We start from the raw sequence: 276,448 nt of genomic DNA, 5'->3' as shown, positions 1-276,448 counted from the left end.
CCTACTAGGGGTGAGGAGAGAGCTAGGCACCCTTTTCCTCTCTTCCTCCTCTTCCTTCTGGGGATGGGGCATGGTGAGAATAACAGCTCTCAACAGCTTCCTCCATAAAGCTTCACCAAGTCTCTCCTACCTGTGGTCTTCTGCTCTGGAACTCTCTCACAGGCTTTTCACTCCTTCCCTTAATGGTTACTTGGTTTGGAACCGGCTTTTGCATCTGAGTGCTCTTCTGAACTCTGACAGAAAGCTCTTGCACATGTAAGGGACTTGGAGGCAACACCAGGAGTTTCCTAACACATGGTATCTGAGGGAAAAATAAGTCCTACATCTACTAAATGAGAGTCATTGCCAGAGGCAAAGGAGGCCCTTAGGAGAGAGGCTTCTGTGGGAAGCATGCTTAGCCGGTCATGCTTTAGCTGGTGAACACGGAGCTGCTATGAGAAAACACCACAGGACAATGAACTGGACGCCTCTTGTACCACCCCCTGTTTGGCCAAGTTCTAGACCCTACTTCTGAGTTGCAATAGTGGAAAGAAACCATTTTATAAAAAGACCCAAATCCCACCTGTCTATGCCTCACCCCATAGCACAGAGCCCACATCCCAGGCCACAGTAGCTAGATGGGAAAGGCCACTTCTCAGAACTGCCTTTGATAGGGTCACAGCTACACGCTCTTCCGCTCTTCCGAGGGGTTTGGATTCTGATGCTAAAATATCAGGATTGGAATCCCAACTTTAACTCTTGCAAGGTGTACGAGCCTGGGGAAATTCTCACTTGTGAAACTGAGATAACAGAGCTGCGGCTCAGCTCTGATCAGTGAGTAGTCAGCAGAACAGCGTGGCGTGCAGCAAGCACAGTGTGCGTCGGTTAAATGGAGCTTTCTCTTAATCGGAAATCATCAGAAATCTCGAGCCAGCACTGTTCTCCTTTTGTAACTCCTGTGCTTCTTGTTTGAATATGAAAGAGAACCAAGGCCAGTTTAGGAGGCAAAGGCGATTGCTGTGCAAGCCTGGTGGCGAACTTCCATCCCCGGAACCTGTGTAAAGGTGCAAGGAGAAAACCAGTCCAAAGTTGTCCTTTGGCTTCCAAATGCACACCCTGGCTGGTGTGCCCCCCACACTAACCATGAGTTCTCACAACACGACAGTAATAAATAATAATGAAAGAAACCCACGGGAAACCAATGCTGTTACAAAATCAATGTGTCATCTCTTTGTGGCTACTACATTAGACTCCCCAAGGGCAGAGGCTCTATTCCTCAGTGCCTACTCTAGTCCCTGAATATTTACTGAAAGAACGTTGAATCCACAAGTGTTTAAGGGAGGCACTACTTCACAGTTTATAGTTTAGGGTGGAGGCAAGAACTCTAAGACCTGGAACTCCTTGGAACTCACAGGATGTTCCTTCCACTTTACAAGCATTGACACCTGCCAGATGAACGTAGGTGGCTGCATGTTTACAAACCAGGAAGATAAAAGGAAAGAACTGGGGGTCAAGAGTTTAGCCCGGTGGTTTAGATTCTTCTTCTAGCTGGGTCCCTGCAATTGTTCTATGAGACAGCAGATTAGTTTGTAGGACTGTTGAAACAAAATACCACGGACGGCCTGTCTGAGACAACAGAACTTTATTGTCTCATAATTCTGGAGCTAAAATTTTGGGATTGAGCTGCTTCTAGGCTGGTTTCCACTGAGGCATCCCTCCTGGACTTGCCGAGGGCCATTTGCTTGCTACTGGGAGGACATATATCCCTGAGATGCGGGCTTCAGTCACGTCCCTAGCCCTCCTTCAGGCACCAATGCCAGCATGTGGGCACCTGCAGGGGCTAGCTCTCTCCAGAGGTAGCTGATGGGAGAGCACAGGGGGTTTGGATCTAGACAACGCCAGAGACTCAGTGCTGCCCCTGTACAGGCCCCTGGGGAGGGCTCTTGACTTCCAAGCATTCTCTTTTATTTGTCATACTTAAAGTATGAAATTACTTACATTCATCTGGTGCCAATGCTTATGAAGTGGAAAGTCCTCAAGAGCCAAGGAACTCCTGGAGTCTTTCCCCCATCTCACAGTGACAGCTGCCATAGCGGATCAGAGATGTGTCCTTGTCCCATCACTTTAATGTCCTCACCTCTTTAAAGTCCTGTCTCCAAATTCTGAGGTCCTAGGGGTTAAGCGTCACCATTGTAAATTTAGGAGAAATCAATTCAGGCCACTATCAGGTAGCTGCTGTTGTCAGCCCTGAGAACGAAAGGGAACACAGAAGCACAGACAGGTTATTATAGGATATCCCCAAGATCACACAGGGCAGATTTGGCAGAAGTGGGCTTTAGCATTCTGGCAGTCTAAATCCAGAGTCAACATCCCAGTGAGAACAGGAGGTTCCTCAGGGGGTGCGGTGGGTCGAGCTGGTGCAAGTGCAGCAGAGGTCCTGTGGGGAGCCTGGGGTGAGCTAAGCTGCTGGCGGGAGGGGACAGATAAGTCTACACCAGTGTGCACTGACTTCTCTGTCTTTTGGTCTCCTGGTGGGAAACAACCATGGTCAAAAGACCTGTTGCAAAGCCTGCCTGCAGGAGGATTGGCCAATTATGTGCCAGGCTGTTCTCTGGCAACGAGGGCAGATGCAGTCATTGAGTTAGATTTGTGCCCGCCCTGCCCTTTGTACTGTCTCCATGAGTCCACCAGTCTGTCTCCCAGGGCACATCAAGGGCACAACATTCTTTTTAGGGAGGCTGAGTCACAGCCCTGTCCACAACCTGAGGACATGTGGCTCATCTCGCTCATCCGCTGTGGAAAGGCATGTTCCCGGTGTGCAAACTAAAACACGATCTCCATCTCTCAGGTGTTAATATTAGCCTTGTGGGCACACATGGGGGCTGGCTCTCCCCAGAGGCAGCTGGTGGGAAAGTGCAGAGGGTTCTGATCCAGAGAGGCAGGAGACCGAATACTGATACTGTCTAGGACCCTGGGGAAGGTACTTAGCCTCTCCTGGCCTTGCTTTTCTTATTAGCAAAAGGGGGCCCTATACATTTCCTGGCAGGGTAGCCACAAGAATCATGGGTAATTTCTTGAAGCCACCTGGAGCAAGACCAGGTATTGGGGAAGTGCTTAAAGAATTGTACCTCTGAGTATTGGAGTTCCTGGTCCTGGTGTGCAGGCATAGTAAGACTGGGTCCCTTACCCTTCCCTGGGATCAGAACCTGTCCTGAGGCAGCTGGCAGTTGGGCAGCTGAGGTAGGTGATGGAACTGTGCGTGCAGAAAAACCCAGGACCTCTGCCAAGGCCTCTTCATTTAAGAGGGTGCCGTGTTCTGCAAGTAAGATACGCCGGACTGGACACTTGTCATCTAGCTCTTCAACCCACCACCCCAAACGCAAACAGATTAACTGGATGTTTGAGTTGGCAGAGCTAAAGAAAACAGCCTCCTTGCATCAGATCTACTGATCAGGCATGGACAGCATGTTCTTACCTAATGTATCCCAGCAGTAATCCAGCTATACCTTTGACTTGTAGCCTCTGTCTGGAGAAGCACAGCCCACAGTGTAAACTGCTCTGGGATGAATGGGAATGGAGCCCCTTCCGACTTACACTCGCTGGGATGTGAAAGGAAGTGATTTCAGTGACATGTTTTAAAAATGAACATGTCCGGGGTTTTCCAGTAAGGGTATTGTTAGGCCGTTCGTAACCAGTGAGCAAGGATCATTAAAACCTGGCAACTCCTCAAGGAGTGATTGGTAGCATCTCCCAGGAGATGACAAGGAAGTGGGGTGAGGGGCTAGGATGTGGGATCTCCAGCTAGGCTTCTGGGAGCTTGTGTATCATGAGCATGCTCACATCCCAGTATATATGGATAACGGAAAACTGCGAAGTCGGGGAGTGGCCCCTAGGGAGGTGACTAAGGGCAAGACTCAGAAGTCAACTTGCTCTCTCTGCAGCCTTGGCCTTCGAGAAAGAGCAAGGGGACAGACTCAGGGAGGATCCGATCCTAAAGCAGTCAAGGGTAAATAGCCTTGCATACTCCCCTCAGGGGCTGCCACGTCTGAGATAAAGCAACCTGAAGGAATAGGGACTGAGCGCGTGGGTATAGCAGAGCTGGGGAACCCTGTTCCTCTCACTGCTAAGTGGCCTTTTGCAGGCAGCTCTGTCGAGGGACTTGTCTCAGGCTGCAGGAAGCATTCTCACACAGAGGGCTTGCAGCCACTGAGACAAGCTTGCTTTGTTGAGGGAGCAGCTGTTGGCCACTTGCGCACTGGCCTGGGCTAATCCCTCTTTTGAGTAGGAGCTGGAAGCCTGGATTCTAACATAAAGGAGATGGGAGAGGCACCATGCCATGCTCAGTGCCTCCTGTCTGGATCAGTAACTTCTTGAGGCGAGCCCAGCGTGTCGTTTGTGGTATGCTATCTCTCCGCTTCACCTAAAATCCTACGACAGCCACACACACCACACATGCTACACACGCCACCCCCCAACCACACATACCCGCCCTCCCCCCCACACCCGCTTAGCATTATGACAGCCATCCATCCTTGAGGGCCTTTTTGTCTCGCTGGCACCTGCCCCTGTTCTCTGCAGTGTTTAGGGACAGAAGGGAGCATTTCCAGGCTGGACAGAGGCCAGGGAAGGCATCTCAGACCATTAGATTGCCATCCCCGCCCATTTATAGGACTACAGCCTGTACTTAGTGGCAGCTGGGCAAAGCCACCCCTGGGTGCCTGCTTGTGCGCACAGGTTGGGTGTGGTTGGAAGAGTCAGGAGATGTCCTCTGAAGCTGTAGAATTGCCTACACATCTGCCACCCATCCACAGAGGAGAGAAACAGGTCAGGGGCACAGAAGTAACACTTCCTATAATCCCGTAGAGAAGCCATTGGGGAGGGGGAGGGGCACGATTCCATTCCTGGTGTAGGGACACTGGGGACAGACAACATCTCATTTAAGTTTTGCTGCTACAGGTGTGAATCTTCCGGGGCTCAGAAGGGTTAACCAAGTTCCCTAGTGAGTGGCAGCTGGGATGGCAGACTCTGCCTCCCCATCGGTACCCTGGCTCCCAACATAGGCAGAGCCTTCCTGAAGAAAAGGTCCAGGCCTCTCTAGAACAGCATTTTCTCTGTAAGAGGGCTGAGCGTGTGCTAGAACTTTCAGCCGTTGTCATTCTCTCTACCTGGAGTCTGAAGTCTCTCAGGACCCGAGTCAAGGCTGATATGATGGAGGTGGGTCTTGTATCTATCTGTTGCTTTCATTGGTTAACTAATAAAAAAACTGCTTGGCCTTTGATAGAACAGAAAATTAGGTAGGAAAAAAAAAAAAACAGATCAAAATGCTGGGAGAAAGAAGCCGAGTCAGTCAGTCGCCATGCACTCCAGACAGACGCAGGTTAAGATCCTCCCTGGTAAACCACCAGCTCGTGGAGCTACACAGAATATTAAAAATGGGTTAGATCAATATGTAAGAGCTAGCCAATAAGAGGCTAGAGCTAATGGGCCAAGCAGTGTTTAAAAGAATACAGTTTCCGTGTAATTATTTTGGGTGTAAAGCTAGCCAGGCGGCTGGGAGCCAGGTGGGACACAGCCCGCTGCTCCAACTACACTGATACATACTCCTTGGTTGGCAGACCTGTTGCCCAGGACCTTGGCAGGTCACATGATTCCTGTCTTCTTCGTTCTCCTGAAGATGAGCGGTAACCCTGGACAACCCTTCCGGCGCAAAGATGAGATCCCTCACTCTCCACCCGTGGGACTTAGACACTAGATGGGTTTCCAAGCTGACCCTGCACTCTCCCCTCTAATCTTACTTCAAAACACCGAACACAGTCATTCTCAACCTGTGGGTCACGACCTCAGAGCGCGCGCGGGGGGGGGGGGGGGGGGGGGTGGGGGGGGGGGTGGGGTGGGGGGGGGCGACAATAGTTGCATCCTGATTCATAACAACAGCAAAATTACAGTTAGGAAGCAGCAACGAAATACTTTTGTGGTTGGGGGTCACCACATTGAGGAACTGCTTTAAAGGGTTGCAGCATTAGGAAGGCTGGGAACCTCTGCTGCCGCAAATTCCACTGCGATCCAGCCTGTGAGCACTGATCCGCCCTCTTGGGAAAAAGTGAGGCTCCTGCCTGAGCCTCGGGCCTGTCTTGGGAGGGACTGCATAGACTCTGCAGAGACAATATGCGGATCCAGGAAGCCTGCCAGCCACAGAGCAGCAACAGCTGGCCTGCCTAGGGCATATTTGCCTGGTAATTCTAATTTTTATTTGAATGCCCATCTGCCCCAGCCCTGACATCACAGGGCAGCTGTGGTCTTGTTTTCCCTTCCTGTTGCATGCGCCCAGGGCATGGTCTTGCACTCACTTATGGGCAGTTAAATGGCTCTGTGGGTGGCCTCACCCTGGGTAGCCTGTGTATGGGGTAGATGTGGGTATAATGGGCAAAGCAGGAGCAACCAGGAAGGCTAAGGCTCTGACTCTGGGTCAACGTACTCTGGGGGAGAGGCACCTGCCAGGGAAGTGTGGGAGCTTCTCATCTGATCTGAGGGAGGAGACAATACCCTGGGAGCAGACTGCTCCCCAATCCCAATAGGGGTTGTTTGGTAGGGAAGGGCTCAGCTCTGCAGATTAAAGGGCCACGGGATTTTTCATCAAGACCAAAGCAGGGTCTCCAGGCCCTGTAGAGATCAAGGCACAGTAAGCAGGCATACTAAGTGCTCAGCATTGCCAGCAAAAATGAGTTCTTATTTCAGAATAAGACTAGAGTCTTATTAGCCATGATAAGCTAAGTACGGATAGGTCACCCAAAGGAAGTTCTTCATTTCCAACCGTTATCACCTGCCAGAATAGAACCCAGCCCTCGATAAATTTAATAAGAGGCCTGAGTCTCAGTAGTTTACCCTGAGGCAATACCTGGTTGCAGGACCCGACCACCGACCACTGACCACCGACCACTAACCACCGCCCAGGAGCAGACCATTCAGGAGCAGACCATTCAAAGGAAAAGCCTAACATTCCAACCGCTGTAGATAGGATCACCCGCCAATGCACATTCACTAAGACATCCCTAGACAAATGTCAGCCAATCAGGGATCCTGAACCTCAGAAACCCCTCACCCCCACTTTTACTACTATAAAAACCCAATTCTAATCAAACTCAGGGCTCTCCGGTTATTCCAATACGCTGGACATGCGGAGAGACCAAGTTTGCAAACTTGATTAAAATAAAGGCTCTTTGCTTTTACATACGGGACTCGGTCTCATTGTTGGCTTTTGTGGGGACTTCGCGGATTTGGGCATAACAACTTGGAGGTATGAAGGTCTCCTCGTGATTCTGGGGGGGGGGGTGAAATCCCACTCTGTTTTTCCTCTGCTCTCCCTAGAGCAGTCTTGAGTGGAAATCTTGATTCTGGCTGTTTGCTTGCTGTGTGTTATTGAAAACTTCCAGGAATCTTTCTGAGACTCCATTTCATTTGTTAAGTGGACTTAGTAACCTCAGAGGTGTTCTTGTTTATGCTTGCCACCAAATGTCAGCGGCACGGCTGCGAGTAACAAAAGACTGGACATTTTACACCACGGAGCCCTCACAAGAACAATGAAAACCTTTACAGGAATATCATGCCGCTGTAAAAATGGAGGCCAGCAACACTCTATGCCCCTCTAGATGAACATTAGAAAGACAATGTATGAAAAAGAAAGAAATTTTCTTAACATTTAAAGACAGTGAGACTGTACATACATACATACATACATACTTGGTTTGTTTGCTTTGAGACAAGGTTCGGCGATGTAGCCTGGAACTCAGTACGTAGACCACACTGACTTCAGATTCACAGAGATCCACATGCCTCTGCCCTAGACTATCATGCTGGCAACAATATAGTTTAAGGACTTGATCTATGTGCAACAGTCCTAAAGAGGACAAGAGAATGGCTGGGGCTGGGTGGTGGGAGGCAGGGGAGAGCAGGCCAGGAGACCAGGAGCTTCTCTCTAATTCCCCTCCACTTTCTAATGCTTGGGCAGAGGTTCAAGCCTCTATCACATTGTTAAAACCAGTGGCTGAGAGAGAGAAGGAACAGTGAAGACTCAAGCATGATTGTACAGACAGTATTAAATAAAGTTATGAAGATTCACTCAGTTTTGTGCACTGTGGTAGTGACTGCAGGATTGCATCCCACAGAAAATGCCTCCCATCCTCCTGGGGTCCCGAAGCTGGACAACCAGGAGTTCAAGAAATAACCCGCCGGAAGTAGTGACTTTATCTTGGTCCCCACCAAGGAGAGAAGGGTAGAAAGTGAAGTCCAGATGGCCTTGCACTAAGCCTTACAAATTAGCACTGCACAAAACAAGAAACTAGGTGGCCAAGAGGAAGCCTAGAAATCCCAAAAGCCACCAGCACGGGAGTGGTGGCACACTAGAGTGTCTCTCCAAGGTGACTCAGCTCATTGTAATATTAAAATGCACGCCCCTGGGTGGAGATTTAGGATGTTAATGAGCTGTGTGAGGCAGGAAGCCGTACCTAGAACTGCACATCAGAGGGCACACACACAAGAAAGTCCTGTGCAGTTAAAGTGACTCAGCCATGTGATGTAAATCCTACCCATGTGTGGCAGGGGCTGTCTGAACCACTAACTTTTTGTCTCTACTTTGGCTCGCTTCCCTTCTTAGAAATGTATGCTGTTCTAACAAACTGTCCCTGCTGCTTTCCACCCTACTCTGCTCAATTTGTCACTCCTGTACCCAAGAACCTAGAGCCCCTCAGAGGTGCCCCTGGGACCCCATTACTGATCAATATCATTATGCAACTGATTCTTCAGGGCAGACTCCCAAGACACTCGTGCACATCCATTTCCTTCCTCTCTTGTTCTACTTCTGCCTCCCGAGACCACAGTTTCCTTTCCCACATCACAGAGTTCCATAGAGTGCAGCTGCAGTATTCAGAAGCCTTCGGACATTAGGTGTCCCCTTAACTCATTTTCTGTTTGCCCTGCGCTCAGCCAGGAGATAGAAAGAAAACACGGCTCTTGAGTCTGGAGATCCTTGAGTCCGTTTGGAGGCCCCTCAGAGGGTGCTGTACTGTCCGCCCCTGTGCAGTAGGAAGAACAGCATGGGGATGTCCAGGAGGTGGACAAAGGAGGTGATCTGAGGTTGCATCTGTGATCTAATGGATCTAAAGGATGAAGGGTGAGGTTCTGCCCTAGGTGGCAGAGGAAGCTCCTTAGCTGCACACAGTTCAGACATGACCAGGCATGCTGGCTGTGCCACCCCCTCCCACCTGTGTGTCAGATCAAAGAGGAAGAGACACCAGAACAGGCCTGGAAGGGAGAAGGAGTCATTGGAAAACAGCCGTGGGAACTCAAGGGATGGGAGGCAGAGGGAGGGGCTTCTAAACTTGTTACGTGTCAATCTAGGCACTGTGGTTTATACCCATAGCCCTAGGACTTGGGAGGCAGGAGAAAGGGTTTTGAATTCAAGGACAGTCTCTGCTACCCCACAGTTCCAGGCCATCCTGACTAGTACAGCGACACCCTGCCTCAAATACTAGAAACAAACAACAATTTGTGCTTGGTTTTAGAAAAGCACCCCCTTTTCCTAAGGAATGACTCTGTCTGACCCAGAAACAAGATTCCGGTTAGGCCTGTGAGACAGACAGGAAGCCCGAGTGAACACTGCTAGTTTTTTTTCAAAATAGAGATAACCCCGAACACACACAACGTGCTGGGTATGGCGCTAAATTTCTGTATACCCAAGGAAAACTTAATATTCAGACACTGACTAATACTCGTTTTCCAGACAAGAAACAGAACTGTGACAGCTTCTTAGGTCAGGTGCAGTTGGAGAGAGATAAACAGTGAAAATGTGAATGAAGAATCTGGGGAGTGGGGCAGAGGTAACAGATGGAGGTGGGAGTTGCCGACTGCCACAGACAGGAAGTGCCACATCCTGTCTGGGGTCACACTGGCCTGTCTCTCTCGGAGGTGGGGGTGGTGTCTGTGGATTTTGACCCTGAGACGTATGTGTGCTAACCTTGTCATCACTGAACCGTCACTCTGCTGTCCCAGGGGCAGAGGGACACTGTCTGTCTCACTGGTGTTTGACTGAGATAAAATCTCACCCTGAAGAGATGAATTTCTGTGATCTTTCATATCCCGGTTGGGATTTGGCTAAAGGTAGACTTTCGGGCCTCATTCGTCATCACTTGAGGGGGCAAAATTCTGTTCTAGTTGGAACTGGTACCTGTCACCTCCCCTTTCCCTATTGCTCTATATATTTGAAATTCTTGGAGGTATTTTTGCTTGTCAGTGAGTAGAGAAAGGCCTTTTACCTGTAGAAGTTCTTTTTTTTTCTTTTTTTTAAAAAGATGAGATGTATGAAAGTGGATTATAAATAGGAAAGGTTACATAAGTATAAGCGATCTTTTCTTCCTGCTGCCCATGAAGTGGCTGTAGGTGACGGTCTCTGATCTCATCTCCCTGGGAGCCCGTCTCCCTTCATGGGGCCTGACCCAGATCGGATGCTCAGAATGGCATCTTATATAACACTCAGATAACTTGAATATCGCTCCCCTGCTCGGTCCGTGTTTGGTTGGGTTTTCCAATGAATTCTTTTCTTTGAGTGTTTACCCTGTGCGTAGCCAATGATGTGAAGAACAACACAACCCATGCCAGGTTTCTGTCTTCAATGGCTGGGCAGTTCAGTGGAGTAGTCAAGAGGGCAGTGGACGTCTTCCCGTGGAGTGAAACTTTAGCTGCATCCTCAATGCATAAAATGCAGAAGGCAGGGTCAGCTGAGGCACACAGGTAGAAGAAGAGAGAGGAGGTGGGGAGAAAAATGAAGTCAAGGGTCCTGTTTGGCAGACCTCATCTTTTCTTCCCTCAGCCCTTCTAGGATTCAAAGAGCCCAGTTTATAAAGGAATAGTTTACAGAAGGATGCAAGAGAATACTTCCAAAGTATTCTTGGGGATAGACAAAGAGTCTTAGGACATAAAAACACAAGGCAGGAGGAAAGAGTCAATGTTAGACTATACCAAACTTTGAAACTCCTGTCCACTTAGTGATAGCATTGAAATAGATAGAAAACCAGGTCAGGAAGTGATTTTTGCTGCACACACATCTGGCAACACACTTCCATCTAGAACTCTTACAGCGCACCAGAAAAACAGACAAAAAGCAGCTTGCAACCTTGATCAGACGATCTGAGCAGATGCTTCATAAAAGCATGTATCTAAGCGGCCAACGCGCCATATTTAAAAGTTGGTCCATAATAACAGAGAGATGCAGATCAGAGAGTTTGCCAACCGTTTGTTTTGGTAAGCTGTGATGGCAGAATTTGAAACAGTCTGTGTCCTTGCCAGTTCCAAGGGTCCCTGTATTAGTCAGCTTTTGCTACTTTAATAAAATACTTAAAGCAACTAATATATGAAAAGAAGAGGCTTTTTTTTATGACCCTAAATGGTCCAGTTCAAGACTATGTGATCCCCTTCTTTGAATCTTGGTTGAGGGCAGCTCATCATGGGAGTAGTGTAGGGGGAAAGTCTACTTGCATCACAAGCCAGAAAATGAAGAATAGAGACTGAGAGGCCAGGGTCCATTCAGGACACATTTATTAATAAAGGACCACACAGGCATCAAGCCTTTGACACAATACCCTTCTGAGGATATTGATTCAAAAAGAGCAAGCCCCGAGTACATTTTCCTTTTTTGGTTACTCCCTGCTACCTTTTTTTCATATCCCCTTTCTTCCTCCAAATTATTTTTATCTATTGCACTAAAGTCACAGGGATGCAGCCGGATTTCCACAGATGTCAATGGTTATGTAATTTTTTAAGGATAGCTTTACAGACTCTTTTCTTAGTTTTCAAATGATGGTTAGTGTTTCTCTTCGCCAGGAAGCGCTCTCCCAGTGGGCTGCAGTTAGTACTCCCAGCAAGCCAGCAAACCCTCATTACTACCAGCCTGGCCATGGTGATTCTCTCCTACCACATTTGTGAAGGACGAATGACAACATGAAGAGGAGCCAACCGAGAAGCTCTCCCAGGGACTAGGGATATTTGGAAAAATCATCCAAGTCGCTCGGGGAGATGGCTCTGTAAGTTCACTAGATCACACAGAGGGCTGGCAAGAGTGTGGACGGCCTCAAATTAGAGACAGAGAGGGTAGGAGTGCAAAATGGGTCAAAGTGCTTCAGAAAGAGGTGTGGACATTTCCCTTAAAGCTAAATGTACCCTTACACTGTGGCCCAGCTACCCTGGCAATGCTTGGCTGCCAAAAGTCATGTACGCAAGGTTTGCTGCTGCATGCTTCATAGCAGCCAAGATATAAGACAAGCCTGGATGCACATCAACAGAGGAGATGGGGAGATAAAGTGGTGTGTGGACACAGTAGAGTCAGAGCTAGCTGCATCACAAAGGGTGGGTAGAGACAGTGTGGTGTGGACACAGTGGAGTTGGAGTTAGCCACAAAAGAGCAAAATCATGCCATTTTCAGGAAAGTCGATGAAACCGGAGAGATCCTCATGTCAAGGGAAACAAGCCAGATTCAAAAAGATGGAGATGAACACCCCTCTTTCTCTCATATTCAGGACCTAGAATCAAATACTCACATAACATAAACTGCAGGGAGTTACAAAAGGAGAAATGTCAGAGAGTGAGGGACAGTAGGGGCAAGTGGGAGATGGCGTAAGATACCGCATATCTTCTCCCACATGGAGAATGTAAGTAGATATAAATATAAACATACACATGTGACATGAAAACCCAAGGGGACTGAGCTTTGTGGGAAGGAAGCAAGGTCTGGGGGGAGAGGCAAATGTGAACAAGGGGGAACATGTAGGCAATGTCATAATGAAACCTGTTGTTTTACCAGCTAACTAAAAGTTAATGTCAAAAAGGCACACATGCAAATACTTATAACGGCTTTGTTCACAACTGTTGAAACTGGAAGCAGTGCAGTGGGCAGGATCACACAATAAGCAGGACAGCGATAAGCAGCATATAGGATGTGATAAGCAGCATATAGGATGCGATAAGCAGCATATAGGATGTGTTGCTGACAGATGCTCGACATGGATGAGTGCACGAAGCACTCAGAGGGAAAGAGGGTGCGGCCCGAAAGATCACCTTCTGTGTGACTCTGCTGAGTGAGGTTCTAGGTCGGGGACACTACTCCATGTTTAGTTATAATCAGAAAAGTAGGTGTCTGACTCAGGGTGGAGGGCGTTGGCTGCAGGAAACTAAGAAGGGATACAAGGACCCAGCCAGCTAGAGGACAGGAGTTCTCCATATGTTATTAGTGTCACATGACATGGGTGAATGCATTTGTCAGAATGCCTTGAACTAAACCTTTACAAATGATTATTTGTGTTTATGTGTGTACGTGTGTATATATGTATACATACATACATACATATATCTGCCAATGTATTTTGATTTCCATCATCCATCTCCCAACTTCCCTCCCTTGTGGACCCTCCCACCTCCAGTTCCGTGTCTTCTCCCTCCCTACTTAGTTCCCTTCTGCCTTCCCACCACATATATTCTATTACTCTCTCTACTTCCCACTTCCCTTATGAGTTTTTCCTTCCTTCTTAAGATCTCTCACATACTTAAACATATGCATACATGTATACATACATGCATATGTAATTTTCTCTCAGAGAAAGCAGGAAACATTTGTCTTTCTCAGTATATCTTTTTTTTTTTTTTTTTTTGGTTTTTCGAGACAGGGTTTCTCTGTGGTTTTGGACTCAGTATATCTTATTTCACTTAATAAAATGATTTTTTGTTTGCACTGTGTTCCTGCAAACGTCATGACTTGATTTTTCTTTATGGCTGCATAAAATTCCACCTCATTTTCTGTTGCTGGGGATCTAGGCTGGTTCCACTTCCTGGCTATTGGGAAGAGAGCAGCCAGAACCACGAAGGTACAAGGAAGGATGTGAGCATTTGCTCATGTAAGTTTATAATCACAATATAAAAATATTAGATAGTCATTTTCTGGAATGGCAAAACATGAAAATGGTTAAAGAAAGTAACAAGAAAGGGAAAACGGGGGTTGTATTCTCCACAGGTTGCAGAGGTTGCAGAGGTTACGAGGATGGATAGGACGAAACTGTGAAACTATCCACGGTGCTGCTTTGGTGGCTGCACATTCTTACAAATGCTCGAAACACACAGAACGTTCACCATCAAGAGTGAGCAGATGTAAAACTGCATGCCATGGATGAGGATGCTGGGTCAGTGCAGGCTCATCAGATGAAACAGGTGCACCACTCTGCAGGGGTCTGCTGTGCACAGAGGGTATGCACCAGTGTGGTCAGAGGACACATCCGAAGTCTCTAGTCTTTCTGCCCAACTTTACTGTGAATCTAAAACTTCTCCAAACAAAATAAAACCAACTGAAAGAGTTGCTAGGCAAAGAATTAACTAGATCCCATTAATAAAAAAACTTACTGCATTTATTTTGTGTTAATTTGTGTGTGCGCACATGTGTACGTGTGTGGGTGTTCACGTGCCAATGTGTATGTGTGGAAGTCAGGATAACCTGTGGGAGTGGATTCTTTTTTTTAGCTTGTAGGTCTCGGGGATCAAACTCAGGTCATCAGGCATGGTGGTAAACACCTTTACCCACTGAACTCTTTGCCAGTGCATTGTTTTCCATTTTGAGGAAAGCAGAGCTGAAATCTTTCTTGCTCCTTTTTCTGTTAAACTACAGCTAACAAATAAAATAAGAAATGTCAGAATAAATGTCTCAATGTGCTGGCTAGTTTTATGTCAACTTGACCCAAGTTATAGGCACTTCAGAGGAAGAAGCCTCAATTGAGAAAAATGCCACCTCAAGATCAGGCTGTGGGCAAGCCTTTAAGGGCATTTTCTTAATCAGTGACTGATGGAGGAGGGCCCAGTCCATTGTGGGTGGTGCCAAACCTGGCTTGGTGGCCTGGGTCCTTTAAGAAAGCAGGTTGAGCAAGCCATATGAACAAGCCAGTGAGCAGCACTCCTCCATGGCCTCTGCATCAGCTCCTGCCTCCAGGATCCTGCCCTGCGTGAGTTCCTGTCCTGACTTCCTTCAGTGATGAAAGCAATGTGGACATGTGGACATGAAAGCAGGAAGCCGAATAAACCCTCTCCTCCCCAGATGCTTTAATTGCGGTGTTTCATCATAGCGGTAGTAACCCTTGCTGAGATGCTCAATGAACCTAGATAACATCTGTAACCACAACATTACAGGGAGACAGACAGCTGATGAGGGAAATACCAAATGACTCACCAGAAAGAACACAAGCCAACCCTGGGCCCGAAGTTGAGGTGGACAGGAAAGGGGCTAGCTCACTGACGAAAGAAGTTCAGCCACCTGGAGAATCCCCCAAAGGCTCAGGTCCCAGAGGAGTGAGCAGGAGGGTGGAGGGGGTGAAGACTGTCAACACAGGACTGTTAGAGGGTCTGCTTGGAAGGGCTCGCTTCACCTTTACCCCCAGGCACATCCTCAGTTTGCCATTCTGAAAAATGGGACCTTTTGAAGTCATAGAGTCTGGGAAGTCCAAAACCAGGAAGTTCTGCTTGATGATTCTGTTTTCTCATTCTGTATAGTACTTTCTTGACCATGTAAGGCACAAGCTCAGCTCTTTGCTCAGATGGAAGAAGAGAGAGATGAAATGTTAAATGGGGAGAAGACAGGCTAGTATTGCTAAACACCACTTGGCCACTTCCACATCGACGTGCGTTACAGCACTGTGTCCTTTGAAGCTTCTCACTGTAAATGAGTGTGTGAGGTGCTGTAGATCCTATTAGAAGGAAAATTGAACCACAGAAAGGTCACAAGGCCTGTCCAAGGCCACATGATATTATCTAACCAGAACAATGGCCCCCACCCTTCTAGTCTAAAATTTTTTTCCCTCTTCGGTGATAATGGTACCATTCCTCAAAAACTTACGTGGGAAGGCAGGGATAGGGGTGGGAGAGGGGAAGAGAGAGAATATCTTTGGGATACGGTATGTATTCACTGCTTTGAATATCCTGATTTCACTAATGTTTACTTAGGTCAGAATTTATCAAATATCTAATACCCATGTACAATTTATTGCATTTTTCTGTAAAAATATTATAGACATAAACGAGTTGCTGGGAGTTGCTATGATTATCACGTCCACATTTTTAGCCTTTATGGAACGCCCGTGCTGGACACAGAACGGCATCTGTTCCTGCAGATGTTCTTCAGGAAGTGAATGTCAGAGGAGGTCAAGGGGACCTGTGTAAGGTGGGACTCTAGGACATTATCTTTTGTGGCCTATGTGACAGATACTGTTATCATATCCATTTCACTGCTAAAAAAGTTTCAGGACAATAATAGCTGGTGTTTGAGGAAGCCGATAACTAACACCCCCACTGCTTGGCCTCTAAACCTTCGGCACGGGAATCAGACAGATAGCGATGAGAATGCCAGCTGATTACTCATAAAAGCTGTTTTGGAAGGCTTGGCTGAGAGTTAAATAATAATGTCAAATGGATCTGCTAATTCTCCTGAATTGAACTTGATGCTCAAATTGCAGGTTTCCCTCGAAGTTCCACTAAACTTAGAGGACAATGGGGATGGTGGGTTCATGAGTGTGGATAGGACATGGCTAAACCAGGGGAGAGAGCTGGGGAGAAGCGCTGTTGGTAGAACTTTAGGGCAGCTCTTTAAGGTGAAAACGAAGAACCAGAAAGAAGTGTTCTCCTTAACCACCGTGCTACGGTCAGAGCTGGAGTCACCAGCAAAGTATTCAGTGTATCAGTGGGCGTCTATGCTGCTTAACATGGTCAACTTGGCAAGACCGAGCATCACCAAGAGGCAAGCTTCCATGAACACCTGTAAGGGATTAATTACCCTCTGGCCAAGTCCATGAAGGATTATTGTTTTTAGGCTAATTGAGGTCGGATGTGTCACCCTAAAGGGGTGGCACCATTCCCTAGGCTCTGAACTCCATAAAATGAAGGACCTACCCGAGCATAAGCATTCATTGCTCCCCACTTCATGCAGTGTGGCCAGCCATCGCAAACTCTTGCCATTCCGAGTTCCCCACCATGATGGACCATGAGACAAAATATTCTCAGCCTCCCTTAAGTCAATTTTGTCAGGGTATCAGATCACAGCAATAGGAAAAGTACCAGAGACAACTTCATTTTCAAAGTTTTTTGTAGACTGTAACTTCTACGCACTGAATCCTAAATGAATGGATTAAGGAATGTTTGATTTCAAGGACCTCGGTGGTGAACTCTTTGTTAATAAGATGGTTTTCCACAGAGAAACCCTGTCTCGAAAAACCAAAAAAAAAAAAAAAAAAAAAAAAAAAAAATAAGATGGTTTTCTTCCTTCATGGACATACACTCCTACTCATCCTCAGGCCCTGAGCCTGTCACCAGGAGGGAGAAGATGAAATCACGGCACCGTCTACGGCTCTGTCTTCGAGGAATTCAACACTCAGGAGCTACGAGTTAAAGCCCTGGCTATGATTTCTTCCTCGGCATGTAGTTCATGATATCTTCTGAACATTTTAAAGGTTTATTTCTGTGTGTGTGTGTGTGTGTGTGCGCACGTGTGTCTGTGTGTATACACTATACGTGTGCAGGTGCCCTTAGAGACTGGAAGAAGGCTCTGGATTCTTACTGGCAATTGTGAGCCACTTAATGAGGGTGCTGGGAACAGAATTCTGGCCCTTTAGAAGAGCAGTTGACTCTTTTAGCTGCTGCACCAGCTCTCCAGGCCCCTACTGCACTTTTTATTCCCCCCAAACAGCTTGACCATCTGTGGCCCCTGTCCACACACCTCAACCCTTTCTCATCCCTTGCCTTTATTTATTCCAGATGCCTGGACTCTAATTCAATGAAGCAACAGTTCACGTGTACCTGTTGCCGTAGGATCAAGAAGTAGGACTGCAGTGAAAAGTAGTACTAGATACTAAGCATTGCAAACCCTGCATTTGTTCTATTTAAATTTATTTTTGAGACGAGGTCTCTTTACATAAGCCAGGCTGGCCTGGAACTCATTTTAGCCTGGAATACACTATCCTCTTGCTTTAACCTCTCAAGTGTTTGGAAGGCAGACATGCCATCATGCCCAGCTGAGGTTGGTACCCATATATCTAAACGCTGCCTATCCTTCAACATCCCCTTCCATGGTGACACTTTCTCAAATTTCCATCCAGCTGTGCACTTCAGTGCTCAACAGCTGGGGAGCTGGGGCTGTAGTTGCGGGGTCTTCAACTTCTCCTTTTAAGGTTATCTTCCTTTGCAGAATCTTCTCAAGTTTCCAGTCCGGCTATGACTTCTGCTACTTGCCTGCTGGGGAACAAGAATTGTAATTTTGAAAGAGGGAGATCGGAGGCTCTGGAGCCTACAGGAGCAGTGAAGGCAGATGCCATAATCCTGTGACTCACCTCCACGGCTGAATCCCTGACAAACAAACCTTTCATCCCCTCACTTAAGATGTCGCTGCCTAATATAAAATAAGCAGAAAATGACAAAAATCAGTGGGCAGCAAAGGCCACCACTTGCTTGGTTGTCCTTGTACCTTGCCCAGTTTCCTTCATGTCTAATCCCCTTGGCCTCAGAGGCAAAGAAGGACCTACCTTTTGCCATGATGACAGGTTCTCCCAAGCCTCTCATTCCGCCTTCTTGCTGCAGGTTCTGCACTCCAAGTTTCAATGAACTCCAGCTACGGCTGCCTTCCTCAGCAGGCAAGAAACCTAGGTCCTCAGCCGTTCCTGTCATTCCCTCATCTTCTCCCACAGTCCCCACTCTCAGCGGGGTGACACTGTTCTGCCCCTGGGTGTAGAGCCAGATTACATTTTGAGACAACTCTGGGGACTCCTTTGGGTTTTTCCAGGCTCAGGCTTGCCAAATGTCTCAGCAGACCAGGGAACATGGACAGACACTTTTTTTCCTCCTGCTGCTGTAATGGGGGCGGGAAGTGTGCGTGTGGCCTTTGTATTATTAGGGAAATTTTGATTTGGACATAAATCCAACTCAAATTAGCATTAACAGAGGGGATTTTGGGCAGAATACTGGAGTATCCATACTGGATGGGTTTGCAGCCCAATGGGGGTTAAAAACTGAGGAGAGTCCTAGTGTGCCCAGAGCCCTGCTTCTTCTCACCAGGGTTCTCTTTGCACACCATTCACGTGACCTCCTTCTATTCTCATTCATATGATGAAAATTAGCCAGGAGCATCCTTTTTGCAGATCAGTCTTAACACAAAGAAATTGAGAGGCAACCATTCTCTCTGTCTCAGGTGACTGAGACTCCTCAGCGGATTGGCGCAGCTTCATTTGGATGTGCTCACTCAGTCAAGGAGATGGGGACACACCGTCAGAGATATCCCCTTCTGCTGCATCCATGTGGGTGCTGGAGGGGAATAGAAACATTTTTAGAGACACAATCCAAACTGGCCTGGAACTTACCGTGGCTGGAAACGCATGAACTTCTAGCCTTAGCCTTTCCAGTGTGTGTGTGCCACTATGGCAAAACAAGCTGGGCCTTCACATGTTCCCAAGTTCCCAGACCTTCTCAGGTTGTACAGATCCACAGGTACCTCTTCTAAGAAATGGCCCCTCTCAGTGGGTGGCTTTAATCCTAGCACTCAGGAGGTAGAGGCAGGTGGAACTCTGTGAGTTCGAGGCCAGTCAGGGCTACATGGATAATCTCTTTCTCAAACGCCAGTCCCTGAAGAAAAGAAAAGAAAGAAATGGGCCCTCCCTCTTTGCATCTATCCATCTGTACATCACTGCTGGTACAGTACAGTAAATCTAATAAACATATGCTTATTAATGGGTGCATCTTCTATTTCTTTCTCTAGACCCTTAAGCACCAGAAGGGCAGGCAGGACCTGCTTAGACATTTTTAACCCCAGTGCTTAGCCAGTGCTTGGGGTCAATGGATCACTCAGTGTCTGGTGAGAGAAAACAACACCCATGCCAGGGATATATTCTAGTTGGTTCTAGTTGACTCTGGCTTGCTTAGTGGCAAACCCCCTTCCTCCTGCCTTGGGTCGTGGGAATCTTCTTGTTTTGTTGCTGTTCAAACACACTTCAGTCCTCAAGTAACTAATAAATTGCACTTAATATAACACCATCCTGGACTTGCCTCTGTCTGATGTCCTGATGCCTCCTGCCTTTGGTGGCCTGTTATCTTATCCTGTGTTTTTCTGAAATAAGTTGCATAAATATTGTTTACTATGAAGCCAAGTGATTCATTCTAATCATACATTAATTCTAACACTTAATAAATTTTTTTCTGGAGCCAACGATTGTCTCTTTTTTTGTGCATTTGTTTGTCTATAACACCTAAGCTCTCTCCCATGTCCCAAGAATCTCAGAGCTTTTGCCCCACCTCCCCCCTGCCCCCCACCCCTGCTCCCATAGCTGACAGCCCATCTGGTGTGTATTTTCTGTATCAGACATCCATCTTAGTCCCTCTGACCCCATATTTGGAAATGGTTGATTTCGTCGTCAGCTGTCTAGTTTTCTGCTCTTTCCTTTGCTGAGTTTCTGAGAATTCTTACCTCTCTCATCTCCGATTCCATCTCCCCCTCTTTCTTGGCTCATTGCCTTATTTCAACAGACCATGATTTCCAGTGTAGTTTCTGAGAAGGAATGCACGAGAGATAATTGCTTTTGAGATTCATTTATTGATTTATTTATTTTTATTTTTAAGAAGCAGGGCTGAGTTCCAACTCACTGAGTAGCCAAGGCTGACCTTGAGTTTCTGGTCCTTTTGCCACCACCTCTCCAAGTTCAGAGAGACATCACCGTTACTCCAGGGTTATATGGAATGGGTGATCTAACCCAGAAATTTGTGCATGCTAGGTAAGCCCTGTCAGTGGAGCTACAACCTCAGCTCTTTAAGATTTTTCTAAGAGTAACAACAAACAAACAAACAAACAAACCCACTTCATCCTTTGCTTTACTTGACTAGGTTGGCTTAGGATCCTCCCCGAAGTCTGGCTGTTACTCTGCCTTGTCTTCCTGTGTCATCGTTCTTGATCATTCTTGATGTCATGCTGACTCCCACCCTTGTCTGTCTCCCCCTCCTTCCGCTTTGCTACTGGCTTCCAGATCTTCAGGGTCTCCTCTGTATTTCAGGCTTCTAAAAGTGCAATGATACAGTAAGTGCAGGACGTCTACATTCAGTAAGCGCACCTGATAGGCCTTGTCAGTCTGGCGTTTGACATTTCGGGGTTGTACATTTTGCTTTAATTCTTTGTTACTGTCCTCTGCTCTGATTTCCTTCACTCCACCTTCAGAATTCCTATTAGAAAGGAGACTTCTTCTTTAAAAAAATGTTCATTTATCAGCATTATTGTGTGTGCGCATGCATTTGTGAGTGTGGGCATGTGCCATGGCCTGTGCGCGTGGGGTAACACAACACTTTTGGGGAGTTGATGCTCTCATTTCACATTGGGTTTTGTCTTAGTTAGGGCTTATTATTGCTGTGAAGAGACACCATGACCATGGCAACTCTTATAAAGAAAACATTTCATTGAGGGTGGCTTGCTGATAGTTTCAGAGTTTCAGTCCGTTATGATCGTGAAGGGGAGCGTGGCAGTGTGCAGACAGACTTGGTGCCGGAGCTGAGAGTGCTACATCGTGCAGGCATCAGGTAGCTGACTGGATGTCACACTGAGGGAAACTTGAGAAAAAAGAGACCTCAAAGCCCGCCCCCACAGTGACACACTTCCTCTAACAAGTCCACACCTCCTAACAGTGCCACTCCCTTTGGGGGACCATTTCATCTTAGTAGAGTTCAGTTTATCAATAAAATATAGTCATCTTAAGATGCATTTTATAAAGAGTAAATTGCCTACGGATATTTAGTGAATAAGACATTGAGGGATATATACAAACAGAGTGGTACCATCTGCAGGAAAGGGTTTTCACTGATGCAGAGGGCAAGGCCTCCTGTCGGTTCTGAGTCACAGTGCATGATCCTTTGCTAATGTTGACTTGTTATTGATAACTACTTCATTCACTAAAATCATTGCTTGGATATGTTCTTTACTTGTGGAAGAACCATGTTTTATATTCTGTTTCAGTTATGATGTTATGCCCAAATCCGCAAAGTCCCCCAAAAGCCAACAAGGAGACCAAGTCCTGTATGTAAAAGCAAAAAACTTCATTTTATGCAAGTTTGCAAACTCGGTCTCTCTGCATGTCCAACGTATTGGAATAAATGGAGAGCCCCGAGCTCAGTTAGGGTTGGGTTTTTATAGTAGTAAAGGTTGGGATGAGGGTTTTCTAAGGTTCAGGACTCCTGATTGGCTGACATTTGTCTAGGGGTGTCCTGGTGAATGTGTGCTGGCAGGTGGTCCTATCTACAATGATTGGAATGTTAGGCATTTCCTTTGGATGGTCTGTTCTTGGGTGGTGCTCACGTTATCTCAGTTTGTGGTTCTTCCTACAACCAGGTATTGCTTCAGGGTAAACTACTGAGACTCAGGCCTCTATTAAACTTATGGATGGCTGAGTTCAACTCTGGCAGGTGATAATGGTTAGAAGTAAAGAACTTCCTTTGGGTGATCTATTCATATTTAGCTTATCATGGCTGGCTCCTACAATGGTAGCTCATCTTGGGCTTTTTCAAATATGAAGTCTATTTTTCCATCATCGTTTAGCTCCATACAGAAAGTCCTTGTACCACTATTTTTGTTTCTTCTATCTTTTGGAGAAGTTTATAAATATAACATTCTTCAAAATTAAATTTATTAAAAAACGTATTATGAACTACTTCAATTGTAAAATAAAATGGAATCCAATTGTAGTCTATGAAGTCTGTAGTCATCAAACAGAATATATCATTACACTATTTCTAGGCTAGAGCAGCCCCAAGTCATATTCACCTCAGAGTGGGTCTTACCAAGGTCCTATATAGCCCTGGCTGACCTGTGTAGCCCTGGCTGACCTGGAACTTGATATCACAGACCAGGCTGGTCTCAAACTCACAGAGGTCTGCCTGCCTCTGCCTCCTGAGAAAGAAATTTTGAGAGCCGGTGAGAACAAGGTTTACTTCCGGTCTGCCTGGAGGTCTCTTGGCCGAGTCTCAGCATTTCTGGAGATTTAGTCAGGGTCTTAGCTAAGTGTCTGAGTGTAAAAGAGATAGAGTGGGTGCAAGTAGGCACACGGGAGGATGCTGACAGGACTGGACACTTTGCTGGGAAGCGGCCTACACTCCCCTCCTCCACTGCCCTCAGAGCCTCCGTGCTGAGGCAATGTGTCACCGTATTTTCAGCAACTCTGCTAAATTGTGTCACATTGAAGCAAAAGACAAATCTCCAGAGGTTTCCACGTTTGATTCACACCTACCACGGCAGCTGTCTGCTGCCAGGGGAAACACTGCTGTGTTGACTTGCAGCAGCAGCCGGGGACAGCACAGCCAGCCTTGTAGCCATCTGCTTGCTGTCTTGCTCTGGCCTTAGACAAAGCGTGAAGGATGTTGCGCCAGCCTTCCTTGCTAGGAGCAGCTCAGCCTGGGCACTGCTGGGAAGAACGAAACCCAGCCCCAGGGAGGGCACTTGGCCAGTGATGATGGCCAGCCTCGGAATAATACCCCAGGGAGAGTCAGCTCTCTTCACAGGTGCCTGCAGGTTGCATTCTAATAAGACCTTCTGCTGATCCCACAGGGCCTTCAACAGACAGCTTAATTTAAATCTCACCACCGCCTCATGAAGTATGCAAATGACCCTATGCTATATTGCAAAGAGAGAAACTGAGTCCTAAGAGGTAGTCTTGTTAGCCCATGATTAGCCAGTCATGGAAATATCCAGAAATCAGTATTCATTCTCTTCTCCCCATTGTCTCTGACCAAATTATTCATTTTAAAGTACTGATTACTACTAGGTGGCTGACTCTGCATGCAACATTGTTAATAAAAATCAAAAAGAAAAGATCCAATCCGTGATGGAAATGTTTTAGAGAATAATTTTTCGTTTCAAACAGCATTTTTCCCCACTTTATAAAATGATTTCCCCTAAGAATCCATTAATATTCTACTTCCATGGTCCACTTAACTGTTGGCTTCCATCTTGCTGGATGGAAGAAGGGAAGGAATGGCAAAGGAGGCGTCAAGCTGGGGGGCCCAGGGTCGGTGACAGCTGGAGATCAACAATGGTGGGTAAAACTGGAGAATGTGGAACATTCAGTCATGGACTCGAGTAGCTGGGAGTCACATTCTCTCTGGGTGTACCCCAGAGGGCCTTTAGGGAGGTTTTCAAGTGTGCAGTCTCAGCAGGTGGAGGTGGCTGCTGGACCCTTGGAGTGCAGCTGTCTGGGAGGCTGGACCACTGTAGTAGTAGATGTCAGTTGACTGGCTGGAAGACTATAGAGTCTGTGGTCATAAATCCAGAGGAGCAGACTGTTGTTCCCGCTTCCTGTGTGCCAGCTTGGCCTTCTTTTCCTGTCAGCCCCTCGGGAGGGAGCCTATGCTGAGAGCATTAGAAACTGGGGTTAGTGTCCTAATTAGGGTGTCTATCGCTGCGATGAAACACCACGGCCAAAGGCAAATTGAGGGGGGGTGTTTGGCTCACACTCCCACAACACTGTTCATCATCGAAAGAAGTCAGGACAGGAGCTCAAGCAGGGCAGGATCCTGGAGGCCGGAGCTGATGCAGAGGCCATGGAGGGCTGCTGCTCACTGGCTTGCTCATCATGACTTGCTCAGTCCGCTTTCTTATAGAACCCCAGACCATCGGCCCTGGGGTGGCACCACCACAATACACTGGGCCCTCCCCGTCAATCACTAATGAAGAAAATGCTCTCCAGGCTTGCCTACAGCCCCGCTTATGAAGGCATTTTCTTAGCTGCGGTTCCCTCTTCTCAGATGACTTTAGCTTGTGTAAGGTGACAGAAAATGATCCAGCACAGTTGGTATTTCAGCTCTGCCTGTTAGTTCAGAGAGCCTGGGCCACTTCCTTTGTCTTCCAAAGCCCTAGAAAGTGGAGAGCGTGGAGGCAGTGTGGTGTCTTGAAGGATTTGCATCTAATAAGTGCTCAAAATCAGTAGCTACTATTTTTATTGGATGAGAAGCTGCAATTAAACCTGGAGAAGGGAAAGGACTGCATTAGACAAAATAGGTTGGGTCTGTACATATGCTGAGGATGGGTATAGTCTAGTACAAAGTGAACGAGGGCGTGTGGTGGCTCACGGTCATATTTGGAAGGCTGAAGGTGACGGACGGGATCAGGAGTTTGAGTTCAGTCTGAAACTATAGGAAGACTCCACCTCAGAAAACAAGCAGGGCCGGGAGCTGGCTCAGTGGGTAAAGTGCTTGCTGTGAGGATGAGGGCCTGAGTTTGAATTCCAGAACCCGCCCAAAGCAATATCGCTCCTGTCTATTGCTGTTGTCTGTGCTTTAGCAAATGGAGAGGCAGAGGCAGGAGACTGTCTGGAAGCACATAGGCCAGCTGGCCTGGTATATGCAGTGACGAAAAAAAGGGACCCTGACTTCAAATAAGGTAGATAGTAAGGTCTAACATCCAAGATTGTCCTCTGACTTCCACAAGCACACCCAAACACAGACAGGCAGACACACACACTCACACACACACATACATACTCCATGCACACACTGAATGAATGAATGAATGAATGAATGAACGAATGAATGTAGAGTGCATGGTTTTCAGTATCATCTGTCCCCTGGCCCTGGCCTGCATACTCAGTTAACTGGGAATTCCTGCTGCTGTGTCTGACCTGGAACTGTGTCTGCCCAGCACAGATTCTCAGCTTTGCCTCAGCAGCATGGACTGCAATGAGACACACCTCTCTGGGCCTTTGAATCAGGAGGTGGTAGCTCAAAGAGGAGGGCTGGTGGAGGATCCAGTTTGTGGACCGTGGTGGCTACCGCATCCGGTTTCTAGGGGCGGCAGAGTCTGTGGGCCGCCCGGGGAGTTCTGTGTGGCTGTGGAGGAGGCTTAAGTGTCTAGCCCAAAGCCGCACCTGCTGGGTCTTATCAAAGTGATTTTTTTTTAGGGGTTTTCAACTGCCTCTCTTTGTTCTTGTCAGTTTCCGGGAACGCCCTGAAAATCTTGTGGGGTACCCAAAACTAGTATATATTTCTCTTTGAGTTCGAGAAAGGCCTTTCTCCCTTTACCATAGAAAGTCCGTCCGTGTGCTCCTCAGAGCAGATCCTTCGGCGGTTCTCCAACTCTACCTCCTTTATGGCATCCATCACTACATCCGTCATATCATGATATTTGAGATTGCCCCAGTCTTCTTCGGCCCCAACTTCACTGTGAGAATGTGTGTCAGTGTGGGGGGGCGGCTATATTCTGGCAGGGCCTGCCGGCTGCTTGGCAGAGCTGTGTGCGAGGCCTACGGGAGCTGTAGCTAGTGGCCTCCGCTTCGGATCCTGGCTCGGTCACGGGGAGATGGTGGGGCTGCGTGAATCTCAGCTCCCGTTAGTAAAGCGGGGTAAGAGTATTTCCTATGCACTGTAGTTTATGAGAATCAAAGGCACCCCGTACCCAAGGAGTCTCGGCACCGTACTCATGCCTGGTTGGATTAGTTGGCAGTCAGGTGAGGGAACGATTTTCTGTTCTCTCTGCGGCCTAACTCGCCGAAACACACATTTAAGTAGTGATCTTTCCCCTAGGAGTCAGGTTGAAAGTTTGTCCGTCAGGGAATTTAGGATCCGTTGGGTCCGCTCCTCAAGGCCGTTCTCCATCTTTCCACAGTGTATTCGTCTGTTTTTATTTACATAAGTAGTTCATATCTGAACCTCAACCTAAAGCCAAATACCTTCTAAAGAACTGAGTTTGGAACCCCTCACCTCTACCCTGTCCTGGGGCCTCTTGTATCCTCATTCTTCCAGCAGGGCTGCTACTGCTTCCCGGAAGAGCTGGTCCTTCCGAGAGCTGGGTCCCCCGAGGCACAAGACTATCAGGGGGGAGCATCTCAGTCAACAGGGCCTCTGACTGGCAGCCAAGTCAAACAGGCATCCTGGATGATGATGGCCCTTTTCTGGAAGGAATGTGGATAGTTTTTCCATGGCCTGGCTCTTCCGGAGCACAGGGCCATGTGAGCCAACTGCCGAGTCCTGCTTAAAGTCCACAGGGCCACCGCGCGCTAGGCTGGGAGCTGAGGATGTCTGCTGCTCTATTTTAAGATCCCCAGTTGTGTTTCCCAGCAGTTGTCTCTTGGTTAGAGAAAAGGAAAGGCGGTGAAGGCAAGGGTTGACAGACAATGAGGTCCAAGCTGCCGGAGTGAACTACTGAGTGGAAATTCCCATCCTTCACGGAAGAAAGTAGCGCCCTCCCCCCCAACACCTCGACACACTCACACTGACTCAGAATTTTTTATTGGTCAGGACAAAGTCTTTCTCATTTTAATAACAAAAATAAAGTTGACACATAGGTTTATTTCTCAGAGTACTTTCAACCATTCTCCCCCCCCCCCCCCATTCTTTGGCGGAAACAGCTACTATTAGCTCCCGTTTAATAATGAAAAAAAAAAGAGGCACAGAAAGCTTAGTGATTGCTCCTGGTCACACAGCCAGTTAATCACGGAGCCATCACAGAGTGTAGATTTCCCGTGTTTTATAGTGTGTTACTTCATTCACAACTTATTCAGTGAAGAGCCGTTTATCCTGCGCATGAACGAAGCAAGGGAAAGCTGGTGTATGGTAACCCTGACGGAGTCACGGTCCTCTGGCTTGTTTCTCAGTCTCATGGGAGGAAATGACCTGGGGATGGTTTCTAAGCCCATAATTACTGTTAAGGAATGGGAGACAGGTGAATTGCATTGCCTGGGGGCAATAAAGAAGTCTTCCACCAGCTATTTATTTATTTATTTATTTTTGGTTTTTCGAGACAGGGTTTCTCTGTGGTTTTGGAGCCTGTCCTGGAACAAGCTCTTGTAGACCAGGCTGGTCTAGAACTCACAGAGATCCGCCTGCCTCTGCCTCCCGAGTGCTGGGATTAAAGGCGTGCGCCACCACCGCCCGGCCCTCCACCAGCTTTTTATTAGAGAGAATCTCAAGCATACAGAAAAGTTGAAGATAGACGGCTGTGATGTATATCACTCAGACTCCACAACGCCCCTCTCCCACCATTTCCGTATTGGTCTTTTATTTTTTTTCTCAAAAGTAGGAAAGCAGGTATAGACTTACAATAATGTAGACCTGGAGCTGAAGTATTTGAAATGAAGTAGAGAAAGCACTGATTGTACAAGCTGAAGACCTGAGTTTGAATCCTCACGTCAAAAAGCCAGGCGCAGTAGTGGTACATATCTGTAATCCCATGGTTCCCACAGAGAGATTGCAGGCTGAGACGGGAGAACCCCTGCAAGCTCCTAGGGGTAGCTAACCTGGTGGACACAATGACAAAGGGCAAAGACACACTGCCTCAAACAAGGTGGGAACTGAGAAGCAACATGAGAGGTCGTTTCCACACATGCACCACAACAAGCACACACCTGTACACACCTGTGCGCATGTGCGAGCACGCACGCGCGCGCGCGCGCGCACACACACACACACACACACCAAACAGAATTCACTCTTAAACATTTCATACATCTAAGAATGAGAACAACAGAAGTGGTGAATTTGGAGTTAGGATCTGGTCGGATGGATAGGAGTTTAGTGGGAAGAAGAGGAGGGTGACTCCAGGGAGTGGCAGGGCTCTGTGCAAATGCAAACAGGTGAATGACCTCACGGGACCTGGGGTATGAAGGCAGCTGGAAAAAGAAGTAAGAATGACTGATGGACTAGTTGTGAAGGAATTGTTTGTTCTGACAATGGAGTTTCCGTGTGGCTCTGGGGAGGTGGAAAAGACTGGAGACCTTGAAAAGAGAGGGCAACATGTTGGTGACAGAGTGGGCTGGATGGGAAAGATGGAGAAGGAGGGGATTAAAGGGGTTGGGGACAGTGGCAGCTCAGGTAAAGGGGAAGAGTCCAGAGGCCAGGGGAGAGCTGGTAGATCCTGGAGATTGGTAGTAAGTGGTGGTAGTGGGGGGGATGTAAATACCTCATTCACTCCTGTTTCCTGTTCTCCTCCTTTCCTCCCTCCCTCCTTCTCTCCCTCATTCTTTCTCACCCCCCTTCTCCTTTCTTTTGTTATTTTGAAATAAGGTCTCATATAGCCCAGTATGTCCCTGAACTCACTCTATAGCCAAGGACGGCCTTAAACTTCCCTTGTCTCCACCTTCAGAACATGGGGCTTACAAGCACGGGCCACCACAGCCAAAGACGGCTTTCAGAAGCTGCCCAGCAGAGGCACTAATGTCAGGAATTAACGCCACTGATCCAGTGACGTGGGATGTGGGATGCGGGGTCAAAGACACTGACTTGGCTTCAGCTAGGTTAAGTGTGAAGAATTCAAATTTTCAGGTGGGAACACAGGCTCTGAACTCTGGTAGAGGCCAACATAGCTGCGGGGCTCACCGGCACGTGAGCTTTCTGTGCTGGAAACAACGGCAGTTGACTCTGGTGGAGGCCGGAGTAGGAGGGAAGATGAGGGTCCAGCTCACAGTCCTGGGCTGTGTCCATCCAGAGGGCACAGATGGGGAGATGATAGCAGAGCAGACCTAACGCTCAGGCCATAATGAGCACTTAGATGAGCCCTTGCCTGTGAGATTCCAGACTCTTGGCGAGGGTTTCAGAGGGACGTGACATGTTTAGAGGGATGGATGTTTTAGAATGATGACCAGGGTTGCCCCAGGGCTAAAAGCTCCTGGGAGGAACAGGGTTGCCCTTCTATATACCGCACTTAGGAAGTTGAAAGCCTCTTTCTTCAGCTCCCACCGGCCCTTCTGAGAAGTGAAGACTAGTTGGAACTATATGTAAAAGGAAACATTTATTGCAAGAGTCTTTCTGGAACTCAGGGCAAGAAAGAACTTTCTAAAACAATAAGAGAAGGGGGTTGGGCAGTCTTCAGTGTGAATAGCTGACCAAAATGACAGTGGAATCATATGGTCTGGGATCATAGCTTGGTCCTTCTGTTTGTCCCCCAATTAACCCCTCTGTGCCTCAGTTTCCCCTCCTGTCAACCATGCTCACTGTACCTTCTTCGGAGGTTGGGGCAGGATTTTGTGGAACTATGAGAAGCAGGCATGAAGAACTCAGACACAGCGCTCACCATTGTTCTGCCTGTAGCCAGGCAGTTTGAGAAGACCGGGGATTCTGGATCCAGAAGGTTCCCTGGTGGCCTGGGAGCAGCTGAGCCAGCTGCTTGCTGGTGGGTGGGTGGGTGGGGAAGAGAGGCTCAGTCACACAGCTCCCCGCGTGTTGCCCCTGCTCAGATGTGTGGGGCCCATTATGGAAAGCTCATTTCTTTCTCTGCAGAACATCATGGGCCCCCTGCCGTGCTCCTCCCTCTGTCCACCTGGGCCTGTTTCTGGGACAGCTGCTGTGTCAGGGGCGGAGGGCCTGGGCTCTTGCTCGTGAAAGGACCACCTGTTCCTGTTGCTCACTCCCGCCCTTCCCCTCCCCAGCTACCAGACCCAGCCTCCCAGCTGCTCACACATCAATCCACGTTTTCTCTCCCTCTGCTCAGGTGCCGTGGGCGCATCGAGAGAGGCACGTTTGCTTACAGCTTGTCTCCGCATCATGACTAGTGCAGGGGCTGTGTGGAGCCTCTGTACCAGCCCTTCTCATGCCCACATCCCACTGGCCCTGTCACCAAGGGCGCTCACGGAGGGTGGCTCGAAAATGGGGGGATGTGGCACAAAAGGTCCCCAACTCCTAGGACACGGCAAAGTCCTCCAGTGTCTCTGGCATTATGTCAGAAAATGCCATTCATGTTCACGTGCTGGGCCTTGCTGTTCGTGGGGTCCTCAGGCCCCAGCTGAGGTCTAGGAGTGTTTTAGGATAATGTGGGGGCACTCAGATCAACATTGAATAGTTTTGGGTTTGGACGTTTGGACACATTTGGGGTCCAGTCTTGGCTGAGTCTGGAGTACCAATGTGTGATAGCCCAGTAGTGCTACTGAAATCCTACTAAACACAGAGCTGCCTGGGACCCTCATGCAGGCATCTCGGGAATGCCTGACGCCCCACTCCCACCGCCCCAGACCTGAAAGAAGCAAGATGTGCAGTGAGTTTTGTACTAGGGGCATCGAGGGAGAAGAAGAGCCCATGCAGGTTCCTGAAAGAAGCTGGATGTGCTGTGAGTTTTGTACTAGGGGCATTGAGGGAGAAGGAGAGCCCGTGCAGGTCACAGGTGTTCTTGATGTCCTGTTTTCAATCTCAGCTCTGCTGTCTGCTCCTCCTCCAGGCTTGGCTCTGTGTGCTGGGCTCCAGGAGACTCCAAAAACTACAGTGGCGGTTCATGTTAGGGGCAGGCAGAGCATTGAATTTCACTGCATAATCTAGTCCTTCTGGGACCTGTTTCCAGAAAATTGCCTGGCGTGAGTTCAGCAGAGAATGCTTGCAACTCAAAGCCCCAGGGGAGGCAGGGTTGAGAGCGATTCTCTAAGGGTATTCCATTCTCTGCGCCTGTGGGATTTGTTCCTTTGTTTATTCATAGACTTGGTATTTACTGAGCATATATTGTGTTGGATATCATACAGGGCATCAAGATTCAGGGTTCGAAGCCTCTCTGTGATCATCTTAGGCTAAGAAAGCACCTAGTCTAATTTGCGGAGTTTCTGGGCTGGGCCATAAGCAGTGAATCATGGGAAATTCCTCCGTAAGTCCTGCTACCCAGGAATTTGAGAGCTGAACAGTGTTCCCTTCTCACCCCCTCTGGATCTCTGTGGTGCTGTTGGCACAGCCATGGACGGTTGGCCATTTTCTCGGGGAGCACTGCACCCCACTTGGAGTTCCTGTTGGTGGAGGGTGAAGGGGCGATGTTGGCAATCTTCCTCTACTCCAGCCTCAGGGAGACAGGCATTAGGCTCCTTCAAGCCTTGGCTCCTGCACGACACAAAACATGGCCTCACCCAGAATCTGAAGGCCTCAGCCGTTCTAAGATGAAATCCAGCTCTGCTCCCCGTCTTAGAACCAGCGATCTTGTCCCTGCTTCTTGGTCACTAGCAAATACCAGGTCTCAGATTTTCCCTTTTTTAGAATCCTTTCATTCTGAATGACTTCTCAGGGTCTTGGAAAATGCCTACCCGAGGAAAATGTAGATTTTTCTAAAGTTCATCTCTGAGTCTTGGTGAAGGGAAGAGGGACATTTGTGACAGAGAAGAGGAAAGGGGTGGGGAGCCACAATGACGAAGAGGAAGGTGTTTGGAAACTCTTAGGTAAGTCTCCCAGTTTGGAAATAAAGATATTAGGATTAAGTGGGGTTGTGGATGCCACCGACTGACTCGGTCTCCCAGGGAATGCATCACTTCAACTGCAGGGTGGTGGTCAGGTATGTTTGCGTAGGGAAGAGAGGTCAGGAAACCTGGTCCCTGCAGTCAATGGGAATTCAGGAAGCTGAAGGCAGGTGGATGGTCTACCTTGGTGTTAGGAAGACAGCATAGATTGGCAGACAAACTCAAATGTGCTCAACCATAAAAACTATGCTTGGTAGTTATGAGGACTCATACCTACATGCCAGAACCCAGGAAGCATAACCACAGAGAGACAGGCTCCATCTAGCAGTGGCCAGGGTCCTGGAGGGCAGGGAGGACTCAATGTATCCCTGTCCTGAGGACTTTGGAAGCTAAAGGTCTGACTACGGGACACTAATCCTGGACACCCTCCCAAGTGGGAGCCAGATCTTCTAGGAGCAAATAGGGGGATGGGGAAGTGTGGGCTGGGAAAGATTGCCAGGGACTTCAGAGTTCAGAGATTAATTGGGGGACCAAGGATTAAGCAGGGAATGGGGCTTTCCACAGCCACACTCGGGAATTGTTGACACAAGGGACCAGGAAGAAAGGAAGCAGAAAAAGCCAGAGTCAGCGATGACACTGCAGCTAAGGGCAAGGGCCAAAAAGCGGAAAATGTGAGCGGTGAGAAAGGAATGGACCAAGCAAATAAGCGGGGTGGGCGGGGAGAGGATACAGGAGACAGAATCACGGGACAGAAGGATGAGTCCAGCATCCTAATTCCTCCAGGGGTGGACTTTTGTTTTCTAATGCAAACCTGGGTTTTAGCTAGACCGGCTGGCCAACACGCCCCAGGGACCCATCTGTCTCTGTCAGTACATCCTTGCACCCCTTTCTTGCCAGCCCTGGGATTACAGACATGTGGCCAGCACCTGGCTTTTTAGGTAGGTGTTAGGGACCCAAACTCAGGTCTTCATGTTTGTGAAGCAGGCACTTTACCCACCAACCCATTTTCCTAGCTCCTAAATTATAAAACCCTGATGGTAAGGGAAGAGCCTAGCAAGTTGTTGTTCCCCCACTGACTTGAGAATACAGTAAATTCTAAATAAACTTTTATGGGGAGACTGATTTTTCAATTTAGAGGATCCAGGGCACTGTGGGGATCTCGTGTGTGTGTGTGTGTGTGTGTGGGGGGGTTATGTGTGTGTGTGTCTGTCAGGAGATTACAGTCATTCACCACCACACCATTTACAATAGAAAAAACTCCTCTCTGGACTTCTGGTACCACAGACAGGGTAGTTTTGGGTACCACAGGGGCTGATGGAAATAAAAGAGGGCAGAGCTGCACTGTGGGATATTTAATCTTGACCTCAGCTTTGCCCAGATTGCTGATCCCAGCTGACCCAGGCCACAAAACTGTTGTCTTCACGCCCTCCATTAAAGGGATGGCAGCTGTGCTAGACATGCTGGGCAAAAAATGAGGTCAGGTTTTGTCAAAGCCAGTGCAATTCACAAGCGAATTCAACCAGCTAGATTCACAGCAACCGTGGAGTCAGCCGCATTTCTGAAATCACAGATAGGAACTGACCTGCTGGGAAGAGAATTTGGGATACATTGTGAACTTCAAAAAGTTTCTGCCTGGAAACTGGAGAGGTAACCATGGCAACTGGGAGGCAGGTTGAACTCTGAGGAGGGCTCTCCATCTTCAGCAGGGAGCTGCGCGCTCTCAGATCTGCCTTTCTCAGCGTTGCGCATGCGCATCACTCCCTTTGTCTGGGCTTGCTTTGTCAAATAGAACATGCTAGCTCAGGAGTCTGGAGACAGCCCTGGCTTCAGCTCTTTCCAGTCTGGATCATTTAATGAAGGGCACCTCGGGCACTGCTGTTTTGTTGCCTGCAAAATGGAAATTAAAAGCCTCCTGTGGCCTATTCACAGGAAATGCAGAAGGGGCAAGGGAGTATGGGAGGAGTCTGCAGAAATCGGTATTATTGTCACGTGGCTCTGTCTGGGCTGATTCAAATCCGGGCAAGAGTGCAGGTGAGACTAGGGTTTGATTCATCCGTAACCTTTTTCTCTCCCTTTGTCACACGGAGCATGGCTGTGCTGTGGCTAACACATCTAGGCCTGGCAGCTCTGTGATAAAAGTCTGTCTGAGGAGCACGAGGAACACCTAGCAAAACAAGACCCTGAACCTCGGAAGTAGGAGGTGCTCCTGGCAGGCTGGATGGTGGACCACACCATGTGGACTGAAGGCCTGAGACGCCCATCCGCTCTACAAGGCACACTGTCTCCTCCCACACTGCCTGCGTGCTACCCTGGCGGCCCAGCACTGGTCTAGCCCTGGGGCTGTGAGGTAGGAAGTCCCCAAGAGCTGAGGCTGAGGAGATGAGCCTGTGGATGTGGTGTGGACTACACCTGACTAGAAGTGTGACGGGAGGGACTGCCAGGTCCTATCTGTCTTGGTTCCCCATTGAGTAAGTGGGAGCTTGGGAAAGGCTTCAAACAGCCCAGAGTACACCATATTGACTAACTAGGTCACCTCTTAAGGATGGAGTCTTTTCGACCAATTGTCCCACATTGTGTCTAACTTTGGACTCTATGGTCTTAACCTCCTCAACAACTGCTAGCTCATAGACCTCCCCTCCCGCCTTCCCTCTGCTTCCCCCTTTCACTTTTTTTAGCCTTCTAGTGGAACTCTCTCAAGTCAGAACGTCTCCTTTGTCTCTTTCTTCTCTATTTTTTCCCCTTATCCTTCTGCTGGGGACCAAATCCAAGGTCTTGTGCATGCTAGACAATGCTCCATCCCTGAGCTGCTTCTCCAGGCCACTCCCCCCACTCCTCCCTTAGTCTTTTACATCACGGAGCACAGAGCAGGTCTTGCTGAAGACTGTAACTCTGGAGATGACCCCTATGAGATGGAAATCTGTATTATTTTTTTTCTCTTTGGTTATGGGACTTTTATTTTCATTTAAGCTTATAAAAATGTAGCTAGAAATATACTTCTGAATTTTAAAGCTTTTTAAAAATTTTATTTAAACTTTTTTTCCAAATTCCTACTCTCTTCCCTCCTCCCACTCCCCTCCGTCTCCCTCCACAAGCCCTCCCACCCCACCCCCTCCAATCCTAAGAGAGGGCAGTGCACCCCACCTTGTGGAAAGTCCAAGGCCCTCCCTATTACATCTAGGTTAAGCAAGGTTTACGTCCATAGGGAATAGGATCCCAAGGAGCCGGTACATGCAGTAGAGACGAATCCCAGTGTCACTATCACTGGCCCCTCAGTCTGGAAATCTGTATTCTAAAACATCATTTTCCTGACTGTCTAGAATTCCGGCCTATAGACAGCTGATCACATGCTAAGTCTTGCTCCAACCACCTTACATGTTGATGTGAGAACTTTGGCATGGCACCCAGGTCTCCTTCTCCGGGCTGTGGCCACCATCTGTGGCATGCTCTTTGTTGTTGCTCTTGACAGAGGAGTCACCTGGCGCCAGGTCAGGCCATCTCAGCCCAGCAGTATCCAAGAAATGGTTAAGGTTAGGACCTGTTATTTGGCTTCAGAAGTAGACATCTGTAAAGGTCCAACACAACTCCAGAGCACCCTTGAAGACCCTCTGGGGGTCTCTCTGAAATGGCATGACATCACTCTCATTGTTTGGTCTACTGCCTGTCTTCCCTCCCAGTTCCGTTCTCCCCCCACAATACGTGCTATTGCTGAAGAATGGTTCCTGGGGAAGTCCAGGCAGCAGAAACCTTCCTGAGTCCCCACACCACCTCATGAAATAAGTGTAGAGCTGTCTAAACCCTAGACACAAAGAAAGGGAAACATTAGGAAAGATGAAGCTTGCCTAAGGTCTCTCATCAGGATATGGGAGAAGCAGGATCTGAAACCCCACAAATATCTACCCTTAACCTCAGCTGCTGTCTCTTAGATGTGACCTCAGAGGGAACCGAGGGACAATAGGGAAGACCAGCGCCTTTATGGGAGGGTGAGGAGCAGCTCATATTTATTAGCATTAGCTCAGAGATGGGGGCACTGAACTCGAAGCTGCTTAGCCTCAGGATCACTCACCAGTTACAGAGCTGTTTCTGCTTGCTTTTTGCTTTCAAATATAAATCCAGGCACTAATATTTACCCTATAACTATAGAACTCAGAGCAATTAAACCTTTTTAGCATAGTTGCAAAGGTTTCTGTTATAATTGTGTTAAATAAATGTTTTCCTTTATGCCTGCTGTTTCCAACTCTGATCTTTGCCAAGTCTCTCGTTTTCTGATTCTCTGATCTTTCATCTGCTAAATGGAGGTGATGGCGGTAGGCTGAATAGCTCACTTAGCTCCCGTCAACTTCGGAACACATGGAATGGTGCCTTTTCGGACCTGAGAGAGTTCAGTATAACGGTGATGTACTTTTTCTTGTGATGCACCCTGTGCTCCTGTCCCCTGTGACCCTAGAAACTCAGTCTCTCCTGTGATCTCTTAAAGTGCCACCGGGACCCGCCACCCCCACAAAACCTCTCTGACACTTCTGAATCGTTTTTTCCTGTTTTTACTAGAGGTCGGCGGCTTTTTTCTGCCCTGGCAATCTGTGGGTGTGCGTCTCGTCTTCAAGCCTTCCTCCTCTCCTGGCACCCTAAGTCTCAGACCTCCGGGGTGGGGACAGCCCCGTGCGCTGGGAAGGAGGTCCTGGGGGCTGCCAGTCGCGCCCCGCCCTGTCAGGCTCCCCGCCCCGCCTCCTCCCTCGCAAGACTCGGCCCCAGTTTCTTATTGGCCAGTAACTCCCGGCCCCGCCCCGCCCCTCGGGGATAAAAATTCTTGGCAGTCGTGGTCCCGGCGCGTGCTTTTCTACGGACCGCATCTACACAGTCCGGTACTTGCAACAGCCTCGCTTTTCCCTCTTCGCCCTCCGGTGGCCTAAGGACTTGCTGTCCTGCGCCCGCAACCATGTGCCGCACCCTGGCTACCTTCCCCAACTCCTGCCTGGAGAGGTAAGAGGAGTGAGTTTTTTTAGCTGTCCCGACGACAAAGTCCTGAATCTACCGACAGGCAGGCTTGGAAAGTTGGGTAGAGGGGACAGCGGGAAGCGACTGCAGTGCCTTAAAGCCTCCACCAAGTGTTAAGACCTATCAGGGCACAACTCGAGGGCTGCTGTTGTAGCCTAGACTTTGAAGACGCTAGTGAGAAAAGCTTCTAGGGCGGTGGGGGGAATGGTCGGGTATTCTCAAGCTTCTGAGACTGAACTACGGGTGGTGGAGTTAGTTCTTGTGGGACTCCTCCGCTGTCCCCGCCACAAACTTCTCTGTGCTGGCAGAGCAAACAGAATCCTTACGTGTTCATGGTTTGTCTTTCAGAGCCAAAGAGTTCAAGACGCGTCTGGGGATCTTTCTCCATAAATCGGAGGTGAGCTCCGATACTGGTGGTGTTAACAAGTTCGAGTGGGCCAGTAAACACAGCAAAGAGAGGTAAGTCCTGTTTTTGCCAGCCCTGGGGTTCCAGATGGGAGGAAACCTGAGAGGGAAAATGAGGAGACAGGCTAGCGTCCCTAACCACCCTCCCTGGAAATTTTAGTGAGACTGTTTTTGCTGTGCTGTGGCTTCTCAGCTCCATGGAGCAGTTGGCAGAGGCCGGGTTTTGCCGACCCCAGCGGATGCCCGAGAGCCCCCCACCCCCCTTTTAACTGAACACCAGCGGTACAGGTGGTGTGCTAGGCTCTGGGGTTGTAAGTAGAATTTCTGCGAAGCACCAGCTTCGTTGGAGAGGTGTGCAAATCAAAGCCAAGGATCTGGGGAATAGAATCATTTTTGGCTACAGAAGAGGGAGACTTAGGGATACTGGCTGAGGACTATAGGGCCCCTGGCATCAACCGCTGGATGCCCAGTTGCCTATTACATAACATTGCTACTCTGTGTATGAATTTGAGGGGCTGGTTCTGATAGTCATCAGCTTCTGCCTAGGATGCCTTTTTTGACTTAAAAAATTAATTTAAAAATCTCTGCTCTTTCCCCTTCTCTTGGCAGAATCTTCTCGGAAGATGTTGTGGGATGGAGAGAGTCCTTTGATCTGTTGCTGAGCAGCAAGAGTAAGTAGGACCCTGTTGTCTGCCTGTGGAAGGCACGTGTGTGCTCACGTGCTTGGAGCTTGTTCCAGGGATGCTGAAAACCATGGGCAAAATAATAGTAGTAGTAATAATAATCCCAGTCCCCCAGTGTGTCAGCCTCCATTCAGAACACAAAGCAGAGCCTTGTTCAGGAAAATTACTTTCTAAAAATAGAGCCATTAGCGGCAGTTGCTGTCTTTCCTTCCTTTATTCCCAGCTGCCCCCTAGTCTGACCTGTCTCCTCTCTCCCCCTCACCACCAGATGGAGTGGCTGCCTTCCATGCTTTCCTAAAGACAGAGTTCAGCGAGGAGAATCTGGAGTTCTGGCTGGCCTGCGAGGAGTTCAAGAAGATCCGATCAGCCACCAAACTGGCCACCAGGGCTCACCGCATCTTTGACGAGTACATTTGCAGCGAAGCCCCTAAAGAGGTCAGTGTCCTGGCACTGGCCTTGACTCCCCCAGACCTGCCTCTTCCCAACAGAGATCAGGGCCAATGGGGGCCACTGAGGGGGAAGAAGTAGGTTTTGCAGTACATCAGTCTTGTTTGCAGAGGGGTAGGGTAGGACCTCAGTGACCAGACACTAGCTTTGTGACTCATGGTGGCACAGGACAAGACAGCAAGTCTATATACCTATATTTGTAAATTAGTTATTTTTGGGAACCTCAGCACATCAATTGGAGGAACAAGAACTTTGGGTAACCTGGCTTACCTGCCTCCCCACTTTGGGGACAGTTTTGTTTTGTTTTTTTTTTTTTTTGATTCAGCTTTCCCTCCTGGAGGTATCGGCACAGTAGCAGTGGCGCCACCTGGTGGGCATACCTGAGCAATGCCAAGTTTTTGTATCTTGTTTTCTGGCTGCTTCTATATTTCCCATCAATCATCTATAGAGAGTTCTTAAGTATCACTTACATACAAGGCTCTTCTATGATCTCAGAGGATATAGCAATGAACAAAACAAATTTCTAATGGAATTATATTCTAATGGGAGAAGGTCTCAGTTAACCAATTCAATATAAGCCGGGTGGGGTATGGACAGTGCACACAATGGGAGTTAGGAAGTGGGTGAAACAGCACACAAAGCAGGGGGTGGGGTGTAAGGATCAAGAGAGGGAAGGACATCCTGCCACAGGGCACAGCAGGGAGACAGTAGGACATGAGGTCATGCGTGTGGCTGTTGGCCAGATGTGCTCATCCTAGCTTTTTTTTTTTGAATGACATGGGGAGGAAGCTGAGGTGTTCCATGAATGAGTGGGCTCAGTATAGCAGCTGCGAGGTTAGCAGACTGGGAGCGAGGGGAGGAAAAAGCAGGTAGGAATTACTGCATAGGTCAGCACGGAAGTGGTGGCTTGGAGCAGGGCTCTGGCAGGACAGAACACAGCTTCTGACTTTGCATGACGCAACCTCATGCTAATCCTGAGAGCTCAGAGGACCAACCCCTCGGTCTTATGTGAACTGTCCCGGAACTGGTGGGGTTAGAGAGATGGCTCCGTGGTTAAGAGCCCTTGCTGCTCTCACAGAGGACATAGGCCACCCCACACTAGACCTCCAGAACTCCTATATCCCATCACGAGCATGGCAGCTCACAACCTCCTTTAACTCCAGTCCTGGGGATCCAATCCTCTCTTCAGGTCTCCAGAGGCTTCTGCACATGTGTGGCATACACACTTACGCAGATACAAATACATAAAAGTAAATAAATTTTTAAAAAGATTTAAGAAGGGAGACTCTGTCTTTATTTAGTGTCTGGTATTCTTTCCACGACCTCACTTGCCCCTCGGCTTCTCGGCCCCGCCCCTCCGTACCGCTCGCTCCCTCACCGTTGCACCTGCCTTGCTTCCCACAGGTGAACATAGACCATGAGACCCGCGAGCTGACAAGGATAAATCTTCAGGCCCCCACTGCCAGTTGCTTCGACGTGGCTCAGGGGAAGACTCGCACCCTGATGGAGAAGGACTCCTATCCGCGCTTCCTCAAGTCACCTGCTTACCGGGACCTGGCTGTCCAAACCTCAGCCGCCTCCTCCACCTCTACATCCAGCAGCAGCCCAGCTGAGCCTTCACACACTTGAGCCTCCACAGCAGCAAAGAAACCAGCAGGAAGAGAGGTGGAGTCAGCGGTCCCTGAAGCAGCTGCCCTGTGTGGGAGGCTGGTTCTGCCCGACAAGTGCCAGAGGACAGTGAAGGGATGCGTTCCTGCGTCCTGGGCGTGAAGCACTCCCTCTTCCCAGATACTGCGGTGGGCTCAGTGTGGGAGAAGCTCCTCACTTCCAGGACCTGTGGCTGAGGGCTGACAAGCGGGCTGTGTGGGGCGCTCTGGGGAAGGTGGCACAGCAGTTCCGTTCTTCCCACCAGGGCCCAGAGGCATGCTGGGGCGGTTGGAAACCTTTAGAGCAGGAGCTGGAGAGAACCGTTTGTCCGCAAGACAGTTGGCTTTGGTCACTCACATCTTGATGTCCTCGTTCCTGGACTGGGCCTAGAAAAAGCTATGAAAGGGGAACCTCCCTCTTATGTGCTTGCCTTCCCAGAGATACCCAGGGTCCCCTAGCTTAGGCTTCTTAACATTCCTGTGTTCATTCTTGTAGTCTCATGGGGATTTCAATGAGTCAGGATGATTCTTGCCCCAAATGAGATTTTTATACCTCAAAAAAACTGGCCTGTGAGTCCCTTTCCAGGTCAGTAACGAGCCCTGGAAAAGAAGCCACTTTGCTTGTGTGACCCTAGACTGGGTGCTCTCTGTGGCCTATCGGTGGCAGCAGGGTCCACCTGTGAACAGGGCTGACTAAAAGGCCTTACTGAGCCCTGCATGGCCTTGGGAGATGAGGTCAAAGAGGAGGGAGGTGGGTGGAAGAGTCTTCAGACACCGGGGATAGCACCTAGGTCCAGCAACTGAGTGAGGGAGAAAGGGCCATAGAAAATTCATCCGTGGGAGGAGCCTAAAAGTCTCACTGAAATCAAATCAATTCTCTTTGTGGCTATGAGCCTGGGAACAAGAGATGCCCCCTGGTGGAAGGGGAGCCTGTGTTTCTTTCCTGTAGACAGGAGATGCCCACTGTAGTTAGGGGAGAGGTAGGCCAAGGACCAAGATAGCTCTGGGAGGGAAGCCAGGGAGTATTGGGGGGCTGCTTGGAAGGGTGGGGGCTGGGGAAAATCAACCTGACTAACCACCTCTGGGTCTTACGGAACAAACAATCTAAGTTGGGACTTCCCGCACCAGAGACCAAACTGGCAGTGGAGACCCAGATTGCCAGCATTGTTCTCTCTGCACTTGAAACTTCTCCAGAAGAACAGTATTTAAGTATAATATATTGTTACATTGTGTCGTGCTGATTGTCAGCTAATATTGTCACTGTTGTTATTTATTGTGGCTTGTTGGCCTCCACTGGAGAAACTCAGCTGGAGCTCTGGCCTGGCTGTGCCTCCTCCCCACCTGACTCTACCTCTGCAAGCCTTGGGGAACCACTGAGGGCTGTGGGGGAGGGGGACACCCCACTGTTTTAATATTTATTTATTGTTAACCAAGGGAGCTGGGTTCCTTTATCGGCGGTGTATACAATCCCTGTTTTTCTGTTTGAGCGTGTCATGTTCTTGTAAGAAATGAAAATAAAACACAAGAATACCATCCCGTTTCCAAGAACCGTGTGGTTGAGAAGGTGGTCCAGGGAAGTAGGGAGGGCCTGTGACGTCAGAGGCCTCTGGGGATTCTGTAGGTTGGGGGTACAACAGGATGGGACAGCTGGCTGAAGGCATGCAAGGGTTGAGCTTTGGGGGGGCAGTCTACAAGGACCAGCCAGACTCTGCCTCTTCTGCCCATTGCCGTCTGGGTCACCTCATCCCTGAAACCCTGCTCTCGGTTTCCTGTTTGTCACTAACGAAAAGATGATCTTGCCAGGCACACAGCAGTGAATGCCTGTATGCCAGCTCTGAGGAGAACGAGGCAAGAGGATTGTGTTTGAGAATAACCTAAATTACATAGTGAGATCCGGTCGGAGAGCTGGCCGAGAGGATGGGAGGGCCGCCCGCGGAGCCAGAGGTCGCCAGTTCGAGTCCCGGCTGTGTGTGCGTGTGTGTGTGTGTATGTGCTTGTGATGTGCGCATGCGTAATTAATCGGAAAAAAAAAGTTTAGGGCTGGAGAGATGGCCCAGTGGTTAAGAGCATTGCTTGCTCTTCCAAAGGTCCTGAGTTCAATTCCCAGCAACCACATGGTGACTCAAAACACACACATACACACATAATGAGATCCCAATTCGAAAGGAGACACATGTATTTTTATGAGGCGTTATAGTTAACGGTTTATACACAGATCCCGATAAACTGTTGACTTTCATTCCTCCCTTAAGTCCTCAGGGTGATCAGAGCTTCAAATACTTGGGGACAGAGACTTCTTAGAATTATACCCTACACCTAGATCCAGGGTGCTTGGGTGATGGCAGGAGGGTTTCTGACATTGAGGGCCTAGGCAAGGATACGGGAACAGCCGGGCAGTGGTGGTGCACGCCTTTAATACCAGCGCTCGGGAGGCAGAGGCAGGCAAATCTCTGTGGGTTTGAGGACAGCCTGGTCTACAAATCAAGTTCCAGGACCACCAGGGCTACACAGAGAAACCCTGTCTCAGAAAACAAACAAACGAACGACAAAAAAATAGCTAAAAAATGGGCACAAACACTCAGGCAGGCCTTGACCTCATGTGGTCCAGTCAATAACTCTACAAGTTCCCGGACGGAGGAGCGTGTGTGTGGTGCAGGTGGTGAGCTCTTTCTTACACTGTGGGGGCATCTCTCTGTGTGAGATGGGGCAGAACAACCATGACCAAGGATGGAACAAGACAGAAGTCCTCAAAACTGTGGAGCGTGGTGTGTGTGTGTGTGTGTGTGGTGTTCGCTCTGCACACGTGCATGCCACCAACACACGTGTGGAGGTCAGAGGACAATTTACATGAGTTCTCTCTTGGCTTCTACCATTTGGGTTCAGGGGGTTGAACTCAGCTTTGGCAGCACGCACCTTTACCTGCTGGGCCATCTTGCTAGTCACGAGGCCCGGTGTCTCCGTTTCATACCGCTGTAGATGTTTGCCCAAATAAAAACGTGGAGATCCCTTAACGTTGCTAAGGGTCTTCACCTCCCTTTGCCAGACTACAGACTCCTGACTTACGCATGCCTTTGTCCCCAGTTTTCTATATATCTTGTCTGCTGCTCGGAGCATTCCAAGATCTCAGATGAGGAAATGGACAGTGGTAGGCACTAATTAGGCCGGCATGTCACAGAGAACACGACGTCCCCTCTAAACCCAGGCCAGAACAGAATGGTGCTGCCATGGCTGAGGGAGAGCAGCTCGTAGTTTACACTCTGCTGCCCCCCTGTGGCCATGACGAGGCTTTTTTCTTAGGCTCGTCTGACTTCTATAGTTAATACATATTTAATTATGTGTTCATGTGTGTGGTTATGTACCCATGAATGCAGGCGCCTGAAGAGGCCAGAGGAGTATGATCCCTGGAGCTGTGATTTCAGGGGGCTGTGAGCCACCCAGTGTGGGTGCTGAGAACCGGACTTGGGTCCTCTGGAAGAGCAGATGTACTTTTAACTGCTGAGCTACATCTCCGGCCCGAACTTCCACTGTTTTTATAAAGTTTTGCTTTTTCCTGTGGAATTCTATATAATAGCTAGAATTTGTTTGATCTATTGATTCATTTTGGCAAACACATGGCATTTTGATGAAATTAGAATTATTAACGCAGTGTGTGTAGGAGTTAAGCCAAGATTTTCTCAGTTCTTTCAGGGCTGCGAATTAACTTCTCAGTCTGGAAGAGACCGTTCAGGTGTCCAGGGACTACGAAGTGCCGACTCAAGGTAGTTTGATGTGAGTGGGGTGCTCGCAATTGGTCCAGGGATCCAAACTGCTTTGAAGAAGAAAGGAAAACCCGATGTTAAACATCTGGGGTGCAGTCCTAAGGGTGAGAAGTGCAAAGGGTTGGGGGGCTATGTCACAGGGTAGCTGCACTCACCTGCCGGGAGCCTCCTCCCAAGTCTGAACTCTCCAGTTGTGGCAGCAGCTAGGAGGTGCTGCCCACTCCAGGGGAGGGGCTTCACCCACCAGTTAGACCTTCTAGGAAAGGCTCTCACAGACCCGCCCAGAGGCTTGTTTCTTTGCTAATACCAGATCCAATCAAGGTGATCCCTGAGACTAATGTCACAAGCTCTGGTGCTGACTTCGACTTCAAGCAAAGCAAGGATATGTGGATTAATTTTTTATTTTTTTTACAACCAGTTCTCATTTAAGGGAGAGTTCTCCCTTTCTGTTAATCCCCTGTGCCATCCTCAGGACGGCCTCACTGAAACCGTGATGCCATGCTCAGAGCTGTACGGCTGACTTTAATCTCATGCCTGCAGCTCACTAACCAGTGAGTTACTCAGTTTCTTAGACTCTCACTTGGTATTATAAAATGTGACTACAGACAGTATTGGCTTCAAAGAGCTTTTGGGATAACAGAAAATGTATGAAAAGTGTGTATCAGATGGCAATCTCTTCTGTCCCAACACTTAGCCATCCCCAAGTGGGGCAGCTGGTGCCAAGGGCCTCTCAGGCTCATGCGATGTGGCAGCTGATAAATTATTGTGTTTTCCCTACAAGGGTCTCTTTAACTCTCTGCCCTGGTCTTGATCCAGGGTTGAGTTTTCTATTGGAATCCAATGGTCGTTTTCCTCTGTTATTCACAGAATCTCTTATTTATGTATTAACCATTCAGAGTTTTATTCTATGTACGCTTTCTATTATAAGTGGCCTCAAATAATTTTAGAATTAGGGTTTGGAAATCATAAATAATAAAAAAAATGTAACAAACCAGTGTGCCAGACTCACCTCTTACAAACCAGTTAGACCTGCAAGTGCTCTGGGATTTTAAAACTCTTCTCTGTCTTGAAAAAACAAAACAAAACAAACAAACAAACAAACAAACCCAACCAAACAAAACCCACAAACAAACAAAACACAAAACAAAACAAAGTGAAAACCTCTTCTCTGGAAGGAAGATGATACTTAGCTTTCCAAAGTGACCTGTTCAGACTGGCTGGCTTCTTTTGCAAATGGAACTTACTCTCCAGCGTATCAATCGTGCCTCAATTATAAATGAGAGAAAACGCAGACCGGAGCAAAACAGTCCTGGCAGCCCTCTGCGCAGTGGCAGTATACAGTGCTTTCTCAGAAGGTCAGCAGTAATTGGAGAAGTCATCCCGTGACCGTGGGGAGACAAGGCAAAAACAAGGAAACTGGTAATGTGGACCAAACACCAGACAGGCAAGATACTCGGCACCACAAAAGTAGCTGACGTCGCCCTCTGCTGACTGACCTGAGTGACTGCTGTTAGTCTAGCTCCTCTTTGTTCTGTATAGTTCCTAGAAAACAATGCTGAAGGCAGCCATGATGAAATTTCTCCCGCTTCCCAAGAGCATCCAGTTGCTCATGGATCTTTATTTCCTTGTACCCCAGATCACCCGACACAACCCAAACCTGTCAGGATCATGTAATCATGCCAACAGGTGTCTTTAGCAATTAGTCAGAAAAGGGACTGCTAGTAATACCAGAGGTTGATAAATTAGAATTAATTGATTCTTAGACTGGGAACTGAGAAGATATCAGAAAGCTTTTCACACTGTCTCAAGGTAAAACTCAGATACAGACTGCATACTTTACAACCTCCACTGTCAGAGCTCATTAGACAGTGTTTGCACTGTCCACTGTCTGTCCGGTACCTCCAAGCAGTGTATACTGGAGCCCCATGCCTCTTCTTAATAGTGCTGAAAGACCCTACAGACCCCCTCCTCAGAACCCGCAGCTAGCAGGCTCCCCGGGAGAACGTCCTGTTTGCTTGAAAGATTCTCAGGATCAGCAGCTAGCCTGCTCTCGTGAGAGGAAAACAGGATATCTATAAGATAGGACATCTACAAAGCAGGATGACTTCAAAGTAGGATACCTATAAGATAAGAGCAGGATGTCTGCTGCCAGACATCCATGCTGGGAGAGGAAAACCATTCATGCCACACCCCCCCCCGCCTCATTCTGATAACCACGCTTCTGCTTCTGTAAATTGCTTTTTGCTGCCCTCTTTCCTATAAAAAGTCCTCCTCCCAGTCTACAGGCGCGCAAGTCCTCCGAAAGACTTTGCCGCCCGCAGGTACCTGTGTCTACCTAATAAACCTCTTGCAGTTTGCATCCGACTCGTGGTCTCGGCCTGGTCTGTGGGTCCGGGGTCTCCACCTGAGGGAAGGTCCCTACCGGGGGTCTTTCATTTGGTGCGTTGGCCGGGAATTGAAGGCCCCCACCCAGGGACCACCGACCCACCATCGGGAGGTAAGCTGGCCAGCACCGATTTGTTAGTCTGTGTCTGCGTCGTTTCTGTGCTTTGTTAACTCTGTACACTCAGATCTGGGTGCTCTGTATCTGGCGGGCCCAGGAAGGAGCTGACGAGCTCGGACTTCCACCCCGCAGCCCTGGAAGACGTTCCAAGGGTGTCTGGAGCCCTGAATTAGGTGGCAGCTTTTTCCGGAGCTCAATCTGTATCCCAAAGTCTTGCTTTGCTGACTTGGGTCTGAATCTGGAGCCTTTTCGGTGCTCATCTGACGGGCCACATTCCAAAGGTGGCCGGAGCCTGATTTTTCACAGTCTCCGTCTGAAGTTTTGCTTTCGGTTTTGCGCCAAAGCCGTGCTGAGCGTCCATATTGTTTGTGTCTGATTGTTGGATTTTTGTGTTTAAATATGTTCTTTGTTTTTGTATATCTGTTTGTGCTCGAGTCTAAATCTGGTACCATGGGACAATCGTTAACAACCCCTCTTCACTTAAGAAGGGGGGAAAATTGGGGTTTTAACTGTTTCTCAGAGACTGGAACTGATGGTATTTAGTAACAACAATGTCTGTCATTGTACTCTTACTGGAATTGACCTGATGATATTTGTAACTGCTTATAGAAGTTGGAAAAGTTTGACACACCCTGTAAAATGTTGAGCCTCCTCCATATGCAGGATCAGATAGCCCAGAGGGACCTGAAGCGGCGATGGCCGAGGGGCCCCCACAAGAATCCCCGGCCCTCTCACCTATGGCTGGCCAACAGAGGGACAGACGCGAGCCGCCGCCTGATTCCACCTCCCACGCCCTTCCCCTCTGAGAGGGTCCGAATGGGCAGCAACAGTACTGGCCATTCTCAGCTTCTGATCTCTATAACTGGAAACAGCATAACCCTTCCTTTTCCAAAAACCCAGTGGCGCTGACTAATCTAATCGAGTCTATTTTAGTCACCCACCAGCCCACCTGGGATGATTGCCAGCAACTCTTGCAAGCCCTGCTGACCTCAGAGGAAGAGCAAAGAGTCTTTTTGGAGGCTCGGAGAAACGTTCCAGGCGACAACGGTCACCCAACCCTTTTGCCTAACGAAATTGACGAGGCCTTCCCTCTGACGCGACCTGATTGGGACTTCACCACAGCTGCAGGTAAGGGACACCTACGCCTCTATCGCCAGCTGCTTATAGCGGGTCTCCGAGGGGCAGCATGCCGCCCCACTAATGTGGCTCAGGTAAAGCAAGTGATACAAGGGAATGAGAAAACTCCCTCTGCCTTTTTAGAGAGGTTTAAGGAAGCATACAGAATGTATACTCCCTATGACCCGGGGAACCGGGGCAGGCCATTAGTGTTTCAATATCCTTTATTTGGCAGTCCAGTCCGGATATCAGAAGTAAATTACAGAGGCTGGAAGGTCTGCAGGGGTATACAATACAGGATCTGCTGAAGAGGCAAAGAAAGAGAGAAGGAAAGGAGAATTTACAAGTATATTCAGAGGAGCAACCAATAAATGAGGAAAGAGACATGAAACAGAATAAAGAATTAAGCAGGCTGCTGGCCACTGTAGTTCAAGGACAAGAAAGAGAGGGAGGTAGGCTGGGAGAAAGGAAGGGGGCCAAAATGGACAGGGACCAATGTGCTTATTGCAAAAAAAGAGGCTCTTGGACCAGGGCATTCTCATCCCCTGCCGGTCACCATGGAATACCCCCCTTTTACCAGTAAAGAAACCAGGGACTGGGGACTACCGGCCAGGGCAGGATTTGAGGGAGGTCAACAAAAGGGTGAAGGACATGCACCCCATGGTCCCCAACCCCTATAACTTATTGAGCACTCTGCCACCATCCCACGTTTGGTATACCATATTAGACTTAAAGGATGCCTTCTTCTGCTTGCGGCTGCATCCGGAGAGCCAGCCCCTTTTTGCCTTTGAATGGAAGGACCCAGATCTTGGTCTTTCGGGTCAATTGACCTGGACTAGGCTCCCCCAGGGATTCAAGAACAGCCCGACCCTCTTTGATGAGGCTCTGCACCGGGACCTGGCGACTTTCGGGTCCAGTACCCCACCCTGACATTGCTCCAATACGTTGATGACCTCCTTCTGGCGCCGCTTCAGAGAAAGAATGTCAGGAGGGCACAAAGTCCCTCCTACAGACATTGGGACAATTAGGATATCGGGTATCAGCCAGGAAGGCTCAGATGTGCCAGAAGCAAGTCATTTACCTAGGTTATCAATTAAAAGATGGACAGAGATGGCTGACCGAGGTGAGCAAACAGACTATCACTAACATCCCTGCCCCCCGGAACCCCCGCCAGCTGCGAGAGTTTCTGGGAACAGCGGGATTCTGCCGCCTCTGGATCCCAGGGTTTGCCGAGATGGCTGCACCCTTGTATCCTCTAACTAAACAAGGGACAATGTTTGATTGGGGAGAGGAACAGCAGAGGGCTTTCAAAAACATTAAGAAAGCCTTACCAGCCTCCCCTGCTTTAGGCCTCCCTGACATCACCAAACCCTTTGACTTGTTCGTGGATGAGAGACAGGGTTACGTCAAAGGGGTCCTAACTCAAAAACTGGGCCCTTGGAGGCGTCCTGTAGCTTATCTCTCAAAGAAACTCAACCCAGTTTCTTCAGGGTGGCCGCCCTGTCTGCGAATGGTAGCAGCAATCGCAGTCCTCACTAAAGACGCGGGTAAACTAACCCTGGGCCAGCCACTGACTATCCTGGCACCCCATGCGGTGGAAGCCTTGGTCAAGCAGCCTCCAGACCGCTGGCTCTCCAATGCCAGCATGACTTACTACCAAGCCCTGCTCCTGAATGCGGACCGGGTGCAATTCGGACCTGTGGTCGCTCTTAATCCCGCGACCTTGCTCCCCCTGCCTGAGGACCCGGAACACCACGACTGCCTCCAGATCCTCGCAGAAACACACGGGACCAGACCGGACCTGACAAATCAACCCCTCCGAGATGCTGACTATACTTGGTATACGGATGGCAGCAGTTTCCTGGCAAATGGGAAACGAAAGGCGGGGGCAGCAATGACAACAGAGACTGAGGTAGTTTGGGCAGAAGCCTTACCAGCAGGCACCTCCGCCCAGAGGGCTGAACTCATCGCTCTGACCTAGGCACTCCAGATGGCAGAAGGTAAGAGACTGAATGTTTATACGGATAGCCGATATGCATTCGCCACGGCTCACATACATGGGGAAATTTATTGAAGACGAGGGCTGCTGACCTCAGAAGGAAAGGAAATTAAAAACAAACTTGAGATACTGGCACTCCTGAAAGCCTTATTTTTGCCCCCAAAATTAAGTATTATGCACTGCCCTGGGCATCAAAAAGGCCATAGCCCTGAGGAAAAGGGAAATAGGCTGGCAGATAACGCTGCTTGAGAGATTGCTATAAAATCAACCAAGACCTCCCAAGCTCTCCCCTTGACGAACCCGGAAGAGGCCCAAGCCTCCAGTTCGCTACCCTATAGTAAAGAGGACATTGATCTCCTAAAGAAAATGGGGGCCACATATGACCCCGAAAAGCAACATTGGGTTTTCAAGGAAAAGATTGGTATGCCAACAAAACATACTTATAAAATAATAGACTACTTGCATAAATTGACTCATTTGGGGCCAAAGAAGATGAAAACCTTGTTGGACAGACAGGAGTCAGGCCAATACCTCCTGAACAGGGACGGAGCCCTGCAAAAAGTGACTGATGAATGCCAAGCCTGCGCTCAGGTAAATGCAGGCAGAATCAAGCTTGGTCCAGGAGTTCGGGCACGGAGACATTGTCCCGGAGTACATTGGGAGATCGACTTTACAGAGGTTAAGCCAGGTCTCTAGGGGTACAGATACCTCCTGGTGTTCATAGACACTTTTTCAGGATGGGTAGAAGCCTTTCCCACCAAAAACGAAACCTCAAAGGTGGTGACCAAAAAGCTCTTGGAAGAAATATTTCCCAGGTACGGAATGCCTCAAGTCTTGGCACCGATAATGGGCCCGCCTTCGTCTCCCAGGTAAGTCAGTAGGTGGCCAAACTCCTAGGGGTCGAATGGAAATTACATTGTGCGTATAGACCCCAAAGTTCAGGACAGGTAGAATGCATGAATAGAACAATTAAGGAGACCTTATCCAAATTAACGCTTGCAACTGGCACTAGAGACTGGGTGCTCCTCTTACCACTGGCCCTGTACAGGGCCCACAACACCCTGGGGCCTCATGGACTGACTCCTTTTGAAATCCTATATGGGGCTCCTCCCCATTTATAAATTTCTTTAATTCAAACATTGCCGATTTTGCTAACAGTCCTTCTCTGGAGGCTCATTTACAGGTGTCTACAGATTGTGCAGAGAGAGGTTTGGAGGCCACTCGCCGCTGCTTACCAAGACCAACTGAACCAGCCGGTGGAACCGCATCCCTTCCAGATAGGAGATACTGTTTGTGTCCGCAGACACCAGACCTAAAACTTGGAACCTCGGTGGAAAGGCCCTTACACTGTCCTTCTGACCCCCAATGGCACTAAAGGTTGACGGCATCACAGCCTGGATCCACGCCTCACACGTTAAGGCCGCCCATACAGCTGACAAAATGGAGCCCGCCGCAACCCCAGCATGGAGAGCCCAACGCACTCAAAACCCCTTAAAGATAAGGCTTACCCGTGGGGCCCTTGGATCATTATATGGGCCCTACTAAGACTGGGGATGGCGACATTCCCGGGATATGACTGCCATCACCCGGGGGGTGGAGGGGGACGACATGGGACCAGGAACAAAGACTTCTATGTTTGTCCAGGACAAAACACACAAAAGGGACATGGAGGGCCGGGGGACGGTTACTGTGCCCAATGGGGTTGTGAAACGACGGGGGAGGCTTACTGGAAACCCTCCTCCATCTGGGATCTAATCACGCTCAGACGAGGAACCACGCCTGGGTACTCGGGAAGGGGACCCTGGACTTGCGGGGGAAAAGCTTGTGGCCCTTGCTATGATATCGCTACCGCTACCAATGTCCAGGACGCCACCCCAGGAGGTAGATTATGGAGACCAGCCAATTTAGACAACTTCAGGCAGCCATGCATACTGATATCAAGGCACTGGAAGAATCGGTTAGCGCACTTGAAGAGTCATTAACCCCCCCTCTCAGAGGTAGCCCTACAAAACAGGAGGGGGCTAGACATGTTGTTTTTACAAGAGGGAGGGTTATGCTCAGCACTCAAAGAGGAATGTTGTTTCTATGCGAACCACACTATGACAAAGCTTAGAGAGAGGTAAAGACAGACACAAAAGCTGCTCGAATCACAACAGGGATGGTTCGAAGGGTGGTTTAATAAGTCTCCCTGGTTTACGACTCTATTGTCTCCTCTGATGGGTCCCTTGATTGATTGTCCTCCTTCTGATACTCCTGTTTGGGCCCTGCATCTTAAACCGCTTGGTCCAGTTTATGAAAGACAGGCTGTCAGTTATTCAGGCCCTAGTGCTGACCCATCAGTATCATATGGTACAACAACAAGAAACCGAGGTTCCCTAACTGCTTAGAGTAAAAGATTTAACTCTGTGATAAAAGAAAAGGGGGGAATGAAAGACCCTACAGACCCCCTCCTCAGAACCCGCAGCTAGCAGGCTCCCCGGGAGAACGTCCTGTTTGCTTGAAAGATTCTCAGGATCAGCAGCTAGCCTGCTCTCGTGAGAGGAAAACAGGATATCTATAAGATAGGACATCTACAAAGCAGGATGACTTCAAAGTAGGATACCTATAAGATAAGAGCAGGATGTCTGCTGCCAGACATCCATGCTGGGAGAGGAAAACCATTCATGCCACCCCCCCCCCGCCTCATTCTGATAACCACGCTTCTGCTTCTGTAAATTGCTTTTTGCTGCCCTCTTTCCTATAAAAAGTCCTCCTCCCAGTCTACAGGCGCGCAAGTCCTCCGAAAGACTTTGCCGCCCGCAGGTACCTGTGTCTACCTAATAAACCTCTTGCAGTTTGCATCCGACTCGTGGTCTCGGCCTGGTCTGTGGGTCCGGGGTCTCCACCTGAGGGAAGGTCCCTACCGGGGGTCTTTCAGTGCCAGTTTCCCATAATGGAGACAGTGCCTAACCCAGAGGTCAGTATCTCTGTCTCCTAAAGGTTAACTCAGTTCATATCTGTCGTTCATCAAGGATGGCCAGGACACTACTTTCAGTTTACAGGGAGAAGCTCCGGCCTTGTAAGTAGAACAGCCAGCTGTAAAATGGAAGGACCTAAGCTAATGGAGGCTTTGTCAGCATCTGAGAAAACAGTTCCCTGTGAATGACTGATCCTTGATCTGCTGAGAAAGCTGCTCTCATTCTCCTAGACTTATAACTTTATATTTCTTTATTTCTAAATTTTTTTTTTTTGATTTTTCGAGACAGGGTTTCTCCGTAGCTTTTGGTTCCTGTCCTGGAACTAGCTCTTGTAGACCAGGCTGGCCTCGAACTCACAGAGATCCGCCTGCCTCTGCCTCCCGAGTGCTGGGATTAAAGGCATGCGCCACCACCGCCCGGCTATTTCTACATTTTTATTTCTGGAATCTACATTTTTATTTTCTTATTCTTGGACTCTTCATAAAGTACCCAATGTGCTGCATTTTTTTTTATCCTTTCGACCCATAAGGCAAATAAACCATTTCTCCCAAGCTGATTTGAATCAGTGTCTTCCCACAGCAACAGAGGAAGCCAGAATTGTCACCCATGCACGGAAATGGAAGCGAGGCATACTGACAGCATGCTTCTTTATGGCTACGTCTGCCAGACAGCCACCTGAAACTGAAGCCTGGCTGCACGCATTGCCTGAGGCCCAGCTAGCGGTTCCAGAAGTCCAGGCATAAGCTTTCTGTAGCTATGAATTAAGTTTGGTTGTGGTTTATTACTCAAGGACAGAGACACCCAAAGTCCAAACAGAGTTTAACATCTCCAGCTCGCCAATTTTGGTGGCCATCTTTCTCTGGATGGAATTCAAAGTCCTTACAAGGGTCTCCCAGGCCTGACATGACGTGAAACTCCACGTCCCTTGTCCTCCTACTCCTGCTGCACTGGCCTCTAAGCTGTTTCGTGATTATACCAGAAATTGTTCCTGCCTCAGGGCCTTCGTACCTACCTACAGTTCCTTCTGAGGCGTTTGTGTAATGTGTTCTTCTGTCTCTTCCTCAAGTCTTTGCTCAAATGTCACCTTCTGAACAAAGGTCCAATCTTCTCCAACCGCTCTGTGGAGATCCCCAGCCTGGCATTGTGTGTGTGTGTGGGGGGGGCAGTAGATAACCTCAGGTGTCATTCTTTAGGCACCATAAACCTCCTATTGGCCTAGAATGCAGCAAGTGGACCATGTTGGTTGGTCCAAGCCCTGAGAACCTGCCTGTCTGTGCCTCCCCAGCAGTGGGGTTGTAACTGGGCCACCCTGACCCATTCTTTATCAACCAGGATCTGGGGATTGCACCCCTTCATCTCCTTTCTTTTCAGTGTGAGTTCTGGGCATTGAGTTCAGGTCTTGTGCTTGCAAGGCAAACACTCTGCTGACTGCCCTGGGTCTCCAGGACTCGCGTTCCGGTACTCTGAAACCTCCCACGTCTGCCTTAGTTTTCCCTGTGGGTTTTTCCACCATGAGATATAATACACGATTGAACTGATTTTGTTCCCTGTCTGACTTCAACGAGAATGAAGTTGTGTCCTCTATGATGTAGTCCAGTCTCCAGAACACATCAAGTTACATTTTCCTTATCTGTAAAATGGGGTGAAGACCAGTAGCTATCGCAATATTTACTTCTCTGAGTTAGTATCTGTGAAGTGCTCAGAACAGTTCCTGAAGTACACTCAAGTAATTAGCATAACTACTACCACCACCACCAACAACAACAAAATCAGCTTAGGTATTTCGTTTTATACAAGCCTCTCCTCCTACACAAATAATTCCAACCAGACCAAATTAAACCAAATTAAAAGACGTCCATGTTTAATGCAATGCTCCTGGGTGACCCCAGGAAGCACGGAGAGGAAAAGAGAGGAAAGGGGAGACCATGTGAAACCTGGAGACCACATATTCATTCTCTGGAGGGGGCTGTGTGCAGTTTAAATAGCCTGTGGGAGTAGTCTTGACCTTCCCTGGGGAAGGGTTACTGGTTGGCAGGCTTTCTTGATCCTCCCTGGGGAGGGGTTTTATGGTAGGAGCTGTGATGAAGCCCCCAGGCAAACATCAACCACCACCACCATGACCACAGCAACAACAACACCTCAACTCTCAACCATCATTACCACCATTTTAACCACCACCACCGCCGCCATCCTTGTTACTATTTATTATCTGTGCAGTTAGTAAAACAGCACACACAAAGAGAGATTGGAAACAGCAGGATGTATTGAGGCTCTAGGAGACAGCAGCTGCAAAGCCAATAGAAAAAAGGGACTGCCTGGAACACCATCATACCTGGACATTGTATTCTATGCTATTCAAAAACCAAGTTATTTACGGGGCTAGATAAAGGGCTCACCAGGTAAAGGTGCTTGCCAGACAAGACTTGTAACCTGACTTAGAGCTCTGGAACCCACGTGCATGTGGAAGCAGAGAACCCAGATCACACAGTTGTCTCCTGACCTCCCCCAGCCTGCCCAAACACACACATCCTGTCCATACACACAGTATTTGTCCTCTACTACCAGTAAGATTGCTTATGGTTTCTCTGTTCCCATTAAGGGACACGCTCCGTCCACGCGGAGCTTCAGGTTTGTGGATAAGCCGCTGCATCTCAAGTGCTTCCAGTCGTCACTGGCAACAGATGCTCTTTCTGCCCTGCTCCTGCTGGCTGCATAGTGGGTTATGTCTTTATTTCCTTGTTTCCCTCCAAGAACACAGGATTTGTGGTAACAGGGAAGATACAAGAGTGATGGGTGAAGTGGGTTTCTATGATCTCAAAGCCGAGCGCCCTGATGCCTATCAAGTCTGTCCTGCTTGCTCAAGGTAGAGTCTTTGTTTTCTTTTATGGGTGAGAAAGATTTCTGGGGCTGTGTCTGGGCTGACCCTGTGTGTACAACTTCTGTTCTTCCGTTTTCTCACTCCTCTCTTGGCTCCGCCCTGCTGACTCAGTGACATGCTACAAGGAAATGTTCATCTAGGGGACGGTCTTAAAGGATCCCTGCTGCTGCTGCTGCTGCTGCCGCCAAAAGAAAGGATCTCTGGGGAGTCTGACTTTGGAAGGTAAGGTGGGCTGGAGGAGAGCCCGCAGGGCCTGAGGAATCCCCTGGCTTGCCTATTCTCTCAGGGTCTGTTGGGGGTGGGGATGGAAAGCCTGGACTGTTTGGGCAGCAGCCCTGTGATCCTGAGCCCTCCCTCCTGAGGCTGTCACTGTCCACACGCTGTTTATTTATGGTCCCTGCTTCTGGGGCAGCTCTGGAAGGACGGGGGAGAAAATGAAAGTGAAAGCAGGCTTTGTGTGCTGCAGGCTCCATGCCAGGCTGGCTTTCCTCCTCTGTTCCTTACTTCGCACCAGCCCACCTCACAGCCAGTTTAGTCAGGACTGGGGGCATAAGAGCTTTGGTCAGTGACTTCGGGAATTGGTAGTCAGAGTACAAGGCAAGTGTAGATCTCAGAGAGGGAGGCATTGTGTGGTTTGTACCAGACACAGCTGTTTAGATGTTCATGTTAAGAAGGGCTGACTGAGGACTTGAACTGGATTAGTGAACTGGATCCAACACTAGAACCTAATAAAGCCACTGGCCTAAATGATGCTGGTCAGGAGAGAGGGTTACACACACACACACACACACACACACACACACACGCAAATGCACAAAGAGGCATAATATATACTGTCTCATTCATTCAGTGCCCAGTACCTACTACACTCCCTAACTCACTGTCTCCTATATCCCTGTTTATTGTTGTCTGCTTTTGAGGAAACAATATTGCAAGTCAGCGTTTTAGGAGTGTGCAATCGGAAGTGAAAGTCAAAAGTTGCACACCCGGAAACCCGTGATTCACTTTTTCCCATTACTAACTCAATAAAACCGCACAGGGTTGTGAAGAGGACTGGCGTGGAGAACACAGTAGCGCATGTAAGGTGACCAGCCTCACCTGGGAGGAAGAAATTCAGATGGACAGAGACAAAGAAATACACTTTTCTTCTTAAGGGAGCTTGCTCGCACTCCCCCAGCCCCAGGAACCGCCAATTGCTAGGTAAGAACGTTTATAGAATACTGAAGAAAGCAGGCAGTTTTCAGAGGAGTCATGAGGCTTTAGGGCGTCTATCATAAGAAATCTGTGTGAGGAAAACAAGATGAAATGAGCTAAATTTTCCACCATTTCATTCAGAATTGTATTAAACTGTTTAATTTTCAAAATGTCATTTTAAATATTAAGATATTCAAGATTAGAAAATGAAAATAAGCATGTAAGTTCTGAGTCACTTAGCATAGCCTTACCCTAGCCTGAAAATTAATCTGTATGCATGAAAAAAAGAAATAATAAGTAAAGAAAAGGTCATGACTGCTCCTAGGATTGGTGGAGGAGAAAATTTATCGTAGATAATGGGAGCGTGTAGGTAAAAGCAGGGACATCTGGGAGGGTCCAGAGTGGGCATGACCAGGCTGAGCTGGATCATGTGGGAAGAGGTAGAGGGGAAGGAAGAGAGGAGAGAGGGGGAGCAGGGCACCAGACAGGAGGCTTAAGGTACAAAATGAGCCTGTAAACAAAGTGTCTGGCTCATGTAAGAAAGAGCCCCTGCGGGAAGGACAGCCCAGTCAGTCCACGGGCTAGAGTTCAAAGAAGAGAGCAGGGTCTGCCAGCCACATCCTGGAACAGGTAGTGACTGAGTGATGCTGGAGAACCTGGCTGCTAGGGCCTCTTTGATAAGTTAAGTAGGCACCTCAGCTATTTGTCCCAGGTTTGGAACTTAACACTATACACATATGATAAATATTGGTAGCAGTTGCTTTGGGGGCCGGGGACTATGGAGTAATAATTTCCTCATCTTAAATTTATATAAATTCACAATAGTCTACAACTTAGAAATTTCTAATTAAGCAAGTAAATGTGTTTAGTAAAGGCTCCTTATGAGTATAGCTGAGTTCTGAGTCAAAGTCACCTCTTCTCTTGTCTACAGAGGAGACCTCAGAAGATGGAACAATAAGCCCAATTCCTACCCCAAAACTCTCATAGCATCCCAAAGATACAAGTGTTCATATTTCAAGGAAAAGGCTGAAAACTCTAGGCATTAGAATTGACTACCATGGAGACCGCAGATCACGACACTCCCCGGGATGGAGCCACATCCTCAAGCAGTCAGAGGACCACTGATGAGGACAGTCTTTTGCTGATTAAGGCTGCTAAAGAGGGAAATGTTGACAGAATCCAGCGATTGCTGGACAGAGGGGCTGATGTCAATGTCTGTGAAGACATTGGGGGCTGGACACCTTTGCACAATGCAGCGCAGCTTGGCAGGGTAGACATTGTAGATGTCCTGCTTCGTCATGGTGCTGACCCTCATAGGAAGAAGAAGAATGGGGCCACTCCCTTCATCATCGCTGGGATCCATGGAGACGTGACACTGCTCCAGAGATTCCTCTCTGAAGGAGCAAATGTCAATGAGTGTGACTTCAATGGCTTCACAGCTTTCATGGAAGCTGCCGAGTATGGTAAAGTAGAAGCCTTAAGATTCCTTTTTGATAGGGGAGCCAATGTGAATTTGAGACGGGAGACAACAGAGGACAAAAGGCGACTGAAGAAAGGAGGGGCCACAGCTCTCATGAGTGCTGCTGAAAATGGCCGCACAGAAGCCTTGAGTGTTCTCCTCAATGACATGGGGGCAGAGGTCGATGCCCGGGACAACATGGGCAGAAATGCCTTGATCCGTACTCTGCAGGAAGAGGACTGGGAAAACGTGGAGGAGATTACTCGCCTTCTGCTCGACCATGGGGCTGATGCCAATGTGAGAGGAGAAGGGGGAAAGACACCCCTGATGGCGGCAGTGGAAAGGAAACACAAAGGCTTGGTGGAGATGCTCTTGGGTCAGGAGGGCATAAACATTGACGACAGAGATAATGAGGGCAAGACGGCCCTGCAATTTGCTGTTGAACTCAAACAGAAGAGAATCGTCCAGTTGCTATGTGCTAAGGGAGCTAGTACCAGGTGTGGGGATCTTGTTGGGATAGCCAGGCGGAATTATGACACTTCCATTATGCAGATTCTTCTCCTTTATGAAGCTAATGATCAAAGTGTCCCTCCTGCTGGTGACTGGTTGCCTCACAGTTCACGCTGGGGAGAAGTCTTGAAAAGACTTCACAGAGTGCATCGACCCATGATTGGTAAACTCAAGATCTTTCTAGATAACGAATTTAAAATTGCTAGCACTTCTGAAGGGGGCATCTACCTGGGGTTCTATGACAATCGAGAGGCGGCTGTGAAGGTCTTTCGTGAGGACAGCGCACGTGCACGCAATGAAATCTCCTGTCTGCAGGGCTGCCGTGGCCACAGTAACTTTGTGACTTTCTATGGAAGGGAGATCAGTAAGGCCTGTTTATATGTGTGTCTGTCCCTGTGTGAGTGGACATTGGAAGAGTTCCTGGGTCGACAGAAAGTGGAACCCATGGAGAACGGAGAAGATGAGTTTTCCCGCAATGTCCTAAAGTCTATTTTTGTGGCTGTCCAAAGACTACACTTGCAAGGATTCGCTCATCAGGATCTGCAGCCCCCAAACATCTTAATAGGTGAGGCCTTGTGTGGTCTTTCATGTGTGGCTGCAACAGAACATGGCAGACTAAGAGATTGGTAAAGAATGGAGATTTATTTCTGATCGTCATGGAGATAGCATGACTCACCTCTTGAGGGCTAACTCCCTGACTTACTCACCTTTAGATCTCATTCCCACCTTCTATCATTCTTTCATTCCTCTTTCTGGGGACTCATTGGAGTCTTCTAAAAGGAAGAAGAACCCCAAGAGGAACCATCTCATTTCTGACCTCTGAGGGTGGTCTAAAGACCAGAGCAGTTTGCGGCTGAATTCATTTACTGAATGAAAAGTGATGCCAAGACATTCCTAGACTCAGAACCTTCATTGTTAGCTGTTGGTTAGCTGTTAGTTCCCCATAGACCGTATCCTTAACTATGGCCAGCAGTCCCATGGACTGTGTCCCAGGAGCTGTGAACGTGGACAGCTGGTTAACTTCACCCTCATCTTTCCCTTCTGTCTGTCCTGTAAAAAATAAAAATGTGTGTCCTTCTCTTGACAGATAACTAATAGAACAAATGAGGCTGGACATGAGTAAATAGTATTATTATTGATCTTCAGAGATGACAGACTGAATATCATGTTACATATTTATTTGAATGATTTATCATACCACAGAGAATATTTTTTTTTATTCACCTCTGAAACTGTCCCTTAGATGACAGGAAAGCTATTCGCCTGGCAGATTTTGATAAGAGCGTCCAGTGCATGGGAGATCCACTGGCAGTCAAGAGAGACTTGGAGGTAATTTCTGTGGCCTGGTTAACTTTTTCTTTTCTCTGCTTCCTTATTTATTCATCACCCCACTTCCTAGAGCCAGGTAAGGAACTTCCTATTTTAACCCAGAAGGACAGATTTCCCATGGCTTCCCTCCATGGTGTCCACTGTCCTCACTCCCTTGCCCACAGCGGCATTTCTGTGTCTTTCCTCAGGAGAACTTTCACCAGGCTGAGGAGAAGGTGAAATAGCTTAGTTGGCACTGAGCTGCCTCTCACTGTGGTCCCTTTCTTTATCTGTGTTTCCTTCTTCCTCACCAGCTGAGTAAGTAACTAACTCGAGGGTGCCTCTTCTTCAGAGACTTCATGGAGACATTTCTGAATACCTCACAGGTTCCTTCTGGAAATATTTTTCTGCCTAAGAGTAAAGCAAATGAAATTTCCTCTCAACTCTATTCAAACTTACCTGCTGAGAACCAATGAAGTAGATATGGAGGTTCCAGACATTTCTCGAGTGTTGGAGTCAGCCTTCAGCTCCAAAGAGACAGAGCTCAGCAGAAGCTTTAAGACTAAACAGGTCCATCATAGGAAATATGTTCCAGAAAAGCAAGCTCATGTACCAGGGTAGATCCTGATCCCACTGCTAGGGGCCCCACAAACAGAAGAAGCTACACAACTGTCACACACATATGCAGAGGGTCAAGGTCAGTCCCATGTAGGCTCTTTAGCTATCATTTTAAGGACCATGAACTCCCCATGATGATCCTGACCTCCCCAAATGATCCTGACCCCCAGCTTACATAATGCCCTCTCCCTCTCTTCTACTGGACTCCTAGAGCTCAGCCCCTTCCTTGCCTGACTATAGACATATGCATCTGATTCATCAGTCATTAGAAAAAGGTTTTATGATGGCAGGGTAGTCATCAATCTGACCAGGGGAAGGCCAGTTCAGGCACCCTCTCCACCACTGCCAGGAACTCTAGCTGGGGTCATCTCCGTGGACCCTGGGAGCCTTTCCTGCACCAGGCCTCTCTCAATGCCAATCTCACCCCCTCTATGAAGGTACCTCCCTCGTGTCTTTTCTCTCCATCCCTTCCCCAATTTGACCATCACAATCTCTCATGTTCCCATCCTCTTCACTATACCCCCCCCCATCCCAGGAGATCTCAACTATTTCCCCTTCCCAGGGGATCCTTGCATCCCTCGTAGTGTCCTCCTTGTTCCCTAGTTTCTCTAGGACTGTGGATGGTAGCCGGGGTATCTTTTGTTCCCTAGTTTCTCTAGGTTTGTGGATGGTAGCCGGGGTATCTTTTGCTTCACATCTACTGTCCACTTAAGAGCGCGTGCACACTGTGTTTGTCGTTGGGTCTGGGTTGCCTCACTCACGATGATTTTTTCTTCTAGTTTCATCCATTTGCCCACAAATTTCATGATATCATTGTTTTTTCACCTCTGAGTAATATTCCATTGTGTAAATGTACCACATTTTCTTCATTCATTCTTTGGTTGAGGGGCGTCTGGGTTGTCTCCAGGTTCTGGCTATTATGAATAATGCTCTTATGAACATAGCTGAGCAAGTGTCCTTATGCATCCTCCCTTGACTTATCCACATTCTGTCAGAACATCTGAGACCTAGGTAGAATCCTGCGCCAACAAGTCTATCACATCGGCTCTGAACCAGGATAGTCTTTCAGGAATCTAAACTGTAGGCCATGTGTGGCCTTGAGAGCTCTTTGTGCACAGGGCTTTGCCTTTCTCACCTAGAACCCTACAGATTCGGAGTCTCATTGCTAACATGACATCACGGACCACAGAGGTTCCTTAAAATTCCTCCCATCCTCCATTTCCACAATGTCTGGACTAACTACTTATGCGTCACTGTGAGATCCTGAAGGAAGAAGGGTTTACTTGAGTTCAGTCTCAGAGGTTTCAGCTTAGGCTGCATGTGAGGAATTGATAGACCAGCTCATCCTGGACAGGAAGCAAAGCTCAACCACAACTGGAAGGGACCGGGTCAAGGTATAGACACCAGGACAATCCCCCACTGCACCACTTCTTCCAAATAGGTCCCTCCTTCCAATGCCCCACTACTTACATATAAGTCTACTGGCAGTGTGAATCCATCATGGATCATTAGGCCAGAGCCCTCATGATCGTAATCTCTGTGAATGCCATCTCAGACACACCTAGAGATTCCTCTTACTAATCTTCTAGGCAGATCTCTCACCAATGAAACTGACAATAAGATACTAACTGCCAAATCTTCCAAGGTTACCCAAATAGGATACCACATTGCAATTTTGGCTTGATTTATGGCTTCCGTGCAGGCCCTAGGACGGCTGGTCCTCTATGTGGTAATGAAAGGTGAGATCCCCTTTGAGACACTGACGGCTGAAAACAATATAGAGGTGGCAGAAAAGTCTCCAGACGAGGAGACTAAGGACTTCATTTGTTGCCTGTTTTCCCCTGGAGAAAATGTAATGAACTGTCTGAAGGATCTGCTTGGCCATCCTTTCTTTTGGACCTGGGAGAGGTAAGTAGACCTCGGGTATGAGTGACAGTAGTGGTTCTCAAGGTTCCTAACGCTGCGACCCTTTAATACAGTTCCTCATGGTGCACTGTGAAGGCGGATGATTCGCTCCCGTCTGCCAGTTCTCAAATAACCACCCTGAAGCTTATATTACTTCTAAATGCTTAGTTTTCAAATCTGGCTTGTTACTAGCTAACTCTTACACTTAAATTAACTCTAATTCTTAACTATCTTTAGCCACGTGGCTTGGTATCTTTCTCAGCACGATATTCTCATCTTGCTTCTCTTTGTTTGCCAACCACTCTCTGACTCCACCATTCCTCTTCCCAGAATTCTTCATGTCAGGCTGCCTTCCCAATCTCTTTCTGCACAGCTGTCGACCAATCAGCTTTATTATTAACAATGAACATAGTTCACAGCAGTGGTGACCCCCAACCACACAGTTATTTTTGTTACTACTTCATAACTGTAATTTTGCTACTGTTCTGATTGTAATGTAAATATCTGCTATGCATGATGTCTGATATGTGGCTCCTGTGACAGCGTCATTTGACCATAAATGGATTGTGTAACACAGGTTGAGAACTATTGTGGTATGAGCAGCTCAGGGCTGGGCATCAGCAGGCCCAGGCTTTCCTCTCACCTGGGCATTGTAGGCAGTGTGTCCTTGAAGGGGCAACAACTTACTGGATTCTGGTTGTAACTACTGAAAAATGGGTGTGAATCAATGGGGTGGCCTCTCCTATCATAGAAATTCAATTAAAAATCAAAGCCAAGCCGGGCGATGGTGGCGCACGCCTTTAATCCCAGCACTCGGGAGGCAGAGGCAGGCGGATCTCTGTGAGTTTGAGACCAGCCTGGTCTACAGAGCTAGTTCCAGGACAGGCTCCAAAGCCACAGAGAAACCCTGTCTCGAAAAACCAAAAAAAAAAAAAAAAAAAAAAAAAAAAAAAAAAAAATCAAAGCCAATCAATTTCCCTTTTTGGGAATTGAGATGACCATGCTGTTTCTATCACTCTCAGCCGCTACAGAGCACTTCGGGATGTGGGGAATGAATCTGACATCAAAACACGAAATAATGAAAGTAAGATTCTCAAAAGACTGAACTCCAGAACACCTGAGCCTTCCAGAAGTTTCTATCAGTGGACATCTAAGGTATGAACACTTTCTGTGGTCTAGGAATGAGGGTATGCCTAACAGTTTCGGCTGCCTTTTCTAAGTTATTTTCTACACCAATGTGTTGTTACCAGGAAGTGAGTGGGATCATTTTCTTCTTTCCAAATGAGCCCTCTTGAGTCTTTTGAATCTCTTCTCCTTCCTTCAGAGTCAGGAGCCCTAAGACACTGTCATTAAGTTCTGCCTTAGGATGGCCTTAATCCAGTCCATTCGCTCCCCTCAGGTCTAGCCACAAGTTTTATTATGATAAGAATGATTGACTAAACAGAGGCTAAGCCAAGGCAGTTCTCCACCATGAAGCCATAGTGTAGACACACTGGACACCTCTGCTGCCTGTGAGCAGTCCCTGTTCTAAGGACCCACATTGTGTTGAGAAGACGCATTATGAAAAAAGATAACCTTTCAAATCCTTCCTCTTCAAGACAAATTCTGCTAAAATTGAATTTAGGGAATGCTATAAAATTAATCAGCATCTCAATCTGTATCACAAACTCTCATTATTGTAAATTTACAAACATTTCTCAAATCCAACTATGTTTTAGGCCAACATCACAGTCTGGACACCATAAAGCAGAATAGAGCATGTTCCCGTGAGGTGCACGTATCTGCAGAGATGACGCTGTGTGCTGCAGCTCATGTACAATGCACCCTGGGAGAATCCATGATCTTCAGGTCTTTGAGACCAGTAGCTTTTCTATGTCAGGCCTCTGCTCTTCTCTCTGTCTTTGTTTCTGGTTCTCATTTTGTTTTCTTTCCTTCCCTTGTCTCCACTCATAATTGCTAATTTAATATAAATTTTCCTTGCCAGTCTGCAAGTCCCATGGGGTAGAGAGAGCCACTGTGTGCTGGTTCTTAGTATGGAGTGTGTGTGCAATGACTCTTTGCTCAGTGCATGCATATGAGACTTCAGCTCAAACTTTAAATTTTTAGAAATGGACAAACATAAAAGTAGAGACATTTTTATATAAGTATATGATATACCTTGAGCATATCCCCCTCATACCCTTCTACCCTGGTCATCACTCTCCCAATCCTTAGTCCCTGATGCTTTACAGTTTTGTTTCTATTTTCCTGTCAAATTTACATACATGGATTTATGTATCTAAGCACAATCCTATTTTATTTATCTGAGAGTGACTTAATTTGCCTACTTGGACATTTTTATTTCCACCAGCTTTCATGCAAATGACAGAACTTTTTTCTTTTTATGGTTGAAAAAATTCCATTGTGTACATAAGCCACATTTTCTGTAAGATTCTGCGATTGAGGGACCCCTAAGTTGACTTCACATCTTGGTTACTGTGAGCAGTTCTGTGATATCTCTGTGATGTGTTGACTGAGAGTCCTTTGGATGAATCCCCAGCAGGGTTGTAGCTGCTCTTTTGGTAGAATGTAGTTTTAGTTTGTGAGGACCCTCAGTACTGACTTCCACAGTGGCTAGACTAGTCAATACTTCCACACACAGTTTTAATAGGCATAATTTGTTGGGAACTAGCCTGTACAGACAAAAATGAAATCAGTCACTTATAGTGCCTCATTCAAACACGACATAACTGCCCCGCATGGCACAGTGGGTGGTGGGTGCCATGTACTTTCATTTGTTTCTATTTGCTTCATTCATTGGTATAGGGCATTTATTCAAATTTGTATTTGGCCTTCTGATATTAACACATCATAAGGATTTGTTTTATCTTGTCATCATATCTTGGGTGTAATGTTTTTTTTTTTAGATCGACAAATATGTTATGAAAAAAATGAATGATTTCTATAAAGCTATGAGAAATCCTTATCAGAATACTGTAGGCGATCTACTGAAGTTCATTCGGAATATGGGAGAGCACATCAATGAGAACAAAAACAAGGAGTAAGTGCTTCCTTTATTCTTTATTCTTGTGTGTCATCCATGCAGGAGAACAATTAGGAAACACAGGTTTTTGTTTGTTTGTTTTTTGTTTTTTTTTTTGTTTGTTTTTTTGATTTTCGAGACAGGGTTTCTCTGTAGCTTTTGGCTCCTGTCCTGGAACTAGCTCTTGTAGACCAGGCTGGCCTCGAACTCACAGAGATCCGCCTGCCTCTGCCTCCCAAGTGCTGGGATTAAAGGCGTGTGCCACCACCGCCGGGCTAGAAAACACAGTTGTAAGTCTGTCCCTGTGGAAAGAAGAACTCTTACTTTGATAAAGAAAAGCAAGTGGAGGGTGGGCCTGTGGCACATCTTTAATAGCACAACTCAGGAGGCAGAGGTAGATGGATCTCCACAAGGTCAGCCAGGCCTACACAGCAAGTTCCAGGCCAGCCAGAAATGCATAGTAAGACCTTGACAGAGAAGAAGTTGGATAAAAAGAATGAGGAGAAGGAGAAAAAGCAAAAGCAATTATTTTCTGTTTTAAAAAAGAATCTCTCTGAGTCCCTGGGGCTTTACAATCAGTTACAGACATGCCCAGCAGGGTCTCATCCTCCTTTTTAGCTTTGTTGAGTTCTACTGAACAGAAGTATCTTTCTGGGTGACTAGAACAGAAGACAGGGCCACCGTATAAAGCAACTGTAGAGTCCAAACCTTGAGCACATCTCCACATTAGTTATCAGAAGTGTCAGCTGCACACACATACACACACAGTACAGTTCAGAATGTTTTCTTTTTTATAATCAGAGGTTGTATATAAAGAATTGTGGAGTTGTATTACCATTTTGTTTAATTATTACTGTTTTTTGAATTTCATACATAAGTACTGTATTGACATTGTTTTCACCCTTCCCTCCTCTTCCAACTCTTCCTGTGCCCCCTCAATGCCGTCTCAAATTCATGACCTCATCTCTAATTGCTGCTGCACACATACATATGTGTAGATAAACACAACCTTCTGAGTCCACGTAGTGTTGCTCATTTGTGTCTTTGTTTAGTGCTTCTTACGTGGGTTGGAACCCCTCAGAGGGGTCTTGCTCCTGGAGAAGGCTGATGCTCGCTCTCTCACAACCATTAACTTTCTGTAATAGCTATTTATCTAGTTACAGGGCAGGGTCTTGTGACATCTGCCTCCCCTTTACATTTTTGTATGGTTTTTGGTTTTTCTGTGTAACAGCCCTGACTGTCCTAGAAGTAGCTCTTGTAGACCAGGATGCCCACAAAGCTCACAGAGGCCCACCTGCCTCTGCATCCTGATTGTTGGGGTTAAACAGGTGTGCCACCATCACCTGACTAATGCTACCATTTTTATGAATGAACAAACAAATTCCTAAAACTTAAATTGCATAGTTATTAAAGAGTCAGGAAGCATCTTAATTCCCAGATTACAAAGTTTTTATTGTTCCCTTCATAGAAACAAGCACAGCGGTCAGGGCATACTCTAAGAAGGAGAAAGAGCTTAGGGCCAGTTGGCTAACTATTTGTGTTTTATTTCAGTATGAAGGAAAGAATCGGAGACCCTTCTCGTTATTTTCAGGAGACATTTCCAGATCTTGCCATTTATGTCTACAACAAACTAAAGGACACAGAATACAGAAAACATTTTCCTCAGACTCAATCAAGCCTCAGTGTGCCCGAGGCAGCAGGACCAGTGGACCTATGGAGCTGAGTCTTACAACATCAATTAAATGATTTTTAATGTGCATAGTTCCTGGGAAGCTGAATGTCTCTGATCTGTTAAGCAATCTGGTGCATGTCAGGCCTGAGTTAGGGAGCCAGTGTGTCCGTTTCTGATACAGTAAGTTCCACGCAATCACAAAAGCTATGTGTCACAAAACTACCCCACTCCGTTCTGGTGGACAGACTTGGGAGAGACTTCTGTTAAGATTTCATTTTTAAAAAAGTGTGTGTATGTGTTTGTGTATGTGTATGTGTGTGTGTGTGTGTGTGTGTGTGTATGAGAGAGAGATAGAGAGAGAGAAAGAGAAAGAGAGGTGGGCACACGTGTCACAGGTAAAAGGTCTGAGTACAGCTTCGTGAAGTTGGTCCTCTCCTTCTACCATTAATTGCGTTTTGGGCATTAAATTGACATTGTGAGGCTTTTGTGGTAAGCACTGCTATCCACTTGAGTCATGTGACCAGTATGAATCCTAGTATATTAATTGCACCAAAGGAATGAGTGTCAAGACCCCTGTGGCTGTATGTTTTATATTTATCTCATTTAATTCTTCCAATGATCTTGCAAAACAGAATTTATCATCTCCATTTAAGAACTGAGGATCGGAGCATCATAAACCTGTCAGATAAACAAAGACATACGAACTGTCATACAACAGTGTTCAAAAAGATGTGATGTTATTGTCACATCACACATGGGGGCGTTAGAAACAATCAACGTCTCTTCTGGGTGAAACTCTGAAGGAATATGCCAGCAACATGCAAGGGCTCCAGGAGGCTTGGTTAGTCATTCAGAGTTTGGTACCTAGCTAAAAGAATCCCATTCTTTCTGGAAGCACCTGTGTGGGTTTCTCATGATCTCAAGGTCATAGTTCTCACTTGGAGTCTTTTGTTAGTGTCATAGCTGGGGGCATTGGCACTGCTGGCATTGAGTAAGGATGAACCAGGGATGCCCTCCAGCATTCTGTGATGCATGAAGTAGCTCCCCCTCACAATACCACACTGTGCAGACTAAATATCAGTGGTGCTGAGGTTGAGAGAGACCATCAGAAGGGACTGGGGCATGTTTGAGCTGGCCCTGGGTCTAGGGCTGTGAAGAACATGCACCTCCCAGAAGAATGACTTGGGTGTGTTTTCTAGATGCTGGATCTGAAATGGAGCGGCTCCTTCTGGTGTCCCCTCCCTCCCTTCCCTGCTCCATGGTGCAATGCTCTATTTATGGTGCTGTCCCCAGCTCCCTGACACATTGTCACCTCAGTGTATGCTTAGTAAAAAATGTTTACTCTATTATGTAATATTTGACGGATCTTCACTGAGTAATCACTGAACCATTCTTGTACATGAATGATGAGGATAAATTGCATGGATTGTAGTATTTATACTCTACATCTACATAGTTTTAAATCTAATTTTGTTTTGAAAAAGTACTGTAAAGTAAGCACTGTGATCTCTGTTTTGATAATGAGGAAACTAAGGTTAGAAATATTTTTCTGTACTCTGGGCATGTAGCATGAGATGTCACTGCCTTGATTTGGACAGATTTTCCGCTGTGACATCTAGTGTTCTTAAGATGAAGCTTTAGAATGGGAATTAAATGGTACCTTAAATTTTTTCCAAAAAGAAGGTCTCTGGAAATGACAAGATGGTTGTCATTGCCAAGAGTTATGGTCCTCTGGAAGAGACAAACTATCGGCTTAAAAGGTTTTTGAGCAGATTGATCTCTTTAAGTTTTAAAATTGAGCTTTGTTATCTGACTTGGATATGCCAATCAAAATGTCCATGTGTGAAGCATACCCAATTAAAAAATTGAATCGTTTAATTAAGTTCAACTTTCTGTGAGTGACTTGTGGTGTCCACAATAAAACAGATGAATCAAGCAATCCTTGGGCATTTTAAAAAACAATATAGATGATAGATAGATAGATAGATAGATAGATAGATAGATAGATAGATAGAGGGATGATAGATAGATAGATAGATAGATAGATAGATAGATAGATAGATAGACAGACACACCGACTTTGAGAGGATTAGTCATAGAAAGAAAGGAGAAGCACTACCTATGAGTAAATAAGCAAAGAAGCAGTGAACACTCCTCGTCCAGCCCAGCTATCAGCTGTCACTCTGCTATTAATTTTGTTATGTACATCCATTTACTTACAAGTTTTCAGTTGTCAGCTTTCAAGAACGTGAGTGGGTAAAATTTCTGAGCCTCACCTCTTGAGTATGTGAGGAAACAACACCTTTTCTATCTTGTGTATATAAATGAAGAGACTAAAATGACCACACACAAAAACTATACATGGAGGGCCAGGTGGTGGTGGCGCACGCCTTTAATCCCAGCACTCGAGAGGCAGAGAGGCAGGCAGATCTCTGTGAGTTTGAGGCCAGCCTGTTCTACAAGAGCTAGTTCCAGGACAGGCTTCAAAGCTACAGAGAAACCCTGCCTTCAAAAAACAAAACAAAAACAAAACAAAACAAACAAAACTATACATAGAGAGATGAAAGGAGAAACATGTGTGAAGTGTGGGTGTAATACATAAATTCTCAAGTCCACACATGCCCTGGCTCTAAGGAAAATGGTATGGACTTCATTTTTATAAGAGAAATATTATCCTTTTAGCAATCATTTTTTTATGCTTAAGGAAAGAAAAAAATACTCATGGAACAATAGAATTTTAAATATTCTTTCTATAAAACTGGGCTGTTTTGTGTTGGTGAAACATCCTTGTTATGCGCAGTCCCTGTACAGGTAAGAGAGACGACCTTGTAAGAACAGCCCTTGTACAGGTAAGGGAGATGTCCTGCTAAGAGCAGGCCCTGTACAGGTAAGAGAGACGTCCTGCTAAGAGCAGGCCCTATACAGGTAAGAGCGACCTCACTGCAGGAACCTGAAGCTCTGCTGAGGTCACACAGCTCTTACAGAACTTCTCACATTGTTAGCAGCAAAGTAAAAAATCTTTTGAAATGGTCAATGTTGTTGATTCAAAATTTTTTTTGAGATTATAACTACATCATCTCTCTCTTCCCTCTTCTCCCTTCAAACGTTTCCACCCACCCCTTCTTTCTCTCAAATTTGTGACCCCCTTTTCTTATTTTCATACACACATACATACATACATACACACACACACACACAAATATTTCCTAAATACATAAACACACCCTGCTCAGTTTGTAGGATGTAGTTTTATGTATGTGTTTTCAGGACTGACCGTTTGATATTGGACTCAACTGTGTGCTTCTCCCTGGGGAAGACCATGTCTCCTGCTCTCTGCATTGCTTTGCTGCTTGTAGATGTAGATCTCTTTGTACGGTTGAGACCTCATGAACTTTCCCTCCTAACTCAGCATGTCCCCTGCCGTCATTCTTGTTCAGCTCATGATTGGGCAGTCATGTTGGTGACAGAAGCAGTACTCTGAAAATCATTCCATTATCACTCTAATACCAAAACCAGGAAAAGAAACAACAGGAGGAAAAGATCCCCGATGAATGCAAACTCCAAACTACTAGGTAAAATGTCTGCAAACAGAGTACTGACACATCCAAAGATTATCACCTTCACCAAGATGGACTAATCCTTGAAATGCAGAGATGGTTCAACATATGCAATAAACCACATAAACATATGTAATAAATCACATAAATCAACTTACTTAAAGACAAAAATCTCAATAAACACAGAAAAGGTCTTTGACAAAATCCAACATGCCTGCATGATAGACTACATGTAGGGACTACAGGAGACATATCTCAGTATAATAAGAGCTATATGTGAGAAAACCATAACCAACATCATCCTAAATGGAGAAAAGCTGGAAGCCATCCCAATGAAGTCAGGAATGAGACAGGGCTGTTCCCTATCCCCACACCTCTTCCATACTGTGCTCAAAGCACTAGACAGACCAGTAAGTGAAGTGATGGAAATCAAGGGGATACAGATAGGAAAAGGAGTTAAACTATCCTTGTTTACAGCTGACATAATATACATGAGTCTACCAGAAACCACCTAGAAACAATAAACAAAACCAGAGTATATTTAAGGAAGGGCACCTTGTCCTTTACAAATGTGGAAAGGACAAGTTGGGGAGATGGCTCAGTGGGTCAGAGTGATTGGTGTGCAGGCATGGGGATTTGAGTTGAATTCCCAGAGTTCATGTGTGAGGCAGATATGTAGGGCACATGTCTGTAATGCCAACACTCCTACCAAGAAATGGGAGGAAGAGACAGGAGAATCACCAGCGGCTTTTGAGATAGCTGATCTTGTATTCAAAGCTAAAATAAAACAAAGGCCTTGTCTGAAATGAGGTGGACTCTCTCTCTCTCACACTTCATTCTTTATTTCCATTCTCTGGGAAATTTGGATAGATATTGAGAAAAACATTTTAATTCAGTTGTCACCATCACAGACATTTCACTGGGCATGTAGCTCACATTCGTGAATGTGTTAAGCAGGTGTGATTGGCCTTGCCATACAGAGGTCCCAGTACATGTTAAGAACACACTGGAGAAACAACATAGATGAGCGGGCAAAAGTAATAAAGCCACCACCTTCCAATGTGTGTTTTCTAGTGCCCAGAGCCTTTGTATGTGATATCCAGAGATGTCCACGACGATACCAGAAGATGTTGTCGTTCCCATTATGTAGAAGAGGCAGCTGATGCTCAGAAAGCGTTGCTAGGATGCCACCATTTGCAGATGTAGCCAACAGAAATGTCAGGATGGGCATCCGAGTTGAAAAGGTCTTATATGGTAGTGGTCTTCTGGAATAGCAATTGTGGCAGGTGGGACTGGTCACGGTCACTCTTTAGATATGTGAGGATTTTCTCAGGCCTTCTCCTCAGCAGCTCTTAGGTGACTTTTCCTGGGGAAACAGGAACAAACGCCTATCCACCCCAGAAAGGGCGTGGTTTAAAAAAGGACAGGTTTAAAAAATAATCCCACCCAAGTCTAGCCCCATGAATTAATGAGTTTATTGGGATAAATACCAGAACATGGGTGAGGGGCTACTTACAGGATTATGGGTGTCTCAAAAACATCTGTATAACCAAAAAAAAAAAAAAAATTAGTCCCACCCAGCATCGGTAATGGCTCCCGAAGGCTGGCAGTTCCAGAGAAGGGTCTCCGGCTCTCAGTAAACGTCTATTGTTTATATGGCCACAGGAGAAGGCTCCTAAATTTCATAACTTTCTGAATCTTTCAAGTCTTCCTTTTTCTTTCAATCCAGAGGAAAGAGCTGGACATCAGCAGCCTGGGGGTCAAGGTCACCACTGCCTTTCTTAGCATGTGTAAGTGTGCACATTTACGTGTGTGTGCCTGTGCATCCTGGTAAGTGTGTGCAGGTCAGAGAGCAGTCTAGGATGTTGGTCTTTACCATCTACGTTGTTTGATAGAGTTTTCTGTTCATGTCTGTGTACTCCAGGCTAGCTGGTCTCCAAGCCTGTAGAAATTCTCCTGTCTCTGCTACCATCCTGACTTAGAAGTGCTGGGTGTACAGACACGGACTGAATGATACTGAACTCAAGAATCTGAACTCAGGTCCTCACACTTATGTAGAGCACCAAGGACTCTCCATATTGAACCATCTCTCCAGCCTAGTTGTTGCTATTCCAAATAGCTGTTATGGGCTTAGTATGAAGCCTTCAAAGCTCCAGAGGCTGTTTGGAGATGAAGTAGGTTTAGAAGAAGTCTTAGGGTGGGAATCTCCTCATGAGTTCTGTGACCTAACTCGTACAAAGGAAGAGAGAACTGCCTTTCCCCTCTCCTTGCCAGAAGGGCCCAGAGAACAAAGACAATCACCATACAGCACAAGGAGACTGTAACGGCCAACAAGTTCAACTTGGACTTTCCACCTCTAAAACTGAAAGGAACGTAGTCTGTTTCAGCCACCCAGTTAAGGTGTTCTTCTGACAGCCACTTAAACTTAATGAAATATGTGCTCTGGTTTCTCCTCAGGTTGTATGTTTACTAAACTGACAAAATCAACCACTTGGCACACAGCAGACCAGCCCCTCATGTTAATAAACTTCCTGTTTTCGGTCACAGGAAACAAATATTACAGGAAAGAAAAAAAATGATGCAACCTCTCATCTCTGCAAACTGTGTTTGTAATTTCAGGTCACTTACGGTTTATACGCTCAGATTACGGACATGAGAGGCTCTGACAAGCGGGCAGAACTGGGTGGGAAGAAAAAGGTGATTGGGCTGTCTGAGACTCTAGAAAATCACGAGCAGATCGGATGTAAACAATCTTTATTTTTATTCTCAGGGCAACCAAAACTAACCCCACCCCTATGCTAGTCATCATATTGGCTTTTCACACTGAACCCATGAGTCCCAAGGGGCTTTAAAATTTACAGTGTGCGAGTACCCACCTACAAGAAATATGGAGTTTTTCCCCCCTTTTCATTTCCTCCAAAGTCTCTCTTGTCTTTGAGTATCAAGAATGTGCCCTTTTATCCCTTGTGCATGTTTTATGGCACTGAGGTAATCACTGATTTGCTTACCTTTGCAACAGAGACCCAGTGATAATGACTCACACGGGTTTGCTTCTGATACGTGGGGGCCTCAGTGGTGGGGCAGTCCAGGAAGGAGAGACTATGTCATGAGTCATCTACAGAACAGGGCTACCCTGCCCTCGGTGTTCAAATACTAGATATATCACAGGGCAGAAATCAGGTCCTGATCCCTGACCTCACACAACCTGGCTAGGCATGGGGCTGGGATGGAGGGGCTAGTAAAGGCACAGCTGAGAGACATGCTGGTAAAGATATGGTTTGCTAGGTGGGACTAGTGTGCAGGAAGAAAATATAACCAGGGTGGAGAGGGGTTGGGTTGTCAGGGAAGGTGAAGGTTAATATGAGCTGAGCAGAGGGAGCTAATTAGTGAAAACCTAAAGGAAGCAAAAAAATAAGATGCAGAGACATTAAGATCAAGGAGCAGAAATAAAGTTCAGAGTTCACAGGTCCTGGGCCACGCTCACACCTGATCTGCTCGTGGAATATAAAAGTGTGGTTATCACACACAAAGGCCGTTTGAGAGAGGCCCACAGCAGCGAGGAAGGGAAACCAGTGAGCTTCCAAGATAAGAAGCCCTTGGCGGACTGTGGGCAAGAGAGCATCTAATAAAAAGATGGATGCATTTGAATTTCAAGAGAATCACTCAGGCTTCACTGACTGCAGTGGACAGATGTGAAAACAGAAAGGTCCCTTAGAGCCACTAGATGGCTTACACAGAGAGTTTGTTAATGTTGCCGGACATGGTTTCAAGCAGTCAGACTATTGATATGTTTGGAAGGACGTGTCCGTAGGACTTCCCTTCATCGGGAAGGAAGGCTGCAGGAGAAATGGGGAGTGTGGGTCAGCTGCGGGCATGCTGGCCTCAGGGATGGGAGGAAGAGGACTGAGGCAAAACTTTATGGAAGGAGTTTGGAGGAGTATGTCCCGAGGAAAGACCAGGACACCCATTTGGGATGCGCTCAGTGTGATCTTCTTAGCAGACGATGAAGGGCGAAGGCCATTGGGACGTATCAAGAGTTTGGAGACAGGCTGGCTGGGGATGCAAGTCAGCTAATGAGTAAAAGCCTGTGCCATTGAGAGAATGAACATAGGTAGGACCAAAACGAAGAAGGCAGCAAGGCATTTTGTCCCTTCTGCTGGCATCCCTATGGCCTCCCTATCTGGCTGCAGAGGAGGTTGAGATGAGTTTCTAGTGGCTGACTGACCAGGGACCCAGTTCAAACGTGGCAGTTCTACTACTTAGAGAAGAGAGAGCTGGGTGGTGGTGGCACACACCTTTAATCCCAACACTCGGGAAGCAGGTGGATCTCTGTGAGTTCGAGGCCAGCCTGGTGTACAGAGTGAGTTCCAGGACAACCAGGGCTGTATGTGTTTGGGGGGGGGTTGGGGAAGACTGAGGGACAATGAGCAACGGCTTCCAGCCCAGAGTTCTACTGTGCATCTAATGAAAAGGAGCAGGAGGCCAAGAGGGAGTGGCAAGGAACAGAAGAACAGGAGAAAGATGCTGATGACTGAGCTCTGGCACCAGAGATGGAGGGTCTGAAGGCAACAGAAAATTAAACAAGATGTGATGAGCTGCAGGCAGGTGTGATATATTTTATTCTCTCTAGACAAAGGCACATGACCTTGGTCCCAAGGACATTTCTACAGAGTCACACAAAAGTGGCATCTTGCCACAACTGATTACATAATGAGTTACCTAACAGTCACATTTTTTGCAATACTCATGACTTCCCAGATATCGTTAGCTGCCACCTTAACTGAATCGTTCCGGATTATCTAGACTGGTCGCGTGTTGTCTAAACCTGTATGTGGCCCTTAAAGCCGTTATTCCTTTCAGGTGCTTTGTGGGTGCACGGAAATGGCCCTTAGAAGGTTCACCATCAGATCAGGGAGGTGGTCTCTGAATCAGAACAGCCATTTGGTGTGGTCCTAAGAGTGCAGAAACAAGCTAGGGGCTCCATTTTCTGGAGTTCGAACACTAGGAAGCCTCTGAAAAGAAAGCAAGTCCAAGGAGGAATAAAGTCACTGGTGCAGATTTTGGTGTCTTCGAGGCAAAGGATTTATGGTGTAAAAACACAGTAAGGGCTGACTGGAGACTAGTACAGTGGACGGGGGAAGAAGGAACCAGGTCCTTTGTGGTCTTAGATAATGTAATGTTGAGTTGGAAGTGTCACCCCAGCCTGCCAAGTGCTTGGACTCCAACTCCCAGTCTGCCAAGCGCTGACCCCTCCCAGGGGAAGGTCAGGACCACTACCACAGGGTCTTAGGGTCCCACTGGAATAAGGAATATGTGGTTTAGGGACTCGCTGTCTTCCCCCTGCTATGCTCCTGGCTACCTGGGACCGCCACCTATTAAACACAGGCATTTGATTTGGCTTAATCTGGTTTTAATTGGAATTCTTTGCACCAGTAAAGAGGCTTTTCTTAACAGATACTGTGCAAAAAACTTTGGGTTTCATCTGAGAGCTACAGGGGAAGTTCTGGAAGGATCTTCAGCATGGAAGTGATACACTCAACATTCGCTTTTAGGCAAAGATCACAGGGAGGAGATGGGAGGAGGTCACCGTGCCTCAGGTGGCTTCCCTTGAGTTCACAGAGTAGGAAGGATTCCACTCCTAAGAGGATCACACATCTGGATTTAGCTGAAAAATCAGTTCTCTTCACTCCTTCTGTAACAGCCCCATAAGCAACCACCTCTTGGGCACCACTTCTGTGCCAGATCTGAAAGGCCGTGCTTCATAAAGAGGAGAACCTCAGAGCCCAGCACCACAGACTTGAAGACTAAGGAAAGCAGCAGAAGCCTACAGCTGAAGCCAGAGAAGACGCGCTTATCAGGGAGCCGTAAGGAACAACTGAACCATCCAATATGACAAGCTTGGTGGCATCATCTCTAGACAATGTGGTGATGGCAGCTGGGCTCTGTTATTAGGAAATTCATCACATGCCGACCAACAGGGCGAGTGATAGAGTGAGTCTTAACAAATATGGAGAGCCTACTAATAACCCCGGAGTCCCCCAGACTTCTAGCCATCCTTTACCGCTGGGTGGATGGGAAGGACTGCATTTTATCTTGTACCATGCCTTGATCAACTGATTCTTATCCAACCAGATCAGGCCTAGGAATTTCCTGTTGGTCCGAGTTCTGAGTTCCAGAGCTTGACTGGCGTTGTCAGCTCGCCTTCTCACGCAGCGGTGAGTGCAGTCTCCCGGGAGTCCTCTCGACAGCTAACATGACATCACTGATATCATGGAAGCGGATAATGCCAGGAGGGAATGAAGGAGGGTGAGGTCTGCTTCCAGTCATCACGCTGTAATAGTGATAGGACTGTAGGCATACCTAGGTGTGTCTGGAGTGCCCACTGCCTTCACTCCTAGCTAAACACAAGCTAGTTTTCCAGGTCTGTAATATTCTCCAAGTTCTAGCTGGATTTTAAAATTGTTATATAAGCCATATAGAGCTTTTGAAGATACTGAACATGCCATAAAATCTCAAACTCCTTTTTAAGGTCTCTCCAATCTCCACCCGCCTGCCTGACAGCTTGCCACACCTGCTAAACGCTACTGCTCTGGAAGCTGTAAAACTACTATTTCTCCATCAATATTGCCTTTACTACCCAGACTTTGAGTCTAACCCCACCCCTCCCAACTCCCCAATCCCAGAGTTCTGCACCATCTTTCTCAAGAGAAAAAAACCACTGCCGGAGAGTTTTCCAGGACAGGACATTAGTACCAAATATGGCTTAGTGATTCTCTGAGGTGCAACAATGTCTGTTTTATTCTGATAGCCTTCCCTTGCTTTTGAGGAGCCAGTAAACAGAGAGATACTGGCCTCTGGACAACCCTACAGCCCTTATTTTGGGATGTCTCCTGTCCCCACAAAGGGGATGAGGAGATTTATCCTCATAGCCAGCAGTGAGTGCCAGTGGGAAGATAATTTGTTCAGATTTAAATTTCGTCCATGAATCTACCAAGATCTTATTAACTTTCCTTGTCTTTTCTTGGGTGGTGCTGGCAAGAACCAAATAATAGATCTTCCGCTTTCTTGAAATCCTAATATGCTCATTTCTTTTCTTTCTCATTTTTATTTGCCTTTTTTTTTTTTTAACAGACTTTGATAATAATATGCCCTCTGTCCTGAGCACATCCCCTCTCTCAGGACAGTAAATGGTCTTGCACACATCTCAAAGTCTTATTCAACAACTGGGCCAACAAAACAGAGAGAAGGGAATACTGTTCTTTGGAAAAATAATTTCTAATTCATTCTTTGACAGTTTCATACATGCCGATAATACATTTGATCACATTCGTCTCCCACTCTCCCCTCTTATTTCCCCCTCACTCCCTTCTGGGATCTTTTTTCTTCCCAATACACCTCCTTCCAACTACTATGTATATATTTTTAATAACCCAATGGATTTAGATAGGGCTGCTTGCATTGTATGGGTGTGAGATTATTTACTAGCTCACGGGCAAGTTAACAGTGACTACACCTCTGGAGAGGACATGCCATTCATGAGGGAGTGTCATCTTTTTATTTTTTTATAATTCTAGTGTAAAAGTGAGTTATGCTGGGTCCTTGAAACTCCTGACCATGAATGGCTCACTGCCTGTCTAGTTCCAGGGAATGCTGTGGGCTTCCTCACTGCTACTCTGTCAGGTCTGGTAGGGATGTGTAGGTGTTTTCTAAGGCCCTAGTACAGTTTCTCACCCTTCCTAATGCTGTGACCCTTTAATACAGTTCCTCATGTGGTGGTGACCACCAACCACACAGTTCTTCCGTTGCTACTTCATAACTGCAATTTTGCTACTGTTATGAGTTGTAATGTAAGTCTCTGCTATGCAGGATATCTGATATGTGACCCCTGTGGGAGGGTCATTCAACCCCAAAAGGGGTCATGACCCACAGGTTGAGGACCACTGCCCCAGTAACTGTAATATTAATAATTCTCTCAGATTCACTTTATACCTCAAGCTCACATCAGAGAGTCAGGCAATGTGTTGGCACCAAGGGCTGGTTGCAAAGCCCCATCCACACACCAATCTGATGGTTTTGTATATTTTAAAACACTGAGAAACTAACTATTCAGGGAACTGACTGGAGTTACTAAGGAGCAGCCCTGATGTTCCAGAACAGATGCAGCCATATGCCCAAAGTCCATTTCTTTTTTTTTTGTTTTTTGGTTTTTCGAGACAGGGTTTCTCTGTGGTTTTGGAGCCTGTCCTGGAACTAGCTCTTGTAGACCAGGCTGGTCTCGAACTCACAGAGATCCGCCTGCCTCTGCCTCCCAAGTGCTGGGATTAAAGGCGTGCGCCACCACCGCCCAGCAGAACCAAAGTCCATTTCTTACACACCAGCAATGAGCAAGCAGAGTGGGAAATCTAAAACCTGGCTCCATGAGTGCCAACATCTCCCCAGATGAACTGCTTAGTTACAAATATTAAAGTGCATAAGTATGAAGCATATGGGGGAGACTCTGAAACCAAAAAAAAGCAAATTATCCCACGTTCACGGACAGATTCAACATGGTGAAATGTTAAGGTTTTGATCCAGTACAAATCCTGTCAGGACACCAGTGCTTTCTTCGGCCTTTGCAGACGGTCCTTTTACCCACGAGGCCCGGGGTCATCCTAAACTGAGAACCCCATGTCTCTCCGTCCCATGGTTCCTTGTGGCCTCTGGGCTTTCCCACATCCACTGGCCCCGTGCAGGTTTCTAGTCCTCAGCATACGAGTGAGTTTCTAAATATTTGGACAGATGGAAGCTTAAATGAAATCACAATGGACCTGGAATTGTCGCATGAGGTCACCAAATGCCTCTTTAGACCAACACCGAACACAGCAACCCCGTTTTATACAAACCACTCCTCTCCCTTCCTTCAGATGCGATTCCTCCTCTTTCCTCTTGGTCTCACTTTACCTGCAGGCTTTCAAACTTATAGCGCTCCATCGTCTTTAGACAATCCAGAACAGGGCCTCAGGACGGCCCGCCCCCAGGGCACGCCCTTCCTTGCTGAGCACCCGGCCCCAGCTGCAGCTCTAGAGTTAGGGGTTCAAGCTCTCAGGTCCATGCAATCATAGGTTAATTATAGAGGTCAATTATAGGTCACTAATTAAACTTAAATATCAAACAAAAACCAAGTAATTCTTTTAATATAGCTTTTTAAATATACATTTGGACACGCTTGTGATAAAAATTATTCATTGCTCATCTTAAATTCATATTTATCTAGGTTTCTGTGTTTTTTCATAGTTGTAAAAAATACCTGAGAACAATTTAAAGGGGTATTATTTATCCCGGCTTACAATTTTGCTTTGTGTTTCATTTCATACTCATTTAATCTTTTTTTTTAATTTAAAATTTTTCTTTTTATTTATTCCTTGTGTCTTTCACATCATGCATCTCAATTCCATTCATCTCCCCCATCCCTTCGTATCTGTCCTCTGCCCTTGCAATCTCCCCCCCCCCCCAATAAAATAAAATAAAATTTAAGAGAAAAGAAGAAACTAAAGATCTCAACATGGAAGCTGCAGTGTGACACAGTGAGTCATGCAGTAAATCCTTTTATCCATACATCTTTACTTGTGAGTGTTCACTGCAGAGAAGCATTGGTCTGGTTCAAGGCCTCTGGTTTCTGCTACATGATCAATGCTGGGCCCTCACTGGGACTCCTCTTTGGTATCCTGTTGTTACCCTGTGTCATGGAGATCCTACAGCTTTGGGTCTGCAGGACTGGCCCCTTCATGTGCTGCAGCAGCTCATAGATGGGGAGGATGTTGGGGTGGGCCAACTCATAACCCTGGTTCTAGGCTGAGTAGTTGCAGGGTTGATCAGACCCTTCCCCACCCCTCCTCAGCACTAGGGTGAGCTCTCCAGCATTGCCCTGGCAACCGCTCACCCACCCTACACCATCAGGAGAGGTTTAGAGGCCACTCTCCCAAGTGCTGCAGCTGGTGAGGACGACATCTCCCCTGCTCTTATGACCTCAGGGCCAGCTCTCCCACTCACCACAGGTGGCAAGGGGGCATCTCTCCCCCACCTATGCCACCATATGGCAGATGGGGGTGGCACCAGATCTTCTGTTCATGGCTCACCCATGCTCTTGTCAACAGGATCCGCTCCACTTGCTGCCCGGACAAAGGGCAGGGCCCACTTCCCTGAGTGCTGCAGCTGGCAAAGGGGAGGGTCAGCTCCCTCACCAGCTGCAGGTGATAGGAGCAAGGAGGGAGGATCTCTTCCCCTTGCCCTCACCACCCACCACAGGCAAAGGTGGCAGTACCATTTAAACCACTCTCATGCCCTCAGGGCTCACCCACAGCCCTGTCTACAGGGTCAACTCTACTGTGCTGCCCAGGCAAAGTGTAGGACCTGCTCTCCTAAGTGCATCACCTCGTGAAGACAAGTTCTCCCTAGTGTTACAGCCAGTGAGGAGTGGAACCAACTCTGTATAGCTTTATCTTCTTGGCCTTTGGTGGTATCAGGAGCCAAGGACACTAACATAGACCATGGCTACCACAGGGCCATGAACCCAAACATAACCCTGGATGGCCATGGAGTCATCCACGTCAACCTGCTGCTCACCGCTTTCACCCCTTCAGATCTGCCTCTGCCCACAGGACACGAGCCATTCTGTCTCTCTCCCCCACACCAGACCATACATATGCTCACCATACAGTGCCCCACTGCCCCGTGCCTTGCAGTGTTTTCTCCTCAGAGTCCAGGGCGGACTGCCCCAGGCATGCTTGTGGGTGTCTTTGTCCTGCTCACTGGCTCACAGTTTTAAAGAGTTCAGTTCACAGATGCTTGGCCCAGCTTGGGCCAGACTTAATGGTGGTGGGTAAGCTCTCTCAACTCACATCAGAGGGAAGCAGAGAGAGTGAGTACAGGAAGAGGCCAGAGAAAGCTGGATCTCCAAATGACTTCCTTCCGCTGTCTAGGTCCACCTTCTACCCTTCATCACTTCCCAATAACAGCACCAAGTAATGGATTCACTGGTGGATTGACCCTTGGTTAGGTCAGAGCCCTCAGGAGCTAATAGTGGCTGGGTAAGCCCATCACACCAATACAGAATTAGATGCCTTACTATCTCTAAGGTTGCTCTCAACCCAATCAAGTAAAGATTAACCACTACACCAGGTGTCTTGCATTTAAGAAAAAAATGAGAAGATACTAGGGAATTAAATAATACAGGGCCTGTATGTACTAAGCAAGTGCTCTACCACTGAACTACATACTCAGCCCACTTGTTTTACAAATGACTTGTAATGGTATGTGTTTGCGGGACACAGTGTGAAATTTCAACTTGTGTATATAATATGCATTGTCTGTATCAGGCCCTTGTCATGTCTATGATCTCATTTTATTATTTCTTTGTTGGGAGCATTCAAAATCTTTTCTCCTATTTAGAGGTATATTGTTATCAGCCACAGTCACCATGCCACATTATAAAATTTTAAACTTTTTTCTTTCTATTCAACTGTACCTTCTGCTAACCACCTCGAGTCACCCTGATTTCCCAGCTTCTGGTTACCGATACCTTATCCTTTATTTCTGTGGGCTCAGCTCCCTTAGCTTCAATATATGAGCTAGAATGTAAGAACGTAAGTAGGGCATATCTTTTATTCTGGCTAATGACCTACAGCCCTGGTTACTGTGTAGTGTGAGGCTGGTACCCCAGGGTGCTGTGCACCCAAGCCACTCCCTCTTCTTGAGGAAACATCTAGATCCAATGGCAGTGGAAATGAGGGAGAGATGTCATCACACCCGTCACGTCGCTCTGTGATGTGTGCACAGGCTTCTCTGAAGGCGGAGGCTTATTCTTCAGTCTCTCTTGCCTTTCTTCTTTCTGTCTCTTTCGGCCACTCCTTAATCTGAACAGCTGTATGAACTTCCTAAAGAAAGAAAAATCAAAGGGCTTGAATTTTGAGCACCAAGAATCATTGGACTAGAAAGATATCCACAGAGGAAACAGTTCTTGTTTCCTCTTTGCTGCGGTTGTCATGAGTGTAATTGATCGTTGATTGATTTTCTGGTAATAGGTCAGGAAACTCTATGGTCAGGAAAAGGGGCAGCATGACTTCGTGGTTTGTTTTCTCTACTACTTTCCCAGCAGCAATCCCAGTTCATTTACTTGTGCATTTGGTACCCATCGATGGGGAAACTATTAATGTGTCATTGTGTCATGTACTGGAGGTACAAAGAAAAATAGGACATGGCCTTTACCTGCAAATTATACAGCCCATGCCTATAGGCTAAGCTATATGAGTGTATCCCTCTATTATGATCGAGAAAACAACACAAAGAGCTCTCAGATGAATGAAGCCTGTCTTTCCTTTCCTTACGTGAGACTCATCTACTGCCAACATGTAGGAGTTCAGTCATGTCTTAATCTACCTGGAGGGCATTTATCATGTGACAACCCCCCAAGTCAGCATTTTACTTGATCCCCATCAGTCTCCTTGTGGGTATCCCTACATCCTCTTCAGGCCTCTTGTTCTTTTTTGATTAAGGTATTTCCAGGGACCTCAATTCTAGTAACTAGACTCTCCACTCCTTCCCTGGCATCTTAATTTTAACCTGACATTTCACAATTAGAATTCTGTTTCATTATCACTATTCTTGTTAGGAAGTCTTATTCTTAAGTTTCAGCTCTGTGAAGCAAGGGAAGCTTCATTTTTTTCTTCTGAGTCTTTCTTGTGCTGAGTACTTGCCTTGGATGGGTTGTCTTGGGGGCTTTGAGTTACTCTACTTGAGCCTTGCCTACCTCTGACCTCCTCTGTAGCCAAGTAAGGCCTTTCCCTACCTACTTCAACCCCAGTCTCATCAGATGGCTTCAGTCCCAGGGGCTATAAACCCTGTTGAAACATCATAACGTGTTTCATCCTTTGGGAAAGGCTGTCAGTTCAGGACACATTTGTGGGCATTTGAAAGGATTCTCTAGTAAACTTTGTAATTCTGTTTTCCATAGAATCATTAAGCTAGTTGTTCAGTTCCTTCCAGTTGAGGGACTGTTCATAAATTCCTATCATTTTACTCCTGACTTTTTTTCAACAGGCATTTTAAAATAAGTCTAGTTACTCTAAAATGAAGGCCATTGCTTAGGTGCTTTGGTTAAAAAACATTATGAAAAATCCATGAGCTGTCAAGGGAACAGAGCTCAGGGAAGAACAACTGTTTCCATGCATGGGAAGCTGCAGGGATGTGCACCACAGGATGGGAACACAACAAAGAATGGGACGTGGCATGTTCAGAAAGTCACTTTCCTGCTCAGCACCCCAGCTTCTTCACCTGTCTAGAAGCCAAGATTTACCGAGACAATGGATGGGAGTCATTGTGCAAATGGAGCTGAGAGTAATCACACATCACTTGGTGTGGTACGCAGTGATATCATGCATCCATCCATCCGTCCGTCCATCCATCCATCCATCCATCCATCCATCCATCCATCCATCCATCATGAGATTTCTCAGCAACCCAGAGCCAGAATTTGTATAAGGCTATGGAACTCTAGATTAATGTCTTAAGCCCAGGTCAGGTGTCTTAACCCACCAACTCACAAGCCCCCCAGCATCAGGGAGGGCACAGGGCACTCTCATACTTTTTGCCCACACCTTACCCATTGCAGTCTGGTCTTGCTGTGTTTGGGCTGCCCCATTCATTCTCCTACTTGATCTTTGCAGATGGTGCCAGGACATTTCATTTCTGACCCAAAAGGGTTCTGTCCGTGTGAAAAGGCTGCTAAGGAATGAGTCGCCTCTGTTCTGGGCCTGACTTGATTACTTTTTCTCCTTTTTGATGAAGGACAGTTTTGGTCTAAAAGAAGAGATAAAGGGGGAGCAGGTGAGGCTGATGGTTCAATTGACAAAGTGCTTGCTGCCCGAGCATGGGGACCTGCATGGGGATTCTGAGCATCCATATCAAAAGCCAGGAGTGACAGCGTGTGCCTGAAATCCCAGTGCTGGGGAGGCAGAAGCAGAATGATCCTTAGGACTCACTCGCCAGCTAGTTTAGCTGAATGGGTGAACACGAAGTCCAGCGAGAGATGCTGCTGCAAAAAAATAGGGTGGAAAGTGACTGTGGAAGATACCTAGTGTTGACCTTTGGCCTCTGCATGCTCAACCACAAATGTGCATGTGCACCTGTACACATGTACATATAGACATGAAAGTGTACACATATATCAGAGGGGGAATGGGGGAGGGGGAAAGAAAGAGAGAGAGGGAGAGAGAAGCCAGCCAATAAAATAAAATAACAGGAATTACACAAATGCTGGTGTGTAGCAATTTCCTTTAGAAATGGCAATCCCCACAATATGACGAAATGCCTAACAGGAGGTGGGCAAAGACCCACACAAGAGATCACCCTCCCCGACTGCTGGGACCTCAGCTACTCTGAACTCCACCTGGTTCTCCATGCAGGGCAGTGTCAGAACGTGGAACTGCACTCTGGGAGTTGATCCTGTCATCCATTGTGCATGTAGACATAACATCTCTGGCCAAGGATGTCTAGCCCACACCTACCTCAGGGCAGAAGGACCCAACTGCAAGGAAGACATGGCAGGTCGGCCTGGCTGGGTGAGGATGCTAGAGGAAGCTTAAAAGAGATACAAAGGAGAAAGTCAGAATGCATGGCTCATGCTACATTCCACCAAGAGAAAGACCCCCTCCCCATCTGTTGTTCCTCCTGTACTCTTATGGGGATCAACTGCTGTGAATAGGTCAGATACAATATTGGCTTCTTATTCATGCTTATTTCTAGAGTAGATTTTTTGTCATTTTAGAAAAGATTTTTATTTAACAGATTATGTACTAAAGGTGTGTCATATGAAAAAACTAAAAGCATGGACTAATACGATTAATTTTTTTTTTTTTTTTTTTTTGGTTTTTCGAGACAGGGTTTCTCTGTGGTTTTGGAGCCTGTCCTGGTACTAGCTCTTGCAGACCAGGCTGGTCTCGAACTCACAGAGATCCGCCTGCCTCTGCCTCCCGAGTGCTGGGATTAAAGGCGTGCGCCACCACCGCCCGGCTACGATTAATTATTTTTATAAACATTATTTAACTATTTTGTGTCTTAGTTGCTGTTTTATTGTTCTGAGGAGAAACCATGCATGAGGCAGCTTATCTAAGACAGCATTTAATTGGGGCTTTATTCACAGTTTTAGAGTCAGCCCATGATCATCATGGTGGAAAACAGACAGGCATGGAGTTGGAGCAGTAGCTGATGTGGGATTCCCCTCTGTATGCTGTGAATATGTTTTATTACCATTGGTTAATAAAGAAGCTGCTTTGGCCTGTGGTAGGACAGAATATAGGTAGGTGGAGAAACTAAACTGAATGCAGGGAGAAAGAAGGTGGAGTCAGACAGACACCATGTAACCGCCAAAGGAGTAACATGCCGGCCCTGGTAAGCCACAGCCTAGTGGCAATACACAAATTAATGGAAATGGGTTAATTTAAAATATAAGAGCTAGTTAGGAATATACCCAAGTCATTGGTTAAGCAGTGTTGTAATTAATGTAGTTTCTGTGTGATTATTTGGGTCTGGGTGGCTGGCAACAAAAGAGCAGTCTTTGTTTACAAGTAGTTGAGAGCATTACATCCTGATCCACAGGTGGCAAAAAGAAAACCATTAGTCCCGACATGAGCTTTTGAAACCTCAAATCCCACCGCTTGTGACATACTTCCTCCAACAAGGATACACTCCCAATCCTTCTCAAACCCTTCCACTCTCTGGTGACTAAGGATGCAATTATATGAGACTATGGGGGTTTGGAAATGCTTTGCTTTCCTGAATACCAAGTGGCACCTTGTTGTAATAGCATTGCAACATGAATATAGGCCCTGACATTCTTACTTTTTGGTTACTCAAAAAATATACTGGTATTCTTGGAAGTTAAAAAAATGAATGTTTGCCGGGCAATGGTGGCGCACACCTTTAATTCCAGCACTCGGGAGGCAGAGGCAGGCGGATCTCTGTGAGTTCGAGACCAGCCTGGTCTACAGAGCTAGTTCCAGGACAGGCTCCAAAGCCACAGAGAAACCCTGTCTCGAAAAACCAAAAAAAATAAAATAAAAAATAAAAAAATGAATAAAAAATGAATGTTTATGAATGAGTGTAATTAGGAATATATTTTATCTAAAGTTTTAAGAATTCTTCTCTTTCTCCTCCTTCTCATTCTTCCTCTTTTCCTTTTTGAGACAGTGTCCCTCTATGTAGCACTGGATGGCCTAAAACTCACTATATAGACCAGGTTGGCCCCAAACTCAAGAATTCTGGGATTATATAAATGCACTACCGTGCCTGGCCCTATTTTATTATTCCTAATTAGGTGTGACTTGGTGTGTGTGTGCCATGTGAGAGCAGGTGCCTTCAGAGAGAGAGGTGTCAGATCCTCTGCAGCTAGGGTTACAGCAATTGTGGCTGCTGGGAGGTGAACTCAGGTCCTCTGCAGGAGCAGTACACATTCTTAATCACTGAGCTACCTCTTTAGCTCAGTAATAGTTCTTATTTGATGGCTATCAGGATCTAAATTTAGAGGTATCTTCATTCTATATAAATACATATTTTCATAAAATAGCTATGATCACAGTTTTATGTCTTTTAGGTTTTGAATTATAATGGCCACATACATGGATTAAGTCAGTAAATTGTTATTGGGTTTGAAATTTATTAGTAATATCCAGAGGGTGCATTCTACTTTTGTTGTAAGACACGTTTTGATGCAAAGTTATCTGCTTTCCCCTTCCAGAGAAGGGACTGGACAAGGGAAGGTGATATCAAATGCTGTAGGGGTGTCCTGAAGACCTGGTTTGTGGGAGTCTTATTTTCTTGTCTTAAAAGATTTTTCATCTGGATCTAATGTCAGCTATATAGACCCATGGAAGTAAAAACAGATTGAAAATGAACACTAGAATTACATTTGTACTGACATTTCCCACCTTAGAGAAGCAGAAAAGGGGCAACCCAACTTCCTCCCCCAAGCAAAAGTTAACAACTGGGAAAGAATGGAAGGCCTTCTGGGAGAGGCTGTGTGGAAACAGGCTTGGCAGTGAAGTCGACTCCTAGGGGCTGAAGATAGGAAAGAGAAAGCATACACTGTGCTCCCGACAAGGGAGGCAAGGGCCAGGGGATTTGCTACGGTCATGAGGAGCTCATAGTGGGAGCCTCCAAGGAGCAAAAGGTATAGGATGGAGACGCTGTCCAGCAGGTAGACCACGTGTAAGGAGAAAGCAGGTGGTGGCCTCTTAGCAGAGATGGCGTGTGATGCCTGACATGGGCACAGAGAGGCTTATGCACCTTCCTCAAGGGGCTGCAAATGAACCAAGGAGGAGGTAAGGTTATCCAGGTGAGAGCTGTGCACAGAGCCTGGGGTGGGGGCCGGAGAAGTCCTCCTCACCCATCTCTACTGCTCCCAAGCTGTACAGCCTTGAGCAATTCATCTCCATTGGAGGGCCTTAGGCTCTTTACAGTTACTAAGAGAATGGGCTAATATGAACTCTGGACCGCTCTCCAGTCAGCCAGGGAACTTTCGCAATCAGTAAAGCTCCAACTCACAGTTTTGGATTGAATTTGCCACGGCCTCCCGGGTCTGCTGAGGTCGAAACCATTCAACACCTCTGAGCAAGGTGAACCTTAAGACAGCGTGGTCACCTGGGAAGAAAAAAGGAAACACATTCAAACTCTAGAACATCATCCAAAAAACAAAGCAACCAATCTTACGGAAGAAAGCTCTCGGTTAACGCTCACAGGTCATAATGCTAAGGACGGAGCATTACTGATAGGCAAGCCTTTGTGTCTGTGACCTGGGGTCTGGGCTGAGAACCGGAAGCAGAACTCCGGACTCCTCAGCTCATGTGACTCATTTTATCTGATGATGTCTAATGAACTGGCCCTTCACTCTCTGCTGCCCCCCTTGAATCCCAGCAGAAGCTTCCTCTTGTCAGGGCATTTTAGAGGCAGAAGGTTCCTTAGGCCTTTTCCTTTTGTGAGTTGCCAGTTTAGCTGGGCAGGTTCTTGCCATGAGAGACTCCCCTCTTAACCTTGGTACTGACCAGGCCTCCCCTAGGTTTCCTTTTCTCCTTTTACACGAGACTTAGCTCCAACACTAAATTTCTGAGGACCAAAATTTCCATGACCAAAAGCGACTTGGGGAGAAAAGAGTCTATTTCATCTTAGAGCTTACAGTCCTTCGTGAGAGGGAATCAGGGCAGGAACTCAACAGGACTCTGGAGGCCAACACTGAAGCAGAGGCCACAGAGCTCAGCCTGCTTTCTTATACACCCTGGGACCACCTGCCCAGGGATGGCACTGCCCCTGGTGTAGTGGGCCTTTCAGAATCAATCACCAGTGGAGAAGACTCCCTGCAGATATGCCTACAGGCGGTCCAATAGCATTTTCTCAGTTGAGGTTTTATTTTCCCTGATCACTCTGGCTTGTGACAAGTGGAAAAGAACAGTGTAACTAGCACAAGGAGCAAGAAAACACTGAGGGTGAGAGGGCTAATGGGGTAGAATGGTGTGTGTGCGTGTGCATGTGTGTGCATGCACTTGTGTGTGCGTTATTTTTATATTGCTGTGATAAATATAAAAGTGTTTAATTGGGCTTATGATGTCAGAGGGTTGGAGGCTATGACAGGGCGAGAGCTCCCATCTTGATCCACTGCCATGAGGCAGAGGCACACTGGGAAGGGTAAGTGACACACCTCCTCCAACAAGGCCACACCTCCTAGTCCTTCCCACACAAACAATTTCACCAAATGGGGACTAATACTCAAAAATATGAGCTTATAGGGGCCAGTCTCATTCAAACTACCATATATATGCAGTATATACACATATACATGCACACACATATACACACACGCCTATACACACATATATGTTATATAAATATATATTAATAATAAATATATCCCATTAGTCGTCATAGCACCCAGAGACAATCCTACCAATACTTTTATGTTAATTTCTAGTTTTCCCTACCTTTTCATAAAACTATATGTCTATGTGTGTATCTGCGTATGCATAAAAACATGGACATTTATGACCACGTATCTAGTTTTCACACTTAACTCTATAAAATAGATACTTCTTGAATAGTAAGGTTTCTATGGCGACAGTTGGAAGGAGCCTCTCAAAGAGAGCCGAAGAGGTCACCATTGCCAGGTGCTCAGCAGCTGAGCATCCTGGGAGCCCCTCATCACTGATATGACACACGATAGTTCCCAGAGGGCCAAGTTAAAGTGCTGGACACTGCACTAGTCACCGCCTTTGTGTCCTGTCAGACACGTGTTCCCTCCTCACATGTCTCTGACTGGAGAAATAGGGCTATAGGTCTGAGGTGAACTTACCTCCACTCCATGGTGGGTACCTGTATGTAGACTTGGGAGGGGATCTTCCATCCTTAAACTTTTTCCCCATGTACTCTTCATAAGAGCGTGCTGCCTTCCAGTTGCAAAACCTGTGGGAAGAATGACTTCAGGTCACACAGAATGACTGGAACAAATAAGGGCAGCTTGAGTGAAACCAGTCCTTCCAAACTGTGGGGGGCAGAGAGAGACAGAGAGAGAGACAGAGAGAGACAGAGAGAGAGAGAGAGAGAACGCTGCATTGGGATTGCTGCCTACCAAGGGCATTCTTTGTCCAGGGCTCACTCCAGTGAAGGACTGACCTGCACACTGTGTGGGTGACTTCCTTTTGGAACCATAGTGGATGCAGTCTGTGGAGGGGCCACAATGCCCAGCCCAGGTTGCAGTCAGCTGTGCTCACCTGAGTGTCAGGCTACACAGCCTCTGTCTGATCCCTTACTAAATCATCCGGGGACCCAGTGGGGTCTCCACACGTCCTTTCCTGGAGAGCCTCATTCCTTCCCTGATTCCTGCAGGCCTTTCCCTGGAAGATAACTGGCTCCTCAGAATTCTGCACTCACCATTGCTTCCCTGATGCTTTGGCCCCTTCCTCCCAGGACCCATCAGTTGCTGAAACTAGGTTTAATGGTCTGCATTTGCACTTCCTTTGCTTGAGTGGGCAGGGGTGTGGGTCTTGCCGGCTCCCATCTCCCTGCTCCCCAAGGGTCCCAACATGTTATCACGGCTGCTTTGCTCTAACATGCAAAGATGCATTGTTTATGGAAGGAAGGGGACGGAGACTCTCATCCTGCTTTAAGCACTTCCTAGGTGATTCTCAGCTAGTCCCTTAGCAACTTTGAACCTATTTCCTCATGTGTGAAACACAGACCTCAGTGCTTCATCCCCACTGTCTTCTTGTGACACGGAGTGTTCATCTGTGGTGAACACATCATCACAGTTCGCCCAGTGCAAATATCAGTAAGTTTAAGAGCAGGTGAAGAGTCGGCTTCAGAAACGCCACAAAGTAAATCTAAACTTCCTAAGGACATAGTGGGGACAGGGAAGCTAAGCACTAAGTTAAATAAGGAGGCACACATAGTTTCTAGAAGTTTCTGACCCTTCAAGAAACCTCAAGATAAATTTCTACAAAACCCTGGATAGGAAAAGTAGAAATAAGTTTGGAATAACAAGTGGTATTTAAAAGGATTCATTGCTCATCTTAAACCAAGATTTTATGCTGCTTTAATTTTTTTTCTTTTCTTTTTTTTTTTTTTGATTTTCGAGACAGGGTTTCTTCGTAGCTTTTGGTTCCTGTCCTGGAACTAGCTCTTGTAGACCAGGCTGGCCTCGAACTCACAGAGATCCGCCTGATGTGCATGCAGTACCCATGAAGGCCAGTAGAAGGCAGCAAATCCTCTGGAACTGGAGCTACAAACAGTTGTAAACTGCCATGTGGGTGCTGGGAACTGAACCCAGGTCCTCTGGAGGAGAAGCCGGTGCTCTTAACCACTCATCAATCTCTCCGGTCCCTATTTGCTTTTAATATTTATTTTGTGAGATAATACAAGTACATCATTTCCCCCTGCCATTTCTTCCCTCCAAAGCCTCCCCTGTGTCCCTCTTTGCTCTCTTCTAAATTCACAGCCTCTTTTTTCACTAATTGTGACTACACGCATATATGTACATGCACATATGTTGTTAACTATAACCTGTCCATCCCGTGTAATATTACTTGTGTGTATATTTTCAGGGCTGACCATTTGGTGTTCTCTTCCCTGGGGAATATGTTTTCTTCCACTTTCAGTATTTCTTAGTTGCCTGTGGTTCTCCGTGGAGGACTGAGGCCGTAGGGACTCTCCCCTGGCCACGTTAGCATGTGTGTCTGTATCGTCCTTGTTCAGCTCATGTCTGAGCAGTCATGTTGGTTCCTCTTTATGGGTATAGCTTCTGATGTTGCTAGGAGACACAATCCCACAAAAACTATACCTTTATTTTAATGAAGGGCACATTTTAAAAATGTACTTTTATTTGTGTGTTGTGTGTGTGTGTGTGCCTATTTGCCTGCATGTACACCATGTGCATACAATGCTCCCAGAGGGGACAGTAAAGGGAGCCATATCCCCTATAACTAGAGTTATATAGGTGGTAGGTGGTTGTAAGCTGCCTGATGTGAAATTGATTTCAGGTCTTCTACAAGAGCTCGTAACTGCAGATCTATCTCTCCAGCCCAACCCCCCCTCCTTTTAAGGAAACCCTATTATTCAGGGTCACAATATGATATAAGTACTCCCATTAGGCTTCTGTGATGTTCTGAATGAAAATGGCCCCCATAAACTCATAAGGAGTGGCATTATTGGAGGTGTGGCCTTTTTGGAGTAGGTGTGGCCTTTTAAGAGGAAGTGTGTCACAGGGGTAGGTTTTAAGCTCAAGCCAGGCAGTGTCACCCTCTCTTCCTGTGGCCTGTCAATCTGGATGTAGAATTCTCAGCTACCTCTTCCATACCACGTCTGCCTGCATGCTGTCATACTTCCTATTACGATGATTATGGACTAGACCTCTGAACTGTAAGCAAGTCCCAGTTAAATGTTTTCCTTTATAAAAGTTTCCAATGTCATGGGTTCTCTCCACTGCAATAGAAACCCTAACTAAGACAGCTTCCTTAGGGAAAATTTTGGCCAGCTATGGTATCATTGGGGTTGCACACCACTTGGGAACCAGGAGAAGGCTCTGATGGGAGCCAGAGCTGGCAGTCAGCTGAGACATCTCAGATCAGATTTTGAGCACAGTTCTGGGCAGGACAGGTTATGAACCAGGGGCACAGGTTGTGTTTGGTCTGTAGGTATTTTTGTCCATTTAAGTTTTGAATTTTGACCCTCGTAGTCTCCTTGTCAGGTTTTCATTCCGAGTTACTTGGTAGATTTGCTTGAATTCTGGGAGAGCGGCAATAGAAAACTGACTTTTCTCCCAGGAACTGTGCCTCTGGGGTGATCATGAGAATTGGACAGAATGCTAAACTGCTCTGGCCTGCTTCCTCCATGAGGTTCTTTATTATAAACAGTTCCTGCCTTGACAGACTTTATCCCTTAGGAGCTGTGGTCTACCTCATGCTTAGTGGGAAAGTCTGGGCATATCACATGCCCCTGATCCAAAAATGCACAAGAAAAAGAGAGGCGTGGGGTCTGGCATTGATCTCTTCTGTCTGTCCCTTAGCTCAGTGCAGGATGGAGTGTAGAGGGTAGGGTGAGAGCAACCATCTTAGCTCTTCATAGAACTGGAAATTGTGGGACACAGGAAGACAGAAAACCCACCAGCTAAGAGAACTTAAGTACCTTTTCCAGAAGTACATGATGACAGGGAAGACAGACATGATAGCCCCATGGAAGATGGTCCGATCTAGGTGGCCTTCTGTAATGGCAGCCAAGATGACATCTTTCTGAGACTCAGAGATGTTGACCTACCCATAGGATGGGAACATGTCATCATTAGGGGTTCTAGGAAAGGAAAAAAACTTCTCTTGACCCCTAACGTCCCTTAAAACACCGCCTCTCCAGAAGGCAGAGTGTCCTGTGGATTTGTTAGGTGGGCATCTTGTTGACCCAGGACTTATGAGGCACCCACCAATTCAGTCTTAGGGTTTTTATGGGGGAAAGGGTCACAGTGGAGCTGGAGACCCCTTACCCTCAGCTTTGGAGGGACATCAGAAATCAGGAAAAGCTTTAGAATAATGTTAAGTTTGGACCGCATCAGGATGATGTCATTCTCATTGTATGCTCTATTGATCTGCAGCACGTGAGCTGAACTCACCAGGTCATTAAATCTACAAGAGAGGCATATGGAAGAAATCAACAAGAGGCGATAAAAGCAGGTGCTGGGTAGGGTGCCTGGCTCAGATCTATTTCTGGCAAGAAAAGGGCAAGACTATTTCTGAGCCAGATTGGGGTGTCATTCACTCAATCTCAATACTTCCTTTAGCAAAACCTGAGCACAAGGCCATGTGTCGGGTCATGGACCAGTACTTTGTATGGTACATTTCTTTACCACAATCCCCATTCCCATCCCTTCTTCATTTCATGGTCTCCTAGTCTGGAAGAATGTCTCACCTATGACTAATTCAAGAACTTCAGGGCTCTCCTGCTGTTTGCCCACCTGGACTGGATGGAAGCCAACCCTGAGCTGCAGGTGGATTCTCCTCATGTGGGGCGCCTTAGGGAATGGCTTAGACTGCACCTCAGTGGTGATGGGGTGGGCACCAAAGCCTTCCCAGAAGAAGAGTAACAGTTGGTTTCAGGCTTTTTGTAGTTATCTCTGGTTGTGCTACACCAGACGTTCCCAACCTTTCTATTACTCTGACCCTTTAATTCAGTTCCTCATGTTGTGGTGATCCCAGCCATAAAACTGCTTTTGTTGTTACTTCATAACTGTAATTTCGTTACCTTTATGAATCACAATGTAAATATCTGATAGGCAACCCCTGTGGGGTCATGACCCACAGGGTGAGAACCACTGCTTTACAAAGATGAGAAGCAGAGAGGACAGGGGAGACAGCAGGAGCAGCTGCAGAAGTGGCTGTGTACTGGCTGCTCTCGCCTCAGTTCCCATGGCTTCCCTTAACAACCTTGCTAGCTCATTCACCCCCACTCATCCTTCAAAGTTCAGCCTGTCTCTTGGCTCCATGTTGGGGGCCAGCTTGGGCTGGAGACAGCCAGGAGACCCTAATGACGAGAGTGAACATTTTGTTCCTCACTTAGCCAGAGTCCTGAGAGACAATGCCAGCTGTGGACTGGGGCCAGGGCCTCTGTCGTGGGAGGTCATAGTCCAGGAACTGCTTAACATATCCCTTGTATGTATGTAGTCAAACGTTCCAGACACTGAGATGGGAAATATTTTGTTTGCTACCTCAGAATGCAGCTTACTAAAGGGGAATTCTAGATATTCTGAGCTCCCTGAAATTCTGCTGTCTAAGGAATGATCTTTACCAACTAGATTTTTGCTTTCCTATTTGGGGCGTATAAAGAAGAGCTGTGCCATCAACACACTTGCTGGCTTGGGTCAGCCTTTGCAGTCTGCCTGAGCCTAGCTCCTCTCACTATCCCTTTATTTCTCTTTCCTCCCTGGTCCTCTCCCTGGGGACCCTGTTTGGAACCCTGATAAGGCTGGTCTAGGTCAGCTCCAGGACCGAGACACTATGCCTGAGGACTCACCTTCATTTAGCTATGCTCCCTGTGCCCAAGTCTACTGAGCATCTGTCATCATGGGAGACTTCCCCACCTTTTATGTGCATGCTGCATGCGTCCTGAATCTGTGGGCTGATTGATACACATGTCTGTGATCACAGAGCCTGGGCTCAATAAGAAAGAGACAGTCAGTGAATGTATTTAGAGTTGAACCAAGTCCCTCCGTGGAGTGCAAGGGGTCGAACTCCCCTGGCGTGTGTATCCTGGGCACTCTGCGCTTCTGCACTACCTGGCAGCCCTGGCATGGCGAGCATAGACCGAGGTGCTGTCCTTAGTTCGCTCTTACACTTCCCCGGTGGAGATGTTTTCCACAAGTTACTAATTTTCTTTCCAAATATTTTTTCTCGGGTGTCCTTTTTACTCTAAGTTTTAACTCGTTCATATGTCAGAGCAGAATCTATAAAGAAAAATGTTTATTGTTTCTGTGAAAATAAGCCAGAGCAGGGCATGCTAGTGTACACCTGTCATTGCGACCTCGGGAAACAGGAGAGTTTTGTGTTCAGGTCAGCCTGGGCTACCAAGTCAGACCAGTCAGAGAGAGGGAGAGGCGGGGAGAGAGAGAAGGACAGGGTGGAGAATCTCTGAAGTGTTGAAACAAAGGCAAGTATTATAATTATATAAATTTTAAAAAATGCTCAGTTACAGCAAAGGGAATTTAAATCACTGAGAAAGTTAATTTGAAACGTGGAAGGATTTGTTGAGGGACATAACCCAGTTCTTCAGCTCTCGCCTTGTGTGGATGTGAACTGGGTAAGATCCTGCCCTACAAAATACAGACATGAACAAGCACACAAACAAAATCCAGAAATACTGGGGTGTTTTGGAGTGATCATTACATTTTGGTTCCACTGTTATATTTTTGGCTTTAAGTCTGGCCTTTAAAACATGAGCCGTCTGTCCAGTCCGCGTTCCACTTTTTAAAAACTGAAATGAGGGTTGGTTGACAGTCTTTGGGGCATAATCTAGAGTTATACAAGGAAAATATATGGACTGCCTATTAGCAAGTAAGTGAGTATGTATTAGCACATCTGACTTAAAGATAGCTCCTTAATGGTGCATGCACACACGCACGCATGTGCACACAAACACACACATGACAGTCTCTGGTTTTAAGTGAAGAACTCTTGGTCCGTGGGGTGTTACATGATCCATGATATAATTTCTTTAATATTTATAAATTATAGGAAAAAAATCCATTTACTGTCAATAAGTAAGTGCATTAAAACTTTGGGATCTCCAGGACATTGAAGAGAGAGATCTTTAGGACCTAAAGTAGGGTAGAAACTGATAGAGACAGATGCCCCAGAGATTTTCAGGACCATCTTCTCTGGCAGAACTAAATCTCTGTGCTTCTCACATGTCAATCACTGTGGCTCTGATATGGCAAGCCAACTTTTGCTGGGAGGGGTGTGTGTGTGTGTGTGTGTGTGTGTAAGAGAGAGAGAGAGAGAGAGAGAGAGAGAGAGAGAGAGAGCGCACGGGAAAGAGCGGGGGTGGAGAGAGTGTATGTGTGAAAGAGAGATCAATGTCTCATGACTTCCTCTATTACTCGGCCTTAGTTTTTGATGTAGTCTCTCACTGAATCCGGAGCACTCCTCGGGCTAGACTACTCATAGGCTACTTAACCAGCAAGCCCCATGGAACCTCTGGCCTCTGTTTTCTCAGTACTAGAATTACAGATGTGCCCTGCTGTGCCTAGCTTCCCCTTACCCCAGCCCACTGGTCCTCATGCTTGGAGGCATCTCCCCAGCACCTGTTGGGAAGTTTTAAATGTCAAAGCCTTGAGAAGAAAGATGGGAACTTACTTCTCCATTTCAGAAAAGAAATATAGATCATTAACAGCAAAGTTGATAGTGATAATTCTGTGGCCTAATATCCGACGTTTGACAAGAACGGATTCTCCATTCTCTTCTGTGTTCCGGGAACCAGGGGATATTGGGGTGTGACGTACTGATGCAGTTGTGGGTGATGTAGAGAAATCTAGCAGAGAAACAACAAGGAATTAGAATCTGGTTTGATCACATGCTCTCAGGTCTGAAGCCTTCACTCTGGGTGTGACCTCTGCACACTCCTGTTTTGTAGCTGTTGTTAGTGTCATGCCCTACTCCTGGGTGCAGCCACTTATACTTGAATGACTACTGAAGAAATCACCTGTTCGGGTGTTTGACAACACTTATATAAAAAGATGATTAATAAAGTAATTAATTGCAAGAGTGATCGAGTGTTGAAGGTTGTTTTCATGGCACTTGCCCAACAGAAACAATCATGACTGTGACCATGCTAATTCACAAGACTTTCTGCAGAGACAGTAATAATTGTGCATGCAGACTCAATTTTTTAAATGGGAGTGTAGTTCTTGTTTGCTCGAAAATGAGACTCTAGCCCTCTAACACCCCTATATCTAAAGAGTCTGGAATGTAATATTGAATTGGACTCCAATTCCCAGCCTTCCGGACTCTAACTCCTATCCTGCCAAGCACTGATCCCTCCCATAGAGTATTTAGGCTCACGCCGGAAAAAAAGAATGCACGTGGTTTTGGGTTTGCATGGGCTCCTCTCCCTGCCATGCTGCCTTGGTTCACCCTAGAGAGCTGAATTTATTAAACATGGGCATTTTAATTCAGTCTAATCTGGTTTTATTGGAGTTCTTTGCGTTGGTGGAGCAGCTTTTCTTAAGATTAAACCAAACAGTTCTGATCAATAGCTACTCAGGGTTTATCAGGGAAGAATCAAGGTTTGTCATCTAGGAGGGAATTTGAAAAATAAGAAACATTATAACTAAAGAAAAGTTTGTTAAAGGAAAAGAAAATAGACCGCTAAAGCAGAGAAAGAAAGATCTTAAATGCAGGGTTTCTGGGGTCAACAAGATAGACTTTTGGGGTCTAGACATGTATTAGGAGATACCCAACTTGAGTGGGTAGAGAGACAGACAACAGCATGGCAGGGACTCTAAGCAACTCAGGCCATGGTGCCAAAGGCAGATAGCACTGAGGTGAGTGCTCTAAGGAGAGTTAGGGTTCAAGTTTTAAAAATACACCATAATCTATGCTGGTGAGAATATGAAGACTCAAACTCAGATTTCTAATCTTAGCAGGAGCATACCTTGGTGCAGAGAATTGTCTGTATTCTGTCAATCATGTTTTAAATAAATGCTGATTGGCCAGGCAGGAACTATAGGCGGATCAACCAGACAGGAAGTAGAGGTGGGGCAATGAGAACAAGAGAATTCTGGGAAGAAGGAAGCCCATTCCTCCCAGTCCAGTCTAGACCACCAAGAAGCAGGATGTAATCTGCCCCTCTAAAAAAGGTACTGAGCCACATGGCTAACATAGATAAGAATAATGGATTAATATAAGCTACAAGAGCTAATAAGCAGCCTGAGCTAATGGACCAATCAGTTTATAATCTTAAGGAGTCCTCTGTGTGATTTTCTTTGGGGCTTGCCGGCTGTGGGGTACCGGGCAGGACAGAAACCCCAACAAGCCGGCCCTCATGTTACAGAGGGTCATCTATCTATTGTGTTACTTTCATTGGTTAATAAAGAAACTGCCTTGGCCTTTTGATAGGCCAGCCCTTAGGTGGGTGGAGTAAACAGAACAGAATTCTGGGAGGAAGAAAGCAGAGTTAGGCAGATGCTATGCTTCTCCTATCCAAGACGGAGAGTGGTTAGACTCATGCTGGTAAGCCACAGTCAAGTGGCAATACACATTAATAGAAATGAGTTAATCAAGATGTGAGAGTTAGCCAGTAAGAGTCTAGAGCTAATGGGCCAGGCAGTGTTTAAATGAATACAATTTGTGTGTTGTTATTTCGGGTGTAAAGTTAGCCCTGCGGGAGCTGGGCAGGATAAAAAGCAAGCCTGTTCGCTTCATCACTATAGTACCTTAGTGCAATGGTTCTCTAAGGTGTTTCCATAGAAACACTGTGCATTAGAGCAAGTGTGAGACTAGCTCAGAAATCCAGAGACATGATCTGTCACTGCCAGTTTCTTCCATGTCATCTCAGGTTCTCTCCCCCATCTCATCTCTAGTCCAAGCAGCATGACTGAAGTCTCTAGGTTGCACTGCCCTCTTTCTTGTTTTAGAGTTCTGCACATACTCCTCCACACACAGCTCTGCCACACTGCACCTGCCTAATTTGTTCATTCCTGAAAACGCAACACAACGTCATTGCCAGTACTAGCTAGGGTCCATCTTCAACCATTATTGCTGTCACTTATTGATGGAGGAAGGTCATTGGTTAATAAAGAAACTGCTTGGCCTGATAGGTTAGAACATAGGTGGGTGGAGTAAACAAAACAGAATGTTGGGAGGAAGAGGAAGTGAGGCAGATGCCATGCCTCTCCTCTCCAGGGCAGATGCAATGAAGGTCTGACCCAAGATGGACGTAGGCTAGAATCTTCCTGGTAAGCTACTGCCTCGTGGTGCTACACAGATTATTAGAAATGGGTTAGTCGAGATGTGAGAGTTAGCCAAGAAGAGGCTAGATATAATGGGCCAGGCAGTGTTTAAATGAATACAGTTTGTGTGTTGTTATTTCGAGGCATAAGCTAGCCAGGCGGCCAGGAGCTGGGCGGCAGAATGCAGTCCACAGCTCCCACTACAGAATGGCGCCCAGATGTGAATAACTTAATCCACAGAAAGTCTGAGAAAGTTTGGGAAAGAGTAAAGCATGTTTTCTTGGTAGCAGCAATTTCTCGGGTCTGCTCTGCTTGCTAGAGGCAAACAAGTACTCTCATCTAAGAGAGGCTTCCTGACTCAGCTTTAGCTGCAAAACCTTGTAGCTCTTTTAAGAGGTCCTGCCACGAAACACTTAAACGGTGTTGATGAAAAGCTGAATGCATGCTTTTCGGTTTTCAGCCGTAGCAGGAAACAAGTTGCACTGTTGTAAAATGCCAGCTTTCTTGGCCATCCTGCCAGGGCAAACTCTGACTCTTTCAAGCAGGTGGTCCTGACTACAGAGCTTTTGAGTGTTAAACAACACTCAACTTGTTTGCTGGCAAGGACCTTGAAATGCCATAGAGTTGCGGCAATAAAAATGGCTACAGCCATTACGTCCGCCATGAGGCTGGAAAGCTAAGGAATGGGCTGGTTCTAGCTGGCAAAGCCACGGCTTTAATCCTACCCATATTTGCTCAGTAATTTAAAGGCTCATATGGTCAGAAAAAGAGAGAGAGATACAGTAAAGGGAGATTCAAAAGCAAAGAAAACCTCTAAATGATTTACAGTGTGTTAAAAATATATGCAGGCTAAAAGTTAAAGTTCTTAAAGTAAAAAAAGAAAACAAAAAAAAAAAAGAAAGAGAGTAGTTGGGTGTGGTGGTACACACCTTTAATCCCAACACTTGGGAGGCAGAGGTAGATTGACCTCTGTGACTTTAAGGTGTGGCAGGACACACCTTTAATCCCACTGCCTGGGAGGCAGAGATGGACAGATCTCTGAGAGTTCAAGGACAGCCTGGTCTACAAAGTTATTCCAGGACAAAGACATACAGAGAACCTGTCTCAAAAAATAAAAGTAAAAATAAATGAAATAGAGTTAAAATAAAGCCGCACAAAGAGGGAAAATACACAGAGAATCTTGATACTGTATGCTATTATGTTCTCTTTGAATTGTTTGAATGCTGAGGAAGGAGGAACAGATGCTAAAAGATATTTGTTTATAAATGCTGCTGAACTAATCCAACATAGATATTTTGAAAATACCTTGACTTTAAAATTTGGATCTAAGGACATGATGCTTTGGAAAGGAGTTTCTTCTTTTGTTTTCACAGAGAATGAGACCCTGTGGATTTCTTCTATCCCAATATGGTATGATGGACCACGCCCTCCTGAAGGGTTGCTATGAACACCTTCAAAAAAATTACTTCACTCAACTGCTGACTGAGATGAATCTAGCACACAGGTTATACCATGAAAGACCTGAATAACAGTGGCCCCATACAGCAGGAAGCAGTTTGGAGAGAAATAACTGTGCCCATATTCCCAAATATTGTTTATAAATGTTCTTTTACATTTAAAGGGGGATATGATAGAGATGTGAATAATTTGCATTCATATGGATTTGACTTTATTGATATAAATTTAAGGTCAATTTTGTTATATGTATATGTATTTCTGATATTGATAAGGTATTGTGATTGTGTAGTTCATGTAAAAATGTAATGTATATAGGTTGTTAATGGATAATCATTAATAATAATCAAGCTTGTAGTCATGTTAGTTAGATTTTCTAGATGTGAATAGATATATCTTAGATAGACATTCTTCATATCTTTCAAAGACTACAGAATATGATATTTAATGTTTTAATAACTTAGGGCTTTTCATGACAATGAGATACATCTGCTCCTGGCAGCACCAATTTACTTCAAGAAGAAGATGGGCATCGAAGAGGCTCCTTATGGAGTTTGATAGCATTTGGGCAAGAAACTGCTCTTGCCTGGACTGTTGCATAAACACAGAGAACCCTCAGAGAGAGAACTGCTAAACTTGCCTAAAGGTGAGATGATCTGTCAGGGTTCCGGACTCATGAAAGAGTCTGAGACATTCTGCAGGACACAGCAGATAGTAACTGAACTGCCTTCAGAATTTCCTGCTTCATGGAAATGTCTCTGGATACTATGGGCCTGTCAGCTGAAGATGGATGCCCCAACGGTACAGAGGAACTTTGGGTGACTGTCCAGGCAGCAAGATGTCTCTGTGATTTCTAGAGTTTTGTAAGTTGCTTACTTCTCATTTACTTAGGTAATATTATATCCTTCTGGAGTCTTTGATGGAGTTGAAGAATAGATAGATAGTTTTAGTTGTTTTCCTTTGTTATGGTAAAAGATAAAATAGATATAAATATTGTAACTGTAATTCTTACTTGATAACTGTTTTTTTATATGTAATTTTGCTTTGTTAAAGTTAAAGCCTTCCTTTTTTTTTTGTTTAAACAGAAAAAGGGGAAATGATGGAGGAAGGTCATTGATTAATAAAGAAACTGCTTGGCCTGATAGGTTAGAACATAGGTGGGTGGAGTAAACAAAACAGAATGTTGGGAGGAAGAGGAAGTGAGACAGATGCCATGCCTCTCCTCTCCAGGGCAGATGCAATGAAGCTCTGACCCAAGATGGACGTAGGCTAGAATCTTCCTGGTAAGCTACTGCCTCATGGCACTACACAGATTATTAGAAATGGGTTAGTTGAGGTGTGAGAGTTAGCCAAGAAGAGGCTAGATAGTGTTTAAATTAATACGGTTTGTGTGTTGTTATTTCAGGTATAAAGCTAACCAGTGGCCAGGAGCTGGGAGGTGGGAAGCGGTCCGTAGCTCCTTCTACAACTTATCATACTTACGCAGTAGTGACAGCAGACTGGCTAACTCTTCTGTTGCTAAGTACTGCTAAGCCTACTGTGGGCCCATATTTTGGTTTGGCACAGTAGCCATTAGCCTGGTCTGAGCTAGGCACATAGCTCTGCAGACAAGCTGTCGCCTCCTTAACAAAAGTCAGGATGTGCTGCTCCTAGTTTCTTTTGTTAGAATGTGGATTACCTGAGGAGAGATGTTGGCTAAAGCTGATGATTCAAGAGTTTCAGAGGTTCGGTGCTTCCTTCCTTTTGTAACTAAGAGGATGTCTTATAAAGAGATGCTAATTCATGGCCTACCGGACTGCTAGATGCAGACGTGACCTAAGCCCAGGCACCTGGTTGCCTTGGAGACAGCCTAAGGTGTTTTCCCCCACTGAATGTAGATATAAGATGTTCCGAGAATAAAGAGTGATTCTGGCCTTTTCCAAGATGACCTTGTAAGCTGTGTCAGTTTTATTCCTCGCGACTCTGTTTCAGCTGGGTTAGGGAATCTATGTTGGACCCACATGGACTCCGACATAATGGCGCCGTAACATGGGGCTCATGACTGAACCCCAAGAAAAAGACAACATGGTGCTGTCTACTGAACCCTGAGACGAACCCCGGAGCAAGAAGTACGAAAAGGAACGTGGTGCTGACCGCCGAACTCCATGACCCTGGAGAAGGACAACACAAGAAAGACGGTGAATGCTGATCACTGGATCCCAGAGGAAAACAAGACAAAGGATGGAGGAGAACTGCGAGGCTGATCAGCGATCCCCAAAAAGCAAGGAAGAGGTGACCAGACGTGAGGAACCCGCGAGAAAAAAATCAGTAGATGCGTGAGTAGTGAGCGCTCAGAAACAGAGATGTAGAGTAGAGAAAGAAATGTAGGAAAAAGGGGGCAAATTTTAAATTGGTAGTAAAAATTTGTAAATAAGTTAGATATGGAATAAGGTGTATTTTACCTACAAGGCTGACTCCTACAGCAGCCTTATGGCAGAACGGACCACTTTTATGGGTGCATCTGCCTGTATCACCAGCAAAAGTATTAAATCCTTATTTTGAAGCAGTAGCATGCTTAGCTCAGAAGAGCAGAACGGAATCTAGAAAATATTTTGGCAAAGAACCAGCTATAATCAATGTGCCTTACACTAAGCAGCAAATTGAATGGTTATTTCAAAATAGTGACTCATGGGCAATTGCGTTTGCTCAGTTTCAAGGTCAGATTAATAATCTTTTCCCAGCTGACCAGTTACTGCAGTTTACACAACAGCATTCATTCATTTTTCCTAAAATAGTAGCAAAGAATCCCTTAAAGGATGCTTTGTTGATTTTCACTGATGGCTCATCTAATGGAAAAGCTGCTTATGTTGTCAATGGCAAAGGACACGTGGTACAGACAGAACCAGCTTCAGCTCAAATAGTTGAACTGCGGGCTGTAGCTCTGGTATTTAAGAATTTTGATGATAAGGCTTTTAATTTATATACTGATAGCCGGTATATTTATGAAGCATTAAGGATCCTGGAAACAGTGTCATATATAGCAACTAGCAATGAACAAGTTAAAATATTGTTTCAGCAGATTCAGAAAGCCATACAATGTAGAAAGTTACCATGTTTTGTGGGACATATCAGAGCGCATTCAAGTCTTCCTTGTCAGGAGTCGTGTCCCCCCCAAATTATTATAGGAAGCACCGCCGTGAGGAGTTTTGCAGAGGGCTTCACTTCCCAATTGTACTGAGAATAGTCTTATTGACAAAGCCTATCTCACACCCAAATTAACTGTTAATAGAGAGCTATCTGTTAGCGGAACCTGCCTCACATTCCAAACTATCTAGACAACTAGGTGTGTCACCTTGTGACTTCCTGACCAAGGAATCGTGACCTGACCGATCGTATCCTCTTGGACTACCTGACGGGTGTGGACCACGTGGCAAGACCCCGTGCCCCAGCCCCCCAAGCTCCTCATCCAGGGGCTATATAAGCTGTAACCATGACTCTAATAAACGGAGGCTTTGACAAATATGCTTAGCCTTCTTCCTCTTATCAGCCTATGTCTTTTAGGTGGTGCCTCTCCGTGACCCTGGAATAACTGACCAGCCAGGCGGGTTACAAACCCTAGACAGAGTAACCCGTCGAGGCGGCGACACTTCCTGGTCCGTTAGCTGAAGGTAATGCTCTAGCTGACGAACTTACAAAAATAATTGCCATATCTCAGGTTGAACTTGCACAGCAATCACATGCTTTGCATCATCAAAACAGCTCAAGTTTAAGAAAACAATTTAAGCTGACCAGAGAAGCTGCTTGGCAAATTGTTAAACAGTGTGAAAGATGCCCACAATATCTACCTGTGCCTCATTTGGGGGTTAATCCCCGAAGGCTTCTTCCCAATCATATATGGCAAATGGATGTAACTCACATTACTGAGTTTGGAAAATTGAGATATGTGCATGTGACAATTGATACTTACTCAGGATTTATAATGGCCACAGCACAAACTGGGGAAGCTGCCAAGCATGTAATAACTCATTGCTTAAAATGCTTTTCATGCATGGGAACCCCAAAGGTAATAAAGGCGGACAATGGATCTGGATATGTTAACAAAGCTTTTCAAAGATTTTGTGCTCAATGGAATATCGTTCATAAGACTGGTATTCCATATAATCCTCAAGGACAAGGAATTGTGGAGCGTGCACATGGCTCCTTGAAAACACAACTCCAAAAAATAAAGACAGGGGAGTTGTATCCTCAGACGCCACACAATGCCTTAAATCATGCATTGTTTACTCTAAACTTTCTAAATACAGATGTCCATGAGCAATCAGCCGCGGACAGATTGTGGCATAGTGGTACAAAATCCACATTTGCTAAAGCCAAATGGAAAGATCCATGCACTGGGATTTGGAAAGGACCCGAACCCATCCTAATATGGGGTCGAGGGCATGTCTGTGTTTTCTCACAGGACGAAAACCAAGCAAGATGGCTTCCAGAGCGGCTAATTCGATGCACTCAGCAGAAGGACTGCGAAACTGAGGACAACGTGGCTGACAACCGCGCAGCAGAAGGAACAGAAAGAAAACGGCTCCAGGAGGAATCCAGTAACCCAGCCCACAGAGAGGAGCCTGATCCGAACCCGCAACTTGCAGGGCTGCAAAGAGACTTCGGACAAAGAGATCCTGCTGAGAGGAGCTGACTGCGGCGTCTGCTGCTGGCTGTGGTGTGAAACCTGTTGCTTCAGAACTATAAGATACAAACTGAACATTTGAGTGTTCTTGGTTTATGGGACAGAACTCATTTTGAATAAAGTATTAAACCTAAGAACTAAGACCTAAGCTTTCCCCTCAGGGAAAGAAAGATGCAAAATAAAGCATGACTAAAATCCCTCTTCATTTAACAAGGTGGCAGACTAAGGGTTTAACAGCTACACAGAGACTGAAAATGAGATTTAATAACAACAAATGGTATTATACTCTTAACGGTAATGACCTGATATTTACAGCTGCATATAAGGTGATGGGAAAAATCTGGTAATGACCAATGGTGTTAAATATATCGGTAATGACCGAGAAGAATATAAATTTACGGTAAAGAAAATTATGAAATTATAAATAATTGGAGAGCTGGTACTGACCGGCTAAAGGTGAAATTATGAATAATTGGAGAGCTGGTACTGACCGGCTAAAGGTGAAATTCTGAAGAATCAGAGAGCTGGTACTGACCGGCTAAAAATAAAATTATGAAGAATTGGAGGGCTGGTATTGACCGGTTAAATATGGAATTATGAATAATTTGGAGAGCTGGTATTGACCGGCTAAATATGAAATTATGAAAATTGGGAGAGCTGGTTTTGACTGGCTAAATATGAAATTACGGTATTAGAAATTTGAAGATCGGTATTGACCGATGATGTGGAAAGATCATGATTGTGAATTGCTGCGATTGACAGTTGGCTGAAAGAGAGGTTGTGACGATGAATGTTAAGAGTTGATACGTATGCTGAGAAAGTAAACTCTGAATGATGTTCTGTACCAGCGGAAGAAACATCTTCAACTCAGGTGATTCTACTCTCTTTTAAGATAGGAGAATACAGTCTTTGGGAGCATAATTATTCATAAAGCATTATGATACATTCTGACAAGAGATATGGCTGATATACAGGGCCTGAAAAGTATATTTCTCTCCACTAATCTCTTCTTTTTACAGAGGTCGGCAGTCAATGACGGGTTTGAAGCTTCTTCTCCCCAGATGCCTAAGACAGGAGCTTGCATAATTGATGCCTGTTCCAATGACGGGAAAATTTGGGTAATTGAAGAGGACTTTGCCCAAACCAGGCGCAGCGTGTCTGTCCTGTTGCAGACACACAGGAGTTATTAAAATTAATAAGAGAGAGTGGATTGTGGGCCCATATTTCGGTTTGGCACAGTAGCCATTAGCCTGGTCTGAGCTAGGTACATAGCTCTGCAGACAAGCTGTCGCCTCCTTAACAAAAGTCAGGATGTGCTGCTCCTAGTTTCTTTTGTTAGAATGTGGATTACCTGAGGAGAGATGTTGGCTAAAGCTGATGACTCAAGAGTTTCAGAGGTTCGGTGCTTCCTTCCTTTTGTAACTAAGAGGATGTCTTATAAAGAGATGCTAATTCATGGCCTACCGGACTGCTAGATGCAGACGTGACCTAAGCCCAGGCACCTGGTTGCCTTGGAGACAGCCTAAGGTGTTTTCCCCCACTGAATGTAGATATAAGATGTTCCGAGAATAAAGAGTGATTCTGGCCCTTTTCAAGATGACCTTGTAAGCTGTGTCAGTTTTATTCCTCGCGACTCCGTTTCAGCTGGGTTAGGGAATCTATGTTGGACCCACATGGACTCCGACAGCCTACTTCAAGGATGCCTAAGTTATCATCTCACCTGAGCTTCACAAGAGCTCTGTCAGGTCAGGACAGTTATTCCCATTCCACAGAGGAGGAAACTGAGGCACATGGCCACCTCTTTAACTCCCTCAAGTAAAAGTGGTAGATGCAGTATTTACCACTGACATCTCAGCACCTGCTGGAGGACGTACCCTAAAGCATTCTTAGCAATGGTCATGAATGAGGAGATTAATGAATGAAGCATTTGAATAGATCTATACAATGGACACTTTATGGCAGTCAAAAACTGGGCAGATAGAGGTGTACTGACAGAAAGTGATGTTCAATATAAAATACCAAAGAAAAGGGTATGTTATAAATGGAAAGTTTGGATGTGTGTGTGTGTGTGTGTGTAATCAGAATGTAGGCTTCAAAGCATTGGCAATGTTATCTCTAAAGATTTTCCTTTGTGTCCTACATGTCCTTGTAATTTTTTGCCTCTTTATTAATAGCATGCATTAATTATACAGGCAGGAAAACTTAAAAGATGTTTTAAAAGGCCACATAAAACAGCATAAGGAACTCATCTTACAAAAGGTGAGTCCTCTCTGGTAAGAATGGCCATGCTACAGTGGAGGGCAGCACAAAAATATGAGCAGACAAATTGGACTCAGTGGATTGTAAGTTGCGTGGGGAGGAGGGGAATGAATCTGAGAGGCATTAGCAAGAGGTTAATGCTCAAAATATATTATACACATGTGTAAAATTCCCAGAGAATTAGTAAAAATATTATATATTTAAAATGTGAGCTTTCTAAACACCTTCGTTATTTCCCACACTTGTTGGCTCTTTGAGAAGCACCATTGTCCAGGCAGGCCTGGGCAGGGCTGGCCACTCAGGTTCTGGAGTTCTTGTTCACTGCAGCTTATGCAGGCCTGACATAGAGCTTGAATTCTCATATGGGCTGACCTTGATGGCAGGGGTGACCATGAGGACAGGGGGTGACCTTGATGGTGGGGGGTGACCATGAGGACAGGGGATGACCTTGATGGTTGGGGGTGACCATGAGGATAGGGGTGACCATGATGGCAGGGGGTGACCATGAGGACAGGGGGTGACCATGAGGACAGGGGGTGACCATGATGACAGGGAGTGACCATGATGGGAGGGGTGACCATGAGGACAGGGGGTGACCATGATGGCAGAGGGTGACCATGAGAACAGAGGTGACCATGATGGCAGGGGGTGATCATGAGGACAGGGGGTGACCATGAGGACAGGGGATGACCTTGATGGTTGGGGGTGACCATGAGGATAGGGGGTGACCATGATGGCAGGGGGTGACCATGAGGACAGGGGGTGACCATGATAGCAGGGGGTGACCATGATGACACGGAATGACCATGAAGGACAGAGGTGACCATGAGGACAGGGGGTGAGCATGAGAACAGAGGTGACCATGACGGCAGAGGGTGACCATGAGGACAGAGGTGACCATGAGGACAGGGGATGACCATGAAGACAGGGGTGACCATGAGGGCAGGGGGTGACTACTCACTCTCCTTGGTGTTGAACATTTCCAGGTGGATGAAATCTATAAATTGTTGGCATTTCTTGGGATTTTTCATGACTCTGCGGTAATTGCAAAAACTCTTGATGAAGCCGATCATTTTCCACCATCCTTTCCTCTGGGGAAGAGAAGGGGTGTCCATTAGTGTGGCTAATTGGCCAAAAACCTACTGTGTGCCACAAACCTGCTATCAACTACACTCAGAATCCTTCCTTCCAGAAAGGAATATTTTGTGGATTCCCACTTCAAGGATGAGGAAACACAGGTCAGCCTGCCTCTGACCCCATAGCTGGCGAGTTGAAGAGCTTAGCCCCAGTCAGTCATCATAATGCCTTGGCTCAAACGCCCTCCACCACAGCAGCGAGGGCCAGCACTCAAAATGGGAAGGAACAGAGGACCGAAGCCAGTTTCTGCTCACAGGAGGAAATGACAGCCCAGGAGATCTTAAAGTGTTAAAGAAATAGAGAGATAAACGGACCAATTTCTAACTCTTAAGAAAAGTTTACACATGCTCACTTCCCCACTCCTGTCCCCTCCCCCACACAAGCAAATGTATTCTGCTTCTGCAAGCCTTTAATAAATACAGGGAGACTGTTGTCCAGTTCATTTGCCTCTAGAAAATGTGAGACATCGATTATTTGTTCTTTTAATGACCAATTTCTTCAATTCTTTGTATATTTTGGAGATCAGCCCTGTCCGATGTGGGGTTAGTGAAGACATTTTCCCATTCTGTAGGCTGCCGTTTTGTCTTGTTGACCGTGTCCTTTGCTTTACAGAAGCTTTTCAGTTTCCGGAAAACTTATTAATTGTTTTTCTCAGTGGCTGTGCTACTGGGGTTCTATTTAGGAAGTGGTTTCCTGTGCCAATGCGTTCAAGCGTACTTCCCACTAAAAGCATCTTATTGATGAGAGTACTCACTCCTATACCCCAGTTCTTAGAGAGAGAAGAGCAAGGCCAATGTGGGCCAATGTAGCTTTAGGGAACTGATAGGGAAGTATTAAATCTGCACTGGGTTTGGTGGGCTAGAAACTTTTAGAGAAGAGTCTAGCTTCTCTGTAATTGTGTGATTTGGGTCAGTTTACTTGATCTGAGTCTTTGTGTAAGACAAAACCCACAGCCTTCTGGTGTGTGTGTGTGTGTGTGTGTGTGTGTGTGTGTGTAGCATAGTGTGTGGCCCACAGCAGGCAGTAAGAACATTTGGTTTCTTTCTATCTGACAGGAAAAACTGAAATTCAAACAAAGCTCTCTGGTTCTGCATATAATTTTCAAGCATCCACTCACTTGTGGTGCCCTGGAGATTCGGCTCGTGACCAGAGGGAGTGGAGAAGGGAAGAGTGGCAGGTTTTCATGCCTACAGTATTGGGGGTAAATCTAATTTTCAGCTATGTCTTGATTTCACCTTTGGAGTCTGACAGAATTGGGGTCAATTTTTCTGTCCAAGCTGAAAGGAGCATGTGTGCTTTTCCAGACCGCATAAGACTTCCCCGAGTACCGTCCCCATCTCTTCCCCCTTCCTCTTTTCCCATGAGACAAAGGGTAAGAGGGGTAATCATGTATAGGAGAAGGACATGGTGTTCTCAGTGCCAATCACTGACATTGTCTTTCTGGGGTTTGCCGGTCTGAGGGACACTTGTTCCAGGCCTATGCAAGGGGAGGCTTACGTTGCCAGTGTCTGAATGTAGAAATCAAACTAATCCTTATGCAGAAAGATTAGAAAAACATTTGGCCTGATGGCCAGTCCACAATCTCCAAATAAACATGGGCAGAAAAAAAAAAAAAAAAACAAAAAACTCTGACAGTTTCATTTCCGTGTATCTAACCCTCGTACCCGTCACTGAGTTGGTGACAGAGGCAGACCAGAAAGAGATTTCCCAGTATATTTTTTTCTGAGCCTCAGATTATCCTTTTGTAAAACAGGGCTTACGACATGACCCCCAACCCCAAGAGTAATTCTTCCAGTGGTGTTTCAAATGTCAGTAGGGACAATGGCTTTCCTGTCTGTCCCGCCCTTTTCTCTTCGTCCTCACTGACCTGGGATTCCTGTAGGTGCATTGCTGCCTTTGAGGGCTTCCTTTGAGAGACAGGCTGTACTTCAATTTCCACCTCCAAAGGGCGTGGTGGGAACATGTCTTGGTACTCTTTAAACCTACCAGAAAGGAGACCGAGAAGATCAAAGAAGACAAAGCCATGCTCTTGAAACACAGCAAGACAGCCTTGTTTCAAGTCAGTTTCTGTGCTCCTCTTATTGTCTCAATTCTTATACAGTGTAAGTCAGTCTTCTCAACACTGCATTCTTCCTCATCGTGTGTGTGTGTTTGTGTGTCTATGTGTATACGTTTGTGTGTGTGTGCATGCCTGTGTGTGTATATATGTGTATGTCTTTGTATGTGCATATGTACATGTGTCTGTATGTGTATATTTGCATGTATATATGTATGTGTTTTGTGTTTGTTTGTGTATGTATGTGTGTGCATGTGTGTATGTATGCGTGTATATGTGTGTTTGTGTATGTGTGCGTGTGCATGTGCATGTGTGTGGATATGTGTGTGTGTTTGTGTATGTGTGTGCCTGTGTGTGTATGTGAGTTTGTGTGTATAAATATATGTGTGTCTGTGTTTTTATGTGTATGTTTGTGTGTGTGTGCATGTGTGTATGTATGTGTGTGCTTGTATATATGTGTGTTTGTATATGTGTATCTGTGTCTGTGTGTATGTGTATATATGTGTATGTATGTGTGTCAGTGTGTTTATATGTGTAGTTCATGTGTGTGTATATGTGTTTGTATATGCATGTATCTGTGTATATGTGTGTATGTGTGTTTGTGACTGTGTGTCTGTGTGTATATATGTGTGTTTGTGTGGATATGTGTGTGTTTGTGTGGGTATATGTGTTTTTGTGTATGCATGTCTGTGTGTATATGTATGTTTTTGTGTATATATGTGTGTATGTATATATGGCTTGTATGTGTATATGCATGTGCTTATATATGTGTATTTGTGTGTATATGGGTATGTGTATGTGGGTATATATGTGTGTGCACGTATGTGGTGTTTGTGTGTGTATATGTGTGTATGTATATTTGTGTATGCGTGTGTGTGTTGCACTGGTGCTGGCAGGCAGGAGATTTGAAAGCAAGTTTTGTGTTTCTCTTGGAGGAGGGCTCTGGCGGTATGCTATGAAGACTAGAAGAATTTGGCTTAATGTGGCTTTTCAAAGACAGGAAGCAACTCCAGAAGGAGCCCGCCTTCTCTGGGCATGCTCACCACTTTTCTTCCAGAGATTTCATTACGTAGCCCTGGAGCAGCAGCAGAGTGGTGGTGGTGATGTAGCGCATGTGGATGGTTTCTTTGATATAAGGAGCATCACATTGCAGCATCTCTTCTAAATGATGAGAGAGGGAGGGAAGGAGAGAGGAAGAACATCATTTCTGTCTGCTGCTTGGTGGGTCACGTGCAAGTCTCAGGACCCTCTGTTCTCACTCTGGCCTCACTCTGAGCCTTCTACAATTTGACGATTTCTAAAGAATATTTTAAATGTTATGGGAAATTGTTTTGTCGGCAAAATACTATCTTTCTTAGTTCTATTTCAAAAATGAAAGCTTAAAGGGAAATGAAATCTTAAAATTTAAGCTCATTTCTGTAGCCCGGGATGAAGTTTTCCAGTTTAGGGGTGGCTTAGGAGGAAAGGAGTAAAACACAGTCTTTGGGTGCAGAAGGAGAGCTCAAGACACAAATATCAACTCAGGGACAGATTCACAAGACTGCATCCTGGCAACATGGTGCAGCATGGTGTTCCTTGTTTTCAGAGGTAGGAAGGTTTGTTAATGAGACCTGAAAATGCAACCAAGGAAAATCTGGGCACTCCTTTCTCTTTGAGATCCCCTTCCCCAATAACTGCATATAGAACTCACACTGAAAATCAGCACATAAATATTTCTTATATGTGGCAATGCATTATGACAACAATATCTCTTCCATTCTACAAGACAGGACCTTTCGCTGGACCACACAGTCAGAATTAACAATGCACCTTGAAGACACTTAAGGCTTCAGACAACTAGTGCTGTGTATTCAGGCCGTGAACCCGCCCTTAAGAGAACAATGTAACAACTAACCATCCTTGCCTTAGATTTCTCATGCAATTAATTTTAACAAGGGAAGCTAATACATAGGTGCAATTGTAAAAACCCGAAAGATCCTGTACTATATAGTACTACGCCTATAGTGCCCCATGCCACTACAGGTCAATATGCTTTCGTGAGCAGGGAACTAAGCTTGGAGACTTAAAGACACAGAGACAGGCACACACACACACACACACAGAGAGAGAGAGAGAGAGAGAGAGAGAGAGAGAGAGAGAGAGAGAGAGAGAGAGAGAGAGGTCACTCTTGATACAAGAGTGCCAATGCCCAGTTTATTGTGCTCAGGGGAAGCTTATATAAGGATCCTGAGCCATGCATGCCCAGCTCTCGGGATATTTCAGCTGCAGGCCCATCAGCCTACCATCAGGGTCTCGTGCCCAGAGCAGCTGCAGGCACAGGTGTTTTGCTCAGTTCACTCCAGCAGGCAAAGTCAAGGAGAAAGTCAAGGGGCCAGGGATCTGCAGCTCCCAACATGCAGTCTTAAATGTGTACTCTTCCATGTCCCTGTCCCAAGACTAATGCACACATGTATGTATGATATGATAATCATTGGCTGAGGATAGAAAAACAAGACCAAACAAGCTTATAAAATGAATTCCCAGAGCCCAGGTAGTTTGGATGCTCACCTTAATAGACCTGGATGGAGGTGGGTGGTCCTTGGACCTCCCACAGGGCAGAGAAACCTGCTTGCTCTTTGGGCTGAGGAGGCAGGAAGACTTGATTGGGGGAGGGGGAGGGAATGGGAGGTGGTGGCGGGGAAGAGGCAGAAATCTTTAATAATTAAATTAATTAATTAATAAAAAAATCAGCAAGAAAAAAAAACAAAATATAAAAAACAATGTAAAAAAAAATGAATTCCCAGCATAAATGCTGGAGCAATATATGGATATTTCTTGACAGCATTGGATTGTTTGTTATCTGGATCAGTTGGGCTCAGTTAGAATCAGTGACTCCGTCCCTTGGGTTAAACATTTCTAGACAGGCAGTGGTGGTGCACGCCTTTAATCCCAGCACTTGGGAGGCAGAGGCAGGAGGATCTTTATAAGTTTGAGGCCAGCCTGGTCTACAAGAGCTAGTTCCAGGGCAGGCACCAAAGCTACAGAGAAACCCTATCTTGAAAAATAAAATTCTGTAATGTTTCGCCTCCTTCCCCCACATGGTGTCTTCTGTGCTGTCCAATAAGAAAGAACAAAGCCCCTTGCTAGGGACACACACAGGAACACACAGAGACACAGGGGCAGATTCACAAGAAGCACGTAGGTGGGCATGGATTCAGACTCATATGGACAGAGAGAGGACAATGGGAGGCACAGGGAAAAAATTAAAGAATTCAAATCTGGGCTCCCTCTTGTTTAAGTGACACCCAGGGTTAGTGCTTTATAACTTCTTCTAATTCCTCAGTGTGACACCAGCGCAGTATCGGTGATTCTGAGTTCATTGTTACAACGTTCGAATTGCACCTACAAACTGTGACACACTGGGCTGGGGCATGTCTGTAAATCCTAGCACATGACAGGCACAAGTAGGAGGTGTCAGCATTTTAGGCCAGTCTGGGCTGCATAGATGTAGGGATAAGTTCCGCCCCTTAGGGGGCGTGTTCGCCTCGGGCTAATAGCTATAAATCTGGCAATCGTGCTCACAGTACTTGCTTCTGCTTTCCTGGTCTCCGCGGGAACGGTGGTTCTGTAAGTCTATTTCCCCATTAAAGCTGTATATATTTTTACAATCTGTCTGCATTCGTTTACGCCGTTACATTTTGGCACCAACGTGGGGCTCGAACCCACGACCCTGAGATTAAGAGTCTCATGCTCTACCGACTGAGCTAGCCGGGCTACGCGCTTGAGTCGGGGGCAAAATAGCCCATGAGTTTCAGGCCAATCTGGAATATGTGACAATTCCCTGTTTCAAAACAAATGAACTAGAGAGATTTGTTAACTTTGAACTTTTTCTACTTTTGTACTTATACCCTTGTCTTAGATAACTATAAACAAAACCAAAGCAAGCAAACAAACAAAAACCAGAAAACAAACAAGCCCCCTCCCCATCCACACAAGCTTCACCTGCTCCTCTGAGACAGGCAGAAAGCTCTGCTCTGTGGCCTTGCTGCAGCTTGTCTGCCTCCAGGGGGGCACTTGTGCACCCTCTTTTGCTAGGGCTGTAAACTAATACTTTATTTGTTGCCACTAGTTAAGAGGAATTTCCACGGGTCAAGTTTAACACCACATCGGACAGGAAAACAAGATGGTTCATGAACGATTTCCAGACAGACCATTCTCTACCCTGGCTCAACTTTTCACATCTGGGCATGGAGGAAAACGCCCGTTTGCTTAGATTTAGCCCCATGCTAGCTGATTTCACGATCAAGTAATTTGAATTTGTGTTACAGTTCCACAAATCAGATAAGCTAGTTAACTTCAAAGTATTTTTTGTCCCTACCTTACAGGGATTAAGGTTCGATTTTCAACATGAAGTGAAATGAACATGTATATGAATGCATCTTACACGTGGCTCCTTTTACCGATATTATGGCTTTGGGCTTAATATTGTTCTCCGCATTAATTCTCACAGTCTTAATATTGCTCCCGTGGAGTATTACAGAGACTCCCCTGCTCTGCTCTCTTGGGGTTTTCATGGAGCCAGGCTATTTCCCAGACTTTTCCTCCCAAGAAACTGAAGCGGGAATCCGGAGGAAAAGGCGTACCGGGAGGGACCTTGCCGTGGAAGTAAGTCTTGGTTATATTCTCCAAAGCAGCCTTGTAAGTCTTTTCATTGGTCTCCATCATGATCTTCTGCACGGCTATCAGGAACAGCAGCGGGTTTTCAGCCTTCCGGTCTCTGAGAAATTCCCGGAAGCACTCCAGGTGTTGAGAATTTAGGAGGATTTCTGTCAAGTTCCTGGAAAACAGAGCATCGTTGGTAGAGGGGAAGGATAATGATCATGGCGGCTGTTCCGAGTAGGGAAAGGAGCCGGGCACGGGTCACAGCTTCTCCTCTAGGCCTGTGAGATCCGCCTGCCTCTGCCTCCCGGTGCTGGGATTAAAGACGTGTGCCATCACAGCTGGCAAACCACTACTTTTTGATGCTGCTTGAAGGAGATCCAGTTTTTAATCACTACTTTTTGGGGGGAGATTTTTAAAATCTTGTTGTTGTTTCTGTAGATTTACCAACACTTTCAACTTGTCTTTGAGTCTGCTTTTAGAAATTTGGGCATTTCTATAGGTATAGGACATTAAGTTGTTGAATCTGATCCTTCATTTTTTAACAATCTCAATTTCTGTACAGTCCTCATCATTTTTAAACAAAATTTTTAAACAAAATTTAAGTTATATTTCTTTTGTGTGTTTGTGTCTGTCTTTCTGCCTATGTGGTGTGTTTCGTGGTACACATGGAGGGTTTGGATCCTTCTACGGTGTGGGTCCTGCTGCTCTAGACAGATAATGTCTATTGAACCATCTTCCAGTTCCCTGGCTCCTCCACATTAGATCTGCTAATTCCGCCTAGCAAGCTTTTCATGCAGTTGTTACGTTCTTTCTACCGCGGATCTGAATTTAGTTGTTTTATAATTGGTCTCATTATTGGTTTTCTCTAGTTGATTAATGATTGTTATCATACATTCCTCTAGTTCTTTAAACATAATTTCCTTTAGTTTGTTGAATAGTTTCTTAGCTGTTTCGGCCAAGTTCATGGGAACCAGTTCCTATGTGCTGCCTGCCCCACATACCACATACATTCTGTGCGTCCCTGGCTGTTTTGTACGACCGTTGTAGCTACGGTGGAGGTGGGGCCCATTCCCTCTCGTGCTTCATTTCACTCAAGTTGTTGCTGTTGATGGTTTGATTTGCTTTTCTCTAGTTTATTTTTCTCTAACTGACTCACAGGATTGAATTCTAGAGAGCATTGCTCCCCACAGTGTGTTTTCATAAGGTGCCTGCTCTGCTTTTTCTTAAAGTTTTTTCATTCTTTTTATTTTATTTTATAATGTTATAATAAAAATGATGCAAATAAAAAAATCACACACTGAAATTCACCAGACCCTTTGAAGACTGTATATCACAGTTCAAATAATAATTCAAACTGGAAGCTGTGGAGTGTCACACTCCTTTTTATGCTTTTGCTACTGAATATATTTTTGTACACTTATCCATCACAGAAATATTTTAAAGGATATATTCATTGTTGCTTTATATGTATGAGTGTTTTGCCTTCTTGTCTGTGTAACACCTGTATGTCTTGTACCAGCAAAGACCAGAACAAGGTGATGGAGCCCTCAAACTAGTGACTGCTAGCATCACACAGGTGTTAGGTATTGAACGTGCATCATCTGCAAAAGCAACAAATTCTTTTAACCACTGAGCCGTCTCTGTAGGCACCGTTCTTTTTTTGTTTTTAATTATAATTTTAAGGCCTTATGGAAAGCCAAGAAAAGTAGTTAACTCGGCCCATCTTTGTTCTGTCTGGGACTGCAAACCTATTCATGACATCATTTCTGTGCAGTTGAAATTTTACATGCAGCTTAGGAATTCTTCTTACAGCCTAACTTTTTAAAATCTGTACTCAAAATATTTCTTTCTCTTTCTGATGTACCCCCATGGGAATCACACAAAACTTGATCACAACACTTCAAAGTCATCTTGAGTTCTTTTGTCTTAGATTAAGAGCAAGAACTATTGGGTATTATGGCAAAAGCTTTTAATCCCAGCACTGGGGAGGCAGAGGCAGGTGGGTCTCTGAGTTCAAGGCCAGCCTTGTCTGCATAATGAGTTCCAGAAGAGTCAGAGCTACATAAGACCCTGTCTTGAGAAACCAAAAAGCAAACAAACAACAAGTAGAAAGTGACAAGAATTGTCTTATTAGTATGAGAAGTATTATATAGATAGCATTATCATCTATATCATTAGAATGGCTGAGACTAGCGTAGGATCAATAATAACTCACACTGAATGGGGGGTAGAGACAAGCTTAGAAGACCTGCAACTGTAGTGTCTCTGACCCTGGCTATGATCTTAAGTCATGCTGTATGACTTATACGATTTAGAAAGGACTTGTATTATCCATGGCCAATGAAGTTGGAACTGTTTCTGTGGCCTGAGTAGAGAACAGCGATGAGCACAGACTAGAGCAGCAAGAGGAACAGTGATTGCCTTCCGGGAACCAGTTTCCATTATCCAAGGGCGGGGGGGATTTATTCTGAGTGTGGAACAGACAGGAGGTGCTACAGTAACAGAAGAATTCTTGTGGGCATTTTTTTTCTATACAAAATATTTCCCCAGAGATTTGATTGTCTCTTTGTATACTACTATATTTTCATAATCTACAGATGAACTCTTCTTGTAGCTAGCAATTAGAAAAAATGGAATAAAATGAACAAATTGGCCTCAGAGAAAATTAGTCAAGAAAGAAGGAATCATGCCAAAAGTACAAAGCACTAAAAGATAGCATGCAGAATTAGTGGCGGCCTCTGGGGATGCAGGCTCAGAGCAGGGAATTATAGCAGATGTAACACTTGGGAAACTTTTCATGTCTAAGTGACATTTGTGATAAGGGTGCTGTGGGATAATGCTCTTGTACCCTGTAAAGATTTATCACTTGTATTGGTTTAATAAAACACTAATTGACCAGTAGCCAGGCAGGAAGTATAGTTGGGGCAACCAGACTAGGAGAATTCTAGGAAAAGGAAAGGCTCAGTCTGCAGTCATCAGCCAGACACAGAGGAAACAAGACGAAAATATTGCACTGAGAAAAGGTACCAAGCCACCTGGCTAAACATAGATAAGAATAATGGGCTAATTTAAGTTTCAAGAACAAGTTAATAATAAGCCTGAGCTAATAGGCCAACCAGTTTATAATTACTATAAGCCTCTCTGTGTTTTGTTGGGACTGAACAGCTGCGGGACCAGACAGAAGAGAAACTTACATTTACAAAGGAAATTGGAAAGAAAGACAATTATTGCCTCCGCAGGAAATGTCATAGACTCTTCTCCCAGTGGAGACAGATTAGAAAGTGGAGCCACAGGAAGGAAAACACCAGTCATGAGGCCACCTTAGTAGTGTGGAACCTAAAGTTCCTAAATGAATTAACCTACATGTGCTGTTGACAGCAGTGAAAGATAAAAGGCAGTGTGAATGCCTAGAGGAAGGATAGGACTGAACAAAACATGCTTCATCCACAGCGTGGAAGTCAGTAGCTCTATGCAGGCTAATGTAGAAGGGTGTCCATGACAGTGCTAGTTAATGTGGAGAGTCACAATTGGTCAAAATATTCAGAACAAGTCACTGGTGAGTGCTTAGCCTGAAATGGGCCATCTACATCAATCCTCTCCAAGGCTCAGGGAACATCTTGGAAGAGAAGACAGAAAGAATTGTGGGAGGTATAGGATGAGGAGCACTGTGAAGTGCTGGGATTTGAACATGACATGGCTGTTGCGCCTGTGAACTCACAGATCAATCAGACCCTCACAAGACCTCTAAGAGACCCAGCCTTTCAACGTGCCATCACGGATGGGGGAGGGGCTAGTAAGGCTCCACCCCTCCCTGGGGAGCTGCAGCCAGTTAACAGTTGTTGAGGGAAGAGGAGTCATATAGTCCCCAGTGGTCTAGCCATGGGTACTTTGCCCTTGCACAGGTAAATGACTCTTAACTGTTCTCATGCAAGTAAACCTAATTAAGTGTATTCGATTACACACACACACACACACACACACAAAGGTAAAAAAATGAAAGTAGAGAAGACTAAGTTAAGCAGAACAATTTTGATGAGAAGGGAATAATCTATATTATGTATATTATATATAGCATATATATTTGGTATAATTCTATATACAAATAAAATTTTTAAAAAGTTTTCTGTAATAATTTAAGTTTTAAAAAGTTATTTGGTAATACATAAATAAGCAACATAACATGCAGAGCGTCTTGTCCATATGCATAAGAGCTACAGAAAAAGGTCTGGGGACCTCCACACAGAAAAGAGTCTGTGCCTAAAGATGTTGCTATAGCTGGATCCCCCATCTTACCTTGGTCTCATGGAAGGCTTCCTTGTGACAGATTTTTTAACAAAGGATGTTTTCCTTTGTGAGCCCATGTGTCTTGGCTGCTTAACAATTTCTACTGTATAGCCTGAAAAAGACCACAAAGTTAGGTAACAATATTTTATAAAGAGAGAGTAAGAAGGGATGTTTATCAGGCATTGACTACAAGTATTGTGTCCAGTCATTGAACACCTGGACACTGTCATCAGGTCAAGGTGTGTTACTCATGAATGTTGGCCATCAGGGATAGAGCCTACCTTCCTTAGAGACATTGGCCATCAGGCCTTCAGGCCACCTTCCTTAGAGACATGGACCATCATGCCTAGAGCCTACCTTCTTTAGAGACTGCTGAGACCAAGTCCACTATTCTTCTAGGTACGTTACTGAAGATGAGAGCCACCTGCCTTCTAATCTGATTCTTTCATTCAGCCACAATGCATGTGCTCCATCTTTGTTGACACCTTGGCTGTCCTCTCAGAAACACTCCATGGGTCATTTGAAAGTTTTACTTTGTAATCATTGAACTTACTGACTGTTAACCTCAACTGTAAGAGGCTCCACTCAACCTCTGGCTTTAACTAAAACCATTTTCTTTCCAAGGATACGGCATTGCGATGGTATTCTGGCAACCCCCACACAATTCAGAACAGGTGTCTTGCTCTGTGGTGCACTTTAGAACTTTATTCTGAGAAATGCATTTAATGTTTTTGAAAAATAATAGATTCCACGGATTTCACCATCATCAAAACCCTTTGGGGGTTTGGGATGTCATTTAGCTGACAGAATGCTTGCCTAGTCTTCATGAAGACCTGGGCTCAAACCCTAGCACATGTGATTGTTGTAATAAGAGTGGCGGGGCTGCGTCCCCGGCACCCAGCCGCCCGCATGGCTACCTTATGCCCCGAAATAATTACACGGAAACTGTATTCTTTTAATCACTGCCTGGCCCATTAGTTCCAACCTCTTATTGGCTAGCTCTTACATATTGATCTAACCCATTTCTAATATTCTGTGTAGCCCATGAGCTGGCTTACCAGGGAAGATCTTAACCTGCGTCTGTCTGGAGTGGGAGAATCATGGCGACTCCCTACTCGGCTTCTTTCTCCCAGCATCCTGTCTGTTTACTCCACCCACCTAAGGGCTGGCCTATAAATGGGCCTAGGCAGTTTCTTTATTATTTAACCAATGACCTTCCTCCATCATGTGATGTTCTTGCCCATAATTCTAGTATTTGAAAAGTAGAGCAGGAGCTCGGAAATTCAAGGGCATTGATGATTATAAATTCAGTCTGCGGATAACCTTGACTACCTAAAACCCTTTAATTTTATAGAAGAAAAACACTGACTATAAAATCATCAAAGGTAGGAAGAGAGTCATTTCATTGCTCAAGATCAGAATATGACCCGGTTATACAGTCACTGACTTAAGATGCATATTAAATAGAATGTGCACTTGCAGGGTATTTTGTGTGATTTAATAGTATGTCTGATTGGCAGCATACAACAATGATTGAAAGCCATATATATATATATATATATATATATATTCTAAATAAATGCAACTGGGTTGATTTAAAAAATGAAATCCAGATTGTAGAAGTCTTGATATAAAAGAAAAAGAAAATCCATCAAGTTCCAAAAGCAAAATCCTTCCTAGGACCAAACACTTAAAAAGTTGGGTTCAAAAAAAAAAACAACATCTCAAAATCATAAATAAGCCAATAAGAAATTTGGTTAAAATATGAAGATTAGAGAAAAGATGGTGAATATAGGAAGATTATGTTAAAAGTAATAATTTTCAATGTTTAAGCCACATTGAACATAAACAAAAGCTCGGGACCTGAAAAATTAGAAAGACTTCCCACCTTATATTTTTCTTAAGATAGCTGGCAATTTTGTGAATGCCAGAAACTTCAGAAACTGACAGACTCTTCCCTGTAGGCGTGACTCGTTCCTCGAGTTCCTGCTTTGGTTCTACCTGGATTGAAAGTCCAAGAACCCTTTTCTCCTTTAGAGCTGTTCTGTCAAGCATTTAATCATGACGGCTGGAAAGGAAACAGAACCATCTCTAGAAAGGTGATATCCAGTCAGTGCCGTGGCCTGGATATCCAGAATGTCTTCACGGACTTGTCATGGAATATTGTTTTAAGATGTGTTACATTTGTTTATGCTGTGGAATATTTCTTTAATGATGCAAAGATGTGTTGCATTCTTTTATTCTGCATTTGTTTATCTCTGTGGTGCTGGGTTACTTTGCCTGTCTAAAACACCTGATTGGTCTAATAAAGAGCTGATTGGCCAATAGCTGGGCAGGAGAAAGAATAAGGGGCGTGTGGGTAGAAAGAATAAGAGGAGAAATCTGGGAAGAGAGGATTGGCGATCAAGGGGTAAGAAAAGGAGGAAGACATCAGGGACCAACCGCCCAGCTACACAGCAAGTCACAGAGTAAGAAGTAAGAAAAGTCCATAGGCAAAAGATAGATGGGATAATTTAAGAAAGGCTGGCTAGGAACTTGAAAACAACCTAGATGCCCTTCAGCCAAAGAATGGATAAAGAAAATGTGATACATTTACATAATGGAGTATTACTCAGTGGTTAAAAAAAAAAACTATGACATCTTTAAATTTGCAGGCAAATGGACAGATCTAGAAAAACACATCTTGAATAAGGTAACCCAGACACAGAAAGACAAATATCATATGTAGTCACTCATAAGAGGCTACAAATATAATATTTACTCACTTATAAGTGGATACCAGACATAAAGCAAAGGATAACCCAGCCCACAGTCCACAACCCAAGAGAAGCTAGAACCCTCTTCCAGAAACAGATGGAAGCAGATGCAAAGATCCACAACTAACCACTGGGCTGAACTCCTGGAGTACAAAAGAAAGTGAGGAAGGAACAATAATATAAGCAAAAGGGTAAAGACCATGATGGGGAAACCCACAAGATCAGCTGACCTGAACTAGTAGGAGATTCCAGACTAACAACTGGGGAACCTGCATAGGACCGAACTAGGCCCCCTGAATATAGGTGACAATGGTGTAGCCTGGGCAGTGTATGCAGTCACTGGCAGTGGGACCAGGATTTAACTCTAACATATGAACTCACTTTGCGGAGCCCATTCTCTATGGAGAGATACCTTGCTCAGCTTAGGCACAAGGTGGGCGGGGGAGAGACTTGGGTCCCCTTCAATGAGGTGATGGGGCAAACTTAATTGACTTCCCAGGGGAGGCCTTACCCTCACTGAGGAGTGGATGGGGGGCAGGGTGAGGGAAAGGTGGAGGGGAGCAGGAGGAGAGGAGGAAGGGGGAACTGGAATTGGTATGTAAAAAATAAACTAATTAATTAATTAATTAAAAAAAGAAAAGCTGGCTGGAAATAAGCCACACTAGGGATAGGCCCTTATATGTAAGAATAAGCCTCCATGTGGGATTTGTTTGGGACCTGGGTAGCAGGACCCCAAGGAATGAAGAGCCAGAAAGCCAAAGAGTAAAGAGTAAAAACAACGAACCCCTCAGACTCTCACTAGGGAAGATGCTCATTAGAATTAGTGTTTAGATAGAGTCTTGGACCAGGTCCAGGTCACACTGGGTCTACTGGGCCCACAGTCCTATATAAAAGTCATTTCTCCAGTTCCTAAAGCGTTTACTTGGAATGGGGTTATTTGGCAATCAGCAGGTTAGCCATATCACTTCTCTGGTCTGAGGAAAGCTGTGAGAGCAAAAACGACCAATCAAAATTACCTGGAGCATATTCTCCCCGTCAGGATGATAATATCAGAACAAATACTGTATCCTAAAATATTGACAGATACCAGGAAATGCTTCAAGAAACTTTTAAAACTTAAGTTATGAAGCTGGGCGGTGGTGGCGCACACCTTTAATCCCAGCACTTGGGAGGCAGAGGCAGGCGGATCTCTGTGAGTTCAAGGCCAGCCTGGTCTACAAAGGGAGTTCTAGCACAGGCTCCAAAGCTACAGAGTTCCCCAGCCATCTCTCCAGCCCGTGCTTCATATTCCTAACAATTAAATTATGTGATAATTAGGAGTAAAATCAAGAACAAGGCAGATAAAAAGCTAGCATCGAAAGAAGAAATGAGCCACAATGATTCAGTGGGATACCAGGACCCGGCAGAGTAAGAGGAACTTCCCTAATGGTGAGCAGAGTTCGGAACAGAAGCAGAAACTGGAGGATGTACCAAAACACTGACACAGTGTGAGTTCATGTGGGCTGAGAAAGAATGTTCATACTAAAGGAAAGAAAGCAAGCCAACATGGACCAACACTCTGCCTAAGGAAAATGACAATCCCTTAGGCGTGGGCCTGCATAGAACATCAGAGGTGAGCAAACTGAGGATATCCGTGGTAAGGGATCATCATATGTGGGCTAAGAAAGTCCAGGCAAGATGAGCAGAGAGCCCACCCAGGGGATAACAAGGCACCTAACAAAGATGAGGAATACATCCATCCACATGAAGGGAGAGCTGGGTTGAAGGCCAGAGCCTGAGTGACAGGAAGAGTGACCACATGTGGTGATGGCCCAACACAGATTGTTAGATATGGGGAGCCAGAGTGGCCCGAGAGGCCTCAGAGGCCCTCATGAAAGGACAAAGGCCGGGGCTGGGCTGGAGCCAGTGCCTTGTGGGACTCAAGGTTGTGCTTTCTGGAGACCCAATTCTTCCTCCTGGGCTATGGTTATCAGCCCTTCGACAGCTGTGTCTGAGGTATCCCATATTCTCTTTGCTAACATTGTCTGACCTAGCTCCCTGCTGACCTTGGTCATTTCACCCCTTGCAAATAATATGTACAATACTCTACTTCCCAGTAAAGTTGCTTGGCATGAGTCACCATGATGTGGGATTCCCCTCTGTATGCTGTGAATATGTTTTATTACCATTGGTTAATAAAGAAGCTGCTTTGGCCAAAGGCTTAGCAGAATAAAATCAGATGGAAAATCAGTACAGAGATAGAGAGAGAGAGAGAGAGAGAGAGAGAGAGAGAGAGAGAGAGAGAGAGAAGGTGAAGTCAAAAAGATGCTGTGAAGCTGCCATGTTGGAAACTTGCCAGTGTGCCACAGCCCCGTGGAGATACACAGACTAATAGAAATGGGTTAATTCAAGATGCAAGAGCTAGCTGAATCATCGGCAGAACAGCATTGTAATTAATATAGTTTCTGTGTGATTATTTGGGTCAGGGTGGCTGGGAAACAAAAGAGCAGCCTCCACCTACATCATCAGCTTACGCAAGGCATCCTGGACCCTGCTGTTGCCTTTATCTTTATTTCTCATCCTTGGTGCTTCCCCTTGACACCTCACCTTTTGTTTGGGACCCTTATTCCTGCCAGTTTAGGTCAATAAGAGAGAGCAGGATGACCCTGAGACAGCTGTGGAGTTCTAGCAAAGTAAGGAGTTGCTCAGGCATGGAGGTGCCGGGGCAAAGCTCCGAAGACCAGAAGCGGTGAGATGGGCATTTGTGAGAACAAAGGGGTGGTGGTGAAGACCGACTACTCGCATGACAGGGCTATAAAAAATATGAGTGAATTTAAGACAATGGGAATCAGGCTTCTCATGATCAGAGAGGGTAAGCATAAACATGGAAAAGGAGAAAAATAGAATGAGCCCAGCATTTGGGGACAGTAAGGGAAAGGGACAATTTTCGTGTTGCTCTTTGCTCAGCTCAGCAATGATATGTCATCAAATGAAGCAGCATCAGCCTGGGAACTCATGATGAAGTGGATCTCAGATACATCAGGGATGATGGTCTAGGGTGTTCAGCCCTGCCTGGCAGGTTCTCCAAGTCCAGCAGAGGTACCAGCTAAAAGGGATGAGAGCCCAGCACAGGGAGCAGAGAAGGTGGCAGGGGGGGTGGGGGGGAACCTTCCTCTCCATACATGTCACAGAGGTGTGATTGTCCTTCCAGAATACAGTCTCCAAGATACCAAGCTGATCTCTGGAGAAGCTGCTTCAAGACACAATGGAATTTCTATGTGAAGCAAGTGGGCGCAGTGGAAGCTGCCTGAATCTTCCCTTTGGGAGCAAAGCACTCATTCTCCCAGCAGTGCTGGCTACGGATAGCTCACTGTTCCCTCTGTTTCCTGAACCAAAGGAAACTGAATGAACCACTGTTGTATTCTATCCACCCTCCTCCCTCTGCCCCAGGTAAACACATTCCATCGCCGTCAAGGCGGCAGTACAGAAGCCTAGGTACTTTCCTTCAGTGAGGGACAACTCTAAAGGGCCATTCTAACTCCTGAGCTTCCCGCCGTATCTGGAGAGTTCCTCTGCCAAAGCCTCAAAGCTATTGGCCAAACAGTATTACAATTAATGCAGATTTCTGTGTGATTATTTCTGTTTTGGGAATGAACAAGCAGCCTCTGACAACATAATATCTCCTTGCAAACAAGGTCTGGTTCCTCTTTTGGCTTAGGCCTCTAGAGTATGGGAATTCTTAGATTTGAAAACAACAACCACAAACCCTGCCTTACACCTAACCTTGAACACTTGCCTTTTGCAGGTGCCTTTTCACAGTATATTTTGTAGTCTTCACTGATCTTTTCTATGGCCAACTTTGGGTACTTGTAGGAGAGCTCCTCAAAGGTCATTTTGTTTACATCTGTGAAGGAAAAATAAAGGCAGAGCTTAGCTGTCCATTTTAGGGTCAAATATCCATGTACGTTTCTTGGAGACATTGCCTTTAAAATGTTATTTGAATCAGACAATGGTGTTTAAATAGCCGACTTGCATAAAGAATGAAAATCTTGTAAGCTAAATTAGAATCAAAGAAGCATAGACTCCCCTCCATTCTAGAATGAGAGGTCCGCCTTCTCTGCTAGTACAGGGATGCGACACTGAATCAACTATTGACAATTCAATGTGAGTAGTAACTCATTCATCTAGATGATTCTTGATCCCTTGAAACCACCTTTCAGGAGGTGATGCAAATGAATTTCAAATGTCCTCCTATTGCATTAACTTTTTTTACATGCATGTCCAAGAATTTGTTAGGGTTTTTCTTGGTTTGGCTTTGACTTTTGGTGAATTAGTCTCAGAACTAACAGCTCAGAGGCCAGGATCATGGATCATGTAGGTTTTTTCTTGATTTGATATATAGAAAGATTATCTGCAGAATATGGCATTTTAAATGTTTTAATAACTTAGGGCTTTTCATGACAATGAGACATGTCTGTTCCTGGCAGCACCTGTTACTTCAAGAGGACGATGGGCATCGAAGAGGCTACTTATGGAGTTTGATAGCCATTTGGGCAAGAAACTGCTCTTGCCTGGACTGTTGCATAAACTGGACACAAGGAACCCGCAGAGAGAGGACTGCTAAACTTGCCTAAAGGTGAGATGGTCTTTCGGGGTTCCTGACTCATGAAAGAGTCTGTGAGACATTCTGCAGGACACAGCAGATAGTGACTGAACTGTCTTTGAATTTTCCTGCTTCATGGAAATGTCTGCTGGATACTATGGGCCTGTAGGCTGAAGATGGATGCCCCAACGGTACAGAGGAACTTTGAGTGACTGTCCAGGCAGCAAGATGTCTCTGTCATTTCTAGAGTTTGAAGTTTCTTAGTTCTTGTTTACTTAGGTAATATTATATCCTTCTGGAGTCTTTGATGGAATTGAAGAATGGATAGATAGTTATAGTTTTCCTTAGTTATGATAAGAGATAAAATAGATATAAATATTGTAACTGTAATTCTTGCTTGATAACCGTTTTGTTATATGTAATTTTACTATGTTAAAGTTAATGCCTTTCTTTTTTGTTTAAACAAAAATAGGGGAAATGATGGAGGAGTTACTTTCATTTAATAAAGAAACTGCCTTGGCCCATTTATAGGCCAGCCCTTAGGTGGGTGGAGTAAACAGACAGAATGCTGGGAGAAAGAAGCTGAGTCAGGGCAGTCGCCATGATTCTCTCACTCCAGACAGACACAGGTTAAGATCTTTCCTGGTAAGCCAGCTCATGGTGCTATACAAAATATTAAAAATGGGTTAGATAAAAATGTAAGAGCTAGCCAATAAGAGGCTGGAACTAATGGGCTAGACAGTGTTTAAAAGAATACAATTTCCGTGTAATTATTTTGGATAAAGCTAGCCGCGTGCGGGCGGCCAGGTGCCAGAACTTAGCCCACTGCTCTTATTACTACACTTCTTAAAGCCTGGCCACCTCTGACCAGGTCCATCTTATATTCAACTGGGGAAGCATCTCTGTCTCTCATCCTTAGTGCTATGGCATCACTGTCTTAAGCCTCATATTCCCTCCTTTGCCACAGAATCCATCCCTACTGTAGAGTATGTGCAAAACTTGTATTTTTTGACAGGAGTGCCTCTCCCTTACTGTGAAATAGCTCTTGTCTCAGAACTACCACCAATAAATGCAAATCCTTGTTCTTTGGAAGCAGGAAGTGGAACATCAGATGGGTGTCACATGATGTGAAAGGTCTGGACTTTCCCCATTTTTACAGCTGGACCTGAGTTTCAGTTTCCTAAAAGGACAATGAGAGAGATGGCATGTACCAGGCCTAAGCCAGCCCTCACAACATCACAACCCTCACAAAAAACGACAGAGCCTGGGACTTGTCCAAACTTGCCCCCAAATGGAAAAGCTGGAGCTTTTACCAGTTCCTGCTAGCCCTAGCCAATTAGAACATACTAATATGATTGCCACTCATGTAAGCCAATCATAAACAGGATGACCTAACTGCTTCTAGAATTCCTTTAGCTGTGTAGAAAAGGAGCCTGTGAGCTTCTCTCCAGGCTGCCATTTTTCCTGTGTGTCGGATGTGTGGTTCCAGCATGCCTGCACTCACACTCTCGCGGTAATAAATGCTCTTGCTGATTGCATACATGGGTGGTGGTCTTTTGTGGGGCTTCTCCATCATGGAGTGTTCAGCGCTAACCATGGCAATGCTTCGGTGGGCATGGGTTTTCCAACTCCAGTGCCATGGCTTCCAGGGCCAGTAGAGAACACAGTAAGTTTGCCTGGGTTCAGATCATGACAGTCATTTTCAGTGTAGCCTTGAAGGGTGGCATTGTCTGGGCCTTGGTTGTTAGTTATTTGGAGTTTATTTGATGTGTAACTTTGAAGATTAAGTGAAGCAATCTTTGTAGTGCACAGTGCTGACTCATAATAAATGATCACTGAGAAAGTAAGTTTTATATTTTCAAGTTCTCTAAATGTAAAGATTTAAAAAAAAAGAAAAGAAAAATGTGATTGCCCTTACTCTTTTTTTTTTTTTTTTTTTTTTTTGATTTGGAGACATGATTTCTCTCCATAGCTTTGGAGTCTGTCCTGGTACTTGCTCTGTAGACCAGGCTGGCCTCGAACTCACAGAGATCTGCCTGCCTCTGCCTCCCAAGTGCTGGGATTAATGGCGTGTGCCACCACCGCCCGGCTGCCCTTACCTTCTAAGAACACTGGAGATGTCGTCATTTCTACCCGGAGAGAGCCGCCCTGCCTCAGGTTCTCAGTAGCCACTTTTTGCCACTGCATAGAATCCATTTTCTGTAAGTTAGCCAAACCCTGGCCTAATACCAGTGATTCCTGAATCCTTTTATAAAGATGAATGTTCTCTTCTTTGCTTGTGGCTTCTCTTTTATGCCACCGGGCTTTGATGAAGCGTGTTTGAGTCTGAGAGGAGTTGGGGGAGAAGAGGTGAGAGTCAATGGTTGTGGGAGTCAGCCAGAAGCAAGAGATTTGTGACAACTCAGTCCTCCATGTCCATGCCTCCTGGTCACATAGTCTTTGCCTTGTGGCCTTTAGAGCTATATACTATGCCCCCCTCACTCCATAATCCAACTCATTTTTTTCTAAGACAGAATATTTGAGTATAAATTCCTTAGAGTTAGCTATGTAGTAAGTATTTTTCCTTGAGAGTTTTATGTTCTTTTTTTAAAAAAAATATATTTCTCTCTCTCTCTCTCTCTCTCTCTCTCTCTGTGTGTGTGTGTGTGTGTTTGTGTGTGCGTGTGTGTGCAGTGCATGTATGTATGTGTTCAAAGGGCAGAAGAAGGCATCAGAAACTTTGGAGCTGGAGTTATACACAGTTATGGGCTATCCAATGTAGGTCTTGGCAGCGTGCGTCCTCAGGAAGAACAGCAAGTGCTCTAAACCTCCGAGCCCTCTCTCCAGCCCCTTAGGTCTATATTCTTTAGAATATCAGGGATCGTATCTCCCTCCAGCTGCCTCCAGGAAAAAGTCCTAATTTTATTTACTTTAAGTCTCTAAAACATAAGGACTTCCCCTTCAGTCCCAAACCCTCCACAACCCAAAGTCGCTCCTACTGTGAAAACGAGAAACCAGTAGTCCTCTTCGCTCAGGAATTCATCATACCAGGGACTGAGTACCTGAAATCCAAGCACAGTGTGAACATTATGAGATGGGCCCTCAGCTGGCTACAGCTTGCCAGCTTGTGGCCACCTGACACAGTAGACTGCAGGGTCTGGCGCTCACTGGAAGATCCAGGGAGGTGGCCAACATCAGCTACAGCATCCAGTGGACATTTCCATAGCAGCTCTCATGGCCTCTCTGTAAGTGTCAGAGAATAGCAACACGTTTGTACTGAAAGGGCAAAGGAGATTGGGTCAGAGCACTTAAATCAGCAAGCATCCTGCATGCTGCCCAGTGCCTTCCCAAAGCTCTGCCTCTGATTCTCAAAATGGCTTTGAAAACCAAGTGAGTCTGCTCTCACACCCCCAACTTGGAGACCTCTCATGACTGAAAGTGCTGTTTCAGACATCAGGGCAAACGAAACCTATGAATTGGTGCTGGGCTGAATTTACCCACATTCTTCTTTACTTGGCAAATATTTTCCAAGTGCCTCCCATGTGCAAATGGCTGGCCCGAGACTTGTTCCAAGGAGCCCACCTCCCAGCAGGGTGAGCAGCACTGAGGTCCTTGTGGTTTGTGTGTGACAGACGTGTAGACAGAGTTCTCTGGGAAGAGAGAAAGGCCAAGAATTTTATCTGATCGAGTCAGGAAAACCCAAGAGAAGTTTATAAAGGCAAGCAAAGGTAAACTCATCTGCCCCTTTCAGGATAAGCAGGAATTTACCACAGGGAAGCCAAGGAGAGGGCACTCCAAGCAGTAGGAGATACTTGGGCAAAGCCACAGAGTGGAGAGAGCGTGTGTTGGAAGACAATGGGCACTCCCTGAAATACTTCTCTTCTGAAGAAGAGCCTTGGAGATGGAGGCTTGGCAAGAGATGGGGCAGAGAAAATGGGCTAGCGCTCTCTATGAGGGGTCCAACGACTGGGTCAGCAATGTGAGCATTATTTTGCAAACAGTGAGGTGCCTAATGAACTCTGTAGAGCCGGGTGGGAAATGGCCCAGTGGTTAAAACGCTTGCCACTGCTATCAAGGGGACCAGGACCAGAGTCTGGATCTCTGGCACCCACACAAATGCCAGAAAGGTGTGACGGATGACCTGTAATTCCAGCCTTAGACGATGGAGACTAGAGACACCCTGAAGCAGCTGGCTATCAGGAATAGCTCTATCAGCGAAGAGTAACTCAGTCTGTGAACTCTGGGTCCAGTTGAAAGTCCTGGCCTCAAAGAACAAGTTTCAGGAATGGGGTCTGCTGGGACTGAGTGTGTAAGTGAAGGAAGCTCCCGAAAGCAAGCAGGCAGCATGGGTACATTTGTTCTCTCTGCTCTCGAATGTGGATGTGAGGCTTTAAGGCTTTGTCTTGACTTTCCTGAAGTAATGAACTACAATCTAAAACTCTAAGCCAAATAAATAGTTTCCTCCTGTGTTGCCTACTGGCAGGGTATTTTATAACAGCAACAAAAATGAAATTAGAATAAGGAGACTCTACTTCCCAGTGCCTGAGAGTTCTTAAAACTTCCTTCAGCACAATCCTCTGAATTTCACGGTTTGGGGAGGCTGTACTTGAGGTAGGAGTGAAAAGCCACGGGAGATGGATATCAACCACACACTCAGCCATTCAACTTTGGAGTTTTTGATTGTTTCAGGGAGTCACAAAATTTCTACCTTAAAAAATTAACCAGATCCCCAGTGTTTTAAGGTTTGTGTGGATAATTATACCTTTAACAAAGTGAGTATAGCCGGGCGGTGGTGGCGCACGCCTTTAATCCCAGCACTCGGGAGGCAGAGGCAGGCGGATCTCTGTGAGTTCGAGACCAGCCTGGTCTACAAGAGCTAGTTCCAGGACAGGCTCCAAAACCACAGAGAAACCCTGTCTCGAAAAACCAAAAAAAAAAAAAAACAAAGTGAGTATAAACGATCAGACAGCATTATTTCCAGGCCTTGACCTAATCTGCCAGATGCTAACTTATTGCTTTGAAACACGGCCTACCTTACAGATCTCCTTCTGGGCTTTGGGGATCCAGGGATTCACATCCCCAGAAGGCAGGAGCTTCTTCAGGCCCTGAATGGTCTGAGGTTTGAGTGGTAAGGGTGGCCCGATCTGCTCATTCAGGTAGAGCTCACAGATTCTGTTGCCAAGCATGTGACGTAAGATCGCGTTCCCACTCCTCCTGTTGCTTATCAGAACGCTGAGGAAATGCTGCAGGTCCTGCCAAAGGTCCAGGAGTTTTACTTCCACCTTCATGTTCATCTTCTTCAGGTGATACCGGAAGGGCCCCCCTGCACAGGCATCGGCACACAGGGCCCAGTGAGTGTAGCCAAAGGAGATGCCTTGCTTAAGGGACTTCTTGACCACCAGTGAGGCAGTGTGGTTGATGATGGGAGTGGAAGTTCTCAGGTGGTTAGAGTACGTTGTCTCAAAGAGGCCCTCCATGTGGAGTTGGCTCTTGGATTTTTTCTTCATAGTGGGTTTCTTGGCGTGATGAGTATCCTTGTTCAGGAAATGGATTATTGCCTCCTGTGAAGAATCTACTCCCAGAAAAGGCTTTTGTAAAACTACCTTTTCTAGAAGACTAGTCCCTCGGGGATCAATGATGACTTCCGGCTTGGGGTCTGTTTCCAGAGACCATAAGATAGGATCGACCAGCTGCCACAACTTCTTCTTGGCCTTCCTGCTTGAGTACTTCTTTTGGGAACGGTGGGATTTTTTGATGCTCATATTTAGAGGGAGCCCTCCTGCATGCGTGCAGCAGACACTGCACAGGCGAGTCTCATATTCCTGCATCAAGCCATGACATGCTTCCTCGTTGGCCATTGTCATCTTGGCATGGGTGTAAAAGTTGGGGAGCCAGTAGCTCTGGATTTTAAAGAGAGCCACTTTCTGCATGTGGCTTAGGATCTCCCTTCTGGTGGTGGACTGGTTGGGATGCCAGATGGAGAGGTTCAGGAGGGACTCTGAAAGGAGAGAGAGAAAGGATGAGACGAGGTGGTGACAGCCAGCATGGTGAAAATGTCTTTGTGTCTAGTATGTTGCTAGTCCTGTGTGAAACCCTGGGAACAGAAGCATACAGAACACAGTGGCATGCTTTTGATGTCTTCTTAGCACACAGTAATGGCTTTTCTCTCATGACTTTCTTCTTTCCCATGGAAGCAACCCAGTTTTTTTTTTTTTTGTGGGATTTCTTGAGCCTGTTTTAGATTGTATTGTAAACAAAGGCAAAGGATACAAGAAAACATGATAAAAATGAGATTATGCACACATGAATGAGACTCATGGTTCTAAACAATGACCACAGAATTTGGGCTGGATAATCCCAAAGAGTAAAGCCTTTGAATAATATCCAGCCATTGCTAGTTCTGGAGTCAATGTTATCAATTTTTTTGGTTGTGAGCCTAGCCTTTAACGGTTGAACCATCCCTCCAGGCCTGTTATCAATTTTTTAAAAAGTTTCATATAGCCCAGGTTGCCCTCACTATGTAGTCAAGATGGCCTTAAATTCCTGATCGTCTTGTCTCCACTCCCCAAGTACTGAGATTATGGACACATGCACCCATGCACAGATAATGTCATCAAATTTTAATTATTGCTAGGAATGAGAAGACTGATCTTAAACAGCATATATTATGGAACACAGAGATACTGTGTTCAAAATGTCGCTTCATTTCCCATCCAGACTAATAGAGATAAACCCGAGAGTCAAGAGAAAGAGTTTAGATAATGCCTCAGATTGCAGGCCAGACAGTAAGTATTTTAAGCTTTGTAAACCACAATTAATTTCTGTTGAACTCTAAAACTCCAAAACAGTCTGCTTGCAAAGGTCACGGATACTACCTTGTGTCCACAGGCTGTTGTTTGTTCTAGAGATTCTCATTAACACAAAAATATAACAGAGCCATGCAGATACAGTAATTTCCAAACTATCCTGTCCCAATTCTTGTTCTCTTCTTCCCATCAACCTGCACCGGCCGACTGATCTCAGGAAGGCCTGGACACCACCCTGGGCATAGCTGCTGTCTTTCAGCTCTTTCTCTGTTACAGTTTGTGAGTTCCGCTTGCACCCCTGGCACCAAGCAGACGGAGAAGATAACAGTGTGGAAAGCAGAAGATGTGGGATAGCAGATACCAGACTGAGCTGCTGGCTACATCCCACCACAACTCCATTTTGCACATGCTCTGTAACTCTTACTGATGTTCATGTTGCAGAGAGTCACCACTCGGGAGCCTTCCTGCAGGTGAGTGGCCTTGAGCATCAGCAGCAGGGACAGGTAGTAGTCTCTCACGTACTCATCTGTCTCGTCTATGCTCAGGATCTTCTCAGCAAGGATCCAGAAATCCAGCAACTCTTCACCTACAGGTCAGACAGGAGAGACTCAGGGTTGCACTCGAATCCCGCCCCTTTGGTGAATGTATCTTGGTGCTGCTGCTCAGGCCCTCCCAAGGCCTGTTCTGCTGCACCAAACACCATCATTAGCCAACTTCCAGTTAAGTTGGTGTCTCCAGAAAGTCTCCTGTGTGTGAGGATGGGAAGCAGGGGAAAAACGGACTTAATGGAAAAGGCTCCTTTGTGTCTTTCTTTGGTTATGCTTTTAAAAACAAAGTCACTTTAGGAGAAACTGTGATATTACAAATCACGGAATATTGTGTGTTGTCAGAAAAAGAAGGAAAAACAAAAGGCCTCAGGGGAAAAGGGTATTCCCTAGATCATGGACCCTGAGCAGCCTATAGATGGGCTACAGTCCAGAGGTGCCAAAGACCACATTCCCCATTTTATAACTTTGCCAACCCCAAATAGTAAACTGAAAGATGCAGCTTGCCTAATTCTTATTGCTGCCCAGAGACTGGGGTTTCATCCTTAAAACTAGGGCACGGAATGAAACTCTGTGTGCTAGGCTGGAGTGTCATCCTGAGCCAGCCAGTAGCCTCCCAGCACCCTGTCACTACTAGACCCAGTGGAACAGAGAGTAGTGTTTCCCACTCTCAAAACAGGTTACAGGCCTGTTTCTTACCATAGTGGAAGATTTAGGAAACAGGAACTTATGGGGTGAGGGGGAGAAGTGTCTTTTAGTCCCAGCACTTGGGAAGTAGAAGCAGGTGGATGTGAGTTTGAGGCTAGCCTGTTCTACAGAGTGAGTTCCAGGACAGATATGCAGATAAACCCTGTTTCAAAAACCCAGAAAGGAGGAGAAGGAACATACGACCCCTGTGCGTCGCTGTACTCCATCCTACTAGCGTAGTGGCTACCACACAGACATGCTTGGCAAATACTGCTATATGGATGAATGAAAGGGATTTGGATTGCGTTTACTGTAACTTAGCGATCCTTCACCCAAACTGCACTGTTAAATATATCTAGATTTCCCACTGACGCATGTCACTGCCTTCTGAGGTTTGGACACCCTGGAAACTGCTAAGGGCTTCTTCAGAAACCCACCTGCACTGCCCATGAGGTAGGAGCAGAAACGCCATATTCCTCTGACCCCAGCGATGCATTTTTCCAAGAGCCATTGGTCTGCCATTTTCCATCTCATCATCTTGGCTGCCAGGAAAGACAATGAGAAAGGGAACGTGAACTCTTCCCCTCACCCTTCTTTCAGCCCTGCACACGACCAAGCCCCGCTCATCCAGTGTGAGTCGGTTAGATGAACTGGGTCCTTTCTGTGGTGCCTTTGAAACTAGGCCCTGGGCCATCTGGTAACATGTGTCAGGGGCACATGCAGGGTCTTCATGTGTGCATATAATCCACACCTCAAAAATACCCTCTCCCCCATCCCCCGCTATGGTCCCTACCTGACAATGATATTGTCCTTAAAAGCGGTTTGACTCTCTTCTCTCTCCTTCTGTCTCCCCTCCTGTGTGTGTGTGTGTAAAATGTAATCAAAGTGGTAGTTGAGTATAGCAGGGGCTTGGTATGATTTTTTTTTTTTTTGGTTTTTCAAGGCAGGGTTTCTCTATAGCTTTGGTGCCTGTCCCGGAACTAGCTCTTGTAGACCAGGCTGGCCTCGAACTCACAGAGAGCCGCCTGCCTCTGCCTCCCGAGTGCTGGGTTTAAAGGCGTGCGCCACCACCGCCCAGCGCTTGGTATGATATTTGGCTCCACAGATGCCCCTGATTGTATCTTCCTTTGGGTAGTGTGTCAAAAGTTACCAATTCAACTCTACACGGAAATTTTGTCCAGTCATTCAATAAATACTGATTACATAGCTACTAGATGCCACGCCTTGTTTCATGCCTTGGATGTCAAACAAAACTTCCTGCCCCTGAGGGGTTTATATTCAATTCCTGTGAAAGGGATGTACCAAAAATATGTATAATAAAGAGTACATTATTCAATAAGACTGAAAGTGGTAAGAACTGCAAAATGCGGTAGAGCAAAGTAAAGCATGCTGGGAGTTCTGGGTGAGCGGATGGACAGGATTCCATGGGATCATTAGAACAGGTTTCACTGTAGGTGGGGTTTGCGTGAGTGTTTGAGGTGACAGGGAGAGCCCTGTGGATGTCTGGGGAGAGCATTCCAGGCTGAGGAACAGCTAGTGAAGAACAGAGCGGTGGGAAGGTATCCAGCATGCTTGATGAACTGGGAACCAGTGAGGCTGGTCTGGAGTGACTGGGGGCAGGGAGAAGTGATGGGACCTAAAAGGAAAGGGAGACTGGTCTGTAGGGCCCCTCGGGGTGCGGGGGTGCTGGATTTGCACAGAGACAAGAACCATTGGTGAGTGCGGGTAGATGCTGGGGGGGGGGGGCAAAGGCATTGAGCAGATGTATGTCTGACCTGAATTACATTGCCCTGTTTTTATTGTGTTAAAATACACTTTAGAAATTACTATTTTAACTATTTTTAGTGTACAATTCAGTCCCGTTAGATACATTTGTAATGTGCAACTAAAATGACCATGCGTCTCCAAAATGCTTTCTTTTTCAGGTTAAACCGAAATCATAATCATTACATAATAACCTTTATTTCTCAGTCCCTCCAGCTCTTGGCAGTTACCAACACACTTCTCTTTCTGTGATTTTTGACTCTAAACACTTCATACAAATGGAACACACAGTATTTTCCCCTTTCTAATTGCTCATTTCACATAGTACAGTCTCTTCGAACTTGTCCCATGTGGTAGCGAATGCCAGCATTTCCTTTTCACGGCAGCATAGCAATCCATTGAATGTATGGGTGATGTTTTGCTTAGCTACTGATTTGTTGATGGACGTGGGTTGCTTCTTCACCTTAGCTGTGTGAATAATGCCACTGGGAACATGGGTGCCCAAAGAACTCTTTGGGACTCTGTATTCAACTTCTTTTAATATACACCTCGAAGTAAAACTACCAGACAGTGTGGTAACTCTACGTTTGCTTGTTTGTTTTTCAGGAATTGCTGTACTGCTTTCTGCGGTGACTCTGTCATTTAACATTGCTACCAACCACGTGTAAGAGTTCCAAGTTTCTCAGATCCTCCCCAATGGTTATCATCGTGCAGTAGACATGGCAATGGATGTGAGGTTGTATCTTAGTTCAGTTTTGGCTTCTATTTCCCTTACAACTAGTGAACCAGGCATCTTTCTATGTGCTTATTAGCTATCTGTTTGTCTTCTGTGGAGGAAATGGCTTTGCTTTTTTTTTTTTTTGCTTATTTTCATTTAATATTTTTTGTTATTGTTGAGTTTTAAGAGTTATTTATATATTATGGATCTCCTCTTTCAAATAATACACCTTTCAAATATTTTCTTCCATTCTGTGCTGTTCCTTTTTTTCTTTTGGTAGTTTCCTCTGAGATCTAAATTCTAAGGTTAACTGCACTGATGCCACAATTAAGAAATTACTGCCAAATCCAATGATGTGAAACCCTGGGCCTGGACTTTCTATTGGTTTTGTACTTTTAGATCTAATAATTAGGTCTTTGATTTATGTTCATTATTATCTACCATGTGTTATAGAGGTAAACTGCTTTCTCTTATATCTAGACTTTGATTTGTTCCAGCATCTTGTTTTCTTTTGTTCTGTCTCTCTTTCTCTGTCTGTCTGTCTGTCTGTCTGTCTGTCTGTCTCTCTCTCTCTCTCTCTGTCTCTCTCTGTCTCTCTCTCTGTCTCTCTCTCTCTGTCTCTCTCTCTCTCTCTGTCTCTCTGGATTCATGCATATACATGTGTTTGTGGAAACCAGAGGACAACCTCTGGTGCCATAGGGACTACCATCAGGGGCTGCCATCAGGGCTGCCATCAGGGGCTGCCATCAGGGACTACCATCAGGGACTGCCATCAGGGACTGCCATCAGGGACTGCCATCAGGGACTGCCATCAGGGACTGCCATCAGGGCTGCCATCAGGACTGCCATCAGGGGCCATCCACCTTTCACTCTTGAGTCAGGACCTTTCACTGAACTGGAACTTGCCTAATGGGACAGGCTGACTGAGTGGAGTGTTCCCCAGAGATCCACTGGTCTCCAGCCCCCTAATGCTAGGATTTTAAGTGTGTGGCACTAAGCCAGCTCTCTCTGTGATTAAACTTGGGTCCTCCCCCTTGTAAGGCAAGCATCTTACTGACTAAGCCATTTCCCCAGCACTCAGCATCGCCTGTTGGAGACTATTCTTCCGTAGAATAATTTTGGCACTCTTCTCAAAAGTCATTTCATTGTATGCTTGGTGTTTATTTCTGGGCTTTATATTGTTTTTCAATGGTCTTAAGATTTGTCATTATGCCAGTACTAAACTGTTTTGATTATTATAGTCTTGTACTAAGTTTTAAAATTAGGATGTATGAGACCCCCATTTTTCTCTCCAATTTCAAAATTGTTATAGCTACTCAGGATCCATTGAGTTGCTATATGAATTTTAGGAGTGACTTTCTTATTTTTGTAAAAGAAGCTATTGGGATTTCAGGAATCTGTGTTTTAAGGAGTACTAATGTCTTAGCAATATTTGTTTTCCAAACTATGAACATAGGAGGTATTTCTATTAATTTATTTTTTAGTTTGTTTCTGCAATGTTTTGTAATTTTCATTGTGCAAATATTTCACCTGTTTGGTTGAGTTAATTCCTAAATATTTACTCTTTTATTAATTTTAATATTCTTATAAATTGGATTGTTTTGTGATTTCTCGTTCAATCATTTATGGAGAATATATATGTGAATATATATGTATATATATGTGTGTGTGTGACTATTTATGTGACTTTATATCTCCCTACAGGATTCATTTATCAGTTCTAACAGAAAATTTTGTGTAAACATTAGGGTTTTTGTTTTACATAAAATATCGTATCCTGTGAACAATGATAATTCTAGTTTTGTTTTCTATTATCTTCTATTTTTCCAAAAATTAAATCTTTTTTCTTTCTTTCTTTTCTTATTGCTCTGGTAAAGGCTTCCACTGCTATGCTAAGTAGGAATGCTGGAAGTGGGAATCTTACTCCTTCTGTTATTGCGGTATGCTGAAGTGATTAATTTTTCCATGTTGAACCATCTTTGCCCTCTGTGAATGAGTCTGTTTGCTCGGGACTTATAACCTTACTACACTTCAGAGTTCAGGTGCCTAACATTTTATTGTGGATTTTATATCAATATTGATAAAGGTCATTGAGCTGGTTTTTATTACAGCTTCTTTGTCTGGCTTTGGTATAATGATCTCTTCATAGAATGAATTTTGAAGTTACCCTGTTGTTAGATATTTGGAATCATTTAGAAAGGACTGAGACTCGTCTCTTGCATGTTTCATAGCCTCTGAGAGCATATAAGATTGGGTGCATTCAAGGGGTTATGGTCATAGAGGAGTTGTCCATTTATGAATTTAGTTCTGTAAAGTTTTGTTTCATATGTTTGGATAGTCTCCAAGAGAAAAGTAAAAGTTTGCAGTTATATCTTCTTGATAATTTGAACTTTGCAGGCAAATATTGTTGTCTTTTTGTTGTTGTTGTTGTTGTTTTGTTTTTGTTTGTTTGTTTGTTTTTTCGAGACAGGGTTTCTCTGTAGCTTTAGAGCCTGTCCTGGAACTAACTTTTGTAGACCAGGATGATCTTGAACTCACAGAGATCCGCCTGCCTCTGCCTCCCGAGTGCTGGGATTAAAGGCATGCGCCACCACTGTCCAGCCTGCATATAACGTCTTTATGTGTCTCTTCTGATTTAAAGTCTGTTATGTCTGATTTTACTATGGCCACTCCAGTTACTTTTAGTTACTATTGGTATGTAATATTTTCCATTCATTTACCTTTCTTTCTCTAAAAACCTTGTGAAGTTGATGCAATTCATGAATGTATACTAATTCATGCAGTATATGAAACACTTAAACTCTTAAAAATATATGCATATATATTTACAAAGAAATTATAATCCAATAGTAGGAAATACTAAAGCTAACGAAAATATCATTTGATCTGAAGAGACAAAGTATATGTATAAAAGATAAATGCCTATTGCGTGAGCCCAATCAAATACCCTTTAATCAATTGCTTAAAAGCTACATAAAAATAAAGTCTCTCAGTATGGTACATATTTCAATATGCTTATAGAACTGTTTTACTTCAACATTTATTTTCGGGAATGAAACTAGACTGCATAGTCTACCTTAAGAATGAATGAATGACAGACATATTTAAAGTTTTCATAAAACTTATGAAAGTTAGATAATTTCTAGAGCATTCTAAACAAATTATTTTGAATAAGGTTTTTTGTATTACTTATATTGATACTATTCCACTACAGAAGGTTTTTCTTCAAATCTATGAAACTGTTTGATATAATAGACATATTTTTTTTCACCTTTACAAAGTCCTGACTTAGTGTGTATCTCATATATGGGCAAACTAAAGAGCCCAGAGTCTGCGCTTTCATATTTGCATTTAAACTGAGTTCATAGAGATCCTCCTAAACGTTTTATGTTGATATGAGTTTTCTTCATCATGCATAGTCATGCTTGCCATAAATATGTTGTGGCAATGGCACCTACCTACATAGTATATTTAGAGAGTTTCGCGGTTGTGAGTTTTTACATGTTTTCAAAGGGAAGCAGAACAAGAGAAGGCCTTCCCACATTTCTGACATCCATATTGTTTATCTGCAGCATACTTATATTCATGTGCTCACAATTTACTCCAAGGATATAAGACTTTCACACATAGCTTATACCCTAAGGATTTTCTCCACTCTGAAACCCTTCCTGGAACCAAAGGGAACTGGGATGAGTGAAGGCTTCCCCACATGACATAACACTGTTTCCTACATGGAATCATTCTATGACATTGAAGAAAATAGGAAAAGATGAGTGTTTTCCTACATTTACATACAGGGCTTCTCGCCTTTGCAAATCTTTTTGTGGCATCTAAGGCAAGTGTGCTAAGTGAGACTTCCCCACATTGGTTAGATACATAACATTTCTCTCCTGTGAATCTTTTCATGGTATCAGGAAGAACTGCAATTTGTAAAAGGCTTTACCACAATGCTTACACACATGGGGTGTTTGGGTCCACTGTGAATCCTGTGGTATTGTCTTAGTCACTGTTCTATTGCTGTGAAGAGACAGATGACCAAGACAACTCTGATAAAAGAAAGCAGTTAACTGGGGGCTGGCTTACAGTTTCAGAGGCTTCGTCCATTGTCATCACAGAGGGGAGCATTGGTGGCACCCACGCAGGCACAGGAGCAATAGCTAAGAGCTTTATATCTTGATCCACAGGTAAAGAAAAAGACAGCAGTGCTGGTGTGGGCTTTTGAAACCTCAAGGCCTACTCCCAGTGGCACACCTCCTTCAACAAGGCCACACCCACTCCACACCTTCTAATCTGGTCAAACAGTTCAGTTGGTGACTAAGCATGCAAATATATGAGTTTATGGAGGCCAATCGCATAGAAGCCACCACAGGTGTGGAAGGTTAAGTGTGGCCACCAAAGGCTTTCCCACATTCGTGACATATATAGGGGTGACAAATAATCTCTCTGTTGTGGATTCCTTGATAGCAATGAAGTAAACTGAAATAAAGGAAGGCTTTACCACATTGCTTGCATTCATAAGTTTTCTCTTCACTGTGACTTTTTCTTTTGGCATCAGAAGGAAATGGAGCAAGTGAATGCTTCCCCCACACTGCGCATATTCATGGGGCTTCTCTTCAGTGATTCCTTTCAAAGCCCTAAAGTGAGAAAGGATACCCGAAGGCTTTCTCGTGTTTCTTACATATGAAGTTCTTTTTCGCTGCGCCTTCTTTCCTGAATGAAAGCAAAACTGGTTGCACACAGGTATTTGTGTGATCCAACTCTGTTGTGTGTTACATGGCTCTTGCCATAAGATTTCTCTCCAGCAGGATTTCTTCGAACACAGCTATGCATACTGAAGGGTTTTCTACATTGTTTGCATCTGTGGTTTTCTCCAGTGTGAGTCTTCACATGATTCTTAAATCATTGGGGAGAACTGAGGAAGTCTCCTCATTCCGTACATTTATAGCACCTCCTCTTATCCCTGATACTCATCTCGTTTGCATCCACCCTCAAATGTGATGTGAGCACCAGGAACAAGTGAACACTGAGGACATCTCCACGCACCTCCGTTCTACATGGTTCTACTTCACAAGGGTTAATTTTGTTCATGAGAGGATCTAGAACGCAGCTGAATTCTCTCCCATTGACTATCTCCATTATGTTCACATAATCTCTCTACAATTTGATGTCTTGATTTCCCTTGAATTGTTGCCATTGTCTTCAGCATTCTGGTCTTCCTGTATTTTTTCCAATAACATCTAGGATCCCAAAGGCTTCCTGTATCACATTTCAGTGGGGCTCCTTTAGAATGATCCTGGAAAGTCCATTCCTCCAGGGTAGTGTTCATAATCACACTTCAAAGGTCACGGACTCCATTTCTGTTTTCAGGTCTGGTGCTAACTGATCCTGAGATCAGTATCCAAAAACAAACAAACAAACAAAACAAAAACAAAAAACACCCAAGGCCTGTCTTAACATCCAGGATTGTCAGGATTGTGTCATAACTAGGGCGGCACTAGAAAGTCTCCATCCAGTCACTTTCAATCATGTGTATCCGAAAGGATTATCATTATCAGTTAAACTCGCTTTTGGACAATTTCATGCATGTGTATTCTACATAGTGATTACTCTCACCCCCTCCATTCTCTTTTATTTTCTTCTCACCCTTCCCCCACCCTTCCCTACAGATCTTTCTCACATTTCCATCTATTTATTTTGTTTTGTGACCCCACCCCAAAGTGTAACCAGGCACATCTCTGGTGTGTTCACACAGTTTTGGACTGACCTACTGGAGAGAGCCTGGTGGGGTCAGAAGTGAGTACCCAACTGAAAACAATTTCCCCCTTTCCCGTAATTTTTCAATATTCAATAGTTTAGGGGTAAGGCCTCATGAGCCCTTCTTCCATCCATGATTGATTGTCGACAGGATCTGCGCACATCTGGAGCAGGTAGCTGAGGCTGCTGAGTCCATAATGGTAACAGTTGTGCTACACTTAAAGGTGGCATATTTCACGGCCTGTCTCCCTATGCTCCCGTTCATACTGTCTTCCCTAAAAGAATTAAAATTTCAAAAGATTTATTATTATGATTTTTGCTTGTGTATATGCATGTATCTATGTGTGGGTATATGCACGTGAAGGCAGATGTCCCTGGATGCCAGGAGTGTCACCTTTTGATGCAACAGGTGTTAGACTTCTTCCATGGCTACAAATGCAGGCAGGATTTGGATCATACCATAGAATTGATATGCATAGCATCATTATGCAATCTAGCTTCCCATATTTCTCCACACGCTCTCACGCCTATGCTTACCTCCTTCTGGGGATTTGATAAAGCTGATGAGCTCCTGACAGAGAATGTAGTGGAAACACAAGTCTGTTTTGCAGAAGAAAGGTAACCGGTATTTTTCCAACCAGGTCAATAATCCTTTGTACTTGGCAACCTAGAGTCCAAACAAAATAACAGAAAGATAAGTGGAACTGAACCCTGCAGAAATCCAGCACAGAAAGGGGCATCAAGTTGAGCAGTGGTGGTGCACAGCTTTAATCCCAGCACTCAGAAGGCAGAGGCAGAGGCAGGTGGATCTCTGTGAATTCAAGTTCAATCTGGTTGACAGAGTAAGTTCCAAAATCCAGAACTGTTTCACAGAGAAACCCTGTCTCAAAAAAGCAAACAAAAAAAGAAAGAAAGAAAGAAAGAAAGAAAGAAAGAAAGAAAGAAAGAAAGAAAGAAAAGAAAGGAAGGGAGGAAGGAAAGAAGGAAGAAAGGGAGAAAGGAAGAAAGGAAAAAAAAAAGAAAGGAAAAGAAAGGGACATCAAGTCACGTTGCATTTGCATCATCTGGCTCGAAGTGCTAGTTAAAAGTTGTGCCTAAGGGGAGTGGAGACTTGAACTGAAGTTCCCAAAGATGAAAGTTGTTAATTTGAAAATAAAAAATTAAAACACATACCCATACAAAACAAAATCCCAACATGACAAATCTTCAGAAAGTTTTCCTTATTCCCAAGTTTGTTTAAGGAAAACAGATAAATTTTTGTTTGACCAAAATAATAATAAAAGAAAAAGAGTAGCAAAAATCTTGTTCTGTAATGCAAATCAAAACAACTTTGAGATTCCATCTTACATCTGTGAGAATGGCTAAGATCAAAAACACCGATGACAACTTATGCTGGAGAGGATGTGGGGTAAAGGGAACACCCCTGCAGTGCTAGTGGGAGTGCAAGCTGGTCCAGCCCCTTTGGATGTCAGTGTGGTGATTTCTCAGAAAATTGGGAAACAACCTTCCTCAAGACCCAGTAATACCACTTTTGGGTATATATATCAAACGATGCTCAACCGTACCACAAGGACATGTGCTCAACCGTGTTCATAGCAGCATTGTTTGTCATAGCCAGAACCTGGAAACAACCTAAATGCCCCTCAACCGAAGAAAGGATAAGGAAAATATGGTACATTTACACAATGGAGTACTACACAGCAGAAAAAATAACGACAGCTTGCATTTTGCCGGCAAATGGATGGAGCTAGAAAACATCAGTTTGAGTGAGGTAACCCAGACCCAGAAAGGCAAATATTGTATGTACTCACTTATAAATGGTTTTTAAACATAAAACAAAGAAAACAAGCCTGCAAATCACAATCCCAGAGAACCTAGACAACAATGAAAACTCTAAGTGAGACATACATGAATCTAATCTACAAGATCTCCTGAGAAAATTGGGAGTGTGGGGATCTTGGGAGAGGGTAGAAGGGGACGGAAGAAGCAGGGAGGGGAGCAGAGAAAAATGTAGAGCTCAATAAAAATCAATTTTAAAAAGCATGAAAATAGCACTGCAATGAACATTAAAAAAAATCTTGGTGGCTGGAGAGATGGCTCAGAGGAATAGAGCACTGGCTGCTCTTCCAGAGGTCCTGAGTTCAATTCCCAGCAACCACATGGTGGCTCACAAACTATCTGTAATAAGATCTGGTGTCCTCTTCTGTACTGCAGGATACATGAAGGAAGAAACCTATATACATAATAAATAAAAATCTTTAAAAAAAATCTTGTTCTGAGATTCAGGTACAACTCGACTATCTTGCTTCTCTTTTTCAACTTCTACCTGCATCAACTGCACAAAGAAGCTGAATGCGAAGGTATATACCTTTTACCAGCTCCTAGCAGGAGAATCATGAGTTCTAGCCTAGCCTGAGCTATGTAGCAAGTTCCTCTTCCAATAACTACACAAATACATAGAAAAAAACACACACCATCATTTAGAGAAGAGGGAGGATCCTAAGAGACAGGGGGAAGCAAAGTTTCAAGTAATAGTGGAGAAACCAAATGCAACAGCTGAAGCAGGATGGTCCTCTTAGATCTCTGGAGCTCAGAGGAAACACTCCTTCCTGAGGGAGGCTCAGTGTGATCTGTGCAGTAGCACAAACCACTAGCATAGCACAGAAAGTCACTGGCAGGTCGAAAGTCCACATAATGGAAAAGGAGAAGAACAACTTATAAGGAAAAGAAATAAGGTAGAGAAAGTAAGAGAAAGGCGTGCTTTCAGAAGAGAGCAGTGCACAGCTGATCATATCTATGGCCCAAGTTTCCCACTTCCCATTCTGTCGGCTAAGTCTTAGGTTCTTTCTTGCTTAGGTGCGTGCCCTTAGGCTTCTTCTCAGCATAGTGTCCAAGCATCTCCTGCCCAACCATACAACAGAGATTTCCTAACTGTCGACAAGAATAGAAAGAGAGAATTGAGCAGCAATTGCTTGTCCCGCGGTGGGTAACCTGCCAACTATCTCCCTGACTTAATGCTACTTTTCCCCTCAGCTGCTTCACACTTTCCTCCACAGCCACCCCTAGGTGCCTTCTTCCTCCCCATCTCCAAATTCTTCAAATACACCCCCCTCCCTCTTCCCTGAACCTTTTGCCATTCAAGAATCTTACCAAGTCATAAGGTATTTCTGGCCACAAGCTCCACTGTGCATTCTCAACATTATAAAATGGTGTCTGGCCAAAGACCTGCAAAAGAAAACGTGATGATTGGCATAAGAATATTCTCCATAAGTGCGGTCCCAGTGGATACATCTACAAAGCACTCCCACACATAAGGCTCAGGAGACATTGCCTAAGAAGGGGCAAGAAGATTGTAAGAGCCAGAGGAGGAGGGATTTTGCTGTGAGACTGTGTCTGACCGTCACATCAGAAGTTAGACTTGTAAAGTCTCTCCAACATGACTGCTCATATGTGCGCTGAATGAGGAGAACAGCAATAGACATGCCAAAGAAGGATGGGGGCAAACCAAGGCGCAAGGCTTCAACCCACACAAAGAGCTAGAGGCATACTGGTAACACTGGTAGCAAGAGAAGTAGCCAGCTCGGGGAAGAGCTGGTTGTCCAGTGCCAAATGGTCGGCCCTGAAAATATACATCCAAGGAACATTATACGGATCGAACAGGCTATATTTAGGAATATGAGTATATACAAACACACATATGTATGCAATAACAATTAGTTTTTTTAAAAAAAAGAGGCCATGAATTTGAAGGAGGGTAGGCAGGGGTTTATGGAAGAGTTTGGAGGGAGGAAAGGGAAGGGAGAAATACTGTAATTGAAACACAATCTCAACAAGAACAGCAAAAGCATTTCCTCCAGAGGCTCAGATATTTGAATATTTGGTCTCTGGCAAATATTCAAATATCTGAGCCTATGGAGGATATCTTTTTGGCACTGTTTGGGGGTGGCCCTATTTGGGTAGGTTTAGAGGGTTTGGCCTTGTTAAAGGAAGTATGTCACTGAATGTGGGCTTTGAGGTTTCAAAGCCATGCATAACTCCCAGCGCTCTCTCTCTCTCTCTCTCTCTCTCTCTCTCTCTCTCTCCTCTCTCCTCTCTCCTCTCTCCTCTCTCCTCTCTCCTCTCTCCTCTCTCTCTCTCTCTCTCTCTCTCTCTCTCTCTCTCTCTCTCTCTCTTTTCACTTTAACAGCCTTCTTTACACAAGAACATTAAGATGACTTAATTCTGAGGCTCACTTTTTATTTGGATATACCCCATGTAGACCTTGGAACTACCTTGCTTGTATGTAAAAACCAAGACTCTTAATAGTTGAACTATTTACCGATGCATTGCAATATTTACCTTCTTGTCAACTTAAGAGAGAGAAAACAAAGGTCTGAACCTTTTTCTAATTAGAAATAGCTTTTATATCTACGTATACCCCTGACTAGAATGCCACCTTCCCATATCACTGCTTCTAGAGCATCACTGTGAAGTGCGTATATTAGTGAATTGGATGACTAACATCTTAAAATAGCTCCTGAGACCCGAGACAGTGTCACAAACACGGAACAATTCTGAACAGGAGAGGCAGGCTTCGGAGTTGTGATTTGATTGGGAAGTTCCTGGAGATGTGACAGCTGGTTCTGGTTCCTGTTTATTTGCTGAGATTAAACTGAGGGCCGTGAAGGTGGCTCAGTAGGTAACACTGCTATCCGCCTCATGACTGTCATCCAAAGCCGCATGACCTGAATCTGACATAGTGGGGGGGACAGCACTGACTCTCACAAGTTTTTTCATCTCCACACATGTACCATGGTGCTTACATTTCACACACACACACACACACACACACACACACACACACACAGACACACACACACACAAATAAATATAATAAATTCAAAAGCAGAAAAAAATTCTCAATTTGAAAAAAAAATTAATACAAAAAAACAACAGACACTTAGATATATCGATGGAATGTTTGGATTCAGAGCTGAGAATGCTTACCGGAAGAGAAAGAAATGTGTTGAAAAAATCAGCAAAGATTTCATCCTCCAAAAGAATAATGAGATTTGTAGAACTGATGATCTCTGCATGTGGAGAAAACAAAACAGTCATGATGGAGTTATGTCTGATGGAGGAAACAAGCTGCTGGGCAGAAAATTGACATGCCAGGCCTCAGTGCAGTGGCCTTAGACCTGACCCTGTGTCCCTCCTCCAGGGCCTTTTTTTCATCGTTGCTCTCTTACATACTCCTAGCCATGGGGAACTTACTGCCTCACACAGCCTATTCCGCTTATGAAGAGATGAAAACCAAGAGTTTCTGTCTTCCTGTGCTCTGCCTTTGCCTTCTGCTTGGGCGCATCCTGCCCTCTGCAGTGTAACAGGATTCAATTGACTTGCAATTGTGAATCATATGTTCCTTGGTGTAGGTATGATAATTGTCTTGTTCAAATGAATCAGAAGATACAGGTGCTAAATGCGATAGCCTCTGGCATTTTCTCTCAAGATTGAAACCAGGAAATGTTTGCCTTTGGTTAATAGAATTAGAAACCCATCAAGCATGGCCGTGTGCAGCAGAGCCATCACCGACCCTTGTCTTCTATCCCAGACACGTCTTTTCCTGAGCAGTGGACTCTTCCCCAGTGTTTGCCTGCATCACCCATGAGGTCCTCTTTGCTTTTCCTGAGAACTCCTGACTTGTTAAATAAATGACACACAGGTCATCACAAGATCTGTTTTCAGACCAGGCATCTCCCTTTTCTTTTTTTCTTTTTTTTTCTTGCATTTTTTCCTTCTCTCTTTCTTTATCTTGTCTTATTTTACTTATTTTTATTTCTACCTCCTCCTCTTCCTCCTCCTCTTCCTCCTCCTCCTCCTTTCCTGCAGAATCCCATGTAGCCCATCATGGTTTAAAGTTTTCACTGTCGCCTGAGGATAACCTTGAAGTTCTGGTTCTCCTGCCTCCACCTCCCTAGTGCTGGGATTATAGGCATGGATGCCTGCTTCATTGCTTAAATTAATTAATTTTTGAAATAATACTTTTTATGTTTTGGAGATGTCATATATTTATATATTGTATTTTGATTGTTTCTATCTACTACGACCTCCCTCCAGATCCCCTAGTACCCCCCTCCCAACTTCATGTTTCCCTTTTTGCTGTTATTAAGAACTCCCAGGTCTAATCAGTGCTTTCCCTACATGTATGAGTGTGGGGTATATGTGCCCTCTATATGCTGTTGAGACTTGAACTCAGGGCTTCGTGTGTGCTCTACCAATAGAACTATAATCCCAGCCCTAAAATCTAGTTATCTAGTTCAAATAATCCAATGAACATTAATCTTCTAATCCAGAAAACCTTCTCTTTCCCCCTCTTCCCACTGTTCCCGTGTGTCTCCCTCTACTGTGCCTCTCATAGGCATTAGCCGTCTATGCTACATGGCTTCTCCCCTTTTTCTTATTTCTGCCATCGTCCTCCTCTTCTCCATCCACACAGAGTCCGTCTCTCATTTCAGGTCCCACCATCTATCTTCTAGGCCATAACATTGGTTCATTAAATGGTCTCTCCTGTTCCAGGGTCTTCCCTGCAAGTGCCCTCACATGGTCACCAGAGTGTGTTAGCGTTGTTGTTGGTTAGAGCCCTTCACAGATGCTCAGTGTCCCATGGTCTCACAGGCTGAGTTTTGCCTGCTGTTTGCCTCCCACCACTTTCCGGCATTGCCCACCCCTTTTATTAGTCCAAAGCAAGTCACTGTTGCTTCCCAAGCATGCTGTAGACTTCGCTTAAACACCCTGACTGTGCTACAGAGTCTCATTGCCCAAAATAGCCTCTCAATGCACAGGGCATCACAAATCACTAGCTAGCGTCAAGGACTGGCTCATCTTCCCACAGAACCTACCACAGTGGTACAGGGGCTCACTCCTCCTCTGCACTAGCAGATATGCTTTCCATTATTACAGGGAACAGGTCCTATTTTCCTCCATTGATGTTTACAGTTTCTTCACCGGGTTGAGTGAAGGGGACCCATTTCATTCTCTGCCCCTAGGCATGAACAGGACTTGTTTATATAAGATCTGTCACAGATATATGATTTTAAAAAAATATTTGTGTGTGTGCACACAGGCACACACATGTTGTGATATGTACTTGTCCATGGAGACTATACAAGGGAGTCATATCCCCTGACACTAGGGGTACAGACAGCTGCGAGCTACCTGATATGGACGCTGTGAACTTAATTCAGATCCTCTGGAAGATCATGATATGTTCTTAACTTCAGAGACATCTCTCCCGTCCCATAAATGATTTTTGTTTTTGTTTTTCACCAAAGATGGTCCTTAATTTTCTGCTTTGGACTAAGAAAATGCCTCCTCTGGTAAAAGTGCTTCTTCACAAGCCTGAAAACCCAAGCTCAATCCCCAGAACCCACATAAAAACTAAATAAGGAAACATCTATCTAGGGTCCCAGAGCATCTAGGGAGAAATGAAAGCTAGAGACAAGAACATCTGCCCAGAGACCCTAAAATTCACAGAAAGAAGAGATGCTGCCCCAAGATAAAGGCTAACGCAGGCTCCCAAAAGTTGTCCCTTGACTCGCACACATGTGCCCTGGCACGAATGCTCATGTGCGTGCGCACACACAGTAATACAGTTTTTGGTTTGTCTGTTTGTCAATTGTTTATACTAATCATTTCTTACTAATTAAGCAGCTGTTTATTGGATGAGAATGTCATGGAAACCGACTGAGTGCAGGAAAGTGAGGCTCAGCAAAGTTCCCCATTCTCTGCCAGGCAAGACAGCCCCTTCTTAGAGCTAACATTTCCACATTCCTGTTTTCTCACACCCCTACCCCGGGTCTGCCTCCAACTGTGCTCATCCCACACCTCAGCAAGATAAAATCGACAACAAAAGAAATCCCTGGATAACCCTGAACCCAGAGGGCCTTCTTCCTCGAGGAGGTAATACATGTGGTGACTGGACCTACATTTGACCTCTGTCCCTCTGGCTTTGTCTTATGATCAAAGCCTTCCTGTCCCATCCTTAAAGGTGTGATGGCAGGAGTGGGGAAGGGAAGACAAATGGAAAACAAAGCCCAAGGATGGCATCACAGTCACACAAGGTGCCCCTGATGACTCACTGATGTTTAGACGGAGGGCGAGCTGTCTGCCCTAGAGGAGGGAGGGCAAGCTGTCTGCCCTAGAGGAAAGAGGGTGAGCGGTCTGCCCTAGAGGAAAGAGGGCAAGCTGTCTGCCCTAGAGGAAAGAGGGTGAGCTGTCTGCCCTAGAGGAAAGAGGGTGAGCGGTCTGCCCTAGAGGAAAGAGGGTGAGCTGTCTGCCCTAGAGGAGGGCTCAGGCCTTGGGTTCATCCACCCACCGCTATCTCCCAGAGACTCACCAGCGTTGCTCATGTTGCCATGCCCTCCCTGCCACGGATTGGCCAGGAACAGAACGTGAGCACACAGTGAGCCCTCCGCAGTGTTCCATCTCAATTCCATTCTATTCCTCTCCTCTCTGCCGCAGCCCTCAGTGTAAAGTAAATCTACCTTATTCCATCGCCTTGAACAAACCAGACCCATCCTATACTTAGCCACTCTCTGTGTGTTGAAAGCGTCTTCCAGGTCTGTCTAGGGTCCCCTATGGCTAGCTGAGCTGTCACATTGCTGAACATAGCTGCACCCTTCATTCAGCTTTTGGTCCACTTAGAGTAGTGGTTCTGGTGCTGCAAGTCTGTATGGTGTAGTGTCCTTATGTTGTGGTGACCAACAAGCATACGTTATTTTCATACTTCATAACTCTAATTTTGCTACTGTTGTGAATCGTCGTGTCAATATCTGATATTCAGGATATCTGATATGAGACCCCTGTGAAGGGGTTGCGACCTGGAGGCTGAGAAATGCTGACTTAAAGCATCAAGCGTCTGATGTCTTGAATTCCCATCTCTAAAAGTACTTAGTTCTTATTGTCAATTGCTTGTTTCTCTGTCCTTTTAAGTTATTTTTCTCTCTTTTTCTGATAGAAATGGGACATTAACATGAAAGACCCTCAGGCCTATATATATATCAACGACTTAGCCAAGAATGTCTTCTGAAATCCTAAGGACAGCATTGTTCAGTATCACACCTAAGAGAAATTTCAGGAAGAAAAAGATTTGGCGCTGTTGGGAGTTCGAGGCCAGCCTGGCCTACAGTTACAGGTCAGGTGAGGCTACGCAGTGAGACCCCCTTTAAACAGAAGTAGTAAACTCCAGGGGAAGGCCACCGAAGAATGACTTCTGGCTCCCACATCCTGGAGACACAGGAAGACATATACATATTTTTAAATTGAAAACATAAATTACTATTGGTAAAAAACTTATGGAGCCCACTGGGATACCACATGTTTCCAGGGAAATTGGGATCCCTCTCAAGATGCTTAGTTTCATCAATTAAGGAATTTAAGAACAGACAGAGAAGGAAGCCCAGGGACAATGATTTTCATGTTTAAAAGAAAAAGCACAGTTCAGACAAGCTAGAAATCTCAGCATTTTCCTGAAGGAGGGAGATGGGGAAGAGGAGAGAAAGCCACACCTTTTTGAGTTAAGCATGGAATTTTGGCACACAGCAAATGGGAGGGAGCTCCAGAGAGAGAATGAGAAAGACCAAGGGACCAAAGAACACATTCTGGGTCTTTGGCTAGAGTCTAAAGCAAAGTGACAGAGGAGGAGGAGGAGGAGGAGGAGGAGGAGGAGGAGGAGGAGGAGGAGGAGGAGAAGAAGAAGAAGAAGAAGAAGAAGAAGAAGAAGAAGAAGAAGAAGAAGAAGAAGAAGAAGAAGAAGAAGAAGAAGAAGAAGAAGAAGAAGAAGAAGAGGAGGAGGAGGAGAAGGCTGGGTTTGGGGGAGGAAAGACTATCATCTCACTGAAGGGATAGTTATTCCTCCCATCACTTCAGTGGGGCTTCAGGAGCATTGGCCTTCCTGAGGGGTGGTCTCTGCTGGGTGATTGACAAATGCAGCTTTATCAACTCTTGTGTTAGGACTCTATCCAGGGCCAAAGATAAAACTTGGGTTCCTTTGGACCCTGGCTTTAGTGGCTTACATGGCTTTAATGGCCTCAACAAAGGCCTAGATCAAGGCTACGGTAATGTTGCCCCTTCTGAAGAGATAACCCTGCCGTCACTTATAAAAAGGGTTGATATTAGGGAATGGATATAATCCACTTTCTCCATGGAGACACAATTCTAAAGCTGTTCACCAGAGCCCCCACAGTTAGCCTCTAGGCAGGAAATGCTTACTCCCTGAAAGAGATCTAAAGGACTGTGGAAGCTGGGCGGTGGTGGCACACGCCTTTAATCCCAGCCCTCGGGAGGCAGAGGCAGGCGGATCTCTGTGAGTTCGAGACCAGCCTGGTCTACAGAGCTAGTTCCAGGACAGGCTCCAAAGCCACAGAGAAACCCTGTCTCGAAAAAAAATAAAAATAAAAAAATAAAAAATAAAGGACTGTGGAACCAGAGCCCTCTTCCAGCAATCCTGACCTCCAAGCAAGGACTTTCCTAGAGTTATTGCTCCAGGGTCCCTGCCCTACCTGTGCGGTTTCTCCTGCCTGTTCTCACCCATCAGCACCAGGACTTTACCCTGGTAATTTTGATGATAATGGTTGGGATGAGACCCAGGGGTCTATATTATTCACAAATCCCTGGGTAATTACTGCCGTCCGGCAAATATGGGAAACACTGGTGAATAAATTAAAAAGCTGAGGTCACAGCTCTGCTGCTTGCTGGGTGTGCTTTGTACCAGGTCCTACACACAATGCTTCTCTGCAGTCTGGGTGTCATCTTCACCCAGCGCACACTGACCCTGGAGATGACAGTAGGGTGTCACCAAATATTAAGAAGAAAATTCGTAACAGATGCTTGACAAAATACCGCAAGCCTTTGGCAAAAGGGAATAATATCTTTATCTAAAATCTGAGTCAAGGCTGCAAACTGGATGAGGGCCTTCACTCTGGCCCTCTTCTGGGGCGGCTCCTGTTAGCTTTCGGCCTGTCAGTTCACTCGTTCAGCGTGTATCTATTGAGCACTCCATCTGACAGAAGCTTCCCCACAGGTTTGGATGCACCAATGAAAAAAGAAGAGTCAAGAGTTCTCCCATCGCAGTGCTATATAATCTATAATGACTTTATTGGACCAATCATGCCATTTCCGCCCCAAGGAAACTCCATGAGCAGCGCATCACAAAAATACTACTTGGCTGGATCGTTCTCATGCCTACAGTGCTTAGCTGCTTCTTCCTATAATCACACGCTTTTGTTTTGGGTCGTTTGCCCCACCTTTCCATAAACACCAAAGCCAGTTTTCAATTACCGCATATTCCCCCAGTCCGTCCCTGACTCCTCCTGCTGCGAGCTCAGTGCCAATGAGTGTTCATTGCTAACGGCACCAACCACACGGTCTCCACTGTGACAATGGTTTCTGGGTCTAGAATAGATGTCCTTGTCCAAACCCTCACTGCTTGGGCATTGAGAGGAAATGACTGACCCCCCTCCCCACACACACACAGCATGAAACAATTCCTTAAAGCTCATCCAACGACTTTTCACATGAATTAGAAGGGACCTTCAGAGACTAAATGACCAAGAGGTTTCTGAGTCACACACACACCTTATCTGTTGAATTCACACACACACACACACACACACACACACACACAACCCATCTGTTGAATTCTGGGTTTATTTGTGTCCACACATCTATCAGGAAACAGATCGACACCAGGTTTCTGCATTTGTTCACATTTGATGGTGTGTCTTTCCTGGTGTCTTCCTGTCCATCCGTCCATCCGTCCTCCCTCCATCCCTCCCTCCCTCTCTCCCTCGCTTCCTTCCTTCCTTCCTTCCTTCCTTCCTTCCTTCCTTCCTTCCTTCCTCCCTCCCTCCCTCTGTTCCTCTTCCCTTCCCTCCCCTCTCTCATTTGTTCTTCTCTCATATATTTTACCCAGACAGCAGTTTCCCCTGCCTCTTCCTCTCCCCTCTCCCTCAGATCCACTCCTCTTCTTTTCCCTTCAGAAAAGGCCAGGCCTCCCTGAGATATCAACTAAACTTGGCATGTCAAGTTATAATAAAACTAGGCACATACCCTCATATTAAGCCTGGACCACACAACCCAGAAGGAGGAAAAGGGTTCCAAAAGTAGGCAAAAGAGTCAGAGACCCCTTCCCCATCACTGTTAGGTGGTTCAATACCAATTGGAGAGCAAGTGCCTTTCCGGCTCACGTGAAGATGGTGCCCTCTGGTGGAAAGTGAGGAACATTACACTGTTATCTTGGAACCTGTAATTTAGAGTTTTGCTTTCAGCATTGATTAGGATTCATCAGTGTTCTTAGTGACCATGACAAGGGGAGTACAAGAAGATCCTTGTCAGGAACGGGAAAATGGCTCGATGGTTAGGGGCACTTAGTATTCTTCTAAAGGACCGAAATTCAGTACCCAGCACCTACATCAGGTGGCTCCCAACTACAGGTCTGAGTCTAGCACCTTAACCTCAAGACACCAGAGGAGGCTCAAATCCTGAGACAAAGCTTGGAAAGACATCCATGGTGTGGAGGAGCAACAAGGGTCTTGGACTTGGCTGTGGCAGGCAGGAAGATGCAGAACCTTCTAAGGACCCTGTAACATCCCAATGGTCCCAGGGTTAGGTAGAAGCTAGAAAACTGAGTTTCCTAAGGCGTACCTTACGTTCTCACCAGGGAGAGGAACATTCGGCCTAATGGTTCTACTGAGGCAGAAAAAGCCACTGTGGGTTGCTGTCCATGTGTGAGAAGTCTATGTGGTTCTGGTTCTGGAAATCACCTCCCCTCTTGGCAATGGTTCAGACTTCTCACACATTCCCAAACAGGAGGAGGGGGTTCCTGACCATCTGGTAACAGTCACACTTTGACTTCCAAACAGGAAAATTAACAAGAAAGGATGGGTCAGAAACAGAGGACACATCTAGTTCTCCTAGAAACTAGACTAATACAAATAACTAATTGGGAGAAAGACTTGAATGCCTTGCTCCAAGCCCGCTTTGTCCTGACTAGACGTTCTCTCCATCTGGACTGGGGGACATTCTTCACCTCATAGGCTCCTATTGCCTTAGCTAAGCTCAGCTCTCACCCCCTTGGCACCCAGCTGCAGCATTATGGAATGCAGCACGTAGCTGCCTTAGCCCTCTAAATAACATTCTCCAGCAGGACTGCTGTGAGGCTGAACAAGCCATTAGACTTTATTATCCATGGGAACCAGAGAGGGCTAGGGTTGGGCAAGTCGGCTATTTAGAAACTGATGGAGATGAATCCAAGGCAATGGGAGAAGATGCTGAGGAGGAGAACCTGACCATGCTTGGGGACTCCCCTATGGCTGTTGGGGGTCACTGCATTCTACCAGACCCTGCAGAGGAAGGCGCTGTTCACCAGGGTCTGACTTCCAGTCAGACAAATCACAAAGCGGTCAGAGAAAAGAACCAGGACCAGTTCTGAGCTTCACACTGCCAAAATGACAGCCTGGATCTGAAATGAGCCTCACAGAAGTCCAGGACAAGAAACGACAAGGAGATGGTTATTATGATGGCTGAGCAAGGAGGTGCTAAGTGTGACTTCTGATTAATGTTCTTCTATGTGATGAAGTAAAAGATATTTACTAAAGGTTCCAAAGGCAGGATATCATACATTTGTTATGTTCTCATGGGTGGGGAGTGAGGGTGGAAGAGGGGGTGCAAAGAGGTGCAGGACAGGCAGGTGCTGTGGTTGGAGTGGGAACAGGAGAGGGATGCGGGAACTAAGAGTGAAGGTCATAGAGGGCCTTTCTTGCTTTATTTCTCTTCTTCGCACCCTCAGCAAATTAGATGAAGAGAAGCCAGAGGTATACCCATCCCACCAGTCTGCTGTCTCAAAGTGGGTCACCTCTGAAGGGTGCCTGAGCCTCCTTTCTGGTACCTTCCTCTCACCACTTGTCATTCAGATGTCTTGGGAGCATGCAGGGATATCAAAGCACGTGGGCGCGTCCAGGTTCAGGCATCAGTGATGAGGTAACAATGCCACACAATGGAGCAGCCGTAGATGCAGATCATCAAGAAGGCACCGAAGGCCACATGCCAGCAGAAGAAAGTGGTGGCAAATGCTATGTCATGTTTGTCATCGTCCATCCACTTATAGCCAGAGACTGGTCTGTACAGCATGAAGCCTATCTGCATCAGCCAGGAGCCCGTGACGAGGTACAGAAAGGCCTTCAGCATCCAGATTAGCAGCATGTTGGGAGCCCACAGCTCAACCGTCAGCACCAGGGTCAGCAGAAACAGGGCCTGGATGAGCAGCATGTGCGTGAGAAGCTCCACTCCTTCTGTGTCCTGCATATGAGACACCATCAGGGGCAGAAGGAGACACATGCTCAACGCCTGGGCACCTTGCTCCAGAACTATGCACCTCTTGGGCAGCAGGTTCTGGCTGACCACGTCCACACACCCACTCAGAAAGAAGGCCGCGTAGAGCGTGAGATGCTGCCACTGTTTGCGGTACATGAAGGTTCTCTGGTGATACATCTTGCTGATGAGCAACAACTGCCAATGAATGCTATGCAACTCTTGCACTACTAAAATGCAGGAACTCAGTATCTTCAGAAAGCCAACATAATACATTTGCCGGAACCTTGCCCATCTTCCTTTGCTCCAAGGAGGGCGTGGTGGATATTGGACAGGGGAGTTGCATATCACAGCCCTGGAGAGAAGTCCTGCGTGATAAAGTCCATAGAGGAATAAGGACAGGCCGGGGTACAGATGCCCCTCAAACCCTCCCATGGGTTCCAAAGCAGGTGTGATCAAAGGCAGAAGCAAAAGCAAATGGTCATTCGTTCAGGTGTCTGGGACACAGAGGGAGCCCGCTGAAGATCACTTATAACCTCGACCCATCCCACTGCATCCACTTGAAGGAGGGAAACGGTTTTGGAGGAAACCCAAACCTAGGTTGGGGTGGGTGTCATGGTTTCCGTTACAGTCTTCTGCTCTGGTTCACTAATAACCAGCTAACCACTGGCGAACAATGAAATCAACATGTCTCCAGCACAACACTTGGGTATCAGCTGTCCGCACATCCTATGACCTGGGCCTCCTGTCCCTCTGCCCACCTGTTCCTCGGTCCCTTTGCTACCTTCCTCACTTTCTTCCTGTCTCTGTCCATTCAGGATGCCAAATACTGTGACTAACACCACTCATTGACCATGTGGCTTATAAACAGCAGAAAGCATCTGATTTCTGAAGGCTGGATGCTCGGAATGAAGACGCTAGAAGATTCGTTCTCTGGTGAGGCACGCTTTCCCACAGACAGTACTTTCTCACTGTGTTCTCTCATTTCCCAAGCATCAAGCCTGCTCTCCGGGGTCTCTTTAATTGGGGTGCCTATACCATTTATAAAGGTTTTGCCCTCAAGACCTAATTACCTCCACAGAGGCCTCACTTCCCGATACCATCATATTATATTAACACAAGAATTTAAAAAAAATGTTTTATTAGCACAAAATAATTGTACATAGTAATGTGTTTCATTACAACATCTTCGTACATGCACATAACATTTCAATCATGTTAACCCCATAGTTCTCTTCTGGCTTCCCCTCACTTGAGCCAGTCTTCTTTTTTCCCAGCTAGCCTCGTTTCTCATCTATTTGTGTGTGCAATCCAGTGAGTTCCATTAAGATTGTTTATAGGCACATGGGGATTCTCCACAGGAGAATGGGCACTTGTCAGTAGCTATAACACTAAAGAAAAGGTCTCTTTCTCCACCATTAACCTATAGCCCACGTGAGTCCTCCCTCCTCTGAGACAGGTTGTTGACAGGCTCACTCTTGCGACACATGAATTTTAAGGGGCACAAACTTCTGCCCATGACATCTCTAAACTCACAGACTATAAGGAACTCAGAGAAAGCATACAATATGGTATATGTTCCTTGAGATTCCTGATGAAGGGCTGGGGTTGTCGCTCAGAGGACACAGTGCTTGCTTAGTAGGCACGAAATCCTTCAAGCTAATAACTTAGTACGAATTTAACGTGCAATGTTTTCATAAAGTTAACATTCATTTAGAATTTGGTGGTCATTTGACCCTTCATGACAGAAAACTAAATACTGGGTGTGTCTCAAGTTTTGTTTCACGAGGATCCCATAGATTCCCTTTTGACTTATCTGTTGATAGACTGTATTTTGCTGCTATTAAGAATGTTCCATTTTAGCCAGGCAGTGGTGGCGCACACCTTTAATCCCAGCACTCAGGAGGCAGAAACAGGTGCCAGGACAGCCAGGGCTACACAGAGAAACTCTGTCAGATAAGTAGACAGACAGACAGACAGACAGATATGATATGATAGACAGACAGACATAGAACATTCTGTCTGGTAATTATTACTGATATGAAAACTATAATTTTGTATTGATCCTCATCTTACGTCTCTTGTTGAATTGCCACTGTTCTAATTTTCAATGATTTAGTATAATCATATCATCTTCAAAGAATAAAATGCATCTCATTTTAGAGGTATTTTTGTCTTTCCTTTGTACCTTGTGCGATTCCATAGGTAACATTCAAAAACTGCATAAAGATAAGTAACATGAAAAACATTCGCAATCAAAACTCAAGGACATGGTTGCCTCTGAAAGGTAAAAAATGAGAGATTTGAGAGGGACACAACAGCCACTGAAAATGACAATATCTTCCTGTTCTTAGACTAGTGGGGAAAGTGAGTGTCTGGATCAGGTAACAACTGGATAGTTTATATACATTCTAAAAGTGTTATTTTATATCTACTCAATATTTTTTTAAAAAATTAGAAAGAAAACGAAGTAGTATTATATGTGTAAGCAATAGTTAATATCTAATCAATCTACTTGAGAGCAACTGAGAGAGAGAAGTCTTCTCCCTCCAAATATCAAAATGAGTTTTGTTCTAGGGCACCAGCTCTTTCTGTGTCATTGGCGGTAGGCTTCCTCTCTCTCTTTCTTCCTAGTATTCATCCATATACTGTGTTGGTAAAAGAACCGTGATAAATAGAATTTCCTCCTACCCACCCCTCATCCCACAAGCTAAGCGAATGCTCTCCCACTGAGCTACACGCCCAGCCCAAGAATTCAATGCCTTCTGCTGCTTGAATAGGATCGCTTTAGCCACTATTGATTTGAGGACAGTGCTGGCAGCTTGCTAGTCACTCTTTTGTCAATGTTTCTTTTTCCACTTCAGTCTTGATGCTCAGCCCAGATTGGCCTTGAACCCTTTCTTGGTAGATCTGTTTCGATACCCACATGCTGGATTTACTGGCAGGCGCCATCTTGCCCAGCCCCTCACAGCTTATTAATCAACAAATAACTTTCTAGTCACTTTCTTCTGCTTCATCCTCATGTACTTCCCTTGTTTCAGCGTCAACAATACTGTATTGTTAAAATGTCTCTCAGTCAGATTCAAAGCCTCCTTTATTCTCACCTCTACTGCCACCAGGTGATCTTGGAGGGAAGAAAGCCTCTCATGCCAGCAGCTGGTTTGGATTCTCCAGTGGCATCCTATTGATGGAGGAAGGTCATTGGCTAGTAAAGAAACTGCCTTGGCCCATTTGATTGGCCAGCCTTTAGGTGGGTTGAGTAAACAGAACAGAATGCTGGGAAGAAGGGAAGTGAGCTGAGATGCCAGGCCACTGCTCTCCAGGGCAGATGCGATAAAGCAAGCTGCCAGGTCAGACATGCTGAATCTTTCCTGGTAAGACTGGTGCTACACAGATTATTAAAGATGGGTTGATCGGGATATGAGAATTAGCCAGTAAGGGCTAGAGCTAATGGGCCAAGCAGTGTTTAAAAGAATATAGTTAGTGTGTCGTTAGTTTGGGGCATAAGCTAGCCAGACAGCCGGGAGCTGGGTGGCAGGAAGCAGCCCGCAGATCCCACAACATCCTATGACTTCACAGGTAAGATCCACTCTTGAATAAGCTTCAAGGCACCTGGGGCTTCGGCTGGTCTCGTTTCCAGTCCCTTTTCATGGTCTCTAAAGTTCTAGGTTGGCTTGTTTATTTCTGTACCCAATTCATTCTGCATCTGTGAAGTTCCTCTTTCTCATTTGTCTCTCAAGGCTCAACTTAAGCTCCACCTCCTCCCAGATGGACAGCATACATCTCTGTGCAAATTATAGATGTCTATATCATGACCTTGGTCTCACCATTTCATACCTGTTTATTTACTGCGAAATCTTTTGAGACTGTGTGTGTTTATCCTCTTGGGCTTTTTAGAATCCAACGTAAGTGTGGAGGTGCTCATGACTGATGTAAGTTCATCAGGTGTGAACACATGATCTCTACCACAAAATACCTCCTAAGACAAAAAAGATACAGGCACACAGCCATGGCAGTGGTGAGGTTGGCTAACAGCAGTCCAGAAACACTGATACCTAAAAAGCAAGAACTTAGTGCTGCCTAAGCAGAAATAAATGCTTTATTCAGGAGGAAGTAAATTCTGTACCACAGAAGTGAGCTCTTTTCACAAAAGAGACAAATTATCAAGCTGTTCCTTCATCTCCTGTAGCCTTTCCACGGGATCATCCACTTATGTTCCAAGGCAATGTTGGTGGATGGGACTATTTAAATTATTTCTACAGTCAAAAGGACCAAGTCAAAATGAATTCAACAACAACAAAAAAATGAATTTAACTATCTCATTCAGCTTTTGTGAGTCTAGAATCAGGGAACATCCCGTTCTATATTGTCAAATGAGTATACCCGTGAATGGAGCAGATGACAGGGCTGGAGACAGCAGAGACAGAATAAAAATGGGATCGGTCACTGCATAGCTTACTTCTTTGTCATCTTCAGAGAGAAAAACATTCATCATGATGTTGGCTTAAGTTGGCAACACTTGGCAACTATCTCTCTAGATCTCTTGGCATATCAGACTTGATGGCATGGGACTTCAGTATGAGTTGATTCCATTTTGGTCAGGTCTGTTGGACCTTTCATACTAGGTCAGTCCAAACCAGTGGCCTCCTATACATTATACTTAACAGTAGTAGCCTTGACCCAGGGTTTGAGGAGCCCGAAAGTGTATGGGTACAAAAGACAGGAATTCTCCTAAGCACGAGTATTCAGCCTCTGGAAAAGCATTCTTAAATGTTGACTAATAAGCTGGCCTTGTGGCTTACAGTCGAATATCACCCAGTCTCTTTGGAACATAAATAGAGCAATGGGGTAGGGTTTCCAGATCTGTTAAGCAACTGTGCTGATTTTGCTTAAAATTTATCCTTGCTCTTGTAAACCCTATCTAGCTCTCGGTCTGTTTTTCTGCCACCTCAGCTGTAAGAACACTCTGATACTGTCCAAATAATATTCTTTTCTTTAAAAGATGTGGGGAAGCCAGGCGGTGGTGGTGCACGCCTTTAATCCCAGCACTTGGGAGGTAGAGGCAGGCAGATCTCTGTGAGTTCGAGACCAGCCTGGTCTACAAGAGCTAGCCCCAGGACAGCCTCCAAAACCACAGAGAAACCCTGTCTCAAAAATAAAAAAAAAGAAAAAAGAAAAGAAAAAAGATGTGGGGATGACTTCCATTGCAACTCCGCAAAGGTGTGTGAGTCACCTGTCATAAGCCATCACTGTGACGGCAGGTGGTGGTCGATACAGATGATGTTCCACTTGCCCGTAACGAAACTCAAAAGCTGTGACCTCACCACGCAAAGTGGTCCACAGGCCCCCAGAATCAGTTTCACCTAGGATGTACGGCATATGCAGAATCACAGACGACTGAATCAAAACCCACATTTGACCAAGCTTTCCAATCGATTCAGGTGTGTAATAAATTTGAAAAGCAGTGGTTTATGTTTAACTAAATTAGTCTAGATTTAGATTTTCTGCTGCTGGTATAGTCAGAACATAGAACTGTGATTAATTCTGATGGGCAGACTCAAGACAATCTTTACAAAGCATTTGACATTTGTTTTGAAGTTGGAGTTGAATAGATGGGTATCTGTTAAGTGGAAAGCAGTTAGGGTGGGGGGTTCTGGTTGCAAGAGTTGTTGGGGGTGGTGCAGGGGCAACAGGTCACATTGGCAGAATAGGACAAATGTCTTTCAAGAGCTCCCAAATCACTCTCTGGCATAGATAGCCTTGCCCAGCCTGCCCATATATCATGGGCACTCACCTATGTGATAAGTCACTCCAGACCCTTGTCACCTGACTTCTTCTCTTGTTGCCCACTAGTGTGTGGACAAGGAGAAAACTCCCAGCTCCTCACCTTCGGTGACCCCTTGAGGATAAGGGGCTAATGTTTACCATCAGTTAAGGGTACCAAGTCTCAGATCTCATGCCAAGCTATCTGGTCTCTGGCAGCAACTCTAAAGATGTGGTAAGATGTAGGTGCAGGGCAAATGGATGGAGCTAAAAAACACCATATTGAGTGAGATGACCCAGACCCAGAAAGACAATTATCATATGTACTCACTCATAAGTGGTTTTTAAACATAAAGCAAAGAAAACCAGTCCACAAATCACAATCCCAGAGAACCTAGACAACAATGAGGACACTAAGAGAGACATACATGGATCTAATCTACATAGGAAGTAGAAAAAGACAAGATCTCCTGAGTAAATTGGGAGCATGGGGACCATGGGAGAGGGTTGAAGGGGAGGGGAGAGGCAGGGAGGGGAGCAGAGAAAAATGTATAGCTCGATAAAATCAATTTTTAAAAAGTTTAAAAGAAAAAAGATGTGGGTGCAGGATCAACGTGCATTCCAGGCAATCCAAACAGCTATGGGGAGAAGATCAGAAGGGAAGCTGGCTCCAGAGAAAGTGGAAAAGTATTGAGAAACTATGGGAAAGGAACGCTTGCCTGGGCCTTTGTGTCCCTTCCAGGCCTGAGAGCCTAGAATTTCGGTATCTAAACAATTTTGGAACAGTCTCTTTTTCAAAGTACTTTTATTTCCTTTGATTTCATTTACCAGTATCAGAATCAAAACATTTTTCTTGGGAACACAATCTCCATCCACATCACAAGGGCAGTGTTTGCACTGGGTGTCCATCATGGTTGCCTCTGGGGGGAAGTCTATTGGCTAATGATATGTTTGGTATTAACTATCTTGTGAGCAAATCCATCACTTTTCTTCATAAAATTAGAAAAAAAAACCTACCATCTTGTTTGGAAAGTGTGTTCTGGCCAAATGTCCCGATGCATGTTTTTTGGAGAGTCTGATACTTATTAGTAAAGAAGCAATGAAAAGTTCCACAATAAAGTGTTTTATTAATAATTTTAACATTTTGCAAAGCTAAACACTTTATAGGAAATACTTTATTTGTTCCACACAAATCTATAAGATAACTCATTTTGGATGATTTGGGCTATAAATAATAGGAAACTCTGATTTCACTGGCTGGAAGATTTTTTTAAAACGGTCCCTCTATATCCTGGAACTCGCTCTGATTGGCCTCAAACTCAGAGATTCACCTGGCTTTGCCTCTTGTGGGATTAAAAGTATATGCCACACAGCCCTGTGAGAATTTTTTTTAAAAAACAAAACATTTACTTTAATCTAACAAGAATTCTAGCGGGAACATACCTCTTGAGCTGGTTAATCAGGTGGAAGAAGTGACTAGGATCCAAGGTATTTCTAGTTTTTCTCTCAGTCATTCCTACTGGCCTTGGTCCTCAGGTCAGCAGGCATCAGAGTTTCAAGATGGCCACCACACTTTTAGATATCACCACCTCATAGCTTTATTTCAGGTATGTTAAGCTGTCTTTATATAGACACACTTTTCTTCATGTTCCTCATATACGACAGGGAAGACCTCACCCGGAGGTTCTTTAGCAAACTACCTTTTATCTGACAGCATCTCCATTTTACTCCTGTCCCTGAATTCATCACCAGCAAGGGAAATCGCACAGCTGACCAGGTGAGACCCCCTCCTTACCATGATATGTAGGGTCATCACAGTGCTAAATAATGGAAATTATTTTGAATGAACTAAAATTAAAATTAAAAACTAAAATTAAGATCTTACACAGAATAACACAGTTTTCTTTTCTTTTTTTTTTTTTTTTTTTGAATAACACAGTTTTCAAGGTGCTGGCATGGATCTTGTCAAGTCTGATCTTTGTCACCACTCCATTGAGTGAAGGATGCTCCCTCTCTGTAACAGCTGAGGAAACTGAGTCTGAGCCTGAGTGTCAGAGGCTTTCCCTGTCCACACTGCTGCCTTTCTTGACTGGAGAGTTTCTTTTCCATCGTGAGCGTATGCCAGCTGACCCTCCTTGTGGGTGGGTTCTGTTGTGGCATGAACTGTATATTCATATACTGAAGTCTCCAACACTGCAGAAGATAATCTTATTTGAAAAAAAAAAAAAGACCATTGCAGATGGGATTGTCTAAGTTGAGGTCCTATGGGAGAGGGTGGGCCCCAATCCAATATAACAGGTATCCTTATTAAAAGAGAAGATTTGGACACACATCTAGGACATATGGACCAGCACACAAACAATCCGGGTAACTTTCTGTAACCCTCAGGAATGGGTGTGCTGATGTCTTGCTCTCTTAGTCTTTGCCTCTAGAACTAACGGTCACTTCCTGCTGTTAGGTCATTCTGTCTTTCGTACTTTCTGACTGCAGCCCTAGCAGACTCAGAGGTCAGAGTTATGTCGTTCATCAGGAATCCACAGCAGCTGAGGATGTTTTGTTTGGGAGCCTCCTCTGCTTCTGCAAGGCACCCCAAAATCTTACTGATTAGATTTTTATAGTGTCAGATTTTACATCAATATCTTGGTTGAGATTTTTGCACTGCCTAAACTGGAATAGCATGAATTTGGAGAAGTTCCAGATTCTCACAGAAGCTTGCTTTGTTTGTTTCTTGTTTCCCCCTCTTTGATCTTGCTGTGTTTCCATGGATGACTTTGAACTCCTGTCCTCGTCTCTCCACCTCCACAGTACTGGAATTATAGGTGTGTGTCACTGTGCCAGATTGTCTGTGGTGCTGGGGATGGAACCCAGGGCTTCATGCATACTGAGTAAGCAAACTACCAACTAAGCCACATACCCAGTTCCTTGTTTTATTTTTTATCTTGAACTAGCAGAGAGCAGCTTCCTTGTCTTTTGTGAGTACGTGGGTTTATTTTGTCTGCCTCATGCTGATCAGCCCATACTTCTAAGCTTCCAAATCCAGCCTTTGTGTTCCCATTCACTGAGACTCTACCTCCTACCCACCAGCATTAAATTCCCATATGTGGGTCCATTCCCACCTGCTTTTCCTCAGAATCAACCCATGAGATTGACATCTAATTATTAGTAGTATTTAATATTTTATCACCTGAGGATTGGGGTTTTCTTTTGATTTTTGAATAAAACCTAATTTTCCTACTCTTTCTTATATTTTTTTCAATCTACCATGTCTTTTCCTGAAGGAGTGAGCGGTGGCAGGTTAGATCAGACAGCATAGGTCCTTGGAATGGGACTTAAAGAGGGTCTTGTTTCCTAGGGAGAATGGAGGTGTAGGGTTGGGCGGGCTTCACATTTATATGGGTCTCTTCTTCCTTCTCAGGGCAAAGCCTGTTGGTACTTCACAGTCTGGAAGGAGCTGCTTTGAGGTCAGAAGTCCCTCCCGCACTTCCATCACAGGCCTTTAGTACTCAGGGATTCAGGGAACATTGATGCCAGCGACTGAGTTTCAGGTCACCTATTGTCGAAGGAGCTGCAGGCTGCATTCCTGTCTGACTCCCGGGAGCCTGGCTAGCTTATGCCCCAAAATAACAACACACAAATTGTATTCATATAAACACTGCTTGGCCCATTATATCTAGCCTCTTCTTGGCTAACTCTCACACCTCGACTAACCCATTTCTAATAATCTGTGTAGCGCCATGAGGCAGTAGCTTACCAGGAAGATTCTAGCCTACATCCATCTTGGGTCGGAGCTTCATCACGTCTGCCCTGAAGAGGAGAGGCATGGCGTCTGTCTAACTTCCCTTCTTCCCAGCATTCTGTTCTGTTTACTCCACCCACCTATGTTCTAACCTATCAGGCCAAGCAGTTTCTTTATTAATTAACCAATGAAGTCAACAGATTGATATACGACACTCCTACATCAATCTATAGAGGATTTCTGTACCACCTCCCTTGGGAGGAATGCCTAAGGAACCAAGATCAGAATGTCCAAGCTGCTAACGAAGTCAGTATTAGAGCCAGCTTGATTGTGTCGGATGAACCCTGTAAACTGCTAATGATCATGGTTAAGAGGCCCGTCTCATTTGTGAGCACCACTCCGACCTCAGCTAATTCTCCATGCGCTTTCTCCTGCAAGGGAAGGGTAAGTGTGTGCTCGCTCCTGTTCCTTAAAAAGTCCCCAAGAACCTGAATTCCCCTTGAAAGGTTTGGAGCATCCTCCACTTGCATCAACACAGAAAATGCTGACTTTGAGACGTGACCTTTCTGCAGTCCTCTGAGAATAAAAATGTTCAGCATAAGCTTCTCGGCGATCAAAAAACCAACTTAACTGCCACCTAATTGCTCAGAAAACTAGAATGGGATAGCATAACAGATAAAGGATTTCTCTTTTCTTTTTCTTTCATTTTAATCCAGTTTCAAGGTGAACTTGAATGCATTTGGACATCTCCGCCACCATTTTTAAAAAGATTTATTTTATTTTATACACATGTGTCTAATGTATGTATGTGCTCCGTGTCCATGCAGGTAGGTGCCCATGGAGGACAGAAGCGGGCACCAGATTCCCTGGAACTGGAATTACAGGCAACTGTGAATCACCTGATGTGGGTGCTGGGACCCAAAGCGGGGTCCTCTCAAAGAGCATAAAAGTGCTCTTATTGCTAAGCCATTTCTCCAGCCTGTATTTTTTTCTTTGACAATATGGGGACTTTTTTTTTTCATTCCTGATTTATTTCTCCCCCAAGTCTCCTATTTCTTTTTTTAATTAATTAATTTATTTCTTTATTAAAGATTTCTGCCTCCTCCCCACCACCACCTCCCATTTCCCTCCCCCTCCAATATGGGGACTTTTGTAATGCCAGCCAAATGCTGTACCCCTTCTCTGCCATCTTTGATAAAGTATGTTGATTCTAGTTTAATTTCTCTTTCTTCTGGATCACTTGCTTGTCCTGCTCCATTCTATGGAATGGACTGTGGGAACAGCAGTAAGGGGAATGGGATAGGGATGTTTTGTGATTATCTACACAAAATCCCAGACTTTCAGTAATGCTAGGTTTTGTTCTGTTCTCCGTTTATTCTTTGATCAGTATATTATCTAGGTCTTCCTGCTGTCAATTTTGATTTTATTCTTCAATTAATATGCATCTTGCACCCCCTCCCATCTGGGAAAGGAATTAGTTGACTAACTGGTTAACACTGTCTAAAGGGAGTCTGGACTGACTGTAAGTTATGTGGTTATCTTTGTGAGTTTCATACTTATAGCTTAAGAACAATGACATTTGTAAGGGTGACCTTCTGCCCTTTATGAACATCTTCAATATTCTAGTTTCCTATAAGTGACCTATCAGCTCACAGTAGCAGACAACAGCACTTTTCCTCACATGTCCTACTATTTAACATCTAATTCTAAGTGTACAAGTGCACATTTGGGGCACCTTTTCATTTCCCCTTTGTGTGTACCCCATCTTCCACCTAACACTGCCCCATGCCTTCTCTATCACGTTGACATCATAAGATTGGCTTTCAAATGTAATTCCTAATCTTTTTTCACTACATCCTCGGAAAGCAACATAGCTGATCTGAATGTCACTAGGGCTTAGTCACTAGGGCGTTGTGAAAACTTACAAAAGCATGGTAAAGAAGCCGTGCTCACCTCTTGGCACCTCTGTGAGCTGTGCGCTTACAGAAAGAAACACTGCAGCTACACTGCTCCCGGTTTGTACTGTGGATGGGACATGGCATCTAAAATTAAAAGGGCTAAGCAGGGTGGGTGTAGAGAAGACTCAGCGGTTGAGAATGCTTGCTGCTCTTGCAGAGGACCGGAGCTTGAGTCCCAGCCCCCATGATGGGCAGTTCACAACTACTCCGTTATATTTTGCGCATGTGCATTAGTACATTAGTGATGACGACAATGTCTGAGTCAGACAACTGCTATTGTTGTATAGCTGTTGTCTATATAGCTGTACGACAATGTGAGCCCTGCCTCTGCTTTTCATTTAAACAAATGCCCGACAGAACACTCAAACCTTGTGGACTGTCTCATATATTACGGAATGTTCAAGATCTCTAGCCTTGGACCATGTAACAGCGATAACATTTCCTATCATTATGAAACTGAAAATGCCCCTTAAAGCTTTCAAAGGGTTCTCAAGGATAATGCTACCATCAAAATGTTCGGAGACAATTCCCCATGGAGCCTTTATTTCTTTTTTAAACACACACACAGACACTGTATAACAAAATGATATATGTATATATATAAATGTTTATATATAAGTGTTTATACACACATATATATATGCAAATATAGGTTCCATCTATCAAAGACTGTCACCCTGTGTCTGACTTATTTTACTTAATATAATCATTTCCAGTTATGTCTACTTTCCTATAATTATCATGATTTCATTTTTCTTTTAAAAATGTTTGTCATCACATTTATTTGTTTTGTGGGGTGTTGTGTGCGTGTGGGGGTCAAAGGACAACTGGAGGGAGTTGGTTCTCTCCTTTTACCCTCTGGCTGTGACCTTTTCATGAGGTGATTCTCCCCTTTCCTGTACGGAAGCTTTTTACTGTCATTCTGTTCATTTGTTTATTTACTTTCAAGACAGGGTTTCTCTGTGTAGTCCTGGCTGTCCTGGAACTTTGTCTGTAGAACAGGCTGACCTCGAAGAGACCTCTGACCTCGAGATCTGCCTGTCTCCACTTCCTGAGTGCTGGGATTAAAGGTGTGCACCACTACACTCAGTTAAAACTTTTTATTTTTTGAGACAAGATCTCACTATGTAGCCCTTGCTGGCTTAGAAGTCATATGTAGACCAGGCTGGCCTTGAACTCATAAAGATCTGCCTGCCTCTGTTGCCCAAGTGCTGTGTTCAAATGTAGAAGGAGGCCCCTTGTTTATTTCCTGGCTGCCCAGAAACCAAAATAATCACACAGAATCCATATTATTTAAATCACTGCTTGGCCCATTAGCTCTAGCTTCTTATTGACTAATTACTACATATTAATTTAACCCATTTCTATTAATCTGTGTATCGCCACGTGGCAGTGGCTTACCGAAGAAAATTCTGGCATCTGTCTCCAGCAGGGCTACATGGCTTCTCTCTGACTCTGCCTCCTTTCTCCCAGCATTCAGTTCAGTTTTCCCAACCTACCTAAGTTCTGCCCTATCAATAGGTCAAGGCAATTTCTGTATTCATAGCATACAAAGGGAAATCCCACATCAAGGCATGTATCACCATGCTTCTCTGAAAACACTTTTTGAATTATTCTAATCCATACTGATTGGCTTCAGCTTGGACTTTTTTCAAGGACATTTGAAAGGCAAACAGCTTTGGGTTTGGAGATAGTGACCTCAGAGCCAAAGGAAGTATGCTGCTTGCTCTTGCAAAGCCTCCAGTCTTGCTAAGCTTGGAGTTCCTTCCTCTGTGCAGCCTCTTGTGTAGCTGAGTGTCTTCTGATGTGCTTCTCACTTCCCCTGAGAACTGAGGCTGGGAAGGGGGGCCAGCAAGCATGGGTGCTCTTGTTTCTGCTATTGACATAAAGTAAGCTCGTAGTTTGTAAACCAGGAGTCTCTTGCTGCCTACAACCACACCCAAGACCGCAGGGCTAATTTTCAGTTTACAGACAGTTGCCTTATTCTTTTACAGTTCATGACAACTGCCCCCTTGAACATCTGCAGAGCCAGCTGTGGTGGCTCACACCTCCAAACCCAGTACCCAGGAGGCACAAACTGGCAGATCAATGAGAGGTGGAGGCCAGCGTGGCCTATATGTCAAGAACTTGCTCAAAAAGTCAAAACCCAATAAACAAACAAACGAACAAAAAGGACTCATCAGAAGTAGAGTTAACTCCCCGAAGTCTAGCTTAGTATATCTGTTCCCACATCCCAGGGATTAATAGCAGATTGCCATCAAAACCTAAATGTCAGTCTTATCTCAGGTGAACTGGTCCATTTGATAACCCCCCAAATCTTATCATTCTATCTTTGTCCATTTCAACCAAATGCAGGTTCACCTTTGCCAATTTCCCTTATGTGCTCTGTCTCCCATAGCAAACACCCAATTTGTCTTCATGTCCTCTGGACACTGCCCTCAAAACTACACAGGATTTGAGCACTTCTTTTCCTCATTTTCCTCATCTTGATTCTTGCCACCCCCAGTCCGCTTCTAGATAATTGCCAACTATCTCTAACTGGTTTCCCTCTTTCCTCCCTGACTCACTTTAAAAAGACAAAATATAATTTTTTAGATGTAATTATTTTTTATCTTGTGTGTATGAGTGCTCTGTCTGTATGTGCACACCTGTATGCCTGGCGCCTGCAGAGGCCAAAAGAGGGCCTCTGGTTGCTTACATTTTGTTATCAACACCTTCCCACCTTGCCTATCACACTATAGATCATTTGATCTTTACAGTAAAGACTGGACTGGCCCCACCTTACTTATGAGGAAACCAAAGATAAGCATGCCTGAGCAAATTTTCCTATAAAAACATCAGTCTGGGGAAAATGCACGGTACATAAGAGCACTTGCTGTCTGAGTGAGTGAAGCTGAGTTCAAACCCCCGACCCCATTAAAAAACTCAGCATGGCTGCCCAAGTGCCTGCAACCCCAAGGCTATAGCGGTGGTGGCAGAAGAGACAGAAGGATTTGGGGCCTTGCTTGCTGTCACCCAACTTGAGAATCACTGAGAGACCCTCGAGGGTCTCTGGAGGTTCAGTGAGAGACCCCATCTCAAAAGAATTAAAGAGAATGGTGGGTTAGGAGAGAGAATATCCTTCTCTGACCTCTGTACATGCAAACATATGCACACATATCACACATACATATACCATACATATTCATATCTACACCAAAAGTATTTTAAAGCCACACATAAATCAAGGTGTGGTGGTGCACACTTATAATCTCAGCATTTGAAAGTAGGAAAAATGGTGAGGTTGTAGCCAACCTGATCCAAGGAGCAAGACCCTGACTCCAAACCACACACACACACACACCCAACACCAAGAAGCAAAGCTAAGAGAGTCAGGGATGGTTCCACTCCTCATGCACAGAGCATCCTCTGGACTCCTGAGGCAGTGCTCATATCATGTACTTTGCCTGGTACACTGGCTCAGATTCTGCATTCTTAAGAAGTAGTTCCCATCTGACTTCCTGCATAGAACTTCCCTAGTCCCCCTAAGGGGGTGCAACCATGCATTCCTCTACCAGATGGAAGCTCAAATCTTATTTAAAGCACACCACAGCCCCCTCTTTGGGGGGAACTATGTGCTATTTGTGCACACCCTACTGTCTTTCCTGAGCATGGGATTCTTGAGAACTGAGACAGTGTCTTCTTCATCAGGCACTGTCTGCATCATGTGGTCTGGCCATTAGCTGAAGTTTCTTGCTTGAAGCAGATGTCTGGCTCTTGTTTGTTGAATGTGGCACGGAGAGGCATTGCAAAAGGTGGAATCCAGTATTCTAGTACTACAGCCCCTGTTTTCAGCTTAGATGGACGAGATCTGAGGGTTTGCTGTCATCAAAAGCAAACGCTGGTCAGTTGCCAGAGGGCATCTACCCCATCCTGGCTTCTGCTTCAAAGGTCCCCCAAGTCCCAGCCGCGGTCCTCTTGATCTTTCTTTGTTTGCTCATTAAAGTTAATTTGGGACATGAAAAGACCCAGGGCTGAATATTTCATTAAGGCTAGGTCTTCCTAACTCAGCAACAGCAGACAAAACAGGTAAAAATGGGGCAAAAGCTGCGAGCAGAAGGCTAGTCACAGTAGCAGGCACCTGGCTAAGCCCAGGCCTCTGTTCAAAGACTGCATCTTCGGGGATGCTGAGGACACTAAGGGACATACTTGTGTCTTCACAGAGATACTATTGGTTTTCAAGGAGCCCCACAGCTGTCCTTCTCGGGGAACTTCTGTGAAAACGGTCGTGCCCAGCATCCTGGGCTTGGGCTAATATGTTTTAGTGGTAATATCAGCCGCCGTTTCCAGAGTTCTTGCTATGTGCCAAGGGTTTTGATGAGTGGTTTTTGTCTTGTTTTGTTTTAACAGGGTTTCCATGATAGGAGTGGGATTCCAGCATCTGAGCAGACTCTCAGAGTGTACATAACTCACTACCTCATTCCACTGCTTCTTAGGGTGTCTAAAAGCATTTCAGTCTTTCTTAGTGACAGGAAAGACACTAACTAGTCATGGCTGTATTTGTGCCGTTGTTCAGAGGTGACATAAACTTTTATTTAATTTCACTATTTAAAAATCTTTTAAATATTGTTAGGTGTGTGAAAGCATGTCTAATGTCCTGCTCTCTCACTCGCCAGCTTATTTCCTGGAGGCAGGGTCTGAATCTGGAGGTAGGCTGGTATCTAGCAAGCAGAGATCTTGTCTCCCTTCCCCTGACTCCAAAGTGTCCTGGCTTTTTCACAGGGATGCTGGGATTTGAACTCACATTTACATATCAACTCTTATGATTGCCGAACCTTTTCTCAAGTCTCTAAAACTGCATTTATTTGAGGAGCAAAATAACACTGACTGTCACACAAATTATTGGTGTTCTGAGAAGCAAAGGCTAGCTCTGCCTATGTGACTCTTCATATAATCTCGAATGACATAGTTTTATACAGATGAGAGGTGAGGAACATAAAAATGCAATACATGTAACTAGTCTAAACTTACTGTGTGTGTGTGGTGTGTGTGTGTGTGTGTGTGTGTGTGTGTAACTCTAGCTGTCCTGGAACTGCTATGTAGATTAGATCAGACTGGCCTTAAAAACTCATAGAGGTCAGCCTGTCCCTACCTCCCATTGCTGGGATTAAAGGCATGAACTACCATGCACTATCTGGTTTCCAACCAGTTTTAAAAGGAAAATTAGGGCTTAAAATTCAGCAGTAAATCCAAATGCATCAATAAGCATAATAAATTTAAGTACCTTAAATTTTGCCAAAGGAACACAATTGTTTAGAACAAGGTAAAATTCTAAGTCAAACTACATGTGAGGCACATGCTTAAAACAAAGGAACACATACAAAAAAGGAGAAATGTAGGCCTTAATGAAAAATAAAGACGTTGCTGTAATAGTACTATTAAGACCAAAGAAAATGCAAGGTCAGGACATTAACAACAAAGAGGGACAAAGACATTGTCTTTTTCTATTACGTTCACTCACCAAGAAAGTATAACAATTATTAACCTTAATAAATTGACAATGTGATGTGATATTTAAGTACAAATGCATATATATGCAGAAAATAAAAATGGTAAAAATAGAAAGAGAAGGGAAAAACCCAGAGCCATAGTCAAAGAGCAGAATGTACCTACCTCGACTTAAATATATCAGGTTAAAATCAGTATGAATATAGATGATTTGAATATTACTCAAGGAACAGATATAATGAAAAGCAATATGTATATTTCAAAAAAAATGAAGCAATGGCATCAATATAAAAACAACCGCAATTTATTTTGAAATTAAAAGATATCTTTCTAGGAGCAGTGAGATGCCTCAGTGGGTAAAGGTACTTGCTATCAAGTCTGACCATCTAAGTTTGATCTCTGAGCCCCCTCATGGTTAAAGAAGAACCAAGTCTCTCAAGATGTCCTTTGACCTCCACATATGATCTGTAGAATATGCATGCATGTGCACACGCCGTACACACACATACACACAAACACACACACACACACTAAAGAACTGTAATTTAAGAAAAGATGTTCTTCTAGATAGTTTTGGGGTTAATGAGAAAATACAAACAGAAATGGAAAAACTATACCTCCCAAAAGAAGGATAATAACTCCATATATCAAAACCTCCATGCCCACAAAATGGCTATTCTGACTGTATAGTAGTTCATTGAGATGCACATATCAAGGATCTGATTAATTTTGCTGTGTAATTTTTTTTTGTTCACAGGCTCTTTATAAGAAATTAAAACAAAAATAACAAAAATCAACCTGGTAGAGAGGGGTCAGAGGAAAAAGTACTACAAGTCCCTGTGATTAGGATGAGGGATGGCTAGGCAGTTTATTTCATATGGATAGGTCCATTCTCCTGGACCTTCCCAGTCCTTAAACCAGAGTGTCTCTCTCCAGCAGAATTGTTCTAGACATAGGTGTTAAGTAAATTTATTAAGATGAAATAAAATGTAAAACTCTATCCCTTAGTTGTGATGACTGCTTTTTACTTGTTCAATGCTCACGATAGCTACAAAATTTGGAACAGTATAAATACTAGAAAAATTTCCATCTCTGCAGAAAATTTAATCTGACAAGGGTGGCCAAGGCAGTTCTGACATGCCAGTGTCACTAAACGTAGATAGTGAGTTGTTCTTCTTCTTCCTCCTCCTCCTCTTGTTTATTTTCTGAGACAGAATTTCTCTTTGTAACAGCCCTGGTTGTCCTGGAACTCGATTTGTAGACCAGGCTGGCCTTGAACTCACTTCCGAGTGCTGGGATTAGAAGTGCGCACCACCACCGACCAGCGATACCTAGTTTTTAACTGGTCCACTCCACAGATGACTTACATCACTCTTAGATGTCTAAACATATGAAATCCAGAGTGTCAGGAAAATAACCTCATGTTGATAACTATGGTCCCGCCAACTCCTCAGTTTCACTGTACTTGGTCAAACATTGTAGAAGTTATTTGCATCCATGCTGTCCACAATGGCCAACACTGACCAAGAAAGTCTAATTACTTTGGTGTATTGATTTCCTATCCTACTGCAGACCAGGCCTTGTACATCGTCTCCTGGGCCTTGCTAGAACCTATTGCTATAGACCTGGAGGTCATCAGAGGCTCCTGCCTCTGGTTTACATCCTCTGGATGTCACTCTCCCATCTACAGTTACTGAGAGGGGTTTAACTGGAGGAAGGTTTTCTTTCTCTGATGGGAGAGTGTTCTCAAATAGAAAGAGAGGACATGGAGGAATAGGGGAAGTCAAAGTCCTAACCTCAGCTGGGTGGTGGTGGTGCACACCTTTAATCACAGCACTCGGGATTAAAGTGCTAGAGCAAGGAGACAAGGTGCTAGAGGCAGGAGGATCTCTGTGAGTTCGAGGCCAGCCTGGTCTACATGAGCTAATTCCAGGCAGGCTTCAAAGCTACAGAGAAATCCTCTCTCTCTCTCTAAAAAAAAAAAAAACTAAACCAAAGTTCTAACCTCATTTGTTCTCCCCTTTCATGTATTTTAGGATTTCTTTCCTCTTCCACCAGACCAGCACCCTTAACATTAGAGCGGCAGAGCCAAGCACTAATGGAATCCCCTGCATAGATCCCATAAAGCATGACACCATATTTTACCATATCTGCCCTCTAACTCCAGGAAGTGAGCAATTCCTTTGAGAGAGGCAAACATTCATTTTGATCCTGTGCTTATCTTCTGAGTTGTGTGTTTGAGGCTCTCACCTTGTCTCCTTGCTCTAGGCACTGTCTTGGGTTGTCTTTTCCAGCGTGAGTCTTTGCAATAAAAGATGCTCACTTGAACATCCGTCACTAAAGTAACTGAATTGTGTCTTTACTTCACATTTAAGTTAATTTAGAATTTTGTATTTACTTGTGTATGGAAGCTAGAGGACAACTTCCAAGAGCTACTTCTTGCCTTTCTCTGAGGTTTTTGTGGACGGAACTCCGGTCACTGAGTTGGCATAGCAAGTGCATCCACCAGCTGAGTCATCTCACCAGCTCCAGATAAATATTTGAGGTTAACACACAAAGTAATGGATTTCATTATGATATTTTTATACATCAGCATCATTACACTTTGTTCTAATTCATCCTCCTTCCTCATACATTTTTTACTTTAATTAACTTTAATGTAAATAGTCACAGTCAGTGTCTACTGGACAGCACACCTGCTGAGCACCAGCAGCTGGCCCCAGATGGTTACAATCCCTATTGCTAATGCAGCATCAGATTGCTGGAGCCATTTCCTCTCAACCCTCAGTTCTCCCATTTGCAATTCAAGCAATGCATCTAGGGGAAGCTGCGATGTCACTATGTGCTAAAACTGAAATGTCTCGTTTCTCTCTGCGAAGACTGATTACATGTGTGTTTCTCAAATACACGAGGGACTGTAGTGGCTAGTTTTATGTCAACTTGACACAAGCTAGAGTCATCAGAGATGAGGGATCCTCAACTTAGAAAATGCCTCCATAAGATTGGCTGTAGGCAAGTAAGTAGTATATTTTCTTGGTTAGTGATTGATGTGGGGAGGGCCCAGCCTATTGCAGGTGGGGTCATTCTTGGGTTCTTTAAGAAAGCAGACTGGAGAAGCCATGAGGCGAAAGGCAGTAAGCAATATTTCTCCAGGGCCTCTGCATCAGCTCCTGCCTCCAGATCTCTTCCCTGTTTGAGCTCCTGACCCCCTTCAATGATGAACTATGATGTGGAGTGCAAACCACTAATCCCTCTCCTCTCCAAATTGCCTGGTCACAGTGTTTCATCACAACAACCATAACCCTAAGACAAGGATCTTGTCCAGAATTCCATCCTGAGGGTCACTCCTGAAGCCATTCTTGATATCTACTACTGTATCATCCACTGATCCAGAACCCCATGCTCCAGTGGGGTAAAAGTATTAAATACATAACTAAAGAACCATTTAAGGCATGCTGGCCTGGATGCTAAAAGCACTCAAGAGTTAACAATGGGGCCGGGCGGTGGTGGCGCACGCCTTTAATCCCAGCACTCGGGAGGCAGAGGCAGGCGGATCTCTGTGAGTTCGAGACCAGCCTGGTCTACAGAACTAGTTCCAGGACAGGCTCCAAAAAACCACAGAGAAACCCTGTCTCGAAAAACCAAAAAAAAAAAAAAAAGAGTTAACAATGGTAAAGAGCTATTAACTACATCTACCTGATGTCCAGGGAAATGGGCAGCTTGAGCTATGGGAGTTAGCCCCGCTGTTGGAGCTATCTATGGCCCTTCTGTAATGATACAACCAACCATGAGGGGCTCCAGGGAAAGACTGCTCACCAGAGTTCTGCTGTTCCCCTCATTAGCAAACCCAAGCAGAAGCAGAGTGAAGGTCTCCACTACTGCCCATAAGCCCTGACTCTTGAGGTACAGAAGCAGACAGATAGGGTGGAGAGGGTTCTAGAAAACAAGACAGCCCTCGTGCTTTTGTGTAAGAAAAATCTAGACTTAGAATCCTCACCCAAATGCCTCCTGTGGGTCCCTAACTAAGCCTTGGCCGCACAACCTGTCTTCTTCCCATTGGAAGAAGAAACAAAATGGCTTACAAACACTGATGGAGATGATAATGGTGGCAACCCAAGTCGCCAAAGACAGACTAAAAGCCGATTCGGAAACTTCCTTCCACTTCAGCACCCCTGTATGCACCACTTTCATGCGCACGCCGGGCAGCTAGTCTACCCCGTGTCTCTCCCCTGATAACTCTGGCCAGTGACATCTCTTCAAATACATTCTAGACAGCACTCAGGACATTTTCTGATTCCCCTCCTTTCCCTGTCTGTTTTGTTTTTGCTTCCCCCCACTCCTCTCCCCGCTCAGTGTTAGCCTAGACCTCATTACAGAGCTCAACTTGTCTTCAGACTTAGGATATTCTTGCTGCCTCAGCTCTCAAGGGCTGGGATGGGATAAACACACACGTCCCCACACCAGGCTCTCTATTCTCTAATTCTAAAGATTCATTGTTAAAGGACATTTGTGAAGTGTGTGTGTGTGTGTGTGTGTGTGTGTGCGTATGTGTGTGTGTGCGTGTATACACTATATTTTTAAGCTCTGTGAGGAGTGTTTCACTGCAGTTAACAAACTCATTTGAAATGAATTCTGTGGAACTTTCCCCTATTTTTATCACCTAATGGAGTCAGACAAATGCTGTTGGCTATGCCTGGGGTACTCAGAAATACAGGGGATCCCCAGATGAGCAAGGCAGGCCTGAGAGGAGTGAAGGACTTCCATGGGTTTCTGTGGTCAGGTTATTTTCCCTCTTAAGATAACCTTCCATGTACTCTACATCCCCAGATTTTGGAGCTGTCTGGCCGTTTTGCTAATCATTCACCATGTTTGGCTTCCTCCTCAGCTTCTGTGGGTAGTGTCTGGTTTGGGATGAGTGATTCCTATCTTCAAAGTCCTAAGATCAGAATGCTCATGTTTTAATGAACAGCACCCAGCCTTGATGTTAAGCCAGTATGCAGGCTAAATTTCACAAACGGAACATTATGTGGGCTCACTTGCTCTACCTCCGCGGTGCTGTCAACCTTGAACTTCAGGTGTCCTGGCGAATGTTCTGTTCTCCTCCGTTGACTGCTGACACCCCCGTCTCCATTTCCAGGAAGTTAAGAGATAAAAGTGGTGGTCAAGAGATGGATGACATTTGCTTGTGCCCCCACATTCATTCTGTCCCTAGACCCTACAGCCCCAAGGCCATTGCTAATGGAAAACACTGCCATTCCTCAGGTTACAACCTGTTCCAGGTAGAGGCGAGATACACTGAAGCATGTCCGTTCATGGAAAAGACTCAATGGAATGGCAGACTTGGCGACAAAGGACCAAGTTTACCCAGAGTAGTTCAGGATTTCCCAGAACAAAGGTGACTGCCAGGGAACGTTCATCTCTGGTCCCCTCTGTCATCATCTTCACAGTTTTCCTTTGTACCTCTTCTGTCTTGGCACATCCTTTGGGGCTTTTCGGCTATTATGATCATAAGGTTTTCCTAATATCTTTTTTATTGGCTAAGAAAAGAAAACTTGTTGGGGTGGTAAACAATCCATTTTACTCTCTCTCCATATATATATATATATATATATATATATATATATACACACACACACACACACACACACACATACATATAAGGACACTTAAGAATACTTACTTATATAGCTGGGCATGGTGGTGTACACTTTAATTCTGGCACTCAGAGGGCAAAGGCAGGCAGATCTCTGTGAGCAGGAATGTGGCCAGAAGTTTGTCTACCCAGTGAATTCTAGGCTATAGGCTATCCAGGACAGTTAGATCCTGCAAAACTCTTAACTGTCTATGGTAAAGAAGCAGAATCTTGAAGAAGAAGAAGAAGAAGAAGAAGAAGAAGAAGAAGAAGAAGAAGAAGAAGAAGAGGAGGAGGAGGAGGAGGAGGAGGAGGAGGAGGAGGAGGAGGAGGAGGAGGAGGAGGAGGAGGAGGAGGAGAAGAAGAAGAAGAAGAAGAAGAAGAAGAAGAAGAAGAAGAAGAAGAAGAAGAAGAAGAAGAAGAAGAAGAAGAAGAAGAAGAAGAAGAAGAAGCAATCTAGGAGAAATTGGGATTGAAATCTTAATCTTAATTTCCAGTCATTTCTTTTATTTTTTTCATTCCATGGCCCTGCTACCCTAAAATTAGATTCCTACAACAAAAGACTAACACTGGTTATCATCAGCAATAATATTACAGATGCTTACTTTTAATCCCATTTTGCTTGTGCACCTGTTCAGATTTTTCTAGAAGACTGTCAGTTTTACACTAGTTTCGGGCTCTAACAAAGGGGTAATTTTCTTATCAATCCCAACAAAAATTCTCATTCACATGCGCTCATAAGACTCCCTATTGTTATGGGAAGCACCCGAGATAAACAATTTAAAGGAGAAAACATTTTATTTTATTTTATTGTAGATCATGTTTTCAGAGGTTTCTGCCTAAGTTTGACTTGACAGAGGTGAGGCAGAGTATGTGTCAATGGGAATGGATGGTAGGAAAAGTTGTTCACCTCATACCTCAGGAAGAAAAGAGAATAAAAGAAAGGGACTAGAGACAAGAGAGCCACCCAAAGATCAGCCCCAGGGACCCACTTTCTTCAGTGTGGTCCCATCCTGCCCAACAATTCTATCCATATTTTAAAATCTAGCAGTGAACTAAATCATTGACTAGGTCAGAGTTCTCCTGGTCTAATTGTTATCGGAAATGTCACCACAGGGACAGTGAGATGGCTCAGCAGGTAAAGGCCATGGCGCCTAAGACAAATACCTGAGTTTAATCCCCAGGACCCACAGGATAAAAAGAGGGAACTGACTCCTTCAAGCTGTCCTGTGACCTCTACACACATGCCATGACACTCACGTGTCCGCACACAGACACACATGCACGCACTCGCTAAGTGCTAAATATTAGAAATGTTACCGCAAACAAACTACAGAAACACTTCACTGATCTCCTAAGCATCTCTCAGATCAATGTAGTTGACAATCAAGATTAACCATCACATCATATATAACCCCAAATATGAGTGCTTCTGTTCCCATTCTCAAAAACACAGAACTCACTATATTATTGTTATTAATTTGAGGCAGGGTCTCACTATGTACTTCTGGTTTGGCTTGAACTTACTATGTCGACCAGACTGGCCTTGAATCCACTGCTTCTGCCTCCCAAATGCTGGGAATAAACGTGTGCACCACCATGCTGAGCTCAACATTTAACTCTTAAGTAAGAGGAGGCACTTGATCTAAAGATAAAAGAAAGTGCCACGGGCTGTGAGGGAGGATTACATGGTGACAACAAACAGTGATACGCATCATTCGCTCACATTGACATTCTGTTGGCAGGGACTCATTGCAAAGGGGAGGGGATATGGTCAATATACAAAGGGAGAAAAGAAATCCTGGGGTCTCCAGATGGCCCACTAGATAAAGACGGTTGCTGCCACCTCTGAGTTCAGTCCCTGGAACTGATGCAGTGGGAGGAGACTGTAAGTTACCCTCCAAGTCCCCACGTACATCACAGTGTGTCTGAACTGCCCCCAACACGCTTTTTAAGTACGGGGTTAGAGAGGTGGCTCAGTGATTAAACGCACTTGTAGATTTTCTAGAGGACCCAAGTGTGGTTCCCAGTCGAGGATCTATGTCAGACTGCTCACAACCATCTGTAACTCCAGCCCAGGGGACCCAATGCCTCTGGGTTCTATGGGCACATACACTCTGTATGCACTCACAACACAGATGAACACAGAACGCCCTAGGTTAAATCAAATAGTTAAGACAAAGGTAAATGCTTCATTATCTCATTATATGTGGAATCTTTAAAAAGTTGAATTTGTAGGAGCAGAGAAAAAAATGACAGTTCCCAGGGACAGTGGGGAGGGTTCAGAAACAGGGAGATATTGGTCAAGCTGTAAACTTCAGTATTGTGGGCTGGGTAAGTTCTAGAGTTCTAATATACAGCATACGGATTCTAGCCCCTAACATTATAGCATGCATTTGAAACGGGCTGAGTGTAACTTGTGGTCTGGCCACAAACAAATGTCACTTTCTGAGATGATGGACAGGTTAATTATTTTGATGATAGTAAACATGCCATAAGGTCTCTGTACATCAAATCAATAGATTACATGCCTTAATCTATACAAACACACATCTGTGCATGCATGGTGGTGTGTGCCTGTCACCCCAGCACTTAGGAGGGGAGGCAGTGAGTGGTATCAGTAATCTGAGGCCAGCCTGGGGCTATCTCAAGAACAAAATAAAACAAAAAGTATGAGGACTCTCAGCTTGGTTGAAATCCCATGCATGCAGCTAGCGGACATCTAGTGCACAGTGCTCTTTCTGCCATTATGTTATCAGACACATAACAATTATAGTTAAAGAGAGAATGAAGTTGCGGTGATAACTCTCATCAAAATATAAACAGCTGATCAAAGTTATATGTCTCAAGACAATGATATCTGATTTTACTAAAATATTCGCCATAGTGTTCCAAAACTGATCTCAGAGGCTGGCTTTGTGAGTTCATCTGTTATCCAACTAAGAACCGCTGAAGGGCAGGTGAGAGGCTTTCCTGGTGGCCCTTAAGCTTCCTGTTGCAAAAGAGCAACAAAGCCAAGTAGGAGCTCAGTAAGAGTTTTACACGTGTGAGTACAAACCCAGATATCTCTGGGCTGTGGTAGTGCACACCTACAATCCCAGTATTGGAGAGACTAAAGCAGGAAATTCATGCATTAGGGGCTAGTCTGGGTACATAGCAAGCCCTACACCAATCAACAAACCCACAAATATTTGCCCTTAGTATATATGAGCTGATAAGTGAGCAGGAGTGTTTAGGGATGCACACAGAGTTATGAGTTAGCCAGTTCTTTCCTAGATATTCCATATGTTCAGGCACTGCCTCGCTCCAGGAACTCGACAGGCTCAGGAGAAATCAAGCCACAAGAGAGGGGATGGGGTTGAGCAGAGGCTCCAGCAGGGCCCCAAAGCAGAGCTGGTGAGAGTACACAATCCTGCAGGTGCACTTTTGGAAACATTCACGCCCCCTCCTTTGGCAGCAGTCAGTCAATTTGCTTTGCACTAGGAGGGAATGAGACAATGAGGTGCCCCTCACCCAAGGTGTAGGGCTCCTGTCCAGAATTTTCCATTCTGTGGGAGAGAGAAGTGGGCTGAAGGAGATAATAAAAATAGGTAGACCTTATCTCATGCATACAACCAAAACTCGATGGGCCCGCGAGGAAGAAGGCCGAGAAGTCTGCAGTTCTGTCCTTTACTTTTTATACAAATAGATCTGTCATTTCATGGGGAATGGAAAGTTTGGCGGCCATTTCTACCCAGGGTTATACATTTTCTTGTATGGACTGTATCAGGCAACAGTTGTCTTCAAGGCCATGGTGGCTAATGACTCTCCCGTGCATCTTTCATCCCTTCCCAAGAATCAAAAGAGCACTTCCAAGGTGTGGAAAATAGCCTTTGGGGGCTGGCTGAAGATAGTGACCGGCTCCCTCTTAACATTTTATGTGCTCTTCTGTCTTGATGATGGGATGGAGCTGATCAACACAGAGACGCCTCCAAGGTTTATGTACCCTCAAGAGTGGCAGCACCTCACCATGTTCATCCTCCTCACCCTTGACGGTTGTGTAGACGTCATGAGCAAGAACGTGCTGCGGCAGAGGTGTGTGGCCTTAGAAAGAGGTTCCATGGCCCTGGGTATCTACGTGCTGCTGCTGCTGCTGGTGTCACATGTTCAGGTCTCATCCAGGGTGGAGCTGTATGTCCACTCTCTCCTCATCCTGGTGGTCTTCCTGCTGATGCTGGTGTTGACGGCAGAGCTGTGGGCTGCTGGGTCCTTTCGCCTTCAGCTGATCAAGAATTTTCTCTTCCTGATGATGGGCTCGTGGCTGATGAACACAGCCTTCATTCTGTTTAGACCGGTCTCTGGCTACCCGTGGAAGGATGAAGACATCATGTTTGCCACCACCTTCTTCTGCTGGCATGTAATAATCAATGCCTTATGCCTGTTGGGAGTCTACGGCTTATCTTCATCTTGGTACCATTGTTACAGCCCCAGCTTGAGGCTGATGGGGTCCAAGGAAGCACTGTATCACGACTGTTCTTCAGGAACTTTCTACAGGCTGCTACAGGATGCAGAGCAGCAGGACAAGAATGACCAAGCTCTTCTCCCTTCAAAGAGCTCTCCCATTGACAGGGCCTAGAATATACACACCACCCCATCTTTCTCCTGTGGGCTCTCGGGTACTTGTAATGCATCCTTAGCTTAGATTATGCTGGTCAGGAGAAGTGGGAAGACAAAGCGGACTAAGAGAACTGAGAAGAGTGGGCCACAAGAACTACCCACAGCGGGAAGGCAATGGGCAGGGAACCTCTGAAAGGAGGGGCAGAGTTCAGTAAGGATGCTACCATGAAAACGCTTCTCTAAGTGTTAGCCAAGAAATAAAGATTTCCCACAAATGGAAAAGGCAGTGTGGGTGCCCCTGCTGACAACTAAAGTGATACTGTGTGGAAACTGTATAACATATATAGTAAATTCACTACTCCATTTGGATGGAATTATAAGAATCCCATGTATGTGTGATTTAATGTGTGCATTGTTTCAAATACAAATAAAGTGAGAATTAATACTTTCATATTTCATTTTTTTAAAGTTTACATGAACCAAATTTTCATGAACCCCTACCATAGTTCTTTACCCCCTACTCCAGGCAAACATACTGAATGTATTGAAAAGGGTCCAAAAGGCAGTTGGAGGGGCATAAAAGAAGGCAATCAGGATGTATAACGATGATCAAAACACATTACATACATGTATATAACAGCCAAAGAATAAATATATATTAAAGATAAATTGTATGAGTTTGGTAAATATATGTAATTGTACAATATATATAATAATCACAAAAATGATTTTAAAAACTTTATTTAAACCTCCTGCGGTCAGAGCTGGGTGTGGTAGCACATGTTTGCAATTATAATACTTGGGACACAGAGCAGAAAGCTTGCAAGTGAGGACAGCCTGGATTACATGGGAAGTGGGACACCTATGCTATATAATGTGATCCTGTCTCGCAGTGAAAAGATAAGAGGGGCACTGTGAAGAAATGTTTTCACCACACACAGCAGGCAAAACAAGATTTTCAGAATATGTGTGTGTGTGTGTATATGTGTGTGGTATACGTGTTCAAATATTAACAATAAGAAAGGCAATCTAAGAAAGAAGAGGATGTAAGTGGATGTGTTACAGGAACAATGACCTTCAATGCTCCTTCTGTTATGGGGATGGGGAAAATCAACCCAGGACTCTGTGCAGGTTAGGTTCGTGTTGGGACCGTTTGGAGTCCTGGACTCCAGCTGCTCTTCCCTGCTAGAGATCTTTACTTTCCTTCTGATTTGAGTTACCAAAAGCTGTGTCAAAGTTGTTTACCAGCTCTGCTTCACGAGCACGAGCATGTGTTACCTTGGCCTTGAGGATCCGAGGATAAGGTTTTCACCTGTTGGCCCACTTGACTGTTGTGTATATAAGCCTCCATGGTGCTATTAGATAAAGTGCTTCTTACCAGTGACTAGAGGTCCACTTCTCTGTCTCTCTGTCTGTGTGTCTTTGTTTCAACCTCCAGCCCCTTGCCCGAAGCTCACGAACTGTATAGTAGCACATAGAGCGCAGACGTGCGTGGGGCGCTGCAGGTTCGCAAGCACTCCACCATGGAGGTACACACCCAGCTCTTCCCATTACTTTTCTGAAGTTTTATTTATTTTAAGAATATGGATGTGTATATATCTGTATGGGGTTATGTACACAATTTCAGAAGCCCGTGGCTGACATGGATGCTGAAAGACAAACCTGGATCTTCTGTAAGATCAGAACAAGGCATTAGCCACTAAGTCATCTCTCCTAGCTACCCTCATCCCCATTACTTTTAATCTTGTTGTTGCTGTTGTTAGGGTCTCACTAAGTTGCCTAGACTGGTCTTGCCCTTACCCTACAGGGCTTGTCTTGTGATTTTCCTGCCTCAGTCTCTGGAGCAACTGATAACACAGGCCTGGCTAAAAATAATAATTTTAACTTAATTCATTTGGGGAAAAAAACAGATTCTAATAAACTGTGATCTCTTTTTCCCTATCACATTGTCAAAATACCAGAGAAAATGTATTTATCATGGGAGAAGTTGTAGGGGGAGGGACTCATACAGTGTAGGTAGCAATGGAAAGTGGTCCACGTTTTGTGAAGTCGGCGTGACAGCAGGTCAAAATGTTAGGCACAAATATCTTTTGAGCAAACAATTTCATTTCCTTATCAGTTCCACACTGTCAGGTCCCCTTTTCCAGTGCTATGGTTTGGCTATGATCTATCTGCCAAGGATCATGTATTTAAGTGACTATTTTGGGAGTTGGGAAATTTTTAAGGCAGTGGAGCCTCAGTGCAGAAAGTAGAAAAGTGTGGCGTGCTTCTGAAGGTTATATCCAACCTTTGGCTCCTGTCTGACTGTCTGCTTTCTGGCCATCATGATGTGAATAGCCTTCTTTGACTGTGTGTTCCCACCACCACAATGTTCTGTCCAAGTGCATGAGGGCCAAGCAACCATGGACCGAAACCTCTAATACCAAAATAAAAGTTATCCTCCTTCAAGCTGTTCTGTCAGGTATTTGGACAGAGAAACGAAAAGGAATGCGTTGACAGAATTTTATTTTTAATAAAATAAAATTATTTTTAGCTAGAGTAGAGACATATGAGCAATCCACTCATATAATCTCCTGAAGACTTCAGATGAGGAAACCGAATCGGCATGGAATTTCCATTCTGCCACACATGAAGCAGCAAAGATGGCAGCCTTCAGAGGTTCTCTTTCGTCAAGCTGGCTTGTCCATTGTGCATATCGGCCCATGGGGCCGGCAGAGGAGTCATCTTAAGTGCATTCAATAGTGAGGTGCTAGACATGGGTCTTTCGAACTTAACCTGGAACCCTTATCAACCTTCACAATGATGCTGTTAACCTGTTTAATAAACTCTTTTTCTCCTACCGTAGCCAGGATAGATTCTTGTTGTCTGTAGCTGATAACCTTAACATACCTACTCCAGAAATACACGAACACACCAAGGCATGCAACAGAATGGTCACTAAAACAGTTTCCTTAGGAAAGTTTATTTTTTTTATTTTATTTATTTATTTTTTGTTTGTTTGTTTTGTTTTTTGAGACAGGGTTTCTCTGTAGCTTTTATGCCTGTCCCGGAACTAGCTCTTATAGACCAGCTGGCCTCGAACTCCCAGAGATCCGCCTGCCTCTGCCTCCCGCTTGCTGGGATTAAAGGCGTGCGCCACCACCGCCCGGCTCCTTAGGAAAGTTTAAATGATATCTGTCCACCAGCTTTCTCTTAAAAGAAGAGAATCCAGGTATGATGGCACACACTTTTAATCCTAGCCTTGACTACATTGTGAGGGAAAGGGCAGCCTAGGTTAGATGAGAGCCATCTCAAAAGGCAAATAAATGACATACAAAAAATATCCAGGTTTCTTGCCATGGAGTAGCATGAATGGCCTCTAGTCCAGTCTACAGTAGAGTCCTCAGCCCGTATGTAATCCATGAGTGCTTCATATTGCTATCTGTATTCTTGGCTTCTCAGCTCCCACTAGAATTACCCATTAAGTTGAGCTAAATGTGTTCTGAGATTATCTAGCCTTTATCTTTAAATTTTTTCCAAATCCTTTTTAAAAAACAACTCCAAAGCTTCATTCCACATGGTAAGGCAGTCACAGAAAAGCCCCCACTTCATCCCCATGGCCTGGAGCATCACTCCTGTAAGTGGTCAAAAGACTCTGGATTAGTGAGAGATTCCTGGGTGGCTCAAATTTTGCCACTGGGAATTTGGGAGACACAATCCCTGTTTATGTCCCTGCTTCCTAACAAATAATAGCACCTTGTGGGAGGACTGAGAATCTTTGGTGGGCAGAGGAATATATAGTTCCATCATGAAGTTTAAAGTTTAGGGTTCCCAAGTTGAAGAATTAAGACTCCTATAAAGGTCCATGGCCTCTGAATTGGTGCTGGGGCAGGCAGTCATGGATCAGGACTGGTAGCATAAATCAGTAACAAATCTATGCTGGCAGTTTAGGGGACTAGATCTGGCTGGTTCAAAAGACATGCCAAACCCGATAGAAAAGAATGCTGCACTGTTGCCATGGTAACAGGAGTAGGCTTTGCTATGTTGGAATTGTGCTGTTGATCCATATTCCTGTTACTAACACCATTTTGAGTGATTGACTACTTTTTAGAATACCATGTTTCAGCTTGGGGATTGAAAAACTTATAAGAGGTGGCTGGACCAGCACCAGCCTCACTATGTCTGCCATTTTCAATTTTCAGAGTCTGTTGACTGTAATCTTGCTGCTTATATGTACGTGTGCTTATATCCGATCCTTGGCACCCAGCCTCCTGGACAGAAATAAAACTGGACTATTGGGAATATTTTGGAAGTCTGCCCAAATTGGTGAACGCAAGAGTCCTTACGTTGCTCTATGCTGTATAGTGATGGCCTTCAGCATCCTCTTCATACAATAGCTTCAAAAACTACCATCAGACTCTAAACAAAGACTTGCCTCCAGAAAATAATGGGAAGAATAGTTAACCCTTTTATCTCTGAACATGAAATGAGATAAATTTCAAAAAAAAAAAGAAAAGAAAAAAAAAGAAAAACTGATAAGATATGGAATACATGTTTACTATTTATTTTGTGATTTAAAACTATTTTTCTGCAGGGCGGTGGTGGTGCACGCCTTTAATCCCAGCACTTGGGAGGCAGAGGCAGGCGGATCTCTGTGAGTTCGAGACCAGCCTGGTCTATAAGAGCTAGTTCCAGGACAGGCTCCAAAACCACAGAGAAACCCTGTCTCGAAAAACCAAATAAATAAATAAATAAAAAATAAAACTACTTTTCTTCCAATTTTTTTGTTGCTTTTTTAATAATTTAAAAATTGAATAGAAAAAGAAAGTCAGGCTGGAGAGATGGCTCGGAGGTTAAGAAGACTGGTTGTTCTTCCAGAGGTCCTGAGTTCAATTCCCAGTAACCACATGATGGCTCACAACCATCCACAGTGAGATCTGGAGCCCTCTTCTGTCACACAGGCAGAACATTGTATACATAATAAATAAGAAAAAGAAAAGAAAGTCAGGCATGGTGGCACATGCCTGTAACTCCAATGCTGGGCAGAAGATAAGTTTGAGGCTAGCTGGGTATGGTGACACATGCCTTTAATCCCAGCACTTGGGAAGTGGAAACCTGTGAATTTCTGTGAGTTTGGGGCCAGTCTGGTTTACATAATGGGTTCCAGGGCAGCCAGCGATACTTAATAGAGACCCTGTCTCAAGGGAGAAAAAAAGAGAGGCTAGCCTACATCAAACTCTTTCTTAAGAACCTAAATATGACAAACCCAAAAGGAATTCTAAACTAAAGGAATAAAGGTTAACTTCTAACACAGGGGTGCACATCCTGCTATATCCTGGTTAACTCCTACCATAGGGGTACACATCCTGCGATATCCTGGTTAACTCCTAACATAGGGTGTATACCCTGCTATATCCTGGTTAACTCCTAACATGGGGTGCATACTCTGCGATATCCTGGTTAACTCCTAACATAGGGGTGTATACCCTACTATATCCTGGTTAACTCCTAATGCAAGGGTGCATACCCTGCTATATCCTGGTTAACTCCTAACATAGGGGTACATACCCTGCTGTATCCTGGTATGCGTGGGAATGATGCAGGATCGGGAAAAGCAAGCATACGGGGGAGGCACGGGGGAGTATGAGCTCCTAATTTCCAGAAGAAGAAAGTTGCAGCTGTTGAAATAGTTGGGCGGTATCTGAGATCAATGGCAGGTGGGCAAACAGCCTAAGTCACGGTTATGCAAGGCCTCACAGGCTCGCACAGAAAATAGAGTTTTGAGGTGGTGTGTTGTGAGGAACCAAAGCTGTAGGTCCTGTGGAACTGGGAAGTTAGAATGTTTCCCACCTCTGTGAGCCTTGGTCTGCTAGGCCAGCAATGAACCTCATAGCCCAGTAACCTTTACTTGAAATAACAGTTTATCAGACCATGTGCTGATTTCTATAGACTCTACCTTTCTATGACCCTCTCAAGCGTGCATCTTTTGCTTTTTTTTTCCCCAGGAATGTATTTCTGCCTTGTAGCATGCTGGATTGCAATCATTTTTTTTTTAAATAAAGATGTGCCTCCTAACCAGAAAGGGGTTAAATTAAAATTTATTTTAGGGAACATACTAGAACCCTACATTTATTAAGCTTATGTTCCATTTCTCAAGGCGCCATTTCTGATCACACTTCTACCTTTCCAATGAACTGGTCCTTTTACTAAAATCTTGGCTGTTGTTTTTTTGTCATTGCTGTTTTGTGAGGCATGGTCTTATGCAGCGCTTCCTGGTCTAGACCTCTCTGTGTAGTAGATGATGACCTTACACTTGGGATCCTCTTGCTTCTGCTTCTCCCGTGCTAGGGTTACAGGCATGCACTACAAATGCCCAGTTTATGAGATGCTAGGAACAGAACTCAGGCCTTCATGGTAGACAAACGCTCTGCCAATTGTGCTATACGCCCAGCCCTACTAACTAAAAAGTTTTGGGGTTTGTTTCTTATTTTTGTTGTTGTTTTGTGTGGCTTTGTTTATTGAGACAGGGTCCCTCTATATAGCTCTGGTGTCCTGGAACTCATAGTGTAGACCAGGGTGGCCTTGAACTCAGAGAACTGCCTGCCTCTGCCTCCTTAGTGCTGAGTTTAAAGGCATGCACTTCCATACCCTGCCTCATTAACTAAAAATTTAAAACACACATTTCATATAACATGTTATTCTGTCTAATGTGCACAGCCCATTATAGCAACCACTCTTAATACTGCTTCTAGTCTTCCAGGCCATGGTTCACATGAAATGGTGGTAACAGAGCTTATTCCTGTCCTGCTCTCCTTTCCCTGAGCTCGGCCTGGCATCTGCGAGCATCAAGGGCCAGCAGGGGAAGAACAACCCTGACGTCACATCAGTGAGAGGCTGGAACTGGCATGTGTGCAGGGCGCGTCGCTCTCTGGGTCTGCTGTCTGGAGAGATCAGATCCCCACTTTGGCCAGACATCAAAGGATACGTATTGGTCACTGGCACGTGAGCATAGTCACATAGACACATGAGACTGGAATATTATGACATCACCTGTCTAGAGACATGTGAGGAGAAGAAAATGGAAGTTCTGGAGCTCAGAAGCTTGGCATTAACCAGTTCTTAATTTATATAGAAAAATTACTTGTTGAAATGATGTTTTGTAATGAAATACATCCCATGGCATAGTGCGAAACCCACAGTTCCGTGCGTGGACCCATTCTCATCACAGAAGATGGGAATTAACACAGAGACCCCCAACGGGACAAGGAACAGAGACACTTCGGATGTCCTTATCATTCCCACATTCCGAGGCTCAGGGATCTGTGCAGAAGAGGAGACTAGGAGGTTAGAAGCAAGAGGCGATGGATAATTTCAGGGAAACAAAGTCTTCCAGACACCACAGGATTGATATACATACGAACTCACAGAGACTGAGGCAGCACACACAGGACCTCCACAGGTTTATGCCAGATGGGGTCCCTGAACCGAGAAGGGGAAGTAGATATGGAGGTCCCACCCCTAACCAAGAATCTATTTGCAATTGATAGTTGCTGATAAAGGAATAGTCAGTTTTCCCCAATGGTGTGTCACTGGGTATGTCAACAACACTGCAGAGCAGGCTCCATACCTAGGAACCACAAACACAATTCCATGCGTTTTATAAGGGTTTTTTTTTGTATGTGTATGTATGTGTGTGTGTGTGTGTGTGTGTGTGTACTTTTGCTTTGTGTTGGCAATTTCTGTCTTTTGGTCAATTTTCATTTTTTGTTTGTTTTTAGGGAAAGAGAGAGAGAAGTTGGGTGGACAGGGAGGTGGAAAGGATCAGATCTGGGAGGAATTAGGGGATGGGGAAAACATGATCAAAATACATAATTTTTTAAAAAATATTTAAATAAAGTAAAACGATTACAATATCCCACTGCTCTTATATTTATCTAATATGGTAGTGAGAAAGTTAATTTTAAGTCTACGGTGTAGAGGTGGTTTAGACGGTGTTAGGGTACACACAGGTGTATAAATGCATGTGTTTTCAGGTGAACTGTAAGCTTGCTGGGGTAAGAACTATATCGCCCAGTTCTTGACATGCCCTCACGTACACAGCAGGATTCCAGCGGTGAGCAATTCCTGAGTGCCGTCTTGCTCACTCTGGAATCTCATGATGTAGTTAGTACAAACGGCACCAGGCTCTTGAGGGACTCTCAGAAGTGGAGACAGGCTGGTAGAAAAGTTGGGTCTGGGGTGAGCCTGAGCGTGGAGCAGCCAGGCCATGACAGACCTTCACGGGTTTCCGTGGTTAAGCCAAGTTTCCCCCAGCTGAACAACTTCTCAGTTACTCTGTGTTCCCAGACTGCGGAGCTGTCTGGAAGTTCTGCTAATCATTCACCATGTTTGGCTTCCTTCGGCACGACCGTGGGCAGGTCTGGTTTCCGATGGACAAGTCCTCTCTTTGAAGCCCTTAGATCAGGACGCTCATGTGTGTATCCTCCGATGTTGGGCCAGGGTGGGGATCTGATCACCCCAGATGGGAGCCTCAGAGAGCGACGTGCCCTGCACACATGTCAGCTTGAGCCTCTCATTGCTGCAAGGCCAGGGCTGCTCTTCGTCCTCTCTGACCACTGATGCTCAGCTCACAGCTGCCAGGCATAGTCGGACAAATGAGGGCAGGAAGAGGCCAGCTCTGACACTCCCACCTTGCCACAACCCTAGCGGATGAGAAGCAACATTCAGGGCTGGGTATATCGCTCAGTTAGGAAAACGCTTCCCTGACATTCATGAAGCCCAGGGTTTGCTTTCTACATAAACCTGGCATGGCCGGCATGCCTGCAATCCCAATATACAGGAGGGAGGCAGAGGGGTCAGAAGTCCGAGGCCATTCTTCATCATGTTTGGAGTTTGAGGCAAGCCTGGGCTACATGGGACTCTACCCCCACGGGCCCATGACATGGAGACCAATGAGTCCTATATCTCGTCCAGGGTGAATCCAAGAGCTGAAGAGAGCCCCAGAGTCACCCCACCCCGCCCCTGTTAATGTCACTAAAGATTCTCCCGTTTGAATAGCCTCCTGCGGAGCATTCAGCTCTACCAGGCTTGATATTTTACTAATTCACCAAAAGGGAGAAATCAGGGCTCACCTCTACACAGCAGCACCCATACCTTCTTACTTCCGCTTTACAGGAAATTAAGTCCCATCCACCTCCTCTTCCATCTCAGCCCTTGGAAGGCAGAGATGGACAGATCTCTATGAGTTCAAGGCTACCCTGATCTACATATTGAGTTCCAGGCTAGCCAGAGCTACACAGTAGGACCCTGTCAGACATGAGCTAGTGGTAGAATCCAAATTCCAACTTCAGACAAATACATAAATGTATTTTTCCCTTGCTTGTGCTTTTAAGTCCGAATCACCACCTCATTGGTGACAATGGTCACAACTAGGTTGTAAAATTGCTGGTGATCTTTATTTTTTTAAAAGAAAGCAAGAAAAGTGTTTTGAGAATAAACAATTCCCTATAACCAGGAGGGGGGACTGACGAAAAAAAAGGTTGCCTATGGGCGATTCGCAATGTTTTTTTTGCTTATACAGTTTCCCCGATTTCCCTACAGCGATTGCACACTACACAATTTTAAATTCAAATAAGCAAGAGAGGTTCATTTAGAAGGCAGAACGAAGCTTTATTTTCCCAGTTTGTCTTCACACTCATTCCCCAGCCTATCAAATTTCTCAGCAGCCAGGAGCAATCTGAATTACTGCCATTTAAGGGCAGAGGGAAATGGTTCAGTTTTCTGGTGTTAAGCCACCCTGAGAGAGAACAGATTACAGAGGTCCTGTCCTAGAATGGCTTGTTTTAGGATTTTTGCCAGCACTGGGAAGACCCCCGGCTCTAGTCAGCTTGAGATCACAAGGCCAAACAATGGTACCTACAGGGCACTTTGTTGCTCCGATGTTCTGTGGGGCGTGTGTGTGTGTGTGTGTGTGTGTGTGTGGTGTTCATGTGGATGTGCATGTGGCGGCCATATTGGGTGTTGCTCCTCAGTCACCATCCATCCATTTGTTGAGGCAGGCTCTCTTATTGACCTGAAGTTCACTGAGCAGGATAGGCTGGCTGGCCAGTGAGCCCCAGGGATCTGCCTGCTTCAGCTTCCACAGTATCGGGGTTGCATGCCAGTGCCACCATAACTGGACTTTTCATGGGTTCTGGCGACAGCAATAAATCCAGAACCATTCGTGCGCTGCGCACATACATTCTGCTTCCTGTACCTTGCTCGCCATGATCCCCTCTGCGCATGCTCACTGGCTGCTAACCAGCATGGGAGAGAAATGGAGCCGGTGAACTACTTCCTGATACACTATAAATGACTCTTGTGAACTTTCCCTGTCCACGACCTTTGCTTGGAGCATGTGGAGAAAGGAATTCTGAGAAACATCATTCAAACTTAGTTTTGCTGGCACAGGTACGCCACCATTGTCCCTTTTTAAAAAAAAAAAAAATCTCAAAATGCATCTTCTACAGGTTTGTCTACAGCCCACAAAGATGGTGATAGGTTGGTGGAAGTCAGGGAAAGGTGGAGGAGGATGGAAGGAGGGAAGGAGTAGAAGCTTCTCTGTGGTCTTTAAGATACATTTCCTACAGAAGACTAGAAAAAGTCAGGTGGATGCTATTAGATGGTCTCCCACCTAAATGTTAAAACGTCTGTGCCCAGAACGAAGGCTTTGTAAACAGACTGACGTCACATCTGAGAATTACTCCAAAGATGATTGGGAGCACAGGCTTTCGCTGAACACCACTGCAATCCACCCCACCATCTCCCTCCCCGCCTTTCCACTTGAGTACCAGGCTGGATGAGAGGAAGGGAACTGGAGCCAGGGCAGAGTACGAGCCAAAGCCCCTCGGAAGCTATGGCGAAGAACCCCTGAAAGCCCACTCCGTCCCCGGTGCGCCAGAGTGGAACGGCCTAATGAGACCGTTTTCCCACCAAATGTGTAGGCTTGTCTCAAGAAATGTTTCCTCTCTGTGGGGAGCAGTGGGTGACGTGAGATGATAAAACGAACTGAGACACAGTTCTTCCCCAAGCCTAGACCCTGAAGGGCCTCCACCTGAGTTTTGCATTTTGTTAGATTAGAATCTCAATGGGAGACTTTATCGGTCATGTATGTCCGGGCTTGTTCCTGGTCTTATATGGACTGTATCAAGCAATAGTCGTCTCCAGGGCTGTGATATTCAATGACTCTCTTCTGCATCCTTCCCACAACCCTACGAATAAGGGAAGATGGGCCAGGCTGTGGCAACTAGCTCATACAGGCTGGTTGAAGACAGTGACTGGCGCCCTCTTGATAGTTTATGAGGTCAACTGTATTGAAGGAGGACTGAAATTTATGAGCAAAGGGATGCCACCAAGGTTTATGTACCCCAAAGAGTGGCAGCACCTCACCATGTTCACCCTCCTCACCCTTGACGGTTGTATAGAAACTGTGAGCAAGAGCGTGCTGCGGCAGAGGTGGGTGACCCTAGAAAGAGGTTCCACTGTCCTGGGCGTCTACGTGCTGCTGTTGCTGCTGGTCTCCCACGTTAAGGATTCGTCCGGGGTGGAGCTACAGGTTCACTCTCTCCTCATCTTGGTGGTGTTCCTGCTGATGCTGGTGTTGACGGCAGAGCTGTGGGCTCCTGAGATGTTTCACCTCTGGATGATAGAGACCTTCCTGTTCCTGGTGATGGGCTCATGGCTAATTCAGGCAGGTTTCATTCTGTTTAGACCAGTCTCTGGCTTCCCATGGGAAGATGATGACATCAGTGACATCATGTTCGTCACCACCTTCTTCTGTTGGCATGTGATGATCAATGCCCTATGCCTGTTGGGAATCTATGGCATCTCTTCCTTTTGGCATCATTGTTACAACCCCAGCTTGAGGCTGATGGGGTCCAAGGAAGCACTTTATCACGAGAGTTCTTCGGGAACATTTTACAGGCTGCTGCAGGATGCAGAGCAGCAGGACAACGATGACCAAACTCTTGTCCCTTCAAAGAGCTCTCCCACTGACAGGGCCTAGAATATCTGAGCATACAGGTCACTCCATCTTCCATCTTTGGGCTCTCTTGGGTACTATTTCCCTTGGAGAAGGTAATGACCCTATGGCACAGCAGAGATGCTGATGGGATTTGTAGAGAGGGAGGGAGGAAGCCAAGCCAGGGGGAAGAGAATGCAACAGAATGGCTTAAAGGAGAGGAGTCTCCACCACAGCCCAGAATTCTATGGTCAGAGCTGTTTCTCTGGGTACCACTGATTGCCTTCACCCGAGGGAATAAAGATTCCTCACAGCTCAAAACTGTAATCAGTTGTCTCATTCTGTAAAGGAGATTGACTCTTCTGATTATTTTATTTTTCAGACAGGATCTCACGCCATTGCCCTGACTGGCCTGGAACTCAATATATATGTAGACCAGGCTGGCCTCAAACTCAGAGGTCTGTCTGCCTCTGCTTCCCAAGTACTGGGATTAAAGGTGGGAAAGACGCAGGTTGAGATCATATTCTTTTGGGCTGGTATTGGAGCTCTGTTGACAGAACGCTTGCCTAGCATGCCCATAGCCCTAGGTTCAAACCCCAGGACCACAAAAACCAGGCATGGTGGGGGGCATACTTGCAATCCTAGTCCTTTAGGTAGAGGAAGGAGGATCAAGAGTTCCAGATCATACTTGGTTACATATTGAATTTTAGACCAGCTGGAGTAATTCCTATTTCAGAGATAATTTAATAAATCTCATAAATCTCACCTTAAAAAAATCCTTGATCTTTAATGATTGGCTTCATTTTAGATGGTTTTTGTTGTTGTTGGTTTTTTGTTTGTTTGTTTTGTTTTTCAAGACAGGGTTTCTCTGTAGCTTTAGTGTCTGTCCTGGAACTAGCTCTTGTAGACCAGTCTGGCCTCGAACTCACAGAGATCTGCCTGCCTCTGCCTCCCAAGTGCTTGGATTAAAGGCGTGCCTGACTGATTGCCTTCATTTTAAATTTTACAGTCATTTTTAAAAAGAAATTTAATAATAGCATAAATTTGCATAATCTGAGTTTTATGGAGTGCCCATGCTTGGTACTTTCCCAACTCCGTGTTTTAGCGTGCCTACTTTTCCAAAACTTGCTTTACCCCCTTACATGTGGAACTTATTACACATAATCCTTGGGTTTTGCAACTTTTCCCCCTTGCAGCTCACATTCCACAGCCACAATTTTGCCTCTTACTAGATACACAGACTGTAAACCCTTCCACCGCCGAGGCCGTGAGCACCCACAAGGCGCTTTTTCCTGAGAGCTCAGATAGACTTCTTTGTTACAGAAAATCTGCCTTAATTTTCCAAAAACAGCTGGCACATCTGGCTTTGTCCTGGTTTTGAAATCATTTCCCTTGGGCAGTTTTTCCTCACCAGCTAATATGTAGGTTTCGGAAGAATAAGGACTTTGTGGTATCCAAGTTACACAATTCCTCCTGTGTACTCCAACTGTGTGACAGCTAATGGTTACTGGAGGCTCATCTGGTCCTGCTGCCCACCCCACCACTCCTTCCCTCTAAACATGTTGCTCAACAGGTAAGAGGCTCTGCCAGCCCCTGGGCAATTCCAACCATCCTAAAGCCTGATGTCATCTTCTTGCTCATGCCCTGCTCTCTTTGTTCTCAGGGAGAGTAAAACCCCCAAATCCATTCCCAAATTGTTTAGTCTTCTGATGTTAGTGGTGGTGCTCTGGCTGTGTTTAGTCCTAAGTCCCAGCCCTCATCATCATCACTATGGTCTTATGTGCTTCTGCACGGAAAGTCTAGAACGCTGGCTCCATTGAGGGTCCACTTGCTGGAGACGAGAAAAGCCAGCAATTTCAGCCCTGTGTCAGACTCAAGTCTGTGACAGTGTCGCCCAGGCTACAGAGACCTCTCTAATGGCAATGGACAAGGAAGTGATCCCGGGATTAAACAAAGCCTGAAGGGGGGCGGGTGCAGAGGCAGGACCAACCAGAGTCCTGGTAGAGGAAATGGCACAGTGTAAATACCCCAGACAACCCTAAAAGCCTAGCTTATGCTAGACTTTCTACCCAACTCTGATTGCCCTGAGAAGAGAGCCTGGCATTACTCTCTCTCAACTGTTGGCTTGGTTTAAGTTTCTAGGTTCAGAGCTGAGTGAGGGATGAGGGTCAGACATGTTCATGATCAAGTCTTCGAATCCATTTCCCACTTATTCTTGATCCCTAGGCCTTTCTCAGTTGCTTTTGCAGAGGCCTTTTCTCTTCCCTTTCCTCGCACACTGATGTGGGGTGAGGCACAAGTAGAGTTGGCTGCCCGGTTCTGGGTATCTGAAGATTAATTTTATGATAAATCTCTGGTAATGGGGCCATAATATGAATACAGTATCTATCAAGCAGTCAGTGTAGGGAAAGCATTGGCATTGTTAATTTGTTATATATACTATGTAACAGAAGCAAGTTAAGAAAGACCTTCACACACAAGCATTCTGGGGCGATGTTTGAAATTACCACAAAACTCCACCAGAGGGCGCTAGGTCACCATCACCCTGACCAAGCACCTAGTTCTGCAGCACCAGCCTCATAAGAATCAGTTTAAAAAGAAATTATGGAAGAAAAAAAAAGAGGATAAAAAAAGTCCAGAAGCAGGCAAAATGTTTCCCAAGAATCCAAAATACATGCCATAGGGCTATGTGTTTTCTGTTAAAATTTGACAAACATGAAATAAACTGGGATCGGAAACAGCTAATGGGGCCAGGGGTAAGGGATAAAAAGGCTGTGTAGATCCAGCTAAGGAGTCCTGTGAGAAAACTAAAAACCACATTTTGATCCAAGTAATGTTTCCACCACAGGACAACTTTTTCTAAACTTTCAAGTAAGCTTTAATAGGTTCCGAGCTATGTAGAGAAGAAAGAGCTAGGTATACCTGGGGGGGGGGGGATGTGTGGCCAGGGAGACGGATAAAAGCATTCACCGTGCAAACACGAAGCTTGAGTTTAGGCCCAGAACCTATGATGGATGGAGAAAACAGACTCCTGAAAGGTCCCCTGTCTTCCACACATGCACAGGTGTACACCCCTCATTACACACACACACACACACAGAGAGAGAGAGAGAGAGAGAGAGAGAGAGAGAGAGAGAGAGAGAGAGAGAGAGAGAGAGGAAATCATTAATTAGTGACATTAGATTTAATTAGTGACAGGTTGTTGTAAATGAAAACTTGCTCAAAATCCATTCTTTCTCTAAGCTAGGTGGTGGTGGCTTAGACCTTTAAACCCAGAATTTGGGAGGCAGAGGCAGCAGGCAGATCTCTGAGTTCCAGGCTAGCCAGGGCTAAACAGAAATCCTGTCTCAAAAACAAACAAACAAACAAACAAACAAACAAACAGGGTTGGAGAGATGGCTCAGAGGTTAAGAACACTGACAGCTCCTCCAGAGGACTGGGTTCAATTCCCCACACCTGCTTGACAGCTCCCAACTGTAACTATAGTTCCTGGGAACCTGACACCCATACACACGGGGAAACAGCAATGCACATAAGAATAAAAATAAATAACAATAAACAACAACAACGACGATGGGTTGGGAACACAGCTCAACACAGAGCACTCGTCTAGCATGCCCAAGGTCCTGGATTCACTTCAGACTGAAAAAAAAAAAATCCAATAAACAAAACAAAACAAAATAACAACAACAACAACAAAGCCAACCAAGTAGGTTAGCAGGACATGAAGGTACAATTCTAGAATTGTATTTATGGTTTTCCTAGTCTAGTAGGACTTGCTTTCCCATGCTGTCAGACAGATGAACTTGGTTCTTCCTAGCAGAGGTAAGATTTGAGGTGGAGCCCAAGCAGATGCAAACCTTCTACTCTAATGCACAGCTTGAGAAACGGGCGCTTCTTCCATCTCTGCGAATGTCTTCACTGAGCATTTGGCAAAACTCCAATCAGACGAAAGACAACTGATACTCCAACTCTGAATTTCTTCTCTGGAACTAACGAGTATCAAGGAACCAAGCTAGGTAAGGCCAGTCTTAGGTGACTGAGTTTCTCCTGCTCAGTCTTAGGTGACTGAGTTCAAGTGTAATCTGCTCTTTCCTGTTTTCATTGTATAGAGTGGAATTTGAAAAGTGGACTAAATACAACTTTCCAGAACAGCTCACTTTACAGGGTCCAGTGCCCTTCCTTTACTTTTTTGTTTGGGCTTGGTTTGATATCTGTTAGGCTCTGTTGGGGGTGTGTGTGGGGGGGGATCAGAACTAATTTGGGTTTCTAAAAAACAAAACAGTTTACATTCTGGGCTTGGTTTTCAGGGTGACTGCAACTCTGGGTTCCCACCATATTTCTTCAGCTTGGTTTAAAGTTTTCACGACTTGCCCACTAACGTCAGCCACACTTGCAGCAAACTCCACTTCCCAACTGCATGTGCGTGTTATAGTTGAGGGTTTGGGCTCACTGGAGCCATATCCTAAATTTGGCATCGTGAATGCAAGGCAATCAGGCAGACTGTACCCATGCCTCTAGAAGAAGCGCTTCAGACATGCAGAGGAAGACGCTGTAAGAACTCATAGGAAAGATCTGCCCAAGACAAAGCCATCAGTGTAGGCGGCCAAACACCACTGATGAGATGGGTTTAGTTCTGCAAATCTGGTCAAAAGTCTCCCTGCAACATTGCTCTCCCACTCCACCCACCCCAGGGACAGAGGAACTCCGCTCAGCAAGCACCTCAACTTCAAAGCACTTGCCATCAGACACCCCACCCCTCCCCGTTAGCTTCGATACTGTGTGGGCCTAGACTGAAAAGTTCATGGGTTCAACTATCTTACTGCTTTCATGGAGGGGGCAGAAAACGGGGGGTGGGGGAGGTGGCAATTTAGAGAAGAACAAAGGACAGAGACACAGCAAAGTCAAAGGAGCTGAAACGGGCTGTTCTTTCAACTTCTGTAAAAGCACAGGTCACTTTTGTGAGGGCAAACTGATTGAGGGACTCTGTTCTGCTTTTTCTCCCACAGTTCACTCAAAGTTCCCCCAGGCTGGTCCTTGGGCTTGTCTGGGTTCTACTTTGGTTGGTTTAGACATGTGCGGGGCTGACCAAGGGGGCAAAGCCTCTTGTTTACCCCCTGAAAGTGGGTGGTCACGTGAGATGGTCCTGGTCACATGAAAGATCAAAGCAAATCCAGTTCTATTCTTGGAAGCAGGGCACATGCTCTCTTGATGCTGCCGCTGACATTTCTGTGTGGTCGATACATGTTTATTGAACCCTCGGTCTGACACGATTGGGGACAATGAAAATGGGTAAGCAGCAAAGGCGGTTCATACGCCTAGCAAGGGCAGGAGGCACTCCCACAGCAGAACTGCAAGAAACCTAAGAAAAACAACACATTTGCTCTGAATGGTGCACTTTCTGTTCTGTTCACTGTGCCCACTCTGGGCAGCGCTGAAGAGTGCTGAAGGCGCTGGTTTATACTTGGGCACCTGGTATCTCGGATTCACCGTTTTCTAAAATAAGAATATCACCTCTCCTTTTGCCTGATCCCTTTTCCAACCACCTAAGCCGAAGAGTTAAAAGAAAGCGACAGAAAGACAGCTGACCTTGTAGCTGGGACTAAATCTAACAACGTCCTTTATTAAAGCAAGGGGTCACATGATACGGAGACAGCAAGTTGCAGGAGCGGTCATGCAGGGGTGGTGAGAGGGCTTAATGGGTGGAGGACCCGAGTTCGATCCCCAGCAACCATGTAACAAGTCAGGTACAATGGCAGGTAACTAATTCAAGCTCCGGGGAGGTACAAACAGAAAGAGACCTGGGATTTGTTGGCTAGCAAGTCTAGCTAAGTCTGTGAAAGACCCTGTTCAAAAACAAAATAAAAAGTGGAGGTGAGGGAGGAAGACACCCGCCTCTGGGCTCCACACACATGCACACAATATTTACGGAGAAAGGAATGGTTCAATCTCTTCACATTATACCGACCTATAAAATAGTGTTTTCTAAACACTCCTCATGTTCCTGGTCCCTCTGTAATCCGTGCTATGTTTGCTAAAACTGAGGCTTTGTGTGGCTAAGAGATTTGGCTATTAATCAAGGAGTTTAGGAACTGAGGTTCAGATCTGGTCCTGGGTTTGTCTGATCTGAAGACCCACTACTAGTGACCATCACCATAAAACGCTCCACGCTTCACACGGCACTGAGCACACCACGGAATTTGCAAGGTGCCTTTCCAGCCCAAAGCATACCCAAACCCCCCACTGAGATGAATGCTGTTTCTGTGTGCCACAGTGTTAGACACTCTTAAAGGAAATAGACAGAGGTTGACCCAAGAAGCCAAGTTATGTGTGTGTGGTCACAGGCAGCGTTGCTTTTTCATATTTGTGGCGCAAAACATAACCAGAACAAACTTCTTCCCTTTCTCTTCCAAAAGGCACCTAGGGCATGGATTTCTGGTATTTAAGCAGGAAATCTCCATCTCAAATACCAAGGCTCCAGAAAGATTAATAAAGCCCAGGTGGATTCCATGCACTGGAAACAGGATGATCAGGACATAGTACTAATAACAGGATTGGGCCATGCCTATTCTTACGGGTAGTTTCTGCGCATGTAGTCAGTATCAACATTTTACAGTATCCACACATTATCTCAGCCATCACGGCAGGATTAAAAGAGGGAAAAGACACTCATTTTTCCTGTCTTAAAACAAAGCAGGAACCAAAAAAAAAAAAGCCGGGCGGTGGTGGCCCACGCCTTTAATCCCAGCACTCGGGAGGCAGAGGCAGGCGGATCTCTGTGAGTTCGAGTTCGAGACCAACCTGGTCTACAGAGCTAGTTCCAGGACAGGCTCCAAAGCCACAGAGAAACCCTGTCTCGAAAAAAAAAAACCAACCAACCAACCAAACAAACAAACAACAAAAAAAACACCCAAAAAACAAAACAAAACAAAAAAACAAAGCAGGGTTTCTCTTTGTAACCCTGGTTGTTCTGGCCTGTCTCCTGGATTAAAGACCAGCGCCACTACAGGCCAGCTAATATTTCTTTTGGGAACCTTAAATGTTTGGTGAATCCCAACTTTCAAAGGGTTCCTGGGAAGAACAGCTTTCCTTTAGCGAACAGTGTGCACCCTAACTTCAAGTCTGGTAAACAGCTCTAAAAGTCCTTCCATTTGCTTTACTTTGCAGATCCTAGGAGCCCGGACGTTGAAAGGCTAAGACTTGCCTATGGCAGGAACGAGGCGACATCAAACAGGTCTCTTGTCTATGGATCTCCAGAATCCTCTCCATGGAATTATAGGAACATCTACCAGAATCCTCTCCATGGAATTATAGGAACATCACAGTTGTATTCAAACCATGAAATCACAGTTCCGACCACTTCCCCAAACCCACTCAGCAAGCCAGGAGGATAGACTCATCTAGGCTTTGGAACCGTGTCTCTCTCCAGGCCTGATCAGGGTCCACCTCCCCAACCCACCTCCTCCAGATCTCGCACAACAAAGGGTAAAAATTCGGTTCTGGATTTTCACCAGCAACTCTCTTCGAAAATCTTTGCACCGTTAGGCAGCAAGAGCCAAGGCCCGAGTGACTCTGAGAAAGCCTTAGCCCGGGTCGGAGGGTCCAGAGGTCGCTAAAGAATAGAGCCTGCAAAAGATTCCGGGACCTTGGGCCCCCAGTCCTCCTCGACAGCCGCTGTTTCCCCTCCCCCACTTCCCTTTCTCTTTCTTTCTTCTCGGGCTTGCTCGCTCCACCCCGCGATTCCGGCAAAGCTACTCGGCCAATGGCCTCGAGCCCCCGGCACACAGCAGCTGATGGGCGCGGGTTTCCTGGCCGACGCCAGCCAATCAGGCGCCGGGGGCGGGCCCGAGCTGCCAATAAAAAGTACTGAGCGGGCTGCGTCCCTGCAGAGCCGAGAATGGGAGTTGAGCGCACAGACTGAGCCCCGCACCGATCTCCTCTCCGCTCTCTTCGCCTCGCTCTCGTGGCCTGTCCACCCCATCCATCATCCCGCCGGCCACCACTAAGGTAAGCGCACGGAGAGTGCATTGCACGGTGGTCCGGGCTGTAATACCCGTACTCTATCTCCCATCTCCTGTCCGCAGCTACGGGGCCAGGGATGCTGTGCTCGTGCTTCCCGCGTGCTTGTAGCGTGCGGCCGGACGGGTTCTGTTGGGCTGTTGTGGGGCGAGCTCCGGGCCAGGCTCCGGGAAGGGCGGGGTCGCGGGTTGTTTTGATCTGCTCTCCACTTGCAGCCTGAGGCGCCGCCCCGGGAGGCGGGCGTCCCAGGGTTGGCGGAGGCTCCGGATCGTGAGACCGGGTGGTCCCTGCGGGAGTGCACTCACGCCTTAGGTGGGCTCAGGCGCCTCGATCCTCTCTTCCTGGGCGGCGCGGTTTTGGGGGGCGTCGTTGCGCTGTGGGTGGTCTGATTGATGCCGGTGGTCTCGAGTGGTGGCGCCGCTTGCCGGCTTCCCCAACGCGGGGGTCTTGGCGGCTTTACAGTATGACCGAACAATGGAGAGCCAGGACCCTGGTGTGGCCGGAGGGCTCCGCAGTGGAGAGACCGGGCCGGGAGGAGGCAGCAGCGGCGCGCGGTGCCTCCCGCGGTCGCCCCACTCTCTCCACCCGGCCTCTGCCCTCTCGGGGTATGGCCCCCTGGGAGAGGCCTTGAGGTCAACGCGGGCTCTAGGGTCGGGGCGCCGACTTTCCGGACATTTCAGTGGGAAAGGGTTGCTCTCAAAGTGGATTACCCCAACTCCTCCGGGGGCGGGAAGCGGGGATCCTCCCCCAGCCGCAAATCCTCAAGGAAACCCTCGATAGAAGAGGAAGATGGAGATTCTCGGTCCTCAGAGTCCCCTGCCAATTGCTTTGGCTTCGTTGCCTACTCTGTGAACTCCGGGGAGAGATCGCGGGTTAAATCCCACCAGCCTACTTATTCCTACACCTCCCCCTCCGAACGCTCTGGGTCCCCCACTCCATCGCCCTCGCCCAGAAAGCTCCGTTGCTTGGACCAGCGAGATACCGAGTCGGAGGAGAGGCACGAACACAGCTCTAAAAAGAGGAGGGCTAGAGAGGGCAACCCCAACCGTACATTTAATACTCTGTGGCTTGGGTGAGTAAAAGGGTAGGGAGAAGGACCCCGGTACATCTGGCGACAGCAGAAACTACTCAGAGCTTCAGAACCCATTCCATGTGAACTTGGCGCCAGTTGGTACAACATATACTAGGTAGCTGGCACCCAGCTGGTCTCGAAGAAGGACTGGAGGAGGAAGCCAGGTTCACCCAACATTTGATTAATGTTGGATGTGTAACCCAAGGCCATGTAGAATCGCAATCCTGGTCTCTAAGGGTGGTGTAGGCAGAGGTTTTAGTTCTGTGTAGGACTTGACCACGGAGCTTCTGTTCCCCAGGGGAAGGGTGAGGCTTTTGGAGGGAGAAGCAGTTGTTTTCACTTGGGCAAACATGGACAGTTGCCCGTAGAAACTTTGCCACTGTACTTCAGAAAGTTGCCCAAGTCATTGGAGAACAATATGTTCCCTTTCCAGCCATCCTGGGCGATTAGGGAGGAGGGACATTTCCTCTTGTGTTGAAGCTGGTTTTGTAGCTTCAGATTCTTAGAGCAGATTTTCCCCCACATCGTCATTTGAACTGGGAAATTTCTACTTAACAGAACATACTATCTAGTGAAATCTTCAAATATGGTCGTTTTTACATTGAAGTCAGAGTTGTCTGTGGACTAATGACTTTTTGTCACACCAGTGAAAAGTCAGCAATTGAGACCTGGCGTGGAGGAACACACCTTTAATCCCAGGGCTAGGGAGGCAGACACGAGTGGATCTCTGTGATAGACCCGTGGTCTACATAGTCAGTACCAGGACAGCCAGGGTAAGGTAGAGACTCGCTGTCTCAAAAAAAAAAAAAAAAAAAAAGTAAAACCAGTGGTGTAGCCTTTTAAATCTTAGTCCCCTTCTTTTATCTTTAAATCTAACTACGGAGTCAAGGCATAGGGGCAGCACACCTTTATTTGATCCTAGCATTCAGGAAGCTGAGGCTGGCAGATCTCTGAGTTGAAAGCTGCCCGGTGTGCACAGCAAGTTCCAGGGCTACACAGTGAGATCTTGTCTCAAATAATCTAAATGCAGGAATTTAGGAGGTGTGTGTGTGGGGAGGGGGGAATGTATGTCCGTTAAACCAATGTCAATTACGTAGTTCTTTATGGCAGTAATTTATTGTTGTATTGGGTGGAATAAGACATTCTATTAATGAACTTTTTGTCATCTTATTGTCCCCTCCTGTCACCTTTCTCAAAGTCGAGGGATATTAAGATCCCTTAACTAGCCCACCCTGAGGGGGATGATCTTTGTCTAATTATAAACTTTAATTCTTGAAAGCAGAGCGAATACTGCACCCTTTGATGTGTGGACTTCCAAAGGAGAAATCAGCCACATGCTCCGTTCTCGTGCCTCTTCAGCCATTCCTGCGGGAGACCCTCTTCGGGGTTGATGTTAATAAAATGCTTTTTGTCCCCCCAGAACACCTTCCACTATGGCCACCTCAGCAAGTTCCCACCTGAACAAAAGCATCAAGCAAATGTACATGTCCCTGCCTCAGGGTGAGAAAGTTCAGGCCATGTATATCTGGGTTGATGGGACCGGCGAAGGGCTGCGCTGCAAGACCCGCACCCTGGACTGCGAGCCCAAGTGTGTAGAAGGTGAGCGCGGGCCAGAGCAGAATGCGCACCTGGGAGTGGACGAGCAGCCTGAGAGTTGACCTTCCTTCTGGTTTTTTTGGGGGGGGGAGGGGGGTTTTGAGGCAGGGTTTCTCTGTAGCTTTGGTGCCTGTCCCGGAACTAGCTCTTGTAGACCAGGCTCAGGCTGGCCTCGAACTCACAGAGATCCGCCTTCCTCTGCCTCCCGAGTGCTGGGATTAAAGGCGTTATGCCACCACCGCCCGACTTTCCTTCTGTTTTTGTTTGCAAAGCCTTTCAAAAGCAGGGCTCTTGAGACCTCAGTCAGTTACCCATAAGCTGCTGAGCAGTCTGGAGTCATAGCAGCAATGGAGGCCTTTATTTAGCTAGAAATCATGTGTGTGCTGGCACACTGAAGGAAAATATTGGGTCATATTTGTAGGGGGTGGGAGGTTGAAGTACCTCTAACCTGGCCAAACCCAGGAACCTAGTTTGAAGGAACCATTGTAACTAGGATATATATGCTGTCTAGTTTATAGAGCCGTGGTTCTCAACCTTTCTAATTCTTTGACATTTTAGTAATTTCTCATGTTCTGGTGACCCCCCCCCCCAACCATTGCTAACTTCTTAACTGTAATTTCACTATTGTTATGAATCATAACATAAATGTCTGTGGTTTCAGATGGTCTTAAGAGACCCCTGTGAAAAGGTTTAGACGACTCAAAGTGTTGCGAGCCCCAGGTTGAGAACCATTGTTACAGACCCTTTTAGAGTGCTGTGTATAGATTGATCAGTGGAATCTGGATGCAAAACATATCCAAAGTAGTTTTTCCTGGTCTGGCCGTTTGTTTTTAGTTGGGGGCCTGATGGTGGTGGTGCACGCCTTTAATCACAGCACTCGGGATGTAGAAGCAGGTGGGCCTGTGTGAGTTTGAGGTCAGCCTGGTCTACAAAGCAAGTTCCAGTACAGTGAGGACTCTTATACATAGAAACCCTTTGTTTTTCAGGGAAGGGGCTGGGCAGCTGTCACCTACCTAGTGTAGGATGAGTTCCTCTTTTAGAGATGGTGCTGTCTGAGTGACTAGGTGACAGTATGTATCGTGCATTTGGCACTTAGCAGAATTTGGTCTCTGCCTTCAAGAACTGGAGAGACAAACTGGCCATTAAAACAGTAGCGAAAGGAAGCGTGGTAGGGACCCAGCCTTTGCCTCATCTGTAAGAGCACAGCCTGGGCTACAACGGTCAAGCCCAGGGAGGGGTGAGAGAAGGGAGATGATGCGGCCTAGTGAAGGAGTCAGCTTTTGTCCTGTGTCTTTAGTGCCTTGCTCACTGTAAGTGGCATCTGAATACCTGGTGCACTGTAGACTTAGGAGAGGAGTTGACTGTCGCTCAGGAGGGTCTGGTGATGCGCTGCTCTTGGGAATCTCAGATGAGGAACACACGGATAGGTGGGCAGAGACATCAGTTTGTCCCTAACGAGGATGCATTCACATGCCGTGCCACTTCTTTGTGTGTACGCTAAAGAAACTTACTTTGTGTGTATGCATGTTTTGCCTGTGTATGTGTTTGCCTGTGTGTATGTGTGTCCCTCTTGTGACTTATGCGGGCTCCAGGCACACACACACCTGCACAGATACATGCAAGCAAAATACCCATACACATAAAAAATGAATACGTCTCCTTAAAAATTAATTTCTCCTCTTTATTTGGCCCAGAATTACCCGAGTGGAATTTCGATGGCTCTAGTACCTTTCAGTCTGAGGGCTCCAACAGTGACATGTATCTCAGGCCGGTCGCCATGTTCCGGGACCCCTTTCGCAAAGAGCCCAACAAGTTGGTGTTCTGTGAAGTTTTCAAGTACAACCGGAAGCCTGCAGGTGTGTATGGGGTGGGTGTTTGTGTGGCTGTCCTAGTCCGGGCTTGTGATTTCTGAAAAGGCAGGGACTGCCCTTTAGAAAGTATTTTAAGAATCTAGGGCTGATTGGATGTCCATCCTACCCTGAACTCTCCTGCTGAAAAAAACAAGTGTGGTCCACCCTTTCATGGTCCCTTATATTGGTTGCATAAACAGTGGGACTCTTTTTCCATCTGTTAGCTGATAGGTGTGTCCCCAGTGAGTCTTGACCTGCTTGTACATTTAAGAACCTGTATTCCACACTTAATAGTTCGGAAGAGTTTTGGTTTAAATACCAGATCTGCAATTTGTTGCCAGTGCCCTTGGCATGCTTTTGCCCTGTGTTTCTGTTTTTGCTGAATTGTGCGTGGTTTTGTGCTCGGGGAGGGCATACCGTGGCGGGGGTGTGGGAGTCAACTGACAACTCGTGGAATCGGTTCTCTCCTGCCTGTATCTGTGGGTTCTGGAGGTAGAACTCAGGTTGCCAGGGTTGTGTGGCAGCTGCTGATCCTTTTTAAGATAAAGTTCGTCTCAAAGCCATTTGCAAGATCAAATGAATTATTATGTGCACATCATTTGGAGTACTGTTCTCAGACAGCATATTGATGCTGTCTGCCCACGACTGTGAGCACGGGGTTCCCGGAAAAGTTGTCTCTTCGTGAGGCTTACTCAACCTGCACGCGTGGGGTTGTGTTTGTGCCATGCTGTCCCTACTCAGTTTTCACATCGTTTCTTAAAAAGACTTCACTTCCACAAAGTCTCTTCCAGCACTGCCTTGGTAGCCCTGCACCTTCAGAGCCTCTGTTTTGAAAAGAAATATTCTTGGTAAAGGGTGTGCACCCTGAGCGTGGTAGCCATGGGGTTCCTGGCTCTGCTGCTTGCCTTTAACCTGGGCGTGTCACCTGACACCTGGGGCTTCGTGTTCTCATCTGAGAAAATGGAAGACTGTTAGTGCTCCCCGCAGACTCCCTTAAATGGTTAACGTTTTCCTAGCTTGGGAATGGTTTCCAGTTACTCGCCTCTCTCCCTGTCTTTCTCTCTTTCTCTCTTTTTGTACCAGACAATACTGTGTAACTGAGCACTTAAACTCACCTGCAATGGACGCCTAATGGACAAATTATTCTCAATAAAATAACAGATCTGGCCTTAAGTGCCTGAGAAACCAGGGAATCCATTTGACAACTAGAAGCAGCTGTCTTGTGAACAGAGGGTGTTAGTGTCTGGCGTGTGGTGCTTGGAACGTGGCCAGCATGCAGATAGGGCGAGCTCTTGTTTTGCTCTCGCTCCATTCCCATGAGATTTCATAGCTGACTTTAATTATAAGGAGTCTCTCAGCCTTTTCCTGCAAATTTGCAATTACCGCTTTTTCCATCTCCCTCGGTGATAGCACACAGAGGCTGGGCCCGGGTCGGTCCAGCCTGTGATGACTTCAGTTGTGTGAGAGGTTACAAGGCACCACTCCTTATAGCACGCTGATGCTTTATTCTAGAGACCAATCTAAGACACACCTGTAAACGGATAATGGACATGGTGAGCAACCAGCACCCCTGGTTTGGAATGGAGCAGGAATATACTCTCATGGGAACAGACGGACACCCCTTTGGTTGGCCTTCCAATGGCTTCCCTGGGCCCCAAGGTAAGTTCCCCTGGGTGAAAGAAAAGCTTCCTCCCCTAAGTTCTTACGTCCAGGAAAAACCCCCTTCTCTAGAGACAGAAGCAACTCCTGAATCAGAAAACACGGAGACGGGCAATGGGAACTAACGGTAGACTGCCCTTGCATCCCTCGCATCCAGAGGTAGTTAGGATCTAAAGTGATGGGAGGACGGAGGGGGTGGTTCAGTGGGTAGCGGTGCTTGCCGCCAGGCTTGACAGCCCAAGTCTTATCACTGAGACCCACTATGGTTAGATAGACGGCAAGGAATGACCCCCTCAGTTTATCCTCTGACCAGACTGCACATGCGTGTACACACAAAGTGTGAGAAACAATTCAAAGTGGGCAGTGGCTCTGCTGAGGCTGTGGCAGAGGAAATGCCTGTCTTCCCCCCTGCAGGTGAAGGCAGGACTAAGTGACTCTGGAAACAAGGGGTAGAACCTTCGAATTTTCTGGCTTTGGGGGTTTATGGATTCTCTGACTCTTCCTTGAGTGTGGGTCTTGATTCTCCTTCAGGTCCATACTACTGTGGTGTGGGAGCAGACAAAGCCTATGGCAGGGACATCGTGGAGGCTCACTACCGGGCCTGCTTGTATGCTGGAGTCAAGATTACAGGAACAAATGCCGAGGTCATGCCTGCCCAGGTAAGTGGCACTATTCTGTCACTTTCCTCCCCTCTGAAGGCTTGGCACGTGGGGACTTTGGCTTGCAAGGGTAACTTTAGAGTGGTTTGGGGTAGAGGTAGTAGTACAAGCTCGGAGCTTGAGCGGGCTTATTCTAAAGGTCAATGCTTTCTTTCTAGTGGGAATTCCAAATAGGACCCTGTGAAGGAATCCGCATGGGAGATCATCTCTGGGTGGCCCGTTTCATCTTGCATCGTGTATGTGAAGACTTCGGGGTGATAGCAACCTTTGATCCCAAGCCCATCCCTGGGAACTGGAACGGTGCCGGCTGCCATACCAACTTTAGCACCAAGGCCATGCGGGAGGAGAACGGTCTGAAGTGAGTGCCTTCCTCTGGAGCCATCTTTATCCTCATGAGGTGGAGGGGCTTTGTGTTAGGGTTGGGAAAGTTGGATTCCTCACACGGCTGTTCGTGTCACTCTCCATATTTGTCGTAAGTCTGTCATTGTACCTGTTGGAGAAGTGACACTCTAGGGATAGAATTACAGCTGTGACATGGAAAAGTTGTCACGTGGCTTCTTACTAGTGGGAAGAGGCAGGTGATGGCGGTCTTCCCATCCAGCAGATCATTTGTAGTGCATGTTAAGAGCTAGTCTGAGACACTGAGTCTCGGGTCACAAGGCAGACACAGCCTGCATGGAGTATTTGTTGATTTCTTTCGGGGTTCATATCTGCCCCTTCCCTGGAAGGTCAGGTTTCTAGTGACAGTCAAGACCCTCATCTTTACCGCTTCCACTAGGTACATCGAGGAGGCCATTGAGAAACTAAGCAAGCGGCACCAGTACCACATTCGCGCCTACGATCCCAAGGGGGGCCTGGACAATGCCCGGCGCCTGACTGGATTCCATGAAACCTCCAACATCAACGACTTTTCTGCTGGCGTTGCCAACCGCAGTGCCAGCATCCGCATTCCCCGGACTGTCGGCCAGGAGAAGAGGGGCTACTTTGAAGACCGTCGCCCTTCTGCCAATTGTGACCCCTTTGCTGTGACAGAGGCCATCGTCCGCACTTGCCTTCTCAACGAGACTGGCGATGAGCCGTTCCAATACAAGAACTAAGTGGACTAGGCTTTGAGTGATGCTGAGCCCTTCCTAATCATCCCATTCCAACTCTTTCCTGTCCCAGCTCTGCCCCCACTGTAACTCAAAGGATGGACTATCAAGGTCTTTTTATTCCTCATGCCCAGTTAATCTTGCTTTCATTGGTCAGAATAGAGGGGTCAAGTTCTTAATCTCTCCACACCCAACCCTCATCTTTTTTTTCTATCTAGCTTTTTAGTGGGGATGGGGGGTAACCACTGCTTCATCTCATCAGGAATGCATGTCCAGTAGGCATAGCTGTCACAGAGCGGGTATATTTGTGCGAGGAGGAATTTTTCTTCGGGATAGTTCCACTGCTTGGATTGACGATCTCTGTTGGTAGAGAGCTGTTAGTTCTTCAGGTAAAACTGACTTTCTGTTCCCAGTAGAAGTTAGGTGAGGAGCAGTTGGAGGGTGCTCCCTTGTACCATGTTTCCCTTGCTTGGGGGAATTTATGCCCTCCATGGAGACAGCTTAGTGTGTCGCCTGATGGACAGCCCTGCTGTAACAGAAGAAAAGGTTCTTAGTTCTTGGTCCTCCATTTATAACAAAGAGCAGAGTAGTATTTTTATATTTAAATGTAAAAACAAAAAAGTTATATATATGGATGTGTGGATATATGTGTTTTTCTAATTGAGAAAACCACCCTCATCCCTGGGTTTGCCAAGTTTAAGGGAAGAGCTTGGTTGGAAGGAAGGATCTCTTGAGCAGGGATGGGGATGAAGTACCAGAAATGCTGGTTATCTGGGGCTCAGCTTCTTCATTACTACGTAGGGTTTCCCTGCCCACTCTGCAGGAGCAGATGCTGGACAGGTAGCAGGTGGGATGCCAGTGTTTGCCACCACCTGATCCCATGCTTAGACTAAGATGCATATGTGTCCACACACGAGTTAGAGGTATGAGTTGGCTGGTCAACTTGAACATTGTTACTGACGGGGGGTGGGTGGGGATTATTTCTCGGTGGGACTAGCATGTCACTAAAGCAGGCCTTTTGATATATTAAATTTTGTAAAGCAAAACAAGTTCAGCTTCTAATCAACTCTGTAGGGTAGGGTTTCTAACTTTGCAGAACTGCCTGTTTGCGTCAATGTCTCCTTCCAGTTTGCTCTGGGAGGAACTGAGGACAGGCCTGGAGTTAAAACATTTGTCGTGTTGTATCCTAGTGTCTCGTCTCCCAGCAGAATATTCCTTCCCTCCTTAGGAATCCTATGGAGTTCTGTTTTTTCCTTTTATAATAAACACACCCCACCTCCACCCCAGCTTGCCCTGCTGTGCTCTGGTTGCTTGTGTGCCGTCCGCAGCAGGCTGGCTGCCTGTGGTTTTCTCTTGCCGTGACGACTTCTAATTGCCATGTACAGTATGTTCAGTTAGATAACTCCTCATTGTAAACAGGCTGTTGCTGCCAGAGCAGTACTTATAAATCAACCTAACGTTTATAAGATTTCCTCTGACTTGTTTCTTTGTGGTTGGGGAAGAAAAAAAAAAAAAAAACCAACGTGCAATATTTTGGTCCTTCCTTTACTGCCGAAAGAGGAGGAGGTGGTTCTGTCTTGTTTGACAAAGTAAGCTTGTTTATCTGCTTTTTAGTTTTTAAAATGGAGTCGTGCGTTGGCCAGTTTTTTTCTTGTACCTATAATCTGGGGTAAAGTGAGAGTTCTTGGTTTTTTGTTTTTTGTTTTTTTTGCTACAGGGTTTTAGTGCAATCCATTGCTGACCTGGAGTTCACTCTAGTAGACCAGGCTGGCTTCTGACTTGCAATTCTGCTTCCAACTAGGGTTTCTAGATTGAGTCTTGGCAATCCCTAGTTCCCTGTTTTATTGTTTTACAGTTCAAAGCAGTTTTGTCATCTGCAGAATGCAGGCTTCAGAATCAATGCAAGCAAGCTGCACATAAACCTAAGGAACATTTTAAACACGACTTGTGTTGGACCTGGCCACTTGCACAACTCTCCATGGCTCAACGTGCCCCTGCAGGTTGGATATGCTAAGATTTCGTGGTCCACGAACCAGGGCTTGGTGACAGTCCCAGTTTATCAGATTATTTAAAAGTGTGGTAAACTGTCTTACTGCCTCTGTTGTTGAGAACTTCCTGGATCCAGCTGCCATGAGCCACTTACACAGTAAACTTGCTGGAGGCTGGTGTGCTCATGGCATATCAGCTTTTCCTAGGTTTTAATTGGCCAAGCACTAGCCAATGAACTTGGCAGTTCTCTGACATTTTGTCCTGCTTTGTTGTGAGTTGGAGTCTCAAGGTCCCCAGCCTGGTTTGAAAATCATGGGCTTCAAGCCTTCAGCAGCTGAGACTACAGATGTGTTCCACTGAGCCTCGGTTCCAACCTCCCGTGTTTACACCTCTGAAGGTTCCAGTTTGGAACTCATTAATCCAAGGGTCCGGAAAGCCTTGATCCTGTCCCCACAGTGTGGCACCAAGCCCAGCTAATCCCTCAGACTTAGTCTGCCCTATTGCTATTTAAGCACTTTTCCTCACTAGGCTAAAAATAAAAGGAACTCTTCACTATGGCGCTCCGCACATGCCCAGATAGGAAAAGGTGGCTGGCTACTAGCATATTAGCTCCACTGTTTCTGCTTGGTGTGTTGGGGTTTTGAGGGTCTCCCCTGTGTGCCTGGCTGGCCTGGAGCTCTTGTAGCCCAGGCTAGTCTCAGATTTGCCATTTTTCTCTCAAGGGCACCACACTGTGCCATGCTAATACTGAGTTGCATATTACTGTCATGGGCAGTATTCACTTAAGGGTGGTACATACTACTACGTAGGAGTTAGAGGCCTGATGTAACGGTTCCTAAACTGTTTTCTCAGACGAGTGTTCTCTGGTTCATGTTACAAAGTAGATAGCAATCTAGTCATTTGCTGAGCATGGCCCCAGTTTGCCACCTGTTAGCCTGGCATGACTGAGCGCCCTGATGCTGGAGAGACGACTCATCATCAGGTAAAAGCACCTGATGCTCTTGTGGGGACCCCAGTTCAGAGATCAGACAGCTCACCACTCAACTCCAATCCCAGGAGATTTGGTACCCATTTTCTGGGTTTCCTGGGTGCTGGGCATGTAAAATGCTGCATACACATGCGTGCTAACACTCATACACTTAATTTTTTTTTTAAAGTGCCCTCTCTGCCTTAGCATTTTTCTGGTCTTCATGGTAAAAGTAACAGCCCTTCCCTCTACTTCCCCCATCCCAGCTGTAGCTCCTTTTCCTGGGTCACTCCCCAGGGGGACTGAAGGACGTGTTTGACTGTACCCAGTCCTCAAGATGACTTGGAAAGGAATTCTGACTTAATAGGATCAGGATTTCCTTCCTCCACCCTGAACGCTAGACTTAGGTTTGACATCCAGGTCATGGTCCAATCTCCTTGTATTTCTAAGTTTTTTTGTTTTTTTTTTTCTCATTTAACAGGTGCAGTTACACGGTAACTTTATCGGTGATAGATTAAACAGAATGAGGGGCTGTATTAAACAATGTTTGCCAAGCCTTCAGCCTTTAAAGAGACAGACTATGGCTCTGGCTCTGTGGAGGGTGTGAGGCCCCAGTTCTCTCAGTACTGTGAGGTGTTGGATCAAAATGCTTCACAAACTTTAATCCTGAAGTCCCAGGCCAGAGCTGGAGCTAGGCTGGTGAATGCTTGCTAGCAAGTAGGCAGCCATAGAAATCAGGTGTGTAGTGGTGCATGCCTGTAAGCCCAGCAGAAACAGATGAGGATCACAAGTTCATTTTAGGGTCGGTCTCCACTACATAGCCATCTTGAGGCCAGCCTGGGCTACCTAAGACATTCACTCTCTGAAAACAAAAGCAAAGAAACAAAAAACCAAACCATGAATTAGTATCCTGTCAGTGAGTGAGTGAGGGCTGAAAGGCATCTCAGGTTACCAGGGTTTTCAGGAGTTCCTTACCATGTGAAAGTCAGGGCTCTCTATCTAGGTAGGATGGACCACTTGCGGATGGACAAGTCTGACCTGGTGCTTGGTGCTGGAGCTCCAAATAGCTCACCCGAAGTTTCACAAGTCCAGCTACCGCTTGCCCCCGTTCCAGCACGGTACAAAGTCTAGAGAATAACGTGCTAACCCAGAGAAAACGGATGCTTCGCTCAGGACTTTTCCGTTGCAAACATCATGTAAGCAGGGACTTGCTTTCCTAGCTCATCACCGTGTCCCCAGACCAGTCACGTGGCCTGCATTGCTTCTTGTAATGATTTCTGTTTAAGGGTCAGTCAGTTTTGTGAGCTTTAAGCCTACATACAACTCTCCTGGATGGTTGTCAAATCTATGAGGCCCTGGTTGTGCAGGGTTGGATAAAGACTTGAACATGTTATTTTTCACTTCGAACATCATGACCACGCTGCAGCCTGGGTAAGCATGTGTGGAGGGAAAGAATGCCTGCCTGCTCTTCATTCTGGCTGGAATGAAATTGTGAGCTTCATGTTACTTTAAGGGTTATAACTAATATAAGGTGGCTATTCCTCATATAACCCCCAAAGGCAGCCGGGCGGTGGTGGCGCACACCTTTAATCCCAGCACTTGGGAGGCAGAGGCAGGAGGTCTCTGTGAGTTTGAGACCAGCCTGGTCTACAAGAGCTAGTTCCAGGACAGGCTCCAAAACCACAGAGAAACCCTGTCTCGAAAAACCAAAAAGAAAAACCCAAAGGCTTGAAGTAAATTTCTACTGTCAACAAAGTAAGCAGATAGAGCCTCTATACTTTATAGCCTTGGCTTAATCACCAGCCATAAAAGTATAAGAACTGAAAATATGTGAAAAATAAAGATAACTCACAGTCCACATATGCAGAAATATATGCACAGCATCAAGTTTGTAAGAGCATACATGTATACACATTACATATCCGGTACTGATCCTGTTTAGGAGCCCTCCCGCCAAGAGACAGCATCTTTTATTTTTATTTTAGGGTTTCTCGGGTTTTGGAACCTGTCCTGGAACTAGCTCTGTAGACCAGGCTGGCCTTGAGCTCACAAAAATAAGCCTGTCTCTGCTTCCCGAGTGCTGGGATTAAAGGTGTGCGCCACGACCTCCCAGCAAGACAACATCTTTAAAAGGAGGCAAGGGGCTTGGGAATTTATCTTTCAGAAACTTGTTGAGTTGAAAAACTGGAAAGGCAAACTGAATTTTTAAAATTTATTTTAAACCGGGTGGTGGTGACACACACCTTTAATCCCAGCACTTGGGAGGCAGAGGCTGGTGGATCTCTATGAGTTCGAGGCCAACCTGGTCTACAAGAGCTGGTTCCAAAACAGGCTCCAAAGCTACAGAGAAACCCTGTTTCAAAAAACAAACAAACAAAAAAAAAATATTTTGAGATTTTGCTATATCACCCAGGCAGGACTCAAATCTGTAGTAATCCTCCTGCTTGGCCTCCTGAGTGCTGGGAATATACAGACTGTATTACCAGGCACAACATTCTAGTCATTCCTGTAGCAAGGCTCCGAACTCCTCCCTCATGTCCAATCAACAGACGGGTCTGCAGTGTGGCTCCCTACTAAGGAAGAGAATGGTGGCTCAGTCCTATGTGACAGAACAAGTATTCTACTTCCTATTGTCATTCTATGATTTGCTCTTCTGGGAGCCTTGTCACCCAGCCAGTTCTTTGGGTTGTTTTGCGATTGCATTGTCTTGGCTTGGCTAGCTCCTCTGCTGTGGAGGCAGATCCGGTGTTTGAACTCCATGGACACTCCTCACTGTATCTAACTGTGTTGAGGGCTCCCTGCCTCTGCTCTCCAGTTAAAGTTTAGGATAACTCCTCCCTGTCACTCCATCATTCTGCCTTATGGATGCTAAACCAGAGAGGCAGTCAAGATACTGTGGAAGATTTAATAAGTAAACGGGGTGGACGGGGGTGGGGATATAACCCTGATGTTAGCTGGTTTTGCTTTTTTTGGGGGAAGGGGGAGCTGCCACCCAGCTGCCAAATAAATACACACGGAGACTTATTCTTACCTTACCTTACCTTAGCTTGTCTCTAGCCAGTTTTTCTTAAATTATCCTGACGACTTTTTGCCTAGGGGCGTTTTCCTTTCTTACTTATGTGTATCTTTCGTTCTTACTCCTGGGTGGCTGGGTGACTGGGTGGCTGGCCCCCAGCGTCCTCCTCTCCTGTTCTCTCATTGCTCCTTCCTCCTCCTTTCCCCAGGTTTCCCCTTCTGTTTATCCTCTCTGCCTGCCAGCCCCACCTATCCTTGCTCCTGCCTCACTATTGGCAATTCAGCTCTTTATTCAACCATCAGCGGTTTCAGATAGGCAAAGAACCAGAGCTTCACAGGGTTAAACAAATGTGGTATAAACAAAAGTGATACACCTTAAAACAATATTCTACAACATAACCCAGTTTATATTTCTCCAGCGTGCAAGAGACCCCGGACAGCACATTAAAAAGAAATTAATAAGTGTTGTGAAATGCCTGATTCCAGCACTCAGGATGTAGACAGAAGGGGCAGATTCAAGTCCATCTTCCGCTATGTAGCCAGTTTGACGTCAGCCTGGGCTACATGAGCCCCTGTCTCAACCAAGCAAATGAACGTGAGAGCAAACTGGGGCACTAATGGGCATCAGCTGATGTTGTGATACAAGCTTGTGACTGAGGGGTGGGGGTGCTTCTCTTTCTTCCTCTTCTTTACTTCCTCTTCCTCCTCCGTCTGTTCTTAGGATATGCATGTTTCATTGGGACTACCAAGCAGTGTTGGGGCTCTGGAACTTTCTGCTATGTATACAAGCTAATCTATTTTTCTTTTTTTTAATGTTTTTTGTTTGTTTGTTTTTTGTTTTGTTTGTCGAGACAGGGTTTCTCTGTAGCTTTGGAGCCTGTCCTGAACTAGCTCTATTAGACCAGGCTGGCTTCAAACTCACGGAGATCCACCTACCTCTGCCTCCCATGTGCTGGGATTAAAGGCGTGCGCCACCACCACCCGGTCAACAAGCTAATCTTCGAATGATCTTGTGGGCTGTTTTGGTAACTACTCAAATAATGCTATAAAAACTAGTGCAATATGTTGGGGAAGGAGGGAATTGTACATAAAAGTCAACACAACTTGTTTCTGAGAAGGACTTGTGATCCAATTAGGAGCTAACTTTAAGGACACAGTTCAGTAGGAGCATCCAAACAGAGTTCCCTTGTAAAACAACTCACCTTCCCAAGCAAGCTCATTTCTAAGCGAATTTAGGGTCTAGAAACTACCAACCTATCAACGTTTCTTTTTTCTTTTTGGTTTTTCAAGACAGGGTTTCTCTGTGGTTTTGGAGCCTGTCCTGGAACTAGCTCTTGTAGACCAGGCTGGTCTCGAACTCACAGAGATCCGCCTGCCTCTGCCTCCCAAGTGCTGGGATTAAAGGCGTGCGCCCCCACCGCCCGGCCTTATCAACGTTTCTATAAATACACTTGGGATCAACGTTTCTATAAATACACTTGGGACCATTACTTAGCCAAGAAAATCTTTAGTAACTTGAAGTAAAGAGGAGAGTTATTGCCAGGACTCCTGGAAGTATATGTACTAAGCAGGGTAGGGGTGCATTGGGGTCAGATAACTTTAGTCTTGGGTATTAGTGACTTATGTGTGAGCAGTCACACTTAATGTCGGGTACCTTGTTCGGAACCACTTTTCTTCTCCCTGATTCCAAACGTGGCTAGTGATCTATTAAATGATTAACTTCCACAGGAACTGATAACATCCTCTGGAATTTGACTGTGATAAGCCTGTACAGCCCCCCCCCCCCCAAATTCCTTCTAGATTTACAATTTCATTCCATGAACCATCATACCCACATGGAAAAAAACAAACAAACAAAAAAACAGTTGAGTCACATTTGTGTTTTGGAGGGTAAGAGTGCTTTTCCAATTTATAAGACTGTATTTCTTTGGGGGAAAAAAAAGAGCCAGTATCTTCCATTAGCCGGAAAAGGGGTGACTATGGGCACTTTAACCCACTTCTTCCAGGGGGGTCCATTTTTCTCTGAGAACTCTGCTCTATGCACTGATGCTATAGGAGTTCTTAAACTCTCTAAAAATCTCTAATTAGCTGGGAGCTAACCCAGCACCTTCCACCCCCAAGGGATCCACATCATTGATTGAATCATTATGTGTTCTCCATCACTGCACAACAAGCTATGCCAGGCAGCTTAATGCAGCAAAGGCACATCAGGATACTGCTTCTGGGGACGGGGAATGTGCAAGTACTTTGCTCAGTGGCTCTGCCTTGGGGGTCTCCTAAGAGGCCCCAGGTTATCTGGGGTGGGGCATGAACTCTGTCTAGGTAGACCGGGTTCAGTTCCTTGCTACAGAGGCCCCTCCATAGTACTATTCCCTGATACGTTTCTGTCCAGACTGGTGATCAGAGAGAGAGGACGAAAGGCTAAATTCAGTTCACTGAAGCAAAAGGAAAATTCCACCTTGAGATGGAAGGTGTCAGGTCCCAAAGAAACCTGGGACAAGTCTCACCTCAGTACCTGTGGCTTCTCCCAGAACTTCCTTCCCTACCCCTACCCTAAACCTCTCTAGCCCAGAGGCTGGGTTTCTCTTCCCCCAGTTTCTTTCCTACATAAACCTACCATTTGGCTATGAGATCCCTTGGTCTTCAGCTCCTCTCTTGGTCCACTTGCTCCCTCTCCTCTCCTCTCCTCTCCTCTCCTCTCCTCTCCTCTCCTCTCCTCTCCTCTCCTCTCCTCTCCTCTCCTCTCCTCCCCTCTCCTCTCCTCTCTCCCCACCTCCTCTCTCACCTCCCCACAATGCTCCATCTCCTCTTATGGTCTGGTTCAGTCTGGACCCTTCCAGAAGCCTCTGTCTGAACTCTCCCTCTTATCTACAGTTAAAACCCGTCTATTCAACAATGCCTCGGAGAGTCACGGCCTCATTTTCATTCAGAAGGCCTATCAAAGAATTTGTGAACTTATCTTTCCATTTACAACAGGCAGCTTGGCCCTGAGACTACAATCCAGGTTAAAATGTTACCCAGAGAGAAAGTCTTTTATTTAAGGTGGATGGTTTCTTTTGATGTCTTTAATTTCTTAATCCCATAATTCATTTAATTATACCCTCTTGTCTGTCGGAGAATGGCATCAAGGACACCCAGTTCAGGGCTTCTGATGTTGCTCAGTCATAGAGTGCTTGCCCAGCTGCGAGACTCTGTCAGATGCCCAGTACCACACACAGACAAAGCTTTTCCAGGTCCGTGTCTACACAGAGAATGTCGATTACTCCTGTCTACTTTTCCACCCTCAGACAGCGAGAGCCCTCTAGAAGCTTCTTAACACACGTGGAGTGGGGAAAAATGAAGAGACAATATCCACAGGCACATAAACCCTCCAAAGTATGTATGGACTGAAGAGAATTAGCAGACTAGGTCCTTTCACTTTACAAATCCAGTTGCATTGTCTATACTAGTTAGCCTGATCTCAACCCCCCCCCCCACTGCACATTTTTCTGAGAGCTAGCTTTGAAGACTCCTTTGATAATAGTTGTCATCAGACTTTACCCATATTAAAATATTTAGATTGACTGAGGGCAGGGGCTCATGTCTATAATCCAGAACCCAGGAAGCTAAAGCAAGTTGTTTGCTGCAAGCTTGACACCAGCTTGTGCTATACAGCAATTTGCAGAACGTCCTACAGAGCAAATTCTTTTTTTTTTTTTTTTTTTTTTTTTTTTGGTTTTTTGAGACAGGGTTTCTCTGTAGCTATGGAGCCTGTCCTGGAACTAGCTCTTGTAGACCAGGCTGGCTTCGAACTCACAGAGATCCGCCTGTCTCTGCCTCCCGAGTGCTGGGATTAAAGGTGTGCGCCACCACCCGCCCGGCTACAGAGCAAATTCTTATCTCAAAAAACAAACAAAAAGTAGACATATAAGGTATTTCACCTTAGCCGGGCGGTGGTGGCGCACGCCTTTAATCCCAGCACTTGGGAGGCAGAGGCAGGCGGATCTCTGTGAGTTCGAGACCAGCCTGGTCTACAGAGCTAGTTCCAGGACAGGCTCCAAAACCACAGAGAAACCCTGTCTCGAAAAACCAAAAAAAAAAAAAAAAAAAAGGTATTTCACCTTGTCTCAAAAAATGCAAAAAAATACTTCTTTTTAATTATAGAAACGTATACATTAATTCCTTTGGTACCCTGGGCCAAGTGACTCTATGGGTCAGTCTTTCTCCTGGTCCTCAGAGAAGACAGTTAAATCCTCAACAGAAATTATATATATATATATATATATATATATATATATATATATATCCCAGAAGCTGCAAAATTCTGTTATGGTTTTACTGACCTGTTGTCAGGAGTGACTCTTACTGGAGTTTATTTAAGCAGATATTTCTGTTTGAATAGCCAGGATCTAGGAGCCATGGACACCCCCCAGGGGACAGGGTTACTGAAAATCCCTCCTGGAAATCTGTAAACATTGCTGAAGTTCTGCCCTTTTGCTCAGAGAACCACCACCACAAGGATAGCTTCGTGGTGAAGTGCTTGCCTAGCACACAGAAAGTTAAACATACATATAAACACACACACGGTGTACACACGAAACATACATATAAACACACATACATTTAAACACACACACAGGGGTACACAGGAAACTTCTAGGTGCTACTGAACTAATGTGAGTCATGCAAAGTTCGTAGGAGAACTCCACAGCTTGTGACAGGGCGGCCTGAGCCCAAGATTCTACCCTAGTTCTTGCCTTACTTAGTCCCCAGCTTCTCTTTACCTCACTGTCTCCTATCTCTGATAGGCTCCCTCTCTGCGGATCTGGCAGAGTGCCTTTTAAAAGAGACTGAGAACTGGGCCTGTAACTGTTTTGGTAGGCGTCTGCCTAGCACGCACAAGGCCCTGAGTCTGATCCCCAGCACTGCACCATAAATCAGGTTTGGTGTCACACACTTGAGGTTTCAGCACTTGGCAGGGGTGGAAGCCCGGGGATCAGAAGTGAGCTGGCCAGCCTGGGATACTTGAGACCCTGGGGAGGTGGGGGAGAGAAGGAGTGAAGGAAGGAGAGAGGGGGAGGGAGAAGGAGAGGAAGAAGGAGGGGGAAGGAGAGGGAGGGGGAGGGAGGAAAGGAAGGGGGAAGAGGGAGGAGAGGAAGGGGGAGGGAGGGAAGAAAGGAGGGGGTTGGGAAAAAGAGGGGGAGGGAGAAAGAGACTAGTACAGGCAGAACCTGTAAGTCCTCTCTCTAGCCTCAGCAACCCCCACAGAAGCCCCACACTCCCTCCCTGTACTGGGCTTCACAACCTGGCAGGACGGGGCCACAGCAGGTTATTTTGCTTTTATAAGCAATGTTACATAAACATCTTGAACAGTGGCTCTGAGCCAATCTAGAGGTCACATCAGGAGGGAAAGGGAGAAAGAGGATGGTCAGGGAAGTAGAGAGAAAATGAGGAAGGGGAGTAAGAAGGGAGGGGAGAAAGAGGTGAGAGTGGAAATGGGTGAGATTATTTAATATCTGCTGTCTGTTCATAGCTCTTGGTCCCGAGGGACAGCACATATTATCCTGAAAAGCACTCTCTCTGTGTTATCTAGACATTCGGTCATCTTCCAGCTCTCACTCTGGAGGACTGAACTGCATGCCAGCAGCCTGCGGGCACCCCCCAGGGTCTGTTCCAATGACTGTCCTTATTGGAGACAGTGGCCGGCTGATAGGATACATCACGCCTGGTTCTGGCAGGACATAAACAGGCCTGGTGTTGTGGAATGCTCTCCTCCTGGCGTGACAACCATTAGCCCTTATCAGAGTTCCATCTGGGCAGCTACTGGGACACTGTCATGCTTCCCATGCTCCTGCAAGCCCACTCAGCGCGCTGACTCTCCGGGCCAGAGTTATGGGCAAGAGTTCCTTTGGTCTGTTGTTGGTGGGCTGTGTAGCGTAGCTGAGGACATATTTTGTTCACCCACATGATGGCTTGCAACCTTCTAAAGCTTCGGTTGCAGGTGATCCAGCACCCTCTTTTGTCATCCATGGGCACTAGACAGACGCTCATGTGGTACCCAAATGTACAAGCAGGTAAAACACTCATGCATATAAAATAAAAATAAATAGATCTTTCAAAATAAAACAAAGGAATTAGGTGGCTCCATGGTTAGTAATGCTCCCTACTCCTCCAGGCATCCTGCCTTCAGTTCGCATCCTTAAACTGACTGGAAATCCATCCGAGGATCTCTACTGACCTTGGAGGACACAGACAGACAATGCGTATGTAAATATATAAATGTTTAAAATTACCCAGATTAAGACACAAATAAACGAAGCATTGGTGGTGCACTCAGAAGGCAGAGGCAGGGCTATCTCTGGATTCGAAACCACTTTGGTCTACAGAGGGAGTTTCAGGGCAGACAGGGCTATAAGAGACAAGCAAACCCTGTCTCAAAAACAAAAAATGGGGGAAAAAAGGAGGAGAGAGAAAAAAAAAGGAGAAGAGAAACAAACAAAAAATAACAAAGCAAAAACGCGGCCAGGGGCTATCATGGCGTCCCCTTCATCAGCCTGTTTGGTAATGACCAGGTTATTACCATACACCCAGTGCATTGTACCCTGGCCAAGATTCTGTTCTTGGTTTCACCACCAAGTTTACTAAAGATGGCCCCAGAAAGACATCAGCAGCCCCACACCCCCAACCCTGCTGGCAGTTAAGATGGCTAGGTGGATGCAGGAGATTGCCGCAAAACCTCTCTCCAACCGTCCCTAGAGAAAGCACAACCAAGGAAACAACAGGAAGGGGCGTCTAAGAAGTTTTTCACGGCGGAAAGGGTGTAGACAAGTTTTGCGGGGTGAGATAGGAGGACAATGGACCCTCCTAAGGGAAGGACTGTAGGATTTACTGGAATGGACAGGAGCAGAGAGAGCACTGAGCAGGCCAGATCAGCGGTGGGACCCCTGCAGCAGAAGCCACTTATCACCTTCTCAGGTAGCTATTAGTTCCAGCTCTGGCAGGTCCAGACAGCCTGGGAACTCCCAGATAGAATCTGCTCCCAAGCTGACAGAACCCGTCCTCAGAGTCCCGGGACACTCCAGGTTAAGGACAAGGCCACTCTTGATTGCCAATACAGATAAAGTTATTAGAGAGCAATGGCAGTACAGCTAAGCAGCCTCTTATCTAAAGGGGGTACATCCCATGATGCTAGAGGCTTCAGAATTTCAGATAGGAGCCAGCTTCGGTGGCACATGCCACTTGGGAGGGTGAGGTAGGAGGATCTCTGTGAGTTCGAGGCCAGAAGGACCTACAAAGTGAGTTTCGGGGCAGCTACACAGAGAAACTCTGTCTCGAAAAACCAAAAGGGAAAAGAAAGGAAAGAAGGAAGGGAGGGAGGTAGGGAGGGAGGGAGGGAGGGAGGGAGGGAGGGAGGGAGGGAGGGAGGGAGGGAAAAGGAAAAAGTAAGAAAATTCAGATAAGAATGAATGCCATAAATACCACAATTTTTCTTAATCAAACACAGGTTTATTCATTCCCTGTGTTTCTGTCTTTGTCTCCTCTCTTTCTCTTTCTTAATAAGGTCTCATACAACTTAACGCTCAGGGACCCAGTGGTTAAGCGCACACACGGCTCTTGCAGGAAGCCCTAAATTCAGTTCCTAGCACCCACCTGGGGCAGCTCACAACCACCTGTAACTCTAGCTCCAGGGAACCCACTCCTTCTGACTTGTACAGAAGGTGCACATACCCGCTCCCCAGAATTAAAAATAAATCCTTGGCAAATAAAACTCACCCCTCTGGGACTCAAACCAGAGGCGCTCTCCCTGTCGGCTGTCAAAAACTGGCCTTTCAGGTGTGAGCCCCTAGGCCAGGCTGCCTTTCATAACTTGCTTCCCTGCTCTGGCCTGAACGGCTCACAGCTTGAGGCCTCATAGTCAGAAGAGCACACACTTCTTTTGTCGGTCCTATTTTACAGCCAGGCGATGTGTTTTTAACCATGCGTTTTAGCATTTTCAGCACTTGTTTTTTTTTCTTGTCATTAGTTATTTGAGAACTTTTATCTTGCCACGTAGGGCAGTCCAAGGCTTCTCTTAGATATATCCAGATTATCAGCCACCACTCCTGCCCTAAGGAAGGCCGGGTAATTAACGCAGGGAACTTAACATAAGCACCGTGATCCGAAGATAGAGGCTGCTACTCAGTCACTGCTTAGCATTGCTAGCGTAAATACTGAACAAAGGGTGATTCACGACCCAGGCAGGGCGGAGGAGGATGGCTATTCTTACTACTCAGAATGCCTTGTGTACAATTTAAAACTTAGGAGTTGTTTGTCTTTGGATGGAGAGGGCCAAACCTTGGGCTTCGCTCATGCTAAGCAAGCACCCTACTTCCGATCTACCTTCACAGCCAGGGGTTTTTCACCTAGTGTGTTTTCAGATGTAGGTCACCCTGAACTGACTGAGACTTTGAATAAGGGAGCAACTGTGGGGGTGGGGTGCAGAAGCATGTATTTATTTATATACAAGAGAATTTAGATATGTTATAACATCTATTTATACATAAATATATTCTGTAGTATACAAATATATAGATCAGATATCAATCACGTAATGTATGCTTTTATTCACAGATTATCCCAGGGAGATGTACAGTTATGACAACACTTGCACACGGTAGCACATGCTGTTGTCGTTAGGTTTCTATTGCTGTGACAAACACTACAACCAAAAGCGACTTCCAGGAGAAAGGGTTTATTTCAGCTTAGAGTCGTGCTCTGTATGAAGAGAAGGGAAGTCAGGGCAGGAACCCGGAGGCAGAAACTAAAGCAGAGACCTTGGAGTAATGCCGCCTACTAATTTGTCCACCATGACTCAACCTCCTTTCTGATACCATCAGGACCACCTGCCCAGGGATAGCATCACACACCATGAGCTGGACCCTCCCCAAACCATCAGTGATTAAGAAAAGCCCAACAGACCTGTCTACGGGCCAATCTGATGGAAGCCTTTCTCAGTTGGGGTTCCTTTTCCAAGGTAACTCTAAGGTGTGTCAAGTAGACAAGACAGAACAAAAAAACCAAGACACAGGCTTCTAATCCCAACACTGGGGAAGTGGAACAAGAGGATCGGCAGTTTAAGGCCATTTTCAGCTAGGTAGCGAGTTCCAGATGAGCCTGGGCTACATGAACTCCTGTCCTAAATCACCAAAAAACGGAAAGCAAAATAACGATTACTGATAGCCATGGCATTCTGAGGAGAGAACCTGGAGATGAGGATGGAAAAGAATTGTTTGTATCTCTCTCTACAGTGGGGAGATTCTAAAATCACGGATTTATGACTGTCTCAGAGAATAGTGTTGAGATTCTGGGACACTCGGGGGTAGAGAAGAGCGTCTGATCCTGTTACCTTTGGGTTAGGTCACGTCATTAATCTCTCTGAGATTTCAGTTTCATCACCTCTGAAGTGCTTATGTCGACCTACAGTCCTCACTCAGGACTAAGTAAGGCCACTCTGTGGCCGTGCCAAAGTACTGTGTCAGGAACATAGCAGATGTCGGACAAATCTTGTTAGTCTCTTTTTCTGTCCTCTGCTCCCCTACCCCAGAGGTGGGTAGAGCCCCACGGCGCCTCATCTTTCATGACTTGGGTTTCTTTCCTCCAGCCAGGAAAGTCGTCGCTTCAGTGACAGCTATTTTAAGTCAACTGATCTTTCCTGTAACTGCTCCAGAAGCCTCTATCTTAGGCCGGTGATGACGAAGATGGCCTACGACAGAGGTTCCTGGGGGTGTGTTGGGAGGTGGGGCAGGGGTGGGGCTCTCTATTTGTCAGACCCATATGATCTCCTGGCTCCTGGATGCTGCAGATTTCTCCTGCTGGAGATGCCTGCCTGCCAGCAATCTTGGGGAAGACAGAAATAGCAGTGTGGGATTCCAGGTCCCCTCCTCCCTTTGGTCCAATGTAGTTAGAGCTTTGGTTTCCTGCTGATGTCTTGAGCCCTTTCCTGAGGGTCACGGAGCCTTGTCGGAGAAGCAGCTTTGGGCTGGCAGACAGGCATTCCAAAAGACGTGAATCTGGAAGGATTGTTTTATCATTTGCTTCGGAGGCACTGCCAGGAACCCATTTCCTTGTCAGGATCCTGCAAACTCAGGGATACCCTCAGACGAAGGGCTGGCATTCTGTTTACTTTGGGTATGGTTTTTTGTAGTACAGAGTGCCCTTAAATGCTACATATCCGAAAATGACCTTGGTCTTCAGACCTTCTGCTCTTACCCCCAAATGCTAGCATCCCTGGGAAGTCCAGGGTTCTGTAACCCTCACCATGTTCTCACCTTGACGCACTGAACCAGCATCAAATACTCTAAACAAATCCAGTGTTTAACCAAACACAGTGGTGTGTGTCTGGAATCTCAGTCACCTGGGAGACTGAGGCAAAATGATTAAGAGGCCAGCCTGTGCAATGTAGCAGGATTGTCTCCAAACAGAATTTAGAAAAGAGCTAATGGTTAGGGCTAGGAATATTATTTGTCTCTCTCTCATCACGTGAACTAAGGTAAGGTGGTACACACCTGTAATTTCATCATGCAAGGAGAAGACAGGATAATCCAAAATTCCAAGTCATCTTCTGCTACAAAGCAAATTCTAACCTGGCCTAGGATGTGTAACCAAACAGCTGGGTGGCGGTGGCACACACCTTTAATCCCAGCACTTGGGAAGCAGAGGCAGAAGGATCTCTGTGAGTTCAAGGGCAGCCTGGTCTACAGAGAAGGAGTTCCAAGACACCCAGGACTGTTAAAAAGAGAAATCCTGTCTCAAAAAACCAACCAAACAAACAAATCCCAAACAGTAACAAAAACAACAAAACAAAACAAAACCAACAAGGAGAAGGTGTATGGCTAGGGATCTAATCCAATGGGAGAGGGCTGCACTAGGCGCTTGCCTTATATACGAGGCCTTGGCTTCTACTCCCAGTTGCACAGCAAAGAAAATACGTAGTTTAGTAGTAGAGTTCTGTCCAAGGCTACAGGTTCAGTTCCTTGTACTGCAGACTGGAAACAACAGCGGTGACAAAAATCCCACAAACAATGTGCTTTCTCCCCCAATAAAACCATTTCTTATATACACTACAACAGCTAGGAAACTCCTCCTTCAGAGAGCTGGAACCCGGACACCTCAGACGGTTTCTCCAAAGCTGGATGCAAATACTGATAAGGCTTATCTCTTTAAGGGATGTGACAGATCATTACAACTCCACCCCCTGAAAAAAATAACAAACACAAAATTCAAACCAAACCCTGATCTCCACAGTGAGAAGGGATGCTGTTACCTGACCACCTTCAGACCCAGATGACCACTCCTCTTCCCAGAGTCTGCAGCCAACTGATTTACCATTCAGAGCCTGGATTCACACAGCCTCCACACATACATGAGCCCATTCTTTTCTCCCATCCCCACCCCCAGATTTCTTTTATGGCACTGAGTCTCAAACCATCACACATCACACATGCTGGCAAATATTCTACTAATGAACCCAGAGCTAGCCCTTGTCAGTTTCTTAATACAAATCTCTCTTTTCTCTTGTCAGAAAAGTATGTGTATATTTCCATGCTATCAATTTCATTTTCTCTTCTCAGAGAACCAAAGAATATACCATGTATTCACACTTAAAATTCTATTCTGTGATTAAATAAAAAAAAAAAACTGATCAAATGTGAATTCTGTCCCTCCCCCTCACTAACCCTCCCCTACTACCACCACATTGCTATATAGACCAGGCACAAACTCTTTTCCTGTCTCCATCTTTGAATACTAGGATTACAGATGTGCACTACTGTGCTTGGATTTTGTAGTTAGAAGGTTGGTTGACAGCACTCGGGAGGCAGAGGCAGGCGGATCTCTGTGAATTCGAGGCTGGCCAGCCTAGTCTACAAGAGTTTGAATGAGAATGACCCCAGCAAGCAGAAGAATTTGGCAATTTTGGCTACATGGTTCTGGATGGATTGAAAGTCAAGAAGGACACAAGAAAAGGGTTGTGGAATCTTCCTCTAAGGTTAAGGAAAGCCACCAAGGCCAGGCTTCTGTCAGGGACGTCCTGCATAGAGGCCAAGAGAAGCCACTATGTCAAGCTGTGAAGGTGAAGCCTGGGTTGTATTAGGGACCTAAGCTGTTAGAGATGCCAGAGATGTGGGATACCTGCCAAGGAGAGCTGCAGACCGGGCATGGAACCAGACTGAGAGAGAGAAGTGTGTTGCAGTCAACAAAGCTGGGGTGAGGGGGGTCATCTAAGTCCTTTCCATCAGACATGGAGATATAGGATTTAAAGTTTGCCCTGCTTGGTTTTGGTCTGGATTAGGTCCAGTATTTCCTAACTCTGCTTCCGTTCCCCCTTTTACAATACTAATTGGTATTCCATGCCATTGCATGTTGGAAGTATGTAACTTGATTTTTGTTCTTACAGCTGGCTACAGTTAAGAGATTATCTTGAAGCCGGGCGATGGTGGCGCACGCCTTTAGTCCCAGCATTCGGGAGGCAGAGGCAGGTGGATCTCTGTGAGTTCGAGACCAGCCTGTCTACAGAGTAGTTCCAGGACAGGCTCCAAAGCCACAGAGAAACCCTGTCTCGAAAAACCAAAAAAAAAAAAAAAAAAAAAAAAAAAAGAGAGAGAGATTATCTTGAGTCTCAAGAGATTTTGGACTTTTAAACAAACAATCTTGAGACTGAAAAAACTATGGGGACTTTTGAAGTGATACTGACTGCATTTTGCAAATGAAATGGCTACAAGCCCTTGGGGGCCCTAGAGTAGAGTGTGATGCTTTGAATGAGAATGGCCCCCATGGGCTCACGTGTTTGAGTGCTGGAAATGTCTGGGAAGGATTGAGAGGTTTGACCTTTTTGAAACAGGTGGGCCTTTGGAGGAGGTGTGTCACTGGAGGTGGGTTTTGAGATTTCAAATTCTGCAACAGGTCTGTTTCCCTCTACCTGCTGCCTGTGGATCAGGATGGTTCTCAGTTACTATTTCAGTTCCATGTCTGCTGCTTCCCGTCATGATGATTATGTACTAACATCCTAAAACTGTAAGCCCGCTCCCAGAGAAATGTTTCATTTATAGAGATGCCTTGGTCATGCTGTCTCTTCACAGCAATAGAACAGTGACTAAGACAGCTGCTGAGCCATCTTTCCAGCTCCAGAAGTGTATGTGTGTGTGTGTGTTTAGTGGACCTCTTACTAAAGTTAAGACAAAGAAAAGTATGGTAAAACTAGAAAAAAAGTAAATGTTAAAATTAAATTCTAGAACTACAATTTATTTTATCATTTTTTAAATGTTTTAAAAACATTATTTTATAATGAAAATACTTAAAATTCATCTCTCTCTCTCTCTCTCTCTCTCTCTCTCTCTCTCTCTCTCTCTCTCTCTCTCTCTTTCCAGACAGGGTCTCAGTGTCTTGGAACTCCCCATATACACCAGCCTGGCCTTTAACTCACAGGGATTCACCTGCCTCTGCCTCTGCCTCTGCTGGGATTAAAGGCACGTGCCACTACCGCCCAATTTAAAATGCATTTCTTTTCTTTCTTTCTTTTTTTTTGTTCTTTTTTTTGGTTTTTCGAGACAGGGTTTCTCTGTGGTTTTGGAGCCTGTCCTGGAACTAGCTCTTGTAGACCAGGCTGGTCTCGAACTCACAGAGATCCGCCTGCCTCTGCCTTCCAAGTGCTGGGATTAAAGACGTGGGCCACCACCGCCCGGCCTTAAAATGCATTTCTTAATAGGAAGTTTTATGGGAAGAGAAAGTCTTCTCTTCCCCCAAGTCCTGAAGATCAAACATAGGCGAGGAAAGCCCTCGCCCCCTCTCGCAGCTGAGCTCTGTCTACACCCCTTAAACTGGACCAAATGACAAAGATAGTTCATCTCCTCCAAAGGCCCTGTCAGGGTGCTGGTTGTCACATCTGGTAAGATTTCTGTTTTGGTTTTGAGACAGTGCCTCTATACATAACCCTGGCTGTCCTGGCAATCACCCTGTAGACCAGGCTGGCCTGGAACTCAGAGATCAGCGGGCCTGCCTCCCAAGTGTTTGGATAAAAGGTGTGTGCTGCCACTCCTTTTAAATAGCGATAAGTGTCGAGAAGCAAACTAAAGAGCACTGGCAAAGTGTGCTTGCTGTGTCAGCCTAGCTTCAAGTCAAATACCGAGGCTTCCCTACCACCAGCTGCTATCACCTAGCTTTTGTGGCTTTTGCACTGACTCAAAACCATGGCCTAAGGCTGAAGTAATGATCTTCCTGGTTTCTGCGGTGAGTGAGTCTCTGAAGGAGGGCTGGGCGCTAGCCGGTTTTATCCTGTTCCTGCAACTCTGTGTAAGAGGCAGAGTCTGGGTTGAGACCACAGCCGCTGCTAACTCCACCCCCTTGCTAACTCCACCTTCTTGCTAACTCCACCCTCCTGTTAACTCCTTCCTCCTTCTTACTCCTCCCTTTAGCTGCTGCTAGACAGTGGAGAAAAAGCTACTGAGGACCCAGGCAAAGCTCTGAAGCCAGATTATTCACCATCAAGTCTCATCTCTGCCCTGAGTTATGGGAATTTCTCAGCCTATCAGAGAACGCACATCCTAGGAGCTTATGACGTGACATGTACAGCAAAGGTGTACACACCCCGTGTTTGCTTTTACAACCCCAAACCAGCTCTGCGTCTTGGGTCACTCACTTCCTCTTTGACCTTCGGTTTTATAAAAGTTAAGAGGGTTGAACTGGACGGCCCAAGTTTGTTGAGGAGTATTCATTCCTTTACACTGTGTGAAGATGTGTCACTGGTTTAATAAAGAGTTGAAAGTTCAATAGTTAGACAGGAAGAAGTTAAGCGGGACGTCTGGGGAAAAAGAAGTCTCAGGGAAGAAAAAACGTGAGGTCTCCAGCTGGATGCAGAGGAAGTGGGATATGCAGGAAGAGAGGTAAAAGCCATGAGCCACACAGAAGCATGCAGATTAATAGAAATGGGTTAAGTTATAAGAGTTAGTTAGAAACAAATCTAAGTTAAGGCTGAGCTTTCATAATTATTATAATTCTCTGTGTAGTGATTTGGGGACTGGTGATCCAAAAAAGCTTACTACACAAGTTCTTTCCAACATTCAAGTTCTAGGTTTCCAGCCTCTTATTGGAAAACACTCAAGTTTCTATAGAGGTCTGGCGATATAGTGTTGCCTGTACAATGAAATTAATTTAATTTATTCTGAGTTGCTAGGGATTGAACTCCAGTCTGTTGTATTATTTATTTATTTATTTATTTATTTATTTATTGGTTTTTCGAGACAGGGTTTCTCTGTGGTTTTGGAGCCTGTCCTGGAACTAGCTCTTGTAGACCAGGCTGGTCTCGAACTCACAGAGATCCGCCTGCCTCTGCCTCCCAAGTGCTGGGATTAAAGGCGTGCGCCACCACCGCCCGGCTGTTGTATAATTTAAATGGTCACATTAATCTGGCCACTTGGCATCTACCATTATGAGTTTGTGTCTTTGGACATTATACATGGTTTCAGCTTTTTTTTTTCTGTTTGAGAAGTCACTTTTTATTTCAAATGTCAATGTTTAAAACAATCAAACAAATTATGCATTTTGTTAACAGTCATTTTCTTTAACTAAGAAATTTTTAATTTAATTTTTATCATATTATATGTATTTATCATATTTTCCCATGCCCCAACTCCTCCAAAATGCCTCCACTCACAAAAATCCAAACAAATAACAACCATTAACTCAAAAAAAAAAAAAAAGCAAAATAAAACAAGACAAAATAAAAAGCACACAAAAACAGCGAGTGTGTTTTGTCCTGGTTAACTGCTACTCCTGGAGTATGGCTGATATACCCAGTGCTGCTCTACCGCAAAACATCGATTGTTTCTGTCCCAGCAGGCAGCAATTGTATATAACTTCTTGGTTAGGAGTAGGACTTTGTGTACATTTTGCCCTTTCTGTGGTGGCTTTAGCTTTTTAAAGGGTATCCAATTGAAGTTCATATCTTCTGGGGGACCATAAAATAAAATAAAAAAAGATGAATGAACTCCAAGTAAAAGAGAAGCAAGGACACCTACCTACCTTTAAGGTGGAGCAGCAGAGGGACATGGTGTGGGCTGTCACAAACACCAAATTCCCAGTAAGCTGGTGTCAAACAGGCTGCTTTCACCTAGACAAGCCCCATCTTCCTTTTCTCCTAATGTCACCATTGTTAAACTGTTAGTGTGTTTACCCTCTGTTCACCAAAGACTTCAGGGAAGGTGGACAGCCAGATAGTGGTGGTGCATGCCTTTAATCCTGGCACTCTCAGAAGCTGGTGGATCTCTGTGAGTTCGAGGCCAGGCTGGTCTACAGAGTGAGTTCCAGGACAACCAGAACTATAAAGTGAAACCCCGTCTCAGAAACACTCCTACTCCCCCCACCTCACAAAAACAAAAAGCAAAAAAGGAAGAAAGAAAGGACGGACAAACACAGCTACTTACACCTCCGACTAATCCCAATCTTCCCTGCCCTCACAAAGAATGTGGCTGGCTCACTTCCCCAAATGCTCTTCCCCTTTAACATTTAACTGTTGCTCTTGACTCTTGTAGGTTCTCCTTCTAACTTTGTCCACCACTCCCACTTTGACTTTTGTCTTGGTTAGTTTTTAATTGTAAACTTGACACATAAAGTCACCTGGGAAAAGGGAACCTCAATGGAAGAACTGCCTCAGATTGACCTGTAGGTGTATTGATAGGGCATTGAGTCTTGATTGCCACCTGATGCAGGGCACAGGTCCTGTGGGAATATGGGACTTCCTGTGGTCCTTGAACTGTAGAGGAAAGCTAGCTGAGCCTAAGCCAATGGGTTTGCCTGTTACACAAATGTGCAGGGAGCTGCCGAGGCAGGCTCAATAAACAGCTGTGAAGAGCAGCTTTCCCTCCCCCTCCCCCTTCTGACCCCACACTTGCCAGTACTATAAGTAGACTGCCATCTATAGCCCCGAACACCGGAGTTAAATTACCCATGCTTAACCCAACCCACAAGCTCTCCTCTCTGCCAGCTCTCAGCTCTGCAGGGTTTTTGTTGTTGCTGGCGGTGGGTTTTGTTTTGTTTTTGTTGAGATGCAGTCTCAGGTAAGCTGACCTGGAATTTGCTTTATAGCCAAGGGTAGACTTGCAATCCCCACTGCTCCAGCCTCTGCCTCCTGAGTACCACGGATTACATGTGTGTGGCATCACACTTAGCTCCCCTGTATTATAACTTAGGAAGATCTGAAATCCCATAGACGCCCCCAGCTCTATTCTATATTTTCCTGTGTGTTAGAGGCTGTAGCTGTATTGTGGGTCATGTGACTAATAACATGCTCCGAGATGGAGATCCTAGGAATACTTGGGGTGAAGTAGCAAACTCTTTCTTTCTCTGTTCAAAGTTGGGCTAGAGTAAGGCCTTTCTGCTCTTTCCTAACTGTGAGACTGTATAGCCCAGTCCCATTGTGCTCTTTAAGCCCTGCATGCTAGTACTGCATGGAATCTGACCTTGGGCTTAAGAAAATGGACGCTCCCCCTCCCATCAGAATCAACTGGAGGGTAGCGTTAGCATCCAGATGCCATTTATGTGCCAAATATTTGTTTGCTTGATCCTTTGTTTGCTCCAGCGTTCTTAGTGAATGCTTCTGCCCTAGGAGTGGTGGTGCACACCTTTAATCCCAGCACTCAGGAAGTAGAGAGTTCGAGGCCAACCTGGTCTACAGAGTGACTCCTAGTACATCCAGGACTGTTTCACAGAGAAACAAGAAACTCTCTTGGAAAATAAAAATAAAGGCTTTGACATTTCTTGGCATCTTTCCTGTATTCTTTTTTTAAAGATTATTTATTTATTATGTATACAACATTCTGCCTCCATGTATGCCCGCACGTCAGAAGAGGGTGTCAGATCTCATTACAGATGGTTGTGAGCCACCATGTGGTTGCTGGGAATTGAACTCAGGACCTCTGGAAGAGCAGGCAGTGATCTTAACCACTGAGCCATCTCTCCAGCCCATCTTTCCTGTATTCTAGGCACACCATAGGGATCTATGGTGAAGGACAAGGGGCTCAAGTTCACTTACCAGCTGTACTTGTCCCTTTAAGGGGCTTCCCTAGAAGCTCATTGACCAGAGCTTTGACCAGAGCTTTGTCACCTGGCTACTTGTGAAGGAGATGGTCAAAAAGCCTCACTTTTGACTCTGCCACTTGGAGACAAGTCAGGGTTCTCTCTCTGAAAAGGAAATGGAAGATTAATACCTTGTAGGGTGTTACATCTAGCCGGTTATGTGCCACAAGGAAGGAGAGCGATGACACTTATGGGTTCCAAAGACTTTATTAAATCACCACATGAGCGGGTCACTGATCCATCAGGGCTGCAGGACAAGGACTCAGGAGCCGTGTTTCTCCTGACAGCTTTGAGCAAGGACAGAAGTGGGGTTTATAAGCATAAAATTCATAAACAAACATTTGTTGCCAAGTTATAGTTACAATTTCCACCAATCAGAAATCAAAGATTAGGTGCTTTCCTTGTCTGTTCCATCATTGTCAACTGACATTCAATGCAAGCCTTTTAGTCCAACCAACCAGATTCATTTGTGATGATTCTGTGGGAGAGAGGCCTTGACCTCTGGGCTCAAACTACAGAGGTTGAGAAACACTTGCAGACAGGCCTGCAGAAGGAGCTTACTTGGAAGGTTTATCAAGAGAAAGGGAATGGAAAAGCGGGGAGGGAAGGAAAGAGACTGACCTCTGGGGACAGGAGTGGCAGAAGAGAAAAGACAGAGAGAGACACACACAGAGAGAAAGAAGAACAGGTAGAAGTAGGCAGAGTTCCTCTTTTTTCTTTTCTTTTCTTTTTTTTTTTTTTTTTGGTTTTTCAAGACAGGGTTTCTCTATAGCTTTGGAGCCAGTCCTGGAACTAGCTCTTGTAGACCAGGCTGGTCTTGAACTCACAGAGATCCACCTGCCTCTGCCTCCCAAGTGCTGGGATTAAAGTTGTGTGCCACCACCACCTGGCTTGGAGTTTCTCCTTCTAAAGGGACAGGATACTGCCTGCCCTGCATGCAAGTGTGAGACAAGGGTGATGCACTCTGCAAGATCCTCCCAAGGGGCAGATCAAACACAATTTGTTCCTTCAGATGTTAGGAACAGCCATAATATTTCTAAGAACTAAAGGTGCATAATGGCTATCTCTATGGTTGAGGGAAGAGATTGGTCAGCTATTGGGAAGATCTCAGCTCCCCTAGGGCTTGGGAACCTGAACTTTATTTCACTCTGCAGCTAAAATGGAGTCTGAAGTTAAAATGGCAGTCCTTCAGCCAAGGTGCGTTTGCATGCTGTCTTCAAGGTGGTTTCGCATTCCTACCATACAGAGACTTCTCAGAGCATCCCGAGTCAAGTACACACACATTTCTAAGTTCTGATTGTTGATATAAATCTATACATTGTACAGCATAGCAGTTAAGAGTCCACACTGACTGGCAGGGGACTTCTCTAGCATATGTGAAGCCACAGCTTAGTCCTAAACACAAGAATCTAAACTTTGGAGTCAGAGACATGAGCATTCAAATCTGTTCGATGCCACTCTATAGACATAGACAAGTCACTCAGGGCCTCGGTTTTCTTACCTACAAAGGGTAATTGTTATTTCTGCTTCCTAGGTTGGGGTAACAATTAGTTAGACAGAGAGACCCTGTCTCAGAAACAAACAGAAGCAAAACCTCAACCAATGTTGATAAAGTTATGAAACTGCTGGGACCAGCGACATAGTTCATTGGTAAAGACACTTGCTGGCAAGTTTAATGATCTAGCTTGATCTCGGGGGTCTATGAGGTAGTAGAAGAAAACCAGCTCTCAAGAGTTGTTCTCTGATTTCCACATACACAAAGTGGTATGTGCATACACATAGATAGATAGATAGATAGATGGATAGATAGATAGATAGATAGATAGATAGATAGACAGACAGACAGACAGACAGACAGACAGACAGACAGATAGATAGATAGATAGATAGATAGATAGATAGATAGATGATAGACAGACAGACAGTGGCAGCAGTGGGCACGAGACCACAGAAAGGCAAACAATCCCAGGCAGGGAGCCGCATGGTGGGTGAGAGATGGAGATGGATAGGCACCACCATGCAGAGGAAGTGGGTATTTATTTAGAGGGTTATGGAAGGGAAAGGGGAAATGGGGCAAGAGGAGAGAGAGAGAGAGAGAGAGAGAGAGAGAGAGAGAGAGAGAGAGAAGGAGGGGAGCCATAGTGTAGCTACCTCTTTGGGAGAGAGATGGAAAGATAGAAAGCAAAGAGCTCAGACTGGAAGTAGAAGGAAGATCTGCCCGTCTCAGTGTGTGGGGGTGGGGTGGGACTTGTCTCTTGAAGGGACAGGAGACCATTACCTAGATAGATGATAGATGTAATTAAAAACATTCAGTCACTGCACAGATCATACTGAACTATATTTGAGCACATCTGTGAAAAGTCAGGAGCTCCCTGGGCAAGGATGCCACCTCTTCTCCTCCTGGTGGTACTTAAACATTGAAAGCAACCATTTTTAACTGTCAGTCATATACAAGTCTACTTGCCTTGTAAAAATTTAAAACATAACAGAGGAGGCTAAGGTCCCTTTTAACAATCATATCCCTTGCCATCCCAGGAAGTCAAAATCATTAGCAGTTTGTTCTCTTCCATCAGGCCTTCCCTTACATATTTTATAGACCACATACACACACCTGTAGAAAATATGAAGTATTAAAAATGTCACTTGGAATTCCTTCTTCAAATGAGCTTGGTCTTTCTTTTTTATGTACAGGGAATGGGATCCAGAACCTTGCAGATGCTAGGCAAGCCCTTTATCACATTAAATACGCACATTAAAACTTTTTCTTGTTTTGTTGAGACAGGGTTTCTCTGTGTAGCCATGGATGTCCCGAAACTAGCACTAGCTCTGTAGACCAGGCTGGCCTCAAACTCAGAGGCCAGTCTGCCTCTGCCTCTGGAGTGCTAATGTTAAAGATACGCGCCACCACACCTGGCTGGTTTAAAAAAGATTATTTTTAAAAATTATGTGTAGGTAGGGCTGGCGAGATGGCTCAGTGCTTAAGAGCATTGACTGTTCTTCCAGAGGACTCAGGTTCAATTCCCACCACCCACATGACAGTTCACAACCATCGATAACCACAGTTTCAGGGAACCCAGCACCCTCTTCTGGTCTCTGAGTGCTAGGTATGTATAGGATATACAGACATAAATGCAGACAAAACACTTGTACACATTAAATCAATAAAAATTTAAAATATGTGTATGTGTGTGTGTGCATGTGGGTATGCGTACATGGCGTGTGTAAGTGGGTGCCAGTGCCCTTGGAGGCCAGAGACAAAGATGCCCTGGAGCTGCAGATACGGATGCTTGTGAGCTGTGAGAGTGCTGGGAACCCAGCCCTCTGGAAGAACAGCCAGTGTTCTCACCTACTGAGCCATCTCTCAGCTCCTCCTCTTTGTACTTTTTACTTCGAGACAGGGTCTTACTAAGTGATCCACACTGGGCTTGAGTTCTCAGACTGAGCATGAACTTTGCATCCTTTCTGCCCCAGGCTCCTGAGTAGCTGAGACTTCAGGTCTTCAAAACTGGGGCTGGCTTTGATTACATTTTTCTCTTGAATTCCTGGCCCTCCCCCCACCTACCAGTGCTGGTATTACAGGTGTGCACCACCACACCCAAATTGGTTTGATTTTTTTTTTCAAGCTCTCCTTTTGCAGCTCTGCCTGGGTTGGAACTTACTACCTAGACTAGGCTAGTGTCAAAATCACAGACTTCTTTCTGTCTTTGCTTCCTGAGTACTGAGATTAAAGGCAGGCACCACCAAGCCCAGTCATTTTTATTTTTTGAGACAAAATCTCTAGCTGGGTGTGGTAGTACATGCCTTTAATTCCAGAACTTGGAGACAGGCAAATCTCTACAGCCTGGTCTACAGATTGAATTTAAGAAGAGCCAAGGCTACACAGACAAAAACCCTGTTTCAAAAAACAACCAAACAAACAAACAAATAAGACAGAATCACAGGTAGCTAAGGCTAGCCTTAAACTCCCAATTCTGCCTTCACCTCCCAAGCGCTGGAATATAGTATGTGACCCCATGCTCTTTGCTCAGGCCTCTCTCTCCTTTTTTTCTTTTTGAGGTAGGGCTCACTAAGTTGGCCGGGTGAGTTGTGAACTCGCTCTACAGCCCGTGAAGGAATGAATCTTGTGATCCTCCTGCCTGTGAGCCTCCCTAGCAGCTAGGATTGCAGGCCTGCACCATCTGGCCCATCTTATACTGTTTTCTGATTTTGGAAATTCCCTCTGTTGCTGACTCTAATGCGCTCTCCTCCTAACCCTTGTATTCAGTGCCTTCACCACTCTTAGGACCAGAGAGAACAAATTTTATTCCTACTTCGCACACTGTGCCAACCCTATAACGAGCTCAGATTCCTGCTTCCACCCCCACCACCCTCATTTGATTGTTCAGTGTTTGTGTGGAGATAAATGAGATAATTTCTGTGAAAGCAGCTTAAGTTCTTTTCAAGGTTGGGATGTGAGGAGAAGTGATAGTTTGTTCCCAGGGTAGGCATGTGAACAACGAGTTGTCCCCCTTCCCACCTAAGACATGCTAATTTTTATTTAGACAGTTCTGAGGCAAAGTCTCATACTATAGCTCAGGTTGGCCTGAATCTCACAGCAATCCTTCTGCCTTAGCTTCTCAAGTGCTCGGGATCACAGGCCTGAGCCACAATATAAGTTTGTGATGATTATAATGTGTTCTGATGGCCCAAGTTCGATTCCCTGGACTCAGGTGGTAGAAGGGGAGAAGACACTCCTGCAGGCTGTCCTTGGGCCTCCATGTCACATGAAACATAGAATATGCATGTATGTGAACTCAAACACATACTAAGTTGGGCGGTGGTGGCGCACGCCTTTAATCCCAGCACTCGGGAGGCAGAGGCAGGCGGATCTCTGTGAGTTCGAGACCAGCCTTGTCTACAAACAAGAGCTAGTTCCAGGACAGGCTCCAAAACCACAGAGAAACCCTGTCTCGAAAAAACAAAGCAAAAAACAAACAAACAAAAAACAAAAACAAACACATACTAAATGAATGAATGTAATATGATATAAAAATGTATTCACTAGCCAACAAGACAGGAGAGAAAGGCTTACCATCCCTAATCACTGGGGAAACACTGAGAAGGTCAACGACCGTGGGTCATGGTCATGTAGGTCAGTGTAGAGATTCCTTAATGAACTGGATCAGAGCAGCATACACTTGTAAGCCTTCCACAAGAGGACAAAGGTAAAGTTTCAGTCTGGGCTATTATTAATATACTGTTTCATAAACAAACAAAACCAAAACCAAGAGCCAAAGTGCAGACACACACCTGTAATCCCAGCCTTTGGGATGCGGAGGCTGCAGAATCTGAAGTTCACTCATGATCATCCTCAGCTCTATATAAAATTTGAAGCCAGCCTGGCCTATATGAGACCCTGTCTCAAAAACTAAATTAAATAAATTAGAATGAAAATTAGAAGCAGGTAGTGTGGAAGTTGAGTAAGAATGGCCCCCGTTGGCTCATCTATTTGAATGTTTAGCAGCACCACTTGAGAGAGATTAGGAGGTGTGGCCTTTTGGAGTAGTAAGTATGTCACTGGGAGTGAGCTCTGGGATTTCAGAAGTCCAAGCCAGGCCCCGTGGCTTGCTCTCTTCCTGTTGCCTGAGGATCTGGATGTAGAACTCTCAGCTACTTCTTCAGCACCATGTCTGCCTGCGTGCCGCCATGCTCCCTGTCAAAATGATAATAGTCTAACGCTAATAGTAAACCAGCCCCAATTAGACACTTTTCTTCATAAGAGTTGCTGTGGTCATGGTGTCTCTTCACAGCAATTGAACACTAAGGCAGGTAGACCCTGCAAAGTCTTGTGTCCATTCTTTTCTCTCACTTTTTGTTTTGTTTTGTTTTGTTTTTTTTCAAGATGGAGTTTCTCTGTGTAGCTGTGGAGCCTGTCCTGGAACTCCCTCTGTAGACCAGGCTGGCCTCGAACTCACACAGATCTGGTTGAGTCTACCTCCCGAGTGCTGGGATTAAAGATGTGTACCACCACCGCCCGGCTCTCATCTTTTCTGATCCTAACTCCTCTACTAGGCCCCACACAACTACCTGAACCAGCTTAGAATTGCTTTACTTATAAGAACCAGCTTACATGTTTGATAACTTTTCACTGAGTCCCACTGCTGATCCCCATTTCTTATTTATTGAAGAGAAAGTCTCATGCAGCCTGATCAGAACTTGAACTCCATAAGCAGCCGGGGGTTGACCTTGAGCTCTGATCACCCTATTATTGTAAACAGTGGGGTTGCAGGCATGCACCACTAGGCATGACTAATTTTTCTTCATTATTTTTGTTAAAGTATTTATTCATTTATTTACATATTTATTTATGCTTGTGTGTGGTGCATGCATGCCACAGCCCCAGGTTGGATATCATGTATGAGTTGTTTCTTTCCTTGTACATGTATCCAGGCTGGTTTCAGACTTATAGGCTTCGGCTTCAGCCTCCCAAAGATGGGATCCCAGGTTTTATTGCCACACTCAGCTCTTCATTTCCAACGGTCACACGTTTTCTTATGCAAAGACATGTACCACATTCATTTGTGTGCTATTTTGTTTGTGTTTGTTGATTGATGTTTTTTATTTTTAGACAAGGTCTCACTATGCAACCCTGACCGGCCTGGAACCTGCTATTTAGACTAGACTGGGCTTGAACTCATAAAGATCTGCTGGTCCCTGCCTCCTGAGCGCTGGGATTAAGGTGTGCACCATCATGCCTGGTGGTTAGTTTGTCTTTTGAGACAGGGCCTCGCCTAGCCCAGCTTGGCCTTGAACTCCTGATCCTCCTGCCTCTACCTTCCAAATACTAAGACTACAGGCAGTCACTACCATGTTTGGAATCATAATTTATTTGGCCAGGGTTTTGTGGGTGGATGATTAAGTTATTTACATGTTCAATTATTTTTAATAATGGGGAATAGCTTTATGTGTGTATGCATCTATCAGATTTGTCCAATTTGCAGTGTGGGCCATATTTGGATATATTCAGCCAATGATAGCCATGAATTGAGCCCAGGAAAAATAGTAAATTTCAGCAAAACATCTTAAGAATTTTGTAATTTCTTTTGTAACTCAACTGTGTTGTTTCTGAGCATGAGCTTTGTACATGACAATGTCAGCTGCTATGTGACAAGGTTGAGCATTCCCTGGTGGGGGTGGTGCCACCTTTAACCCAGCACTCAGGAGGCAGAGGCAGGCAGATCTCTGAGTTTGAGGCCAGCCTGGTCTACGTAGGGAGTTCCACACTAGCTAAGGTGACATAGTGAGGCCCTGTCTAATTTTTTTTAAAGATTGGACATATCTGATTCCAGATAATAATTTCATTAATCAGAAAAGAGAGGTGGTTTCAACTTGGAGTTCATTAGATTTAATCCTTTTTTTTTTTTTTTGGAGATTTATTTTTTTTAGTTATGTGTATGTGTGTGTGTGTGTACTGGTGTGTTGAATCCCTTGGGCCGGAGTTACAGGTGGTTGTGAACCTGATGTGATAACAGGCCCCTAGATCTCAGCACAATTGACTCCATGATGAAAGTACCATTCAGATCATAAAGCTCACCTGCCAGAACTAAAACAGAGGCCTAATCCATCACACCACAGAGTTCTGGGAAAGTCTAAATGTACTAACCTTGCTTTTTGGCTTCTGTAGTTCTGCTTCTGGCTAACTGTTCTTGTTAACTGAAGTGTGTCAACCTAGAACATGGTTTTTGTGCTGACAGGCACTCTGCTCATCCCTAGTTCATAAACAAGATGTTCTTTTAAATGTGTGTGTGTGTGCCACCTGATGTGGATTCTGGGAACTGAACTTTGGTCCCCCTGCAAGAGCATTAGGTGCTCCTGAGTGAGTGTTTCTGTTCTTTTTTTTATTATTATTTATTTTTCAAGACAAGGTTTCTTTGTAGCTTTTTTAGAGTCTGTCCTGGAACTAGCTCTTGTAGAACAGGCTGGCCTCAAACTCACAGAGATCTGCCTGCCTCTGCCTCCCGAGTGCTGGGATTAAAGGCATGTGCCACCACCACCCAGCCGAGTGTTTCTGTTCTTAAATGTACTTCTAACATGAACTACAAAGTGGAAGCTCACATAGGTTGAGAATTTTACCTAAAGTCACCCAACTAGTAAGAAAACTAAAATATCATCTTGGCTTTCTGAGTTCAAATATTTCCCCCATTGTGTATTATACTACAATATACAGGAGAGTCATGGGGACACTTCAAGATAAAACAAAAGCTTCAGTCATAGCAAGACATGATGGTGCATATGGCACATGGTGGCAGAGTCAGGAGGATCAGGAGGCCAGCTTTGGCTGCATACTTAGAGGCATACTGGGCTTCACGAGACCCTGCCTTAACAAAATTAAATTAAATTAAATTATACCCTGTAGCACAAATAAAAAATCCCAGAGACAGATATTGGAGTTCAACCTAAAGATCAGACAAGCAAAGCAGCCAGTCACTAACTCTTACCTCTAGCTCAGACCAAAAATGGGTGAACTCCTATTATAGGCAGAGGCTGCTTGTTTGTTCCTGTCTGGCTGCCCAGACACAAAAGCAATCACACAGAAACTATATTAATTAAAACACTGCTTGGCCAATCACCTAAATGTATTGCTAGCTAGCTCTTATATCTTAAATTAACCCATTTCCATTATTTTGTGTATTACTGTGAGGCTTGTGGTTTACTGGTAAGGTTCTCTGGCATCTGTCTCCTTCGGCAGCTACATGGCATCTCTCTGACTTTGCCTTCTTTCTCCCAGAATTCAGTTTAGTTTTCCTGCCTAGCCAAAGGCCAAAGCAGCTTCTTTGTTAACCAAAGATAATAAAACATATTCACAGCATACAGCAGGGAATCCCACATCATCCTATCTCTACGTATCCCGAGGGCTCCACACTCCACACTCCACTGAGAGTCCCTCTCTCTGTCCAGCCATGCTTCTCCTGTCTCCACCTCCGTAGTGCTGGGATTAAAGGCATGGGATCCCAAATGCTGGGATCACCTTTGTGTGAGCTCTATTTCTCTTTTAGACAGATTCAGTCTTGTGTAACCCAGGGTGGCCTTGACCTCACAGAGATCCTTCCACCTCTGTCTCCCCATTTCTGGAATTAAAGGTGGGTGCCACCACTTCCTGGCCTGTATAGTTGATTAGTATGGCTGCTTTGGCTACTGATCTTCGAGTAAGCTTTATTTATTAAAACACAAATAATACACTACTATAAAACCCAAACAAACAAACAGATGAAAAAAATGTTGGCCATTATCACTTTCTTTCTTAACAGGGCACTGGAACCCTGGTGTTGGTTGGTTCCTAGACTTCTCCTCCACAGCAGAGTTCACAAACTGTTAGAGTTGGGAGGATGCTTTGGAGTTAGTTTACAGCAAAGCAGAGACCTACTACAAGAGTCATCTGGGGTAGGAAGAACCCTCTGGCACTGTCCAATCTCATTTCCTCCTGTCCTGTGCTCATGGCTCTGGCGTTGTGTAAGGACAGGCACGAACAATTTGGAAGGGAACATCTGAGACAAACTAGCAGGGACAGCTGGGGTGGGGCCAGCCTGGACAGCATCAAAACCATAAGCAGGTTTTCTGAGCTGGCCCTTGAACAATTTTTTCTCGGATGATTTTGAGAATGTGCACTATTAAAAGTCACATGGACATAGAAGGTGCAACTGGAACTCTCCCGGGGAAACAGTGATGCATGATTTAATTTGAGGACTTGATTCATAGCTGTCAGAAGCTCAGAGATGAGGCTCCCTGCTGGAAAAAGGCTTCTTGAAGTAGTAAAAACCGAGGAGACCTTTTCCAGACTGAATAACCTTGCGTAATTATCAACCTCACTGAGCTCAGTTCCCTCATCTAAAAAATGATGCTTACCTCAGTGGCCCACTAATGTGGGAATCCCCTCTATGTGCTGTAATTACCATTAATGAATAAAGAAACCGCCTTGGCCTGTTGATAGGGCAGAGCTTAGATAGGCGGGGAAGATGGAACTGAATGCTGGGAGAAAGAAAGGCGGAGTTAGAGAGAGACATCATGGAGCTGCCAGAGTCAGACATGTTGAATCTTTGCCAGTAAGTCACTGCCACGTGGTGATACACAGATTACTAAAAATGGGTTAAATTAAGATGTAAGAGTTAGCCAATAAGAAGTTAGAGCTAATGGGTCAAGCAGTAATTTAATTAGTACTTAATTAATACAGTTTCTGTGTGATTATTTCAGGTGTAAGCTAGCTGGGTGGCAGGAAAAAACAAGCAGGCCCTGCTCCGACAGCCCACCTAGAAATATCATAGCTACCACAGCTAGCTCTTTGCTTTTGCTCTATCTCTTCCTCCCCTTCTCTTCTTCTTCCCATCTCTCCCTCCTTTTTCTTTATTCCTTTCTTTGTATTTCTTCTTTTTCTTTCCTCCCTCTCTATTTCCCTCCCTCCCTTCTCTCTCTCTTTCTTTCGTCTTTCTCATGTCAGGATCTCATATATCCTAGATATCCTTAAATTCACTAGATAACTAAGGATGAACTTCCAACCCTTTATCTCTGCCTCCCAAGTGTTGGAATTATAGGTGTGAACCTCCATGTCTATTTATGCTTTGCTAAGGATCAAAACAAGGTCTTGTATGTGCATGCTAGGCAAGAGCCAACTTCATCACCAGGCCTATATAGTATCCCTTTTTCACCAGACTGGGGATGCTGATGGCTGGTGTTAGGGGAAGGCACTAAATATTTAGCCCAAGTATAGGAAAACTCTTGACATCTAGATATCCAGAAAGTAAGTTTGGGGATCCTTGACTCTTCTTAGTCGATAGACATGGTGCCCACTCATTTTGACTGCTTAAAGAATACCCATTCACCACCTAAAAATAAGAAGGGAGTCAAAATATTGGGTGGTGGTGGCACACACCTTTAATCCTAGCAGAGGCAGGCAGATCTCTGTAAGTTTGAGGCCAGCCTGGTCTACAAAACGAGTTCCAGGAAGGCTAGTACTGTTACACAGAGAAATCTTGTCTCAAAAATTTTTTAAAAAAGGGAGGGAAATCAGCTGGGAATGTAACTTAGTGGAAGAGCATTTGTCTTATATGAGCATGGTCCTAGGTTCAGTGTCCAGTACAAAGACTAGAGGGAGGAGGGGGACATGCTTCTCTTGGCAGCTTGGAAATGGTGGGAAGGATCCACCAATACAGGGCTATCTAAGACCATTCAAATAGAGCTAATCTTGCTTGCTGTGGTTATAGTAGTCCTTATTCCATCTCAGGAATACTTCTCTCTGCAATCGATAGAAAACACATGACAGAAAACCACAACAAATCCAAATGCAGAACTGTGGTACCTAGCCCCAATGGATGCATCTCCAATACAAGTCCCATACCCAAGGTTCAGGGATCATTGTGGAAGACAAAGATCCTCACAGAGGATCGGAGAGTTTGCTGGCTCCTAGGAATGTCAGAAGTGACACCCATAAAGGCTCACCAACACGAATTCCTAAACAAGGACGACAATAGACATGCTACCATGGATGGGGGAAGCCCTTGAGGCCTCAGACCTACACAAAGAGCTACAGTCAATTAAGGAATGCGGAGAGTGGGAGAAATCGTCTTCCCCAGGGAGAAGCATACCAAATTGTCATCCAGTACCAAATGGTCAGCCCTGAACACATACGTGCAAGTAAGATCATACAGATGGAGCAGTTGTATTTATATATTTAGGGATATGTATGTCTGTTGTTGGTTATTTTACTCTTTTGGGGGGCCTGCCCCCCAATATATCACACACAGAGTCTTATTCTTTCTTATAAATGTTGGGTCTCAGTTTGGATTGTTTCTACCTAGTTTTTCTTAAATTATCCCATCTATCTTTTGCCTCTGGGCTTTTATCTTTCTCTATTTTTGTGTATTTTCCCTTACTTCTTTCTCCGTGGTTTGCTGTGTAGCTAGCTGGATGACTTCCCCCTGATGTCCTCCTCTCCTTCTTTTCTCCTTCTATTTATTCTCTCTGCCTGCCAACCCCACTTATCCTTTCTCCTGTTCTGCTATTGGCCATTCAGCTCTTTATTAAACCATTGGTGTTTTAGACAAACAAAGAATCACAGCTTTACAGAATTAAACAAATGCATATAAAATTAAACAAATGCAACATAAAAGAATGTAATACATTGTTTGCATCATTAAACGAATGTTCCACAGCATAAACAAATGCAATACACGTTAAAATAATATTCTAAGCATATGTATATGCACATACATGTATGTAACAACAATTAATGAAAAAAAGAGACCATGAGTTTGAAAAAGGTACATGGAGGGTTTTGAGTAGTGGTTCTCAATCTTCGTAATGTTGTGACCTTTTAATACAGTTCCTCATGTTGTGGTGACCCCAACCATAAAATTATTTTTGTTGTTACTTTGTAACTGTAAGTTTGCTACTGTTATGAAGTATAAGGTAAATAAATATCTGTGGTTTTTTTTTTTTTTTTTTTTTTGGTTTTTCGAGACAGGGATTCTCTGTTGCTTTGGAGCCTGTCCTGGAACTAGCTCTTGTAGACCAGGCTGGTCTCGAACTCACATTCACCTGTCTCTGCCTCCCAAGTGCTGGGATTAAAGGCGTGCGCCACCACCGCCCGGCTAATATCTGTGTTTTTCGATGGTCTTAGGCAACCCCTGTGAAACGGTCATTTAACTCCCCAAAGGGATCAAGACCACAGATTGAGAATTGCTGTTTAGAGAGAAGAAAGGGAAGGGGACAATGATATAACTATAATTTCAAAAAAAATAAATAATTTTTTTTTAAAAAAGAACTGAAGAAAAGAGCTGAACATCCTAGGCGTAAAGCAGGGAAGGTTCTGAAATTTTGCCTTTTATCAGTTTTCCTCAGCCTCAGCAACAGGCTCACAGTGTTCTGTTTGGACAGTGGTCCTATGGGCATGTGAACTCAGGCAACACTCTTCAAAGTGAACTAGAATTCAGGAGAAGATGCTCCATGCAGGGCCCTGAGGGAAGTAAGGAAGGGACCCTACTCCTGAGGATTGCTGTTTTTGCTCAGAAGTTAAAATTGGAGAACCCAGTGCCTGTGTGCTCAATCCTGACCTCATGGTCTATGACAGAACAGCTAGACTCTAGCTGCTAGAAGATGGGCAGAGGGTCATCAGTTCCCCGGGGCTAAGCTGGGAATCAAATAAACTACAGTCAGGAAGGGAGCTGGAGATGGGGACACAGCAAACAGGCCTCCCTTAAAGCCCAGCACCCCATCCTGTCTTCACCCCACCATCAGTCCTTTGCCAAGGCCTGGGGTTGCCTCTGTTTTCAGCTCTTGGGGCTCTTCTTTTCAGTTTTAGGGGATGAGGAAGAGATGCATCGAGATGCTAGGAGGCACATGGCGGGTGCTATTTATTGCTTGGGCCAAACTCCGATGGCCTAGAAAGAGTATCTCTGACACTTGCTACTTTCTGGGAATCAGGGAGGCTCATGACAAACAGTGCCGGGTGATGCTCAGTACTCGTTTAGCAAGAACTTTGTAGTCCATAGCATGGGAGAGGCCTGAGCAGGTGATGGAGGAAGGTCATTGGTTAAATAATAAAGAGACTGCTTGGTCCTCATAGGTTAGAACATAGGTGGGTGGAGTAAACAGAACAGAATGCTGGGAGGAAGAGGAAGTGAGCTTAGACTCCATACCTCTGCTCTCCAGGACAGATGCTATGCTTCTGCTCTCCAGGGCAGATGCGATGAAGCTCGGACCCAGGATGGACATAGGCTAGAATCTTCCCAGTAAGCACACCTTGGGGTGCTACACACATTATTAGAAATGGGCTAGTCCAGGTGCGAGAGTTAGCTGAGAATAGGCTAGATATAATGGGCCAAGCAGTGTTTAAAAGAATACAGTTTGTGTATTGTTATTTCGGGGCATAAGCTAGCCAGGTGACCAGGAACTGGGGTGGCAGGAACACAGCCCGCAGCTCCTACTACAGAATGACGCCCAAACGTGAGGACAACTGAATCCACAGAAAGCCCAGCCCGCAGCTCCTACTACAGAATGACGCCCAAACGTGAGGACAACTGAATCCACAGAAAGCCTGAGAAAGCTTGGGAAAGAATAAAGTAAAGCATGTTTTCTTGGTAGCAACAATTTCTTGGGTCTGCTCTGCTTGCTAGAGGCAAGCAAGTAACTATGGAGCTTTTTGAGTGTTGCTTAATAACTGTTGCAGTTTGCTTGCTGGCAGGGACCTTGAAATGCCTAGAGTTGTAGCAATAAACATGGCTACAGCCGGTACCTCCACCAAGAGGCTGGAAAGCTAAAGAATTGACTGGATCTAGCCGGCAAAGGCACGGCTTTCGTCCTACTGAGATTGCTTGGTAAATTAAAGACTCATGTGGTCAGAAAAAGAGAGATATACAGTAAAGAGAGATTCAAAAGCAAAGAAAATTTCTAAATGGTTTACAGTGTCTTAAAAATACATGCAGGCTAAAAGTTAAAATTCTTAAAGTAAAAAACAAAAAAAAAAGGAAGAAAGAGAGTAGTTGGGTGTGGTAGGACACACCTTTAATCCCCAACACTTGGAAGGCAGAGGGAGATTGACCTCTGAGACTTCAAGGTGTGGTAGCACATGCCTTTAATTCCAATGCCTGGAAGGCAGAGACAGAAGGATCTCTGAGAGTTCAAGGACAGCCTGGTCTACAGAGTTATTCCAGGACAAAGATATACAGAAAACCTGTCTCAAAAAGTAAAAATAAACAAAATAGAGGTAAAATAAAGCCGCACAAAGATGGAAAATAAACAGAGAATTTTGATACTGTATGCTATTATGCTCTGTTTGAATTGTTTGAATGCTGAGGAAGGAGCAACAGCTGCTAAAAAATATTTGTTTATAAATGCTACTGAACTAATCCAACATAGATATTTTGAAAATACCTTGACTTCAGAATTTGGATCTAAGGATATGATACTTTGGAAAAGAGATTCTTTTGTTTTCACAGATGATGACACCCTGTGGATTGCTTCCATCCCAATGGTATGATAGACCACGCCCTCCTGAAAGGTTGCTGTGAACACCTTCAAAAAATTACTTCACTCAATTGACGACTGAGATGAACCTAGCACACAGGTTATACCCTGAAATATCTGATTAACAACGCCCCCATTCAGCAGGAAGCAGTTTGGAGAGAAAAAACTGCGCCCATGTTCCCAAATATTGTTTATAAATGTTCTTTTACATTTAAAGAGGGAGATGATATAGGTATGAATAATTTGCATTGCTATAGATTTTAGGGTCAATTTTGTTATATGTATATATATTTCTGATATTGATTAAGGTATTGTGATTGTGTAGCTCATGTAAAAATGTTATGTATATAAGTTGTTGTTGTAATAAGAGCAGTGGGCTGCGTCCCGCCACCTGGCTAGCTTTATACCCGAAATAATTACACGGAAACTGTATTCTTTTAATCACTGCCTGGCCCATTAGTTCCAACCTCTTATTGGCTAGCTCTTACATATTGATCTAACCCATTTCTAATATTCTGTGTAGTACCACGAGCTGGCTTACCAGGGAGATCTTAACCTGCGTCTGTCTGGAGTGGGAGAATCATGGCGACTCCTTACTCGGCTTCCTTCTCCCAGCATCCTGTCTGTTTACTCCACCCACCTAAGGGCTGGCCTATAAATGGGCCTAGGCAGTTTCTTTATTATTTAACCAATGACCTTCCTCCATCAAGTTGTTAATGAATAGTTATCTATAATAGTCAAGTTTGTAGTCATGTTAGATTTTTTAGATGTACATAGATATATTTTAGATAGACATTCTTCATATCTTTCAAAGACTACGGAATATGCTATTTAATGTTTCAATAACTTAGGACTTTTCATGACAATGACACACTCTGCTCCTGGCAGCACCAATCTACTTCAAGAAGAAGATGGGCATCGAAGAGGATCCTTATGGAGTTTGATAGCCATTTGGGCAAGAAACTGCTCTTGCCTGGACTGTTGCATAAACTGGACACAAAGAACCCGCAGAGAGAGGACTGCTGAAATTGCCTAAAGGTGAGGTGACCTTTTGGGGTTCCTGATTCATGAAGGAGTCTGTGAGACATTTTGCAGGACACAGCAGATAGTGACTGAACTGACTTTGAAATTTCCTGCTTCATGGAAATGTCTCTGGATACTATGGACCTGTAGGCCGAAGATGGATGCCCCAACGGTACAGAGAAACTTTGGGTGACTGTTCAGGCAGTGAGATGTCTCTGTCATTTCTAGAGTTTGGAAGTTGCTTATTTCTTGTTTGCTTAGGTAATATTGTATCTTTCTGGAGTCTTTGATGGAGTTGAAGAATAGTTAGTTGTAGTTATAGTTTTCCTTTGTTATGATAAAAGATAAAGTAGATGTAAATATTGTAACTGTAATTCTTGCTTGATAACTGTTTTGTTATATGTAATTTTGCTATGTTAAAGTTAAAGCCTTCCCTTTTTGTTTAAGTAGAAAAAGGGGAAATGATGGAGGAAGGTCATTGGTTAAATAATAAAGAAACTGCTTGGCCCTCATAGGTTAGAACATAGGTGGGTGGAGTAAACAGAACAGAATGCTGGGAGGAAGAGGAAGTGAGCTTAGACTCCATGCCTCTGCTCTCCAGGACAGACGCCATGCTTCTGCTCTCCATGGCAGATGCAATGAAGCTCGGACCCAGGATGGACGTAGGCTAGAATCTTCCAGGTAAGCACACCTTGTGATGCTACACACATTATTAGAAATGGGCTAGTCCAGGTGCGGGAGTTAGCCGAGAAGAGGCTAGATATAATGGGCCAAGCAGTGTTTAAAAGAATACAGTTTGTGTGTTGTTATTTCGGGGCATAAGCTAGCCAGATGACCAGGAGCTGGGGTGGCAGGAACACAGCCCACAGCTCCTACTACAAGCAGGGAAAGACGGACACAGTGACATCACTGAAGGGACTTTCCAGGGGCTGTCTTATCCGCTCCGTTCACTCATTCATGCAGTTACTCAGCAGCTACGTCTCTCAGACCCCATTCTGTCCACATGAGATACATGGCAACAAAGAAGACTTGCTATTCCCATCTTCATGTCTTGTGTTCTGGCAAGAGGAAGACAGTCTTTTTTTTTTTTTTTGCAACCAATCATGGTGCTTATGTGCCATCCCAGAAGAAGGAAATAGGATCTGCAGCCTCCTCGATCGGCTTTGTCCCATGCTCTGCTTTCTTTTCCTGAGGAGTTGCGTATGTGTGTGTTTGGGGACTGAACCACCGGCCTCACATTCTAGGCAAATGCTTTACTTTGTATTTAACACTTTTCAAAACATTAAGCCTTTCAGGTCAGCAAGGTCGCTCAGAGGGTCCAGGCAGTTGCTACTAAGCTTGACAACTTGAGTTCAGCAGATCCCCCACCCACATAGGAGGAGGGAGCTGACGCCTGCCGGTTGTCCCCTGACTGTACACTTGTGCACACAGCCCAGGAATAAATATTTTTTTAAAAAATTAAATTATACTTATTTGAGAATGATTTCTATTTGTTTGCCCATCTTTCTGTTTGTGTAGACACAAGGTTTCATGGAGCCCAGGTTGGCCTTAAACTCACTACGTGGCAAGAATGCCTTAGCTTCAGAGCTTCTGGCTCTAGGTCACCAAGTGTTCAGGGGGAGCCTGGTGCCTTTGGATTTAACATGATGAGGGCATCATCTGAGGCTTCAGATGGCTTCCCAGGGCTGCTGTAAGGGAATGTCACATGACGGGTTATTTCAAACATTCTCACAGTTCAGGGGATTAGAAATCTGAAATTAAGGTGTTGGTGAGATTAGTTCCTTCTGGAAGCTTGGGAGAGCCATCTGTTCCATGCTCTTCTCCAGGTTTCTCCTAGTTTCTGGCAATTCTTGGAATGCCTTGGTTTGTAGATGCATCTTCTGAAGCTCAGGGTCTCTCTCCAATGCTGGGTGGCATTTCCCTGGGCTGATGTGTGTCTAAATGACTTAAAAATTTTTTGAAGATGTATAACTCTGATTTACCTGGGACATACTATATTAACCAGACTGACCTAGGCCTCACAGAGCTCTGCCTGCCTCTGTTTTCCGAACCCTGAGATTAAAGGTTAAAGGTGTGTGCCACCATGCCCAGTCCAAATGCCCTTCTTATAAGGACAATGGTCACATTGGATGTAGGGTCTAAGGGAGACCACTATGAACTCATCTCGAACTAATTAAGTTCACAAAGATTACACTTCCAGATAGGCTCCCACTTAGAGGTACCAGTGGGTGATAATGCCAGGGGGTCCTACTCAGTTCAGTGCAGACAGCTCGGGTCCTGCCTGTTGAGTTCAGGAGTCTTACCCAACTCGGCATTTCAGGCTACATTTGGTGTCTGGCTTTGTTCTCAGTCTTGACTTCCTGTCCTGAATCCCATTTCTCAGTCTGGACCCTGCAAGTCTATCCTTTAGATAATATAAGCCAGATCGTATTGGATTCATGGGAGCTGCTTGGACACGGCCCTCTTTGACCTTTTCACCAATGATTTACGTGCTCATCAAAGTTGATATTACAGTTCCATTCATTCATTTAGTGTGCTTGTGGGTGCAAGCACGTAGGCATGCCCTTGCCGTGGCATACATGTGGCAGTTAGAACTATAGAACCTGGCTCCCGCCCTCCAGGCAGGTCCTGTAGTTTGAACTCAGGTCACTAGGCTTGGTGGTAAACATGTCTACCAGGCGTCTCGCAGGCCACTGCATATATTTTTAACTAGCACTAGGAGAAGGATGTCAGAAAAAAGCCCTGGTACTCAGCAGAAGCAGTCAACCACAGCTCTAGTGCTGGAAGCTCAGTCTCTGGCAAACAAGGGTCTCTCTCAGGTCTTATTTAAGAACAAACTCAGGCTGACCGCTCTGTTGGTGATCGAGGTGTTTCCTCGGATGGTGGGATGGTTATTCCCACACATCTCAATCACTTGGCTACAGTGGATTCCTATCAGACACATGTGAGCCTCTGAGCACTGAGAGAGAAACCTGGAGGGGGAGGGGTCCTCCCAACTTTAGAAGGCTTTTCTCTGATAGGGGCTCCTACTCTTATTTTGGATCAGCTTATCAATTTCGGATCAGGTCTTATAACTCTTTCCGGGACCTGGACTGGGCTCCAAGGCATAAGTATATGTGAGAATTCACTAGAATTCACCTGTAGCTTCTGGATCATTCCTAGAGAAGGGGAAGTAGGGACGCAGGTGAGGGAAGCATTGCCTGTGTCTGCTTTGCTCCTTTTGGGGTACTGAGTCTGGGCTCTGGGCACCCTGTGCACAGAGCTCAGCTGCCTGTCTGGACAGACCCTCCTGTTAATGGGTAGGATGGTGCAGCCATCCAGTGAATCTGGAGCTTGGAGGAGTGGACAGTTCTATTTCACCTCTACACTCACACTAGACAGAGTTAACTTTCAGTCTTCTAGAGAGTCATCTTTGGGTCAATATTCAGTGAGCATGCTCTTTCCTTTTTCTCTGGAGAGCTGCCAATAGCTTTTTGATTTTTTTTTTTTTTTTACTTGAGAAAAATCACACCCCCACATGTGTGCTTGGTGCCCATGCCAACTAGATCCAGATCCCCTGGAGCGGGAGTACAGATGGTTGTGAACTGGCTATGGGTGCTGGGATTCAAGCCTGGCTCCTCTGGAAAAGCACCCAGTGCTCTTAACCATTGAGCAGTCTCTCTAATCCGAACCACTATCTTTACACTGGTGTGTGTGTGTGCCCATGAAGTACTAATAAAAACACCAAAACTTTCATTTCACTCTTTTTACTTTCTGCTACTTTTTCTTTTTCAGTTGTCAATTATAATTATCAAACATAAAAGAACAACAACAACAATAAAAGCAAAACAGAAAACCTAAAGCCTAAATATTGGGAGCGTGGCCGGGCGGTGGTGGCGCACGCCTTTAATCCCAGCACTTGGGAGGCAGAGGCAGGTTAATCTCTGTGAGTTCGAGACCAGTCTGGTGTACAAGAGCTAGTTCCAGGACAGGCTCCAAAGCCACAGAGAAACCCTGTCTCGAAAAACCAAAAAAAAAAAAATATTGGGAGCGTGAAGGTCCTTGCACCCACAGCTCTCCAGGGAAACCAGGAATGTTAAGCAGACAGAATTGCCCTCTCAGAGGTAAGGATGTATAACCTGTTTTTCTGTCCAGAAGACTGGGAGCTGGAGGTGATTAACAGCCTGGTGATCTGTATTATCTGAAGGGCCAGGCGATATCACATTCCTACAACTAGGACCAGAGGTGGCTAATAGTCTACATGACCCTTACATTATCTGTATAGCCAGGGGCTCCCCTAAACTCCCACAACCAGGACCAGAGGTGGCTAATAGTCTAAATTGCCCTTACATTATCTGTATAGCCAGGGGCTCCCCTAAACTCCCACAGCCAGGATCAGAGGTGGCTAATAAATAGCCCAGATTTCCTCTGTATGCCAATACCTGCATGCCTGAGACCAAGTCAGGTCCTTCCCTAGTCCCTTAAGTTAGTACAAGTAGCCTGTCTCTAGAACCCATGTTTTTGGAAGAAATATAACTTTGAGTTTTAGTGTAATTATGTGAAGATTGTATTACACCAGGAAACTTTTCCCAAATTTTACTGTGCTTAAATATGCTGGCAATAAACCGCCTGGCACCAGACTCCCACAATTTGATCTCACCTCTTCAAGGGTCATTTTGCTGCCTGTTATGACACCTGCAGAAACATCTCCCCCTTACATTTGAGCACATCTTTGTCCATTTCATCACATTGGAAGCTGAGGCAGGAGAATCATGCATTCCAGCCCGATCTGGGGCTATTTGGAGAGAACTCAGAAAAACCAAAACAGGATCAACAAGATGGCTTAGCAGGTAAGGGTGGACTGCCAAGCCCATAGATCTGAGGGACTACGATCCCCAGAACTCATATGGTGAAAGGAGAGAACCGCCTTCCAAAAGTTGTGCCCTGACCTCCACACGTGTGGTGTGACATGCATGTCCACACTGATACACAAAGACACATAAAGCAGATCAAAAAACTACAAAACAACTGCGAAAACAAAGCAAAGTCGTACAGAAAAGACTTGGAGATGTTTGCCAGGGCTTGAGAGTAACCAAATCCTTCAACTTCTTTCAGCTTTCCCCAGACCCTTTGAGACTAGGTGCAACAGTAACTGTCCCAGCAGAAGCAAAGATACCCCGGACACTAGTGCCCACCCCTTCCCTCATCTGAATGTTGAAGCGATGGACTCTGAGGATGTGGAATTTCTCCAGAAGAGCTCATTCTGGGAGAAGGGACCGCCAGAAGCCCAGTGCCATCAGCAGGAGGAGGAACTTGTCTCTCAGAAAGAGATTTCAGAGAACTGGCAACTTGTTCGAACACCTTGTCGGACAGACTAGATTCCAGACAAGGATGGGTCAGCGATGATCAGGCCCACACTTGACAGGACTGCTTGCCTATGCAAACCTCTTGCCCTCTGTTTAAACCCAAACCTCATGGCAGTACCCTAAAGTTGGAGGTGGGGTTGCCAAACCTCTCTGCTTATTCTTCTTCCTAACATGGCCACATTGAACAAAACCTTCCTCTATTTTGTGCTATTTCTAGTCTCTTTCATTGACAAATTGAGGATGGGTGGCTGATTATCCTATTTCTCAGAGAAGGAAACTGAGTCTCAGAGAGGTAAACAGAAGGAGATAAATCACTTCTTCCTCCCTTGACAGCCATTCTCTCTCTCTGCACAGGGCAGAACCAATGCAGCATGCTGCCACTCTGTCTGTACCAAGATGCCATGAAAATGTAGGTTTATGGGGGAAAAATATGCTGAAACTGTTCATATGGTAGGAAAGAAGGGCTCAGGCTATCTGCAAACAACTTTCCTTTGGGCACCAGTCCCTTGGCGGCCACTAAAGGCTCCGAGAACAGGTTCCTACAAAGGGAATTCACCCTTTGCATCAAACCTAGGAACAGCTGTTTTCCCACTCCTTGTTACATCTGCAAAGGGAAAAGCTTGGCCATGCCATCAAGGCAGCCACCACTTGCATTTTTCTCACCCACAGAGGTGGTTCCCCTATCTTGCAAACATCCTTGTGTGTCACTCACTGCAGTGCTGTCTCTCATGGTGGAATCTCAAAGTTTCTATTGCTGCAGCTAAACACCACGACCCAAAAGCTCACACGTCCACATTGCTGTTCACTATTGAAGGGAGTCAGGACTGGAACTCAGACAGGGCAGGGTCCTGAAGGCAGGAGCCATGGAGGAGTGCTGCTTACTGGCCTTCTTATAGAACCCAAGACCACCAACCCAGGGATGGCACCACCCACCTTGGGTTGGGCCCTCTCTCATTGATCAGTAGATGAGAAAATGCCTTACAGCTGGATCTCAAGGAGGCATTTTCTCAGCTGAGGCTCCTTCCTCTCTGATGACTCTAGTTTGTGTTACCAGTGCAGGCGACAATACCTTGTAGACATCCTTAGTTCAGGAGTTCATGGTGGTCTCAGTCCTTCCTCATATGCCCCCTGACTGTAGTGTTCCCCAAACCTTGAAACACAGATACAAAGCGCCAAGATGTGAAGCCCTGACTTAAAACTCAAGTTTTGAGTTGTTTTCTTCCATCAGTGTCTATAATTTCTAGATACATTGCCATGTTGTGAACCTCCCCAGTCTCCTGGGTCCATAGTGACTTCCTGGCATAAACAGACTTTGCTCCTGGGACCCTACGGCCACCACCTGTCATTCCCTCCCAGTGATCCCAGCCTCACCTCTTTCCTTCCTGGTCCTGTAGCCTGAGCCCCATGTGCAAACCCACAGAATCAGTCTGGTTATGTAAGTTTCCCATCACTGAGTGGGGTGACTCAGCACCAAGGTGATGCCCTGCTTTTCCCCAGCCCCAGGCGGCAGAGAAACTGGAATGAAAACAAGTCCTGCTAATGAGGTCCAGCTGAGAGCTTCCCTTTCTCAGCCAGCCTGGCAAATTCTCTGAGTTCAGGGAACCGTCTGGCCAGTGGAATTCTCCAGTTTCCTGCTCATTCCCTGGTTCCTCTTCCCCTTCTCACCTTTGGCTGAGGATCAGAAAGGTTCTGATCAGTTCCGCTTTGCCCCGGGCCTGATCTTTTGAGAGTCCCAGCTATGGGCTGAGTATTTCTTATCTCTCATTTTCAACTTCATATACTGAAGCCATTATTCCCAAGGTGATGGTATCAGAAGACGGGACCTTTGGGAGACGACTGGGTTCAAAGAGGTCAATGAGGGTGGAGCACCCGTGATGGGGTTGGTGTCTTCATAGGAAGAAGGTATGAGACACTGTGGAAGGGAAAGAGATACAGTCTGAAACACAGGAAGTCCCCGGTAGTAGGCCACACAGCCTATGGCGTGCCAGTCCTCAGACGTCCCACCTCCCAATGTCTGTTGTCCAGGCCGCACAGTCTATGGCATTTTGTTGGATGGGCCTGAACCAACTATGTCTGGTGTGGAAGGATGGACAGACTGCCGCTCAGCCTAGACATGGATTCTGTCCTCACCACAGAGTAAAGGCATTATTCAGGAGCACTGGTGATAGCAAGGACAGACCCTGGTTGACTTCGGACTCATCCCTGGCCTTCCTCATCCTCTTTTCTCTTTTCTAGAACAGAGAATACGAGGCTCTGAAGAGGTTCTCCCACTGCCCAGGCACGGAGGACCTGTGTCTCATGGATCACCTGACCCCCGTCTGCCTGAGAATGGTTGTTCATTCCGTTCATTAGCACCAAGTGTCAAGCCCCTACTTTATGCAGGCTCTTGCTGCCAGTGGGATACAATGAGATAGGAGCAATCTTGTCTGCACAGAAGTATACAAGGCAAAGAGAGGAGCGACATGGGGATAGCAGATAACTACTAACCGTGGTAAGTGCTCCATGGGAGATAAACAGAATAGACAATCACTTGGAGGAAAAACTCTGATTGAAAAACCTCTATCCACAACGTGAGGAAGCATCTGGAAGGGGTGGGAGACAACAGAAGCAAAAATGCATTAGAAAGTACTCGGTGCAACACAGCAATCAGGCTTAATATAAACAAATCAAATGCCATCTTTGGACTTTGCCCCATCTCCTGTCCCAACATAACAGCCTAGTGTCTGACAAGCATATTAGAGCCATTTAAGTCACACAGGAGCTCAGTGTTAGGGTCCCTATAAGGAGGGGGTGGAGGACATATTGGCCAAGTAAAAGTTATGGTCCCTTTGAAGACGTGACAATCCAGGATCCAGTCTGTATAGAGAGATGCTCTTAGAGAAGCACACATTTTTTGCACCCTTTTTATATCAAGAATTGCCTTGTATTTATGGGACACCTGCTAAAGGACAAGGGTCCCCAGCTCCTAGAAGCTCAGGATATAACCATCCCCTTCCTCACACCCTAGCTCCGAGGAGGCTACAGTCCCTCTTTGAGACCATGTTGGCTATAGTCCACTCTGCTTGTTATTTTGCTTGTCATCCCAAGGAGGTGTCAAAAATCACAGTGTTTCTGCATGCAGAATTCTCTCTGGACAAATGACGGGAGGTACGGGGCGTCACCACACTGCCATCCTCCAGGAAGTCCAGTGGTAAAGTTCATTAACAGTGTTGAGAGCTCAAAAGGCCATCAAGGAAGAGTGCAGCAGGGATTGGTTTCAGACTGACCCTGGGCGTCTTTCCTTAGATTTCCTTCGATCAGAATGTCCTTTCTTTGGCTCTTTATAAAGGCAACTCCCACTCAGTCGGGTGGTGGCGGCGCACACCTTTAATCCCAGCACTTGGGAGGCAGAGGCAGGTGGATCTCTGTGAGTCTGAAGCCAGCCTGGTCTACAAGAGCTAGTTCCAGGACAGGCACCAAAGCTACAGAGAAACCCTATCTTGAAAAACCGAAAATAAATAAATAAATAAATAAAAAATAAAGGCAACTCCCTTTTAGGTCTCACCTCAGATGTCACCTCCTCAGAGAAACTTTTGTTTTCTTCTCTTTCTGACCTGTCCTTCCTTATTTATTTTTCTACCACTCTAACTTCAATGATTTATGCATCTATTTATTATTTATTGCAAATTCCCACCAGCTAAGGACCTTGTGGTGTTGAGCACCACACAAACCAGTACTTAGCAAATATTTGTAGGATAAATGTGATCTGGGCTGCCCTTCTATATGCTGTGAATATGTTTTATTACCGTTGGTTAATAAAGAAATTGATTAAACTAATAGCCAGGCAGAATAGACCCAGGCAGGAAATCCAAGCAAAGATACAAGGAAAAAGAAGGCAGAGTCAGGGAGCCACCAGGAAGCCCTGGGGAAGCCACCAGGAAGCCCTGGGGAAGCAAGATGTGAGGTAACAGGCCATGAGGCTCATGATAAAATATAGAATAATAGAAATAGGTTAATTTAACTTGTAAGAGCTAGTTAATAATAAGCCTGAACTAATAGGCCAAACAGTTTGTAATTAATATTAAGCCTCATTCAGGAACTGGTGGGTAGGAGGGAAACCTCCAGTTACACAAATGAATATGTAAAGATTTAAGACCTGGGGTATTCAATCTATAGTATTTGATCAAATCATCCCAGGAACCTATAAACATTTACTTAATCTTCATTTTGAGAGCACTTGATTATTTTTTTTTTAAATATTTATTTATTTATTTAGTATACAATATATGCCTTCAGGCCAGAAGAGGGCACCTGACCTCATTATAGATGGTTGTGAGCCACCATGTGGTTGCTGGGAATTGAACTCAGGACCTTTGGAATAGCAGGCAATTCTCTTAACCACTGAGCCATCTCTCCAGCCCCTTTTTTTTTGCTTTTTTGAGACAGGGTTTCTCTGTGGTTTTGGAGCCTGTCCTGGAACTAGCTCTGTAGACCAGGCTGGTCTCGAACTCACAGAGATCCGCCTGCCTCTGCCTCCCGAGTGCTGGGATTAAAAGCGTGCCCACCACTGCCCGGCCAGCACTTGATTCTTATTTGGGAGAGGAGCATGTCTACCAGGTTCCAGGTGTTCCTTATGCAAATGTACCTGAGAGCCACTTCCTGCAGGAAATCCCATCAACACCACACTAATATACCATCATGCTCCATGGTTTGGTCAGTGAAGGATGGCTTTTGTGATGGTGGCCTGTTGGTCTGAGAAATCCCTGTTGCTTAGTGACATTACTGTCCTCATAGTGTGGGATCCAATGCATTTCTTGTGTTCTTGTGATAGTGATGTATGAACAAGTCTACTGTTCAGCCGGTCACACAAAAAATACAGAATGTTTAGTCAAGGTACAGGCCATAATACTTGATTGTGATATCCCAAGTCTGTGTTGCTTGCTCACACATGAATCATTACCATTGCTTTATAGTGTGTACTCCTATATGTATTTTTAATGACTATTATAAAATAATACATTGTGTCTGATCAATTGCACCTCTTATACTTTGTGTTTACTGGGTGTGCTCTTGCTTAAGTTATTTTCTCTTGTGCTTGATTTATTTGTATTTGCATTTTTGAGACAATCTCGTCTAGTCCATGCTGACCTCAGACTTATTATAAAGTGGAGGACGGTTTCAAATTCCTGATCCCCCAATCTCTGCCTCCCAAGTGGTGAGATTACAGGCATATGCTGCCAAATCCGAATTTTATTTATTTGTTTTTATTGTTTAGGGGGTATGATGGCTTGAATAAGGCTTGCCCCTATAGGCTTATATATTTGTTGGTAGACCTTTGGAAAGGATTAGCTCTCTCTCTCTCTCTCTCTCTCTCTCTCTCTCGCTCTCACTCTCTCTGCCTCTTGACTGTATCACAAGACGCAAGCTCTCAGTTACTGCTCCAGTGCTCAGTGCTCTGCTTGCCTGCCTGTCGCCATGTTCCCTGCCATGATGGTCGTGATCTTCAACCCTCTGGATAGGTGACCACAAAACTAAATGCTTTCTTTTATAAGTTGCCTTGGCATTTTGCCATGGTAATGAAGAAGTAACTGAGACAGGTTTGTTGTTACAAGGTCTCACTATTTAGTCCAGGCATTTGTCACCACGTCTGGCTTGTGCTTGATGTAATCATGTTTCCTTTATCACAACCTTAGAAGCAGTAGGCTAAATGACATATACATGTATATATGTATGTATATATTAGCTGTATAGCCCAAGTGTGCACCTGGCTCTAGCATCTATGTGTGTGTAAGCAGACTCCATTGCCCACACCCATACGGCAATGAGGATCCAGTTTTCAGATACCCCGTTTAGTGATGCCTGTGTAAGTAAGTCAAGGAGAGCCCAAGGGAAGGGCTTTCAGGCTAAGGGGGAGGAGTAAAGACAGTCTGACCCCAGAGGGAGGTAAAGAGCTCTGGGACAAGGTTGAGGTCTCTTTCTTTTTTGCTTTCTTGGAGGCCAGAAGCAAAGCTAAGAGATGGCTTAAAAAAATAATACCCAGGGTATCCTTGTGTTGCCTTGTGTTGTAGAAGTGACCAGACTGTCTTCTGTCTTCCATAAATCTAAAACATCTAAATCAGAGATTCGGAGTGGGAAAAGGAGAGAGAGATTCTTATCTTCTCCCAAAGGCAGCTTTCCCTAAAGCATTTTCTGATGAAATTTAGGCTCTAAACCAGTCGGTGGTGCACGCCTTTAATACTAGCTCTTGGGGAGGGTGGGGCAGAGGCAGGTGGATCTCTGAGTCTGAGGCCAGCTTGGTCCACAGAGAGAGTTCTAGGACAGTTAGGGCTACACCGAGACACCCTGTCTTGAAACAAAACAAAACAAACAATCCCAAATCAAAAACAAGAAACCAACCAAAATAAACAAAAAAACAAAAAGCAAAGGAAGATACTTAGGTTTTAAAAGTGCCCATGATGGAATAGTTCCCTGGTCAGGAAAAGACTGGGGATGCGGAAAGCCACGTCTTCTCAGTCTCCCAGTGCACACCTGGCCTCATAGTCCAGAAATGAGTACAAGATCATTAATGACAGTCATTGGGAACTGGACCAAAGAACCTTTGGCTCCTAATACATATTCTGAGGGCCGCAGGGAATAATCTGCCTTTGGAAAACTTCTGTGCTTTTTTTCTCCCTGCCTGGAAATTTCATGTAGGTGTTTGAGAACACATAAAGACATGCAGATGCATGTGTTTGGACATGAACACACACATACTCCCCAGATAGGCAGGCAAGAAAGTGTTGGGAATGACCCTTGAATTTCCCTCCACTTCCAACCCCCCCCCCCCAAGCCTTCCTGAAGTGTGACATTCTTGCTGTCTGCATGGGGTCTGCTCAGTGACAGTGAGTGGGGGGAGGGGGAGGATAAAAAGCATGGGGGATGACAATAGGCTGCCAGGAAAGTGGTGCCCCAGGTAGCAGAGTGGAAATTTCTCTCCAGAAATCCTTTTGAATGTACCACCCCCGACCACCCAGATTCCAGGGCTAATGGTTACCACTGCTGCATTGCTAACATAGGAAGTTTATCTATGGGGATAGAAGCAAGGATGCCCCCTGCCCAAGCTCCTTAGCCCTCTCTGGGTGGGGAGGATTGTTCTGCCTTTCAACAATAAAATACTGTTTTGGTAAACAGCCACTTTGAGCCAGTGAGCATCTTGTCATTAGCGACAGACAGGTTTTAGTGAGAAGGCAAGATGAGAAGTTAAAAGAACCCTTGGGGAGCAGGGACTGGGAAGATGGTGGTACCTTGTCTCCTGCCTGACACATCAGAAACCTTGCCACCAGGCTGTGTCCAGGCTCCAGGTATTTCTTTTATTACAAGTTAGATCTGATAACCGTGTGGGGGCAGAGTCCTTGTCTTTAGATGGGGTTGGGATGAGGTGGTAGGATGGGGAGAGGTGAGATGGTAGGGTGGGGAGGGTGAGGTGGGGTGGGTTGGGGTGATATGGGGTGTGGCAGAGTGGGCAGGGATGGAATTGTCCATTTCCTGTACCACAGAGAAGTTTTACTCCTACCCTCGGCAATCAACCAATTCTAAAAAATGCAACTTTGTTTTTAAAATGGGTCTATTTCCAAATGCTTCCCACCCCTCCCGGCTACTCTTCCTTTTTCCATAGAGAAAATGAAGGAACGGACAACACTATTATACTGGAGGGCATAGTATCAATACAGAAGCCTTGGCGTTTGCCTCAGGGAGCTGGGAGAAAGTTTTCTATCAACCTAAGGCAACCTGAGTTACTTACCGTGTCACTCCTGTCCCCTAAGAAAACAAGGCAAACCGGGCGGTGGTGGCACACACCTTTAATCCCAGCACTGGGGAGGCAGAGGCAGGCGGATCTCTGTGAGTTCGAGGCCAGCCTGGTCTACAAGAGCTAGTTCCAGGACTGGCTCCAAAGCCACAGAGAAACCCCGTCTCGAAAAACCAAAAAAAAAAAAAAAAAAAAAAAAAAAAAAAAAAAAAGAAAAAGGAGAAGAAGAAGAAAACGAGGCAAAACTCAACAAACCCCAAAACAACAGTAACACAGAAGATACTTTCTGGAGTCAGTTCTCCTTCAGCCTGGAGTCTGGGGACTGAAATTCAGGCTATCAGACTTCTGGAGAGCAATCGAACCAGGCCATTTTTGGTCTAATACTTCGAGTTTTGAGAATCTTTTACCGCTGTAGCCCAGGTTGCCCTAGAACTCCCGTCTTGATTACTAGATCAGAAGAAACCACTATGCTTGACTGAAACTAATATTAGTGTTAGGAATACTCCCTAACTGAGCCTCTCCGCCGTTGCAAAGAACTCCAATCATACCAGATTAGACCGAATCAAAAATGACAACGTTTAATGAAAGCAGCGCTCTGGGGTGGCCAGGAGCATGGCGGGGGAGGGGCCGCAGAGAGGAAGAGCCTGTGCAAAATCTGAAACCACGTGTGTTTGTGCGCCCCGCCCCCCAGTCTAAATACCATGTGGGAGTGATCCTGACCCTCCCTGGGGAGGGGTCAGCACTTGGCAGGCTGGGAGTTGGAGTTCAAGCACTTGGCAGGCTGGGAATTGTAGTCCAAGTGCTTGGCAATTCCCAGGCCAGGGGCTGTGGTGACACTTCCAACTCAATATTACAGTTAGTACAAAATGTAGTTTTCACTGAGTTTCAACTTTGAAATCCTGGTTCCTGCCTCCATCTCCCAAGCGATGGGATTAAAAGGGCAAATGTGCCGGAGGTGGTGGCACATGTCTTTAATCCCAGTACTCGGGAGACAGAGACAGGTGGATCTCTGTGAGTTTGAGACCAGCCTGGTCTACAAGAGCTAGTTCCAGGACAGGCTCCAAAACTACAGAGAAACCCTGTCTAGAAAAACCAACCAACCAACCAACCAACCAACCAACCAACCAACCAAACAAACAAACAAATAAATGGGCAAATGTGCCACCATGCCCAGCCCAGACTTAGTTATAATTCTCAGTATAGATTTGGATCAATACCCTGCAGCTTTCAGGTGAATCCCAGTAGCTGAAGAAGATCAGCAGAGAATGCTTTGGAGGTGGTATTAAGGGTGCACTGGGCACCTTACTGCGTTTAGCAAGCCCTAATCTGTGTGCTAGATCACTTGAGGTCTGATCTCAAACCAAGTGCTTTGGAAAGAACTTCTAAACCAGATGGACATGGCTATCAAAATTTATTTTTGTTACATTTAAAATTTTGTACTATGTGTTTTGGGGTGGGGGGTGAGTATGCCAGGAGTGTGGAAGTCAGAGGACAGCTTGTCAGAGTTGGTTGCCTCTTACCATGTGGGTTCCAGAGACGGAACTCGGGTCATCAGGCTTGGCAGCCTTTATCCTCTGAACCGTATTGGGCCCTAGAACTGATTTTAAATTCTGCCTTTAGGGCCGGAGGTGTAGTTCTGCTGGTTCGGCGCTTGGCTGGGTTTGATGGACAATGCAGTGTGAACCAGGCCTCATGGTGCATACCTATAATCCTAGCCGTTGGGGAGGAAGAGGAATAGGAGTTCAAATTCAGCTACTTAGTGACTTTGAGACCAGCCTGGGATACCTGAGCTTTTGTCTCAAAACAATAACAATAAACAAACAGACTACTAAACAACAATAATAATGAGGGCCGTACTGGGTGATGCATGCCATTAATCCCAGCACTTAGGAGGCAGAGGCAGGCAGATGTCTGTGAACTTGAGGCCAGCTTGGTTTAGTGAGCACCAGGCCAACTAACCAAGACTATGTAGTGAGACTATCTAAAAAAAATAAAAAAATTAAAAAAAATTAAAAAAAAGAAGCAAACTAACAATAAGCAGACCTGTCCCCCCTCTCCTATTTTGCCTTTACCTTCTACTCCCTCCTTAGCAGATTACTTTTCGTTCCTGTGTCTTGGTTCATTGATCTGTAAACTCATTATCTGAAAAAATAACTACAGGGTTGTTCTAAAATTAAGTAATATATTCAATGAAAAAGGCTACCAAGTGCTCAGCCAATCTTCTTCTTTTTTTTTTTTTTAAAAAAATTTTATTTAACTTTATTTCATGTGCATTGGTATAACGATGTCAGATTCTCTGGAACTGGAGTTACAGACAGCTGCAAACTGCTATGTGGGTGCTGGGAATTGAACCCGGGTCCTCTGGAAGAGCAGTCAGTGCTCTTAATCCCTGAGCCATCCGGCTAGCCCCCCTCAGCTAATCTTCTTATAGGCATCATTGATTTTTTTTTTTTTCTTTCTTTCTTTGAGACAGAGTCTGGCTAAGTAGCCCAGACTAGCTCTGAATTTACAATCTGAACTCATGGATAAGAGTGGTTAAAATGATCAAGACCACATTGTGCCGAACCTCATGAGTCACCGTGCCCTGCTTCAGGCTTCTTTGTATTAAAGAACCGTGTGAAAGAAGAGCGTTTGAAGGCACCTAACCAGAGAGTGTTTCTTCAGTTTAAAAAGTGTGGGTGGATTTTGGAAGCGATCTAATGTGAGAATCCCTTCCCAGCCCAGGTAGACATGGGCTGACTGTCAGGGATACGTTCTGAGAAATTTATCCTTAAGCAGTTTCTGCCTTATGCAAATATCATAGGTCACATTTACACAAACTCCAGTTGTACAGCCTGCAGCACACTGAGACTATGCGGTATTTTATGTGTCTATAGACACATGGTGTGGCCTATTGTTCCCATGGTCACAAGGAACAAGACAGCCTTCTCACAAGGCTCTGCTCCTAGGTGAAGAGCTGCAGGCCAATGACGCTTGCTCAGGGAGAGTCAGTCTTCTCCAGGGACGAGCCCCATATTAGGTTAGCCAACCCCAAGAGATCAGCCTTGCAGAGGAGCAGCGCTAAATGAACTTGGCAGGTTGTCTTTATAAACACATATACGTGGAAATATGTAACAATAACAAGAAGAGGTCAGGAGTTTGAGAAGGGGGTGGCTTGGGAGGAGTTCGAGGGAGGTGGGGGTAGGTGCTGTGAATACAGTTCTTGTATAGAAAATGCTCAAACCGCACCGACCTCAGTGCAAATCAAGCACACGGAAGAAGAACTGATGCAACTAAGAGACAAAGGGCCAGGTGTGTGTGTGTCCCATAGCTGCAATCCCAGCCCTTGAGGCTAGGGAAGGAAGGTTGAGAGTTTGAGGCCAGTATGGGCTCCACAGAGAGAATCTTTCTCTTCCTCAGAACCAAGAACCAAAAACCAAGAACAAGGTGTCTGGGAGTGCTACTGTCTTGGCATGTTGTTTACAGAAAACTTTTTAATATATAAAGGGAACACACTGTAAAAATTATAAACGATTGTATACTAACCGCATAGATCAGTAACACTGTCATTTATTGTTGTTGAATATGATTCTCTACCTGTGCTGCAGGTTTAGACAGCTGCATTACAACAGATTTGTTTGTAGTGCCATCATTATTAGAAATTTGGGACAAAGCCAGGTGGTGGTGGTGCGTGCATCCCAGCACTCGGGAGGCAGAGGTAGGCAGATCTCTGTGAGTTCGAGGCCAGCCTAATATATGAAATTCCAGGACAGTCAGGGCTATGCAGAAAATTCCTATCTCAAAAAATAACTAACTAAATAAATTTGGGGCAATATCTTGTCCTATGTCATTGAGTGATGGGATTTCCTCCTCTTTTCTTTTCTTTTCTTTGGGGGCTTTACTTATTTATTTACTTGAGACAGGGTCTCATATATCCCAGGCTGTCCTCAAACAGGAAATGAAGCCAAGGAAAACCTTGGACACCTAATCCTTCTGTTTCTTCCTCCTGTATGGTGGGTTAAGGGCATACTATTCCCAGTCTTTTTACTGCTGGGGATCGAGTCCCACGCATGCTGGGAAAGTACCAACCAACTACATCCCCACCCCTCCTCCTGGCTTCCATCTCCCAGTGCAGCTGGAATGATCCTGAGAGCCTCATTTCCCTTCCTGTCTGTCTCAAGAGCTGGGATTATAGGTGCGTGCCGCCACACCTGGCTTCCCTTTATAACCCTGTGGGATCACTGTTGTTTACTGAAGCATTGTGACACAGTGCAGATTGCTGGGACCGTGTCTGCCGCATCATGACACACCTTTAGAGAGGGTTTCCAGCCACCCCCACACTTAACCCAATGTCTGAGGATTTCCTGGCATCTTACTCAAAGACCCACTTTAACTCGGCAAGACCATCTGTTGCACCGAGAGTCCTGTCTGTTGCTCTATTGTCCTCCTTCACAAATTATTATATTTTGGAACCAAGTTTGAACTCAGATTTTCTGAGCGATACATTTTTTTTTTCTGTTTTCTTTTGTGGAAGATCTCTTGTTACTGTTCACGTGAGGGAGGATCATCGCACCATCTCCCACGGTTAATTTTGGATATTTCAGCCCGAGAGAGAGATCCTGGGTCCCAGTGTTGGGCTCCTTCAGAGCGCCCCCTGGAGGAGGTGTTGACAGCAGAGCTTGAGCACAGTGCTCTGTAGAGATAACAGGTGATGTCCTTTGGGATGTGAGGCATTTGCATGAAGGATTCGTTTATAAATTTATAAATTATGGAGTATAATAATAAGTCTAAATATGTAGTGTAGTAATTTTATAACTATATATAAGTAAATACAAATTTACATGTAATATATTTTATACATTTACAACAATATTAATGTTTATATTAATTATATAGAAATATGTTTATACATAAATAATATATTAATATCTTTATAGTAAGCATACATATAATTGAACATATATAAATGGAAGGAATGAATGCTTCTCAATTGATTTTTTTAAATCATAACTTTCACTGATTCTTTGTGGATTTCATATCATGCATTCAGATCCCACTTATCTCCCTGTCTTCTTGCAACCTTAACTCTGTGCCCTTGCAACCTTAACTCCAAATAAAAAAAAAAGGTTAAAAGGAAAACGAAAATCTAAACAAAACAAAGAGATAAAACAAAAATAAAAATATAAAAAAAAGTAGAATCTTATCATGGTAGCTGTAGTGTGGCCCACCAAGTCACAGAGTATACCCTTTAGTACACTGTTAAGGAATATTCCTTTACCCTGTGTGAAGACATGTCACTGTGATAGGTTTAATAAAAAGCTAGATGGCCAGTAGCTAGGCAGAATTTTGGAGCCAGAGAGAATGTGGGAAGAAGGAGCACAGAGAAGCCACACAGATGCAGAACAAGTCAGACACACAAGATGGAATAGAGGTAAAAACTATGTAGAAGAACACAAATGAACAAATTTAAGCTATCCAGCAAGCTTTCATAATTAAAAAAAGTGTGGTTATTTGGGAGCTGGCTGGGGGAAATGAAAAAATCTGCCAACAGTCCATTCATCTTTACTTGCAAGTGTTCATTGCCATGAGTCATTGGTCTGGCTAGAGGTTTCTACTACACCACCAATAATGGGCTTTCCCTAGGGATCCTCTTGGATATTCTGCTGTTGTCCCATGTCATGGAGATCCTGCTGTTCTAGATCTGTAGATTCATCCCCTTCATACGCTCCAACAGTCCATAAACTTGATGGATGTTGGGGTGGGCCAACTCATATACCTGGTTCTGGACCTGAGTGGTGTAAATCCCACCAATGGAGAATAAAACAACTACCACAATTTAAAAGCCAAATTTGAAGCAAGCTTTAAACTAAATACTGGCCAGGTGAATAGGTCTATCTCTTGGTTTCCAGCCCCAAGTATCCATTTACAGCAGCTTAAGTATTTCCCATCAGGTCCAATCAGAGGCAAGCACACATCCTGCCAGAGGCAAGTGTACATCCTGATGTATTTCATGTCTAAGAACCTCCCGCCCACGTGTGATCAAACACATCTGGTACAGATAGGTCAAACAAACTTGATAAAGGTAGTGAAAAACATTGGCTTGTTATTTCTTTTTCTTTTTTTTTTTTGTTTTTTGTTTTTTTTTTTTTTTTTTTGTTTTTTCGAGACAGGGTTTCTCTGTGGCTTTGGAGCCTGTCCTGGAACTAGCTCTGTAGACCAGGCTGGTCTCGAACTCACAGAGATCCGCCTGTCTCTGCCTCCCGAGTGCTGGGATTAAAGGCGTGCGCCACCACCGCCTGGCCGGCTTGTTATTTCTTATAAAAGTAGCCTCCACCATGTTAGGAACATCTGTCCTTGGCAAGGGGCTTACAGATGGGGCTCTCATGCCCTCAGGACGGGCTCACTTGTACCCTCTGACAGCAGGGTCAGCTCTGATGTGCTGCCCAGGTGGGGTGCAGGGCCTGTTCTCCCATGTGTTGTAGCTGGTGAGGGCTTTACCAGAAATAATTACACGGAAACTGTATTCTTTTAAACACTGCTTGGCCCATTAGCTCAAGACCCACCTCCATCAGGTCATCAGGCTTGGTAGTAGGTGCCCTGACCCTCTGAGCCATCTGAATGTTCCAGTGAGACTTTTTCACAGACACAAAGATAAATAAATGAATGTTATGTACACACAGAAAGAAAGAAAGAAAGAAAGAAAGAAAGAAAGAAAGAAAGAAAGAAAGAAAGAGAGAGAGAGAAAAAAAGAAAGAACTGGTGATCTAATTAGACTAGACTCTACACAGCTCTCTCTGGGCTTTTCCGTCTGTCTCTCTGGGCACATTACCTTCTTCAAAGCAGACATCAAGACTGATATTTGCAGCCTAGAGTTACTCAAAGTCTCAAGGCCTCTGCTTCTTCCCCACCTTAACAGGTTCTACACACTCAGATACTGAATAGAGGGAATGGTCCCTCCTTTCTAGTTCCCAGCGGTAGGATACTACCAGCTCTCTAGAAACAAAAAGTTTATCTGTCTGACAAAGTGTGCTTTCTTTCCCATTTACAGAGTCTCCCTGCGAATCACAGCTCCTTGTGCAAGACCCTGCACCCTGGAAGTGCCAGAAAGGCACAGGGCAAAGCAAACTGGGGACTTTTTTAAGATTAGTAAATCACCAGTAGGATATTTATTGCTCAAGGTTTTATCCGAGACCCGACTTTGGTTTGTGGATTCTCCTATGTGCATATCTGTTGCTCAAAACTGGAAGCGATTTACACAATCCCCGGCTCCAGTCCTTACGCTCCAGAACAAGGCGGCATTGTGCAACTGGAGCTGCTCCTAGTTTTGAATTTGTCTTGTCCTAGATTTACCTATGGGAGTGGGCAGTTACAAAGAAGGGATGGCTTGTTAAAAATTTTACAACTCAATAGCAAAGCCGACATTCAAATCTATAACTGATTTCTGGGTCATTGCTCTCCTGGCACCAGATTGATATGGTGTGCTCAGGCGGTCCTGTCTGGATACCTAGGCCTCCAGCTGACCAGAACTTTCTGTTGCTAATTCTAGGGAGTGTCACATCCTTCCTGTTGAGGCCAGTTGTAACTTAGAGAAAAGCATGTCCTTCAATTGAATAAAAGGTATAGTAACAGTTTGGGGTGAAAACTCAAATAAATGAAATTTTAGAAAAGATTTTCAACTTCAGGTCTTAGGTATCATTTGGAGGGAGAATCATAAAATAAAAATCAGTAATTAAAAAAGTTATCCAGATGTGGTAGCACATGCCCTTAATCTCAGGACTCAGGAGGCAGAGGCAGGGGACCTCTGCCTCCTGAGTTTGAGGCCTGACTGGTCTACATAGTGAATTCCAAACCAACTGGGAACTCTACATAGTGAGACCCTGTCTCAAAATAACTAACTAACTAACTAGATAAATAAATAAAGACAACAGTAATAAATAATAATTAAAGATCTCAGATGGCCAGGTGTGGTGTATGCCCTAGAAGACTGTCAGGAATCCTATTGGCTGTTCAGGGGCTTCTGAATTGGTTTACATGTTGGCTCCTCTTTGTATAACCTGTCACCCTCCCTTACCTGTCCCCTTCTTTCTTGTCTTGGCCTTGGTGGAGAGGTGGCATCCTCTTCTCCTGCAAGTCCCCTTGGGGTGGACCTCAGGTCAGAGTCTACAAATGCTGGGAATGGATTAGTAGTAGGGTCCTCCTCAGATAACACGTCTCTGGCAGTCCCCCAGCAATTACCTGGGAAATGTCAGAAAAGGGAAAAGCCTGAACTAGAGAGGTCAGGCTTGCTTCCCAGGGATCTATTAAACATTTATGGGATTCCAAGTCCAGGATTTTATGCCCATTGCTGAGTTGTTCTTGTGGTCTATATTCAAATATATTAGTCTGTGGCCTTTTATCTCCAGAGCCCGGGTAATGCTGGTCTCTGGTTTAGGCAAAGGGCAGTTGGCACTTAGTAAGACTAAACAGGAGGTTTCATAGTTAATGTGATCTGTCCTGTTCCTGGATTTAACCTCAGGTCTATTCAGTTCCAGATTCAATTCTTCTGGGAAATGCCATCTGTCTGGGGGACTTCTTTCGCGGCAGTAAGAGTACTACTAATTCTATTTTAGTGTGATTGCTAGTGCCTGGCTGCCATCCCTTCTCATCCTAGACCACAAGGGGCAAGGGTAGGGGGCCAGGCTGTCATCACCACACACAAAAAAAATCCTTTTTGTACAGTCTGCTCTTGCGTCAACCTACCCTACCACACACCAGATCCCTTCCTGACTCTTCAAAGACATGATTGAAACGCCTATGTGAATTTTCCTATACAGTCTAGTCATTGTATCAAGTGTGCACTAAAGCTCAACATTTGCCTAGGGGAAACAAGGCAGTGCTGTTAGGGCTCCTTTAGCATCTTGTTTATGTCTTTAGCTGGACCGCTGCCTTCTGTTGTTTCAGCCATGTTCATGACAGAAGCAGGCTTGCGCTTCTGATCCTGGTTTTGAATGCCTTGCTGGAGTACACTCACACTGAAGATAAATGTCTAATTCTTTCCCCAGTCAGAGAGACAAATGTGCATGCCAAATGTACCTGCTTATCCCTGCCGGTGATCTGAGCCAGGCCACCTTCTCAGTGCTTCTTTGGCCTAAATGCACCAGAACATTCTCCTTGGGCGTGTAGACTTGAGTCGTTACAGATTCCAGGAATGCATAATTACAGACAGCCAGAGTCAAGGGCAGCAGTGCTGCCTTGAAACGAAGGAGACAAATTCCTGCTGAAGACTTGGAAAGCTAGTTTTCTGGCCACAGCCCTGAGCAGAGCAGAAAGACAACTTTGGGTTAGACAGAAAGATAGTAGGACTCTCCATGCTTAGGCCCACCTCAAAGCTGGCGTCTTTGAACCCCCACCCCTCTTGTTTTCTTTCTCCTTTACCAGTCTGCTAGGAAGTCTGATTGGTCCTTCACAGCATGCCCTGCTGTCTCTTTCTTCTTTCTGCCCTTTCTATGGCCACCCTAGCCATGTCTCTGTGGTGGTTTACCTAACCAACCAGAAGACCTCCTCCAATTAGTTTTGGTGTATTTTTTTTAAACATTGAAACAGGGTTTCTTGCAGCTTAGGCTGGTTCTAAACTCATTACATAGTTGAGGATGACCTTGAACTTTTGTTCCTGGCCTCTATGCCTCAAGTGCTGGTCTGTACATGCCCAATATGGCAGATTCCTGTGTAAGGCTGTGCTGCCCACTGTGGGAACCATGAGAATCACATGTAGATAATGCGAGCTTGAAATGTGGTAGGTCTGAATTGAAATGTGCTTTAAAAAGAAAATATATATCAGATTTTAGAGACATGAAAAGAACATATTTGAAAGAGTTTTGTCGGGCAGTGGTGGTGCACACCTTTAATCCTAGTACTTGGGAAGCAAAACTCTGTGAGTTCGAGGCCAGCCTGGTCTACAAGAGCT

General features: G+C 45.4%; 9 protein-coding genes and 2 pseudogenes across 9 annotated transcripts; 9 read left to right on the top strand and 2 right to left on the bottom strand.

Annotated features, from left to right (window-relative positions):
• The first annotated feature begins 36,884 nt into the window (after window positions 1-36,884).
• Window positions 36,885-41,898, top strand: Rgs16 (regulator of G protein signaling 16). Its single transcript, XM_057769833.1, has 5 exons — window positions 36,885-37,169; window positions 37,533-37,643; window positions 38,199-38,260; window positions 38,541-38,707; window positions 40,124-41,898. The coding sequence occupies exons 1-5, from the start codon at window positions 37,126-37,128 to the stop codon at window positions 40,346-40,348; spliced, it is 609 nt and encodes a 202-aa protein (XP_057625816.1). The 5' UTR covers window positions 36,885-37,125; the 3' UTR covers window positions 40,349-41,898.
• A 5,423-nt stretch (window positions 41,899-47,321) lies between these two features.
• Window positions 47,322-48,338, top strand: LOC130874147 (uncharacterized; annotated as a pseudogene).
• Window positions 48,339-48,799: 461 nt separating this feature from the next.
• Window positions 48,800-49,723, top strand: LOC130875041 (uncharacterized). Its single transcript, XM_057770661.1, has one exon. The coding sequence runs from the start codon at window positions 48,800-48,802 to the stop codon at window positions 49,721-49,723; it is 924 nt and encodes a 307-aa protein (XP_057626644.1).
• A 384-nt stretch (window positions 49,724-50,107) lies between these two features.
• Window positions 50,108-51,286, top strand: LOC130875040 (protein NYNRIN-like; annotated as a pseudogene).
• Window positions 51,287-56,694: 5,408 nt separating this feature from the next.
• Window positions 56,695-67,315, top strand: Rnasel (ribonuclease L). Its single transcript, XM_057770262.1, has 7 exons — window positions 56,695-56,776; window positions 57,702-59,304; window positions 59,983-60,068; window positions 62,368-62,573; window positions 63,593-63,725; window positions 65,477-65,610; window positions 67,144-67,315. The coding sequence occupies exons 2-7, from the start codon at window positions 57,828-57,830 to the stop codon at window positions 67,313-67,315; spliced, it is 2,208 nt and encodes a 735-aa protein (XP_057626245.1). The 5' UTR covers window positions 56,695-56,776; window positions 57,702-57,827.
• Window positions 67,316-84,617: 17,302 nt separating this feature from the next.
• Rgsl1 (regulator of G protein signaling like 1) lies at window positions 84,618-152,290 on the bottom strand. The gene is made up of 22 exons (XM_057769136.1): window positions 152,278-152,290; window positions 148,890-148,972; window positions 147,054-147,128; window positions 144,441-144,570; window positions 136,105-136,209; window positions 134,860-135,021; window positions 132,663-133,627; window positions 130,629-130,691; window positions 129,750-129,975; window positions 126,844-126,951; window positions 120,322-120,424; window positions 116,010-116,203; window positions 112,431-112,548; window positions 111,199-111,313; window positions 109,156-109,285; window positions 97,227-97,401; window positions 93,866-94,004; window positions 93,517-93,641; window positions 90,191-90,300; window positions 88,396-88,491; window positions 85,362-85,434; window positions 84,618-84,654 (listed from the first exon to the last, which is right to left on the bottom strand). Exons 1-22 carry the CDS (start codon window positions 152,288-152,290, stop codon window positions 84,618-84,620), a joined length of 3,345 nt encoding a protein of 1,114 aa, XP_057625119.1.
• A 5,611-nt stretch (window positions 152,291-157,901) lies between these two features.
• On the bottom strand, window positions 157,902-158,684 carry LOC130874104 (transmembrane epididymal protein 1A-like). The gene has a single exon (XM_057769096.1). It carries the CDS (start codon window positions 158,682-158,684, stop codon window positions 157,902-157,904), a length of 783 nt encoding a protein of 260 aa, XP_057625079.1.
• A 25,841-nt stretch (window positions 158,685-184,525) lies between these two features.
• Window positions 184,526-185,440, top strand: LOC130875189 (transmembrane epididymal protein 1A-like). Its single transcript, XM_057770934.1, has one exon. It carries the CDS (start codon window positions 184,526-184,528, stop codon window positions 185,438-185,440), a length of 915 nt encoding a protein of 304 aa, XP_057626917.1.
• A 4,115-nt stretch (window positions 185,441-189,555) lies between these two features.
• LOC130875112 (protein kish-A-like) lies at window positions 189,556-189,804 on the top strand. Its single transcript, XM_057770797.1, has one exon. It carries the CDS (start codon window positions 189,579-189,581, stop codon window positions 189,795-189,797), a length of 219 nt encoding a protein of 72 aa, XP_057626780.1. The 5' UTR covers window positions 189,556-189,578; the 3' UTR covers window positions 189,798-189,804.
• A 6,721-nt stretch (window positions 189,805-196,525) lies between these two features.
• Window positions 196,526-197,443, top strand: LOC130875196 (transmembrane epididymal protein 1A). Its single transcript, XM_057770951.1, has one exon. It carries the CDS (start codon window positions 196,526-196,528, stop codon window positions 197,441-197,443), a length of 918 nt encoding a protein of 305 aa, XP_057626934.1.
• Window positions 197,444-205,288: 7,845 nt separating this feature from the next.
• Glul (glutamate-ammonia ligase) lies at window positions 205,289-214,810 on the top strand. The gene is made up of 7 exons (XM_057769718.1): window positions 205,289-205,405; window positions 207,910-208,088; window positions 209,780-209,941; window positions 211,448-211,594; window positions 212,126-212,253; window positions 212,412-212,611; window positions 213,032-214,810. The coding sequence occupies exons 2-7, from the start codon at window positions 207,923-207,925 to the stop codon at window positions 213,348-213,350; spliced, it is 1,122 nt and encodes a 373-aa protein (XP_057625701.1). The 5' UTR covers window positions 205,289-205,405; window positions 207,910-207,922; the 3' UTR covers window positions 213,351-214,810.
• Window positions 214,811-276,448: the final 61,638 nt, after the last annotated feature.

The sequence above is a fragment of the Chionomys nivalis genome, chromosome 5 (genome assembly GCF_950005125.1).
Source record: "Chionomys nivalis chromosome 5, mChiNiv1.1, whole genome shotgun sequence".
In the NCBI taxonomy this organism is placed as follows: Eukaryota; Metazoa; Chordata; class Mammalia; order Rodentia; family Cricetidae; genus Chionomys; species Chionomys nivalis.
Note: the sequence above shows the minus strand (reverse complement) of the source record. Positions and strands in the feature narration are given on the sequence as shown.

Coding starts and splice junctions, on each gene's coding strand:
- Rgs16 (XM_057769833.1), top strand. CDS start 37,126: ATGTGCCGCACCCTGGCTACCTTCCCCAACTCCTGCCTGGAGAG. Junction 37,170..37,532: donor CCCAACTCCTGCCTGGAGAG/GTAAGAGGAGTG, acceptor TTTGTCTTTCAG/AGCCAAAGAGTTCAAGACGC. Junction 38,261..38,540: donor TCTGTTGCTGAGCAGCAAGA/GTAAGTAGGACC, acceptor CCTCACCACCAG/ATGGAGTGGCTGCCTTCCAT.
- LOC130875041 (XM_057770661.1), top strand. CDS start 48,800: ATGTGCCAGAAGCAAGTCATTTACCTAGGTTATCAATTAAAAGATGGA.
- Rnasel (XM_057770262.1), top strand. CDS start 57,828: ATGGAGACCGCAGATCACGACACTCCCCGGGATGGAGCCACATCCTCA. Junction 60,069..62,367: donor CAGTCAAGAGAGACTTGGAG/GTAATTTCTGTG, acceptor GCTTCCGTGCAG/GCCCTAGGACGGCTGGTCCT. Junction 63,726..65,476: donor TCTATCAGTGGACATCTAAG/GTATGAACACTT, acceptor TTTTTTTTTTAG/ATCGACAAATATGTTATGAA.
- Rgsl1 (XM_057769136.1), bottom strand. Junction 144,571..147,053: donor CAGAAATACCTTATGACTTG/GTAAGATTCTTG, acceptor TTTGGACTCTAG/GTTGCCAAGTACAAAGGATT. Junction 109,286..111,198: donor TGCACCTACAGGAATCCCAG/GTCAGTGAGGAC, acceptor TCTCTTCCCCAG/AGGAAAGGATGGTGGAAAAT.
- LOC130874104 (XM_057769096.1), bottom strand. CDS start 158,684: ATGGGAGGGTTTGAGGGGCATCTGTACCCCGGCCTGTCCTTATTCCTC.
- LOC130875189 (XM_057770934.1), top strand. CDS start 184,526: ATGGGGAATGGAAAGTTTGGCGGCCATTTCTACCCAGGGTTATACATT.
- LOC130875112 (XM_057770797.1), top strand. CDS start 189,579: ATGTCTGCCATTTTCAATTTTCAGAGTCTGTTGACTGTAATCTTGCTG.
- LOC130875196 (XM_057770951.1), top strand. CDS start 196,526: ATGGGAGACTTTATCGGTCATGTATGTCCGGGCTTGTTCCTGGTCTTA.
- Glul (XM_057769718.1), top strand. CDS start 207,923: ATGGCCACCTCAGCAAGTTCCCACCTGAACAAAAGCATCAAGCAAATG. Junction 209,942..211,447: donor GTACAACCGGAAGCCTGCAG/GTGTGTATGGGG, acceptor GCTTTATTCTAG/AGACCAATCTAAGACACACC. Junction 211,595..212,125: donor TGGCTTCCCTGGGCCCCAAG/GTAAGTTCCCCT, acceptor ATTCTCCTTCAG/GTCCATACTACTGTGGTGTG.